The sequence below is a fragment of the Pongo pygmaeus genome, chromosome 3 (assembly GCF_028885625.2).
Source record: "Pongo pygmaeus isolate AG05252 chromosome 3, NHGRI_mPonPyg2-v2.0_pri, whole genome shotgun sequence".
Classification (NCBI taxonomy): Eukaryota; Metazoa; Chordata; class Mammalia; order Primates; family Hominidae; genus Pongo; species Pongo pygmaeus.
The window spans coordinates 152262932-152515589 of record NC_072376.2 but is presented as its reverse complement, the minus strand read 5'-3'; the positions used below and the strand labels follow the sequence as shown (position 1 = coordinate 152515589).

At 40.3% G+C, this 252658-nt stretch overlaps 4 protein-coding genes, 1 long non-coding RNA gene and 3 other non-coding genes across 15 annotated transcripts; 5 read left to right on the top strand and 3 right to left on the bottom strand.

Moving 5' to 3' along the window:
- Nucleotides 1–29240: 29240 nt before the first annotated feature.
- On the bottom strand, nucleotides 29241–57651 carry RAB33B (RAB33B, member RAS oncogene family). Of its 3 annotated transcripts, XM_054486750.2 has the most exons (4): nucleotides 57285–57651; nucleotides 53335–54557; nucleotides 52574–52841; nucleotides 29241–32463 (listed from the first exon to the last, which is right to left on the bottom strand). In XM_054486750.2, the coding sequence occupies exons 2-4, from the start codon at nucleotides 53388–53390 to the stop codon at nucleotides 32023–32025; spliced, it is 765 nt and encodes a 254-aa protein (XP_054342725.1). In that variant the 5' UTR covers nucleotides 53391–54557; nucleotides 57285–57651; the 3' UTR covers nucleotides 29241–32022. The 3 variants fall into 3 exon arrangements, with proteins under 3 accessions (XP_054342725.1, XP_054342727.1, XP_054342726.1); XM_054486752.2 differs by lacking the exons at nucleotides 53335–54557; nucleotides 57285–57651 and adding an exon at nucleotides 53084–53219; XM_054486751.2 differs by lacking the exons at nucleotides 53335–54557; nucleotides 57285–57651 and adding an exon at nucleotides 53040–53175.
- Nucleotides 53208–91554, top strand: LOC134739469 (uncharacterized). The gene is made up of 2 exons (XR_010126143.1): nucleotides 53208–53347; nucleotides 90154–91554. It is a non-coding gene; the product is annotated as an uncharacterized LOC134739469 (long non-coding RNA).
- LOC129036006 (small nucleolar RNA ACA64) lies at nucleotides 70148–70273 on the top strand. The gene has a single exon (XR_008502474.1). It is a non-coding gene; the product is annotated as a small nucleolar RNA ACA64 (small nucleolar RNA).
- Nucleotides 91555–117556: 26002 nt separating the features above from the next.
- On the bottom strand, nucleotides 117557–203122 carry NAA15 (N-alpha-acetyltransferase 15, NatA auxiliary subunit). 2 transcript variants are annotated; one of them, XM_054486742.2, is made up of 20 exons: nucleotides 202718–203122; nucleotides 173545–173629; nucleotides 170848–170952; nucleotides 166749–166906; nucleotides 164854–164988; nucleotides 163480–163633; nucleotides 158529–158648; nucleotides 156814–156909; nucleotides 156489–156595; nucleotides 154014–154086; nucleotides 150553–150722; nucleotides 148212–148364; nucleotides 147545–147673; nucleotides 146232–146445; nucleotides 137805–137998; nucleotides 131684–131792; nucleotides 128990–129088; nucleotides 122871–123017; nucleotides 121631–121728; nucleotides 117557–119971 (listed from the first exon to the last, which is right to left on the bottom strand). In XM_054486742.2, the coding sequence occupies exons 1-20, from the start codon at nucleotides 202769–202771 to the stop codon at nucleotides 119771–119773; spliced, it is 2601 nt and encodes an 866-aa protein (XP_054342717.1). In that variant the 5' UTR covers nucleotides 202772–203122; the 3' UTR covers nucleotides 117557–119770. The 2 variants fall into 2 exon arrangements, with proteins under 2 accessions (XP_054342717.1, XP_054342719.1); XM_054486744.2 differs by having other exon boundaries at nucleotides 122871–123014.
- LOC129035867 (U6 spliceosomal RNA) lies at nucleotides 185864–185969 on the bottom strand. Its single transcript, XR_008502362.1, has one exon. It is a non-coding gene; the product is annotated as a U6 spliceosomal RNA (small nuclear RNA).
- Nucleotides 201986–214583, top strand: NDUFC1 (NADH:ubiquinone oxidoreductase subunit C1). Of its 5 annotated transcripts, none has more exons than XM_054486745.2 (5): nucleotides 201986–202133; nucleotides 208603–208834; nucleotides 209421–209524; nucleotides 211935–212014; nucleotides 214445–214583. In XM_054486745.2, exons 2-4 carry the CDS (start codon nucleotides 208765–208767, stop codon nucleotides 211992–211994), a joined length of 234 nt encoding a protein of 77 aa, XP_054342720.1. In that variant the 5' UTR covers nucleotides 201986–202133; nucleotides 208603–208764; the 3' UTR covers nucleotides 211995–212014; nucleotides 214445–214583. The 5 variants fall into 5 exon arrangements, with proteins under 5 accessions (XP_054342720.1, XP_054342723.1, XP_054342724.1 ...); XM_054486748.2 differs by having other exon boundaries at nucleotides 202012–202133; nucleotides 208607–208834; XM_054486749.1 differs by lacking the exon at nucleotides 201986–202133 and adding an exon at nucleotides 203028–203947 and having other exon boundaries at nucleotides 208607–208834.
- An 11562-nt stretch (nucleotides 214584–226145) lies between these two features.
- MGARP (mitochondria localized glutamic acid rich protein) lies at nucleotides 226146–240268 on the top strand. Its single transcript, XM_054485273.2, has 4 exons — nucleotides 226146–226336; nucleotides 231010–231113; nucleotides 237652–237745; nucleotides 239386–240268. The coding sequence occupies exons 1-4, from the start codon at nucleotides 226255–226257 to the stop codon at nucleotides 239826–239828; spliced, it is 723 nt and encodes a 240-aa protein (XP_054341248.1). The 5' UTR covers nucleotides 226146–226254; the 3' UTR covers nucleotides 239829–240268.
- A 9333-nt stretch (nucleotides 240269–249601) lies between these two features.
- LOC129035892 (U6 spliceosomal RNA) lies at nucleotides 249602–249706 on the top strand. Its single transcript, XR_008502386.1, has one exon. It is a non-coding gene; the product is annotated as a U6 spliceosomal RNA (small nuclear RNA).
- Nucleotides 249707–252658: the final 2952 nt, after the last annotated feature.

Sequence of the window (252658 nt, the reverse complement as noted above, 5' to 3'; positions counted from 1 at the left end):
TCTTTCAGGCAGGGCTTCACCCTCCAACACACATGGGTCAAATCACAATACTAATATTCTTCCTCCTTGTGGGAAAGGGGAATACAGGATTAAAAATTTAATACAAACTGAGGTAAGCTTAAGAAGCTAACCTTGAAAGTGAAAGATTGGGCAACTTTCATGGGTTAAGATGATTGATTTGGGCCCAAGTGTTGTAGAAGGAGGTAATGTGAAAATTAAGACAAAATTATGTTAGACCAAATTAGTAACCATCCCAGCTATACTAATGGGATGGTTACCAATATCTGCCTTTGGGTTTAAATGTTTGGAATCATTCAGACTGCTAGTTTATATTAAATGCGAAATTATTTCAGCAGTCATCTCTAGAACTAGGTAACAGCTATCGAAGGACTTTATGCTGTAGTTTCATTTAGTTTCAATTCAGCATCTCACTGATTTGGGATTGTTCAATAAGAAGGCTCTAGTTGAAAAATAAGAGGAAGAAGAAGAAATTCTGTTCCTCTTCTTGAAGCTGAAAAGAAAAGAAAAAACAGAAAAGGGGTTTCTGCTCCAAAAGTATTTCAGAAAATGACTGTTACCTTGCAGATAGACAGATGATAGATGATAGATAGATAGATAGATAGATAGATAGATAGATCGATCGATAGATTGATAGATCATGGTAATTCCCTCACAACATAGTGGTATGCTGGGTAAATGTGTTTTTCCTTAAGTTTTGTTTACTTACAAAAACCAAAAGCCAGGGTTTTGAATTTAGAGCTTCACTTCTTATAATGTACACAGAAAAAGATTAATGGATCCATCTAGATTGCTACCAAATTTTTACTTCTGTAAGTATCAGAATGCTTCCAGCTTCAAGAAACATCAAAGCCCAACTCAATATGGCCTAAGTAATAAAGAAGGTTTACTATCTCACATAACAAGAAGTCCTGAGTGGCCCTACAGTTAATTCAGCAGCTCCACCAAGTTCTTCCCATCTTTCCACTCTGCCATTCTCAGCTTGTCTGCTTTGCCTTCAGGGGCTAGCTCACCTCACAGCCACAACATGGCTGCCCGGGTTCCAGCCATCACAGCCAATTTGGCCCCATCCAATAGATGAAAAGGAAAGTCTCTTCTATGGCCTCTATCACTGGGGAAACCTAAGCCAATCACTGGCAATGGCTACAGGGGCACTATGATTATCTGAGTGAAGCATGTGGCTGTGTGGCCTGAACCAGTCTGGGGCTCTCCCAGCAAGTAAGAAAGGGAAATGATAATTGGGTTGACCACTCACAGTGTCTGCCTCATCTGCATCATGAGTTTTGTTTTCTTATTTTCCTCAGAGAAGAAGGGAGGTTAGTCTCTTCAAATAAATTAAATAAATGGATTTTTAAAAATAATTCAAATCAATTTAGAGAATTTATCAGGGGGTCTCTAGAGGGGTGTTTACAAAGATATATTTATCTAGAGTTTATCAGGCAGTTTTAAGTGTTTTAGATTATTCATTTAATCTTTTCAACAGCCATATGATATAGGTACTGTTACCACACCATTTTACAGAAAGAAAAACTGAGGCATAGAGAGGTTAAGGTACATGGTCACGGAACTAGAAAGCCGTAGAGGCAGAGTCTGAAGCCGGGCAGCTGGGCTCCTGGCTGCTCTCCTAACCATACTTATGGGAGCTCTCTCTCCTGCCGTTCTCTCTGCTTGCTCTCCATGGGTTAAGGCCAACCTTTAGTATCCCGTGTCTTCCTTTCCCTTGATCATCATCCACTTAGCCTACCAATCAACTGATCTCTCTGACTTGGTCCCTCTTTGATCCAATCCATGCAACACACAGACCAGTTTCTTTTTTTTTTTTTTTTTTTTTTTCTGAGACAGAGTCTCACTCTGTCGCCCAGACTGGAGTGCAGTGGCGCAATCTCAGCTCACTGCAACGTCCACCTCCCAGGTTCAAGCAATTCTCCTGCCTCAGGCTCCCAAGTAGCTGGGACTACAGGAGCATGCCGCCACGCCCAGCTAATTTTTTGTATTTTGGTAGAGACGGGATTTCACCACAGTGCCCAGGCTGGTCTTGAACTCCTGAGCTCAGGCAATCCGCCTGCCTCAGTCTCCCAAAATGTTAGGATTACAGGCGTGAGCCACCACCCCCGGCAAGACCAGCTTCTTATAATTTTATTCTCAGCCAATTTCTATCCTGATCCCGAACTTCTACCTCCTCTGCCTGGGTTTCCAGCATAGCTTCTCCATCCCATCTTATTTCTCATTCTTTGCCTCCACCATGTGAAGCATCCTCCATGATGGGGTTTCCCTCTTCCCACCTCTGCTTCTCTCTTCCTGCCTCTCTGCTGTGGCAGAGGGAGGGTTGTGTGGTGGAAAGGACTTGGGATCTGGAGTCAGACTGGTTTCACCCGGCTTTGCCACTGTCTATGTGACCCTGGGCTTTCGACTACTCTCTGGCAAATAAGGATTTGCTGTGGGGTTCAGAAGACTGTTTACATGTCCTCTCTCCCTCTTCCTTTCTGCGCTCCACCCACATCCACCCCCTTGCAGTCCAGGAGAGCCAGGCTTGCCCCGCTCTTGGGCATGTCTTTCTCCCAGAGAGCCACAGCCTCTGCCCTTGTGCCTTTCAAGTCTTTGCTGCATGAGGACTTCATTGACCACCCCACTTAAACTGCAACATTCTCCTCCCGCAGCATTCTGAGGCCACTTTACCCTCCTTTATTTTTCACCATGCTTCTCATTACCTTCCAGCATACCGTAGAACTTAGTTATATTCTGTTGATTGTTTATTGTCTTTCTCCTCCCTCTAGAATAGACAAGCATTTTAGTTTGTTTTATTCACTAACATATCCTTAACATTTGATACACAGTAGGCACTCAATAAATACTTGTAGACTGAATGCATGAATGAGATTGTAATGATTAGGAGAATTGGGTAATCGTCTTAGGTTGAAATCCCAGCCTTGCAATTTCTAGCTATGTGACATAACTTCTTTGTGCCTCAGTTTTTTCTATTTGTAAAATTAAACTATAATGATAACTGGGGGAAAAAAGATTGAGTTTTGACCCATGGATTGAGCTCACTAGCTTTGCTCTGCCTGCTCTGGGATGCCACCTTTCCAGGCGTAGCCACAGCCTGCCTCCTTCCAAGCAGTCCCCCCGCCGTGAAGAGCCCCCTGCCCCAGGAAGCCTGGCCTGAATCTTCAGGACCTGCCCTGTCTCTGCTGCCCTGCCACACGTGGATGGACACTGCCAGACCATTATTGTGTGTTCTCGATTGTTTAATGAGTGAAGCACCTAGCTGGCCTCTCCCTTAGATGACAGGCTTTGCGGGGATCACTAGGCACATCTTCCTGGGTGTGCACAAAGCACTTTCTAGGCATGTGATGTGGGAATGACTGAGCTAGAGTACTTTTATTTATTTATTTATTTATTTGGGTTTTTTTTTTTTGAGTACCTTTTTAAAAAAATATTTCAATAGCTTTTGGGGTACAAGTGGTTTTTTGTTACATGGAGGAATTATCCAGTGGTGAATTCTGAAATTTTAGTGCACCTATCACCTGAGTAATGTACATTGTACCTAACATGTAGATTTTTATCCCTAGCTCCCTCCTACCCTCCCCCTTCTGAGTCTCTGAAGTCCATTATGTCACTCTGAATGCTTCTGTGTACTCATAGCTTAGCTCCCACTTACAAGTGAAAACATAACGGGTTTTGGTTTTTCATTCCTTGGTTACTTCACTTAGAATAATGGCCTCCAGCTTTACCCAAGTTCAGCATGAATTTCTTAAGCTTTACCACATAGCAGTCCTCTTCTGGGCCATTAGCAAATCAGCAGTGAATAAAAACAAAATCCTTGCCTTTGTGGAGCTTGCATTTTAGTGAGGGAAACTGATAAGAAGCAAGTAAATGACTGTGTGTGCCTGGGTAAGTGGTATGGGACAAAGAGAGGAGAATAAAGAGGGTAAGGAGGTGTGCAGGGCCAAGAGGGGTGCCATTTTTTTGTGGGGGAAGGTCAGGGAAGACCTCATTTCCTGAGGGAGAGAACAAATTATGGAGATTCCAGGGGAAACATTTCAGGCTGAGGGGGCCGCAGAGAGCCACGACCTGAGGTGGGAATGCTCAGGGAAGCTCAGGAGGCCAGGGGACCGGCCAGTGGGGAGAGAAGAGAATCAAATTCTACAGGGGCCCCGAAAACTATTTCAAGGACTTTGTTTTAAACTCAGAGTGTGAGGTGCAGTGGTGCAGCCAGGCACGGTGGCTCATGCCTGTAATCCCAGCACTTTGGGAGGCTGAGGTGGGCAGATCACCTGAGGTCAGGAGTTTGAGACCAGCCTTGCCAACATGGCGAAACCGCGTCTCTACTGAAAATACAAAAATTAGCCGGGCGTGGTGGTGCGTGCCTGTAATCCCATCTACTCAGGAGGCTGAGGCCGGAGAATCGCTTGAACCCGGGAGGCGGAGGTTGCAGTGAGCCGAGATGGCACCACGGCACTCCAGCCTGGACAACAGAGCAAGACTCCGTCTCAACAAAACAAAACAAACAAACAAAAACCACCAGCTTTCTTAAACTTAGTTTACTACAGGTTCTGAAAATGCTTTTGAAATTGTAATTGCTGTTAGCCCTTTCATTGGAGGGATCTCAACAGAAGAATGACAAGATCTTCCTCCCATGTGTAAAAGGATCACTCAGGCTGTTGTACTGAGAATAGGCTGGAGTGGCAGTAGGGACCAGTGGAGTAGGGACCAGGGAGTAGTGGAGTGGGAGCTGGAACTAGGGGGTTCATGATGATGATGGGCAGGACAGAGGGGCCATGGTGAGGAGAAGCGGTTGAATTGGGGTGCATCATAGGAAGAAACAGTAGAATGTGCTGAGATATGGCATTAGGCATTTCACTGATTACTCAGGAATGGTGAGGCCAACAGAACAGGAGACAAACGCTGCTCTCAAAAATTTGCTGAAAAATCAACTCAAAATCAAAAGGCAGATTAACTGGAGAAAAAGCACATACATTTATTTAATGTGTATACACAAGAGCTTTTAGAATGATGATCCAAAGATATAGGGGAAATTGACCATTTTTATACTTAGGTTCAATGAAGTATGAAATATGTTTGGACAAAAAGGGCATGATCTAATGCTAACAGGCTGAGTGGGAAAACCTAGCAAAACCTCTCTGTCTAGATTCTTCCTGGCCTCTCTGAGTATGCATTCTTTTCTTCTGGGTATGGGGCAGGGTTGTCAGAACCCAGTGGATTCTTCTTGCCCACTGCCCTGAAAAAAAAAAAAACAAAACAGTGCACTGAGAGCAGCAGATGTCGCAGCGAAGAAAGAATTTAATGATCACAGGGCCAGCCAAGCAGGAGGACAAGAGAAATTTCTCAAATCTGCCTTCCCAAGAATTTAGAGGCTGGGGTTTTTAAGGGTACTTTGGTGGGAAGAGGGCTGGGAAACTGAAAGGATTGATTGGCTGTGGATAAAATCACAGGAGTGTCTAAACTGTCTTCATGCAGCTGAATCAGTTCCTGAGAGGGGGGGGTCTTGGGACCAGGTGGCATCTCTGGGTCTGCTGAAATGCTAAATCTAAAAAATATCTCAAAGACTGATTCTTCAGGTTTCACAGTAGTAATGTTATCTACAGGAGTAGGGGGATATAAATTATAAATCTTGTGACTCTGGGGCAGTAAGCAACTTACAGAAAAACAAGCTCGGCAATGGCAGGTCATTGTTTAACTCAGCCTATTCTTTAGCAAAGTTCAAGCCTCTACCATAATTCTAACCTCGTGTCCTCTTGTTAGTCTTTACAAATTCGATTTCCATTTTTGAACAAGGAGGGGACCAGTTCAAGGAAAGGACTATTATGGCCTCCACACAAGAATGAGGAAAAGCAAGTTAGCCTGGTAGAAGCAAGATAGTCAGTTATGTCAGATTTCCCTGACTATAATTTTGCAAAGGCACCTTTAGGGCCCTTTCTGGAATGGGGGTCTTCTGACTATAGTCAAATAAGGTAGGTCAGAAAATTTCTTTTTCTTTTTGAGACAGAGTCTTGCTTTGTTGCTCAGGCGGGAGTGCAGTGGTGCAATCTCGGCTCACTGCAACCTCTGCCTCCTGGGTTCAAGCAATTCTCATGCCTAATTTTTCTATTTGTAGTAGAGACAGGATTTCACCATGTTGGCCAGGCTGGTCTCCAACTCCTGGCCTCAAGAGATCCGCCCACCTTGGCCTCCCAAAGTGCTGGGATTACAGGCATGAGATAATTTCTTTACGGTCAGTTTTTACACAGAAAGGCAGAGGGAAAGTTAGAATGATATTTTTAGGTTTTATGGCTAGCTTTAGGGAAAAATGGTTCTGGTTGCCAGGATCTGCCTTGGGGTCTATAGGCAGCCTCTGGGAAGGATGGGACTCAGAGACAGAAGGGCAGGAGAAAGTCAGAGAAAAATCTTTGCTCCTGAACCTGTCTCTGAGGCCTTCATTTTCGGATATTGTTTTCTGAACCCCAACAATAGTTTGTTATTCACAGTTCCCAAGAGGAGGGGGCACACCATGTTACAGGGGCCACATGGGGAAGCACCAGGATCAAGTAGGAGGTAGACGGAGTGAAGAGAAAATGTGGGCAAGAGCCTGTATTGTGGTGTCTGCGGGAAGAAATGGAGAGGCAATCAGCAGGCCTGGGATTGGCTAGCTTGAATAACTTCAGTAGATTCTGGGGTGTACCGGCTGTCTTTAGTTGTCTGGTACCTGACCCTGGGGTGATGGTGGCTTGGAGTGGAAGAGGCCTAGGAAGAAAGTAGTTGCAGGCACAGAGGCGAATTTGGTTGGGTTGCATGTGAAAGGTGCCAGGCCTTTGCTATCTCTAGGAATCAGCTAGCCCTGGGAGGGGCAGTCCCTCCAGAGCCTGCAAGGCCCTAGATGTCAAAGCATCAGCATTAAAAGACATGCTTTAATATAATAGGAAGTAAGGAATCAGGGATGAACTCCGCAGTTTTTTATCTGAGCAACTGAAAGAATGAAGTAATCACTTAGTGCAAATAACGGTCACCACTGATGATACTGATGGTCTTACTGTAAGTCTCCTGCACTTTCCCAGTTTTTATTTCTATTTCCAAAACAACCCATTAATTTCTTCATGGTCCAGCTCCCTCTTGTGGTGAGGATTTATTCTCATACTGTTTCTGACATGCTGTAAAACAAGCATCTCTAGGGAAAGGATGATTTAACACATTTTAAAAATCCCAGCACTTTGAGGGGCCGAGGCGGGTGGGTCACCTGAGCTCAGCAGTTCAAGACCAGCCTGGCCAACATGCTGAAACCCCGTCTTTACTAAAAATACAAAAATTAGCCGGGTGTGGTGGCAGGTTCCGCCTGTAATCCCAGCTACTCGGGAGGCTGAGGCAGGAGAATCTCTTGAACCCGGGAGGCGGTTTCAGTGAGCCAAGATTGCGCCACTGCACTCCAGCCTGGGGGACAAGAGAGAGACTTCTTCTAAAAAAAAAAATAACATGAAAACTCAGTTGATGTTCTTTCCTATCATCAGGTTGATCAGGTTGAACTTTGATTAGCTAAATTAAGACACCACTTCCAGGGCTTCTTAAATTTTTTTTATTTTTTATTTTTTATTTTATTTTTTTTGAGATGGAGTTTCGCTCTTGTTGCCCAGGCTGGAGTTTAGTAATGGTGCAGTCTCGGCTCACTGCAACCTCCGCCTCCGGTGTTTAAGCGATTCTCCTACCTCAGCCTCCCGAGTAGCTGGGATTACAGGTGCCTGCCACCATGCCCGTCTAATTTTTGTATTTTTAGTAGAGACAGGGTTTCACCATGTTAGTCAGGCTGGTCTGGAACTCCCAACCTTGGGCGATTCGCCCACCTCGTCCTCCCAAAGTGCTGGGATTAGAGGCATGAGCCACCGCACCCGGACTTTATTTTTAAATGAGCCCAAATTTCAAGAGGGCTAATAGCACTTCTTGCGCCTACAGTAAACAAAGTTGAACAAAACTGGTTTATCTTTTAAAACAAACAGAAGCATTTCTGTGTCATACAGCTATTTAAAATCTCTCTCTGCCTAGAGCACAGTTATCTGTAAAACATGGGTTATAAGATCATAAGTACTGGCTGGGCATTATAGGCGTAAGCCACTGTGCTTGGCCTCTGAAATTTCTTTACGTATCAGAATTAGCATAGCACTTGGACTCTGTGTGTGTGTGTGTGTGTGTGTGTGTGTGTACAGGAACACAACTTATCTAGGTAAGATTTACAGAACCTACAGCTATGTGGAACACAGCCAGAAACCTGAGACTGAGTGACTTCTGAGCAGTCAATAGCTATTTCAGTTCATGCACTTTACTCTGTAGAAGAACAACCATAACACAGTCCCCGTGGAACATCAGGTTCCAGCCTTAGAGCCTCTGACCCGGTGAAAAGTCAGAGCCAGAAAAAGAGAGAGGATGGAGAAGATTTAGAAAAATGCAGCTGGGTTTCTAAAAGTCTCCTTTCTGGCTTTTCAACACCATGGCTTGAGATCTATGTACCTTAATAATCTCTGAAAACGTTCTCAGACAGTTGCTTCTCCAATTTCAGTGGCCAGAAGAATCACCTGGGAATGTGTAAAAGATGCAGATTTGGGGCTCCACTCCCAAAGATCCCACATCTGGATCAAGCTCCCTGGGTAGAACACGGAAAAGCTGGCATTCCTCTTTACAGTGCAGCCCAAGGGCTGATGCTCATAATGATGTTCCTGAGTAATTAAGAAAAGATAAAAGCGAATGGAATGTACTCTGCCTAATGATAATGGCAATTGTCAAAACATAGGCTTCCCTCAAGAACTCAAAATTGCACTCTGGGAGCCATTTTAAGATCTGAAAAGAGATACCTAATAAGTTGCATCAGAGAAATCAATAAATAAAGTCACCAGAGAGGGGAAAAAGACCCTCAAACCAGCAGGACTTGATTAGATAAAATATCTTTTAAAACAATCAGGATATTTGGAATTTTCTTCAGGCTAATATGGGAGATAAGGGAAGTGAAGTGTGGGTGTAGATAAAACCAGACTGGCCACATGTGGATAAGGATTTCAGCTGGGTGATGAGTACGAGTTCACGATCTTATATGTGTGTTTTTATATGTTTTTGAAATCTCCACAATAAAAAATTACAAAAAAATTTTAAACCCATGTTATTAGGTATAAATGTACCAAAAAAACAGTGTCACAGAGACAAACATTACCTAACTCTGCCCAAGCAATCACCCTCCTTGAATTTTCTGGCCCCACTGGCAACTAATCCCTATTATAAAGTGAATATATCAGAGATCGTTAAAAATTACATTTATGTAACTGAAAACTCCCTGATATGGTTTGGATCTGTGTCCCCACCCAAATCTCATTTTGAATTGTAATCCCCATATGTGGTGGGAGGGATCTGATGGGAGGTAACTGGATGATGGGGGCGTTTTCCCCCATGCTGTTCTCATGATACTGAGAGAGTTCTCATGAGACCTGATAGTTTAAAAGTGGCAGTTTCCCCTGCTCTCTTTCTCCTGTCGCCTTGTGAAGAAGGTGCCTGCTTCATCTTTGCCTTTTGCCATGATTGTAAGTTTCCTGAGGCCTCCCCAGCCATGCAGAACTGTGAATTAATTAAGCCTCTTTCCTTTATAAATTACCCAGTCTCTGGTAGTATCTTTAAGGCAGTGTGGAAATGGACTAACATACTGCCCCTGGTTCTGATTTCCTACTTACTAAGCAATCCTCTGATTGCTGAGGAAAATTTTCCAAGGTAATGAATGTGTCCTGATATAACCTCTAAAAGGAGACAGCCAGGTGAATAAACACCCCATCAGCTTGTGGTTGTCTTCCTTGAATTTCTGGAGAAACAATAGCTGTAATTTATTGAATGACTTACTCTGCAGCAAGCACTGAACTGGGTACTTTTCATTAGTTAATTCATTTAATTTTCACAGTAGAAATGATATTACTTGGAGAGATTTCCATCCAAACTAGTTAAAGGAAAAACATACAAAAGAATGAACAACAGAGATTGTGCATTAATCTGGAAAAATATGTCCATTTTAAATACTTACTGCTTATAATCTATAATGTCATATTCTGGCTATAGTGCCATTATATATAACGTTTACATATATATCTCACACAATTAAACATTGTTTTTCTAAGTAGAATTTCATGTGCATTCCCCAGCTCATTAAAAAGAATTATAGTTTCCCATTTAAGATAATATTATAGTAAATCCACTTAACCAAGCCCTTTATAAACTCATATTGTCATAATCCATGAAAGTGAGTGAACCGCGAGGATGCTGCTGTTAACCACTCCATGCTATAGAATCAGAATTCCTGAATTCCATAGGCATAAGGCATGTGCCTGTCCAACATCCAATATCAATTTAGGTATGAGACATTAATAATACTGAACTTCTGTGTCTGTGTTGATATCATCTCTAGCCTTACAAACACAGAATTCTAATACTTTTCCCATACTCCAGTGGAATGTCTTTCATATCCCCTGGGGTACATACTCTACAATTTATCATTCTGCTTGGTGGAACAATATTTCCTAGTGTAACAAAAGACACTGTTTATTGATTTATTTTTTCTTCCCATATTTTAGAAGGCTCCTGTCCATTCTAAAGTTAGGTTCAATAACCTAGCATCCTCCCAGTGCCCGTTTAGTCATAATAATTGCTCAGGTATGCTGGATATTGAAGACGGAGTTGAAAGAATGGTTCACCAGTAGACACAGCAGGACATGTATGACCAGGATCAGTTCATTGCAGGGCCTAGAGTAATGAAAGGTAGTGAGAGAGTACATTCAATTTGAGACGAAAAGATCTGGACTCAAGCCCTTGCTCTATTACCTATGATCTTTGTGCTCTTTAACCATCTTCCCCCTTTATAGATTAATCAAATAAGAATGCCTCGTCTATTTCACAGGCTTGTTTCAGATACAGTGCACATGACCCTAGTGACAGATACTATGGATTGCCTACCCAAAAGACATTCACAAGCCATTTTCCCCTTGTCTTCCTGTGCCTAAACTAGTTACATTCCAAGGATCTCTTGCAGCTAAGACTGGCCACCAGATTGAGTTTTGGTCAACAAGAGGTCAGGCAAGGGAGGCAGGCAGTCACTGAGTGAGCCTCCAGAAAAGGTATGTACAAGAAATAGAGTCCATTGGCATGCTGCCTTCATTGCTTACCCTCCAACCCACTTTTCACAAAGCAACCAAAGTAATGTAAAACAGTAAAGCAGCCAACCGCAGTGGCTTACACCTGTAATTTCAGCACTCTGGGAGGCCAAGGTGGGGGGATCACTTGAGCCCAGGAGTTCGAGACCAGCCTGGGCAACATAGCAAAACCCCGTCTCTACAAAAAATACAAAAAGTAGCCAGGCCTGGTGGCGCATGCCCGTAGTCCCAGCTACTCGAGAGGCTAAGGTGAGAGGATCACTTAAGCACAGGAAGGCAAGGCTGCAGTGAGCTGTGATTGTGCCACTGCACTCCAGCCTTAGGCAACAGAGTGAGACCCTGTCTCAAAAAAAAAAAAAAAATAGTAAAGCACATCTTGCCATCACCCTGCTGAAACACTTCAATGGCTTTCCATTGCAGCTAGAATAAAATCCAAGCTATTTACAATGGACTGGCTCCTGCTCCCTCTCCAGTATCATTCAGTCCATTCTCCTCCACCCACTGTACTCCAGCCAGACCTTCTGTTCCTCAAACTTGCCAAGCATTTTCCTGGCTCCAGGCCTTTATACCTGCTGATTACTCTGCCTGTTTGCCTCTAGCTCTTTGCATAGCTTCTCTCTGTCACCCTTCAGCCCTTGACTCACACCACCCTCATCAGAGGTGCCCTCCTCAACCCTCATGTCTCAGAAGGCCTCCTCAACTTACCCGCTGTCTTACCACCCAGATTGTTTCATTGTTATCCCTAATCCACAGTTATTTTGTGTATTTGTTATTCGTCTGTCTTCTAGCACTGTAATATAAGTATCACTGGGGAACAGCCTTTGCCTGTCTTGTTTATTGCTACATCCTTAGTCCCTTACACAGTGCCTGAAACATAAGGGATGCTTGTTTAATATTTATAAAATAAAAGAATGAACTTTCCCTATGAATCTCCATCTCCTATTTATTCCTCTTCATCAAAGGAAATGCAAGGCTAAACACGAGTGCATAATGGGAATAACAAGTGTTAACACAGGATTTGCGTGATGGGTGGATGACTTCCAAGAAAAAGCAATCAGAGGAGCCAATTTGGTGGTAAAAAAGGAAAGAAAGAAAAAGAAAGGAAGGAAGAAAGGAAGGAAAGAAAGAAAGAAAGAGAGAGAAAAAGAAAAGAAAGAAGGAAAGAAAGAAAGGAAAGAGAGAGGGAGAGAAGAAGGGAGGGAGAGAAGGGGGCAATTGTGATTGGATGAGAGCAGAAAGTAGCGGAAAATGCTGTGTCTGCATTATCAACCAATAGCAATTTGGATTGCCACAGCTACAGACACCTCAGGAGGTCTTGGAAGAAGGCATTTGGAGGAGAAGGCGGCCTAGTCAAGGTGACTTACCTGCTTCCTGCAAATTCAAAATAACATGCCGGGGCGAGGTGGCTCTCACTGTCCATATGAATTTCCATTTCTTTTCACTTCCTTTCTTTACCCACCTTCTCTATCCTACCTCCGCCTGCTATGATTCATCTCCTTTAAGGTTCCCTGTATTGGATAAATTTTAACCCAAGCATTAGGCGGCAAAGATTTCTGAGAGGAGCAGAGGCTGCAGAATCAGACAAGCCTGGCTTTAAATTCTTGCTGTATTCCATTGCTCTATTCCTTCTAGCAATATTATTTTAGTAAAGTTAACTTCTCTAAGAGAAGCAATAATACCTGTCTCATAAGGTTATTGTGAAGATTAAATGAGATACTATATTAAGCACCTGCCCCAGTATGGAGCAGAGTAATAAAGTTATATAACTTCAAAACAAGCAGGGTGAGGCTGGGGAGGAGATGGGTGGTTAATAAGAAAAAGAAAAAAAAAAACAGTATTTGTTAAAAACCTACAGGAGACATCATATTTAATGGTGAAATGTCAAAAGCATTCTACTTTAGATAAAGAACAAGACATGGATGTCAGCTGTCACCTCTCCTGTTTAATAACATGCTGGACATCTTGCCCAGTGCAATAAAACAAGAGAAATGTAAAAAATTTATAGGAGGTGGAAAGAATGAAAAAAACCATTTTTATTTGAAGGTGATATAATTTTTGTAGAACACCAAAAAGAATCTCCAACAATTAGGATTAATAAATGTTTCACTTGGTTCTTCAATACAAAATTAATATATAAAAATTGGCCAGGCACAGTGGCTCACACCTGTAATCCCAGCACTTTGGGAAGACAAGACAAGAGAATTGCTTGAGGCCAGGAGTTCCAGACCAGCCTGGCCAACATGGTGAAACCCTGTCTCTACTAAAAACACAAAAATTAGCCGGGCATGGTGGCACACACCTGTAATCTCAGCTACTCAGGAGGCTGAAGCACAAGAATCGCTTGAACACTGCAGAGGTTGTAGTGAGACGAGGTAAGATCACACCACTGTACTCCAGCCTGGGCGACAGAGCGAGACTGTCTCAAAAAAGAAAGAATTCAATCAATCAAACCCTTTAAGAAGAAAATTATAAAACTTCACTGAAAGACATTAAAGAGGCAGGGGATGGTGCCTCACACCTCTAACCCCAACACTTTGGGAGGCAGAGGTGGGAGGATTGTTTGAGCCTAGGAGTTTGCAACCAGCCTGGGCAATATAGCAAGACCCTGTTTCTACAAAAAGTAAAAAAAAAAATTAGCCAGTCATGGTGGGGTGCACCGATAGTCCCAGCTACTTGGAATGCTAAGCCAGGAAGATTACTTGAGCCCAGGAGTTCAAGTCTGCAATAAGCTATGATTAGGCCACTGCACTCGACAGAGTGAGACCCTGTCTCAAAAAGAAAGACTTAAAGAAAACCTAAATAAATGGAAAGATTTACCATATTCTTGGCCAGGAAAACTCAACATTGTTAAGATATTGATTCTCCTAAGTGGACTGATAAATTAAAGGCATTCCAATCAAAATCCCAACATTGTTTTTTATTTGATGAGTTAAATCCAAAATTTAGGCAAAAAACAAAGGCCCAAGAATTACCAAAACTGTGGATGAAGAGCAAGATGTGGGACTTGACCTACCAAATATCAAGATAGAAAGCTTTAGGAATTAAGGACATGTAGTACTGGCCCAGAAACAGATAAATAGGCCAATTAAATGAAATAGCCCAGAAACAGACCCAGGCATATATGGAGCCTTCGTTGATGACAGAGTGGTCACTATCGTTCAATAGGGAAAGAGTGGGTGACTTAATAAATGGTGTCAGGGCAATTAGACATTCATGTAAAAAAATACAAAATTAGATCCTCGATTCATACTATATAAAAATCAATTATAGGTGGATTAAAGTCTTCATTTTTTTAATGTAAAAAATACAGCCAGAGAACATTTAGAATAATGTATAGATGGAACAGTTTTTTTACTTCAGAGTAAGAAAAATGTTATTAAACAAGACACAAAAGCACATACCATAAATAAAATTATCAACAAATTCAGTTGTATTAAAATTAAGAACATCTGTTCTGGCCAGTTGTGGTGGCTCACACCTGTAATCCCAGCACTTTGGGAGGCCAAGGCAGGTGGATCACCTGAGGTCAGAAGTTCGACACCAGCCTGGCCAACATGGAGAAACCCCATCTCTCTAAAAATACAAAAACTATCTAGGTATGGTGGCAGGCATCTGTAATCCCAGCTACTTGGGAGGCTGAGGCAGGAGAATCGCTTGAATCCAGGAGGCGGAGGTTGCAGTGAGCCAAGATCGCACCACTGCACTCCAGCCTGAGCAACAGAGTGAGACTCCATCTCAAAAAAAAAAAAAAAAAAAAAAAAAAAAAATCTGTTCTTTGAAAGACACTGTAAAAAGAGTGAAGAGACAATCTATAAACAGAGAGAAGATATTTGCCTCACATGTGATCGGCAAAGGAATCATATCCAGAACATATAGAACTTTTACAAATCAGTAAGAAAAAGACAAAGAACCCAACAGAAAAATAAAAGACCTGACAAGAAATTCAAGAAAACAAAGACATTACCAGAATTTAACAAATAAATGAAAAGTTGCTCATTAGTAAACAGAAAAATACAAACTAAAATCATTAGAATCCATTTTACTCTCACCAGATTAACAAAACATCATTTAGTTGGATAATATCAAGTGTTGTGAAGTCCTGCCTCGGGACTTTTGCACATGCTGCCTCCCTGAGCTGGAATACTCTACCTTTAAATCTTAGTGGGGCTTGTTCCTTCACTTCATTCAGATCTGGTTCAGCTGTTACCCTACTAAGAGGCTTTTTCTGACCATAATATCCAAATAATGCCCTTCAGCCTCCAACATTCTGTAGCCTGTTACCTGCTTTATTATTGTTTTCAAAGCACTTGTTAACATTTTGCTACATTTATTCTCTGTGTGTGTGTGTGTGTGTGTGTGTGTGTAGTATAGTATATGTACACATAAGGATTCACACACATTTGTTATTATTATTTTGCAGAACCTTTTGAAAGTAGGTAGCTGACATACTAAGTGATTTTCAGATGGTGAACTCTTTGGGGAAAAGGATGATTATGTAGAAAACAAATAACATTCAAATAGAGCATACTGACTGTGAAGAGGTGGAGATTATTATAAATATTCAAGGCTACTGTAAGCAGAATTAAGGAAATTAGTTCCCCCTCACTGTATAGTTATTGTTATTTTGCAGAACATTCTAAAAGCAGATTGTTGACATCAGGACACTTCACCCCTAAATACTTCCATATGTATCTCCTAAGATTCTCCCACTTAGCCTCAATACTATTATCACAAGTAAGACAATTGACAATCATTCCCTAATACCATCTAACACGCAGCCAGTATTCAAATTTCCAAGTACTCCTTCTTTTAGAGGTCATAATCATATCAATTATATTGAAATGCACCCATGGTACCCTAAGGTTTTTCTGAAAATTTTTTAAAAGATAATTTTGCTTCTGAAATGATTTAGCTACAATCAAACCACTTAATTTGCAATCAGTTATAGTTTCTTAGCAAGCATAGTACATGCTTGGGAACTCTTTTGAAGGAAAATAATCTAATCCACTAATTGTTTTCAAATATAATTACATTATATTTTTATGAATACTAACATTTTATCAACTACTAATGTCAGCATTAATTTTTAGTTTGCAGACATTTAATTAAATGCTCTTTAATTCTGTTTTATTCATTTTTATTTTCGTATTTTGGGGTCAATTCTTTTTTTTTTTCAGGTCTCAAAAATTTTTATAGGCCATCTGAAAGCTCCTTGGTCCTAGGCATGGTACAGAAACTGCCTGTAGAGGCCTTGCCGAGGACAGGAGATAGCTTTCAGTGCATGGCGTCTGAAATAGAAACTGACTTAAGCCCAGCAGTTTCCCCCCACTAAGGCAGCTTCTGTGGTTCAAGTTCTAAAAACTGGACGGCAATGAGAAGTCCTGAGGCTCAGACGGGAAGAAAGAGAGAAAGCTGAAAGCGGTTTCTGGGAGACATCGCTTTTCTGCCTGTGTAGCTTTTTAATGTGTCACTCATGGTGGAAATCGTCTTTGAGAAGGTAACAGGACATCTTCTGAGCAAAACTGGTCAGAAACTCCAGATTGAGGCACATCGTTTGGAGAATCTGCTGACTTTTGTTTTGTTTTGTTTCTGCTAAGGAGTATATCTGAAATTGAGGGTATTTAATTAGAAATCATTCAAGGCCATATAAGGTTCTGGCTGCAGTAAATTGGGGATAATGAGAGATAATACAAAATACAATAGGAAGTATAGAAGTTTGTATTAGAAACTAGTTTGTCAGCTGCAGAATGAAGTCCTCCTTATGTTTCTAAAAGGATTTAATTGGTATAAGTCAATCTGACAATAAGTAAGTGTCTTAAGGCTTAAAAGGGAGCAGGTATTGTTACCATCCCCACTTTGCAGGTGAAAAACTGAGGCTGAGAGTTTCAGCTGTTTGTAGGAGTCTTGGCTGAGATGCAGCTGGCAGAACTGGATCTTGTTTGCTATCATGATACAAGAGAAGAGATGAGGAATTCAGTATTTTAAGTTCATTGTATTTTTAAAATTCAGAAATGCAGATTTGTTTTCTTTTTCTTTCTTTCTTTTTTTTTTTTTTTTTGAGACAGAGTGTCGCTCTCTCACCCAGGCTGGAATGCAGAGGCACGATCTTGGCTCACTGCAACCTCTGACTCCCTGGTTCAAGCTATTCTCCTGCCTCAGCCTCCCGAGCAGCTGGGATTACAGGCACGCACCACCACACCCAGCTAATTTTTGTATTTTTAGTAGAGATGAGGTTTCACCATGTTTGCCAGGATGGTCTCAATCTCTTGACCTCGTGATCCGTCTGCCTCAGCCTCCCAAATGCAGCTTTGTTTTCTTAAGCATAGCAGAGACATTACAAGCAAAGTGACTTTTAATTTTTTACTATCATGTAACAAAACTCTCAGAAGACACATATTCTAGGCAAAGTCTTAGTGCAATTTGGCCATAGCACCATGCTAGGCATAAATTGCTCATTTTCACAAACCATGACTCACCCATCATGTCAGGAACATTTTCCTCTTGTAAAGCTCTTGGAGCCAAATTGTTAAAGAATCAAGAGGAACACTTCAGGATATGAGTGATTTTCAAATGGCAAACACTTTGGGGAAGAGAATTATTTTGTAGGAAACAAGTGACATTCGGTTGCAAGATACTGACCACAAAGATGTGGAGACTATTCAACCTAATGAAGGCTACTATAAGCAGAATTAACAAGGCTAGGTGCTCCTTTTCCCCACAAGAATACTCTAGGGGGACTGGAGCAAAGGGAAGATGCTTAGTTTAATATAAATCTTCAAGCAGTGGCTCCTGTCTCTGCCTCTTCCCACGCAGCAAAGAGACCATGAAGCCATGGAGCCACAAAGCTGAAGAAGACACAACTGTCCCTCTGTACAGGGCTGTTGTACAGACCACTGACCCTCTTTAGATCACACCCTTGTCAGAAAAAGTGTTTCAGCAAGCACTTCCAATGCAAGTTCATTGGTTCACCTAAAATTATCATCACAAACCGTACTAGCTAGTAGATTAAGAAACATTTACAAACTAGAAATTTAAAAGGATGAGGATGAAATAAATAATTTTTAAAATAATTTGTATTTCTTTTCACTTACCAGTCAAAAAAAAAAAAAAAAAAAACTGGTTTATTCACAGATACACCAGCCTATTTTGTTGATAATATTTTCTTTTTCTTTTCCTTTTTTTTTTTGAGTGTTGCCCAGGCTGGAGTGCAGTGGCACTATCTCAGCTCACTGCAACCTCTGCTTCCCGGGTTCAAGCAATTCTCCTGCCTCAGCCTCCCGAGTAGCTGGGATTACAGGTGTGCGCCATCATGCCTGGCTAATTTTTGTATTTTTAGTAGAGACAGGGTTTCACCATGTTGGCCAGGCTGGTCTTGAACTCCAGACCTCAGGTGATCCTCCCACCTCAGCCTCCCAAAGTGCTGGGATGACAGGCGTGAGCCACTGCACCCCTGCATCCATCCAATAATATTTTTCAAAGTCATTTTTTGAAATTAAATATGCTTCATTATTTTGAAAGTTTTGATTTACTACTTCATGATGAAGCAAGATGAAGGTTGTTTCTAAATGCAGTTTATGTTGCTGCTTGCATTTAAAAACTATCAATGGTGAAAACAAATGACCTTACAAAGATCCTTAGATCCAAAACGAACAAAAGCATCATCAGCCAGACTTGTTAAACCCTGATCTAGAGTTTTCAATTCCACCTACCAGCTATGCAGAAGGTGGTATGTTTATACTGAAGTTTAACTTCAGTATAAAGTTACGCAGAAGTTTATACTGGAATTCATTTGCTAGATTGCCATCTCCCCAAATTGCTCTTGCAAACCAATTAAGTATTATATTTATATTTTTAACAAAAAGATCCAAAGCCTAGTCTTAGTTTGGAAGAATTTTAAACAGGATGGAAAATTCTAACTCTTAAAATGCTTGAGTAGGAGAATTTTTATAGGTGTCACAGACTAGAAAAAAAACACACATCAGATGGAAACATTTCCAAACATCCACTAGGAAGAGATAGATTGTTTATCTAAAATAACTATTAAGGTAGCATATTCCTTAGCATGAAATATATTTCAAACACTAGCCATCCTGGCTTACACGGTGAAACCCCGTCTCTACTAAAAATACAAAAAAAATTAGCCGGGCGTGGTGGTGGGCGCCTGTAGTCCCAGCTACTCGGGAGGCTGAGGCAGGAGAATGGTGTGAACCCGGGAGGCAGAGCTTGCAGTGAGCAGAGATTGCGCCACTGCACTCCAGCCTGGGTGACAGAGCGAGACTCTGCCTCAAAAAAGAAAGGAAGGAAGGAAGAAGGAAGGAAGGACGGAAGGACGGAAGGAAGGAAGGAAGGAAGGAAGGAAGGAAGGAAGGAAGGAAGGAAGGAAGGAAGGAAGGAAGGGGTCAACAATTTGGATCGGTTATCTGTGGGAAAAAAAAATGCGTAGCACATTTTTTCAGTTTAATAAGTCTTTTAATTACTCCGTCATGAGATAAAGAGTGGACCATCCAAATAGTACAAAACATCTTCATGGTCACCTCTGATAGTTTGTAGAAAGGTCCACAGGTTTTCTGACGGGCTTCTCATTCACAGAATTTACATCTCCTCCCCTTAAAACCAAGCAAGATTTTGCGATTGCTGTTCTACATGGAGACAGAGTGATCTTCGAGCTAAGTTAGAAAACGCCCCAGGGCTTTTGCAGGTCTATCTTGGGCCACTTACTCTGGATCCTTGCAGCCACCATGTAAGAAGTCCTGCTACCTTGAGGCTGCCATACGGAGCAGCACAGAGAAAGAGAGAGAGAGAGATGCCCGAGGAGTGCCCGCTGCTCTGCCCCAGCTGCTGCATCTTCACCTGGCCTTCAGATGACTGCAGCCTCGGGAAAGACCTCCAGCCTGCACTGCCTGCACACTCCCGCCTTGCCACAGCAGCGAGACAACCAATAATTGTGGTCTTATCTACTCAGTTTTGGGGAAGCTTGTTACACAACACTAGATACTACACATATATTATTTCATTCTCACAATAACCCGTGGGTTAGTGTCAGCCCTTTTTAAAAATGAGGAAATTGAAGCATGGAGAGGTTTGACTGTTAGAACATCTAGGATTCAGGCTGGGCACAGTGATTCATGCCTGTAATCCCAGCACTTTGGGAGGCTGAGACAGGCGGATCACATCAAATCAGAAGTTCGAGACCAACCTGGCCAACATGGCAAAAACCCATCTCTACTAAAAATACAAAAATCAGCCGGGTGTGGTGGTACACTCCTGTAATCCCAGCTACTTGGGAGGCTGAGGCAGAATTGCTTGAACCCGGGAGGCAGAGGTTGCAGCGAGCCGATATCATGCCACTGCATTCAAGCCTGGGCAACAGAGCAAGACTGTCTCTTAAAAAATAAAAAATAAAATAATTTGTTTAAAAAAGAACATCTGGGCCAGGCACAGTGGCTCACGCCTGTAATCCCTGCACTTTGGGAGGCCAAGGAGGGCGGATCACCTAAGGTCAGGAGTTCAAGACCAGCCTGGCCAACATGATGAAACCCCCGTCTCTACTAAAAATACAAAAAATTAGCTGGACGTGTTGGCACACGCCTGTAATCCCAGCTACTCAGGAGGCTGAGGCAGGAGAATCACTTGAACCCAGGAGGTGGAGGTTGCAGTGACCCAAGATCGCACCACTGCACTCCAGCCTGGGCAAAATTCCGTTTCAAAAAAAAAAAAAAGAACATCTGGGATTCAGCTTCTTGGTGGTCTCACTCCACAGTTTAAGCGTGGCGTCCTCTGCCTCTCAGCAAGAGAGGACAGAAGCAAGGGTCAAAGGCAGCAGAAGTGATAGATCCAGGTAGGAGACTAGATGTGGGCGTTGGGGGAAGGGAAGCCTCAACAGAAGCTGGAGGTTTTGAGGAAACATAGGAAGAAAAATAAATTTAAGGAGGAAGATTGAGTTTATACATTTTATTTTATTTTTTGAGACTGAGTCTCACTGTTGCCCAGGCTGGAGTACAGTGGTATGATCATGGCTCACTGCAGCCTCAATCTCCTGGGCTTAAGTGTTCCTCCCACCTCAGCCTCCTGAGTAGCTGGGACCACAGGTACAGACCACCACAGTCAGCTAATTTTTAAATTTTTTGTAGAGATGGTGTCTCTCTTTATTGCCTGGGCTGGTCTCAAACTCCTGCACTCAAGTGATCCTCCCACCTCAGCCTCCCAAAGTGCTGGGATTACAGGTGTGAGCCACTGTGCCCCACCGTTTATACATGTTAAATTACATGTTTGAGTGGTCCACAGATACTGCAAAAGAAAGATGGCCCACATGCAGCAGCCAATTCAGGAATTCAGAGGTAAAGTTGAGGCTCTAAACATGGGTTCAGGAATCAAGTGCCTCTGAAGGTGAGATCGTAAAGGAAAGGGTGTTCAGCCAGAAGAGGATGGAAGAAAAAGGCTCAGGGAGTGCCTGCCTGTCTAGCTGGTCATACACCTTATCCTACGTGATTAAGTTCCCAATGTTTTCAGAATTAAAAAATGTGTGCTCCATAGCGCCTTTGGATGTACAATGGAAGAATACACTCTCAGAAGCAGGCAACATTTACTAATCTTACATTTGCATAAGGAGTGTATGAAAATATAACAAATCACCAAATTAGCAAGGATTTTTTAGTTCACACTTTAGAAGTACTTCAGAAATGCATGAAAATAGCAGTATGCTGTGTTTCCCAGGGAAGAGCTTCAGAGGCGTAGTATCACTTTCTGCAGCAGATGCTGACTGGCTTACTCGACGCCTCTCCATCCTCTTCTAGTGTGCTTTCCTGCTGCAGAGCCTGGGATGATAAAACCTGTCATTCCCAAGATATATTTGCAGCTTGAGTTCTAGGAAGTGAGTAGGGAGAGGGTCACAGGGAGAATGGCCTTTCTTTCCAGTGTGATGTTGGAAGATTTCAGTACTTCTGGGACAGCTTTGGGGACATTTTGTGGCCAGTCCTGAGTGTCATAGGTGCTGAGGAGAGATAGTGGTGACAGTGAACTTTCTACTACAACATCTGGGCATTTATCTTGGCTATTATTGTTCCTGTCTTTGTAGCATCCAAATTTTGGGCCCAGGTCCTCCTAAAGATAACACAAGCTACCCCAAATTCTCTAAGTCCCTTTCTTCTTCTCTTTTTTTTTTTGAGACAGAGTCTCGCTCTGTCACCCAGGCTGGAGTACAGTGGTGGGGTCTTGGCTCACTGCAACCTCCACCTCCCAGGTTCAAGTGATTCTTCTGCCTCAGCCTCCCGAGTAGCTAAGACTACAGGTGTGCACCACCACTAATTAGCCTAGCTAATTTTTGTATTTTTAGTAGAGACGGAGTTTCACCATATTGGCCAGGCTGGTCTCAAACTCCTGACCTCGTGATCCGCCCGCCTCAGCCTCCCAAAGTGCTGGAATTACAGGCGTGAGCCACTGCGCCCGGCCAGTCCCTTTCTTCTTAAATGAGCTAGACGAGATCCCTAACGTATACCAGTTCCATAATAGACTTTACACATATATTTTCATACAGTAGTAAAATTGCATACCATCAATTTTATCACAGACTGACAAATTTTAACAATTTGAAGCTAGATGCACTTTTCTAGGATAACTTAGATGAGGTATTAGTTAAGCCCAAATAACATTGGCTCTCACTTACTGGTCCAAGCATAACTGTCTGGGGCTGTGATGGTAGCAGCACAGCATACCCCGGTTCCTTCTCTTTGGTTGCTCTGCCACTCCTAGGGTGTTGCCTAGGAATGACATCTGCATGGCGCACCCATTTTTCACTAAGTCCCTAAAAGGGTGTTTTCCCCTGGCGCAGGTTTAAAGGCTGGTAGAAAGGCACTAACTCAGGCTTTCCCAGCAAGTTCCTCTCCTTGAAGGACTGATGCGCCAGGGCAGTGAGTGGGCCTCAAATTGCTCCCTGACCACACGGGCAGTCCCTAAACAGGGATAGTGCAATCGTTGTCCAAAAGTTTTAGTCCCAATGTCCCCAGGTCTCTTCCACATTTCACCTCAAGTGTTCTTCCAGTTAGAATTGCATTCATCTACAGGTACCCAAATCCCCTGAACAGTGGGGATTATTTTTCTCAGCAAAGTCATGAGGTAAGTAGCCTGAGCTGGTGTGGTAGCTGCAGGACACTGTTCTCCAGAGCATTTTGTAATGCCAAGGCATCCATGACAGTGCTATAGCCTCCCTCCCACGTGCCAGTCATGGACAGAGGAGGAGGAAGCAACCAGAGGAAAGGGCAGGCCTCTTTACAGGAAAGCAGTTTCCCTGGAAATCCCTGGCAAGCACCTGTTCATATCTCTTCGGCCAGAACTGTGACATGTGGCCATACCTAGCTGCAAAGGAGGCTGGGAACTGGTTATCTAGTGGGCTATGTGGCCAGGCCAAAAGAAACCAGGGTTCTGTTAGTAAGAAAAGAGGGAGATGTGTTATGAGCTGAATTGTGCCCCTGCCCCCCCGCCAAAAGATATTGCAGTTCTAATCCCTGGTACCTCAGAATGTGACTTTGTTTGGAGATAGGGCCCTTAACAGAGGTAATCAAGTTAAAGTGAGGTCATCAGGATAGGCCCTAATCCAGTATGACTGGCGTCCCTATGAGAAGAGGAAATCTGGGCTGGGTGGTGTGGTTCATGTCTATAATCCCAGCACCTTGGGAGGCTGAGGCCGGCGGATCACCTGAGGTCAGGAGTTTGAGAACAGCATGGCCAACATGGTGAAAACCTGTGTCTACTTAAAATACAAAAATTAGCCAGGCGTGGTGGTGCACGCCTTTATTCCCAGCTACTCAGGAGGCTGAGGCAGGAGAATCACTGGAACCCGGGAGGCAGAGGTTGAAGTGAGCCGAGATCACACCACTGCACTGCAGCCTGGGCAACAGAGCGAGACTCCATCATGCACACACAAAAAAGAGGAAAAAATCTGGCCAGGCATGGTGGCTCACACCTGTAATCACAGCACTTTGGGAGGCTGAGGCTGGAGGATCACTTGAGCCCAGGAGTTTGGGATGAGCCTGGGCAACCTAGGGAGACCTCATCTCTACCAAAAAAAAATTTAAAAATTGGCCAGGCGCAGTGGCTCACGCCTGTAACCCCAGCACTTTGGGAGGCCGAGGTGGGCGGATCACGAGGTCAGGAGATCGAGACCATCCTGGCTAACATGGTGAAACCCCGTCTCTACTAAAAAAAATACAAAAAAATTAGCCGGGCATGGTGGCAGGTGCCTGTAGTCCCAGCTACTCGGGAGGCTGAGGCAGGAGAATGGCGTGAACCTGGGAGGCGGAGTGAGCTGAGATGGCGCCACTGCACACCACTGCACTCAGTGAGCTGAGATGGTGCCACTGTACTCCAGCCTGGGTGACAGAGCGAGACTCTGTCTCAAAAAAAAAAAAAAAAAAAAAATTTTAAATTAGCTGGGCATGGTGGTATGCACCTGTGTTCCCAGCTGCTCAGGCGGCTGAGCTTGGCAGATCGCTTGAGCCCAGGAGGTCGAGGCTGCCGTGAGCCAGGAGAGAAATGGAACATATTCTCTCTCACAGGCCTCACAAGAAATCAACACTGCTGATACTTCCAGCCTCCAGAACTGTGAGACAATACATTTCTGTTTTTTATGCCACCCAATTTATGGTACTTTGTTCCTGTAGCCTAGGAAATTAATACAAGAGGGAAGACAAAAATTGGGTAAGCAACCTGCAGTCTCTGACACATCTATTTAAAAAAAATAGGGTTTATAATCATTCTGAGCAAACTATCGCAAGGACAGAAAACCAAACACCACATGTTCTCACTCATAGGTGGGAATTGAACAATGAGAACACTTGGACACAGGGTGGGGAACACCACACACCGAGGCCTGTCGTGGGGTGGGGAGAGGGGGGAGGGATAGCATTAGGAGATATACCTAATGTAAATGACGAGTTAATGGGTGCAGCACACCAACATGGCACATGTATACATATGCAACAAATCTGCACATTGTGCATGTGTACCCTAGAACTTAAAGTATAATAAAAAATAATAATGTTTATATTTAGAACAGATTTAGGGTCACAGAAAAACGGAACAGAAACCATCGAGTTCCCACAGAGCCCCTGCCCATCCACACACACACACGGCCTCCCTCACTATGTACATTTATTACATTTGATAAACCTACATTGAGACATCATAATTATCCAGTCCATAGCTAACATTCACTTGTGTGTGTGTGTGTGTGTGTGTGTGTGTGTGTGAGAGAGACAGAGAGAGAGGGAGAGATTGACAGGGTCTCACTATGTCCCACAGGCCGGAGTGCAGTGGAACAATCTCAGCTCACTGCAATCTCTGCCTCCCGGGTTCAAGTGATTTTGCTGCCTCAGCCACCCAAGTAGCTGGGATTACAGGTGCCTGCCACCACGCCCGGCTAATTTTTGTATTTTTAGCAGAGACGGGGTTTCACCACGTAGGCCAGGCTGGTCTCAAACTCCCAACCTCAAGTGATCTGCCCACCTGGGCCTCCCAAAGTGCTGGGACTACAGGCGTGAGCCACCGCATCTGGCCGAGAATTCTTATCTCAGGCAAGGTTAGTCTAATTATGACACAAAATGAGAGTCATGGAAAAGACTGCTAAGTTTCACTACATTAAAATTATTTTCATGCCAAAAACCATTAGGAGCAATGCCATTTGGCAAAAAACAAACTAGGAAAAAAAAATAAAACTCTTATCACTAACTTACCCAAAATATTCAGTATCCCTACAAAAGGCAAAAAACAAAACCTGACAGAATATGAACAGACAATTCAACAGAAAATGAAATGTAAACATTAAATATAAAAAGATGCTCAACCCTACTCATAAGATAAATGCCAGTTAAAACCACAGTGAGATATCATTTTTCACCTATTAATGTTCCAAATGTCAAAACCTTTGATAATAGACTGTGTTGTTAAGTGTGTGAGGAACCAGGCATGCTTTTTATTACTAGTGCAACCTCTGAGGAGGGTGATTAGAAATCCAAATTGCAAACGCAGATACCTTTCATCTAGCAATGTCACTTCTAGGAATTTTCCCTTTGTATATACTCACACATTTGAGAAATGACTTATGTAAAATGACATCCATTTTGGTAATGCTTGTAATAGCAAGATTGGAAACAACCTAAATGTTCTTCAATACAGGGCTATCTAAATAATGGCCAACTAAAGGAATTCCATGAGGCCTAAAAGAGAATGATGAAGCTTACATATTTTAACATGAATTCATCTCCAGGGTATACTGTTATGTGAAGAAACAGCAAATTCAGGGGCCAGGTGTGGTGGCTCGCACCTATAATCCCAGCGTGGGAACTGGGGTGGGAGGCCAAGGTGAATGGATCACTTGAGCCCAGGAGTTCCAGAACAGCCTGGGTAAGATGGCAAAACCGTGGCTCTACAAAAAGTACAAAAAATCAGCTGGGTGTTGTGGCGTGCAACTGTAGTCCCAGCTACTTGGTAGGCTAAGGTAGGAAGATTGCTTTAGCACAGGAGGTGGAGGTTGCAGTGAGCTGAGATCACACCACTGCACTCCAGCCTAGGTAACAGATTGAGACCCTGTCTCAAAACAAAAACAAAAACAAAAACAATTCATGGTACTGGTTCCTTGTGATAAGAACTGAGGACCTGGGAGAAAGAGTGGGAAGGAGAATTCACCATTTACTCTTTTGTGAATGGTCGAAGTATTGAACCATGTGAATGTATTTCCTATACAAAAATTTAACTTAAAAAAAGAAGTCCCATTACTGATCACATTTTATTGAAACACGTAACTCTCCATTTCTAGCAAGAAAAGATTAATAATGAGGAGCTGAGAAGTAATAAAATGGCTCCATATACTCTGTTAAGTTTATGGAATGAATAACCAAAACAAAAGGTGAATTGTTTTTGTAATTTAAAGAATGTTCTGGGACTCAAAGAAAAATATACAGAATCTTCTATAATTAAACTACTCAGAACAAGAAAAATACCAAAAAGCATTAGGATATACAACTTAAATTATTTTAAATGACAAGTTTCATCTGACTCAAAACACTTTGAAAAACATATATGTAAATAAATCACAAGAATCAAACTTTTGATAAAGGCAAATTAAAGCAATGTAATAATCTAAAAAATAAAACCAAAGCCTGACATTTTAAAAAAACATTTGGCCACATACATGAGTGCAACTAGCAGCCCTAGAAAAGAATACTGACAGGTTCATGCAATGCAATTCCTGACCTTGGTCTTTAACTCCTGGGGATTTTAGTTCTGAAATATCTCAAATCTGTATTTTTCTGCCAGTGCACCAGTTAAAGCTGTTTCTTCTAGGCTATTTCAGTAAGCTGACTGTCACCATGACTTCATCCCCTCCTCACCCTTCCCATTGCCGTTGGAATTTATGGCATAAATCTAATGGTCTCACTACCTTGCAAAATGCTTTCATTAGTTACCCATTGCCTAAATAGTAAAGTTCAAATGTTTTTGTGTGGCTATCTTCTTTTTTTTTGCTCCCCTTCCCCCAAAATACCTTCTCCCCTAAATGTGGAAATTGCTTATTTTATCTTTTTTAGCTATTGGTCTTGGGTGGACACCTGGCTCTTGCCAGGCCAATTAACAGTCTATGCTGGAAATTTCAACTTGAGACTGAGAGTTCATTTCTCTTTGAATGACTGCAGCATCCAAAAGTTCAGAAGTACTCAGTGGCCATGTTTTCTGCTAATTAAACCTAAAAAATGGAAAAATCTAGTTATAAAAGAAAGAGAAAATGAAGATGTGCAGAGAAGCTGGACCCAGAGTTAGGAAATTGTGTGCTCAATCCCAGCTCTTCTTTGAGTCCAGTCACATCCTTGTCTTCAAGTCCAGTGAGACAAGTCAGACTCCTTACGTTAAAATCCCCCTTATAGGCTGGTTCAGACTGAGTTTCAGATACTGCACCCAAGTCAGTCCTAATCCCACTGCATACGGCAACTTGGCAGTTTAACCACAATCTACCTTGCTAGCTTCATTTCCGTGTTCTGACCATACCTCCATTCTATCACATACTCACACTGACCTAGCAGTCATTCCCCCCAAATTCAACTCCACTCTTGAGCCCTGCAGTGCATTCACCTGGGATGACTTTCTTCCCTCTCCTTTACATGGAGAATGCCTCACATTTACCCTGAGATGCTGCATAAATGCTTCCACTCATTGTGAAGCTTTTTGATTGTCTACTACTCCCATATACAAGTCAAAAGACCACTCCATTTTCTGTGCTCATTGTCCTTTGTATATGCTTCTTTGATTACACTAATCACATTATATTGTAGAATTCCTATTTGTTCACATACTATTTTGTAAGTTCTTCAAGGACAGTGTCTATGTAGCTCCACTAACACAAATAGAGAACACAAGACCCATACTTGATAAATGTTTGATAAATCAGGTTATTCCAACAAACCAAGTGCATTCACCCTTGCCACACAGGCTGTAGCAAATGTGCTCCCAAAATACATGACCAACTTCTTGTCTTAATATCTGATTAAGAAAGCAGTCTTTCATGAATAATGTCAATTTTGTGTTTGAACACAACAAGGGTAACTTATACGTAAAATAAACTGACCAGGGGAAGCAGAACCAATATCAGAGGCCCCCACATCCCTAATCCTATGGGGTCTAAATCAGTAACTGCAATCTTATACCTGAGACGTAGTTCGTTCTCTTTTCTCGTACTTTCTATAGTTATTCATTCTGTTAAATGCTTTTACATCTAAATACACATCAACCCCTCTTGCACCATTTGCTTTTTGCACTGAAGTATTCTAAAACAAGTTGGATTATTAAACCACACAAATACAAAAGCTATGTTATCAGCTAATTTTAATACTTTGTTGAGTTTTTTTCCTGAAGTGTTCTTTAACCTCAAATGTATACAAGAAAATAAATTTCCAATGGGTTGGGAGCTTTTTGTTTTTAAAAGTGTATCATATATATAATATTATCTGGAAACCAGGAGGAAAAAAAGATTGTTTTATTTTATACTCTACCCAGTAACCAAACAAAGAAAATAAAACACAATTTCTTTGTGGCTAAGCTGGTTTATTGAACTTCATGGGGGAAATGTACCAGTGACACTATTCCACAACAAAATTATTTAGATTTCATAAGGAAACATGTATTTGCAATATACTTCCAATAATGCATTGTTATTAATAGCTAACTACATTAGATTCTGGGGTAGTTTCCTTTGATGTTCTCAAATTAAGACTTTTCCAAAACATGTCTGATATTTTAATTATTTATTTTCAATTAAATGTCATAGTTAAAATAAATTCTACAGATTTTTAAAATGTGTGATTTGTTCTTTAAAAATTAGTAATTAGTTGTTAGGTAGCTATCATTTTGGAAGTGATTTTGCAACAGTGAAAATGTTTTATAAATATTTTAAGATATTGAAAGCTTTAACCCCATTCAACTGGTATGTTTTTTAAAAATAAAAACATACATATAAAAAATTAAAACAAATTGTTACAAATGAGATACAAATATTTTAAAACTAATAAATATTAAAGTTAAAAAATAAGTCCTTTCACAGAACTGTAAATGATACTACTAATTCCTTACAAAAAGAAATAAAGTTACTCTTTTTAAAACCATAATAACAGTAATAAAAAACCATAAATGTGCTTGGAAAGTCTATAAACTTTCTTCCCCCACTTTAGAAAATATTTTGAAAAGCGATAAACAGATTCCCTTCTTTAAAAAAAAGTTGTTACACCCATCATAGTTACTACAGCTGTCATTGTTTTATTACAAAAATAGTTATAAATCAAGGTTAATTTCGATACAAGTAAAACAATTTTTAGTTTTTAATTCCAGCATGATTAAGAAAAATGATCTCCCTAAATGCAAATAAAGCCAATTTGAGCTCTAATACTTAAAATGGAATAATCACTTCCTATAATTATTATTTTCAGTTAGTTCATTTAATAGAATTACTTTGTCTTTAAATTATCCAGTTAGGACCACCATGATGATTAAACAAAAATCTTAAACTAGATTAGACTACATTTTTAATTGATTTCCCACATTCTGAAAATATTGTAAGTACAATAATCGTTTGGCTTAATTTCCTCCAAAATTATTAAGGACAGCAATCTATCAAAATTAGTGAATGTGAACACTTCAGTTAAAGTCATGGCTTACATTCCATTTACGTAAATAGTTTAATATGTAAGCTTGCTATATTTTATGTGCAAAGACTTAAATTCAAAATAAAAGTATTTAGGTTAAAAAACTTCTTGAAATATTCTTTCCATCACTGAAGGATAGACATTTTTCAATATCTAATTTATTTTTCATACTGAGGAGGGATAACTTGTTGTGACCATAAAATTTAGACATCTTAAAAACTGATACGACACAATACTATTATAGAAATACATGTAGACTAATAGCAATTAGAGTTGTGCCTTCACAGCTACAATCCAAATGGAAGGTGATTTGTTAACTTGGCATTTAGTCATTAAATTTATTGGAGTTGAAGGGAGAGCAAGAGATACCATACCAGATACACTGCTTGAAATTAGTAAAGGCTAAGAATAGGTCTCCTGTGTTAGCTAGAAGCTATGTTTACCTATTTTCCCCCAAGTTACAACTCTTCATATGCTTTCAGTTAGTTTTTCACTGTTTAAATACACTAAAATAAAATAAAGCACCTTATGTCACTTTATTTGCCTTAAAATCTGACTTATTTGTGCATATTTTAATAGGATTTAGTAAGAAAGCAACTCTGCTGGGTGCGGTGGCTCACACCTGTAATCCCAGCACTTTGGGAAGCTGAGGTGGGTGGATCATGAGGTCAAGAGATAGAGATCATCCTGGCCAACATGGTGAAACCCCATCTATACTAAAAATACAAAAATCAGCTGGGCGTGGTAGTGCACGCCTGTAATCTCAGCTACTCGGGAGGCTGAGGCAGGACAATCACTTCAACCTGGGAGGCGGAGGTTGCAGTGAGCCAAGATCGTGCCACTGCACTCCAGCCTGGAGACAGAGCGAGATTCCATCTCAAAAAAAAAAAAAAGAAAGAAACTCAAATAACTCTTTTAAAAATAATAATGATTTTTGTAGATCTGATAAGTATTAAGTAGAAAATCAAACATCTAGAACTCTTGGAAAAGTCATTCTTTATGGACTGGGAACCAGAAAACATTCTATGCCTTCTTATCCCACTGGAACTAAAGTCTTGGCTCTAAAACATACCAATAATAACAAAACTAAATATGTTAATAAAATAAAGAAAGGCCAGATGCAGTGGTGAGTACCTAGAGTCCCGGTACTGGGGAGGCTGAGGTGGGAGGATTGCTTGAGTCCAGGAGCTCAAGGCCAGCCTGGGCAACATAGCAAGACCCCGTCTCTACCAAAAAACAAAGTACTCTGGGGAGAGGCAAATACCAGTTTTTATCCTATTAAGAACACTTCCCATTGAAAGGACATACTATTAGGTGTGTCCTAAACCTTTAACATTTTTTTTCCAATCCTAGGACAAAAGATTGAACGGTTACTGATTCTTTTAATTCCATCATGTTCTCACTTGAAGCTTCCTTCATTGGGCTCTAGATGGAGAGATGTTGAAATTCATCCTATCTTTGCCTCATTTTCAATCTCACCTGAAAACCAACTTTTCCTGTGTTGTCACAGTGACAAACTTAAGTAGATACAAAATACAAAAGCGTGGCAATGACAAACAGCAAAGTGTCAAGATGACCCATTATAGTTGAGATTAAATCTTATGACTTATTACTGTCATACTTCAAAAGTATTTCTTTAGTCAAAATTAGATAATATAGACTGTTATTTAGCACCAGCAAGTCATTGCAGGCTTTGGTTCAGGCTTCAGGATAATTCCATTATCAGGGGGTTGACTAAGCATTAATGGTTTGTGGCTCTTAAGCTTATGAGCCAAGGTCATAAATATAGCTTCCACGTGGTCATTATCATTGGGGTTTTTAGCAGACGTTTCAAACAAAGGCATACTGTGTGTGTCAGCAAATTTTTGTGCCAAGTCTGTGGGTACCTGAATGGCACTTCTCAAGTCACATTTATTTCCAACAAGAATCCGTGGTATATCACTGGCTAACAAATGTTGTTTGCATTCTTCTATCCAAGATGGTAGGCTATGAAAACTAGCCATGTTGGTCATATCATACACGAAGACAACAGCATGTACATTTCTGTAGTAGTGCTGAACCATGCTCTTTCTGAATCGTTCTTGTCCTGCTGTGTCCCATAGCTGGATCTAAAAATGGGAAGAAAAAGAGGAAAACTGAAAATCTCATTCCAATTATACATATCAAGGAATGTAATCATCTTGCATTGTCTTTATTATCTCTTCCCTTAAAATATTTTTATTTCTCCCTTCCATAATGTCTTTTCAGTGTTACCTATAGGATCCAGACTTCATGATACCAGTTACCTCACAATTAAATTATAATACAAGTGTTGGAACAAATATTTCATACAGGATTTTCTAAATTTCAGTAAATCCAATTTGTTTAAATAAAATTTACCTCAAAAATTTATTTTAAAATGTTAAGAAAAAAATATATCAGGTGTTAACATGCTAAGCATTTAATTCCTGTAAATTTGGTTACTATACACTCCTCTTTACCTTTCACTAGTCTAATTTAAAATATTAAACCTAGGAAAGATGTTAAGAGATCCAGCCTCCAAACAAACATATACATGTATGTGTATGTCTATGAAATCCAGGCCCCCTTGAAAACTTAAGAAGGCTAGAAAAAAAGCATGAATAAAAACACTCAACATACAATTAAAATGCTTAAAACTATAGATGTCAAAACTTACTACAAAGCTACAGTAATCAAGACTGTGTGAAACTGGCCTAAGATCAGACACAGAAATCAACGGAACAGAACTGTGGATCCAGAAATGAACCCATGTATCTATGGTCAACTGATTTTTAACAAGATTACCAAGACAATTCAACAGCAGGAAAGATTAGTCATTTCAATAAATGGGCTGGACAACATGCAAAAAATGAGGCTGGATCCCTACCTCACGCCATATATAAAAACTTACTCAAAATGGATCAAAGACCTAAATTTAAGAGCCAAAATTTTAACTCTTTGTAACCTTGGATTAGGCAATGGTTTCTTAGATATGATACCTAAAGCAAAAGCAATCAAAGAAAAAAATAAACTGAACTTCATCAAAATTAAAAATATTTGTGCAGCCAGATGCGGGAGCTCAGCACTCTGGGAGTCCAAGGCATCAGGGTCACTTGAACCCAGGAGTTTAAGACCAGCCTGAACAAATAAAATTGGAGGGTGGAGCAAGATGGCAGAATAGAAAGCTCCAACTATCATGCCCCCAACTGCCCTGCAAGGACACCAAGTTAATAACTATCTACACAGAAAAAAAAAAACAAAAAAACAAAACTTCATAAGAACCAAAAATCAGGTGAGCACTCATAGTACCTAGTTTTAACTTCATATTACTGAAAGAGAAACTGAAGAGATAGAAAAAACAGTCCTGAATTGCCAACACCCACCCCCCGCACCCCCTGCAGCAGCAGTGTGGTACAGAGAGCTTCTCTGGGCACTGGGAAAAGGAGAACACAGCAATTGAGAGGCACTGAACTCAGTTCTGCCCTGTTAGAGCAAAAAGGAAAACCGGACCAAACTCAGCTGATGTCTACCCACAGAGGGAACACTTAACCCAGCCCCAGAGGGGAACCACCAATCCCAGCAGTCCAAACATGAGTTCCCACAAACCTTGCCCTCTGTGTCTCCAAGTAAACTTGAAAGGCAGTCTAGGCCACAAGCATTGCAACTCTGAGGCAACTCCAAGTGCTAAACTAGGCCCAGAGACAGTGGGCTGGGGCAGACAGGAGATATACTAAGACTCCAGCTGGGGCAGCCAAGGGAGTGCTGCCATCACCCCTCCCCTAACCCCAGGCTGCACAGCTCACAGCTCCAAAAAAGACCACTTCCTTCCATTTGAGGAGAGGAGAGGACAGGAGAGGACAGGAGAGGGAATAGTGGGGAGGACACTGTCTTGATCTTAGATACCAGCTCAGCCACAGCAGGATAGGACACTGGTCAGAGTTGTGAGGCCCTCATTCCAGGACTTACCTCCCAGATGACATTTCTAGATACACCTTGGGAAGAAGGGAACCTGCTGCCTTGAAGGAAAAAACCCAGTCCTGGCAGCATTCATCACTGCTAACTGAAGAGCCCTTGGGCCCTGAAAAACCAGCTGGCATACCCAGGCACTACACTGACAGCCTTGGGTGAACCTCTGAGACTTGCTGACTGCAAGTGAGACTCAGCACATAATTAGCTGTGGCGGCTATAGGGCAAAACTCCTGCTTGAGAAAAGCAGAGGTAAAAGTAAAGGGGACTTTGTCTTGTACCTTAGGTACCAGCATGGCCACAGGGGGGCCCTTGGGGGTCCCAGATTTCAGGACTTGACTTTTGGACAGCATTTTTGGACCTGCCCTGGGCCAGAGGGTACCCCACTACTCTGAAGCGTGAGGCCCAGGCCTGGCAGCATTCATGACAAGGGGACTTAAGAGCCTTTGGGCCTTAAGGGAACATTGGTGGTAGTCTGGTAGTACTCCTTATGGCCTGGAGTGGCAGTGGCTATAAGTGGGAAGCTCCTCTGTCTTTGGAAAGGGGAGGGAAGAGTGGGAAGGACTGTGTCATGCAGTTTGAGTGCCAGCTCAGCCACAGTACAACAGAACACCAAGTAGACTTCTAAGATTTTTAACTCTAGTCCCTGACTCCTGGAAGGCACTTCTGGACCAACCCAAGGCTTAGGGAAACTTGCCACCCTGAAGAGAAGGACACAGGCCTGGCTGGCTTTGCCACCTGCTGATTGTAGAGTCCTAGGGCCTTGAGTGAACATAGGCAGTAGCCAGGGAGTGGTTACAGCAGGCCTTGGGTGAGAAACAGTGCTATGCTGGCTTCAGGTCTAATGCAGTCTAGACCTAGTGCAGAGGCAAAAGTAAAGGGGACTTTGACCTAGTGAGTCATAGTGGTAGTGGTCACAGGGGTGCTTGTGTCACTCCACTCTCAGTATTAGGTGGCTCAGAACAGAGAGAGAGAAAGAGAGACTCTGTATGTTTGGAAGACAGTAAGGGAAGGAAGCACGCATCTCTGCCTGGTAATACAGAGAATTCTCCTGGATCTTGTCTAAGACCATCAAGGTGGTACCTCTACAAGTCTGCAAGAACCACAGTGTTACTGGGCTTAGGGTAATCCCTAAGGCAGATACAGCTTAGATCACAACACTCAAGTCCTTTCAAATGTCTGAAAAGCCTTCCCAAGAAGGACGGCTACAAATAAGCCCAGACAGTGAAGACCACAATAAACACCTAATCCTTCAATGTCCATACACAGAAGAATATCTACTAACATCAGCACCATCCAGGAAAACGTGACCTCACCAAATGAATCAACTAAATAAGGCAACAGGGACCAATCCTGGAGAAACACATATGTGACCTTTCAGAAGAGAATTCAAAATAGCTGTTTTAAAGAAACTCAAGATAACACAGAGAAGGAATTCAGAATACTACCAGATAAATTCAACAAAGAGATTCTTGAAGAATGCATCAGAGTCCTTTAACAGCAGAATTGATCAAACAGAAGAAAGAATACGCAAGCTTGAAGACAGGCTAACTGAAAATACACAGAGGAGATAAAAGAAAAAAGAATAAAAAACAAGGAAGCATGCCTACAGGATCTAGAAAATAGCCTCAAAAGGACAAATCTAAGAGCTACTGGCTTTAAAGAGAAGGTAGAGAAAGAGACAGAGATAGAAAGTTTATTTAAAGGGATAATACAGAAAACTTCCCAAACCTAGAAGAAGGTATCAATATTCAAGTATAAGAAAGTTATAGAACACCAAACAGATTTAACCCAAAGAAGACTACCTGAAGGCATTTAATAATCAAACTCCCAAAGGTCAAGAATAAAGAAAGGATCCTAAAAGCAGCAAGAGAAAAGAAACAAATAACATACAATGGAGCTCCAACAGGTCTGGCAGCAGATGTTTCAGTGGAAACCTTACAGGCCAGGAGAGAGTGGCATGATATATTTCCAAGTGCTGAAGAAAAAAACCTTTTATCCTAGAATGGTATATCTGGCAAAAATATCATTCAAACATGAAGGAGAAATAAAGACTTTCTCAAACAAAAGCTGAAGGGTTTGATCAATACCATACTTCTGCTACAAGAAATGCTAAAGGCAGCACTTCAATCAGAAAGAAAAGGACATTAACGAGCAATACATAATCACCCAAAGATACAAAATTCACTGGTAATAATAAGTACACAGAAAAATACAGAATATTATAACACTGCAACTGTGGTGTATAAACTACTCTTATTCTAAGTAGAAAGACTAAATGATGAACCAATCAAAAATAATAACTACGATGACTTTTCAAGACATAATCAATACAATAAGATATAAATAGAAACAAGAAAAAGTTAAAAAGTGGGGAGGATGAAGTTAAGGCATACAGTTTCTATTAGTTTTTTGTTTGTTTATGTAAAGAGTGTTAACTTGTTATCAGGTGATATGGTTTGGCTATGTCCCCACCCAAATCTCATCTTGAATTCCCACGCGTTGTGGGAGGGACCCTGTGAGAGGTAACTGAATGATGGGGGCAGGTATTTCCCATGCTGTTCTCATGACAGTAAGTCTCAAGAGATCTGATGGTTTTAAAAAGGGGAGTTTCCCTGCACAAGCTCTCTTCTCTTGTCTGCTGCCATGTGAGACATGCCTTTCACCTTCTGCCTTGATTGTAAGGCCTCCCCAGCCACATGGAACTGTAAGTCCAGTAAACTTCTTTCTTTTTTAAATTGCCCAGTCTCAGGTCTAATATAATGTGTATTATATAGTGTAATTGTATTATATAGTGTATTATATAGTGTATTATATAGTGCATTATATAATACACTACATTATATATTATATAATAATATAGTGTATTATATAGTGTATATTACACATTATAGTGTAATATAATGTGTAATATATAAAAATGGACTAATATATCAGGTTAAAATAATGGGTTACAAGATAGTATTTGCAAGCATCATGGTAACCTCAAGCCAAAAAAATATACAATGGACACACAAACAATAAAAAGCAAGAAACTAAATCATATCACAGGAGAAATTTACCTTCACTCGACGAAGACAGGAAGGAAAGAAAGAAGAGAAGACCACAAACAACCAGAAAACAAATAACAAAATAACAGAAGTAAAATTAAATATCTAGGGATTAACCAAAGAAGTTAAAGATCTCTACAATGAAAACTATAAAACACCGATGAAAGAAATTAAAGCATACACAAACAAAAATGGAAAAATATTCCATGTCAATGACTGGAAAAATCAATATTGCTAAAAAATGTCCATAGTACAAAATTAATTTACAGATTCAATGCAATCTCTATTAAAATACCAGTGACATTCTTCACAGAAAGAGAAAAAACAATCCCAAAATTTATATGGAACCACAAAAGACCCAGAATAACTCAAGCTCTCCTAAGCAAAAGGAACAAAACTGTAGGAATCACATTACCTAACTTCAAATTGTATTTCAGATCTGTAGTAACCAAAACAGCATGGTACTGGCATAAAAACAGACATACAGACCAATTCAACAGAATAGAGAATGCACACACAAATCCACACACCTACAGTGAACTCATTTTTGACAAAGCTGCCAAGAACATACACTGGGGAAAAGACAGTCTCTTCAATAAACAGTGCTGGCAAACTGGGTATCCACATGTAAAAGAATGAAACTAGACCCCTATCTCTTGCCATATACAAAAATCAAATCAAAATGCATTAAAGGCTTAAATCTAAGACCTCAAACTATGAACTACAAGAAAATATTGGGGAAAATCTTCAGGACACTGGTCTGGGCAAAGAGTTCTTAAGCATTACCCCACAAGTACAGACAACCAAAGCAAACATGGACAATGGAATCACATCAAGTTAAAAAGCTGCTGCGCAGCAAAGGAAACAAAAAAGTGAAGAGACAACCCACAGAATGGAAGAAAATATTTGCAAACTACCCCTCTGATAAGGGATTAACCAGAATATAGTAGAAGCTCAAACACTACAGCAAAAAATCTAATAATCTAATAAAAAATGGGCAAAAGATTTGAATAGACATTTCTCAAAAGAAGACATACAAATGGCAAACAAGTATATGAGAAGGTGCTCAACATCAACAATCATCAGAGAGATGCAAATCAAAACTATCATGAGATATCATCTCATCCCAGTCACAATGGCTTGTATCTAAAAGACAGGCAATGACAAATGCTGGGGAGGATGTAGAGAAAAGGGAACCCTCATACACTGTTGGTGGGAATGTAAATTAGTACAACCACCATGAAGAACAGTTTGGAGGTTCCTCAAAAAATTCAAAATGGAGCTACCATATGATCCAGCAATCCCACTGCTGGGTATATACCCCAAAGAAAGGAAATTAGTATATCAAAGAGATATCTGGACTCTTATGTTTTTTGCAGCACTATTTATAATAGCTAAGATCTGGAAGCAACCTAAATGTCCATCAACAGATGAATGTATAAAGAAAATGTGGTACATATGCACAATGGAGTACTATTCATTCATAAAAAACAACGAGATCCAGTCATTTCCAACAACATAGATGGAACTGGAGATCATTATGTTAAATGAAATAAGCCAGACACAGAGAGACAAACATCACATGTTCTCACTTATTTGTGGGATCCAAAAATCAAATCAATTGACCTCATGGACAGAGAGAGTTGAAGGATGGTTACCAGAGGCTGGGGAAGGGTAGTGGGGCTTCGGGGTAGGGGAGATGGGGATGGTTAGCGGGTACAAAAAAAACCAGAAAGAATGAATAAGACCTACTATTTGATAGGCAATAGGGTGACTATAGTCAATAATAATTGTATATTTTTAAATAACTTAAATAATGTAATTGGCTTTTTTTTTTTGAGACAGGACATTGCTCTGTTGCCCAGGCTGGAGTGCAGCAGCACGATCTCAGCTCACTGCTGCCTCAACCTCCTGGGCTCAAGGAATCTTCCTGCCTCAGCCACCTGAGTAGCTGGGACTACAGGTGCAAGCCAACATACCCGGCTAATTTTTTTATTTTTTTGTAGAGATGGGTTTTCGCCGTGTTGGCCAGGCTGCTCTGAACTCCTCAGCTCAAGGGACCTGCCTGCTTCAGCCTCCCAAAGTGCTGAGATTACAGGCATGACCCACTGCACCTGGCCTGAATTGTTTGTAACTCAAAGGATAAATAGTTGAGGGGATGAATACCCCATTCTCCATGACGTGCTTATTTCACATTGCATGCCTGCATCAAAACATATAATGTACCCCATAAATATATACACCTACTATGTATCCACAAAAACTTCTAAAAATTAAAAAAAAAAGAAATCAAAATTTTGTTCCATTAAAAAAAAAAAAAAAAAAAAAAAAAGACCAGTCGGAACAACATAGGAAGACCCTGTCTCTTAAAAAAAAAAAAAAAAAAAGCGCCGGTTGGGGGAAGAGGCGCACGGCAGAGGGCCAGGCACAGTGGCTCATCCCTGTAATTCCAGAACTTTGGGAGGCCAAAGCAGGTGGATCACGTGAGTCCAGGAGTTCATGACCAGCCTGGCCAACATGGTGAAACCGCATCTCTACTAATAATACAAAGATTAGCCAGGTGTGGTGGCAGGTGCCCATAGTCCCAGCTACTTGGGGGGTTGAGGTGGGAGGATCATTTGAGCCTGGGAGACTGAGGCTGCAGTGAGCTGAGATCATGCCACTGCACTCCAGTCTGGGTGACAGATCAAGACCCTGCCTCAAAAAAAAAAAAAAGAAAAAAGTTTGTGCTTCTAAGGACACTATCAAAGTGAAGAGACAACTCACAGAATGGGAGAAAATATCTGCAAATAAAATATATCTGAGGCCAGGCATGGTGGCTCACGCCTGTAATCCCAGCACTTTGGGAGGCCGAGGTGGGCAGATTATCTGAGCTCAGGAGTTCAAGACCAGCCTGGCCAACAGGGCAAAACCCCGTCTCTACCAAAAATACAAAAAATTAGCAGGGCATGGTGGCATGCACCTGTAGTCCCAGCTACTTGGGAGTCTGAGGCACGAGAATCGCTTGAACCCAGGAGGCAGAGGTTGTAGTGAGCTGAGATCGCGCCACTGCACTCCAGCCTGGGTGACAGAACAAGACTATGTCTCAAAAAAAAGAAAGGAAAAGACCCTTGAAATTCTATCTTTAGCATTTAGAAAGATATTTTGCTAATAAATTGGATGACCTATATAAAAGCTATCCAAGGGAACTAGAGCTGATTTTTTTCTTCTAATAACATTTTCTGTAACTTAGATGTTCAAGCATCACTTCATCAGTGAAAAATGACTTATAATGTTTTAAGCAAATTATATTCACAAGATAAAAAATAAAAAGCACACAAAAAGGAAATATACTAAAATATTAACAATGGTTGTCTCCAAGGTAATTTCTCCCTTTATTTCTACTTTTCTATTTTCCTTAACAAACATGTATGTCATTTATAAAAACAAACTTAAAAAAAAATGATTACGCAGAATTTAGACCTGCCTCAAAGAACTGTGGATGTCCTCAACAAATGTAAGCGGTAATGATAAATGTTAACCCCAGGCCGGGTGCAATGACTCACACCTGTAATCCCAACACTTAGGGAGCCTGAGGTGGGAGGATTACTTGAGCTCAGGAGTTTGAAACCAGCTTGGGCAACACAGTGAGACCCTGTCTCTACCAGCTTGGGCAACACAATGAGACCTTGTCTCTACCTTGTTTCTACCAGTGAGACCTTGCCTCCTAAAAAAAAAAAAAAAAAAGTGAGCTGGGAGTGGTGGCATGCACCTGTGCTTCCAGTTACTTGGGAGGCTGAGGTGGGAGGATCGCTTGAGCTCAGGAGATCAAGGCTGCAGTGAGCCATAATCATGCCACTGCACTCCAGCCTGGGCAACAGAGTGAATCCTTGTCTCCAAAAAAAAAAAAAAAAAGAAGAAGTTTAATCCTAAGAAAACCCTTTGTTTTTAGATGAGACTGACTAAACAATATTCCTCTTCCCATTCCCTATTTAATAAATGGTGCTGGGAAAACTGGCTAGCCATATGTAGAAAGCTGAAACTGGATCCCTTCCTTACACCTTATACAAAAATTAATTCAAGATGGATTAAAGACTTAAATGTTAGACCTAAAACCATAAAAACGCTAGAAGAAAACCTAGGCAATACCATTCAGGACATAGGCATGGGCAAGGACTTCATGTCTAAAACACCAAAAGCAATGGCAACAAAAGCCAAAATAGACAAATGGGATCTAATTAAACTAAAGAGCTTCTGCACAGCAAAAGAAACTACCATCAGAGTGAACAGGCAACTTACAGAATGAGGGAAAATTTTTGCAATCTACCCATCTGGCAAAGGGCTAATATCCAGAATCTACAAAGAACTTAAACAAATTTACAAGAAAAAATCAAACAACCCCATCAAAAAGTGGGCAAAGGATATGAACAGACACTTTTCAAAAGAAGATATTTATGCAGCCAACAGACACATGAAAAAATGCTCATCATCACTGGCCATCAGAGAAATGCAAATCAAAACCACAATGAGATACCATCTCACACCAGTTAGAATGGTGATCACTAAAAAGTCAGGAAACAACAGGTGCTGGAGAAGATGTGGAGAAATAGAACACTTTTATACCGTTGGTGGGACTGTAAACTACTTCAACCATTGTAGAAGACAGTGTGGCGATTCCTCAAGGATCTAGAACTAGAAATACCATTTGACCCAGTGATCTCATTACTGGGTATATACCCAAAGGATTATAAATCATGCTACTATAAAGACACATGCACACATATGTTTATTGCAGCACTATTCACAATAGCAAAGACTTGGAACCAACCCGAATGTACACCAATGGTAGACTGGATTAAGAAAATGTGGCACATATACACCATGGAATACTATGCAGCCATAAAAAAGGATGAGTTCATGTCCTTTGTAGGGACACAGATGAAGCTGGAAACCATCATTCTGAGCAAACTATCACAAGGACAGAAAACCAAACACCGCATGTTCTCACTCATAGGTGGGAATTGAACAATGAGAACACTTGGACACAGGGTGGAGAACATCACACACCAGGGCCTGTCATGGGGTTGGGGGAGGAGGGAGGGACAGCATTAGAAGAAATACCTAATGTAAATGACGAGTTAATGGGTGCAGCACACCAACATGGCACATGTATACATATGTAACAAACCTGCACATTGAGTACCCTAGAACTTAAAGTATAATAAAAAAAACAAAAAACAAAAAACAGTATTCCTCTTCCCATCAATCCTGTTCAAAATTTTATGCTTTCTAATCATATCAAGTCTTCCAGAACACAGGGGTACGAAATTACTCCTTTTTTATTTTTATTTTTTGAGACGGGGTCTCACTCAGCCCCTCCAGGCTGGAATGCAGTGGCACAATCATGGATCATTGCAGCCTCCACCTACCAGGCTCAATCTTCCTGCCTCAGCCTCCTGAGTAGCTGGGACCACAGGCGCGTGTCACCAGACCCAGCTAAGTTTTTAATATTTTGTAGAGATGGTGTGTGTGTGTTGGGGGGGGGGGGTCACACTATGTTGCCCAGGCTGGTCTCAAACTCCTGGGCTCAAGTGATCCTCCCACCTTGGCCTTCCAAAGCTTTGGGATTATAGGCATGAGCCATCCGGCCCAGCCTGAAATAACTCTACACTTTACTGTAAAGCCACAAACGTAACTAATAATTAATGAGGCATTTACAAAGGAATATTTAAAAAGAAGCTTCAAAATTTCTCTCATGGAATAACTAAATGATGGGAAGGCTTAGGGCTACTGCTGCCTGCTGCCTTCCAGGCCTGCACACTGAGATGAGAAGGCAAGGAGACAGGAAAGGAGCAGCGAGAGACCCAGCCAATACACGACAGGACAACTGATTAAAAACTGTTGGCCATAAAAGGCTACAGAAAACTTTGAAGGAGACAGACAGACACACACTAGGTGAAAAGCAAAGCCTAGAAAACTCTTGAGGCTTAGCTATGAGTGGAATGGTTCATGATGTTTAAAAAAGAAGAGAAAATGACACTTTTGGACCCAAGGAAGTGAGATGCTTTCATCTGGTAAATGTTAAATTAGGAAATATTTTCAGAGAAATTTTTCCCAATTTAATACTTAAATATCTTAGGAAAAATGGCTAATATGTGCTCACATCAATCTTATTGCCATTTTAAACATTATAAAGATAACATAATATATACTTGGCCAGGCGTGGTGGCTCACTTTGGGAGGCCACCACTTTGGGAGGCCAGCACTTTGGGAGGCCAAGGTGGGTGGATCCCAGCACTTTGGGAGGCCAAGGTGGGTGGATCACTTGAGGTCAGGAGTTCAAGACCAGCCTGGCCAACATGGTGAAACCCCGTCTCTACTAAGAATACAAAAAAATTAGCCAGGCGTGGTGGCACACGCCTTTAATAGGCTTGAACCTGGGAGGCAGAGGTTGCGGTGAACTGACATTGCGCCACTGCACTCCAGCCTGGGCGACAGAGACTCCATCTCAAAAAAAATTATTATTATTTTTTATGACAGGTCTCACTCTCGCCAGGCTGGAGTACAGTGGCACAATCTTGGCTCACTGCAACCTCCATCTCCCATGCTCAAGTAATCCTCCCACTTCAGCCTCCTGAGTAGCTGCGACTACAGGAGTGTGTCATCATACCCAGTTAATTTTTGTGTTTTTTGCAGAGATGGGATTTCTCCATGTTACCCAGGCTGGTCTTGAATTCCTTGGCTCAACTGATCAGCCTCCCAAAGTGCTGAGATTACATGCATGAGCCATGGTGCCCGGCCCAAATTCTTCATTTTAAAGGCAGTATTCCTTTCAAATAGTCACAAAAATTTGTTACTTGTCTTCTTAGGAAGCTAAAATTTATTTATTTTAAAATTTTAACAGGGTTTAAGTGAACACAGACCAATATATGAATTGGCAGCACTCAAAAGCAGTAGAGGTTGAGAGAGACTCCAGAAAGCTAAAATTTATTTCGAAGATTTGCCATTTGATTTTGTACACCAGACGCACACATTTCTACTCCACATACAAAAAGCAAAGAGTTCTCTTGAGATGTTACTAATACCAGTTATGACGTTGTTTTACAACTTAAATTGTTAACAGAAGCTCTTATGTAGTTCTTATATAGATGGTCTTTTACATGAAATAATAAAAATGTGTTCTTTGAAAGAATAGGGGAAAAGGAAATTTGATAGCTAATCAGGGATGGAAAATTTGGATTAAAACCTTTAACATTTTAGGTCAAGCAAAAAGAGTATTAAATCAATTTAAAGTCAGATCATTTCTCATTTTGGATAATAAAGCTACCAAAAGAGCTGTCGTGGCCGGGTGCGGTGGCTCACGCCTGTAATTCCACAACTTTGGGAGGCCGAGGCAGGCAGATCATGAGGTCAGGAGATCGAGACCATCCTGGCTAACACAGTGAAACCCCGTCTCTACTAAAAATACAAAAAGTTAGCCAGGCGTGGTGGCAGGCACCGGTAGTCCCAGCTACTCGGTAGGCTGAGGCAGGAGAATGGCGTGAACCCGGGAGGCGGAGCTTGCAGTGAGCCCAGATTGCACCACTGCACTCCAGCCTGGGCAACAGAGTAAGACTCCGTCAAAAAAAAAAAAAAAAAAAAAGAGCTGTCATCAACAACAAGAATCTACTATTAGTATTTAGCAGTAGCTAGGTTGCCATTTTTGTTAAAACTTGATATTGGAATTTAAAGTAGAGATTCATGAAGTATTATATAAAGGAATTATACGTATATATGAAATTATTTTTTTTGAGATGGAGTCTTGCTCTGTCACCCAGGCTGGAGTGCAGTGGCACGATGTCAGCTCATTGCAACCTCTGCCTCCCAGGTTCAAGCGATGACAGGCGTGAGCCACCATGCCTGGTCAAAATTTTTTTTAAAGAAAGGATTTAATTACAGAATAATAATGGTGATAAGGAAGAGAGCGAGCAGTGAGAGAAAGCATTAGTTATCACCTTAGAGGAAAAAATACACACAATTTGGAACAGTAATCTTAGTTATCCATCCTCTCTCCCTATTCTTTCACTGCCTTTTTTTCCCCCCATTACCATCTCTCTCCTGAAGGAATAAGCATTTACTCTTAAACTATTAATATTGATTTGGGGCTTAGCACATTCCACGTACACTCCAGGAACTCTGCTAAGTCCTTTACATGCCCTTATTTAATATATGCAACCCTATGTAATAATTACCCAATCTTCAGATGAGGAACCTGAGGTTTAAGTAATTCACCCAAGGCCACAAAACGAGTAAGTCTGAAGGCCAGAATTTAAACCTGGACTACCTGATTCTGTAGAGAATGCATGTTGTTTTCTCCAGCCTAACCCTCATTCTCCCTTCTATTAATAGCACCCTATTTTCCTTGGGAATTGGCCCTCCCCTGCTTTCCATTCACATGAACCACTGGCTCCCAGGGAGGGCGTGTGACCTACGTCTGACCAATCAGAGCATCGCACCCCCACACTCCCTGTTTCCTACCATAGTTTAGGAATGGGCATGTAGGGCTGTAGTTGGAACTGGCAGAGAAATTTACTTCTAGGCTTTTTAGTTATATGAAACAATAAATTCCCTTTCTGCTTAAACTAATTTTCTTAGAGTCCTCACACAGTCTCCAAAGCAAGAGATCTTGACCACTGATTCCAGAGAAGTAAGTAATTCTCTTCTCACCACCTCTGAATATACACACCAATGCTGCCATCTTCGTAAGAAGTGACAGAAGAGAATCATAGGCTTCTGAAATCAGACTGGAAGAACAACAGGAATTCTGACCTGGTTCCTGGGATCCTTCAGATAGTAGGAAAGCTTGGGTCTGTGAAAATGTATATTACTTACACCATGCCAGCCTCAGGACCAAACCCCAGCAATTCAAAGTCTTTTTCAGACCAGAAACTGCCCAAAAGTTTCTGAGCTAAGGGATCACAAGATTCTTGAGCATTCTTAGGATACCTTAACTGCGCATATTCTCATTCACTGAATTTCAATGCAAATCAAATCAAATCAAGAGAACCAGTTTGGTATCTCTCCAACCACCAACACCACATTTTAAGAAATAAAGTATCAATTTGATTCTGTTTTAAGGTAGGGTATAAGGTGACTTCATATAAAATATTTTTTGACTTATAAACATTAATTTACTTTTAATGAAGATCAACACAGAACAATAATTAGTAACCCAATTTATATTTTATATTTATACAGCATTCACTGAATGTCATCTTCATCATGCTATAAAAAAATTTAACAAAATTTCTACTATTCTCTCTAGGCATGTTAGCTACATTTTGTTCTATCTGTGCTTCCAAACTTCAACTTCATGTGCATAATTATTTCTCCTGTGTGCCAATCCGGTATTTGTAGCTGCCAATCAGATATTTCCATTTGAATATAGGATCATCTCAATAAACACATGACTAAATCATAATGTTACAGAGCCTGTCCAAATTCAATCTTCCATGTAGTCTCCCTTAGCTCCACTACCTACCTCCTGTCACCCAGACTCACAACCTCACTCATCTAGTCCTCTTCTTTCTCATCACCAAAAGCCAGTTATTGAAGCCTTTGGCTTTATCTTCAAAATACCTCTTTTATCACCCCTTTATTTTCCCTTATCACCTCAATTCTGGATTTCCAGAGCACCCTACCAACTGATCTCTCTGCCTCTATATATTCAACACTTTTCCCTGAGTACTTACTATGTGGTTTAAGAACTAGGCCGGACGCGGTGGCTTACGCCTGTAATCCCAGTGCTTTGGGAGGCCGAGGCAGGCAGATCACAAGGTCAGGAGTTCGAGACCACCCTGGCCAACATGGTGAAACCCCGTCTCTACTAAAATACAAAAAATTAGCTGGGTGTGGTGGCAGGCGCCTGTAATCCCAGCTACTTGGGAGGCTGAGGCAGGAGAATTGCTTGAAACCTGAAGGCGGAGGTTACAGTGAGCTGAGACCATGCCACTGCACTCCAGCCTGGGCAACAGAGCAACACTTTGTCTCAAAAGAAAAAAAAAAAGAACCGAACTAGACACTGGAAGAAGTCTATGGAATTACCAGACATGGATCCTGCCCTGAATAAAACTTAGTAAGGGAGGTAAGACAGGTATGTATGCAATGAGATAGACATCATCTAAAGGTTCAGGTAAGCTGCTAAAAGAGTTCATAGAAGGAAGCTGACTGAAGGTGTGAGGAGACTCTTTTTTTGTTTTTAAGAGACAGGGTCTCATTCTCTTGCCCAGGCTGGAGAGCAATGGTGTGATCATGGCTTACTACAACCTCCAACTCCTGGGCTCAAGCAATCCTCCTGCCTCACCTCCTGAGCAGCGGGGACTACAGGTACATGCCACCGTACTTGGCTAATTGTTTTAAATTTTTGGTAAAGATGGGGCTTCACTATGTTGCCCAGGCTGGTCTTGAATTCCTGGGCTCAAGTGATCTTTGGCCTCCCAAAGTGCTGGGATTACAGGTGTGAGTCACTGGAATCTGGCTGGCTGGAAGTTTTTTTTTTTTTTTTTTTTTTTTTTGAGATGGGATTTGTTCCTAATAGAAACAACCCCATTAAGAAGAGGGCAAAGGACATTAATATGCACATTTCAAAAGAAGACATATCTGTGGCCAAAAAGTATATGAAAAAATGCTCAACATCACTAATCATTAGAGAAATGTAAATCAAAAATCACAATGAGATACTATCTCACACCAGTCAGAAGGGCTATTATTAAAAAGTCAAAAAATAACATATGCTGGCAAAGTTGCAGAGAAAAGACAACACTTATACACTGCTGGTGGGAGTGTAAATTAGTTCATCCCTTGTGGAAAGTGGTGTGATTCCTCAAAGAGCTAAAAACAGAATTATCATTTGCTCCAGCAATCCCATTATTGGGTATACACTCGAAGGAACATAAATCATTCTGTCATAAAGACATCTACACATATATGTTCACTACAGCACTATTTACCATAGCAAAGACATGGAATCAGCTTAAATGCCCATCAATGGTAGACAGGATAAAGACAATGTGGTATACACATACCATGGAACACTATGCAGCCATAAAAAGAACAAGATCATGTCCTTTGCAGGAACATGGAGCCGGAGGCTATTATCCTAAGCAAACTAATGCAGGAACAGAAAACCAAATACCACATGGACACAAAGACAGGAACACACACTGGAGCCTCCTGAAGGGTGGAAGGTGGGAGGAGGAAGATCAGAAAAAATACCTATTGGGTACTATGCTTAATACGTGGGTTACAAAATATGTGGGTGACTAAATAATCTGTACACTAAACCCCTGTGACACGTTTAACTATACAACAAACCTGCACATGTACCCCCAAACCTAAAATAAACGCGTTAAAAAAAAGAGAGAGAGAGACAGAGACAGGGTCTGGCTCTGCTGGAGTGGCTCGATCATTACCCTTGAGCTCCTGGCCTCAAGCAATGCTCCCACCTCAGCCTCAGGAGTAGCTGGGACTACAGGCACAAGCCACAACACCCAGGTGGAACTTTATAATATAATGGAGAACCACCCAGGGCACTTGAGTTAGGGGAGATAAATCTTTAAGTACAACATTAATCTGGCATTTTGGCAACAATGTACAAAATAGATTAATTGAGGACTGGGAGATTAGTTGAGCTGCTGTAACTGTTAAGCTGCTGCGACAGTTCAAAGAGAGGTTAAAAAAAGGACTTGAACTAGAATTTTGAAGACAAGACAGTTAACAGAATGTGTGCAGGTGGAAAACCAATTGGACTCAGAGAGCAAAGGAGAGGGGTGAGAGTAAGAAGAAGGATTAAAGTAGTACAACCTAGGTGAATTTTGAATTTCATATGATTTTCATGTGTCATGAAATCTTGATATTTTCCCTAAACATTAAAAAATGTAAAAAATCATTCTTAGATTGTGGCCATGTAAAAACAGGCAAAAGACCATTTTTGGCCCTCAAGCATAGTTTGCTGACCCTTGTGCCGTATCATAATTCTCTGTGCTTATCAAAATGTCTTCTTTCCAGCAATTACTCATTAAATATTTGTTTTACCAGTGTGGGGAGAGGTCCTGATTATTTCCTTTAGTTAATATTAACATTTTGCACTTAACATGGGAACATTTCATTTCTACCGCTACAAAAAAGTAAGCTACTAAAATGTTCAAGTAGGAACTGCTGACCTCTAATGGGAGGCCGGATTAAATACAACACCAAGCTTTAATGGGTTGGTGTGTCTGCCACTGGAAAATGACTGTGCTAAAGGAATACAATTAGTCATGAAGGGAACACACACACGAGGAAGGAGCATAAGGATTAGAGTTAGGAGTCTCAATTTAAAAGCCGAATGTATTTTTATTTAAGGAATTTAATTTTATAATTTTATTCGACTTCCAAAATTTTGCAAACAAGATTTTCCTCTTTCAATTACCTGCACATACTGCTTAGGAATGGATTAGCAGACACAGGCTTTCTTATATTTCATAAAACATTTTAACGGATTCTGAAAGGGCACTGTTGTTAAGTCATGCTTTCTGAAAATTTTCTAGTCCACAATTATCAAAACATTTAACACAATATCTCATTTTTATCAAAGAAATAATGTCTAGAATGGCATTTTACTAGTAAAGTAACATAGAGCTTTCCAGCTTTAAGATGAAAAATTAGGTAAAATGTCACTTTAGATCAGGCTACAATTTTCCAAAGACATAATATGAACATTTCAGCAGCACTCAAGATGTATTACAGGTTAACCAAAAAGCAGCAGAAGCAGCACATAGAATAAAGCTCTTTATATCACTTTTCAGTTTTAGAAAAAAAGGGCACTTTTTTTTTTAAGCTCTGTGGTTTTAAAAAAATGCCCAACATAGCTGTATCTTTTCCCACTATAGAAACCTCAGAACATGTCTGTAGTCATTTCAACCACAATAAAAATCTCTCTCAAGTCTCACCATTGGTGGCACAAATCAACGGCTAGGGCCTTAGAAGAAAAATATTCTCAATATCCAAGTCCACATCAATATAACAAGTTAGGCTAAAGTTCAGTAGAAATAATCTCCCCAAAAAATATTTTCTCCTTGTTCTTCCCAACCAGAATTATCAACTCTGTGCTCCCAGATTGGTCATACCTGTGGTTCTGTCTTATTTATCACTGCCAGCACTCACCTCAGTAGTTAGGTAATTGACTTTATACGCTGCATATGCTTTATATTTTTTCAATACTATTATCTCTTAAATTTGCACCTGATTCATGTTATCTTTAAGTATAAATGGCAACCCAGGAAGAGATAAAGGGCCCTCAAATCCCAACTCCTCCTCCACACTCATTCTCTCCACTTTTGAAAGAATTTCCTACTTCGTTTTTGTTTTTGTTTTGTTTTTTAAATTTCTCTCCCCTTAGCTGTTTACCTATGCCCTCCACTATCTCTGCTTTCAACTTTGGGTGTACAACTGCAGAACTAATGGTGGCAAACAGGAAAAATAATATTAAGCCACCAGGAAAAACAAAGAATCTTTTTAAAGGCACCAACTATGAACCAGGTGCTTCATATATGTCCTCATCTGATCCTCACAGCAGCCTGATAAGGTATTATGATCCCAGTTTTTCGGAAGAAAAAAACAGACTCTGAGAGGTTAAAGAATCTGCCTAAGGTCCAGGGTGACCAACTATTTTGGTGTGCCCAATACAGGGGGTCCCCGGGATGTGAGACCCAGTTTTAAAACCTGGACAGTCTTGGGCAAAGTTGGTCACCCTAGTAAGGACACACAGCCTATCCCTATCCTTTCGTAGGTTCAGATTTGAATCCAGGTTAGTTGGGCTCCAAACCCCACGTACTTCCCAGATTCCTGCTTCTCCCAAACTTAACTCCCTTGGAACTTCAGAAGCTCCATTATTTTTCACCCCAAAGGCTTCTGGGCCAAACCTAATTCTGGTGGAAAATGTTTAGTCTTTTATTCTATCTTTTCTTCTGCAAGTATACGAATCTTTCTAAACTCCCTAATACAAAGCACCCCCAAAACCACCACTGCGAGCTCATATGGGACATGAAATACTAATGTGAAAAATTAAAAGACAAAAGCACCAAAGAAAGGTTAATTTCTTTTAACCCAGCTTACTTCACCTCTACCATCACTAGCAGTATAACCCGTTGGGGTGGGGGGCGACGATTAGGGAACTGAAAAATAAATTGTTCTTGCCTCTAAGATACGAGGGTAGGAACGTCTGAAGCAAACCTGTTCTCCCACCACTCCCCATCCCCACCAAGAGACTGAGATAAAGATGATCGCTGATTTAAAGCAGTAGTATAAGGCAAGATAGTTCCACCTATGTTTTAAGGAGTGGCATCAACAGGTGGCATTTAGTGGTGACTTGCTATGAAGGTGTGTCTAAGGTTTATACCATCAAGAGGCCTAAGCCTTGTCATTGATCCTCATTCCACTGTTAGATTGCAACCCTCAGAATCTCAAACCTGCCCTGGGGCCTATACTACCTTCTCCACTATTACTGTCACTCAGTGTCCCCAGTCCCAGGGACCAAAAATAACGACTTAAAGGGAATAAAGAATTGGGAGTGTGTCTGAGGTGGCATCATGAGAAATGCTTTTGGCAACCTGAGTAGGAACTATCACATATACAATGTTTCTGCAGGAAAATAGATTTTTCTAAAATCAGTATCATACAGAAACCACTACAGCAAAACTGTATGCAAGAGAATACCTAAGTACTTCCTCAAAGGCAATGGGCTTTACTTCCACAAACACCTAAGGCACTGCTCGAATGAATGTTTCATAACTATTACTGATTAAATGAATTTTCCATTCTCGCGCAATTTCACTGTTTTTCCTCCGTTCATATTTGACTGACTCCCAGCACACGACACACGGTCAATGGGTCGGTAGATAAGTCCTACACTCCTGAACTCAAAGTGTGGTCCACGGACTAGCTGCACCTGCATCAGCGAGATTATTAAATCATAACCTGCATTTTCAAAAACAAGATCCCCAGGTAAATCGCATGCACACCATTTCTGAGAAACAGTGCCTTAGAAGTTTGCAGTATATGAATCCTTCCAATCCCCAACTCCAATCTCATCAGCGTAAGAAAAAAATGGAGCACACACACACCGTGCACAGGGCCAGCGACCAGCCCAAGGTGGGGTTGGGACACCTGTCATCCTGTCCTCCCCAACAGTCCCCCATCCGCTCACCTTGATGCGCTCCCCATCAATCTCCACCGCTCGTTCTCGGAAATCCACCCCTATCGTGGCCTCGGTGCGGTCGGGGAAGCGGCCAGCGCAGAAGCGGTAGGTCAGGCATGTCTTGCCCACATTGGAGTCGCCGATCACGATTATCTTGAAGATGCGGGAGCGGGCAGGAGGCAAAAACCCTGAGGCCCCTGACACTGCCCCGCTGGACGAAAAGCTTGCCTCGAGCGACGACTCCATCTCCTCAGCCATTCCCCCGACCCGCCCCAAACTGAAGCGGAGGAAAGCAGACACAGAAAGGCTGAGAGATTACGCCACCGCAAGCGCGCGCGCCCAGCCGGCCAGTTCGGTTGCGCAACTTCCCAGGAGCCACCGCCCACCAGCCCCGAGCGCGCCTGCGCACCTTCCCGCCCCGCCCCCGCCCGCACAGGTGTGGCACCCGCCCGCCCCGCCGCACTGAGCCGCCTACCCGCGGCCACACGCCAGGCGTCACTCGGGCTGGCGCCGGTCTACCTGGGCAGGCGTGGGGCCTGTCGGGGGCTTCACTGCAGCGCGGAAGGCCAGCCTGCAAAGAGGCTGAGCCGAGCGTCCCAGGCCCAGCGCCCTGGCTGACCCAGCCCCGCCACGTCCAAGGTTCCCGCCCTCTGGAGGAAGCCGCGCAATCACTCCGGAGGCGGGGGGAGAGAGACAACTGAGAGGAAGGAGGTACCACGGGCGCTCTCTCGCGAGAGGGCCGCAGAGCCGCCTTTGACGGGGGCGTGTACCTGGAGAGCGACGGTAAGGACGTCGCCGGGCTCCGGCGTCGGGTCGGTTCCGGCATCGACGTATCGTTTGGTCGCCCCAGAGAGGAGACAGGTTCCCTCAGCTTGCCGCTGGGGATGTGGCATCGGCTGCGCTCACCGCCGCCGCCTCTGTGAACTGCGGGAGTTGGGACAGCGGGCAGGGCTAGATGGGTGGGACGCGAGTCATCGCCGAAAGCCTGCGCTGTGCGGGGCGCACTTGGAGGCGAGCTCTGGGCCGCGCTGAGTTTTGCAGCCTAAGGTCTTGGCAGGCGCATTGCTGTGGGCTGCCGGAGAGCAGGCTGGAGTTCGAGGCTGCCCACCGGAGAGCAGGGGAGAGTTCGAGGCCTAGGCACAGCTCATTTCGCTGGGCATCCCCAAGTCCCCAAGAATATCCGCGTGATCCTTGTGGCCAGAGTTTGTTGGGCTAATATCCCCAGCCCAAACAGTAGAGCACAACACATGTCGGCCACCTGGGAGCGTGGAACCTGGTAGTTACTAGGCGCGTCTGGTGGAAATAAAACTCATTATGCCCTAGTTATGTCTTAGTGCCTGGGTGACGATGATGTAGTGGTTAAAGATTAACGGAGCGCGCTTAGAGGTTGTCTTTGTCTACCTAAGGAAAATATCAATAGATTAAACCCCCAACCTTAAAGAATCTCCGTGAATTCTTCTGAGGAAACGTGCAATATTGTCATACAAAAAGCCCCAAATATGCAAACATTGCTTTTTGTTAAAAGCTTGTTTTGTTTTGCAGTGACATCTGTTTGAGCAGATGAATATGCCATTGGGAAAGTCAAGGACTGTCGGAGAGGAGGACATGGCAGACCTTAACTAAAGTGAGGGGGACAGTAGAGCACTAAAAGTTCTAGGAAAGGAGATGAACTGCTTATTCCATCAGATGAAATGAAAATGTAGTCAGAACAGATGAGTAGTAGAACTTAAACATTCCCGGAGTTGCCAGGAATTTGCAAAAGCCTTGATATAATTCCTGCTGCTGTAGAAAGACTTTCTACAGTCACTAATATACCAAGTTATGTTCACTAGAAAAAAAGTTTACTTACCTAGTTTATAGAAATGGGCTGAAAAATCGTAATTACTTACCTGTGAGGTTATTTTCATGAAGGGTAATCATCCAGAAACTATTAGAGAGCCTCGGAATATATTTCTTCCAATCTACTCTACCTATCCCATTCAAAGGAGGGAATCTGAAGATTTAAGGACAAAGAGCAGTTGAAAACTCAAAGCTGTGGTTAATGGGAGAATTTCAAGGATGGTGAAAAAAACCAACATCATTGCATCCCTGTTTTTTGTATTCTGGACTTTTTAGTTTAGCTCTTGGTAAACTACATCAGAAATTCTTTATGCTAACTCTAACACACATTTTGGGGTATTGCTAATTTAATCTTTGAATACTGTTTTTGCTGTTTCATGATTATATGTTATGTCCTACCAGCTAGATTGCCAACTCTTGACTACTGACTGGACGTTTATTGTTTATTCAGCAAATAATGAACTAAGTCAGTGAAGTTAGAGATTTCGTGTGTAAGGATTGTTAACTTGAACATTTCACCAGTTACACACAGTTCAGCCCTACTTAAATTTTAAAAATCATTGTTGGCACTTGACATTGTTATGAGGAGTTTTGTATTTTCAGCTTGTATTTTGAGAGTGTCCTCATGTGACTGAAGTATGCGCTACTCTTCTTAACTGAATAACCCCAGAATCTCCAGAACTGATGATTGGAGGAGATTCTACTGTTGGAAAGAATGAATGGATTATACAGCCCTGTTTTTTGACAGTTCATTTTGTCCTTGGAGTCACTACCACTTGGCCTCAAAGTGTGAACATGTAACCCTTTCATTAATACTTTGCTACACAGCTGAGCAGAAACTGTAAATTTGGATCCTTTATCAGTACAACTTAAAATGGAACAATTTCAATGGCTTACGGTAAGATAAGTATATAAAGATACTTTTGTAATAGAAGAAAAAACATTGGATATTAAAATCACACAGTAGTACCTGGGTGTGGTGGCCCATGCCTATAATCCCAACGCTTTGGGAGGCCAAGGCAGGAGCACTGCTTGAGGCCAGTAATTTGAGACCAGCCTGGCCAACATGGTGAAACCTCATCTCTACCAAAAAATACAAAAATCAGCCAGGTGTGGTGGCACACGCCTGTAATCCCAGATACTCGGGAGGCTGAGGTGGGAGAATCGCTTGAACCAGGGAGGTGGAGGTTGCAGTGAGCCAAAATCGCAAAACTGCACTCCAACCTAGGCAACAGAGTGTCTCCAAAAAAAAAAAAAGTGGGTGTGGTTGTGTACACCTCTACTTCCTGCTACTCAGGAGGCTGAGGCTGGAGGATCTCTTGAGCCCAGGAGTTCAAGTCTGCAGTGAGCTATAGTTGCACCGCTGCACTCCAGCCTGGGTAGCACAGCGAGACCCCCATCTCTAAAACATAAAAGTAAACAGACTGGGTGCAGTGGCTTACGCCTGTAATCCCAGCACTTTGGGAGGCCGAGGAGGGTGGATCATGAGGTCAAGAGTTCGAGACCAGCCTGGCCAACATGGCGAAACCCCATCTGTACTAAAAATACAAAAATTAGCCAGGCGTGGTGCCGGGTGCCTTTAATCCCAGCTACTCAGGAGGCTGAGACAGGAGAATCGCTTGAACCTGGGAGACAGAGGTTGCAGTGAGCCAAGATCGTGCCATTGCACTTCAGCCTGGGCGACAGGAGCAAGACTCTGTCTCAAAAAAAAAAAAAAAAAAAAAAAGAAAACAGAATAGCATAAGGATATATACAAAATAAGACTACTCAATTTCTGAATTTTTTTTTAACTAGAGATGCCACCTCCTGATGACAGTGCCCATTTTGTAACTTGTCTTACTCAGAAACAGCTCTTAGATAATTTTACTCTTTTAAGTTCAGGTCTGAGCACAGAGGACAAAGAATTCCCTTGATTGCCTACGAAAGAAAGGGTTCTCATCCTTGGCACTATTGACATTTTAAGTCAGATAATTCTTTGTTGTGGAAGGTTGTCCTGTGCATTGTAGGATGTTTATTTTATCAGCATCCCTGGCTTCTACCCAGTAAATCCCAGTAGCACCCCACCACCAACCAAAACTGTCTCAAAATGTTGCTAGATGCCCCTTGGGGACAAAAATCCTCTCTCCCTCCCTCCTCCGTGAATGCCACTGGCACTCCTTGAGCCTACAAAAGGGCTCTTCTCACAAGTCTGATACCCTGTGCATCCCAGTTGATAGTGGGAATTACCTCTCCTTTGAAGACACAATTCCAGTTACCCTGAGAAGTAATGGCATTGGCCTTGCTGGCCTCCACCAAATTACCATATCACTGTGTTTAGTAACCCCAGACATCATACTAGGGCTTTAATTTCAGTATATAAATAGTAAATTAGTATCCTTGTATAGGTTAGCTTAGTGAGTTTCAGAATTCTTCAAGTCATATCTTCATAGGTAGGATCATTGTGGAGTTAATGGCATTTGAACTATGTACTCAGTACTATGCTAGTGGTTGGTGCAAGGGGAAGATACAAAATAAGGTGTGATTTTAGCCCATGAAGAATTTATACTTTATCTGCAGAAACAAGTTAGTATGGAACCGTTAGTGAACACCTGGATAAAATAGAATGCTAAATTTTACCCTAGAGGTGCTTGGCCTGGACTTCAAGAATTCTAAGTGAATTGAAGTATGTTCATGGTAAGAAAGGTTAAAAATGGCTCTGTCCACTTGTAGGCAGATGGGAAGCTAGGATGGCAGACTTACCAATATTTTATATATGTAAAAAGTGCAGTCATGGCCTCTGTTGTTTCCTCCTCTATCTCGTTCTCTTTATTAGTCCAGGTTCTCTAGAGGGACAGAACTAATAGGAGATATATATGGAGTTTATTAAGTAGTATTAACTCACATGATCACAAGGTCCCAGAATAGGCCATATGCAAGCTGAGGAGAAAGGAAGCCAGTCGAGTTTCAAAGCTGAAGAACTTGGAGTCCAATGTTTAAGGACAGGAAGCATCCAACATGGGAGAAAGCTGTAGGCTGGGAGGCTAAGCCAGTCTAGTCTTTTCACGTTTTTCTGCCTGCTTTATATTCTGGTCATGATGGCAGCTGATTAGATGGTGCCCACCCAGATTAAGGGTGGGTCTGCTTTTCCCAGCCCACTGACTCAAATGTTAATCTCCTTTGGTAACACTCTTACAGACACACTCAGGATCAATACTTTGCATCCTTTAATCCAATCAAGTTGACTGTATTAACCATCACAAGTCCACCACTTGTCAACTTGAACACATACATATCTCCTGAGATCATTCATAATCTTCAAATAAAGACAATTATGAGGTCATAATTACACCTAATACAACTATCCTTTGTACAACTGGAAACACACCAATCCCCAACCCAAATGCTATTACATAAAGTTAACAATACTTAAATGCTGATATGAAGTAAATCTTACGTCACATGATAAAAGGAGGCTGGGCGCAGTGGCTCACGCCTGTAATCCCAGCACTTTGGGAGGCCGAGGCGAGTAATGGCTTTTGACAGTAATAGAGGGTCTCAACCTGAGTTTTCTTAAGTTTGCATAAGGCTTAGAAGAGGATAAAATAAAGCAGGATATAGAGATTGGTGAGGAGAAATGGAAGTCTTCATTCTTGACAGCTCTCAGCACATGCAGCCCTCCCCACACACACAGTCACACTCAGACACACTCACAACCAGATTCACATTCCTACACACGCACACACTAACACACACTCGTACACTTAAACTCATGCACTTACACATTCACATTCATATACTCACATGCACACATTCAAAACACACACATACTCTACAAACACTAAGGGGATTTGTAAGCTGAATGTTTAGACCTCAGAACACATATTTTCACAAAAATATTATGGCCGGGCGCTGTGGCTCACGCCTGTAATCCTAGCACTTTGGGAGGCCCAGCTGGGCGGATCACTTGAGATCAGGAGTTCAGGACCAGCCTGGCCAACATGGTAAAACCCCGTCTCTACTAAAAATACAAAAATTAGCCAGGCATGGTGGCGCATGCCTGTAATCCCAGCTACTCGGGAGGCTGAGGCAGGAGAATCGCTTGAACCCAGGAGGCAGAGGTTGCAGCGAGCCGAGATCCTGCTACTGCACTCCAGACTGGGCAACAAGAGCGAGGCTCCATCTCAAAAAAAAAGGAAATAAAATGAAGATATTTTCTTAGTACAAGTGTATATATGCACAAACATGTTTTTAACAAAAGAAGGAGGAAATACTCAGGACAATTACAATCCTCATTTCTGCAACTGTTCACTTGGTTGTAGCTGGTATGGAAGACTAGCCTTCTACTACCCATCCTGTATTCCCTTTGCCTTCAGCAAGCACCTCAGCAGGTCGTGGTTTTTTTTCCTGGTAGAGTGACCCAAACCTTCATTCCTGAAGGGTCTGGACCATTTGTAGTCCTGTCTGGACTGGGCTTTTATAGTTTCCCATTGACTTCAACCACAGGGCATGGTAATACTAAGAGACACCGTAATAGATCTCTGTATTCCATACATACTCTTCCTTACCTCCGTTGTGGAATAGTAGACTGATTTCATCTTGATGGTCCAGGTCAATCACCCCAGCCAACACTGTAACTCCCTTCTTAGACTGTTGACTTAAAGGTAGGAGGAGTCTCAAGTGTCCAGGTGACAATCTTAACTTCCTGTTTAATGGAATCGCTGTTGTGTCTCCTGGTGGCAGCATTCCTCCCTTTGAAACTAAGACCTCTAAGCCAGCAGAACGTGATGTCATGGGAACAGGAAGCAAAAATTTTGCTAGTGACTCTCTAAGGGTGATGAAGAGTGGTGCCACTTCCACCCCTTGATTCCTGGACCTGTGAATCCTGGCTATGAGAGAAATAGTATCATATATTGGACGCTGATTCAGGGCATACATGGCCTTCTGGAGAACTTTGCCCCAGCCCTGCAAAGTGTTGTCACCTGGTTGATGTTGTAATTGTGACTTCAAAAGGCCATTCCGTTCTATCAGTCCAGCTGCTTCAGGATGATGGGGAACATGGTAAGACCAGTGAATTCCATGAGCATGAGCCCACTGTCACACTTCTTTAGCTGTAAAGTGAGTGCCTTGGTCAGAGTCAATGCTGTGTGGAATACCATGACAGTGGATAAGACATTCTGTGAGTCCACAGATAGTATTGGCAGAAACATTGCATGCAGGATAGGCAAACCCATATCTGGAATAAGTGTTTATTCCAGTGAGGACAAACCTCTACCCTTTCCATGATAAAAGAGGTCCAGTATCATCAACATGCCATCGGGTAGCTGGTTGGTTACCCCAAGGAATGGTGCCATTTCAAGGGCTCAGTGTTGGTCTCTGCTACTGGCAAATTGGGCACTCTGCAGTGGAAGTAGCCAGGTCAGCCTTGGTGAGTGGAAGTCCATGTTCCCGAGCCCATATGTAACCTCCATCCCTGCCACCATGGCCACTTTGTTCATGGGCCCATTGGGCAATGACAGGGGTAACTGGGGAAAGAGGCTGAGTATGCACAGAAGGGCTCATTCTATTCACTTGATTATTAAAATCCTTCTCTGCTGAGATCACCCATTGGTAAGCACTCACATGGGATACAAATATCTTCACAGTTTTTGACCACTCAGAGAGATAATCCACATACCTGTTTCCCAGATTTCTTTGTCACCAATTTTCGAATTATGCTTCTTCCATTTCCCTGACCATCCAGCCAAACCATTAGCTACAGCCCATGAATAAGTATATAATCGCACATCTGGCCATATCTCCTTCCATGCAAAGTGCACAACTAAGTGTACTGCTTAAAGTTCTGCCCACTGGGAAGATTTCCTTTCACTGCTGTCCTTCAGGGATGTCCTAGAAAGGGGCTGTAGTGCTGCAGCTGTCCACTTTTGGGTAGTGCCTACATATCGTGCAGAACCATCCGTGAACCAGGCCCTAGTCTTTTCTTCCTCTGTCAGCTGATCACAGGGAACTCCCATGAGGCCATCGGTGCAGGCTCAGGAGAGAAGGCAGGGTGGCAGGAGTGGAGACCATGGGCATTTGAGCCACTTCCTCATGTAACTTATTTGTGCCTTCAGGACCTGCTCGAGCCCGATCACGTATATACCACTTCCATTTGGTGATGGAATGCTGCTGTGCATGACCCACTTTATGGCTAGATGGGTCAGAAAGCACCCAGTTCATGATAATCAGTTCGGGTTGCATGGTGACTTGATGACACATAGTCAAACGTTCCGTTTCCGCCAAAGCCCAGTAACAGGCCAAGAGCTGTCTCTCAAAAGGAGAATAGTTATCTGAAGAAGATGGCAGGGCCTTGCTCCAAAATCCTAGAGGCCTCTACTGCGATTCATCTATGGGGGACTGCCAAAGGCTCCAAACAGCATCCCTTGAGGTGTCACTGACACCTCAAGCACCATTGGATCTGCTGGGTCATATGGCCCAAGTGGCAGAGCAGCTTGCACAGCAGTCTGGACATGTTGTAGAGCCTTCTCCTGGACCCCAGTCAAAACTGGCAGCCTTTTGGGTCACTCAGTAAATGGGCCAGAGTAACACACCGAAATGAGGAATATGTTGCCTCCAAAATCCAAATGGGCCCAGTAGGTGTTGTTCCTCTTTCTTGGTATAGGAGAGGCCAAATGCAGCAACTTATCCTTCACTTTATAAGGAACATCTCGACAGGACCCACACTACTGGACCCCTAAAAATTTTACTGAGGTAGAAGGTCCCTGAATTTTAGTCAGATTTATTTTCCATCTTCTGTGTCACCAGTAAGTCCAGTGTGTTTGCTACTACTTGCTCACTGCATCCGATCAGCATAATGTCATCAATGTAATGGACCAGTGTGATATCTTGTGGAAGCAAAAAGAGATCAAGGTCTCTCCACATAAGATTATGACACAGCCAGAGAGTTGATATACCACAGAGGTAGTACAGTAAAGGTATATTGCTGGCCTGCCAGCTGAAGGCAGGTTGCTTCTGGTGGGCCTTATGGACAGGAATGGAGAAAATGGGATTTGCCAAGTCAATGGCTGCATACCACATACCAGGAGATGTGTTAATTTGCTCAAGCAGTGAAACCACATCTGATACAGCAGCCACAATTGGAGTCACCACTTGGTTAAGCTTACATAATTGACTGTCATTCTCCAAGATCCATCTGTCTTTTGCACAGGCCAAATGGGAGAGTTGAACAGGGATGTGGTGGGAATCACCACCCCTGTGTCTTTCAAGTCCTTGATGGTGGCACTAATGTCCGCAACCCCTCCAGGGATGTGATACTGTTTTTTATTTACTATTTTTCTAGGTAGAAGCAGCTCTAATGGCTTCCACTTGGCCTTTTCCACCATAATAGCCCTTACTCTACCAGTCAGGGAGCCAATGTGGGGGTTCTGCCAGCTGCTAAGAATGCCTGTGCCAATTACGCATTCTGGCACTGGGAACATGACCACAGGATGAGTCCGGGGACCCACCGGACACACTGTCAGTTGGACCTGGGCTAAAACTTCATTAATTACCTGAACTTTATAAGCTCCTATGTTAACTAGCGGACCACAATGACATTTTGGGTCCCCTAGAATCAACGTCAGCTCAGAGCCAGTGTCCAGTAGACCCTGAAATGTCAGATCATTTCCCTTTCCCCAATGCACAGTTTTACCCTAGTAAAAGGCTAGAGGTCTCCTTGGGGGATAATGGGAGAAAGATTAACAGCATAAATTGTCGGTAATGTAGTGGGGTCCTTCCTTAATGGGACTGGCCTCCCCTTCATTCAAGGGGTCCTGGGTCCATCTTCTGGACCCTCCAAGCTGGGATGAGTAGGTCTAAAGTGGCTAATCCACTCCACCATCCCAATATCCTTAAGCCTTTGGATCCCTTCCTCTACATTAAACTGAGAGAGATCAGGCATTTCCAGCTCGCTCATAGTGGGCCATTTTTTAATCCATATTTCAGCTAACCAAGCAAATAAACTATTAGAACCTTTTTTAACTCTCTGAGCTGCAACATGAAATGCAGAATCCCCACTTAGTGGGCCCAAATCAATAAATTCAGCCTGATCCAACTCTGTGTTCCTTCCACCATTATCCCACACCCTTAATATCCATTCCCATGCCTGTTCTCCAGATTTCTGATTATATAAATTAGAAAACTCAAGCAGTTATTTTCGAGTATAGTGCACCTCCTCACGGGTCACACTCTGAACCTCACCTCTAGGGGCCTGCCAGGACTTTAGTCTTGTTATAGATCTGGAAGCAAACAAGGGTGTTGGGGGTGGCTCCTGAGGAGAATCAGCGTTATCTTGCCTGGCAACTGCCTCAGGGGAGGCCATCACTGTTGCCTCAGGCAGCGTAGGGTTTATCTCCTCCTACAAAGGTAGAAAGGCTGATGATAGTGTGGGTCAGGGAGGGGGATGTTGCCGCTACTTGCTACCCGGGATGGGGAAGCTGTTTCTTTTGGCAAAAAAAGTTCATCAGCGTTTACAAGCTCAGTGTCCCCATTCCAACTTACAGTGTCCCATTCTTTTCCAATCAATGCCCTCACTTTAACAGTAGACACCTGGCAAGGCTGTGCATGCACCTTTTGTTGCAGGTCAGTCACTTGCCTAATAAGAGCTTGTGTTTGTTTTTCCACAATTTCAGTTCTTTCTCTGCAGGAGATAAGACTGTCATTTAGGACAATCTTAGCAGATTTGAGGCTCAGTATCTGCTTCTGAAGCGAGGAGTTAGAATCCCTTTGGATTCACTTTGTTCAGTGAACTTAGGAACAACCAACCAACTTAATTATGTTCCTTGGTTCTCCACGTAGAGTCAAAGGTATTATGTATAGAGTCACTAAACTCCTTGCCTCTCACAAGTGGTGAATCAGGAGTGTCAAATGCATTTATTTTTCATAACTCTCTAAAAAGTTCATGCCAGGCCGGGCGTGGTGGCTCAAGCCTATAATCCCAGCACTTTGGGAGGCCGAGGCGAGCGGATCACGAGGTCAGGAGATCGAGACCATCCTGGCTAACACGGTGAAACCCCGTCTCTACTAAAAATACTAAAAATACAAAAAATTAGCCGGGCGTGGTGGTGGGCGCCTGTGGTCCCAGCTACTCGGGAGGCTGAGGCAGGAGAATGGCGTGAACCCGGGAGGCAGAGCTTGTGGTGAGCCGAGACCGCGCCACTGCACTCCAGCCTGGGCGACAGAGCGAGACTCCGCCTCAAAAAAAAAAAAAAAAAAGTTCATGCCAACGACTATCAGTGTTTTCCATACTATTAGAGTCCTTAGCATTTTGGGGTCTAATCATATTAAGCAGCCAACTCCAGAAACCCCAAAACCAACAAGAGAACTCCATCCTTAATATTCTGTTCCTCTAGAATCACTCCTGGTACCAAAATCTGTATTAGGGTTCTCTAGAGGGAAAGAACTAATGGAATAGATACATATATTTATATATAAAGGAGAGTTTATTAAATAGTTTTAACTCACACCATCACAAGGTCCCACAATAGGCCATTTGCAAGCTGCAAGAAAGGAAGCCAGTCCGAGTTCCTGAAGAACTTGGAGTCTGATGTTTGAGGACAGGAAGCATCCAGCACAGGAGAAAGGTATAGGCTGGGAGGCTAAGCCAGTCTAATCTTTTCATGTTTTTTCTGCCTGCTTTATATTCTGGTCGTGCTGGCAGCTGATTAGATGGTGCCCACCCAGATTAAGGGTGGGTCTGCCTTTCCCAGCCCACTGACTCAAATGTTAAACTCCTTTGGCAACACCCTCGCAGATACACACAGGATCAATACTTTGCATCCTTCAATCCAATCAAGTTGACACTCAGTATTAACCATCACATTCTCTTTCTCCTCACCTTTAGATTGTTTGATTATATACCATTCTTTGTATTTGAAACCTCAGCAGGGAAGTAGTAGACAATAATTTTTAAAAGAACCTAAGTAGCAATACAAGATTTAATAGCTATATTAAACTTTATAACTTACAGATAGAGAAGTTGCCTTTAATGACCAGGAAACATTTATAAAAATTGATTTTTAAAACTAAATTACACCAAAAAAAATCTCAATTTTAAGTTACACACTCTGTTAACAGAGAGCACTAAAAATAATTTTTTAGACAAAAAGATAAAAGGAAATTCATCTAACTGGAAGCTAAAGGGAAAAATGCCTTAAATCTGGGTCAAGGAGAAAATCGCAACCGGGATTGCAGATTTATAAACTGTTTAGAAATTAATCACAATGAGAACAAAAAAATAGAAACATGAGAGTTCAGCCAAAGTAGTATATAAAGTCACAATATTAGATGTTTAATATTAATCAATATAGAATGAATGAAAATGAAACAAATAGGAGAGGATTCTAGAAAAATGGCAGAATAGGAAGCACCAGAAATCTGTCTCCTCACCTACACAGAAATTACACTGGCAGAGTCTGTCTTATGTACAGACAATCCCTGATTTACGATGGTTTCACTTATGATTTTTCAGCTTTACAATAGTCCAAAAATGATATACATTTTAGTATGCTTCTCGACTTACAGTGAGGTTGTGTCCCAGATAAACCCGTTGTAAGTTAAAAATAATATGTCAAAAGTGTGTTTTTGACTTAAGATATTTTCAACTTGTGATGGATTTATCTGGGATATAATTCCATCATAAGTCAAGGAACCATCTGTATTTTAGAACTGTAGAATTTATTGAAACTTGCAGCTTCCAGAGGAAGACTTGGACAGTACATTGTGGTTAAATTTTGTCAATTTCTTTAAAAAAATATTAGTGTAATAGACACTGTCATAACCTGAATCCCTTAGAAAATAAAGCCTAAGGCAAAATATATATGCTAATGCTTTGAAGAGGATTGCAGAAATGTCTCCAGTTCTCTGTTCCTCCCTATATTCATTCATTTGCAATGTGTCTCTGTAACTCCCCTCATTAAGGAGTGGAATCTATTTCCTCAACCCTGGAGTCTGAGCTAGCTGCGTTACGAAGTTCTGCCCAATGGAATGTGGTGAAAGTGATCATGTGGTTGTTTTAAGCGTAACCTTTAAGAAGCCTTGCTTGCTTCCACTTGCTTTTTTGGGATCCTGCTCAGCTGCTATAGAACAAACCTGGGCTAGCCTACTGGGGGATGAGATTATGTGGAGCAGCAGTGAGCCATCTGTCTTAGAATAGCCGACACTTAGCCAGCCTAGCAACTGGGGGAAAAATGCGGGAGTGAGTCCAGCAGAGACCAGAAGAATTGCCCAGCGGAGCCCAGCCCAAGTAGCCAATCTATAGCATTGTGACCCAAATAAATGCATGTTGTTTTAAGACCAAAAAAAAAAAAAAAAAGGAAAGAAAAAGAGGTGGGGTGCAGTGGCTCATGCCTGTAATCCTAGCACTTTGGGAGGTTGAGGTGGGTGGGTCACCTGAGGTCAGGAGTTCAAGACCAGCATGGCCAACATGGCAAAATCCGTCTCTACAAAAAATATAAAATTAGCCAGGCGTGGTGGTCAATGCCTGTAGTCCCAGCTACTCTGGAGGCTGAGGCAGGAGAACCACTTGAATCTGGCAGACGGAGGTTGCAGTGAGTCAAGATCACCTCACTGCACTCCAGCCTAGGTGACAGAGCGAGACTCTGTCTCAAAAAAAAAAAAAAAAATTGGTCAATTTCCAGTCTTAGCACAGTAGCAGCTAACCATCTCCTACCACTGAATCTCATGGCAGGCAGCTGTGCACATGTTCCTAGAGTGGTTTGCACACAGCTTGTAAGAGCTGGGGGGCAAAAAGGACATTGTCCTCAAAACATTAGATCTGTGCTCTGATTCCTAACTGCTACTCATGATCACAGAGGTGCAGAGAGTCATTAGCCATTGTTGCACTTCCGTTGTTGCAAGCCCCTCACCTTCTGGTTGAAGTAACTTCCGGGAGAATTAAAGAGCTGGTGCTTCCCTCCCCACTCCCATTCATTTTTCTCATTTTCCCCTTTTGGGAGCCAGACATAAACACAATTGCATATGTGAGAGAAATCAGAAAGTCATGGCACATGCCTAGGGGACGGTGCAGGCTCAGAAAAGACCTAAGAAGACCTTAGATTTATACTTCAGACTCATCCTAGGCAAAGAGGGCTTACAACAATCAAAAAACAAAAATAATAAAAACAGTAACAAAAACAGCAAACCCTGGAGAAGAGGAAGGATCTGATTTCCAGAGTTAACACATTAGTAAATTCTAATGTCTGGTTTTCACAAAAATATCACAAAGGATACTAAGAAACAGGAAAGTGTAACCCATTCAAATGAAACCTAAAGAGACTCAAAAAACAAAAAGAATTTAAAGTCAAGAAAATTATTTATGAACAAAATGGAAATATCAAAAACAGATAGAAAACCTAAAAGAAACCAAAAAGAAATTCTGGAGCTAAAAAGTACAATAACTGAAATGAAAAATTCACAAGAGGGATTCAAAGGCACATTGAACAGTTAGAAGAAAGAGTCAGAAAACTTGAAGAGAGGATAATGGAAATTATTGAGTCTGAGAAACAGATAGAAAAGAGATTGAAGAAATGTGAAAGGAGTCTAAGGAACCTGTGCGATACCTCAAGCAGATCAGCATACACATTGTGATAATTACAGAAGGAGAAGAGAGAGAAAAGGCTGGTGAGAATATTTGGAGAAATGATGACCAACAGCTTCCCATATTTGATGAAAAACATGAATATAAATATCTAAGAAGTTCAATAAACCAAGTAGGATGAACTGAAAGAAACACATACTGAGATACATTATAATCAAACTGTCAAAAGAGAATTTTGAAAGCGGCAAAAGAGAAATGACTCTTCACATACAAATGGTCCTCAATAAGATTATCAGCAGATTTCTTATCAAAAACTTTGGAAGCCAGAAGACAATAAGCTAATATAGTCAAAGTGGTAAAAGAAAAAAATTAGTTTGTCCATCAAGAATTCCATATCTGGCCAGGCGCAGTGGCTCACGCCTGTAATCCCAGCACTTTGGGAGGCTGAGGCTGGTGGATCACGAGGTCAGGAGATCCAAACCGTCCTGGTTAACACAGTGAAACCCCATCTCTACTAAAAATACAAAAAATTAGCCAGGCGTGGTAGCAGGTGCCTGTAGTCCCAGCTACTCCAGGAGAATGGCGTGAATCCAGGAGGCGGAGCTTGCAGTGAGCTAAGATCGCGCCACTGCCCCCCAGCCAGGGCAACAGGGCGAGACTCTGTGTCAAAAAAAAAAAAGAAAAGAATCCCATATCTGGCAAAAACTGTCCTTCGAAATTGAAGTAGAAGATAAGACTTTCCAGATAAACAAAAGTTGAGGGAGTTCATTACCACTAGACCTGCCCTACAAGAAATGCTAAATGAAGTCCTGCAAGTTGAAAGGACACTAGACAGTAACTGAACCTGTATAAAGATATAAAGATAAGTAAAGGTAAATACATGGGAAATTATAAAAGCTAGTATTATTGTAACAATGGTATGTAACTCCACTTTTTGTTTACAACATGACTTGAGACCAATACATTAACAAAAACCAATGATTAGGCCAAAAGCTAGTGTTATTGTAACTTTGCTTTTGTTGGGAAAACTCCCTGCCAGGACTGAGAATTGCCCTCTACAAGTGGAGGCGAATTACTGATTTGCCATCAGACCAAAAAAAAAGGCAGATGATTCCGGGTTGGCAGGTAGTCAAAGATTTATCCAGGGGAAATTTACAAGGTAGCCTTGGGCAGCAGCAAGACAAGGTAGATTTCAGTGCTTATAGTGCATGCCTATCTAGTCTTTTATATAATGAAGAGGGAATGGAAGGGGCGGGGGAAGTCACTGATGGTGTGTTAAGCCGTCTGGTTGTTTTCTTAATCTGTTTGCTCTTTGCTTACAGGAACTGTTTGGGTTTTGTAGAGTCTGGTCAACATTCCTAAGGAGAGGAGGGATGTTGCAGACAGCAGCAGTTATTTTAGCACTGGTATGCATTTTTAGGTCACTGCATCCTACAATGCACTTTGTGGTCACATACCCAGAAAACATTTTCATGACAGGTAACTCCACATTTTGTTTTCTACTTAATTTAAGGAATAATAGATTTAGTTTGTTTTGGACACATGTTATATAGAGATGTAATTATGTGATATCAACGGCTGAAAGGGGTGGGGGACAGGGCAGTTAAGGAGCAGTTTTTGTATGGTTTTCAAATTAAGCTGCTATAAATTTATGTTAGAAGCTTCCTTATTTAGGATGTTAAATGTAATCCCATGATAACACAAAGAAAATAGCTAAAAGAAGATAAGAAAGGAAGTTAAAAGTTTCATTACAAAAATCAACTAAACACAAAAGAAGACAGATAAGAAATGAGGAACCAAAAAAAGCTGCAATATATAGAAAATAGCAAAATGACAGAATTCCCTCATCAGTAATTATTTTAAATGTAAATGGGTTAAACTTCAATGAAAAGACAGAGATTAGAAGAATGGGTTTTAAAAAACCATGATTCAAGACTCCTGTGCCACATAACATTTCAGTCAATGATGAAATGCACATAGGATGGTAATATAATGGTAAGATTATAATAACATATTTTTATATTTTCTATGTTTAGATATACAAACACCATTGGGTTATAGTTGCCTACAGTATTTAGTATGGTAACATGCCGTAACAGCTTTGTAGCCTAGGAGCAGTAGGCTATACCATACCATCTAGGTTTGTGTAAGTACCTTCTGTGATATTTACATGATGATGAAATTGCATAACAATGCATTTCTAAGAACATATACCCATACATAAAGGATACATGACTGTATATGCTGTCTGTAAGAGACTTAAGATCCAAAGACAAAAACAGGTTAAAAGTGAAAGAATGGGAAAGGATATTCCATGAAACTAATGACCAAATATTAAGGATGGCGATACTAGTATACAACAAAATACACTTCAAAGCAAAAAAGGTTACTAAAGACAAAGAAGGACATTATATACTAAAAAACAGTTCAGGACGAGCACGTTGGCTCAGGCATGTAATTGCAGCACTTTGGGAGACCAAGGTATGAGGGTGCCTTGATACCAGGAGTTGGAGACAGTCTGGGCAACACAGTGAAATGCTGTCTCTACAGAAAATTTAAAAATTAGCTGAGCATGGTAGCACGTGCCTGTAGTCTCAGCTACTCAGGAGGCTGAGGCAGAAGGATAGCTTGAGCCAAAGCATTGGAGGCTGCAGTGAGCTATGATCACACCACTGCACTTCAGCCTGGGTGACAGAGCATGATCCTGTCTTAAAAAAATAAAAAATATAAAAGGTTTAATACAGCAAGAAGGTATAATAGTTGTAAACATTTATGCTCCTAATGACAAACCATCAACATATATGAAACAAAAATTGACATAATTGAAGGGAGAAGTACAATTCTACATTAATAGTTGGAGACTTTAATATCCCAATCTCAATAGTGGATAGAACCATAAAATCTAAGCAAGGAAATAGAGGACTTTCACAACACAATAAACCAACTAGATCTAACAACCATATACAGAACACTCTACCCAACAATGAAATACACATTCTTCTCAAGTATACATAGGATAAATTCCAAGATAAGTCATCAATTAAGTCTGAATTGATTTTCAAAGACAGCAAAATATCTTCTCTGGCCACAATGGGATGAATTTAGAATCAAAAACAAAAAGAAAACTGGAAAATTTAAAAATCATGGAAATTGACACACTCTTAACCATTAGATCAAAAAAGAAACCACCCGGCGTTGGTTGAAAATCACCCCCGGCTTTGGCCATGGCAGCGGGTGAGATTCGGTGCCCAGAGCCTCCAGGGGCCTCAGCTCACCGTGCACTGCCACATGTGCGGTGGTGAAACCCAGCCCCGACAGGCCCCGCGGCCTCTCCCTGGGTGCGGCCGCTCGCGTGGTCTGGCCCCTGACTCCTGACCCAGGCTGCCAACCCCTAACCCTGTTTTCTCTCCACAGGACACTGGTCCTCCCACACCTGAGACCGACGTCACCAGGACCGCAGGGTCGGGGGGACTTGGCTGTCCTCCGTCTTTCAAATAAAGCTGTTTGTCTAAAAAAAAAAAAAAAAGAAACCACAAGACAAATAATAAAATACTTATAAAGACAAGTGAAAATGAAAATACAGCATACCAAAACTTATGAGACACAACAAAAGCAGTGCCAAGGGGAAGTTTCTAGCTATAAATTCTTACATTAAAAAATAAGAGTCTGGTCTGAAGAAAGCAAAATTAAAAATTATTTTAAAAATAAGAAAAATATCAAATCACCAACCTCACTTTCCAATTTAAGGAACTAAAAAGGAAGAGCAAACTAAACCCAGAGCTAGCAGTAGAAAGGAAGTAGTAAAGATTAGAATAGATATAAATGAAATAGAGACTAGAAAAATAATACAGAAAAATCAAATTGAAACCAAAAGTTGGTTATTCAGAAATCAAAAAACTTTGCAAATCTCTAGCTAGATCTACTCATAACAAAGGAGACAAATCAGAAATGAAAATGAAGACATTACTACCATTTCTACAGAAATGAAAAGGGTTATAGGGGAATACTATCAGCAATTGTGTGCCAAGAAATTGGATAACCCAAGTGAAATGGAGAAATTCCTAGAAACACTAAACCTACCAGGCTAAACCATGAAGAAATAAAAAATATGAGTAGATTTGTAACTACTAAAGAGATTCAATCAGTAATCAAACATCTCCTGTTAAAGAAAAGCCCTAAACCTGATGGCTTCACTGATGAATTCTACCAAGCATTTAAAGAAGAACTGTATCAATCATTTCAGACTTCCCAAAAATCGAAGATGAGGGCATACCCTTAACACATTCCATGAGGCCAGCATTAACCTAATACCAAGGCCAGTAAAGGTACTACAGGAAAACTACAGACCAGTATCCCTTATGAAGACTGATGCAAAAATCCTCAGAAAGGTACTTGGAAACAGAATTCAGCAGTATAGTTAAAGGATTATACAGTTTAAGTCATCACTTAATGTTGATAGGTACTTGGAAACTGTGACTTTAAGCAAAATGATATATCAGGAAGCCAGTTTTGCCATAGGCTTGCCAGGCACACTGCCTCACACCTGTAATCCCAGCACTTTGGGAGGCTGAGGTGGGAGGTTCACTTGAGCTTAGGAGTTCAAGACCAGCCTGGGCAATAGAGTGAGCCTCGTCTCTCCCAAAAAAAAAAAAAAGCCTGTAGTCCTAGCTACTTGGGAGGCTGAGGTGGAAGGATCATTTGAGTCCAGGAGGTAGAGATTGCGGTGAGCTGAGGTTGAGCCATTGTGCTCTAGCCTAGCCAACAGAGGAAGACTCTGTCTCAAAAAAAAAAAAAAAAAAAAAAAAAGGCTTATTTATATAAACAATTAAGTTCCTACAGCATGTTTTTGGTCACAAAAACATCATCAGAGTTCTAAAGAAAGACCCAAAACATCTCCAGTTTTAAACATTGAAATAAATGCAAGCTACATGTACATTTAAGAAAGATGAATAAAAACAAGTAAAATATTTACCTAATTTCTGGCAAATCTATGAGTGACAAGTGGTTGTAGTAATGGTGGGTTAAATCAAAGAGTAAATGCTTGTAAAGAGAAAATTGTAAAGAGCACACAGTTCACAAACAATAACAAGTCATGCCTGTAATCCCAGTACTTTTGGGAGGCTGAGGCCAGAGGATCCCTTGAGCCCAGGACATTGAGATCAGCTTGGGCAACATAGTAAGACATCATCTCTACAAAAAAATTAAAAACACAAATGAGCTGAGCACGATGGTGCACGCATGTAGTCCCAGCTACTCAGGAGGCTGCGGTGGGAGGATCACTTGAGTCCCAGAGGTTGAGGCTGCAGTGAGCCATTTTTGTGTCACTGCACTCCAAGCGGGGTGAGAGTCTGTCTAAAAAAACAACAACAACAACAAAAATGGAGGAGGCAGAGCAAGACAGCTAAATAGAAGCCTCCACCAGTTGTAGAGGTGTCTCCTGACAGGGGAACCAAATTTAACCACTATCTATATTAAAAACCACCTTCATAAGAACCAAAAATCAGGTGAGCACTCATAGTACCTGGTTTTAACTTCATATGACTGAAAGAGACACTGAGGAGGGTAGGAAAGACAGTCTTGAATTGCTAACACCTCCCCTTCCCCAGCTCCTAGCAGTGGCCACGTGGCACACAGAGAGACTCTACACTTGAAGGAGGGAGAGCACAGTGATTGTGGGACTGTGTTGGAATTTAGTGCTCCCCTGTTGCAGTTGAGAGCAACACTGGGCAGAACTCAGCCAGCACCCTCAGAGGTAGCATTTAGACCAGCCCTAGCCAGAGGGAATTTGCCCATCCCAGAGGTCAGAACATGAGTTTCAGCAAGCTTTGCCACCATGGGCTAACATGCCCTACAGTCCTAAATAAACCTGAAAGACGGTCTAGGCCACAAGGACTGCACCTCCTAGAAAGTTCTTTTTTTTTTTTTTTTTTTTTTTTTTGGAGACAGAGTCTGGCTTTGTCACCCAGGCTGGAGTGCAGTGGCACAATCTTGGCTCACTGCAGCCTCTGCTTCCCAGGTTCAAGCAGTTCTCTGCCTCAGCCTCCCGAGTAGCTGGAATTACAAGTGCCCACCACCACGCCCAGCTAATTTTTGTATTTTTAGTAGAGATGGGGTTTCACCATCTTGGCCAGACTGGTCTTGAACTCCTGACCTCATGATCCACCTGCCTTGGCCTCCCAAAGTTCTGGGATTACAGGCATGAGCTGAGCCACCGCACCTGGGCTAGAAAGTTCTAATGCTGTGCTGGGCTTGGAACCAGTGGACTTGGGGGACACGTGAGCTAGTGAGACACCAGCCCAAACTTAAAAAACATATCAATATTCAGGCCGGGCACGGTGGCTCATGCGTGTAATCCCAGCACTTTGGGAGGCCAAGGCGGGCAGATTGCCTGAGCTCAGGAGTTCAAGACCAACCTGGCCAACATGGTGAAACCTCGTCTCTACTAAAAATACAAAAATTAGCCAGGTGTGGTGGTGCGCACCTGTAATCCCAGCTATTCGGGAGGCTGAGGCAGGAGAATCGCTTAAACCCGGGAGGCAGAGGTTGCAGTGAGCCGAGACTGCGCCACTGCACTCCAGCCTGGGTGACAGAGTGAGACTCTGTCTCAAAAAAAAAAAAAAAATCAATATTCAAGTACAAGATGGTTATAGAACACTAAGCCCATTTAACCCAAAGAAGACTACCTCAAGACATTTAATAATCAAACTCCCAAAGGTCAAGAATAAAAAAGGGATCCTAAAAGCAGCAAGAGAAAAGAAACAACATACAATGGAGGCCAGGCATGGTGGCTCACCCCTGTAATTGAGCACTTTGGGAGGCTGAGACCAAGTGGATCTCTTGAGGTCAGGAGTTCAAGACCAGCCTGGCCAACATGGCAAAACCCTGTCTCTACTAAAAATACAAAAATTAGCCGGGCATGGTGGTGTATGCCTGTAATTCCAGCTACTCAGGAGGCTGAGGCATGAGAATCATTTGAACATGGGAGACAAAGGTTGCCGTGAGCCAAGATCGTGCCACTCCACCACAGTCTGGGTGACAGAGTGAGACTCTGTCTCAAAGAAAAACAAACAAACAAAAAAACCACATACAATGGAACTCCAATAGGTCTGGCAACAGACTTTTCAGTGGAAACCTTATAGGCCAGGAGAGAATGGCATGACATATTTTAAGTGCTGAAGGAAAAAAACTTTTACCTTCAAATAGTATATCCAGCAAAAATGTCCTTCAAACATGAAGGAGAAATACTTTCCCAGACAGACAAAAGCTGAGGGATTTCATCAACACCAGACCTGTCTTACAAGAAATGCCAAAAGGAGTTCAATCTGAAAGAAAACGATGTTAATGAGCAGTAAGAAATCATCTGAAGGTACAAAACCCACTAGTAACAGTAAATAGAAAAATACAGAATATTGTAACTGTAATTGTGGTGTGTAAATGACTCATATCTTAAGTAGAACAATAAAAATGAATCGATCAGGCTGCATGCAGTGGCTCATGCCTGTAATCCCAACACTTTAGGAGGTGGAGGTGGGTGGATCACCTGAGGTCAGGAGTTCCAGACCAGCCTGGCCAACGTGGTGAAACCCGTCTCTACTAAAAATACAAAAAATTAGCCAGGTGTGGTGGCAGGCACCTGTAATCCCAGCTACTTGGGAGGCTGAGGCAGGAGAACTGCTTGAACCCAGGAGGCAGAGGTTGCAGTGAGCTGACATCACGCCCTGAACTCCAGCCTGGGCGACAGAGTGAGACTTTGCCTCAGAAAAAAATAAAAAATAAAATAAGCCTGGGACCTGATGGCTTCACTGCCGAATTTTACCAAACATTTAAAGAAGAGCTATTACCAATCCTGCTCAAACTATTCCAAAAAATAGAGGAGGAGAGAATACTTCCAAACTCATTCTATGAGGCAAAATCAGACGAAGATGAATCAAAAGAAGAAAACAACAGGCCAAGATCCCTGATGAACATTGATGGAAAAGTCCTCAATAAAATACTAGCAAACCATATTCAGGAATGCATTAAAAAAATCATTCATCATGAACAAGTGGGATTTATCCCTGGGATGCAAGGGTGTTTCAACAAATGCAAATCAGTCAGTGTGATAATGTGATAACATCATATCAACAGAATGAAGGACAAAAACCATATGGTCATTTCAATTGATGCTGAAAAATCTTTTTATAAAATTCAACATCCCTTCATGATAAAAACCCTCAAATAACTGGGTATAGATAGAACATAACATAATAAATGCCATATATGACAGACCCATAGCTAGTGTCGAATGGGGAAAAACTGAAAGCCTTCTAAGATCTCGAACACAACATGGATGCCCACTGTGACCACCGTTATTCAACACAGTACTGTATATCTTAGATAGAGCAATCACACAAGAGAAAGAAAAGGCATCCAAATTGGAAAAGAAGAAGTCAAATTATTGTTGTTTGCTGATGATATGATTTTACATTTGGAAAAACCTAAAGACTCCACAAGAAAAGTATTAGAACTGATAAACAAATTCCGTAAAGTTGCAGGATACAAATAAACCTACAAAAATAAGTAGCACCCTTTCCACAGCTTCCCATTCTTTAGAAACCAGGCTGCATATTCCCGAAGGTGGCACACTGGATTCCGGGCTCTCGCATCCCCACCAGCCTCCCTGAAGGCAGAGGGGTGGCCATGGAGACCCATCCAGACTCATGGTCTTCAGTGCAATATAGGGTGGGTGATGCCAGGGTGCCAGACGCCATGTTTGACCAGAACATTGGGAAGGTCATAGCCATGCTGGAGGTTCTTGTGAGGAGATGAATTGGTGAAGAGAGAGGCCAGGATGAAGATGCCTCCAGGAGTGGGCCGGTTTGGGACTGGCAGCTCCACCTGGGTTCTGCTCTCGCTGCTGAGGGCAGAAGGGTTCACTGGTGAGACCCTTTGGGGGAAGACTGAGGAGGAGGCAAAGCAGCTTGCTGCTTCTATGTCAGCTAGACTGATGATATCTTGCTGCATCAGGATGTGGATCTGGTGGACATCACCATCTCCCCTCCACTCACCCAGCAGATACATGTCAAGGCTCTAGATTTGTTGTCTGTGTCTATGATTGTTTCTGCTGCAAGCTGGCCAGATGAGTTCCCCTCCTGCGCCTGTGTGAACAGAATCCATCTTGGTCTGATATGGTTTGGGTCTCTGTCCCCACCCACATCTCACCTTGAATGGTAATTCCCATAATCCACACGTGTTGAAGGAGGGACCCAATAGGAGGTGATTGGATCATGGGGACTGTTTCTCCCATGCTGCTCTCATGATAGTGAGTGAATTCTCATGAGATCCGATGGTTTTATAAGCGTCTGGCATTTCCTCTGCTTGCACTTCTCTCTCCTGCCACCATGTAAAGAAGGTCCTTGCTTCCCCTTCACCTTCTGGCCATGATTGTAAATTTCCTGAGCCCTCTTCAGCCACGTGGAACTGTGAATCAATTAAACTCTTTCCTTTATAAATTACCCAGTCTCGGCCAGGTGTGGTGGCTCACACCTGTAACCAGCACTTTGGGAGGCTGAGGCGGGTGGATCACGAGGTCAGGTGTTCAAGACCAGCCTGACCAATATGGTGAAACCCCATCTCTACTAAAAATACAAAAATTAGCCAGGTATGGTGGTACACGCCTGTAGTCCCAGCTACTTGGGAGGCTAAGGCAGGTGAATTGCTTGAACTCGGAAGGCAGAGGTTGCAGTGAGCCAAGATCGCACCACTGCACTCCAGCCTGGGTGACAGAGAGAGACTCCATCTTGAAAAAATAAATAAATTACCCAGTCTCGGGTATTTCTTTATAGCAGTGTGAGAATAGACTAATACACAGTCCATCAGGGTATTGGGAAGAATGTGGTTTGCAAGAACACAGCAACATCAGTGGATGCCTTTTGGATAGTGATGGCCTTGTGCTACTGCCTGCAGCTGATAAGCCTGGTGGGGAATGTGCTGCATTTCCTACCTGCCTTTGTGTGCATGTGAAGCAACCAATCTGGAAGCACTACGCAGGAGTGATGATGATCTGCGACACCTGCATCTACTCAGGCAGCCTGCTGAGGGCCAGCCATAGCTGGATCTGTGACTAGCTCACGGGCAGCAGGGGTCTGACACAATGGGGACCTACATCGTGGACCTGCTGACCCACCCGACCTTCTGGAGAGATGAGAAGGTACACACACTGTCAAGACATACATGAGGCAGAGTGCCACCATCTGTGGCATCCGGCATGTCACCATTGATGACTTCTGTTTCAAAAAAAAAAGAACTACCTGCCGAAACAGGATTCAACACTGTGTAAAAGAAGGAAACAACTTCACAACATCAAGATACTAAGCAATGTAACAGTTACCGCTATACAATAAAAAATTACTAGACACATGAAGATTCAACAAAATATGATCCATACCAGAAGAAAAATCAGTCAATAGAATCAGAAATGACAGAGATCATGGAATTAGCGGAAAAAAAAAAACCATTAAAACAGCTATTACTAATATAATTAAGAATTTACAAGAAAATATGAACATAAGAAAAATTGAAGATATGAAAAACAATGAAATGCAGCTTTTAGACTTATGTAATGCAATATCTGAAAAAGATTTAAATCACTGTAGGAGTTTAAAGCAAATTTAATGTAGAAGAAAAGATTGATGACCTTGAAGACATAGCAATAGAAGCTATTCAAGCTGTAGCACACAGAGAAAAATACACCAAAAAGCCAAACTGCTATGAGGGTCTGCAGAAATAAACTTCAGTAGATGTGTAACTCCAAGGACTGTAGGTAGTGGAATTGACAGATATGAAAAGTATAGAATTTCTGTGTTCTGAATATTTTAAAAGGTAAAGGATGTTATAAAGATGAGCAAGAGATTACCAGGAATGGACAGACAGGTTGGAAGGTAGGTGGGAGATGGGGAGATGCTCTAGAAATATAAAATATAATTGTTAGAATAACAAAACTCAATGGAAAGGTTAAAGAGCAAATTTGATACAGATGAAGAGAGAATTAATAAATGAAACCACTGAGGTGGCTCATGCCTATAATCCCAGCACTTTGGGAGGCCGAGGTGAGACGATCACTTGAGGCTAGGAGTTCGAGACCAACCTGGACAACATGGTGAGACCCTGTCTCTACAAAATTTAAAAATTAGCTGGGCATGGTAGTGTATGCCTGTAGTCCCAGCTACTCAAAAGGCTAAAGCAGAGCATGACTTGAGCCCAGGAGTTTGAGGCTTCAGAGTGCTATGATTATGCCACTGTGCTCCAGCTTGGGCGACTGAGTGAGACCTTGTCTCTTAAAAAATAGAAGATATCTTTAAAAATTACCCAGAGTATACTAAGGAGAGACAAGGAAGTAAAAATATGAAAACAATATTAAGAGATAGAAGCTTGGATAAGAAAGTCACACATACGGCTAATTGAAATCTCAGAAAGAAAAGAAGGAAAAAAGTAGAGGCAATACTCCCTGCCCCCTAATATTTTGTGAAATTGTCAAACATACAGAAAAGTTGAAAGAATTATTATACAGTGAACTTTTACATTTACCAATTAATTCTAGAACATTTTGTTATATTTACTGTATCATATAGCTATCCACTTAACCATCCATCAATCCTATTTTTTATGCATTTCAGAGTAAGTTGTAGACATCACCACTAAACATTTTAGTATGTTCGTCATTAGTATTCAGTATTGTTTTATAGTTTTTTTGTATTTAAAATGTACATACAATACAATGCACAAATCTTAAGTACAATATTTGGTAAATTTTTACAAGTGCATACACCTGTGTAACACAAACTATCAAAAAAAAACATATACTGCTCTTCAGAAAGTTCCCTTATGCCCCTTGCTAGTCAATCCCTGCCCTTTACCTCCCACTGGTAAGAAGTGTTCTAATGAGAGGTATCATTTAGATAAATAGTGCTGTGATTTTTGCAGAAATGATGAAAAAATGAATTAACAGATCTAGGAGTCACAACATAATGAAAGCAGGATACATAAACAGAAATGTATAATGACATATTGTATAAAGAAACTGCAGAATTTGTAAGATCTTACAAGCAGCTAGAAAGGGCAGATCACTTGCAAAAGAACAGCAGTGAAAATGACAGTGGATTTATTATCAGCATCAATGGAAACCAGAAGTTAATGGAATAATACCTTTCGAGTGCCAAAAGATAATGGTCAACTAAAATTATGTACTTGCCCAGACTACCTTTTAAGAACAAGAGTGAAATAGAGACATTTAAAGATAAGTGATAATTGAGAGTTTAGCTCAGAGATATGCACGAAACTCCTAAATGACATATAGTCATGCACTACATGACAAAGTTTTGGTCAATAACAGACCACGTATACAATGGTGGTCCCATAAGATTATATTGGCTGAGTATTGCTAATCCAAAAATTCAAAATCCAAAATACTCCAAAATTCGAAACTTTTTGAGTGCCAACATGATACTCAAAGGAAATGTTCCTTGGAACATTTCTTTGGATTTTCAGGTTAGGGATGCTCAACACTAAGTATCATGCAAATATTCCAAAATAAAAAAAAAATTCAAAACCAAAATTTTCTTGTCCTAAGGATTTAGGATTAGGGATACTCAACCTGTAACACTGTATTTTTATTGGAGCTTTTCTATGTTTAGATGTACAGGTACGTACTCTTGTATTACAGTTGCCTATTCAGTACAGTAATATGCTATACAGGTTTTTAGCCTAGGAGCAAAAGGCTATGCCATATAGTCTAAGTATGTAGTAGGCTATACCATCTAGGTTTGTGTAAGTACAGTCTGTGGTTTGCACAATGATGAAATCACTTAAGGACACATTTCACCTTTCTCAGAATGTATCCCATCATTAAGTGATGTGTGACTGTAGTTGAGAGATAGTATTTCACAGGAGTTAAGAATATGCGCTTTGGAGACTCCATAGGTGTGAATCCCTATTCCACCATTTACTAGCTGTGGAACACTGGACAAGTGAGTTAACACCTCTGTGCTTCAGTTTTTTTTCTCACTTGTAAAATTTTGACAATAATTGTATTTACTTCATGGAATTGTTATGAGGATTAAATGAACTAATATAAAATACAGCACTTAGAACCAAACCTGGAATATAAGTGCTTTGTTAAGTCAGAGCTTAAAAAAAGGAAATTATCATAGAAGAATGAAGTACAAAATAGAATGGTGAGTGAATAAAATGGTGAACAAGCTTGTCAGTCCAAACAAACATTATCAGTCTAGAAAAATAAGGTCTGATTTGTGAAGTTTTAAACTAATGCCTCCAATAACAATAGCAAGTAGGCATTTGGGGAGGGGTCAATGTAATTAAAATTATTCTAAGATGATTGCTTTGTTTCAAAGGAAGGTTAAGATATGTTTGCCTTTACATTTTGTTAAGTTAGACACTTATAAAGTGCAGGGACAGTTGTTAAAAAAAAAAAGGAATAAATACAGAGCTATGAATTCCAACTCAGTGGAGGAAAAATGGAATTTAAAAAATCTAACCATAAAATCAGTTTTTTAAAAATGTAGAAACAGCCAGCGCCATGGCTCACACCTGTAATCCCAGCACTTTGGGAGGCCGAGATGGGCAGATCACGAGGTCAGGAGATTGAGACCATCCTGGCTAACATGGTGAAACCCTGTCTCTACTAAAAATACAAAAAATTAGCCGGACATGGTGGCAGGCGCCTGTAGTCCCAGCTACTCGAGAGGCTAAGGCAGGAGAATGGCATGAACCCGGGAGGCAGAGCTTGCAGTGAGCTGAGATCATGCCACTGCACTCCAGCCTGGGCGACAGAGCGAGACTCCGTCTCAAAAAAAAAAAAATGCAAAAACATTGGGGCTATAAAAATAGTAGCTCAGAAAAAGCAAGGCAAATATAAACAAAAAAGTAAGATATAGAAACAAATCCAACTATATCAAGAATCACAATAAACATCAATGTATGACATTTACCAATTAAAAGAGTTTGTCAGACTGAAATGAAAAATCTAGCTGTATGACATATACAAGAATCTGAAAACATACAGGCAAAACAGTAGAAGATAAGAGGTAGAAAAACATATGCCAGGCAGATCTTAATACAAAGAATTCACATACATTAATTTCAGAAAAAAGATTTTAAGACAAAAAAGATTGTTAGAATAAAAAGGTCATTACCTACTGATAAAAGGTTGAATTCACCAGAAAAAAACAGAAAAATTCTAATCCTGTTTGTAACTAATAAAATGGACTTTTATTGCTATATACAGCAAAAAATGTTAGAACTACAGGAGGTGGCAAATTTCTATGCAACTCTCTCAGTTCTTGATAGGTTAAACAAAAACCAGTGCATTGGTCTAGGCCCTGGGAATACAGAAGTGAACAGGCAGACCATCCCCTGCATGCTAGTGGGAAGATAAATTAACAAAAATACCAAATTTTGGATAATGATAAATAAATGAAGAAAATAAAATCAAATATAAAGGTAGAATCTAATGGGAAGAGGTGGTTATTTTATGAGGATGGTTAAGGGAAGGCTTCCTTGAGGAAGTGGCATTTATGCGGACACGTGAATTAGTTGAGGGAGCAAATGATGTGTATATATAGGGGAATATTTTTTCAGACAAAAGGAAAAGCAACTGGAAAGACCTTGAGGCAAACATGAGTTTCACATAATGCAAATATACATATTTAGCTTTTTGAATCTGCTTAGAATGTCGTTTCCCCCCATTTTAAGTAGAATGTAGAAACCTTACACATAGGTCTACTTAACCTGTACCCCTTACATTAGAGTTGTCATGAATTACGTCTACATATGTTTAAAACCCCATCAGACAATGGTACAGTTTTTATTTTCAACCATCAAATATATTTTTAAAGAACTTAGTGCCTGTCAATGATAGACTGGATGTGGCACATATACACCATGGAACACTATGCAGCCATAAAAAAGGACGAGTTAATGTCCTTTGCAGGGACATGGATGAAGCTGGAAACCATCATTCTCAGCAAACTAACGCAGGAACAGAAAATCAAACACCGCATGTTCTCACTCATAAGTGGGAGTTGAACAATGAAAACTTATGGACACAGGGAGGGGAACATCACACACCGGGGCCTGTTGGGGGATGGGGGACTAGGGGAGGGATAGCATTAGGACAGATACCTAATGTAGATGATGGGTTGATGGGTGCAGCAAACCACCATGGCACATGTACACCTATGTAACCACATTCTGCACATGTATCCCAGAACTTAAAGTATAATTAAAAAAACGAACAAACAAAACTTAAGAGGAGAATAGGAGAATGGACTACTATTTTTACGCAGATATTTACCATTTCTGGTGCTCTTCCTTCATTCCTGATGTTTTCAGGTTTCCTTCCGGTATCATTTCCCTCTGTCTGAAGAATTTTCTTTAGCAATTATTTTAGAACAGCTCTGCTAGAAATGAATTCTTTTAGTTTGTCTTCATATGAGAATGCCATTATTTCACCTGAATTCCTGATGGATATTTTCACTAGATGTAGTATTCTGTGTTGACACTTTCAGTGCTTTAAAATTATTGTGCCACTTCTGGCCGGGCGCAGTGGCTCATGCCTGTAATCCCAGCACTTTGGGAGGCCAAGGCGGGTGGATCATGAGGTCAGGAGATTGAGACCATCTTGGCTAACACGGTGAAACCCCATCTCTACTAAAAATACAAAAAAATTAACCAGGCGTGGTGGCGGGTGCCTGTAGTTCCAGCTAGTTGGGAGGCTGAGGCAGAAGAATGGCGTGAACCCAGGAGGCACAGCTTGCAGTGAGCTGAGATCACACCACTGCACTCCAGTCTGGGCGACGGAGCAAGACTCCGTCTCAAAAAAAAAAAAAAAAAAAAAATTATTGTGCCACTTCTGTGGTTTGCATGGATCCTGCTGAGAGATTTGCTATGATTCAGATTGTTTGTGTGTAGGTAGTACTTTGAATTTCTCTAGCTACTTCCAAGATTTTTTTCTTTGTCTTCATTTTTCAGCATTTTGATTGTGATGTGTTTGGGTATAAATTTATGTGTTAAACCTGTTTGGGGTTTGTTGAACTTCTTAAATCTGTAGATTTGTCTTTTGCCAAATTTGAGACCTTTTCTTCCATTATTCTAAATTTTTCAGCACCTTTTGTCATTATCCGAGAAGTCTCTGAGATTCTACTCATTGTTTTTTCAAATCTTTTTCCTCTCTGCTGCTCAGATTGGTTAATTTTTATTGATCTATTTACAAGTTCATTGACTCTGTTATGTTTACCTTGCTATTGAAACCATCCAGTGAATTTTTTTAAATGTTGGCTATTGTATTTTTCAGTTCTAAAATAGCCGTTTGATTCTTCTTTATGTCTTCTATTTCTTTGCTGATACTTTCTATTTTTTTTTTTTATTGGCTTCAAAAGTGCTTGTGATTGCTTGTAGGAGAATTGTTATAACAAAGTCAAGAACTTTGGAGGGTCTGAGATTTTACCTTAATTGCAAGTTAACAAGTTAGGCTGCCACAATTTCATGAATAGTGACAGAAGACACAAGACTCCTGGGTCAGAGACAAAGGACAGATTATTACTGACACGAATAGCAGGAGGCAGATTATCAACATTTAACCCAGTTTTCTGAGCCTCAGTTCCCACACAGTGATGCTGTGAGGGCCTGGTGTTACCTGTATATGTAGTGGGATATATGAATGCTGTGGGAAACACCAGTCTTTAATAAAGGGCCAGAAAACCTGCCCAGGCTTGCCCTGGAGAGAGACATTATCTTTTTTTTTTTTAATCCTGGAAGGAAAAAAATCTGTCCTTGGTCCCAAAGGAAGACATTCTATCTTCCAAGGATGTTTGCTATACAAACAGCTAAAAAAGATAGTTCAGAGAAAAAGCTGTTAATGCCTTTACCTAGAACACCTGTAGAAATGCAAGAGACCAATGAAGAATAGTCTCCTAACAAATATTAGTAGTTGCTTTAAAGCCTTCATCAGACAATTTTATCATCTGTGTTATCTCAGCATTGTCCTTTTTTTCCCTATATGAATTGAGATTTTCTTCTTTTTTGTTTTTTGTTTGCTTTGTAATTTTGGACCATATCATGGATATTTTGAATATTCTGTTTTGAGATGCCGGATCTTATTTAAATCCTATTAAGAATGTTGATATTTTTGTTTTAGCAGGCAATCAAGCTGGCTAGGTTCCTGCCACAAGTTCAGACTAGTCTTCTGTAGGTGAAAAAGTGCATAATGATATTAATATCCACCTCCCAAACCCCAGTGTATATTACATTCCAGGGTAATAAACCTAGAGGGGCCTTCTTCCTCTTCCCAGAGGAAATTCACTTATATTTCAAGATAATGAATAATTTCTCTCCTGAATGGGAGGAATGGGTAGGTCACCAGCAGGTTTGATAAAAGCTTGGAGTCTTCTGAATTTAAGATTCTTCTCCTGTGATGCAACCCACTGCACAGGAAACATCTGTTGCCTTATGGGAAATGGGGCATGGGGAAATGACACAAGGTGTTGTAAATGCTTTGTGCTTTCAGTAGCAAATCTGTTACGGCACCAGCCCAGCAGTCTGGTGTCTTCTGGCAGTATATGTATATGAAACTGTGGCAAGCTAACTTATTAGCTTGCAAGAAGGACAAAATCTAAGACACTTCACAGTTTCTGACTTAACGGGGGAGAGTGGCAGGATGTGAAGGTGAAGGAGCAGGCAGGGCAAATTACGTAGCACCATCCATAGCTAAGGTAATAGATGAATTGTTAATGTTAAAAATAGTGACAGCTGGCCAGTCACGGTGGCTCACGCCTGTAATCCCAGCACTTCAGGAGGCCAAGGTGGGTGGATCACGAGGTCAGGAGATCTAGACCACCTTGGCTAAAATGGTGAAACTCCGTCTCCACTAAAAATACAAAAAATTACCCGGGCGTCGTGGCGGGCGCCTGTAGTCTTAGCTACTCGGGAGGCTGAGGCAGGAGAATTGCTTGAACCCAGGAGGCAGAGCTTGCAGTGAGCCAAGATCACGACACTGCACTCCAGCCTGGCCAACAGAGCGAGACTCCGTCTAAAAATAATAATAATAATAATGACAGCAGTAGCAGTGGAAAGGAAAACAAGACACTGCATGCTAAGCTCTTCTGCGATGAGGGTGAGAGACCAGGAGGACAGTAGATGACTGTAAAAAAAAAAAAAGGAGAAAGGATGATATGGTCAAGGGAACTAGAATTTTCAAAGGAGAAAAAAGGTCTGGAATTGGCAGTGGGGAATAAGCAGGACACCTACCTCATCTCTAGGCTCCTTTAGTAAGTGGGTTGAATAATTTTTAAAAGCAGACACAATTTGAGAGTATTGCAGGGAAAGCAATATTATTAGGAGATGGTTAGGTTTTGGTTAGAGTAAGAAAATGAAAGGAATGTTTAGAAAAGGTGTTAAGGATTAGGGGATTTGACTGATGACAATACAGTGGAAGGGTCAACACAGATTAAGAGGAGTGGGAGGCTGGGCACAAGGGCTCATGCTTGTAATCCCAGCACTTTGGGAGGTCGAGCCAGGCAGATCACCTGAGGTGAGGAGTTCGAGACCAGTCTGGCCAACATGGTGAAACCCTGTCTCTACTAAAATACAAAAATTAGCTGGGTGTGGTGGCTCATGCCTGTAATCCCAGCTACTTGGGAGGCTGAGGCAGGCGAATTGCTTGAATTTGGGAGGCAGAGGTTGCAGTGAGACAAGATTGCACCACTGCACTCCAGCGTGGGTGACAGAGCAAGACTCCGTCTCAAAAAAAAAAAAAAGGAATGGGAAATTAGGCTATGTTAGAGCAAAGCATGATGGTGTTACAATTCTATACAATGGACTTTAAAAGATGCAAATAAGCAAATGAAGTATGATGGGGTTATTTCTATTTTTTTTTTTTTAAAAAAAAGGTCTCATTATAGCCTCTTGGGATTGTTCTTTTAAGCAGTTTGTAGTGTTATTATAATCTCTTGGAATTGTTCTCTTAGGCAGTTTATAAAGCAGGTGGATATTGTGATGGGTTGGGGGTAGATTTACCAGGATCACATTCAGCTCTTTGTGCCTCTAAAATCCAGCCGGACTTGTGACTGGGAAGAACTCTGGATGTGTTATTTAAATCCAGGAACACTGGGAATTTTAGAGGCTTTCTTTACAGTCGAAGTCTTTGGTGTTACTGCCACCGGACAGGCAATCTCCAGGAGCTTGGAAATCCTGCTGTGACTGGGAAAGAGCATAGTGATATAAATAAATATCTACCAGGAAAACCCAAGAAAAGCAACATCACTTTAGGTGTCTCCTCAAACTTCAGCTCATCAGAGGGGGCTTATTTTAATACGTTACCTGAAAGAATATCTTTCCTGGTCACTTTACATCCTCCTTTCTATGCTTTTCCCCACCACCACCTCCTTAGCACTTATCACCACCTGTCTTATGTTTCTCTGTTTAGTATTTCCTCTCGGTAGGATATAAAGACCTGGAGAACAGATTTATTACTGCTATTTCCAGGACCCAGAATAGCATTTGGCACATTGTACACACTCAATAAATATTTGTAGAGTGGATAAATAAACTGAAGAATATTAGAACCATTAAGCAAGTCTAGTAATGTGACCAATTAAAAAATCAGTAATTCTGCTGGATGTGGTGGCTCATGCCTGTAATCCCAGCACTTTGGGAGGCCGAGGCGGGCAGAACATCTGAGGTCGGGAGTTCAAGGCCAGCCTGGCAATCAAGGTGAAACCCCGTCTCTACTAAAAATACAAAAATTGATGTGGTGGCATGTGCCTGTAATCCCAGCTACTTGGGAGGCTGAGGCAGGAGAATCGCTTGAACTTGGGTGGCAAAGGTTGCAGGGAGCTGACATTGTACCACTGCACTCCAGCCTGGGTGACAGAGTGAGACCCTGTCTCAAAAAACAAAACAAAACGAAACAAAAAAAACAAGAACAACAACAAAAAAAACCCAGTAATGGTAATAAAAAATATAAAATATTCAGAAGTAAACTAAATGGTAAATAATACTCAAATTTACCGACAGAGGAAATGGATGAATGGAGGAGAGTACCATGCTGCTGGATGGAAAGACATAATATTGTAATAATGCAAACTCTCTTCAAGTTAATCTATAAAATGGACACAATATCAGTCAAAATTCCAGTGGAATTTTTGGAGGAAAGGAAGGGGCAAATTTGACAAAATGATTGTAAATTTCACCATGAAGAATAAATGCTTCAGAATAGCCAATTCATATTTTGAAGAAAGGCATTGATAAGGGACCTTGCTCTATTAGACATAAAAACCTATATAGGAAAACACAAATGGGTGGTATATATTTAAAGTTTTTTCTTAAGTACATACCCTTTGCCCAGACATTCCACTTCTGGAAAATTTCCCTGAGAAATAACTAGATAGTATATGGCAAAGATGTTTATTGAAACATTGTCTATAATGTTATAATGCCAATCCAATTAAAAACATTGATTGTTTGACAAGTAGAGGATGGTTTTAACAAAGTATGGTTTAAATAAATTCCTTTGGAATATCACGGAGCTCTTAAGCGTGATGTTGTAGAACTACATTAATTGATATGGAAGGTGATCGCCATATATTGTTATGTTTTTTAAAAAGCTGATTACAAAACAGATGTCTAATACTATCCACGTTTTTGTAAAATAAAAATTGGCATATACCTGTGAAGAAAAAAACCTAGATGGAAGATTATATATCAAAATATTAACAATAGTTCTGCATCTGTACACTGAAAAATGGTAAGCTTTCCCCAAAATGGGATGGTACTTAAATTCCTCATTACTGCCACCTGGTGGCAACCAAGGGAGATTTCTAATTTCTTTTCTAGCACCTTGAGTACAATGCACGTAACATCATAATTACATAAAGTTATAAAGAAATCTTCAGTATCACCTGGTTCTATCCATCATTTTGTAGCTGAAGAAATAAAGGGCAAAGACTTTAAGCCGCTTGTCTAAAGTTGCACGGTTAGTGAAATTTAATAATAGTAGCAAACCTTTGTTGAGCCATTTTGCTAAGTACTTCAAATGGATTATATCATTTTATTGTCACAGGAGCCTATGAGGTTGGTCCTATTTTTACTCTCACTTATCCCTACTTGCCAGATGAGGATCCTGAGGCTCAGAGAAAGTAAGCAGCTTACCCAAGGCTGTATAGTTGGGATACAGCCAGTGATTCTGAGTTTTACCTCCCTCTCCTGAACCTTCTGTACTGTACCTTCTTAGCCCATCAATTGCCCCTGCCCCTTCCACTAAGTGCCCTTGCCTTTCCTTGTCCCTTCCTTCAGTGTTTTGGTGACAACTCTTAGCATATGCCCAGTCTTTGTGTTATGTTTCTCATGGATGAAAAGACAGTATAGGCCAGGTGTGGTGGCTTATGCCTGTAATCCCAGCACTTCGGGAGGCTGAGGTGGGTGGATCACCTGAGGTCAGGAGTTCGAGGCCAGCCTGGTGAAACCCCATCTTTACTAAAGTAATCCCAGCTACTTGGGAGGCTAAGGCATGAGAATCGCTTGAACCTGGGAGGTGGAGGTTGCAGTGAGCCGAGATCACGCCACTGCACTCCAGCCAGGGGATAGAGTGAGACTCTGTCTCAAAAAAAAAAAAAAAAGGAAGGATTGATTGATTTATTGAGAGAAGTATAAGGAAACAAAATGCCCCAAGATCCTTGTCCGGACTCTGTCTCAAAAAAAAAAAAAAAAGGGAAGGATTGATTGATTTACTGAGAGAAGTATAAAGAAACAAAATGCCCCAAGACCCTTGTCTGGAAGGAAGGGAGGGAGGGAGGGAGGGAAAGGAAAGGAAAGGAAAAGGAAGGAAAGGAGGGAGGGAGAGAAAAGACAGTAAAGACAGTATAAACATTTACTGAGAGAAGTATAATTATCAGGGGAACCCGCCCCCAATATTTCAACGTAGGTTCTATTTTCCATAAGTGTTGGCCGGCTGAGAAATAAAGAGTACGAAGAGAGGAATTTTACAGCTAGACCACCAGGGGTGACATCACATATCGGTAGGACCATGATGCCCACCCAGACCTCAAAACCAGCAAGTTTTTATTAAGGATTTCAAAAGGGGAGGGGGTGTGTGAACAGGGAGTAGGTACAAAGATCACATGCTTCAAAGGGCAAAAAGCAGAACAAAGATCACATGCTTCTGAGGAAATAGGACAAGGGCAAAGCAGAACTCCTGATAAGGGTCTGTGTTTAGCAGTGCACGTATTGTCTTGATAAACATCTTAAACAGCAAAAAACAGGTTCGAGAGCAGAGAACCGGTCTGACCAAAAATTTACCAGGATGGAGTTTCCCAATCCTAATAAGCCTGAGGGTACTGCAGGAGACCAGGGCGTATTTCAGTCATTATCTCAACCGCATAAGACAGACACTCCCAGAGCAGCCATTTATAGACCTCCCCCCAGGAATGCATTCTTTTCCCAGGGTCTTAATATTAATATTCCTTGCTAGGAAAAGAATTTAGTGATATCTCTCCTACTTACATGTCTGTTTATAGGCTCTCTGCAAGAAGAAAAATATGGCTCTTTTTGCCTGACCCTGCAGGCAGTCAGACCTTATGGTTATCTTCCCTTCTTCCCTAAAAATCGCTGTTATTCTGTTCTTTTTCAAGGTGCACTGATTTCATATTGTTCAAACACACATGTTTTACAATCAATTTGTACAGTTAACACAGTTATCACAGTGGTCCTGAGGTGACGTACATCCTCAGCTTACGAAGATAACAGAATTAAGAGATTAAAGTAAGACAGGCATAAGAAATTATAAAAGTATTATTTGGGAACTGATAAATGTCCATGAAATCTTCACAATTTATGTTCCTCTGCCGCAGCTCCAGCCGGTCCCTCCATTCGGGGTCCCTGACTTCCCACAACATATAAGGAAGCAAAATACCCCCAGCTCCTTACCCCAAGACCCTTGTCCAGATAGAAACTTAGACTTATTAATATATTGAATTGTTCAAGTGTCCATATACTAAGAATCTTACATCAGCGATGTGGAACTATGGATAGGCTTCCTTGGGTTCCCAGCTCCACACTATAACCCCCGCCCGTTAAGTTTCTGTATAGCAGAGTTAAGAGTGAATATCACCATATGCAGTTGTTCATGTACTTCTTCCCCTTTCTCTTCTAGCTCTTGACAAAAATTCTCAGGGAAAACTCTTCAGCTCTGGATGTCTCCCTTTTTGTGGATCAAACACAAAGGGCATCATTCTAAAATATATACGGAACCATAAAAGCCCCAAATAGCCAAAGCAACCCTGAGCAAAAAGAACAAGGCTGGAAGCATCACACTACCAGACTTCAAAATTTACTGCAAAGCTCTAATACCTAAAACAACATGGTACTGGCATAAAAAAAAAAAAATAGGCACATAGACCAATGAAACAGTATAAAGAATCCGGATATACCAACTCATCTTTAACAAAGGTGCCAAGAACGTACAATGAGGAAAGGATGGTCTTTTCAATAAATGGTGTGAGGGAAAGCTAGATAACTATATGCGGAAGAATGAAACAAGATTCCTCTCTCTTACTATACACAAAAATCAAATCAAAATGGATTAAAGGCTTAAATCTAAGATCTGAAACTACAAAACTAGAAGAACACACTGGGGAAGTGCTCCAGGACCTTGGTCTGGGAAAAGATTTTTTTGTTTAAGACCTCAAAAGCACAGACAACAAAGCAAAAACAGACAAATGAGATTACATTAAGCTAAAAAGTTTCTGCACAGCGAAGGAAACACTTAACAGAGTGGGGGAGACAACCCACAGAATGAGAGAAAACATTTTCAAACTATCCATCCGACAAGGGATTAATGACCAGAATAAAGAGACTAAACAATTTAAGCCAAAAACAAAACAAAGAAACACACACACAAAAAAAGTCAAATAATCTAAAAAGTGGGCAGGCTGGGTGGGGTGGCTAACACCTATAATCCCAGCACTTTGGGAGGCCAAGGCAGGCAGGTCAAGAGATCGACACCATCCTGGCCAACATGGTGAAACCCCATCTCTACTAAAAATAAAAAAAAATTAGCCGGGTGTGGTGGCATGCGCCTGTAGTCCCAGCTACTTGGGAAGCTGAGGCAGGAGAATCGCTTGAACCTGGGAGGAAGAGCTTGCAGTGAACCGAGATTGCACCACTGCACTCCAGCCTGGTGACAGAGTGAGACTCCATCTTAAAAAAAAAAAAAAAAAAAAGTGGGCAAAAGATCCAAACAGACATTTCTCAAAGGAAGACATAAAAATGGCCAACAGGTATATGAAAAAATGCTCAACATTACTAATCATTAGAGAAATGCAAATTAAAACAACATGTTATTTCACCCCAGTTAAAATGGCTTGTATTAAAAGAACAGATAATAACAGATGCTAGTGAGGATGTGGAGAAAAGAGAACCCTTGTACACTGTTGGTAGAAATGTAAACTAGTACAACCACTATGAAGAACAGTATGGAGGTTCTTCAAAAAACTAAAAATAGAATTACCATATGATCCAGAAGTTCCACTACTGAATATGTATCCAAAAGAAAGGAAATCCGTATATCAAAAAGATATCTGCACTCCCATGTTTATTGCAGCATTGTTCACAATAGCCAAGATATGGAATTAACCTAAGTGCCCATCAATGGATGAATGGATAAAGTGTGGTATATATGCACAATGAAATATTAATCGGCCATAAAAAATAATGAAACCCTCTCATTTGCAGCAACATGGATGATACTGGAGATCACTATGTTAAATAAGCCAAATACTTAAAGACAAATATTGCATGTTGTCAGTCATACATGGGAGCTAAAAATGTGGATTTCATGATGACACAGAGTACATTGGTGGTTACCAGAAGCCAGAAAGGAGGGGATGGAGTAGGGGATGAAGGGGGAAAAAGGATATAAGTATATTTATTACCACTGAACTGTACACTTAAAATGGTAAAGATGATATGTTATATATTACCTCAGTTTACAAAAGAAAAAACAAATGGCATCAATGTTAGCAAGTGTAAAAGTTGTACTAGGGATAAATCCGCCATTTAAAAGGGAAATTAGAAATCTGAAATAACGAGTGCAGTTAGTCTCTGAAACCCTTGAAGTCCCCAAAATTCTCATTCAGAACTGGTCCCAAAATGAATACATACTTTTGTAACATTGTCTAATTAAAGCTGCTTTTTTCAAGTATTGGTTTGCTTCAAAATTAATCTTTTTATTTGTACTATTATTATAAGAGTGTTATTTCCTATTCAGCTATATTTTTTGGAGAACAGTGTTAGTGAAAAGAGCTTGACTGTTAGTCTTGAGTTAAAATTCACATGTTAGCTGCGATGAGTAAACTTACATTAAATTTTAATTACTTAATTTTATTATCTACAATTAAGGATAATAATATCACCAAAGGTCGTGGAGAGTATTTAACGGGATGACACATAAAACTAGGACATAGAGACATCTAGCAAATACACACTTCCTTCCTTTCTCCCTTGTTATATACTTATCCACATGGGCTAGGATTTCTTTGAAGGAACCATTTTTATCTTAGCCAGTGTTCTATCTGAGGTATTTGAGGCTCTCTGCTTTTTTCTTTCACACCCCACTTTCAATCTCTCAACATGTACTGTGAGCTCTGCTTTCAGACTAGATTCGTAACTCAGTGATTTCCCACTCCTCCACAACCACCACCCTGGCCCAGGCCATCATCATTTTCCATCTGGACTACTGTAGTCACTTCCTAACTGGACTCCCAACTTCCACTCTTGCTGCTTGCCATTTATTGTTCACATAGCAGCCAAAGTTATTCTTTCATAAATTAGATCATGTCACTTTTCTGCTCAAAACCTTCCAAGAGCTCTCCACCACTTTTAGACTAAATATCTGAAGTCCTTACCAAATCCTACTAGATCTATGTGATTTGACCCCAGCCTATCATTCGGACTTCAGACCTCTCTCCTGCTAACTTACTGTGCTCCAGCAGCACTGGCCTCCTTGCTGTTGTTTTCTTTCTTTCTTTTCTTTTTTTTTTTTTTTTGAGATGGAGTTTTGCTTTTGTTGCCCAGGCTGGGGTGCAATGGTGTGATCTTGGCTCACTGCAACCTCCGCCTTCCGGGTTCAAGCAATTCTCCTGCCTCAGCCACTCAAGTAACTGGGATTACAGGCGCCTGCCACCACACCCGGCTAATTTTTTGTATTTTTAGCAGAGATGAGGTTTCACCATGTTGGTCAGGCTGGTCTCGAACTCTTGACCTCAGGTGATCCTCCTGCCTTGGCCTCCCAAAGTGTTGGGATTACAGGTGTGAGCCACCGCTCCCAGCCCTCCTTCCTGCTCTTTGATGGTGCCAAGCGTACTCCTGCCTCAGGGCCTTTACATCTGTTGTTCCCTCTGCCTGGAATGCTCTTTCTAGATTTTTAATGCCTTGCTTTCTCATTTTCTAACTCAGAGAGGCTGAACCTAGGTACCTCATTTTAAACAGATACCCCTGCAAGGCTTTCTTCCTCTCCTTATGCTTATTTTCCTCATAGCACTTACCCCACATTGATATTGAGATTTTCTTTCTTTCTTTTCTTTTTTTCTTTTCTTTCTTTCTCTCTTTCTCCCTTTCTTTTCTTTCTTTCCTTCTTTCTTTTTCTTTCTCTTTCCTTCCTTCCTTCCTTTCATTCTTTTCTTTTTCCTCCCTTCCTTCCATTCTTTTCTCTCTCCTTCCTTCCTTCTCCCTTCCCTCCCCTCCCCTCCCCTCATATAGGGGTCTCACAATGTTGCCCAGGCTCCTGGACTCAAGTGATCCTCCCACCTTAGCTTCCCAAGTAGCTGGGATTATAGGCACACACCACCACACCTGACTCTATATGTAATCCCACCTGAAATGTAAGTTTCCCACTGAAATACAGGTTCAATACTTTGTTTTGTTCACTTTGTATCATCAGCATTTACATCTGCCAGGCATTCAAAAATATTCGTTGAATAAGTAAGTGAGCAAACTTACCTGCTTCCACACCCATCCTTTCCCCCTCTCCCTAGAGATGTTTTTCTCCCTATCTGAGATTATAATGTCTCCACTGTGTCCTGCCTCCTCAGCATTCCTTAATATTGCCTATCTTCCACATTCAATTCTCCCTGGCTACATTTTTTGTTTTCTGGCAAGCACACATCTCTCCCATCTTAAAACAAAAAAAGAGAAAGAAAATTCTCTCTGGGCATCCCCTGTCAGCTGCCAGTCTCTGTCTCTCCTGCTCTTAACAAACTTTTGAAATATTTATTTATACTCTTTGCATTGCCTCAATTCGCTTTCATTCAAGTTTCTCCAAACCCATAGAAACTGTTCACTCCTGCTTTAAACTTTCTTTCCTGAGCTCTTCCAAGATATTACTCTCTTATTGTTTTTTTAATCTTACTTCCCTGCTTGCTAGTTTTCCTGTCCCTCCCTCAAATTTTGTGTATCACAGCATTCTGATACAAGTTCTTCATGTTCTCCAGATTCTTCCTTGGCAATCTTACCACATCCATTGCTTTAGTTACCACCTAAACCTGGAAGCCCAGCTCACATTTCTCTGTACTAAGCTCATGACTTATTTGACCTAGTGTCTACTTGATATCCACCTTGATTTCCACAAGCACCTCAAAATAAAGATGCCCTCTTCCATCTCCAAACTTGATTCTCCTCCAGTGTTACTTATTTTATGTGAGTGGTAGCATCATCCAGTTGCTCAAGCAGAAAACATGGATATTGTCCTTGATTTATCCTTCGCCTTCAGCCCCCTTCCCCCATCTAGCTAACCATTGGCTTCCATTAATTCTATTACAATGAGAGAAATTGCATCCCCCCAGAAAGATATGTCAAAGTCCCAGCCCCCACTGCTTATGAATGTGATCTTACTTAGGGTTTTTGTAGATGTAATTCAGGATCTTGAGAGGGAGGGCCCTAAATCCAGTGACTGGTGTCCTTAAACATGAAAGGAGAGGGAGATGTGAGACGCAGACACAGGGGAGAATGTCATGTGAAGATCCCTATAAGGCTGGAGAGACTGGAGTGACACTGCTACAGGCCAAAGAACACCAAGAATTGCCAACCCCACTGACACCCTGATTTCAGACTTCTGGCCTCCAAAACTGTAAGAGAATAAATTCTGCTTTTTTAAGTCCTGAAGTTTGTAGTAATCTGTTATGGTAGTCCCAGGAAACTAATTTTCTACCTTCTAAATATCTCTGAAATCCATCTATGTTTCTCTACCATTACTGCCTTTAACTAGTTCAGATCATGATTACAGTAATCTGCCTCATCTCCCTGCTACTAGTCTCAGCCCATCTTTCTAAAATGCATGAAATTAATTCCACTATTTAAAATCTGTTGAGTAGTTTGCCAGTGACTTGGATTAAGTCTAAATGCCTAGTATCATGGTTTATGGGACTTTATAATTTGACTTCTGCCTACTTGTGTAGCCTTCTTTTCCCACTCACCCTCAATTCTGTTTTGTGTTTTGTTTTGTTTTGTTTTGTTTGTTTGTTTGTTTTTGAGACAGAGTTTCGCTTTTGTTGCCCAGGCTGGAGTGCAATGGTGCGATCTCGGCTCACCAGATCGAGGTTCAAGCGCTTCTCCTGCCTCAGCCTCCCAAATAGCTGGGATTACAGGCGCACGCCACCACACCCAGCTAATTTTGTATTTTTAGTAGAGACAGGGCTTCTCCATGTTGGTCAGGCTGGTCTCAAACTCCTGACCTCAGGTGATCCGCCCACCTCAGCCTCCCAAAGTGTTGGGATTACAGGTGTTAGCCACCGTGCCCGGCCCCCACTTACCCTCAATTCTATGCTCCAGGCATAGTAATAATTTCTGATATTTCTCAGCATTTATTCTGTGCCAGCCACTATTCTAGGGGCTAAATTGCACAACAACCCTGTAAGATAGAAAACAGGTTTCTTTCAATGTCTCAGCCTTTCTTACTCTCGCTTCCAGGATTTTGTGCACGCTGTTCACACTGCTCTCTGCCTGAAACACTCTACTTTCTTTTCCCTTGCTCTTTGACCCTCTCTCAACTGGCAAATTCATACTAACACTTTAGGCCCCAGTTTATTCAACACTTCCTCCAAGAAGCATTCCTCACTCTTCCTAAATCTGGGTATATGTGCCACCCTCACTGCCCATATTCCCATTACACCCTGAATTCCCCCATCAGAATACTGTTTACTGGTCTATACCTCACACTGTATTTTATGTTTCCCTTGGGGAAGGGCTTTATCTCTATTACCATTGTAACTCCATTCCCAGAATCGAGCACAATGCCTGGCATAGAAGAGATGCTCAATCACTATACGTTGAGTAAATGAAAAAACCTTAAATAAAGGTTGCTAATAGTATTATGTCTCTAATACCAGCTAGGGCAGAAAGAAATGCATCCCAGACCTACTTGCCAACTGTCCTCTTCCTCACAATTCTGATGCCTCTGCCTGGACCAGTCCTGAAACATCTTTTCATAGGAATTCCATGAGATCTCTAAGGCCAGTTAATCTTCAGTTCCCTATCATATTCAGCACTCCAAATACAAGCCTCTCCAGGTGGCTCTCCTTTCCCAGAGAGCTTTGCAAGCTCTCCCAAACCCTTCTGCTTACTGCTCTCCTTTTTCCTGAGCTTTCTGGAACTCCAGCCTATTCAAAACAAACTCACCTGTGTTTTCATCCTTTTTTTTTTTTTTTTTTTTTTTTTTTTTGGAGACAGAGTCCCACTCTGTTGCCCAAACTGGAGTGCAGTGGCACCATCTCTGCTCACTGCAACTTCTGCCTCCCAGGTTCAAGCGATTCTCAGCTTCCCAAGTAGCTGGGACGACAGGTGTGCACCACCACACCTGGCTAATTTTTGTATTTTCAGTAGAGACAGGGTTTTGCCATGTTAGCCAGGCTGGTCTCGAACTCAAGCAATCCACCTGCCTCAGCCTCCCAAAGTGCTGGGATTATAGGCATGAGCCACTGTGCCTAGCCATATTTTCACCCTTTTAACAGAATATTCTTTCCATCTCTGGCCTGAAATAGAAACCTGTTTTCCATTAGAAAAACTATCTTCTTACTGCTATCTTGGGTGGAAGTTGTTAATTTGTCTCACCCTTGTAGAAAACCCTCTCCTTTCAAGCTTTTATTTTTTTATTTATTTATTTATTTATTTGAGATGGAGTTTCACTCTTGTCGCCCAGGCTGGAGTGCAATGGCGTGATCTTGGCTCACTGCAACCTCCACCTCCTAGGTTCAAGCTATTCTCCAGCCTCAGCCTCCCGAATAGCTGGGATTACAGACACCTGCCACCACGCCCAGCTAATTTTTGTATTTTTAGTAGAGATGGGGTTTCGCTGTGTTGGCCAGGCTGCTCTCAAACTCCTGACCTCAGATGATCTGCCCACCTCGGCTTCCCAGAGTGCTGGGATTACAGGCGTGAGCCACCACACCCAGCCTCAAGCTTTCATTTTCAACCATCCATCTCTCTACTGCTTCTTACTGTCATCTACTAAGCTACTAGTTATTCTTCTCTCTGGTTTATGGTCCCATCATCATCTGAGATGACCTCACTGTCCATGTGAACAGCCCTAGTCTCCTAGTCTCCAATTCCTTGAATCCTCTCAATTTGATACCCTTTAACACATTCCACTTGGTCTATTCTATGGCTGTACCTAAGTTTGCCACCATTAGGTGGTTTGTCACAACTTTATTCTGTTCTTTAGTCTATTCTATAGCTAAATCTCAGTTTGTTACAAACCAGGTGGTTTATCACCTCTTAAATCCTAAATTTCAATCTTGTCCATTCCTTTAGCTCATCCATTTTCTTGTTAAAAGCCCTCCTCTGCCACTTCCTTATCCTAAATTTCAATCTTGTCCATTCCTTTAGCTCATCCATTTTCTTACTAAAAGCCCTCCTCTGCTACTTCCTTCCTTAAATCAGCCTAGATGCATGATCTAGGTTTCATGATCCAACTTTTCATAAACACCCTCAATCCTTTGTGCTCTTGTTCACCTGGCCCAAATTCGGCCTGGGTTTTACCATGATACTGTGCTCCACTACATTCCAAGTTTGTGGCCTAAGTACTAGAATAGGTACTTTTGGTATGGCAGGGGCATATAAGATGAAAAAAATCATCCAATATAAAATGAATCCAGCCAGTATATAATATAACAATATAATCATTTACTTCCTATCCCTGTACCTAGCCTTGTATAGGTAAAAATTCTCTCATCCTCTTATTTTTAATGTTGGTTAGGGGCTTTATGTAAAGCTCCTGTGGCTCCAAATGTATTGAAGTACTCAATGGATATGCTCCTTTTGAAATTTTATCACTGTTCTCATGTAGGCTAAAGATGGAACTATCTATAACTTTCTTGCTTCTTACTGGTAGGTTTATTTACTCATGCAGCAAATATTTGAGTACCTACTATGTATTTGGCATACACTTTGCCCCTATAGAGCTTGTAACAATATAAAAATAAGACAAATACTCAAAAAAGTTTAAGATAATACTACATATGACTAAAAGAAAGATGGAATGTGTTATGAAAGATCAGAGAAGAAAGAACTTATATCCAGCTGAGAAAATCCTTAAAGAGTGGGCCGAGTTTGTTCAGTTGATGAGAGGAAATAATATTTCAGCCAGAGTGAGAGGTACAAGAAAAGGCTTTGCATGGGAAAGGATTAGGAATAACCCAGTTCTTGTTTGTTTACAGGTGGATGGAAAGCCGATTTCCAGTCTTTATGATAACGCCGATGTTCCACTTGGGAAAGATACTATACGACAATGAAAGTAGCCCTTTCTTTTGTCTTTCAAAGAATGTATTTTTAACAAACAGCCTCTGTGTGATCCTTTTGACCACACAATTTGTAGAGTTAACGCTGAAATTTTCATTAGCAACAATGAAAGCACACACAGTCACAATATGAATATAGATTAATATCAGCCTATTTTGGTCAGAAAGGCTCATTTAAATGTTTAAGAGACAGAAGTCCCAAATTGTAGTAATTTCTTCAACTAGCAGGAGGAAGCTCAGAATTAGTTTTTCTACAACACTAGAGGAATACTACTCAAAAATAAAAAGGAATTAACCATTGATACATGCAACAACACAGATGAATCTCAAAGTAATTGTGCTGAAAGAAACCAGACCCAGAAAAAGGTAAATTCTATATGATCTCATTTATATAAGACTCTAGGAAACGCAAAGTAATCTACACATACAGAAAACTGAGGGCAGGTACTGGGAAGGGTAGGAGGGAGGCGTTACAGAGAGGCATGAGGAAACTTTTTGGGGTGATAGATATGTTTACTACTTTGTGAGGATGAGGTCGCAACTCCGTACGTGTCAGTGGTATATTTTAAATATGAACGGCTTATTTTATGTAAATTCTACCCCTATAAAGCTGTTTTTAAAAAAAAAAAAAAACTTCTCTTTGAGAGACATCACCTTTGTCTTTTAAATCATCTTATGTTGAATCTAAAAGATCAGTGTAAAGTTTTAATAAAATCGGAGTGTGTATGTGTCTTAATTTCCAGGACATATAATGTAATCATGGTGATTAAGCCAAAAGTACTTATATGATTACCTATAAACTATCATAGTTAAATGACTAAATACCCTGCATAAGGTAAAATGATTATTTTATTCCTATAGATTGAAATTGCTCAACTTTTTATTAGAGAATAATAGATTAGAGGGCATGTTGGCTCACACCTGTAAGCCCAACGCTTTGGGAGGCTGAAGCGGGAGGATCCTTTGAGGCCAGGAGTTGAAGATGAGCTTGGGCAACATAGCAAGACCACATCTCTACAAAAAATTTTAAAATAAAATGTTTAGCCAAGCGAAGTGACACTCACTCACCTGTAGTACTAGCTGCTGAGGAAGCTGAGGCCTGGAGTTCGAACTGCAGAACGCTGCACTTCAACCTATGTGACAAAGTGAGATCCTACCTCTAAAATAAATAATTCAATTTTTATAATTAGGGAACATTTAAATTCAGATTATAAGTAAAAAATGGAATAAACAATCCTGTTACCTGATATGGTTTGGATCTCCATCACTACCCAAATCTTATGTTGAAATGTAATCCCCAATGCTGGAGGTGGGGCCTGGTGGGAGATGATTGGATCATGGGGGTGGTTTCTCATGGTTTAACGCCATCACCCCCTGGTGCTGTCATCGTGATGATGAATTCTCATGAGATCTGGTTGCTTTAAAAGTGTGTGGCACCTCCCCCTTCTCTCTTGCTCCTGCTCCTACCATGTGAGATGCCTTGCTCCCCCTTTGCCTTCCGCCATGATTCAGAGTTCTCTGAGGCCTCCCCAGAAGCAGATGCTGCCATGCTTTCTGTACAGCCTGCAGAACCGTAAGCCAATTAAACCTCTTTTCTTATACATTACTCAGTGTCAGCTATTTCTTTATAGCAGTGTGAGAATGGATTAATACACTACCTCATGCAATAATATAAAAACAGGCAACTCACTGAGAGTAAACCTAATCAACTTGTTCATTTAGATATAAACTGTAGAGACGACATTGCCATCTAGTTGTTGAATACTGAGTATATTGTTGAAACATTCTTGACAATGTTCTATTTCTCTTTTTTGTAGACTTACAAGGAACACACAAGCCCCTAACCAATTACATCTCCTTCCTAGGAGTGTGAATGTGACTGCCATAGTGCAGCCCTGGCTGCCCCTGGTAATTACATGCCTCAACCCAAGCAGGTGATTATGTATCCCGTGACTACCTCATGCTCAAGGCTCTTCTATATTACACACACACACACACACACACACACACTCAAAAGCAAAACAACAATAAAACAATCTGCTTGATCCCTGCCCTATAGAGATTAGTCTAGTCAGGGAAACATACAACTAAGCATTTGAATAGTGCAGTGGGTGCTACAAGAGCAGAAGTACAGAAAATATGTAAGCTCCAACAAGCACCAGCAGGAGTTAAAGGTTTAGGGAAAATTAGTGGGAAGTTTATCTAAAATGAAAGCAGTGGATAAGAGAAGATGAGATTCTGCAGTGTCCTGTAAGCTATTTTATTCTAGAAGCAATGGAAAGCTTTGAACTTTTTGAAAGATCTTAAGCAAGGAAAGGAAGTAATTAGATTTGTATGTTAGAAATAATATTCTGGTTTTAGTACAGAGAATGGATTAAAAGGAGATAAGATTAGAGGCAGGGAGAGAGGTTGTTAGAGTAATTTAAGCAAGAGATGATGGTACTAAGCTTCCATGTTTATAATCATGGAAATGGAGAGAAGTTGGAGGGTTTGAAAGATATTCTGCAGATATAATAAATATGACTTGCTAAAAGCCAACTGTGGAGAATTAGGAAGATGGAAACACCAAAGATGACTTCCATGTTTCTGACTTGACAACTGAGTGCATGGTGGTGTCCAAAAAGTGGAGGAGCAGATTTTGAGATAATAAAATTCATTTTTATTCCTATTGAGCTAGAGGCACTCATGGTGTATCTAAAAACAAACATCTATTTGACAACTGAATATATGGTGTGATGCTCACTATAGAGATCTGGACACTTCAGCACATACATTATCACTGACACACTGGGGTAGACATAAGGCACGCTGAGTCTATTTCAGGAAATGTGCCTAGACTTAAAATAGATATGCACATAGAGTGGAAGGAAGAAGAGTAGACAAAATTGAGAAGGAATAGTTAAGGAGGCTCCCTACCTTCTCACTCCACCTCAGGCCGGCAAGCAGAACTTACTGTTGCCCCCTTGGGCTCCCACTGTTTTCCATCTATGCATCTACCAAGGCATCTGTTATGTCATTGAATATACTTATCTTTCTTTCTCCTTCTACTAAACTATAAGGATCTTAGGGCAAGGATCATGTCATATTCATATTTGGATTCCCAGGACTTACAACAGTGCTTGGCAGATAGTTTTTCTTCAGACTTTTACTTAATAACTAATGATAGAAAAAAATCATTGAGTACTTTCTGTGTTCTAAGCACTTTATATACAAGGTCTGTTATATTTGGGATATATTAAGACTCAGAAAATTTAAGTGACTTGTCCAAGAAGCTTCTAGGATTCAGACCTGGCTCTGTATGAGTCCATGCCTTTTTTTCTACTATATCATACTGTCTGTGACAGACTGGTGAATGAAATCTATCTTTAACAAAAGAGGGAAAAAGGGATTGCATCTTATATAAGGCACAGATACTGATTCTTATGCTAAACACAGTGAAGTCCGGTAGAGAAAATCCCTGGGTTCTGTCTCCTGGGGTTACATGCCATGTATGCCAGAAAGTATAGCAAGTAAATGGCTGCATGTCCTAAACCATAAGGAAGTTCATACAGACTAAGCAAAATGCAACTAGTTACCATTTTGCACAGCAGCTCTTGCGAGGATCCAGCAATTACCACTACACCATGGATCTAAGACACCCTCACAAAGATAGGCCAAACACTGCCTGCGACCTTCACCTTGTCAGTTTTGCTCAAAATAACTTGGCCAAAAGCTGAGAAACTTTAGTACCATCTAAACTTTTCATTCCAATTATGCTTGGTCACTGCTCAGAAGGCAGCTCCCTCTCATCCATCAGCTTCTTCTCATTTCTTGTCTCCAAACTGTGGACTGGATAGCATCCTGCCAACACAGAATGCCCTCCCTCCAACCTTTCAAGTATGGGCTTTGGCAACCTATTCCACTATAAATAAATCCATCTATACCCTCAGCGCTTATAAAAACTTTAATTCCTTTGAAGTTCCTTCCATTCAATTTTGTCACCTTTTACCTTGCTTTGTCCCTAATACCTATATCATGTTATTCCTTTAAACGCCAAATTCATTTAATCATTTCCTAGGAGATTTCAACATTCATGTGGAATGTCGGTTGAATATCCAACCATCACAGTTCCAATGCCAGTTCAACCTCATTCCCTTGGTCACACTACCCACTTTGTTATGGAGCAGTTCTGGTGATTTTCATACCCTTACGCTTCCATTCATATTACCCACAGTGCACCTGATCATTAACCTCATTGAGACCTCCATTCCTATAATGCCACCTCTTCTTCCAGTTTATTCTTGATCCCGCTTCCTTCTGTATCTGGCCTCAATCTCTTAAATTGGTCATATGACCTGCTCTAGTGCTTTTCTTTTTTCTTTTTTTTTGAGACAAGGTCTTGCTGTGTCGTCCAAGCTGGAGTGCAGTGGCCCCATCTTGGCTCACTGCAACCTTCACTTCCGGGGTTTAAGCCATCCTCCCATCTCAGCCTCCTGAGTAGCTGGGACTACAGGAGCTCACCACCACACTTGGCTAGTTTTTGTGTTTTTTGTAGACATGGAGTTTCCCCATGTTGTCCAGGCTGGTCTCAAACTCTTGAGCTCAAGCAATCCTCTTGCCTCAGCCTTCCAAAGTGTTGGGATTACAGGCATAAGCCACCAAGCCTGGCCTCGTCAGTGCTTTCAGTTACCCTCCACATTTTTCCATCCCTGGTATATCTCTTCCAACTCACATTTCTATATCCTGCCTGGCACAAATGCTCTCAATTCTCTTCTATCCTTGTCTTTCTCCTATATCCATTATCTAAATCACAATTCTGGATCAGTCCTATAATCTACCTGGCCCTGTAAGCCATTCAGATGAGATGCTAGAAACAATCACAAAATCACCATACTTTCATGATTTCCAAATTCACTTCCATGGTTAACCTTGTTCATTAATGTTTTTGTCTTTCATCAGCTCTATTCCAAACCATCTCTATTCTCTTCAAGCCTCCAAACTAACCTTTTGCCCCCTCCTACTTCATAAATAATATCACCTATCACTTCCTACTTCACAAAAAATTTGGAGAACATCTAATATAAATCTCTCCTTTCACATCTACAAACTTATAACTATTCCCTTCCTTCTAGTTTTGAGAAAAGGTGTGAAGGTGTGTTTTCTTTTTTTTTTTTTTTTTTTTGAGATAGTCTCATTGTAGTGCAGTGGCACGATCTCGGCTCACTCCAGCCTCCACCTTCCAGGCTCAAGCAATTCTCCTGCTTCAGCCTCCTGAGTAGATGGGATTACAGGCGCCTGCCACCATGCCCGGCTAATTTGTGTGTGTGTGGTTTCATTTGTTTTTTTGAGATGGAGTTTTGCTCTTGTTGCCCAGGCTGGAGTGCAATGGTGTGATCTTGGCTCACTGCAACCTCCGCCTCCTGGGTTCAAGCGATTCTCCTGCCTCAGTCTCCCAAGTGACTGGGATTTCAGGCAAGCACCACCACGCCCGGCTAATTTTGTATTTTTAGTAGAGATGGGGTTTCTCTATGTTGGTCAGACTGGTCTCAAACTCCTGACCACAGGTGATGTGCCCGCCTCAGCCTCCCAAAGTGCTGGGATTACAGGCGTGAGCCACTGTGCCCGGCCTAAGGTGTGTTTTTCAAGGACCACCTTTCCGGTCTCCTTTGGGACCTGACTCCATCAATTTTCTCTCTCCTTCTGTACTAGTTTCTTTCATTCAAATACAATCATCCTCAAACCTCTCAAATATCATGACCCCTCTTTTTATGATATCTCCTTCTGGTTTCTCCCCTCCACCTCTCCTTACCATCTTATTTAAAGCTTTTTGAAAAAGTGGTATTCTCTTGCTGTGTCTGTCTTCACCTCTCATTTACTGTTCAACTCATATGCCTGGCTTCTGTTCTCACTACTCTGTGGAAACTATGCTAACTTGACAAAGGACTTGCTAATTGCAAAATTGAATAAACATTAAAATTTGTGAGTTTATAATAGTTTGCAACAATGTTTTCCCTCATTTTACTGAGTTGATCTTTGGCCTGAGTATAACATTGTAGTTGGGGTAAAGGTAAGTGCAGATAGATCCTACTTTCTTGGTTTCTAATTATACTTTAACAAGACAACCCAGCAATCTCTAATAATGAATACATCTGTAACAGACAGCTCTTAGTTACTTACCTACTGGCATATTATTCACTGGAATAGTTTATTTTGCAGGACACTGTACTTCACTTAAGAGATACAGGGATTGTAATTTCTAATTCATAGATTTGGTAAATGATCTTAGGCACTTATATTCACCATCTTAAAGAACTACCTCATGCCTGGCCCAGCGCGGTGGCTCACGCCTATAATCCCAGCACTTTGGGAGGCCGAGGCGGGCAGATCACGAGGTCAGGAGATCGAGACCATCCTGGCTAACACGGTAAAACCCCATCTCTACTAAAAATACAAAAAATGAGCCGGGTGTGGTGGCGGGCGCCTGTAGTCCCAGCTACTCGTGAGGCTGAGGCAAGAGAATGGCGTGAACCCGGGAGGCGGAGCTTGCAGTGAGCTGAGATCGCGCCACTGCACTCCAGCCTGGGCGACAGAGCGAGACTGTCTAAAAAAAAAAAAAAAAAAAAAAAAGGTGCAAGAACTACCTCCCTAATGTAAGAGGAAATCTAAATGCCAGCCTAACGGGGGTTATGAAGAAAAGTTTGAAACACAAAGCAGTGCCAACATATGTCAAAGTGGATAAACACTGTGTAATACATAATTTTTAAAATACTGATATTTAAAATCTCAACATTCTTTTCTTCTAAGGAAGTCCTAAATAGCATAAGCACATTTAACTTCACTTATAATTCCCTAGGCAAAATAATAGGATCCAGGAACATAGTGCAGTTTACTTTGCCTTGAAACTAAAAACCTGGCTTCAAGTTCCTGCTCTAACATCTACAGTTCAGTGACCTTGAACCAGCTGATAACAGGAGGAGCAACAGGGAAAAACGTGTGTGTGTGTGTGTGTGTATGTATGTATATACACCTATATGTATATGGATCCTTTGACCTGGCTCTCTTTACTGCTATCTGCACACCCTTTAACAAGTTATTGAACATTTCGGAGACAGTTGTCTATAAGGAAAGGATAATAATACCTACATACGACCACCTTGGAAATTACAAAGGGCAGTAACGTTTTAGGTATTATTTGAGCCTCTTTTCCTCCTGACAAATTACATTACACATCCTAGTAATCCTTCCCCATGCTTTTTAAAATTCTTTTTTCATTTTCTGGCCATTCTTGATAAATGAGTAAAAGTACCCTTGACCTTTTGGGAATGTATAGAAACCAAGTAATCATTTGGTTCAATTATAGATAGTTTCCCTGCTGAGTGAATTCGCATTATCCATTATTGTCCACCCACACTGTCATTGGGGAATGCAAAATTTAAGTTAAAAAAAAAATCCCAAATAGAGCCCAAATTAACAGAGAACAAATCTTAAAATTTTCCCACACTTGCCTCAAATGTTTAAGAAATAAGATTATAGGGGTAAAGCCACTAATGTGTCTCTCCCTCCTTTAAAGAGAACCATTGCTCTGAATTTTGTTTATAATTCCCAAGCCTGTTTTTAAAGTTTTACTTTTGGTGAATATATTTATAAACCATACTTAGTATGGTTTTGCATTTAAAAAAATTTATATAAAGGATATATAATATAATGCCATTTTACTTGCCTTTGGGCAGAACCATTGTTTTGGAAGGTAATCCTTGCTTCACTTAATGCTAACTTATTTAACTGCACATTAGATGAACATAGCACAATGTATCCATTCTTATGTTGACATTTTATTTCCAGATTTTATTATGAACAATGCTGCACTGAACATTCTTGCACATGTCATTCTGGCAAATGTGTGGAATGTTTAAACAGGGCATATACCTGAGTGGAATTACCGGTTCACAGGATATGCATGTTTCATTTTACTAAATGAATATTGCCAATAGCCCTCATAACAATTATACCAATGTATACTCCTGAAGACAGTGCCTGAGAATTGCTGTGTTGTTTTACAACATCCTCATCAATATTTGATATTCAGACTTTTAAAATGTTAACAACTTCATGGGTGTTAATTATCTCATCTTAATTTTGAACGCTTGAAACACTTCAGTTGCTCAACACCGTTATCTTCTACTTCTCTTAGCCTTTTGACTACAATCTCTTGATCTCTTGCTAGCTTCTTCCTCTAGCCACTTCTGTTGGTATTTGCCAGAGTCACCATCTTTGTTTCTTCTGAGTAGTCTTGTTCAGGCCATAGTACACACAACTCATTCTTCACCCATACCTAGCTGCCTACTAGACATCTTCACTTAGAGATCTTATTTGCTCCTAAAATTCATGTCTGAAATGGATCTCTTTTCTTCCCTCAATTTCTTCTACCCAATTCTTATTCTGTTTAAAAACAAAACATTTTAAGTCAGAACCTGGACATCATTGTTAACTGTTCCTTCTCCATTCACCACCCTCTTTCCCCCAGAGTCAGCTGATCAGTCCCACCTTAACATCCCTCGTATTCTTGCTTTTCTCTCCATATTTACTATTGTTATCTTTACCATTTCTTGCCTGAGGCTACCTAGATTGTCCAGTTTTTAGAAGCAAGCAGTTTTGGAGTTAGACACACCTAGGTTTGAATCCAGATTTTGTCACTTATAACCTGTATGACCTTTGGCAGTTACAAACCTAACTTCTTTGACCCTCAGTTTTCCTTTAAAGGGCAACAATACCTACCTCATGTGGTTTTTTTCAAGGATTAAATGTGCTAACAAATGTAGAATGTTTGCCTGGCACATAGTAAGAGCTCAGCGAATGATACTGATAGTTATTATTTATTAGCTCAACTATTAAGTCTTGATTAGTCTTGATGCCTCCAATCTTGCTCCCCTTCCCCCACCATCACATTACTAGCAGAATTATTTCAAACACGTATAGTCTTTTTTTGTTTGTTTTTGGTTGGCAGGGTCTGATTTCTGTCACCCAGGCTGGAGTGCAGGGGCACAATCACAGCTCACTGCAGCCTCAATTTCCTGGGCTCAGGTGATCCTCCAACCTCAGCCTCTTGAATAGCTGGGACTACAGGCATGCACCATTAAAGCTGGCTAATTTTTTGTCCTTTTAGTAGAGATGAGAGATGGAGTTTCACCATGTTGCCCAGACTGTTCCTGAACTCCTGGGCTTAAGTGACCAACTTGCCTCGGCCTCCCAAAGTGCTGGGATTACAGGCATGAGCCATTGTGCCCAGCCCCTAAATCACCTAATTCTTTAATCTGAGCCCCAGTCTCATTTCTCAGATTCTGTTCACACTAGGCTACATAAAGCCCCTGAATACACTATTGTTTCACATACCTAAATTCAACATTCTCTGAAGCTCTTCCTAGCCTATCCAAACAGAAATGAGTGCTGACTCCCAGGAGTTTAGATATTGCTGTTGCATTCACTTCTTGTCCATCTCCTTTAGGAGCTTGTGAAAAATGTGAGAGCAAGGACAATGTCATGTAGCCCCAGTGTGAAGCATAGCACCTGGAGATAGCAGGCATTCAATAACTACTGGATGGATGGAGGCATTATGAAGTTTGCCAAGTTTGTTAACACTACTAAAGGTTTCAATGAATGTCAAAACAGTGGCAGATAGGTGGTTTTCTCGACTGTGGGAAAGGCAAAATAGTATAAAGTACTAGCAAGTATAAACACAGGCATACCTCATCTTATTGCATTTTGCTTTACTGTACTTTGCAGATACTGCATTTTTTACAAATTAAAAGTTTATGGCAACCCTCCATCAAACAAGTCTGTTAATGCCACCCCAAAGTCATGTGCTCATTTTGTGACTCTGTGTCACATTTTGGTAATTCCTGCAATATTTCAAATTTTTTATTATTATTATTTCTGTTACAGTGATCTGTGGTCAGTGATCTTTGATGTTACTATTTTGACCATTTGTGGGCACCACAAACTGTGCCCATATAACATCAGCAAACTTAATAAATGGTGTGTGTGTTCGGACTGCTCTACCAACCGGCCATCCACCCATCTTTCTCTCCTCAAACCTCCCTATTCCCTGAGACACAATACTGAAATCAGGCCAATTAATCACCCTGCAATGGCCTCCCAGTGTTCAAGTTAAAAGAAGACTTGCACATCTCTCATTGTAAATCAAAAGCTAGACATGGTTAAGCTTAATGAAGAGGCATGTCGAAAGCCAAGACAGGCTAAAAAAGCTGGGGTCTTGTGCCAAGCCATTAATTCTTGAAGGAAATTAGAAGTGTTGCTCCAGTGAACACCTAAGAAAACCTTATTGCTGATACGGAGAAAGTTTTAGTGGTCTGGATAGAAAATCAAACCAGTCGCAACATTCCCTTAGGCCAAAGCCTAATCTAGAGCAAGGTTCTAAATTCAATTCTATGAAGACTGAGAGGTAAGGAAGCTACAGAAGTTTGAAGCTAGTAGAGGTTGGTTTATGAGGTTTAAAGAAAGAAGTCATCTGCATAAATAAAAGTGCAACGTGAAGCAGAAAGTGCTGATGTAGAAGCTGCAGGAGTTTATCCAGATCTGGCTAAGACCATTGTTAAAGGTGGCTATACTCAGTAACAGATTTTCAATGTAGATGTAAGAAGCCTTTTATTGGAAGAAGCCACCTTAGACTTTCACTGCTACAGAGAAGTCAGTGCCTGGCTTCAAAGCTTCCAAGAACAGGCTGACTTGTTAGAAGCTAATGTTGCTAAGCCAATGTTCATTTGCCGTTCTGAAAATCCTAGGGCCCTTAACAATTATGCTAAATCTACTCTGCCTGTACTCTATAAATGAGACAAAGCCTGGAAGACAGCACATCTGTTTACAGCATGATTTACAGAATATATTTTAAGCCCACCATTGAGATCTACTGCGCAAAAAGATTCCTTTCAAAATATTGCTGCTCATTAACAATCATCTCGTATCCCAAGAGCTCTGACGGAGATGTACAAGGAGATTCATACTGTTTTCAAGCCTGCTAACACAATGTCCATTCTATAGCCCATAGACCATGGAGCAATTTCAACTTTCAAGTCTTAGGATTTAAGAAATACATGTTGTAAGGCTATTGCTGCCATAAATAGTGATTTCTCTGATGGATCTGTGCAAAGTAAATTGAAAACTTTCTGGAAAGTATTCACTATTCTAGATATCATTAAGAACATTCATGATTCATGGGATGAGGGCAAAATATCATTTACTGGAGTTTAGTTGTTTCCTATCCTCAGAGATGACTTTTAAGGGTTCAAGATTTCAATGGAGGAAGTAACCGCAGATGTGGTAGAAATTGCAAGATAACTAGAATTAGGCCGGGTGTAGTGGCTCAAGCCTATAATCCCAGCACTTTGGGAGGCTAAAGTGGGCAGATCGCTTGAGGCCAGGAGTTTGAGACCCGCCTGGAGTGAAACCCTGTCTCTACAAAAAATGCAAAAAATTAGCCAGGCATGGTGGTGTGTACCTGTAGTCCCAGCTACTTGAGAGGCTAAAGTGGGAGGATCACTTGAGCCCAAGAGGTAGAGGCTGCAGTGAGCTGTGATGGTGCCACTGCACTCCAGCCCGGGGGCAGAGCAAGACCCTATCTCAAAAAGAAAAAAGAAAGGCCAGATGTGGTGGCTCATGCCTGTAACTCCAGCACTTTGGGAGGCCAAGGCGGGAGGATCATTTGAGCTCAGAAGTTCAAGACTAACCTGGGCAACATGGCAAAATCCTGTCTCTACTAAAAATAGAAAAATTAGCCAGGCGTAGTGGCACGCGCCTGTAGTCTTAGGTCTTGGGAGGGTGAGGTGGGAGAATCACTTGAGCCCAGAAGGCGGAGGTTGCACCGAGCCAAGATCGTGCCACTCACTCCAGCCTGGGCAACAGAGCGAGACCCTGTCTCATTTAAAAAAACGAGAGTGAGAGAGAGAGAGAAAACGAGAATTAGAAGTGGAGCATGGACGATCCTGGTGGCTCACGCCTGTAGTCCCAGCACTTTGGGAGGCCGAGGTGGACGGATCACTTTGAAGCCAGAAGTTTGAGACTAGCTTGGCCAACATGGCAAAACCCTATCTCTACTAAAAATACAAAAATTAACCAGGCATAGTGGCACATGCCTGTAATCCCAGCTACTTGGGAGGCTGAGGCACGAGAATCGCTTGAACCTGGGAGGTGGAGGGTTGCAGTGAGCCAGCCAAGATCGCACCACTACACTCCAGCACTCTGTCTCCAAAAAAAAAAAAAGAAGTGGAGCATAAAGATACGACTGAATTGCTGCAATCTCATGATGAAACTTTAGTAAAGAGTTACTTCTTACGATCAACAAAGAAAAGTGGTTTCTTGAGATGAAATTTACTCTTGGTGAAGATGCTGTGAACACTGTTGAAATAAGAGAGGATTTAGAATATTACATAAACTTAGTTGATAAAGCAGTGGCAGCGTTTGGGAGGACTGACTCTGATTTTCAAAGTTCTACTGCAGGTAAAAAGCTATCAAACAGCATCACATGCTAGAGATTCTTTCATAAAAGGAGGAGTCAATTAATGCAGCAAACTTTGTTGTTTTATATTAATTGCTACAGCCACCCCAACCTTTAGCAACCACCACCCTGATCAGTCAGCAGCCATTAACATAGAGACAAGACCCTCCACCAGCAAAAAGGTGACTTGCTGAAGGCTCACACTGTCATCAGCATTTCTTAGCAATAAAATATTTTTAAGGCCGGGCACGGTGGCTCATGCCTGTAATCCCAGCACTTTGTGAGGCCGAGGCGGGTGGATCACCTGAGGTCGGGAGTTCGAGACTAGCCTGACCAACATGGAGAAACCCCGTCTCCACTAAAAATACAAAATTAGCCAGGCGTGTAATCCCGGCTACTCGGGAGGCTGAGGCGGAAGAATCGCTTGAACCTGGAAGGCAGAGGTTGCGTCGAGCCGAGATCACGCCATTGCACTCTAACTTGGGCAACAAGAGCAAAACTCCGTCTCCAAAAAAAAAAAAAAAAAAAGTTATGTACAATGTTTTATTAGACATAATATGATCACACAATTAACAGACTATAAGTATAACCATAACTTTTATATGCATTGGGAAATCAAAAAAATTGTATGACTTGCTTTAATGTGATATTCACTTTATTGCAACATTCACTTTATTGTAGTGGTCTGGAACTGAGCCTACAATATCTCCCAAGGTATGACTACTAAAGAATAAAAAAGGCAAATTTGACCTGTTAGTATCTAGGAAAGAATTATAAAGTATTCCTGGCTGGGCATGGTGGCTCACACCCATAATCTCAGCACTTTGGGATGCCAAGGCAGGTGGATCACCTGATGTCAGGAGTTTGAGACCAGCCTGGCCAACATGGTGAAACCCCGTCTCTACTAAAAATACAAAAATTAGCCGGGCGTGGTGGCAGGCACCTGTAGTCCCAACTACTTGGAAGACTGAGGTAGGAGAATCACTTGAACCTGGGAGGCGGACAATCACCTGAACCCAGGAGGCGGAGGTTGCAGTGAACGGAGATCGCACCACTTGCATTCCAGCCTGGGTGAAAGAGCAAGACTCCATCTTAAAAAAAAAAAAAAAAACTTCCTGAAACACTGGCCAAATGTGCTGCAGTAGACAAATAAGAATAATCAAGTATAACACTGACAAACAGAAAGGAACCTTTTATAAACATAATGACATTGTGCAGATGTTGTGGTAATTACTTTCTATACAGTATATTACTTATCCTTCCAACAGCTGTATGACCTATAAATTCTTAGTATCTTATCTAAGGGACCTGAGCCAGGATTTAAACCTAGTTCTGTCTGACTTAAAAGCTTTAACTACATTATACTACTGTTGTACCAAAGCACCAAGTATTTATACCAGATATTTAGCAGCTAAGTCACAAGGATCAAAGAAAAGTAACTAAAGCATAAGGCAAGGCACCTATGTGAAGACAGACTAAAAAATGCAGACCTCCCAGTATGTAAAATTAGAGAAAACCATCAATGTCTATAAACTCAAGAATGGCAATCAACAGTATCAACATAGCCTAACTCATTATCAAATATTCTTTAACCGGTTAAGAAACAAACAAGATTGGACAAAATATTTGGGAGTTCTATCCAGAATGTTATTTCAACAAATCCATAAGGTAAATTTTAGCTTGACATATGATTCTGTAGCAAATAAATCTCCTTTCCAGGTTCTACCCTATCAGGCCAACATGTTCAGCTTGAATTCTGTCTGTCCCAGAATTATGGATCCTTTCACATGTAAGCTTTGTAATAGTAATTCATTCATTTATGGAAAATGCAGTCTTGTAGGGATAACAAGAGAATATGTGTTTGAGGGTTAGGTATGTCTGTATTTTCAGAGAGTAGTATCTACTGCTGATCCTTATTTAAAAGCCTGCTGACTCGTTGCCTTGCCCTGATACTCACTTAAAAACTCAAGCATCTATCTATGGCAATTATTATTATTTTTTGAGACAGAGTTTCATTCCTGTTGCCCAGGCTGGAGTGCATTGGCACGATCTCGGCTCACTGCAACCTCCACCTCCCGGGTTCAAGCAATTGTCCTGCCTCAGCCTCCCCAGTAGCTGGGATTACAGGCATGCGCCACCATGCCTGGCTAATTTTGTATTTTTAGTAGAGACGGGGTTTCTCCATTTTGGTCAGGCTGGTCTCGAACTCCCGACCTCAGGTGATCAGCCTGCCTCGGCCTCCCAAAGTGTTGGGATTACAGGCGTGAGCCACCGCGCCTGGCCCCTCTGTCCTCTGATCTTTTTGAGGAGAAAAACCAGTAGTATGAAGTATTTTTTAACAACTTCATCATCAGACAATAGCTCTCAATTTTAGATGTACCTTAGAATCACTGGGGAAGGGAGGAAAGGAAGTAGAGGAGGGGAGGAAAAGAGTGGACAGAAAATAAAGAAGGAGGACCAATGCCTAGCCCTGATTGCAGATAATTTAAATCAGACATCTTTGCTAGTGAGCCTGGGCATTAAGGTTTATTTTCTACAGTTCACCTCAGATTCTAATACACAACCAATGTTAAATTTATGACTTAAAGGATTCAATTGCCTAGCCTCAGTAGAGATTAACTGTGGGCCACAGCTATTGGTTGTGATGGACACTGTGAGCCAAGTGTCTAGAAAGAACTATAGCATATCCCTACCTTTTGTCTTCTTGTAATAATTAAAAGTGGAGATACTGGGCTATGAAAAACAGAGCCTTCTAGTAGGTGTGTATGTTACCAGTATCCTTATATTGTCTGAAAGATGAAAAACTGAGTGACAATCCTTGTAGTAACTTAATTCCAATGGCATGATGTTACCTGGGTGGCTGGTTGCTAAAGACATAAAGGATGAGTAGATTCACTGCCAACCAATGCCACAATGAACAGGCAACTGAGAAAATTAGAGGATGGTCCTTCCAGGCATCCATTCACAGCCATTCCTCTGACAAACTACAGGAAAAAAGCAAAATTTAGATGTGAGCAACATATTCTTAGCATAAATAGACTAAAATGGATCGACAGTATTTTGAAGGAATTCCTTAAGAACAGCAGAGAAGGACAAGAGAAGATGAATGGGAATATTCTACATCAACAGATAAAGGATAAAAAATTGTGGCCTTGGCAGGTGACCTGAAAGTTAAGTCTTTTATAGCTATTATACAATCTGTATATACTGTTGTAGTCACTATACCTTTATACCACAATGTACCCAGTGGAAACGCTTAAGATATCATACATCACATTAAAAATAGATGAGTCTGAAACATTTAATTTCATATCGTAAATGGACATTTCTCTCAAATAAAAAGCATCCTGGCAGGTGAATGAGAAATGCGACATGAAATGGAATACTTGAAATACCAAGTACGCTTTTTAACTAAAACTGTTTAAGTTATAAAAAGGTGTAAGTGAAGCAATTGGCTTATTCATAGGTCCTTTTCTATGAACTCCCAAACAAATGTTAGTTGTACAATAATGCTAGTTAAATACATGTTTCTAAATAGTTTTATTGTTAATGCACAGTAAATGTATTAAGTCACTGAAGGAATGAATCAGTATTTAGTACTCCAGAGTTCAGAACTTGAAAGGAAAGGGAAGAATCTAAGAGACAGGTTTGTTATTATCTACTTCTTTAAATGGTTCCCTTTTCATTTTTAAAGATACCAAGTGACAGCATGATTACTTGAAGGCAAATAAGTAGTTCAAAAAGAGATGAGAAGTGGCAGCCAATTTAATTTTTCACTACTGATAAAGAAGTATCAGATAGCTTTGGAAGACCACTTTAGAAAGAAACCAGTTCCTATCCCATTTGTGATGAGGCATTAATCACTGGACAATGAACCTGGTAAATCTGCAGCTCAAAGTAAACAAGCAGTACTCATAAATGCCCAACAAAGCTGGGAAACCATGGTAGATTGGGACGGCAGCCACAGAAGAAGAAGAAAGGCTTGTTTTTGTTAGACAATGCACGGTAACTAAATTAGAAGATAAATGTATTAGCAGAAAGCAAGCCTTGGGGTCCAGAACATACTCCAAAAATCCCTTCACTTCCTACCTTGTTTCTAATTGAGAGGGTAATTTGTACTTACTGAGACCTAGTTGAAGATTTAGCAACAGCAGAAACCTTTATATCACAGAGAAAATTTTCCATCACATCTTCACCACCAGCAACTTTTTTTCAGTTAGGAAGAATTATACCACTTTTATTAGATAATGCAGACCCTTAAACTAGGGACAAAGGCCTAATTTTTAAAATGTAAGAACCACAGTATAGTTTTGTTAGATTGCCAAGTATCAACTTTACTTTTGGCACAAGCACCCTTGAATCAAAGTCTGCATTTTGGTTTTGGCACATAGAATTTAAGACTATGAGTTAGTAAAGTTCTAATTTACATAGTACCAGTTTTTTCTTTCTTCTGGTTACAATCCCAAGAGAGCATTGTTTCAAAGGCAACTGGATAAACTGAGGCACTACAGACTTTTAGATCTTCTTTCCTATAATATGCTGCTCCCTCTCCCTACTTTTAATATATCTTCATAAAAGGGGGTGTGTCCTAAGCTGGGCATGGTAGCTTGTTCCTATAATCGCAGCTGTTCGGGAGCCTGAGGTGGGAGGATTCCTTGAAGCCAGGAGTTCACAATCAGCCTGGACAACATAGTGAGATCCCATCTCTATAACAAAACAGCAACAAAAGAGGAGGTGTGTCCTGATGGAGGCAGCAGGTTTGAATATAGTATATAACCAAGACAGTACATAAAAGATACTCTTCTGATTTATTAAAACAGCATTATTGGCTGGGTGTGGTGGCTCACACCTGTAATTCCAGCATCTTGGGAGGCCGAGGTGGGCGGATCACCTCAGGTCGGGAGTTAGAGACCAGCCTGACCAACATGGAGAAACCTCATCTCAACTAAAAATACAAAATTAGCCGGACGTGGTGACGCATGCCTGTAGCCCCAGCTACCCGGGAGGCTGAGGTTGCGGTGAGCCGAGATCACGCCATTGCACTCCAGCCTGGGCAGCAAGAGTGAAACTCTGTCTCAAAAACAAAACAAAACAAAAAACACCAGCATTATTTTCTCCAGAACCTCCTGTACATTACCAATATTTTAATTTCAACAACGATCTGAGATTGCATACTGAAAGGTAAAAGTGCAATTCAGTAATCTTTTCCAAAAATGTTTTATTGCTACAGGTTGAAATTTTTCAACCATCAAAATTAGAACAAAATTTAAGTTTCTGCTCACTATGGTGTAACACGGCCATTTCGTGGGACTTTGTTTTTAATGTAGGTTGGCAGTAGAGTTCAGCAAAGTTTAGATGATAGCAGAATGGTATCATGAAACTTTGTCTATAACTTAAAGAAGTGGGGCATGGGCTAGAATAGAAAGACTGCCTTCTATTTGAAAGGTCAGTCTTTCTTTGAAATCTCAAAGATTCATTTCAAAATTTAAGGCTTTAATTATCTGACACAAGTATATACCTATCTTGCAACAAAGTCCAATATTTTACGTTACAGCTTTTCCCAAATACTATACATGGTAACTGAAATATTCTTAGAAATCATACAAAAGACTTCCCTGAACTTATCACAACCTACCTGAATCTGGACCACACTTTTTCTGATCTCTTCATAAAGTCACAGCTTTCATTTCACAGCTCTAATAGCAATACACCATGGAGTACAAACAACACTGTGAAAAACAAGGCCTGATAAAGCCCACAGCAAAGCTATTCACTAATATTGGCATTACCTTTAGCCATGCTATTAGAGATCACACTTTATTTTTGTGCATAATAAATAAGACACAGAAAAATGTTGAAAATATATGACTCAACTATCTAATTAAAGCTGAGTAAACTAACCTAGTCAGATTTTAGTTTTTCAACGAGAAATGACAAGAGTAGCTGAATATAAAGAAAAACAAAAAGAATTTTACTTCCTATGTTAATACAGGTCAAGAGACCCTTTCTTCTCAAAAGGGTTGGTAACACCAGTTCTTAGCAATAAACATAAGGCACTTGTTTAGATTACAACATCACTCCATTTTTTTCCACTTGTTTTTCTAACCCTGTTTTTCCCCCACAGTATCATTTGAAATTAATAGGATGAATGAGGCAAATATGAGACGATCCAGTTGATACTACTCAGAGCAAGATTGTACAGTACAGTGTTTCAGGGGTGATGTCTGGACATAAAATGAACCCAGTCAAGGTCCTCTGACACCAATGTATCCACTATCAAGTAAACCTGAAAGAAAATAAAAGATTTATTCAATAGTTCCAGTAAAATTGGGTTGGAATACAATACACATTAGGAATTTAGCTCCTCACAGGTGGCATCTGCATCTTAAGAGTTCTGAGTACTTATGAATATTCATTCTAAGACAATCTACATCATTTGAACATTGTCAAGACAAATAAATGAATTTCATTTCAATATACAGTAGAGTTTAAACAAAATTCACACATACACCCCCTATTATATGGCTGGTACCTCCTCCAAACACCTCATTAGTGGCAGAGGTAGGACTAGTGTTCTCTCCCAACAATAAGAACTTCAGTTGCCACTCATAGGAGTTGAAAAAAAGTTTTTGTTTTTTTGCCATCTGTTAAGATGTTCCTGAGACAGGGCCAGTTAATAAAACATAACAAAGCACTGGAGTTCGGTTTGTTCTTCTCTTTATATCACTACTAAACTGTTAGACTGGGATGTGGAATGCAGGTCATGTACTATGAAAGGTTGATTGTAGCACAACTGTTCAATCAGTAAAAGGTCTTCGGCAAATTCCCTTTAGAGTATACTTTCTATAAACTACATGTTCCACAAAAAGGTCAATTATATATACAATTGATTTGTTTTACTTAATCTCATTTGCTCAGATCTTGCAAATGCAATGAGAATATTAAGCCTGAGGCTAGTTCTCAGTGTATAGGTTTAACAAATTAAGGCTCATTTTCCCAATCAAAATAGTTTTTAGTTTTCCTTTTAAATTATGAATTACATTCATAGTACCTGCCACCAGCCTTGCCCTCAATGAAATCTTAATGCAGGAGCAGCATTCTACTTCATTATGGAATTTCCCTGACACCAGCACTTAGCCCCTTCTAAAAAGCTCCCATCTGCACTAGCCTTACAGCATATTACATTGCCTCTGGCTTGCACCTCTGTTTCCACCTGTGTATTTCACAGAAGCCCAACACAGATTAGTTGAAATATTCACACAACTGTTTTTCAAAACAATTTATTGCATCATATTTGGTACCTTATGTTTGACAACAAAAAGGAAATTACATCTGTAACTGCAAGAAAAAGAAGCTGGTCTGTTATTTGAAAAAAAAAAAAAAATCTTGGGCCCTTTAAAAATTACAAAGTCTTGGGCTTGCCTGAAACAACTGAGCAAGAAATATATTCTTAGAAATGTAGGGCTTCAAGTATTACAAACCTGTGACACTGTGGAAAAATTCCAGAGGTATCTAAACTGCAGCACTTTTTTTTCTGCATATCGTGAACAAGGCCTGCTGAGGTTTTTAACTATTAGTCTTTTGATCTGTCATAGAATGGTAGTCAGGAGTTCTGCTCTTTAACTTCAAGCCATGGTAGATTTTCCTTTTTTCACTCTTGGGTGAAAAATTCATGCTTGCTAATTAGTTGGTGCCACATCACAGTGCATTTGGTTCTTGCATTACAGTTTTAACAAGTTTGGCCAAACAATGCTGAAAGGTTTGCATTGTTGTTTTAGTTCTTCAAGTTTTAGTTAAAATTGAGACTGTTACAACTGGTTCCTTCAGTTAAAAACTGTGGTACAAGAACACCAAACTGATCATGTACAGTGAATTTTGGAAACACAAGCGTATTGAACACCTTATAGGTTTCTTATAATTTTGCTTGGTATCTATATGTCCCAGTTTCTACAACATCAAGCATCTGTTGTAGGTTTCTCTGTAAATAGTGATTCACATTGCATACTTCCTATGGTCAGAATCAACCCCGTAACAAAATCAGTCAGATGCTAAAGCCCCAACAACTCTTTGTGCTCAGTGAAAGAATCCAGTGCTAAAACAGCATTTATGCTGTCTGAGATATAGTAAAATCTCACAAGACAAATTTAAAGTAATATTTCTGCCACACACCTGCTTTGTTAGCTGTAACAGCCTCCAGATTTTATATAAATTAGTTTAAAAACATGGGTGGGTGGGTAGGAATAGGATAAGGTATCTTTTTTAACCACTCAATTTTAGCAGCTTTAATTTTTTAAGAAACTGAACCTCTATCCTGTAATGTTAGATATTTTATATATACTTTTTCAGCAGGATAAAAAACGTAAAACACTATTTGAAGGCAAGAACATTTACTCCTCTCATTCTGTGTTAAGTTAGAGCAATGCAGCAGGTGCGTGACAAAAATATTATATACTAGATATGGTCCAAAGTCATTCCATTTGCTTGTTTAGTGATGTTCAAATTTCATTGGCCAGTTCTTCAGCTTCTGCAGAACTATCTCCATTAACTGTGATCTTCATATCCTCTTCATATCCAGGAGGCATGAAAGCCAAAGCATAAGGGAAAAGCTTATGACAATTTGCTCTATAAATTTCAGCAGCTTCTTTACAGTCTCCTAGGCTACCATCATACAAGGTTTCCAATACCTCCATACATGTCTAAGGAAAGAAAAAAAGTCATGTTATATAACTGGTCAAAAAAAGGTTCTTACTGTGAATTTATTAGACATTTCAACAGCAAGAGATTTCTAAAATAAGAAATAAATATACATATTTAGCTATTTACTCCTGCATATACATTCTATTAGAATGTTCTTCAAGGCCTAATTTAACCATTTCTCCAGAATTGCAGGATTTATACAAAAGGCTAAACAGGGATGACTGTAGAAACAGGAATGGGACTATGGTGAGGCAAGCAAGTGATACGGAGTGCTATATTTAAAAAGCCACTCACTCTCAGCAAGTGTATGACCTTAGACAGCAATGTTACCTCAGCCTAGCCTGGCCCTGGGTATAAACATCTAGATTTACAATGCCAATATCAATTACTGCACATATGCCTTTTAATATTTTTGAAAGCTTAGAGCCAGCCAGCAAACTCAAACACTGTATTCAACCTTGTGTTCAAATTAAAGAGCATCCTAAGGCACATCCAATAACTAAGCAGAAAAGAGCGTCTCAAACATGAAGTGACTATTTGCAAGAAAAATTAGTTCATGAAAATGAATAATTCTTTCAACCAAACCCCTAAGTAAGTCTGCTTCTTATCTTTTTTGTTGATTCATGTTGATTTGCATTTCTCATGTTTGCTTTCTTAATATTTTCACTTAGAAAAGCTACTTAGTTTCCAGATACAAAAATCCCTACAAACTTTGCCAGGTTACAAAGCAACTTAAATCCAGGTTACAAAGGACATACATTAGAACTTTAAATCCAGGTTCTAATCTAAATGGTACAACTAACAAGTCTAATTTTTCTTTCTTAAAGATACTGCCTTCATTTGCTATTAAATGAATATATTTATTAATAACTGTCTTTCAGCATTACATGTTTATCTGGCAAATTATAAGATGAGGTAGCTATCCATTTGTTTCTAGTTTAAACTACAGTATTTTACAATACACCCATATTAACTTTTATTTAACTTAATCTCATATTGTATTACAAGTTACAAAATAAGTATTTTTATTTAGCCCCTAGTAAATACATCTTTCTTTATTTTGAGACACGGTCTTGCCCTGTTGTCCATACTGGAGTACAGCGACACAATCACAGCTCACTGCAGCTCCAACCTTTCAGGCTCAAGTGATCCTCAAATCTCAGTCCCCCAAGTAGCTGGGAATACAGTGCCACCACATCTGACTGATTTTTTTTTTTCTTTTAAGAGATGGGGTCTCACTATGTTGCCCTGGCTTGTCTCGAACTCATGAGCTCAAGTGATCTGCCCACTTTGGCCTACCAAAGTGCTGGGATTACAGGCCATGAACCAAAATGCCTAGCCGAAATACATTTTAGACATGTTACAATCTTCACTGAGACCACTGCTTGCTCAGAAATGCAGAGATATGAGGTGAAATCCAAAAATGACGATGGAATGTATATGATTTTATTAAAACATATTTCTTAAAAAGTTATTCCAAGCTACAGATGTGAAACTAGTTACTGAATGCCAAGCAGCCTAAATAAATTTTAAGATAAGTTGTTTCTGACCCAGATTCATAATGATTTAAAAAACAGTGTGTATAAATACCCAATTATTTCTCTTGGTGAAAAAAGTAGTTCAGTATTCTTACAGAGAGATTATGAAAAACTCTTTACCTGGAGGTTTCTGTTAGTGAGAGATTCATCAAGTGTTGTTGCCAACTCTATAGCTCGCTTCTGACTAGAAGGATCTAAATAATATACCATTTTGGCAGCTAAATGAGAGGGAAATGGGAAATTTATTTCAAGGTAAAACCAACATCTTATCCTCTACTTATTTAAATATAAAAGGCAAACAAGATATATGTGCACAGAGGGTGTGGCACTTTATTAGAAGAATGGGAACAGCTACTTGAGACACTGTTATTCAAAAAATAATAATTCTAAGGGGATTAGCTTAAACATCCAAAGAAAGAGAACGATAGAGGTATACCATGTATATCTACCCAATAGAATGTATATGCAACACATGCACAGTAAAGGAGACTATGAAGAAACACAAGCATTCTAATAATACTTGTATTTTTGTGGTAGGACCATGACAGTCTTCTTTCTGAAATAAGCAGAATAATTTGGAGGTTGAGGAACTATCCTATCTCGACAGTGTGAGCCAAAATGCTGAATTCAGGATTCCACAAAGGTATACAAAGCTGCTGGGCTTAAGCCAAGTATTTGAAAAGTACTACCCACATGGTCCCATAAAGGTCAGATTTTGGCTCATTGGCACAGACCCTTGACTTAGATTTCTCACAAACTGTGAAGATAATTTCAGGTGTTTAGCATTGTCAACTCTGATACCTACATAAGAATGAGAAATGGAAGAGGATGGTCCTATCTGAGTGAATTTTAAGAGCCCAATGATGAAAAAAGAAATAAAAGAAAGCTCTACCTTCATCTTATGATATACATTTAAGTTCAGTTACACCTGCTTCTTTGTAATGCCAATGCTGAACCAGAAGAGACCACTGACCTTGATTTGTAGTGATTATTTTGCCGTAAGAAATTAAAAAATGTATAGGAAGTGCATATATATATATATATATATATATATATATATATATATATGTTTGTTTTTGTTTTGATTTGAAACAGGGTATCATTATGTTGCCCAGCCTGGTCTCAAACTCCTGGGCTCAAGTGATCCTTCTGCCTCAGCCTCCTGAGTAGCTGGGACTACCGGTATGTGCCACTGTGCCCAGCTTAGGAAGCTTATTTAAGCTGCCTGTTTTCATAGGATCACAATGTAACATATACACACTGCCTCTTCCATTCTAAAAACGTGTACCTTATATTATTGTTGATTCATTAAAATTACTGAAGTTGTTTTAGAAGGCTAAGGATAAAATAAAGTGATTACCTGATAATCTGTGTGGCAATGAATCAGAATTCCTTTTCAGAAAAGTTTCATTAAAATTCTTTGGATTCGTTGCTCCAAAAAGACGATGCATTTCTTGTTTTAATACTGTTCTAACTGTATCAGATAAATCTTTACTTTCACACACTGCTGAATAAATTAAAAATAAAATCTTAGCAGTTGAATACTCTGATAAAGTTTATAAAAGTTTATTTTTGTTTGTGTTTGAGACAGGGTCTTGCGCTATCACCCAGGCTGGAGTACAGTGGCACAACCATGGCTCACTGTAGCCTCAACCTTCCAGGCTCATGCAATCCTCCCACTTCAGCCCCCCAGGTAGCTGGGACTTCAGGTGTGCACCACCACACCCGGCCTATAGGAGTTAAATTACCTAATAATGAGGCCAATGAAACACGGCAATTATATACAAAGACAAGATAAAACCTACTGATAATTTAACATTTGCAAGAAGAGCTTACCTATATAAATTGACTGATTGATTGAGACAGACAAAGTTTTACTGCCACCCAAGCTGGAGTGCAGTGGCGCAATCATGGCTCACTGCAGCCTCAACCTCCCAGGCTTCAGTGATCCGCCCACCTCAGCCTCCTGAGAAGCTGGGACCACAGGTGCAAGCTACCACGTCCAGCTAATTTTTCTATTTTTTTGTAGAGACAGGGTTTCGCCATGTTGCCCAGGCTGGTCTCCAACTCCTGGGCTCAAGAGATCTGTTTGCCTTGGCCTCCCAAAGTGTTGGGATTACAGGCACGAGCCATCATGCCCAGCAATACACATTTAAAAGAATGTATGTCAGCAGAACAATCTAATGTTCTAAAGGCATTCAAATAATTTTATTAACACAAGATTCATTTCCAGAAAGGAACTGTAAGCAAAGGAGATGACAAAACATGTAGTTTCACAGCCTTCTAAACCCCTAGAGCTGCCCCCCTCAACCTTAAGGTCTGCAAAGCAGCAACTTGAGAGTACCCACCTGATAAATAGTATCACAGCAACTATGTAGTGCTGAAGACAAGAAATTTTCCTCACCCTCCCTATCTTCCTCTATACCCAAGTAAAGCACATGTTTCAATTAAAAACAAAACAAAACATGGTTGATGTCATTGACCTTTATTTCAGAAACTATGTAAATTGAGCTATCACTGTATAATAAACTCCCAAGGACCACCAAAGCATTTTCCTATTAATAAATAGGCTGGGCACGGTGGCTCACGCCTGTAATCCCAGCACTTTGGGAGGCCAAGGCGGGTGGATCACTTGAGGTCAGGAGTTCGAGACCAACCTGGCCAACATGGCGAAACCCCGTCTCTACTAAAAATAAAAAAATTAGCCTGGCATGGTGGTGTGTGCCTGTGGTCCCAGCTACTCAGGAGGCTGAGGCAGGAGAACAGCTTGAACCTGGGAGGCGGAGGTTGCAGTGAGCCAAGATCATGCCACTGCATTCCAGCCTGGGTGACAGAGTGAGACTCTGTCTCAAAATAAATAAATGAATGAATGAATGCACTGTTGTCATCATATTCCCAGGCCTTGGGATTTAGAGATGATTCTTCTGGATTGAATCCAAGTTACACTTTGTTTCATTATCATTTTGGTATAAAGAGAGTCTGGAGCTTTGAAGCCAGTTAGACTTGGGTATGGATCCCAGCTTGGATAAGTCATAACCTCTCTGAACCTATTTCTTGATCTATAAAACTGGGGTGATATCTAATCTAAAAGATTTACAGTAAGGAAAAGCTACCGTGTAAAAGTGCTAATTGTGTAATAGGGAGTCAATAAATCATAGTTACTATTTTTATCATAGTGTGAAAACATTAAGTAGATTTTCCTTATGGCTGGGAACTATGGTGATGGCTTTCAAATTTTCACTTTAATCAGGTATTTGTACTGCGACAAATACATATTCCATATCCATAACTTATGTGAAGCAAAAGTTTCACAGAACACTTACTGTGTGCAACATATGCTGATCTTTTCTACACTATTCTATTTTTATTTTGGGTTTTTGAGTGCTGGTAATGACCCACTATCCTGCTAATGGATCATTAATCTAAGTTTAAAAAACATAATGAACTCAGTAGGAAACATTTTCTAAGTGAAATATTCTATACATAATTATTAGCTGAATAATTCACTGACATGCTCTTTGTTGGTTAAATAGCATTTCTTCTATTCTATAAAACTGGGTGGTTCAAGTAAATGAGCTATAGTGAAATACTTTAGCTTAACCTCTATTATGGCTGTACTTTCAACTTGGTTTTGGCAATTTATCAATACTTGTTTTTCAGTGGAGAAGCAGGAATAGAGAGGGAACAGGAAAAAAGTTATTAAAATAAGTTACAGCCAACTGCAATGAACATTAATTATCTCAAAAAGAATGTATCTTCTGTACAATAAAAATTATTTACATAGGCCTTGCTGGTTTGCCTGAAATGCTTTCAGGATACTTTATGTGTAGAAAGTATGTGCATAGTTTGTATCATAGTTGATGAAGAGAGGGGTAGGCAAGGGGTTTTTATGATTTTCATTATTTTTTTTAACTTGTTTTAATCAGATTAAACAATCTCCCAGAAAAATTAAAACTGCTAAAAACAACTCTACCAAAATTGAAGCAAATAACTTCACTAATAGCTGATTCCAAAAAGTTTGAGGCCTACTAGTTTTCTCCTAAACTTTTCTGGATATTTTCCTGGAAATTACAGTTCCAGAAAACTAGAATTGTTAACTTCCAGGAAAATATCAATTACAAAAAGGATAAAAAAATTCTACTGCAGTAAAACCCAGAATGTCCTATGGAATTCTGTGTAATGAAATTTTATGTGTACCCTTAAGAAAAGGAGCAACGTCAAATGTCACAGATTATCAGATGTCCATTGCTAAAGACTAGTGGGCAGGGGAGAAAAACTCTAAAAAGCCTTTGAATGTGATAAAACTGACAAAAAACATCAAGGCCTCAGGAAAGTAGCAAATCCCCTACTAACTCAATTACCTTCCACGAAAGAGTAATAAGTCTTGAGAATCAAGGAAAAGTAATAACTGATGAGCGAGAAGGGGAATAAAACCTTTTCTAAGGGGCTTTTGATTTGGGTCCTTTGACATCTTAAACTGGAATGTTTGGTTCATGCTATTAGCTTATTAACAGAATGAATAAATTAAGCAAGCACCAATGGTTACAACACACAATGAAAAGGTGGCTGATTCTTAGCAAAAGGGATTGCGCAGGGTTCTCAGGCTAGCTGGCATTGTTAATAATTCGGGTAGAAAATGTTCTTATTTTGTGTGAGGTAATGACTGTTCACTACTAGGTTATAGTACAACCTAGTCAGTGATTACAACTCAAAACGGCAAAATAAATGAGAAAATTAAACAAAGCTTAAAAAAATAAAAAATTTAGTAATTCAGTAAGTATTAAACAAGGTTTAATAAACAACAAATTAGATTATTAAAGAAGATTGGAGGAGACATACATAAGTATAAAAAACATCTCTGCAGATAAAAGAAAAATGAGTTTGTGCAAATGGGAGAGGAAAAAGACCTAAGTTTCACTGTAGATCAAGGCAGCCAAATAGTGCTAATTTTAAAAGCAGTTAGGAGAATATAAACATTTAAGAAAATAATAAGACAAATAGAATATATAAGCACCTATCTTTTACTTAGCACTGACCAGAAATGTAATTGTTTTAAGTCCTACAACTTTAAAATTTAAAATCATAAAAAACTTTAAAAGGGTATTAAATATATCATCCTCATAATAAGAAAAAGACAGTGCTCCTATATGGTAAATAACAGCATGCAGCATTTAGTAATAACATTGTTAGTGTAACAACATATTCTAGAGATTTGGAGGGTGCCAGTAACCATGCTAAAATCCACGTTCACTCAGCAAAGCTTCCTCAACTGATGAAATAGGTATGGAGGCACTGTTTTCCTCCATACTCTCCAGAAAGGTGTCTGTAAGGGTTTCTTTGTAAAGAAGCAGTTACAACAGTGTATCTTAACATGACAAACGTATTCCTGAAAAATTACTTCTAAATTAAATATTTTTTTAAGTACCAAATATTTTAGTTAAAGAAACCATTGGGGTATAACAAAGATGCCACTATTTGGATATCTGTATTTTCACATATGCCTTTATAGTACACCTGTTTTCAATAAAGGCAATGAAGCAGTCTACCCAACTTCTTAAAGGCTTTTTAAGAGACAGATCTTTACCAATGCAAATAATCACAACCTAATTTCATTGCCTAAAGTCAGTCAAAATTAGATCACTTTGTAAAGTGATGACGATTTCAGCTGAACACAAAAAGCAATGGGTATAGCCAGTATAGATACTCAGTAATTCTAACTAATTATTAATCATTCTAAGCCCATGTGTATTTTAATTTTCTGAAACCAACTGCTGAAAGAAAACACTCATGTTAATCAATCTACATACTGATTATAAGCAAATACATTTAAATATGTCACTTTTAATTTGCATTTCAAAAGGAATTATCCAACTCAAAAGTATTTAGGTTATTTTACTACCTTTCAGGAAAATATGTATAAAGTATATAACAGTGTGTGTTATTTTTGAAAATACTTCATTTTGAAAATACTTTACATATACTCCATCTTAACTGAGAATAAATTAAAATTATTATTTCTATCCTTAATTTTCTGACCCATGATTGCAAAGTTATTTTTCATACTCACCCCCCCCCAAAAAAAACTAAAGAGAAACAAACTACTAAATACAGCAATTCTCTCCTTTACTTTCTATAATATGGTTATATTATTTTCATAATTTTTAAAAATTGAGGAAAAACACTTCTACAATTCAGTTTTTGTAACACAAATTATTTTTTGGACAAGCATTAAGTATAATTTAAGTCTAATCTTTCTTGAAAGTCAAAACGATGTTGTTGTTTTTTTTTTGAGACGGAGTCTCACTCTGTTGCCCAGGCTGGAGTGCTGTGGCGTGATTTTGGCTCACTGCAACCTCCACCTCGCAGGTTCAAGCAATTCTCCTGCCTCATCCTCCTGAATAGCTGGGACTACAGGCGTGTGCCACCATGGCCGGCTAATTTTTGTATTTTTTGGTAGAGACGGGGGTTCGCTATGTTAGCCAGGCTGGTCTCGAACTCCTGACCTCAAGTGATCCGCCCGCCTCGGCCTCCCGAAATGCTGGGATTACAGGTGTGAGCCACTGCACCCGGCCAAAATGATGTTCTCAATTGGGACAATTTAGCATTTTTTTGGTGATTGGGATGCCTGATTTAATTTCCTCAGTTTTAAATGTATGGAGTTGGCAATGAGATAGTTAATATTATTTCCAAATTCTATAGATTATTCTGTTAAAGATTCTATTTCTCCCCCACCAGTCACTTAAAAATCCAAACAACAATACAACCTGACTACAGGAGTACTTTATTATAAATTTACAGTTCTTACAGTAGAAAGAACAATATGAAGATGTGGGCTCTAGTCACTGTTGCATTACTAAGTTTCTATCTATGTTACCTAGAATAAGTCATCTTTTAAGGTCTCAGATTTTTCCCACTATGAAATGAGACAATTACTGTAACATTCTACCTTTCAGGGTCTAAAATTCTGTAGTTCTACTTTACATTAAAACTAATACAAAACTGATCTGATTGTCAAAATATTTGAAGACACAGATAATTGTTTTAAAGTAACAAAAAATTTTATGACTCGAATTGTGCTAAGAAAACGTAACTCATGCAAATTCAGATCTACAATACAGATAAATAAGGAGAAAACAGTCAATTTCAAAGAGATTCTTCAATTTTAAAACAATTTACTAAGAAGTTTTACATAACAAAATATGGTTCAAAATTTCAACTTACATGTAACTTTTTAGAAACAGAAACAAAGATGATTCTCAAATATCTGGACTGAATAATTCTATGTCAAAATCAGGTAATACTTGTATCCTTAAAATAAAAACCTTCATCATAAAGAAAAAAGCCCTGCTTTTTCCTTAGCTAATTTAATATGTGACAGCTTTAAAATCATTTGGTTTATGATAAACTTGTACAGACCACTTATACCGTCACCATCAACCACTGTATCAAATACTTAAGTAATGGAAAACAAAAACATACCAGTATTAAAGAGACGGATCATACACTCATGAAGCCAGGGATGACTAGAATCAATAGCAAATGCCCTCTTTACTGATTGTAGCATCAAAAGAAACTTTTCTATAAAAAGAGAAAGTAAGATATATTTTGGTCATTGGGTAAGAGATCTCCTTTGGAGGGCCAAGACTTCACAAATAGAAAAAGTAAATTTAGAGTCGATCACATCAGAACCACAAACATATGATTGAGGCAAATGATTTTCCTCAAATTTAGCAACATTAGTTGATATTTTTCACATAACATTAAGAAAAAACGTTTTGTGAAATGTAGAAAATTTAGGTGGCATTTAGCAATATTTAAACTAATGACATATAAGCAAAGAAAATTTGAAGTGGCTTCATTTCCTAACCTCCTTTATTTCAAAATAAAGCAACCTTTCCCACTACTTAGAAAATTTCATTGTGTATATTTGAAGGTATTCTTTTAGTTTGTGACATGTGAAACAGCTTCCCTTCTGTTTGACTGTTCTTCTCCTGTCAATCTGTGACTCCTTTCTCCTCTAAAGGTAGAATAGTTACCAAGGTTATCTTTTCAGTCATTCTCTGATCTTTCCCTATGCTATCCCCACTCCCATTCCCTGTATTTCCCAATATTCAGTAGTATCTCCACCTGTTAAATGGAAATTTGCACTTGAATACTCAGTCCACTTCCAAGTTTTATCTATAACCACCTCTTTGATAAGACTTTCCTAATTTGTTACCATTTCCCCAATATCAAAGTTCAAAACCCCAGTCTCTTCTCCTAATGCTCTTTCCCTTGTCCCCAATACTAAAAAAGCCAAAAATACTGCCATGCCTTTGTCATTACCAATTTCGCACAGCTGCAGTGGATTCCAAATGCTGAGGTCCTTTAGAGGTTAGGACACAGCCAAGAAGCCAACTGAATGGAGCTTTAGATTGCCCTTCCCTACTTTAAGCAGAGCAGCTTTTGAATTTTATACTTTGGGGTTCCATTTAAGAATTTTTTAAAAGTGGGAGTTGTATTAACTGTTAAGGTTGAAAATTATTGGACTATTTATTAAACTTATTTTCCACGTTATAATAATTGTGGGAAGTAGAAAATACAGTAAATATTTTAATCACTCAAAATCTATCAAGAGACAATCTGTTATCTTTTGATCTATTTCTTTCCAGCCACTTCTATATTATATACCTATGTAAATATATTAATAAAATTTCAATTTATAGGTAGTTCTGTATCCTATTTTGGAATAATATAATACAGCAACTTTTCCCCAACATCATTTACTTTTGATAAACATGACCTTTTTTTTTTAAAATTATTATTATACTTTAAGTTTTAGGGTACATGTACACAATGTGCAGGTTAGTTACATATGTATACATGTGCCATGCTGGTGTGCTGCACCCATTAACTCGTCATTTAGCATTAGGTATATCTCCTAATGCTATCCCTTCCCCCTCCCCTCACCCCACAACAGTCCCCAGAGTGTGATGTTCCCCTTCCTGTGTCCATCTGTTCTCACTGTTCAATTCCCATCTATGAGTGAGAATATGCGGTGTTTGGTTTTTTGTCCTTGCGATAGTTTACTGAGAATGATGATTTCCAATTTCATCCATGTCCCTACAAAGGACAGGAGTTTCATTCTTGTTGCCCAGGCTGGAGTGCAATGGCGTGATCTAGGCTCACCACAACCTCTGCCTCCCAGGTTCAAGCAATTCTCCTGCCTCAGCCTCCCAAGTAGCTGGGATTACAGGCATGCGCCACCACACCCAGCTGATTTTTTGTTTTAGTAGAGACGGGGTTTCTCCATGTTGGTCAGACTGGTGTCAAACTCCCGACCTCAGGTGATCCGCCTGCCTCGGCCTCCCAAAGTGCTGGGATTACAGGCATGAGCCACTGTGCCCGGCCAAACATGACTTTTTAAATGGATACTCATATAGAGAAGTACCATGTTATTCAATTTCCTTTAGTAGGTATACTGTTTAGAGCAACAACCTTCTCTTTGATTTTATTAAACAGTTTCTCTTTCCTTTAATATGCATCACCTTTGTGACGAACTCTTTTTTCAATTAACCACTTGGAAAATATTAACTCAGTACTCTAAAGTCTTATTATCTACTACATATATATTCTAAGCATTCTAAACCTGGAAACCAAGACCCTTCGTTCATCTTTTATCTGCTCCAGGCAATTCAGACAACCTCAACATTATTTACACACTCCTGTGCTTTCTTAACAGATACTCTTGCCTTCTATGTATCTTTTCCTTTAGAAATATAATCTAACCTTCAAGATCCAGGCCCAAAATTTTATCTTCTATTTATAACAACAGCTAATCATAGCTAACATTTATTTAATGCTTACTATATACCAGGTACTAGGTCTAAGCTCTGTGTATTAACTAATTTTATCCACATGATCATCAATTCTTTGAACCATATACATGGTAATTACATCTGACCTGAATCCTAGTTATGTATGTACATCTATCATTGATTCTAATATCCTAAAAGAAGTGATCGTATCATTATATCTCCCTACACATTCTGTTCATAGCAGGCATTTCTGTGAGAAAGCTGCGTTGGCATTTGCTAAATAATCGTACAGTGGTAAGGCTATCAGAGTTGGGTGACTATACCTAAGAAATACAGTGATCAGTTTTATCAAGGCCACTGTACCCTAATTGCCTACCTTTCCTAAAGTAAATCTCAAAGGCAAAAAGATGAGTCTCTATCTTGTTCTTCACCAAGTTCTTCAACGGTGTTAAAAATTTAATAGCTTCTTCCAATGGAGTTTCAACCTAACAAAAATAAAAGATATTATACAAATGAAAGTAAGGTTCTTGGGGAATGTGATTTTATTCTACTAAAAATTTTTATTTTTAAAAAATAAAATCACTTACCAGTCACCCAGAAAAACACTGTCATATTTTAACCTCCTATAACCTAAACAAAGGGGATTTTGAATTCTAGAATTCTTAACTGATTTTTAACCCTAGATACTTTATTATTGCTGGATAGAAACTATCCAAAAAGAAGGAAGTAGATAAAATAGAACGAAAGAAAGACAGAAAGAGAAACAGGTCAGATAGCCAAGGGAAGAAAGAAGAGATGTGAACTAGGACAGGAGAAGTACAAAGGAGACTACAGAGACCATGACAGAATGAGTGAATGTTCTTTCTAATTCAAACAAAGTGAAGTATAATCAAGCTATTCAAAATACTACACTATCCATTGTGTCTTGCTTTGTTCTATAAATTCTACAGGAATTCATATTTATTCAAATGACATATTAATGGCGAGGTGGCATTTTAAAATATTAACATTTATAGAACTGTGTTCCTACTGATTTTTATTAATTACATAAATGTCATAGTAATTATATACTCGCAATCATTACTAGGCAGGTATAATGCAATTGTGCTACTATTCTACTCCTGGACTGAATATTAAGACAAGACTATTCCCTGTCTTATCTCAGGTAGGGATGGAGACCACCACCATATTTATCAGAAAGGCACTAAACATCTGGATTCTATATTTGCTTTCTCTCATCACACAGGCAGTAACAATTTACCCTAATGGAAAATGAATTTGCCACATCTGGTCAACGTGCCTCTGTTAGTATAAGTAATTGTGATTTCACCAAAACAGCTTCTGGGCAAGAAAATTGTTTCACTGCATTAAAAAAAAAAAAAAAAAAAGAAAAGCAGTGAAGTGAATTCTATGGGATTCACCATGTCCTAGTGTACAAAGCAGAAGGCCTTACATGACAAAAAAATAACCCATTAAAAGCCCAGCTCCAGTGCCAGAATGTTTTCTTTTGAAGGATACATGTTCTAAACCAGAACCAGAAATTAATATATGGCTCTGCCACTCTAATAACTGTGGATTCAGGAACCAAGAGATAGAGGAGAAAATAAAGGCCCTCATAGGTACGACTTCCCCACATATTTGTACATATTTTACTTCTTGCTCCCATGACTCCATATTCTACTATATAGGAATTTCTGGTACAATGGGAGAAATATTTGTATCAGAGAAAGGCAGAGAACTGGAAACCAAACCTGCCGCCTAGCTGTATCACGCCTTTCATGCCTCTAGGGTACAGACTGAAATGAGGGTCAGTGTACTGACCAGGGTAATTTACTATCAGAGAGATATGGCTGCTATTACAAAGGGAAACAAGGACTATAGGGCAGGTGAATCAATACAAGTATTTATATTTAGTTAAATCAAGTACTTGAACTTGGAGAGAGGTAATTCTGTCTCCAACTTTAATAAACAAGAACATATTCCCCCAAAGGAGATCTGGGTTGGGTTTGATATTCCGATATGTAGTCTCAGTCTCTGTTTACTTCTCATAGGTAAGACTTTGTCAGGGTAAATCTAAGTGTTTAAATATACGTAGATAACCACAAGAAATCTAACTACACTCTATATTTACTCATACATCGTGCAGAACAAGGTTTTATATATACATGGAAGCATGTAATCAGAAATGCAAGTCTAAAATCAGTATTTCAGGAAAAAAAATCAAAATATCCCTTGAAAATCCTTTAAGCTGAAGACAGGCAGATATAAAAATATAAATACTTTGTATTACGTGTATGAAAACCATGTTTTCAATACCAAATTGACAATCACCACAGCAAGATGTTCACACCAAGATAAGCAAACAAGAACCAAAATGGACTGTGACAGTCATGCCTCCCATCTCATACTCAGTTGGGGTCCAGTGTTCACTGAGGGAAATACTGGATAGAATTAACCATCATTATGCATATTATTCTTTGTCTCCCTTAAAGAAAAAAGTACATCCAGTCATGAAAAGTTGAATTCACTTAGGTGAGACTGCACTGCACTTAATGGGCAATTTAAGACACTTCCAAGGGCAATTTTAATCATATGCAATTTTTAAATTTATAAACTGACTTGAAATCTAATCCTCATATTAAGATATGTTGTAAAGGAGTATATCTCTCTAGCATAGCAACTCCCAGCACAGCAACAAAAAGTTTAAAATGATTCAACTTTTTAAAGAAAGACTACCGTACTAAGGAATCATAGCCTTTGGAAGGAAAAGTATATATACAACAGGAAAAAAAATGCTAAGCTGGGCGCGGTGGCTCACACCTGTAATCCCAGCACTTTGGGAGGCTGAGGTAGGCATATCACTTCAAGTCAGGAGTTCAAGACCAGCCTGGCCAACATGGTGAAATGCCATCTCTACTAAAAATACCAAACAAAACAAATAGTGGGTGTGGTGGTATGTGCCTGTAATCCCAGCTACTGGGGAAGCTGAGGCAGGAGAATCGCTTGAACCTGGGAGGCGGAGTGTTGCAGTGAGCTGAGATCACGCTACTGCACTCCAGCCTGGGTGACAGAGTGAGATTCCGTCTCAAAAAAAAAAAGCAAACAAACAAAATGCTGAGTGAAGGCAAGGAGGAAGATAGGATGAGTGGTACAAAAGGGAATTCATAAATACCAACTAATGCCTCATGGTAAGTTGGAGAAACAAGTGATATAGCTTCTGCCAAGACCTGAGATTTATACTCAAGTTGACTGAATACTAACCTTACTAATTCCCATTTTCCTTTTCTCCTTCTTTACTGGAATTACTGCTAATTTAATAATGTTTTGATTTTATTTTATATAGTCATGTGCTACATAACGATGTTTTGGTCAACAATGAACTGCGTAAGTGGTCCCATGAGATTATAATGCCCTATTTTTAGGGCATTTTAGAAACACAACTACTTACCATGTATCACAATTGCCTATAGTATTCAGTATAGTAACATGCTATACAGGTTTGTAGCCTAGAAGCAATCAGCTATACCATATAGCCTAAGTGTGTAGTAGACTTTACCATCTAGGTTTATGTACATACACTCTATGATGTTTGCACAACAATAAAATCACCCAAGCCAGGTGTGGTAGCTCACACCTGTAATCCCAGCACTTTGGGAGACTGAGGTGGGTGGATCCCTTGAGCCCAAGAGTTTGAAACCAGCCTGGGCAACATGGTAGAATCCCATTGCCATAAAAATAAAAATAAATTAGCCAGGCGTGGTGGTGGGCACCTGTAGTGCCAGCTACTCTGGAGGCTGAGGTGAGAGGATCACTTGAGGCCAGGAGGCAGAGGCTGCAGTGAGCCAAGATCATGCCACTGCACTCTAGCCTGGGTGACAGAGCAAGACCCTGTCTCAAAAGAAAACAAAAAAAACAAAACAAAAAGCGACAAAATCACCCAAGCATGCATTTGTCAGAATGTATCCCTGTTAAATGACACATGACTGAATATTATCCTGAACTGGTGACACTAAATTTGCCATTTACCACATACCACATAGAAGAAAGCTGAAATACAGGATCACCAAAAAAAGGGGGGGTTGAGGGGCGGGGGAGATACTATATACTGCAGAACCAGACTTGGCAGGCGGCTTTTAAAATAACCTACAAAGCTACTCCTAATTATGATGGCTTGGTATAATTTGATGTTGTCACCACATTTGGAGATCTTGGTAAGTATAAATGCTTTTAGACAGGGGCATCTTGGAGGAAGTTAGCTGAGGAAGAAAAAGGTCTTATGTACCTAACAGGTAAGAATAATATGTACTGAGGAGCAGCCCATGAAAAAGGGTACCTTGCACTAAGCTTCTTCCAAACAAAGCAGTCAGAAGCACTATTTGTAGCCATTACTTTGTTCTCAGACTCTACAATCCTGGCTACAAATAATTAGACCACAGGTTGTTACCTGGCTTGAAGGCAATTATGACACCCTGGACACAAGGAAAACCTAACAGTCTTTAAGGAAACCTAGTACAAGAATTCTGCTCTATAGGTGTACTCTTTATTAAACAGTAACTAAATAATCAAGAGATCCTCTCCTTAAGAAATACATGGGCCAGGCGCAGTGGCTCACGCCCATAATCCCAGCACTTTGGGAGGCCGAGGCGGGAGGATCACGAGGTCAGGAGATAGAGACCATCCTGGCTAACACAGTGAAACTCCGTCTTTACTAAAAATACAAAAAAATTAGCCAGGCGTGGTGGCGGGCGCCTGCAGTCCCAGCTACTTGGGAGGCTGAGGCAGGAGAATGGCGTGAACCTGGGAGGCGGAGCGTGCAGTGAGCCGAAATCACACCACTGCACCCCAGCCTGGGCGACAGAGTGAGACACCGCCTCAAACAACAAAAAAAGAAATACATGAAAACATGAAGAGTTATAATGAAAAATGTCATTAAGGAAAGTCATGGGATAAAGAGAAAAATAAGTAGACAAAGTGATGATGGCAGCAGGCAGGCAGTGAAGGTGGTAAAAGTAGTAGTAATAAAGAAAGTGGGGGCATAAAGATGGAAGGTCTAAAGTTTAAGTTCTATGCCCTGAATGACTGAAATTCTCTGAGGCCTGAAAGGTCCATTTTCTGTGCTTTCTTGCTTCCCTGTGTAGTCTTCCAATAAATTCCCAACAATAAAAAGGTATTGGGTTTGTTCCTAGCAGGTATACAATTATTTGTAAGAAGATGTCAATAAATCCTGTAGAATCCAACTGGATTTTTCTATATTTTGTGTGTGTGTGTGTGTGTGTGTGTGTGTGTGTGTGTGTGTGTGCTATTTTTCTTTTTTTAAGAGACAGAGTCTTGCTATGTGTGTGTGTGTGTGTGTGTGTGTGTGTGCTATTTTTCTTTTTTTAAGAGACAGAGTCTTGCTATGTGTGTGTGTGTGTGTGTGTGTGTGTGTGCTATTTTTCTTTTTTTAAGAGACAGAGTCTTGTATGTCTCCCAGGCTGGAGTACAATGGCTATTCACAAGCATGATCACAGTGTACTACAGCCTCAAACTCCTAGATTCAAGTGATCCTCCCACCTCAGCCTCCTACGCAGTTGGAACTATAGTCACATGGCTATATTTCTCATAGCAATATTACTATGTCTATGTGATATTACTGTCCACCTGCTCTGGTGGACAGAATTCTAAACATATTCTCCAACTCTATTTGTTTGGCATTATAATTTTCCTTGGTTATAAAGCAGTCAGGGAAATGATTTTGAGCTTTTCCTTACTAGTGAGGCTAAAATTAAAGTCTGGGGCGATTGCTTACTATATTGCTTTAACATTACAAATTATGCAATTATTTTCATACAAAGCAGGAAGATGTCTAGGGTCAAAAGAAAGGACAAAGGAATGTTATTAATCAAAATGGTTCATGTGACAATGAGTATCTTGGTTTCAGCTTAATGGTTAAAACCAGCAGGTCAGATTTTGGCCTAGAGAAAATATTTACAGCCTTAGGCTAGAAAAGAAATAATGTAAACTGACAACAGAGGTAAGTGGGAGATACACGTATAGTCCTCAGTTTATAACAAACTCAATTTAGCCTAGACATAAAAACTTGCATGTTACCACTGTAACAGACACTAGATGCTTTACATATGTATTTTCTCCAGTCCTAAATAAGGATTTTCTTAGTTCCATTTTATAGATGAGAAAACCATCAGAGAGGTTAGACAAAGTGTCCAAGGGCACACAGTGAAAATATAAGAGCTAATATCTGGACCCAGATCAAAATGACTCAAAAGTCAAATTTTTTTCCACCATACTATACTACATGACTTTGGAACAGGATCGTTATTTCAAGTTTTAAACACGAAACACGATCAGAAACAAAATATTGAAGAAAGAATACTAAAAAATAAAATAATTTTTGGCTCTAAAACCTATAATCACATTGGTCAAATAAGACAGTATAAAAATGACAACAGCTGGTCATAAAATGTCACTCAATTGTGCTAAACACTATTATTAAGTACCTTGGCCAGTTTCTCTGGAATAAGTTCTTCTTTTGGACCTCCAATCTCCTCATCATCATCATCCTTCTTCTTTTTCTGATTTCTCTGCTGCTTTTCTTTTTCTGCATTTTTTTTCTCTTCTTCTATCTGGGCTTTCTTTTGAGCTCTTCTTTGTTTATTACGTAGCTTCTTTAGCTCTTTGTCAGACATGTTTGCTGCAGGCAATAAGTTAATTAATAACAAGCATGTTAATCAGATTAGTAATTTTAAGTATTATTTGATACTACCAAACTCCCATTAAAAAATATTGCACGAGGCTGGGCATGGTGTCTCATGCCTGTAATCCCAGCACTTTGGGAGGCCGAGGTGGGCAGATGACCTGAGGTCAGGAGTTCGAGACCAGCCTGGTCAAAATGGTGAAACCCTGTCTCTACTAAAAATACAAAAATTAGTTGGGCGTGGTGGTGCACACCTGTAATCCCTGCTACTCAGGAGGCTGAGGTAGCATAATTGCTTGAACCCAGGAGGCAGAGGTTGCAGTGAACCAAGATCACACCACGGCACTCCAGCCTAGGAAACAAGAGCGAAACTCTGTCTCAAAAAACAAATTTAAAAAAATGTTGCATGGTATGGATGTAAATATCCCTATATGTACGCAGCCTTTTTTTTTGAGACGGAGTCTCACTCTGTCACCCATGCTGGAGTGCAGTGGCATGATCTCGGCTTACTGCAACCTCTGCCTCCCAGGTTCAAGCAATTCTCCTGCCTCAGCCTCCCAAGTAGCTGGGACCACAGGCATGCGCCACCACGCCCAGCTGATTTTTGTATTTTTAGTAGAGATGGGGTTTCACCATGTTGGTCAGGCTGGTCTCAAACTCCTGACCGCCTGATCCGCCTGCCTCGGCCTCCCAAAGTGCTGGGATTACAGGCGCGAGTCACCGCGCCCAGCAGTACGTAGCCTTTTAATGGTTCAATATCAGATAGCAAACAATGGAATCACTTCAGAAAACTTTCTTGAAACCATATGGGATATGCATGTAAACAAATGATCACAGCAAAACATACAAGTTAAACAGCAATATTAAACTATTTGCAATCTATGAATATAACAAGCTGTTGCATATCTCTATGGCTTCAGAGGACTATGCTCGCTTAGTTATGCCTTCTCTATCCTGGCCAAAAAATTATTCATTCTGTCTGTGCTGCCACTATGGCTAATATATTTTGCTTGTCACAATAGTTTGTTTATACAGCTGTCTCTCTTTTAAGCTATGAGCTCTTTGGTAAAGGAGATCCTGTCTAATCTGTAACCTTTTTATTTTCAGGGCCTAGCAGCATGCCGAAACATACAGACAACACTCAAATATTTGTTAACAGAATAAATGAATAACTCTATAGTAAATTAAAAATTTAATATTGAAAATTAACAATATCCCTAGAAGTATAAACTATTGACTGTCTCAAAAGACTGGAAATCACTGACAAATATGCTACAATATAGTGAAATATTTATATTGTTTTGATTTCAAGGAACAAATTTGAAAGCTAAAGGCTCATCCAGTATTTATTTGGATAACATCTGTTAATATAGAGAAATGAAAAAAGTCATTCCAAAATACACTACCACTGTGGTGATTTCAAAATATGCCCACAAATTCTTCCTTTAAAAAGGCAGACCCCCTCCCCACCTTAAACGTGGGCTATATTTAGTGACTCATGTGTAAGGAGTAACATGTACTATACACCAAGGTATGTAACATTAATATTAGGACATAAATGGACTATAGGTTCCTCCTTGCTTTCTCTTGGATCATTCAGAGGAAGCCAGCTCCTATATTATGAGGAAACTCAATCAATCTTGTGGAAAGACCAATGTGTGGCCAAGAACTGATGCCTCTGGCCATGAGAGTAAGCCATCATGGAAGGAGATCCTCCAAGCCAAGTCGATCCTTCAGATGCTCCAGCTGGCAACTTTCTTTTTTAATTTTAAAATATAAATAGAGACAAGGTCTCACTATGTTGACGAAGCTGGTCTCGAACTCCTAGACTCAAGCAACCCACCCACCTCAGTTTCCCAAAGCATTAGGATTACAGGCACGAACCACCGTGCCTAGCCAACATCTTGACTTCAGCTGCCTGAGAGACCCAGAGTCTTCAGAAACATACAGCTAAGTGACTTCTGAATTCTTGACACATAGTAACCGTCAGATAATAAATGGTTGCTATTTAAAGCTGCTATGTTTTTGAGTAATTTGTTTTGCAGCAATAGATAAACAACATAGATTTTGGTACCTGGACATGACATACTGCTGTAACAAAACCCTAAAATGTGGGAGTAACTTTGGAGCCAGGGAGTTGCAAAAGGTGGACATACTTTGAGTAGGGCTTTAGTGGAAGTTTGAAGAGCCTTGGACTATATTCATAGAAGTCTAGACTTTGAGGAGGCTGCAGGTGAGCCCTTAAAATGAAGTGAAGGATATGTTATAGCCACAGAGTAGCAGAAAGTTTAGCAACAGTGTTATAAAATGTGTCAAATGAACTCAGTGAGCTAACTAACTGAAGGGATTTTCAGGCAAAGTGCCCATGAAAAATGCAAGAGGACAAAGAAACTAAAGAAAAGAGACAGGGGCTTGATGGTTTTGAAAACTCTCAGTCTCTCCAGAAATGGCTTGCTGGGCAAAGATCAAAAAATATGTCAAGAGGGAAGGCAAAGGGCTTGGCATTACAATCTTTAGTTACTCAGAATATGGTGGTGCCTCACTATTTAGTCTGAAGAAAGGCTCTCTAAAAAATTTAAGAGTATGACTCACAGATTCTCTCAAACAATAAAACTTCTAAGAATTTGAGGGTGTTCTCCCCTCCATAGAAGCTCAAGGTATATGTGGATTCCAATAAGACTCACAAAAGATTCATGATGTTTATTTTATGGGCAGAAATAGTAAATCTGGAAGGAAAAGAACGACAGCACAAAATGAAAAGAGGTCTTTAGACTCTCAACATTTTACTGGCCAGAATACTGAAAAACTACTCAGTTGCAAACAACCGTTAACTTCCAAAAGAAAAAAAGGATAATTCAGAAAGTGGAACCAGGAACTCAGAGGGCAGGGCCAACAGCCACAGAAAATTATTCCAGTCTTGGGTCCTCATCAAAGAACTACTAAGCCATGCCCCACTGGACTTGAGGATGGATGTGGTAACTCCTGTGTGTCTCCTAATAATGTCTACAGTGGTCGTCCTATGCCTGTCTCATTTTATATTGGGTGTGTAGTTGACAAATAACTTGTAATTTTAGTTAACAGGATTTCATATTAAAAGAACTATAATTGAAAAGCCACACTTAAGGTTAAAAATAAAAAACTATACTCAAGGAGCTGCTCCAGCACCTGTACCTGATTTACATGACAAGATTCTGAACTTTAAGCTAATGTTACAATGGGATAGACTTCTGAAGGCCTTGAAATGGTTAACTATATTTTGCATATAAGAATAATGTAAGCTGAGCATGATGGCTCATGCCTGTAACAGCACTTTGGGAGGCCGAGGCAAGAGGATCACTTCAGCTCAGGACTTTGAAAACAGCCTGGGCAACACAGCAAGACCCCACCTCTACAAAGAATTTTTAAATTAGTTGGGCATGGTGGCATGTGCCTGTAGTCCTACCTACATGGCAGGCTGAGGTTGGGGGACTGGCTGAGCCCAGGAGTTTGAGGCTGCAATGAGCTATGACTGAGTCTCTGCACTCCAGCCTGGAAGACAGAGTGAGACCCTGTCTCAAAAATTAAAAAAAAAAAAAAACCCAAAAATGATAATGTAAATAATTTGTAACCAAAATGCAGACCACGACAGTTAAAATCATGTCTACAAATTCTTCAATTCTCCTCCCCTCAAATGTAGGTTGTGCTTGGTGACTCTTTTCTGACCAATTAGAATGTGAAGGAAGTAATGGTGTGATGTCAGGAGAACAGAACATTAAAAAGGTGTTGCAGCTTCTTCCTTTCTCTGTCATAATTAGCTACCATGTCTTCAGAAACTTTAGAAACTCTACGGAGAGACTAAGAACTAAGGTCTCATGCCAACAGCCAGGTTGAGTAAGCCATCTAGGAAATGGATCCCTTCAGTCCTAGCCAAGCCTTCCAATGATGGCAGGCCCATCCAAAATCTCAACTACAACTTCCTAAGAGACCTTGAGTCAGAGTCACTTAGACACTTCTGAATTCCTGACCCAAAAAAAGGGTTATTTTAAGCTGCTAAATTTAGGGATTAATTTATGATGCAGCAATAGATAACATAAAGCCAACGAAAACAAATGCATTGTTTATCTTTTTCCTAGTGAAGAATCCCTTAATACTAAAAACAAAACGCAAAAAAAAAAAAAATTCTAATAGAGACCAAAAAATTACATTCTGGAAACACAAAACTATAAATGGATGGCAACATAAGCACTGACCATTTTAACAACTGGTAAAATAAATGCTACCACTTGTAGCCTTGCTGCATGACAGATATAATGCATACCTTATATTTTTTCTCTCTTTCTTTTTTTCTTTGAAACACGGTCTCACTCTGTCGTCCAGGCTGGAGTGTAGTGGCGAACATGGTTCACTGCAGCTCTGACTTCCAGGGTTCAAATGATCCTTCCACTCCTGCCTCCTGAGTAGCTAGAACTACAGGTGCTCACCACCATGCCTGTTTTGTTTGGTTGGTTGGGGTTTTTTTTGTATTTGTAGAGACAGAGTTTCACCATGTTGCCCAGGCTGGTCTCGGACTCCTGGACTCAAATGATCCACCTGCCTTGGCCTCCAAAAGTGCTGGGATTACAGGTGTGTGCCACTGCACCCAGCCCATACCCCATACATTGTATTTCATTTGATATCCTCAACAACCTCATGAATTAGAGTATAATATTATTTTATCTATGAGAAAACTGAGGTTTCAGAGGAAAATAACTCAGAGTCATGGTAAAAGGCAGAGCAAGGATGTAAACCTACTTCACTTGGACTCCAAAGTCTAGGCTTCTTCTATGCTATACTAAACTCCAGATGATTAAAAAGACAAATGTAGGCCGCACGTGGTGGCTCACACCTGTAATCCCAGCACTTTGGGAGGCCAAGGCAGGTGGATCACCTGAGGTCAGGAGTTCGAGACCAGCCCGACCAACATGGAGAAACCCCATCTCTACTAAAAATACAAAAATTAGCCAGAAGTGGTGGCGGGTGCCTGTAATCCCAGCTACTCAGGAGGCTGAGGCAGGACAATTGCTTGATACCAGGAGGCAGAGGTTGCAGTGAGCCAAGATTGTACCATTGCACTCTAGCCTGGGTGAAAAGAGCAAAACTCCATCTCAAAAATAAATAAATAAATATTGAACTTTATCATGCAGCATTATTAGTACTACCTCTATAGAAAAAAAGGCAGCAAGTACACTTTCGTTCCTACTAATCACTACTGTTTTAGCAACTCTAACCATACCAGAAGACATAAGGGGGAAAGGTATAAATATTGAAAGAAATAAAACTACTGCCATTTACAGATTAACATAATGGCCTACATAGAAAATTTTCAAAAATCAACTGAAAAATGATTTAACCTAGTATCAGAAACTTTCCAGAAGACAAGCTAATTCTACCATGTATGCATAAGCAAAAATCTGCAAAAACACGAAAACCCTAAAGACACAGTATTAGATTGAGAAAAACGGATCATAACAACAGAAACCTATCTGTGTACTGATGTCAATACTATGTAGTTTTAATCATACTTTAATATAGTTAGACCAAGAAACCATGCCTATGACCTACTACATTATTTTTTTCAGAATTTATTATGATAAAGGTAGCATTTGAAATCAGTGAGGAATACAAAAACCTATTCAATAAATATTACTGAGGAAATAGCAGTCTATTTTGGGGAGGAAGGGAGGTGGAAAGCCACCCTCCACCTGACAACGTATATAAAAATTTGAATGTTTAAAGAGCCAAATCTAAAAAATTGCAAAGCAGAAGTATTAGAAGAAAAACACAGAAGATATTCATAAATACATTTTAAATTTTTAAGTAGAAAAAGCCTTTCTAAGCAAGACCTAGAAGCCACAAAAAGACTAAATATTAAAAATTAAAACTTGTATATAATGAAAGATACTCATCTTAAAGGATAAAACCCAAGTGAAAAAAAGAAAACATATAATCCACTCCATTAAAAATCTAGAAATTGGCCAAACATAGTGGCTTATGCCTGTAATCCCAACAACTTGGGAGGCCAAGGCAGGAGAATCACTTGAGCCAAGGGGTCAAGACAAGCCTGGGCAACACAGCAAGACCATGTCTCTACAAAATTAAATTAGCTGGGTGCAGTGGCATGCACCTGTAGTCCCAACTACTCAGGAGGCTGAGTTGAGAGGACTGCCTGAGCCCAGGAGCTCAAGGCTGCAGTGAGCTATGATCCCTTTAGTGGACTCCAGACTGGGAAAAGTATGAGATCCTGTCTCAAACAAAACAAAACAAACAAACAAAATACAGAAATTGTAAACTAGATATTTTGCCCAACATACAAAAATATAAAGGAACGATAACATTCAGAGCTGGCAATAATGTAAAATAAAAGAAAACCTCAATACCCATGTTGGTGGTAATAAAAACTGATGAACCTTTTATCCCAAATTCTCATACCCTTCAACCCACCGATTTCCACTTCGAATAATCCATGCTAAATAAATATGCACATAATTGTGTACAAGGACATTTACTATAGTACTATAATGGTGAAAAAATTCACATAGATTCCTACATAGTTATTAAAATGTTAACAGTTAAAATAATAATTATGATAGGCAGACATGCAGCAATACTATTAAATGGGGTAAAAAGTCTAAGTTGCAGAACACTGAGTATGATATAAACCCAATTATGGACTAAGAAAAATAAATCAAACAAGAAACCCTGCAAAGAACCATCCTGAAATGCATGTGTATATGTACACATAGAACTCTGGAAACTGTAGTTGTGCATAAAGGGAACTGATCCTTTCACAGGGATAATTGCTGGAATGCAGAATGGGTGGGAGAAAAGTGAAAGGGGATCTTCATATTTGCTAAGTATACTTCTGTCTTAATAGTCTCAGCTTTGAAAAGTTAATTGCGTATTATTTGTATAATTTGAAGAAGAGAAGGAGGGAGGCAGAAGAATAAAAAGAAAGAAAAACAAAAGAAGCCAGAGGGTCATAGCTCTCAACTTTAACAGTAAATTGTCCAACAGATTCTTCTTACTGGTGTTTTCTTCTAAGTTGAAGCAACACCAACAGGTAGAAAGAGATTCAAGTGATATCTGTACAAAGGCTTCAGTATGTGACCTTAGAAATTTCTAAACTGTCCTTAGGCAACAGGAAGTAAAAATTAACGACAAATTAGCAAAATAATTCAAAAGCTGTTTAGCAGGAAGAAGGCTATAGAAAGTAGCCAATCATATCCTCCAAAAAGGAATAGGCTCAAAAGAAAAAAAAAATCTAACACACTTTTTATGCCCCAATTCCTACCACATTTTTGCCACGAATAAGTCACAAAATTTGTATTTTTCTACGTATGAGATCACTCATTCTCAGGTTCTTCCCCAAATAACTGTCTAAGGAAGACTTCTCTCTAGTCATTCTGATACCCTGCTATAAAAATAGTACATTAAAAATGAGTCAAATGATAAGTCACTGTGCAATTTTCCTAGCTTTATCCCAAGCTGGTTTTTAATGTTCAAGCAATATTCATTCTTAGTAGGTAAATTATAAATTACTATTAAAAAGAGGAATAGGCTGGAATAGTGGCTCATGCCTGTAATCCCAGCACTTTAGGAGGCCAATCCCAGCACTCTGGGAGGCTGAGGTGGGCAGATCACTTGAGGTCAGGGGTTCGAGGCCAGCCTGGACAACATGGTGAAACCCCGTCTCCACTAAAAACACAAAATTAGCCAGGCGTGGTGGTGGGCACCTGTAATCCCAGCTACTCAGAAGGCTGCGGCAGGAGAATCGCTTGAACCTGGGAGGTTGCAGTGAGCCGAGATCGTGCACTGCATTCCAGCATGGGAAACAGAGTGAGGCTCCATCTCAAAAAAATAACTAGTAATACTAATAGCCAACACTAATGTAGAATTATAATACTAATTATACAATTAGCAATCTAGTACTTGTAAAATAGTTAGCAATTTATAATTTTGGGTAAACCAGATATTAAATGTAAAACTCATAACATGCAAACTTCTTAAATGCCAATGAATAACTGCAAATTAAATTCTTGTTTAACTTTGGAAGCACAAAAGTAAACATTTTTCTTTTGTTGTTTAGAGAACCTTGTATAATATCTTCCCTCATGGTGCTCAAGACATGGAGCAATACTATTAAATGAAAAACATAATACACATAAATACACATAAACACATCAGAGCACAACAAGAACTCTGAATATTATACCTGTATCAGCTTCATGTTCCTTATTCTCATCCGTAAGGGGGTTGTCATGAAGCTTCAAATAGATCTCTATAGCAATTCTTGCTGCCTTGAAGTAAAATGGATGCTGTCGAAGTACATCTTCTAGTTTTAATAAGTCCACATATGATCTAAGGGTAATCTTCCTCATACAGTATGTATGAAAGTCAAACTGGTCATCAGTGATTTCTATAAAATGCTAACAAAATTATCTTTTTATTATTATACCGAAGTACAGCAATGGCTAAGAAAACTATAAAATCAAAGCCTTGGAACACTTTTACTTTGGCATGAAAAAAACTAGTAAAATTTTAAAAAAACAATTACAATTATTCAACAGGAATATTTTGCATTTCAAATAAGCAAATACAGTTAGCCATTGTCTAGCACAGGATATGGCATACTGCAGGCACAGAATCATTTGTTGAAAAAGGAAGCCTCAAAAATGTTTATTCATTATCCCTTCCTTAATTATACTTAAAGCTATTGTGACAACATCAAACATAATTTATTAACATACATAGTAGTGCAAGTAGATTCACATGTTAAACATTGAGTTTTTATATTTAGAATCATTTGCAAAGGATTATAAGATGTATTTGGTGATTTTTTTTGAGGATACAAATCTGAATCCTATGCAATGTGATGCTGGTATGTGGAAAAGAAATCAATTAGCAAGTAAGTCAAGCAAACGGGAACTTGACGCATTTCAACTAAGCTTTGGGATTCTATACTTGACAATACTGCAAATGTGAAATTAGTTATATAAACTATGTTTATCTGTGTAAAACACAAAAAAGAAAAACCAACCACTAGTCATAGAAATGAGTCAAACGTGAAGAGGATTAAGAAAACAATTTTATCAAAAAGCATGAAATTAGATAAGCTACAGCAGAAATATTGTGAAAAGTCTTCCAACATTTATATCTTACCAAGGGTATATGGCATCATCAATAAATTCTACAACGAACAGGGTCCTAGGAGTACTTTAATCAGCTGTGTATGTATTACTAAAGCGGCAGCAGCAATTTGAAAGGTTCAAAAATCAATAAAAACATAACCAAGATACAAAATTTCCATAAAGTTTTTTTAAAAAAGAGTTCTTATTGAAAGACAATAGAGACCCTGGCTGAAAATGTAGTCTATATTTCCATTATGAAAACTGAAAAAAAGTGAATACTGATTTTAAAAAGCACCTACTATGAATTATAAAGAGATAGAAGAGAAAAAAACTATGAAATTTGTCCAAAACCATCGACAGAATAAAACAAGAAAACTTTTATGTAGAAGGTACTTACTCTCTCAATCTCATGACATTTCTTAAGTGCTTCACCAAATTTATTCATTGCTTTATAAGCCTGGGCACATTCTGTTTGGAACCACATGCACTGCATTTCATTCAAATTCTCTACCGCTGATGTTCCTTCCTATACAGAAATCAAATATTTTCAAGATCATTTTTTATCAAAGACATCATTCTACCACAGAATTTTAAAAAACAAAGATGTTAAGCTGATTTGGACTCTTTCAAAAAAATTTTTAAAACATTCTTAAAGAATAGTTAACATGGGAAAGCAATTGAAATTCTCTACTAAAAATAATTTGTAGTTTCACAAGTGATTAAACGAAAGGTCTACATAATTGAGGGTAGGGATTAATACAAGAAAAAGAACACCACCACACAGCAGGTATTCAATAAATATTAGTTCCCTTGACCCCTAAAAAATTTATCTGAACATACATCAATATAAACCAGTTTAAAAGTCCATTGTACAACCCTCTAAAAGGAAAATCCTTTATACCAATGTTGACTCCAGTATCTTCTGATACAGTGATTTAATTAAAATCTTGGCTATTTTGGTGTCAAAAACATTAAAGACAAACTTTGAAAAATAAGCATGGTATACAAGTATGAACTGGCTCATGTCTTCTTTATTCATAATTAAGAACACTAGCTGTACAAACCCTTGTAAACTTTGAGCACATTTCTTCAGCTTCTTTAATCAGGTTGGCTTTTAGCATGTATTTTGCACATTTGGAGTTGATAAATCTGTCTGCTGTGTCCAAGGCCTGGGCCTCATCCATCCACCTTGCAGCTTCTTTAATATTTCCAGCATGCTTATAAGGTACAAAAGCAAAATAAACCGGTTAGTATGCTAAGTTTACTGTGCAGGTAATTCATTATCTGTTGATAAATAATTTAAAAACAAATGAAAGTAAAGGCATTCTTGTGATTCTTAGATGCTAATCAATATAAAATAATGCATTCTTCCACAATATAAGTTCCCTTTTTCCAGCCTTTTAGAATGTAAGCTGTCTGACAGTAAAGACTTATTTTAATAGTTTTGTCTACTGTTAATATCGCCATTGCCTAAAACTGCCTGGCACATAGTAAAAATACTCAAAAATAATTGTTAAAGAATAAATAAGGCCAGGCGCTGTAGCTCATGCCTGTAATCCCAGCACTTTGGGAGGCCGAGCTGGGTGGATCACTGAGATCAGGAATTCAAGTCCAACTTGGCCAACATGGTGAAACCCCATCTCTACTAAAAACACAAAAGTAAACCAAGGGTGGTGGCGCATGCCTGTAATCCCAGCTACTTGGAAGGCTGAGGCAGGAGAATCACTTTAACCCAGGAGGTGCAGGTTGCAGTGAGTTGAGATCGTGCCACTGCACTCTAGCCTGGGTGACAGTAAGACTCCATGTCAATAAAAAAGAATAAATAATAACAGAAGTCTTTTTTTTTTTTTTGAGATGGGAGTCTCATTCTGTCACCCAGACTAGAGTACAGTGGCACAATCTTGGCTCACTGCAACCTCCGCCTCCCGGGTTCAAGCAATTCTCCTGCCTCAGGCTCCCAAGTAGCTGGGCCTGCCACCACGCTTGGCTAATTTTTGTATTTTTAGTAGAGATGGGGTTTCACCATATTGGCCAAGCTGGTCTTGAACTCCTGACTTTGTGATCCGCCCACTTTGGCCTCCAAAAGTGCTGGGATTACAGCCATGAGCCACAGCTCCCGGCCAATACTAGAAATCTTTAAGTCAAAACATAATTAAATGTGAAAGTCATAAAAGGCATGGCCAAATCTCTACGCTAAAGGAACCATGGAAACATTACTGATTAGGACCATTAGTAGACATTCCCCAATGTTCCTCATTCTAAGTTACCTAACTAGTCCATTTGGCAAAGTTTCAAAACTAATGAGCCATAATCTAGTTTTAAAAAGTGCTTCTTGGCACATGTATACCTATGTAACAAACCTGCACGTTGTGCACATGTACCCTAGAACTTAAAGTATAATTTAAAAAAAAATCTAAAAATAAAAAAATAATAATAAATAAATAAATAATAAAAAGTGTTTCTTTAGCCGGGTGCAGAGGCTCATGCCCATAATCTCAGCACTTTGGGAGGCTAAAACAGGTGGATCACTTTAGGCCAGGAGTTCGAGACCAGCCTAGCCAACATGGCGAAACTCCATCTCTACAAATGATACAAAAATTAGCTGGGTATGGTGGTGCATGCCTATAATCCCAGCTACCACTCCGGAGGCTGAGGCATGAGAACTGCTTCAACCCAGGAGGCAGACATTGCAGGAAGCTGAGATCGCGCCACTGTACTCCAGCCTGGGTGACGCAGTGATACTCTTTCTCTCTCTCTCAAAAAACAAAACAAAACCAAAAAAACAAAAAAAAACTTCTTAAATATTACTTAATTTCATTATTTTCTTGCTAAATAAATTACTGGTTTATTATCAGTCCCTCAAGAGCTTTCATTACTAAATTTTATTTGCAATAAGACAGAGAAAAGCCAACTTTATTTTAAGATGATACTAAAATATATGACTAAAAATTCTCAAGCAAGGCCCAGGAGTTGAGAAGTCAAAAGAGATAACCTGTAGAATTCATAATAGAATCTTCACAGTTTCATCTCATTAACATTGCCAGATACTGGTATGTTATCATATTCAAATTTTAATAGAAATACACATTTCACAGCAAATAAAATTTCTTTTGGATTACCTATAACTCTCCAAACCCAAGAGAATTACCAGATACGTGTGAATGCATATACATTAATATATGTATGTAAGTATGTGTGTGTATACGGATATAGATAAATGACCAAATTAGCATGACCACAACAAGTCTCAAAGTAATTGGACTGAGAAATGTACTATACTTGTTATTTCATGTTTTTTGAGTTATCAAATGTCACTTTTCCTATATTTAGAATCTATAAAATACAGAGAAAAAGTTCAAGACAAGCCTCATTACCTTATAAGAAAATAGAAAAAAAGATTTTTACCTTATAGATTTTAGCTTTCACGAGAAAGAGTTCTATTAATGTAGGTGTACTTTCAATAGCAGTATTTATGTACTCCAAAGCAATAGATGGCTGACCAATTTTGTCATAATGTTGTGCCAAGTAGTACTGGACCCAAAGTAATGTGGTTGGTGGTTCCTCCTTTCCATCATCTTAGGAGAAGAGGGAGAAGAAACCAAGATGAGGCATTACATATATTAAGAGCACCCCCCAAAATGGTCCCTATGTTTATTAACAAGGGAGGTACTATGAAAGGAGTTTATTTATGTATCTAGCTATAAAACTCCTCCTAAGTTTATAAGTTCTTTGGAAAGGTCCATATTTTCTTTTCTGCATCCTTATAACCCCTAGCACATCCCTTTCATATAATAACTTTATGAAACAAACATGCGAGATAAATAAGGTCTAACTACCTAGAAAGAAAACTGAAACAGGTAGGGGGGAGACAAGCTATACTAGAACTATGAGAGCATACCGATCAGGATGTTATTTATAAAGGGGGAAGAAATTAAATGTTCTCTGTTCATGTGAGGTTAAAAAAAAAAAAAAGCCCTGGCTGCTTAATTGAGTTTCTAGCTAATGCACCAAACTGTTTATAAATATACTTGTAATGTGGTTATTTTGAATTTGGTGATTATATTCTTAATATATTTTAATATGCTGAATATGCAAAGATGCATAATTTAAGTCAAATAAAAACTATACCCCAAAAATGAGATGACAAGTAAAAAAATTTTTATATTTTAGTTCATGATTTAATTTTAATATACTGACAAGAAAATGTGTAAGTTAAATATACAACCCACACATTAAAAAATTCTTTTTTAATACAAATTTCTAAAATCTGAGAACTGATATGTGCTTTCAAAGAAAGCAACAGATTGCTTTTTTTAAAATTTTTCCTAGTAAAAGCAGGATGGCTCAGTGGACAAATAATAGGAGTGGAACTCACCAACTCCCCATCTGATAGATCTGCAACAAAAGTGCTGCATATTCTTGGGCATGTCATTGAACCTCTTCCACATTTGTAAAATATGTAGGAAAATGCTGATAATCAAAGGAACATTATGATGATTAACCAATGAAATCATGGAAAAAAGTAGTACTATTAAATTAATCTGAGACCTAGAAACAATGACCAACCCAATAGCAATATGCACCCAGGGTCCCATACCGGGCTTTCCCACTACAGGAACCAGAAATCCTAGGAAAAACAATTGATTCCAGATCTGCAGTGGCAGCAATAAACTGGAATATCTTGTCTTATTAACACCCAAGAAGTTATCAACTACTACTATGGTATGTAAAGAATGGGACCATTTGAGATTTGTAATGTGGTTATTTTGAATTTGGTGATTATATTCTTAATATATTTTAATACCATGCTGAATATGCAACATCAAATATTTGATATAAAACATCAAATATGCTTAAATCCATGAATTCATAATACTTTTAAAAAACGTATTTGCTGTCTTTGAAGGATGCTATTGAACCAACAATTCATTATTTTGAAAACTGGTAAAGAAATTTTAAAAAGCAGGAAGTGGGGAGAAAAAAATCCATTTATCATGCTTTTCCTATGCAAACTGAAACATTGTGTAAACAGATAATAGAGGAAGAAAATTTTCTCTTTTAAAATAATAAAGAATAATAGAGTATCACCAGTTGGTAATCCTTAACAATTGCTAACATATAAAACAAACACTGTATGCCTACTAATAGAAGAATATGCCACCACCTGTAAGAATCTCACTCACTCCTCTGTTTAAAAAACAAAAGCAAAACCATCAAAACAATATTGAATCTCATCAAATCTCTAGTTGGATCTGTCCATTAGAAGATCCTGTCATGACAGAAGTGTCCTGTATTTTCCCTTTCCAACATGGTAGGCATTAACTATATATAGCTATTGAGCAGCACTTAAAATGTGGCTACTGCAACCGAGGAATGGAATTTATTTTATTTAATTTTTTAAAATTTTAATTAGCCACTGGGCTATTGGCTATCATACTAGCAACAAACTTCTACATCGAACTACCAGTTTATAGGAAATTCAGAGAGCAAGGAATAATGTGTTAAGCAACACATGGGGTACAGTCAGCAAACTCTAGACTGGGAAAACTGAAAAAAAAAAAAAAAATTTCTTCAACAAATAAATTGCAGGAAAAGGGATAGGAAACCCAAAAGATAAAAAGAGTTTAAGAGACACATCAACCAAATTCAAAGTACACATCTTATCTGAATCTTCATTCCAACAAACTTCAAAAAAGGTAAGGCAAAAAAAAAAAAAAAGACATTTATAACATAACTGGAAATGTAAACATGGACTGAATAGTTATTATTAAGAAAATATTAATTTTTTGTCAGGCATGGTGGCTCATGCCTATAATCCCAGGACCTTGGGAGGCCGAAGCAGGCGGATCACTTGAGGTCAGGAGTTCGAGACCAGCCTGGCCTGGCCAATATGGTGAGACCCCATCTCTACCAAAAATACAAAAATTAGCCAGGCATGGTGGCGGGCACCTGTCCCAGCTACTCGGGAGGCTGAGGCAGGAGAATCACTTGCACCTGGGAGGTGGAGGTTGCAGTGAACTGAGATCATGCCACTGTACACCAGCCTGGATGACAGAGCAAGACTCCATCTCAAAAAATATATATATTAATTTTCAGGTATGAGAATGGTATTAGGTTATGTTTTAGGTTAAGTCCTTCTCTTTAGACATACTGAAATATCCATGGATAAAGTGATGTGATGTTTGGATCTGCTTCAGAATAATATGGGAGTAGAGAAAAGTAGGAGAGGCTATAAATAAATTCAATTATGAATTAAAAATTATTGCAGATGAGTGCTGGGTAAAGACAGGATTATTATACTGTTGCATTTAGTTTTCTAGATGTTTTTAAAATTTTACATAACATTCTTTTCAATAAACTAATGTGAGGCGGGACACAGTGGCCCATACCTATAATCTCAACACTTTAAGAGGCCAATGCAAGAGGATCACTTGAGCCCAGGAGTTTGAGACCAGCCTGGGCAACAAAGTGAGACCCTAAGTCTACAAAAAATTTAAAAATTAGCCTGGCATGATGGTGCATGCCTGTGGTCCCAGCTATACAGAGGATAGAGGCAGGAGGATCGCTTGAGCCCAGGAGGTCGAGGCTGCAGTGAGCTGTGTTCACACCACTGCACTCCAGCCTGGGGAACAGAGCAAGACCATGTCTCAAAAAAACCCAAAACACAAAAAACAAAGATAATGTAATTCTCTTCTAACCAAATATCATCACACAATGTGCAAATTAATGGATCTCCCTCTTAAAGAGAAAAAAATTTAATGCACTATGCTTACTGCCTAAGTAATAATACTGACGTTCTGATTAAGAATTTCACAACGTATTAAAATTTTCAAGATGTTTTTAAAACATAAAACTTGAGGACTTACCATTGGGGTTAAATAACCGGCAGCTTTTTAGAGAGGTTTCATAACCTACTACTAACTCTTCTATGATTGCCACCTAGAGTACAAACACACAAACACACTTTAATAGAAAAAACACACATTTACTTTTCTTATGCAAAATGTGTTATTTTCTACTAAAACACTAAATAAACACTCCCACACACACACCCTCCTTTATTAAAAATATCTTAACCTCTAGATACAAATTTTAAAATACATCATACTTTTGCACAGGTGTGCATTAAGATGTAATTTTATAAAAACTTATTGGTTACTCCTTTTCAGCTGAACCAGAGATCAGGAAAGAGTTGGACAAAGACAGGCAATATTGTGGATGATTTATATCCTGATTCTTTTATCAAAGTTTGTATAAATGAACACCTACAGTAAACATTTGCACTTAAGAATTAAATGCTATGTGAAAAGAGAAATTCTCTAAGTAGATGACAGTAATCAACTTTCAATTTCACAATCCAGGGTAAAACATTAGTAAAACTCAAAGAATACTTTGAGAGTTAGGTCCAGGAGAATGAGTGGCCATCCAGGTTCTGGTTTCTCTTGAGTCTTGACTATACTACTCGCTCCTGGCTTCCTGAGAGATCTTTGAGCATTTTTTATTTACTACTTCTGTTCTTTGTTTAATCCATGTTTAAGGGATTTCTATTACTATTATGGCTTTATTGAATGACCTCAACCTAACTGACTCAACAGACTAATATCAGCTCTCTCCAAAACCTCAATAAATTGTGAGGACTAAAGATTGCAGCTAGGTTATTCTGGTGCACCCATGTTCCCTCCTACAAGTTGAGCTACAAGCCTACTAAGACTGTTTTGTTTTCTCAAACATCTTTGAATCAGTTGCATTTATTAATTCTAATGGTAGAATTCAGTATTGTGTAAACTTAAGATGTGAGAATGAAAATGACTGTTCCAAAAGTTGAATACCAAGGAAAGACTAAAAAGACAAAATTAGGTATTTTTAACCAGTTTAGATCTAAATCAAAATATCTTAAGTAGAAGAAAATCATAAAAATATAGTATTCTATACATAAGACCACTTCATAAGCATCAAAGTCTGACTCTTTCAAAACTGGAAACAAAAGATCCTACTTGGCCAGGCATGGTGGCTCACATCTGTAATCCCAGCACTTTGGGAGGCCGAGACGGGTGGATTGCCTGAGGTCAGGAGTTCAAGACCAGCCTGGCTAACATGGTCAAACCCCATCTCTACTGAAAATACAAAAATTAGCCTGGTATGGTGGCACGTGCCTGTAATCGCAGCTACTTGGGAGGCTGAGGCAGGAGAATCGCTTGAACCCGGGAGGCAGAGGTTGCAGTGAGCTGAGATCACGCCATTGCACTCCAGCCTGGGCGACAAGAGTGAAACTCCGTCTCAAAAAAAAAGACATTTTACGGATGTGATTTATGCAAGAAAAAACAAGTGAAACAGCAATCAAAAAAGCCCATACATTGGGTCTCCAACAAAAGACCAGCAAATAAATGCACATTATGTAATTCTGGTTAAAGTGTTTCATATGTCTCATTTGCTCCATCTTTGACTCTTCAATGTAACTGATTTTTTAGAATCCAACCAATATGTCTTGATGACACTGTACTTACAAGCAAAATAATCTAAATTAAAATTAAAATACCCTTGGTCAGGCACTGTGGCTCACGCTTGTAATCCCAGCACTTTGGGAGGCCGAGGTGGGCAGATCATTTGAGGTCAGGAGTTCGAGAACAGCCTGGCCAACATGGTGAAACCTTCTCTCTATTAAAAATACAAAAATTAGCCAGGCACGGTAGTACACGCCTGTAATCCCAGCTAGTTGGGAGGCTGAGGCACAAGAATTGCTTGAACCCAGGAGCCAGAGGTTGCAGTGAGCCGAGATCGCGCCACTACACTCCAGCTTGAGTGACAGAGCAAGACTCAGTCTCAAAAAAAAAAAAAAAAAAAAAATTAAAATAACCTCTAAAGAAGCATTCTGAATATTATTAACATGTAGCTGAAAGAGTAAGCTGACTTATTAGAATATCAAAAAAACTCTTCTGACATAACTTTTTATCTACCAAATTTAAAAAGGAGAAAGACGACTAAGCTAAAACTTAAGTTTTAAAAAAACAAACAAACAACACACTCTGGCTTCTGACCATGAATAAGATTAAAGAAAACAGTGAAGAAATTATTACCTTACCAACTTTTTATAACCTACAGTGACTCATTAAAAGTTTACAGCAGAAAGGAAACAGAAAACAAGCAGTAAGTTACTGGGCTAAAGAAAAAAAAGAGGATGAAATGGAAAAAAGAGGAATCAGAAGCATTTAAATTGCAAACTGGGAAGACTGACATGAGATTCACAAAACATGTACTACTGTGCAGAGATAATCAAGAATCAATAATTCCAAATACTGAGCAAAGAAATGGTAGCCAAAAGAAAGTATCATATTTCACTTTACCTTTTCTTTGTCTTTGTATAATGATCTTAAAGTATTGAAGACTGGTGGGCAACCCTTGCTGAAATTCATCCTTAGGAACTTATCCAAACATTCTTTAAACTTCTCACCTTGGAAGAGAAAAATCCTTTTCGCTTACATTTATCAAGTATTTACTTACATTTACCAAAGTATTTACTTATATTTACCAACTTACATTTAGTAGAGTTGTTAGACAACTCTAACAATGTATAGCTTAAACTTAATATGCATACTCATACTTAAAACCAAGAAAAGAAACTTTAAATCATAAAAGCATTTTTATTCCTTTGCAATTATTCTCACTTACCAGATAAAAAGTTTAACGGCAGCCTTCTTGGCACCAGTCCCCTGGGATATTTAGTCCAGGCTTCCTCATAAATTTTTAGCCGTTCTAACATATTAGCTGCAGACAAAGAAAAATTCTTTGTTATATGTAATCATAAATTGTATTTTTTTTCTGGAAAATTAAGAACTTCTCAAAGTATATTAAAATTCTAATATTTAAAAGAAAATTGGAATTATTTGTAGTCTTACACCTACTATTTCAACAATTATTTTAGACTATTTCTTTTCAATTTTTTTTATCGTAAGAACATAATTATCTTTATCCTGTTCTGCTTTAGGAAGGCTTTTAAAACCTGAGAACTTCTTTAGTTCTGAAAAAGCCTTGGTTATCATGTTTCCATATATTGCTTCTCCTACTATTCTCCTTAGCTTTTCCCCTCTAACTCCTCTCCTCTGATTTTGGCCATGGCCTCTCTTCCATTCAATTAAAATTTTTATTTTAGTAAGTAGGTTTTTCATTTCAGATTCCTAATTGGTACTTCTCCTAACTATTCATGTTTCATGGCAGCAATTACCTCTATCTTAGATTATTCCTCCATCATCTCTACTCTTCCTTTTGCAGACAGTGGTGATTACCATTCCTTGCTGGTGTTCCTAAAAGTCTGAGAATCTTTGTTACAAAGTAATCTGCAACAAGGTTTCTCTTGTATATTTCAATGGCTCACAACTAGCCTTGAAGGAAACAAATCAGATCACCTCTGCTGAGGATCCTGCCTATTTGTTTCTGGACCTGTTCCCACAAGTGGACCCCATTTATGGGAGAGGGTGACTGGGGGAGCACAGTCTGAATCCAAGTTTGAGTGACAGAAATTTAACCCCTCTTCCCACAAAGGAACAGTCATGCTCATTCAGCCTGGCTACATTTACAAGACCCTGGCAAGTCACTTCGATGCAGCCACAGCTTACCACAGAGCTTATTCTTGCTTTTAAGAATATATCTCCGTTTCTGTTGATGGAAATTTCCTTTTATTTAAGAGACAGTGTCTCACCATGTTGCCCATGCTAAGCTCAAAATCCGGGGCTCAAGCAATCCTCCTGCCTCAGCCTCTCAAAGTGCTGGGATCACAAGTGTGAGCCCCTACACCTGGCTTCCTTTCATGTTTTTGATGCTACTATGCATTTGTGAATTTTTTTCTAAAGTTGTTTCTAAAATTATTTTCTCAACCATTGTATAAATCTATAAAAGAGAGGTTTCAGAACATGCTCAATCTGTCATATTAAATAGAAGTTTGCAAATGTACTTTTGTATTCAGATTTTTTTTTTTTTTTTTTTTTGAGACAGTCTCGCTCTGTTGCCCAGGCTGGAATGCAGTGGCACTATGTTGGCTCACTGCAACCTCCGCCTCCTGGGTTCAAGCAATTCTCGTGCCTCAGCCTCCCGAGTAGCTGAGACTACAAGGCACACATCACCGTGCCAGGCTAATTTTTTGTATTTTAGTAGAGACAGGGTTTCACCATGTTGTCCAGGCTGGTCTCAAACTTCTGAGCTCAGGCAATCCATCCACCTCGGCCTCCCAAAGTGCTGGGATTACAGGCATGAGCCACTGCGCTTGGCCTGTATTCAGATTTTGAACCAATTCTTAACCACTATTATTCTAGTTGTGCTTTTCAATGAGTAAATAAAATATATATTAACAAAAGAAACAATATAACTTAGTAAGTTTTAAACAATACTACCTGGCTTGAGTGCTTTTTCCAAGCCCTTGTAATAGGCCCAGTTTTCAGGATTTCTCTCTTGCAATCCTCTATAAACATCTGCAGCATCTTCCAAACGACATAGTTGCAACAGAAGTTCCCCTGATTAAAAACAGAAAAAAAATTAAATATCTGAGAAAACCTTCTAATTAGAATTTTAACTTTTCCTCAAAATTTCTCTTAAAATCTCATTATAATCAGTGCTGCTAAGTGGATGGACCTGGTATCCTCCTGAATTCTCAGTTCCCTTAAGATCATTTATCAAGTTATTTTATGGTCTCCTTCCTTTTTTGAAGTTCACATTATTTAGAAATGCCATCCTCTTCACATCCTCAATTTATTCAGAAAATCTGTCCAATGCCAGGCCAGTTTCTCACATTCACTCAACACACTGTCACCAAGCCATCTTCTACTCCTCAATTACTCCTGATATCATATGGAACAACTTCAGCATCAAAATTAATGACTCAATCCAATATCCTAACCTTATGATCCCTTAATCAGCTACAAAACAATTCTGCCATAGCAGCCCTTAATCTGGCTACATTAAAAACTATCTAGACTTTACCTTTTAACGTCTTCCAAGAAGCAAATAAGCACCCTATTTTAAGCTTAACTGTCTTTTATTTCTGTCTCACTAATCTTACTATTCAACTTCAGAGAAAAAACTAACAGCCTATCAGCAACTTGTCGACTCACTGTTGCCTTCCCTGGACTGCATGACCAATCACATCATCCCTGAATGATATTAGCAGCCCCAATTACCAAAAATCAATCTTAAAACCTGGGCTCTTTTGTTTACTAATTTTAAAGCCCAGATCACCCCAACTGTTTATTTGTTCCACACTTTCTCATGGAAGGAAACAAGCCAGACGAACAGTGAGAGACAGTGGTTTCACTATTATATATGAGCTCCAAAGCCATATAAGCTTCAAATATTCAGGATTCCTTTTCTCTATCCTTAATGTGCTTCCCTTCATCCAAGGTATTATTTTTAAGCCACTACTTCACCCTTGCATCCTTCACTCTCTGTTGTATCTTTCACTCTCATTTGATAATAAAAATGGACACTTATTGAGTACTTACCATGTGCCAGTGACTTTTTTTTTTTTTTGGTGATACAGTCTTGCTCTGTCACCCCAGCTGGAGTGCAGTGGTGCGATCGATCATGGCTCACTGCAGCCTCGACCTCCTAAAGCGATCCTACCACCTCAGCCTCCCTAGTAGCTGGAACTACAGGCACGTGCCACCATGCCTGGATAATTTTTGTGTTTTGTAGAGATGGGTTTTCACCATTTTGCCCAGCCTAGTCTTGAGCTCCTAGACTCAAGTGATCACCCACCTCGGCCTCCCAAAGTGCTGGGATTACAGTCGTGAGTCACTGTGCCCGGCCACCAGTGACTTTTAAACGCTTCACATGCATTAACTAAATCAATTCTCAGAAGTCTATGAAACAGATTACTATTACTTTCATCACTTTAAAACTGAGAGGACTTAAGTAAACTTCCTAAGAGTCTTGCAGATAGTGATGGAGTTAGGATTTGAATCCAAGCAATTTATCTGAAAGAGCACATATTCATTCATTCATTCTTTCTTTTTGAAGACAGGATCTCATTGTGTCACCCAGGCTGGAATGCAGTGGTGCAATCCTGGCTCACTGCAGCCTCAACCACTTGGGTGTAAACAATCCTTCCACCTACGGCAGCCTCCTGAATAGCTGGGACTACAGATGTATGCCAGCACACCCAGCTACTTTTTTATTTTTAATTTTTGTAGAGATGGGGTTTCCTTATGTTGCCCAGGCTGGTCTTGAACTCCTGGGCTCAAGTGATCCTCTGGTCTCAGCCTCCCAAAGTGCTGGGATTACAGACATGAGCCACCATGCCTTACAAGCCCACATTCTTAGTATCTGTACCAGCGGTTCTCAACCAGGGGCAGTTTTACCAACATTTAGCAATGTCTGAAGACATTTTACTTGTCTCAGTAAGGGTGTTGAGTACTACTGGCATCTAAATAAGCTAGGAGCGCTACTGAACATCCTACAATGCACAGAAGAGATCTCCGCCCTCAACAACTCAGGCCCAAAATGTCAACAGCGCCAAGGTTAACAAAGCCTCGCTATACTAACCAAAAGCCAACTTCATCAAAAACACTAACAATAACCCATAGCTGAGTATGATGGTTCGCACCTGTAGTGGGAGGCTGGGGGTGGGGTTTGGGGGGAGGATCATTTGAGCCTTGTTCAAGTACAGCCTAGGCAACACAGCAAGACCTCACCTCTAAAATAAAAAATAAAAATAACCTGCACCTTTACTCCCCTCTACACTACACCCATCTGCGTTTCCTTTCCTCTATTTCTACCTTTTCTGAGCAGGAGGAACTGGTGGTATAAGAATAAACAATAAAAAATTTTGCCTAGGCCGGGTGCAGTGGCTCACGCCTGTAATCTCAGCACTTTGGGAGGCTGAGGTGGGCGGGTCACCTGAGGTCAGAAGATCAAGACCAGCCTGACCAATATGGAGAAAGCCCGTGTCTACTGAAAATACAAAATTAGCCAGGCATGGTGGTGCATGCCTATAATCCCAGCTACTCAGGAGGCTGAGGCAGAATTGCTTGAACCCGGGAAGCGGAGGTTGCAGTGAGCCAAGATTGCGCCACTGCACTCCAGCCTGGGAAACAAGAGTGAAACTCCACCTCAAAAAAAAAAAATTTTTTTTTTTTTTTTTTTGCCTAACTGTGCCCATTGATCCACTCTAAGAAGTTCCTGAGTAATCTTGACCATCTTATCTTCTCCCACCAACTATCCCCACCAGCAACACTGCCTTGAATTTCTAAAGATTGCTAGAATTTCCAAAGATTGATTCTACCCTCACTTCCCTTCTATTCTCTTTATACACCCTGTCCCATTACCTAACTCAAAGTAGGTATTCAATACATATTTTGTGGAATGAGCTGATAGCCTTATTTCTTATCTCATGTAGAAAACGGAAGCAATTAGAGGAAACTCCAAAATACGCATTACATCTACACATTTACCTGCCTGCCACTTATACACCACCACTACTTGTTGATGTGAACTATTCATGTTCTTACCTAAATTAATCCTTCACATGACATCAATCTACCACATGACATCCTCTCTACTGTATCAAATATTCTATCTCTATTGGATCACTCCCCAGTCAGCACAAATACACACTATGAAAAACAAACAAACAAAAACTTCTTTTGAGCCTGCATCCCATTTCATCTACCAGCACCCCATTTGTTTCATTTACAGCAAAACTCCTCCACTGAGTCATGTATGCTTCCTATCTTCAGTTCCTCTACTCCCACTCTCTTTTTTTTTTAGACGGAGTCTTGCTCTGTCGCCCAGGCTGGAGTGCAGTGGCACGTCTCGGCTCACTGCAAGCTCCACCTCCCAGGTTCACACCATTCTCCTGCCTCAACCTCCCGAGTAGCTGGGACAACAGGCGCCTGCCACCATACCCGGCTAATTTTTTTTGTATTTTTAGTAGAGACGAGGTTTCACCGGATTAGCCAGGATGGTCTCAATCTCCTGACCTCATGATCCACCTGCCTCGGCCTCCCAAAGTGCTAGGATTACAGGCTTGAGCCACTGCGCCCAGTCTCAGTCTCTTTTAAATAGACTTCATGTTTGGGCTTTTACCATCCTTCTTCCAGAGGCTCAGAAAGTGCTTTTGTTAAGATCATCCATGACTTCTAAATTGCTAAAAATCCACTGGTCAGCTCTGAGTCCTTTATCTAACTTTACCTATCTGCCATTCTTCCTCATTAATAAAGTTATCAAAGGGATCAAATGAAATAATTTGTCATTTATTTCCATAAAGAAACTTGAGGCCCAAGCCTTGACCCTGGTCATAGAGCTACTTAGTGGCCAATGAGACAAGTTTTTTCCAGACTTGTCATCTTTCCAATAAGTCAGAAATTTCCTTCCTTTATGATTAACAGACTACTAAAGAATGACTACTTCAAATGAAAGAAGGTTGTCTTGGATCTGCAGTTCACAAGAGAGCTCCCTCCAGAAGCCTTAGACTTCCAGTTTTTCTTATCAGTACCATCATCCTCCGACAAAAGTTTATCTGGCAAACAATGGCTATAACTATTATGCACATGGATGTATATTATACTTTTCGTGTTCAACCTCAAGGTGAGCCAAGGGAATTTGAAACCAGCAAACTTAAGTTCCCTAGACTAGCAAGGACAAAGCAGCATTTCAGAAGGTAATTTTTTAAAAAATCACTTGTCCTTTCATTACTTGTTATTCTTCTTTTATTTTCTATAATCACGCCCTCAACTTCTAAAACTGTTAAGACTCGTTTTTCTCAGCCCTCTGCTGAGTGGGATCTACCCCTCCTATCACAATCTACACATTATGAACCCAAATCTCTGGTCTCCCTTTCTTCCAGAACTCATATTCTTTCTGTGTCATCGAAGACATTCAGATTAACCATAAAGACTCTCAGAAATATCCTATACGTATTTTAGTAAAGACTGATTCATCAATATATATTATGAGCAATAAATCTGGCACATACTACATACACTATAGTTTATTAATAAACTGTTTCTAAGAAATGTAATCCTCTGTCTTATAAAACTAATTGTCTCTTGTGTTTTGATCAAATTCCATAATATTTTTAATACAGATACTTTATTTAAAGAAAGAATGTTATATGAGTCATTTCATTCAACTACTTTTTATTGTTCACAATCAACTTTCTCCTCTATCTACAATATTGTTTAAATGTACATTTTCCCACATCATAAATTATTAAAAGTACATGAGTAAGAAATAGATTTTCTATCACCAAAAAGCTGAATTATATGAAACTGTCAGCAGCAACTAGATTTTTCAGCCTTGCTCTGTCATATTTCAATATTAGAATAAATGACATTCTTTTAAAAATACCTTTGGTTTCTTCTACAGCAAGTTTATCACAAATCTGCTTTTCATAGGTACAAAGATGTTCCAAAGCTTCTCTATAGAGACCCGCTTCCCGAAGAACTTGATTCTGATATAAGAGTAGTTCACTATATTCATAATCCACCTTATCAGGGGATGTCTGTATATGGATATAAGGAATACTGACAGTAAGAATTTTATTTTCATATCAGAAAATTGTTCACAATACTCAAAAACATGTAAGAAGTCAAAGGTAACATCCGGTTGATAAAACTAATTTTTAAAAAATTCTTAAGTATCTATGGAGCAACTAAGTAAATAATGACAATATTAGGATATAACAGGTTGAATAAAATAATAATCCATATGTCCTTACACACAATAAATATGGGGAAGAAGGGAAAGCTCTTACTCAGCAGAATGCCAAATAATAAACCTACAAGGAATGACAAGAGTTAAGAGAATCGCCATTTTTGCAACTATCATAGTAATATTGATTCAGGCAAGAATCATAATCAATGCATGCTAAAACTAGATGGTGAAAGTTAGATGAGCAATAGGCTATTCAGTCTCAAACTGCATATTAAACACAAAGAGAGAAAAACAAGTTTCCAATTGCAAATACAACTTTCACCATGTAATCAAATGGAACGAACTGATGGCATGTGCCTCTTGAAGTAATGAACGGAGAAGGACCCAACATCATTTATATGGTTTCCTGCCAAAATTACAAAACTCTATCTAACAATGAGGAACCATCAGAAAAATCCAAATTGAGGGACATCCTACAAAAGCACAACCTTCTTCAGAAATGTCTATGTCATAAAATACAAAGGAAGTTTTCAAAACTTTCAGATTAAAAGAGGCTGAAGAGAAATGATAACTAAATGTAAGGTATGATTCTTAATTGGATCCTGCAATGAAATCAGATCACTAGAAAGACTATAACTAGGTCAATTAGTAAATTCTGAATATGGGCTGGGGATTAATTAGACAACAGTCTATCAGTGTTAAATTTCCTAATTTTTATAATCTATCCCTATAATACTATCTAGAGAACTGACAACTATAGTTATTTTTAGAAAATACACACTAAAGCATTTAGGGGTAAAGGAGCATAATGTCTTGCAATTACTCTCAAACATTTAAGGAAGAAAATTAAAATAGATAAATAGATACACAGATTTTTAAAGTAAATGCACCAAATATTAACAATTAGTTTAGTATGAATGAACCCCTATGTAGAGTTCTTTGTGCTATTCCTGCAACTTTTCTATAAGTTTGAAACTATTTCAAAATTAAAAGTAAGCCAGACTATGCACATTTTTTTTTTTAGTTATACTTAGGATCAGACTTAGTAAAATGGCTTCTAGTTATTACCTGTTGTGTTTTCCTAAATTCTTCTAAAATCTTTGCTGCCATTTCATAATCTTCTAATAAATGGTAAGCAATAGCATAACCAATCCATGATGCTCTCTGCGCAGGTCGAAGCTGAAGTAACTGATATCTCGTTTCCTTTAAAAGGAAAAAAATAAACACTTTTTCTTAGGCTTTCAGTAACAGCAAGTGCTCCTTTAAAAGATCTCCATATTAGGCCGGGTGCAGTGGCTCATGCCTGTAATCCCAGCACTTTGGGAGGCTAAGGCAGGTGGATCACGAGGTCAAGAGATCGAGACCATCCTGGCCAACATGGTGAAACCCCGTCTCTATCAAAAATACAAAAATCAGCTGGGCATGGTGGTGCACGCCTGTAGTCCCAGCTACTCAGGAGGCTGAGGCAGGAGAATCACTTGAACCCGGGAGGCAGAGGTTGCAGCCTGGCAACAGAGCAAGACACCGTCTCAAAAAAAACAAACAAACGAACAAACAAAACACACATATTAATTTATCCCACAACCCTAAGCATTTTACAACACAATGATGGCAACAATAATAGAAAATACTTCAAACATCCATATTGTGTAGCTTTATGGAGGCAAATAAATATTTGTTAAGAACATAATGAAGCCTCCAAGCTAATCTTAGAATTTTTTTAAAACTTAAGACCAAACTTAAGACCCTTTTTTATTTCTTGATCTGCTTAGTCCAAGAAAAGAGGCAGGATGGAAAGAACAGCACAAAGGAAAAATACTCAAAAATATTTTTAAAAATTAAGTGTCCAACTACAGAGTTAACATACATTTGGAGAACAATTCAGCAGGTACTATCATATAAAGAGGAAAGAATATGAAAGAGGAACTAAATAGATCTAACACTAATTTAAGGGTTAAAAGTGAAGCTACAAAAATATATTAGAGTCAGTGGAGGTAGAAAGAAGAAACAAAACATTTGTTTTTGCCAGGTGCAATGGCTCATGCCCGTAATCCTAGCACTTTGGGAGAATGAGGTGGGGTGGACTGCCTGAGCTCAGGAGTTCGAGACCAGCCTGAGCAACATGGTGAAACCTCATCTCTACTAGAATATAAAAAATGAGCTGGGCATGGTGGCACATGCCTGTAGCCCCAGTTACTCAGGAGGCTGAGGCATGAGAACTGCTTAAACCCAGGAGGTAGAAGCTGCAGTGAGCCAAGATCATGCCACTGCACTCCAGCCTGGGCAACAGAGTGAAACTCTAATGTCTCCAAGAAAAAAAAAAATTTTTTTTTGTTTTGCTTTCCAGAAAAATGTGGGAAGTAAATGTTAGAGTTACATGTCAATACTAGACAAAGGCATTGTTTATTTGAGGAGTGCTGATTTTCTTTTTTTTTTTTGAGACAGAGTTTCGCTCTGTTACCCAGGCTGGAGTGCAGTGGTGTGATCTCAGCTCACTGCAAGCTCCACCACCTCCTGGGTTCATGCCATTCTCCTGCCTCAGCCTCCCGAGTAGCTAGACTACAGGCGACTGCCACCATGCCCAGCTAATTTTTTGTATTTTTAGTAGAGACGGGGTTTCACTGTGTTAGGCAGGATGGTCTTGATCTCCTGACCTCATGATTCGCCCATCTGGGCCTCCCAAAGTGCTGGGATTACAGGCGTGAGCCACCGCACCTGGCCTGATGTTAATTTTTATCAAATTAAGTCAACCCTACACAGTAGGCCAAATCTGCCTCACCATAAAATAATTTATTTTTAAAGATCTGATTATTCCAATCATAAACACAATCACTATGGTAGGAGGAAAAGAAATTCAATTAAATTATCTTCAAAATGAAATAAAAAATTTCTGTATCTGAAAGTACTCAAAGTTGTACATATTTTCCCCTTAGAATTAAAAAAAAAGTCTCTATTTTACTTACCCTGTAACCCTCAAGATCTCGCATTTGAATCTGTAGTAAGGAAAGGTCCCTTAAGATTTGAAGATTGTCTTTATCCCATTTTAGTGCATTTCTGTAACACTTAATGGCTTCATCATACTTCTTGTCTGACCTCTGAAGAAGGCCATAAACGTGCCAACCTAAAGAATTTAGTTAAGGATACAACCTACAAGTCAAAAATTACTATTCCAAATGACCTCCCAAGAAACTTGGAGAACTACAGCCATTTATAAAATTACAAGCTTAAAAAGAAGGGGAAGGGGAGGGGGAGATTGATCTCAAAGATATAAAGCAGTTTAATACAGCGGAAAAGAGCACAGCTTTTGGAGCCAGAGAAAATTAGGTCTAGCCTGCCTTATCAGCTCTGTAACCTTGGACAAATCAGTCTCATTAAGTTTCCTCATTACTAAAATGTCATGCAGCAAATCATACTACTGACAACTAAATGGGATAACATATATAAAGTGCTCACTGGCTGGCACAAAGTCAATATATATATGTAAACAGTTACTATATTATTAACAGTAAAAGGAAAAAGAAGGAATGGGTCTTCATGGAATCCAGTTATGTAAAGTCATGAAGATTTTATTTTCTTGAACTAACAAGATCCTTAGGACAACCCTTAGTGTAATATAAAGTTTCTAAAACTCAGCCACATATAAAATAAAAACATTCATTAATTTAACCGTAATTATTAAAACTTCTTTCCTTTTTTTTGAGACAGGTCTTGCTCTGTCACCCAGTCTGGAGTGTCGTGGTGTGGTCTTTGCTCACTGCAACCTCCACTCCCTGCACTCAAGTGATACTCCCACCTCAGCCTCCTGAGTAGCTGCGACTACAAGCACACACCAGCATGCCAGCTATTTTTTTCTATTTTTGGTAGAGATGGGATCTCGCCATGTTGTCCAAGATGGTCTCAAACTCCTGAGCTCAAGCAATATACCTGCCTTGGCCTCCCAAAGTGTGGGGATTACAGGCATGAGCCCCCGCACCCAGCCTAAAACTTCTTAATAACTAAGATGTAGGTCATCAAAATAGCCTCCTATATTAAAAGATCTTAAAGTCTAGTAAAGGACAGATAAATAAGCAAAATTAAAGTAGGTTGTAAAAACTGCATCAAGGAGGAGAATATTCCACTTCCCAAATACAGCCCTTTTTCACTTTAGGTCTTGATTACTGTACCAGCTACCCAACCCACCTATCTTCAGTCTGTCTTCTTTTATTCTCCTACCAAAGTAATTGGGTTTTGTTGTGTTTTTTTGCTGTTGTTTTTTGTTTGTTTTTGAGATGGAGTCTCGCTCTGTCACCAGGCTGGAGTGCAGTGGCATGATCTCAGCTCACTGCAACCTCTGCCTCCTGGGTTCAAGCAATTCTCCTGCCTCCGCCTCCCAAGTAGCTGGGATTACAAGCGTCTGCCACCACGCCCAGCTATAATTTTTGTATTTTTAGTAGAGACAGGGTTTCACCATGTTGGCCAGGATGGTCTCGATCTCCTGATCTCGTGATCTGCCCGCCTCCTAATTATTGTGTTTTTTAAAAGAGATGGTCTCGCTCTATCACCTAGGCTGGAGTACAGTGGCATGCTCATAGCTCACTGTAGCCTCAAACTCCTGGGCTCAAACAATCCTTCTACCCCAGCCTCCAGAGCAGCTAGGACCACAGGCACATGCCACCACCACATGCAGTTAATTTTTTATTTTCTATAGAGACGAGGTCTCACTATGATGCCCAGGCTAGTCTTGAACTCCTAGCCTCAAGTGATCCCTGCCTCAGCCTCCCAAAGTGCTGGGATTACGGGCATGAGTCACTGTGGCTGGCCCAAAATAATCTTTCTAAAACACACTCAAAAGAAAAAAGGAAGTCCACTTCCCTTTCCAGAAACTTATAATGTTTCTTTCTGAGATCAAGCTCAAACTTCAATCTGGCTAGGTGCAATGGCTCACACCTGTAATCCTAGCACTTTGGGAGGCAGTGGTAGGCGGATCACTTCAAGTCACGAGTTTGAGACCAGCCTGGCCAACACTGCAAAATCTCGTCTATACTAAAAATACAAAAAACACCCAGGCATGGTGGCATGCACCTGTATTCCCAGCTACTCGGGAGGCTGAGACGGGAGTATTACCTGAACCCGGGAGGTGGAGGTTGCAGTGAGCCAAGATCACACCACTGCACTCCAGCCTGGGTGACAGAGTGAAACTCCATCTCAAAAACAAACAAACAACAACCTTCAATCTAACAACTTTTAGGCCAGAGGTCCTCAACAGAGTCAATAAAATACAGAATGTTGGCCGGGCATGGTAGCTCAAACCTGTAATACCAGCACTTTGGAAGGCCAAGATGGGTGGATGGCTTGAGATCAGGAGTTTGACACCAGCCTGGCAACATGATGACACCCTGTCTCTACTAAAAATACAAAAATTAGCCAGGCTTGGTGGTGTGCACCTGTAATGCCAGCTACTTGGGAGGCCGAGGCAGGAGAATCACTTGAAGCAGGGAGGCGGAGGTTGCAGTGAGCTGAGATCATGCCACTGCACTCCAGCCTGGGCAACAAGATCAAAACTCCATCTAAAAAAAAAAGCACAAACAAACAAACAAAAAAACCCCAGAATGTTTAGGATGGCATGCATGAACTAAAAACACATATTTAATATTACACATTTTTAAAGCAAGTCAAAATATTACAAATTTTATTTGAAAAAAAATCTTGATTTCCGTAATACAAATGACAAAGTACAACTGGATCAAATCCTCTCAGCTGTTTGGATCATGGTTTTATAAACTAGGAAACACTACCCATTAAAATCTAGCTCCCATTACCTATCTTTCCACTCCCTCCCATTTCTATCACTAATACCCTGTATTTCAGGACTTTACCTCTCTTAAATATTACAACAGCCACATAACTGACTCTCATCTTCACCTCCTAAAAATCCTATCCTCAAAGAGTTTAACATTGTCAAAAACTTAAAATTATGTCCATCAAGAGGAACTCAAATAAATCATAATAAAAACATTGGCAGAACACTATACAATCATTAAAAATGATGGAAAGACATCTATCTACGACAGTCTTAATAGTTAAGCCTTTGCTTATCTTTCTAGTCCTCTAGTCACTCTCAATTCACATACTTCTGCTTTACTGGATTAGTGACAATTATTTGAATAAACCATAACATCTTATGTAATACTCCTAAATGTTCTGTAAATGTTTCTAATCAGTATCTTCCTTCACCAGACTGTAAGTTCTTTGAGAGCAAAATCTGTTATCTTTTCTTTGTCTGTACTAAGCCAAGGGCCCTGGTAAACATCTGAAAAATTGCTAATTATTTCAGCACTTAAAATTGTATCAGCCCACAAAGTTGGTATAGACATATTTGCTAAAGTCTGTCTTAAAAATAGCAACCCACAATTTTTTCTCTATCCTCCCTCAGATATTTCTATTTGCTCTTACTCTTCCTTAATAAAATATCCAATATGGTACTTAGCATTATCAGGGGCTATGTTATATATCTCATCATTAAATCTTTAAACCAACACAGTGAGGTGGGTATGATTATCCCCATTTTACACATGAAGAAACTGAGCCCTAAGATCACACAGAAAGAAGCTGAAATGGGTTTTGAACCTAAGTGAGGCACATTCTAAGCCTATACTCCAAAAGCTTGTGCTCTAAACCAGGGTATTATAATGCCGCTCTAATATTCCTTATTTTATATCCTTTTTCTTTTTGAGACCCACCACCTACCACTATCACATTGGTGATTAGTTTTCAACAAATGGGGTAGGGGAGTGCCACACAAATATTCAGACCCTAGCAACGCCCCCTTTTTAAGAGTGAGAAAAGCTTTCACAGGTATTTTTAAAGGCAAGTTCCATTTATCTGTGAAATAAGAGAATGTTAAAACATGGTTAGGTATATAAAAATGTTCCCTGAATGAAGGCAGTTGCTGTTACCCTATTTAAAAAAGAATAATTTCCTCTGTAATAGCACAATAAGAGAGATCTAAAACTTTGACTCTCAAATTGCTGCCTTAGCTCAAAACACCCCACTCAAACCTTAAATATATCTCAAAAAGGATACACACATGACTCTTCAAGTCATTTCTCAAACCTCTACGAACCAATTCATAAGCTTCTTCCTTTTTCCCCAAACAGTTCAATGTTAATCCTTTCATAGCCAGGGTTTCTATTTTCAAAAACAAAGAAGAAAAGGAACATTTTAAAAAATTAAATATTAAAAATAAATAACAACAAAACCATAATCTCAAAAACAAATGCTACACTGCCTTAAGAATTAAAAATGTCAAGGAGATTACTAAGATACTTTCCACTTTCTTGCAGATTTAAAACATTTTTAAAATTGGCAATCCAAGTAAACACAGATTTCCAGACTCTATTATTGGAAAGAGACTCTCCTTTTTTTTTAAGATAAAAGATACAAAATGCATGCTATTTGACTAGAAAGATAATCTAGCAATTCATTCTTCAGGGGAATTCCATGTGATAACCTTACATATCTACTTCATTAAAATATAAAAACTTTATCTTGAAAATATACTTTATTTCTGTGAACCTAGGTTATACACGGGTTAAATTCATCAGTGATTAAAAAAATATACATAAATTTCCTACATTTTTTATTTTCCTAAAAAATGATTCTTTGAGATTACTATTAAATATACAAGAAAAAGATGTCAGAAATCTATCATTAGCAATCAAAAGATTAAAAGACAGTTAAAAGAAATATTAAGTTTTCAGAAAACAGGAAAACTAAATTCTAATTTTATATGTATCCTATGAAGCCTAAAGGAAGTGAAAATATTATTTGCCTAACTTTTTAATTTATTCGATTGATTTCCCTTTTAGTCTAAAATTTAGACTTTAGAGAGAAATTAATTAGGCACAAATGATAAGGATTAAAGATATAATCCTGAGGAAGAAACAACATGTACCGTTTAAAAATACTTTCGGCCAGGCGCGGTGCCTCATACCTGTAATCTCCAGACTTTGGGAGGCCAAGGCGGGCAGATCACTTGAGGTCAGGAGTTCCAGAACAGCCTGGCCAACATGGTGAACCCCCGTCTCTACTAAAAATACAAAAATAGCCAGGTGTGGTGGCAGGCACCTGTAATCCCAGCTAGTTGGGAGGCTGAGGCACAAGAATTGCTTGAACCCAGGAGGCAGAGGTTGCAGTGAGCCAAAATTGCCCCATTGCACTCCAGCCCGGGCAACAGAGTGAGACTTCGTCTCAAAAAAAAAAACAAACAAACTTTCAATGAAATTATGGCAATTTATATGCAACCTGATTTCGGGTATGTCACAGTGGCAGGGTAAGGAGTTGGAGAATCACATTTTAGAAACAGTGAAATAGGCTGGGTGCAGTGGCTCGCTGTAATTCCAGCACTTTGGGAGGCTGAGGTGGGTGGATCACCTGAGGTCAGGAGTTTGAGACCAGCCTGGCCAACATGGTGAGACCTCATCTCTACTAAAAATACAAAAATTAGCCCGGCATGGTGGCACACGCCTGTAATCCCAGCGACTTGAGAGGCTGAGGTAGGGGAGTCGCTTGAACCCAGGAGGTGGAGGCTGTAGTAAGCTGAGATTGCACCACTGCACTCCAGCCTGGACGACAGAATGAAACTCTATCTCAAAAAACAAGAAGAAAAAAACAGTGAAATAATGTAGGGAAAACTGCATTTCAGAAATAATGAAATCTGATACTTTTCTGTATTGAACACATTATCAGTATGCCTACTTTAGAAATGAATATCAAACAACATAATGCTCAGCTGGTCAGCAAAAATAATTTTTAATATGGAAAAAGAGAGAGATAAATTTATTTCTATTTACTTGTTTTTTTAAATATATGTTTTGTCATAATAAAGACAAGGTCCCGCTATGTTGCCCAGGCTGATCTTGAATTTCTGGCCTCAAGCAATCCTCCTGCCTCAGTCTCCCAAAGGGTTGGGATCATAGGAGTGAGCCACAGCACCCAGCGGAGAGATAAATTTAGATACTTTTATCTCCATTGTTTTCCATCTCCAAACAATTACAGTAAAAGAAAGTATAAAGTGAAACACAGTGAAAGAGAGAATTATTATGAAGATAGGCCAAAAAAAAGGCAAGCAATCTAATGGAGAATTATTACTCTCCCCCTTCTCTTCAATACTAAGAGTATATTATCAACAGTTACTGAAAAGCCATGTTTCTTAACTGTACAAATCAGACCTGCAAAAACTTACTTTTCCTTTGCCTCCTCTCAAGTTTAGCCACACACTCTCCCCTTGCTCTACAAATATCTCACCATCCAATAATCTACCTTCGCACAAGCAAAAGCCTATAAACTTTCAGAACGTTACAATATACAAATCATGTCTTAAACATGACTTGGTCTTGAGAAACTGAGAAACATAAATGAAAAATATGATAGTTTATGAGCAAAGGACCAAATGGTCACTTTCTGAATAAGATTATAAAGCATACAATTTATACAGCTCAACCAAAGTTCTAAAGTAAATTTTAGCATTCTACCCTATTAAGTTATTTCTCTTTTCCTACACAGGTAATATTCAAACTAAGAATAAATTAGAAATCAAGTAAAATGTGTTATTTTCTTGATATTAAATTCAAAATTCAGTATTAAATTTCACTTTCTCACAGAAGTCAAAGATGAGAGGGTCTGTTCTCTCTGGAAAACAGTTAAGGCAGCTGGGAAGAATACAATCCAGTAAGAGAGGCCAGACAGGTATGTAGTAAAGCCTTATCTACTTGCACTTACCTCCATGCTCTGCAAATTTGGGATTAGAAAGTATTTGTTTACAGAATTTCAATCCATTTCTATACTGTTTATGTTCGTAACACCTCTGTCAAAAACAAAAAAGAAAAATTTAAGTTTAGCAAGGAATGCAAACAACTTTAAATTCAATGCTAAATTTCTCTACTCTGTTAAATACAACAGAATGCTATTTCCATATGCTTCTAAATCTCGGTAAAATGCCAATAAAAAATACAAAAGGTTCAAATACGGGAAGTAAAAGAAAGACAAAGGAACAAAATATAGATTAGTAAAGTCCAACAACTGAGTGATGCAGAAAGAGAACAGAAAAATAAATGGTATAGAATTTCTTTTATTTTTTTTTTTAAGACTGAGACTCACTCTGTCACCCAGGCGGGGCACAGTGGCGTGATCATAGCTCACAGCAACCTTATCCACCTGGGCCCAAGGAATACTTCTATCTCAGCCTCCCAAGTAGCTGGGACTACAGGCACACGCCACCATACCTTGCTAATATTTTTATTTTTTGTAGAGACAGGGACTCACTATGTTGCCTAGGCTGGTCTCAAACTCCAAGATTCTCAAGCGATCTCAGGACTCACTTAAGCAATCCTCCCGCCTCGGCCTCCCCAGGGGCTGGGATAACAGGCACGAGCCACTATGCCCAGCTAGTTTTCTAAAGAACATTTTCTTTTTACTGAAGAATGTTTTCTTTTTACTGAAGCTTTCAAGCTGAAAGGACCAAAAAAAGTCCATGCAAAATACATGGAAAAAATACCCAGACTGTAACATATCATAGTGAAATCTCAAAGCCTGAAAATAAAAAAAAAAGGTCCTTAAAAACTTCCAGAGAGGGGAAAAAAACAAGTCACATAAAAAAGATCTATAATCAGAATAGCAGTGCACTCTTATTTCAAAGTAAAAATGAAATACTATTGAAATCTAGAAGACAAATATACAGCCTTCAAAAGTCAGAGTGAAAATTAAGTTTCAACTTATAATTCTATACCCAGCCGAGTCATCAATCAAGTACAGTCAGTCCCCATATCCATGGGTTCTACATCTGTAGATTCTGCTAACTACAGATAGAAAGTATCGGGGGAAAAAAAAAACTGCATCTATACAAACGTACACTTTTTTCTTGTAATTAATGTCTAAGCAATACAGTATAACAACTATTTATTTACACAGTATTTACATTGTATTAGGTATTATAAATAACCTAGAGATAATTTACAGTATACAAGAGGATGTGCATGGGTTATATGCAAATACTATGCCATTGTATATAAAGGACTTGAGCATCCCTGGATTTTGGTACCCAAGGGAGATCCTGGAACCAATCTCACAAAATGTCATTTTGCTCCCATACATTAAGACTATATAAGAGGCCAGGCACGGTGGCTCATCCTTGTAATCCCAGCACTTTGGTAGGCCGAGGTGGGTGGATCATCTGAGGTCAGCAGTTTGAGACCAGCCTGGCCAACATGGTGAAACCCTGTCTCTACTAAAAATACAAAAATTAGCCAGGTCTGCTGGCGCCACCTGTAATCCCAGCTACTCAGGAGACTGAGGCAGGAGAATCATTTGAACCCAGCAGGCAGAGGCTGCAGTGAACAGAGATCGCACCACCACACTCCAGCCTGGGCAACAGAGTGAGACTCCGTCTCAAAAAAAAAAAAAAAAAAAAACGAAACAAACCAAAATACCAAGACTGTATAAGAGCAAAATGACATTTTAAAGCTTTGCAAAAAGCTAAACTTTTGTGTCCATGTATTCTTCCTTAGGAAGCCATTAAAAGAAATTAAGATAAATGTTTAAAAAGGCACTATCGAGGGCCGGGCGTGGTGGCTCACATCTGTAATCCCACCACTTTTGGAGGCCGAGGCAGGCAGATCACAAGGTCAGAAGTTCGAGACCAGCCAGGCCAACATGGTGAAACCCCATTTCTACTAAAAATACAAAAATTAGCTGGGCATGGTGGCGGGCGCCTGTAATCCTAGCTGCTCGGGAGGCTGAGGCAGGAGAATCGTTTGAACCCGGGAGGCAGAGGTTGTAGTGAGCTGAGATCACACTACTGCACTCCAGCCTGGGTGACAATGTGAGACTGTATCTCAAAAAAAAAAAAAAGCACTATAGGACTTAGTAAGTAAGGAATCTAATACAGAAAAAAGAACTAGAGAACAGCCACTCCAGAGTGGAGCAGAGTCAAAAGCTACTATGGAATAGGTTTCCAGCAAGAGCACAAATCGAACTAGTGTGCTTGCTAACATGGAAAATGTTCATCATAAGCTCATGACAGAAATACAGGCACATTTGCAGGAAACGAGCAATAGGTCTACAGAAAACCAGGCCAACTGCCTAAATAATAGGTATTAACTCCAGAAAAAACAAAAGCTTGTATAAGACTTGGATTTAATACAAATTTGGCTCAATACGGAACGATATATGCATAGTTATAAAAATGTAAACATTCTGTACTAGTTTATAAAAAACTTGTGATATGGCCAGGCATGGTAGCTCATGCTTGTAATCCCAGCACTTTAGGAGGCCGAGGCAAGCGGATCACTTAAGGTCAAGAGTTCGAGACCAGCCTGGCCAACATGGTGAAACTCTTTCTCTACTAAAAATACAAAAAAAAAAAAAAAAAAATTAGCTGGGCATGATGGCATGCAGGCGGCGCCTGTAATCCCAGCTACTTGGGAGGCTGAGGCAGGAGAATCACTGGAACCTGGGAGGCAGAGGCTGCAGTGAGCCAAGATCATGCCACTGCACTCCAGCCTGGGCAACAGGGCCAGACATAGCAACAGAAACCACCTCAATGAAAGAGAGAGAAAAAAGATAATGTAGAAAAATATAATTAGTGGAACTACAGTGACCTTTCTTCATAATAAAAAAAATCTAAAAACATTGCAGATCTAAATGTGTAAGTTAAAATGAAAAAGCTTCTAGAACACCTGTAATCCTGGAACTTTGGGAGGCTGAGACGGGTGGATCACCTGAGGTCAGGAGTTCAAGACCAGCCTGGCCAACATGGCGAAACCCTGTCTCTACTAAACATATAAAATTAGCGGGGTGTGGTGGTGCACGCCTGTAATTCTAGCTACTAGGGAGGCTGAGGCAGGAGAATCGCTTAAATCCAGAAGGCAGAGGTTACAGTGAGCTGAGATTGTGCCACTGCACTCCAGCCTGGGCAACAGAGTGAGACTCTGTCTCAAACAAAACAAAACAAAACAAAAACAAATACACATACACATACTATCTGATCCAATCCTTCCAACCTAGGTGTACACCCAACAGAAACAGAAACATATATTCGCCATAAGATAGGAAAAAGAATGAGAATAAGATTTACTGGTCAGGCCGGGCGCAGTGGCTCACGCCTGTAATTCCAGCACTTTGGGAGGCCAAGGTGGGCAGATCACCTGAGGTCAAGAGTTCGAGACCAACCTGGCCAACATGGCCAGTAGACGGGGTTCCGTCTCTACTAAAAATATTTTAAAAATTAGCTGGGTGTGGTGGCACACGCCCGTAGTCCCAGCTACTTGGGAGGCTGAGGCATGAGAATCACTTGAACCCGGGAGGCAGAGGTTGTGGTGAGCAGAAATTGCACCACTGTACTCCAGCCTGGGTGACAGAGCGAGACTCTGTCTCAAACAAACAAAGATTTACTGGCCTGGCACGGTGGCTCATGTCTATAATCCCAACACTTTGGAAGGCCAAGGCAGGAGGACTGCTTGAGCCCAGGAGTTCAAGACCAGCCTGCATAACATAGTGAGACCTTGTCTCTACGAAAAAATCAAAAAATTAGCCAGGCATGGTGGTGTGTGCCTTTAGGCCCAACTACTCAGGAGGCTGAGGCAGGAGGATTCCTTGAGCCTAGGAGGTTGAGGCTGCAGTGAACTATGGTCACACCACTGCACCCCAGCCTGGGCAAGACAGAGAGAGACTCTGTCTCAAAAAAAGGAAAAAATATTTATTAGTAACTGGTTAAAAAAAGTTAAAACGAAAAAAAGGACACCCAAAATTAATGACATACCTCAACTAAAAATACTAACTTATAGTCTCTTTTAACTAAATAAGACTAAGTAAAAATCTCTTTTAATTGACTTTGTATTAATGGCCTTTATGCCAAAGGCTTAAATTACCAAAACTAATACAGTAAATATGATATAAAACGAAATCTAGGTCTCATCTGTTAAAAGTACAGAATTGATAAAGTATCATCACTGTGTAATAATCCTAGCATTACATTCCAAGGTAATTTTTATATAACAGAAACACTATGAACAGAAAAATTTACTTTGAGGAATTAATGAAGTAGTGAAAAGGGCCGCCTTTGGAATTAAAGGCTCTGGTTTCAAACAGTGACTCTAGACTTTAATTCTATAATCTTATGTAGTACTTTGCTGAGTATCAAAAAGAATCCTTAAATCACGGAGAGCAATCATGAGAAAAAGACACGTAAAACACTTAGCAATAATAACAGCTAATATTTAATGAGCATTTACTAAGTCCCAGACACTGTGCTAAGTGCTTTACAGGGAAAATTTATTTAATCTTAATGATACAAAGCAGGTAGTCTTACTATCTTCATTTTACACGAGATAACTGAGGTCCAGGAGGTTATATAATTTGGCCAAGGTCACACTGCTATTAAGTGATGGAAAAAGAATCTGAACCCAGACAATCCAGATACAGAACCATAACACCTAACCATTGTAACTACTTCCCTAATCTAGTGCCTAGAGCATTTTACAAAAAAAACATAAAACTGCTATCACAAGTAACAGCCATTGTAGAAAGCTTTAAAAAAATGAAAAAAGAAAATCAACCCATAATCTCATTGCAGACACAACTGCTATTAAACATTCTGATTTTAACAAGAAAGTTTTCACCCAAAACTTATGGAATAGTTTACTATTCTACAATACTAATGTGAACCTATACAAATATAATTCAAACTAGCATATAAAAACAGACAATGGCTGGGCATGGTGGCTCACACCTGTAATCCCAATACTTTGGGAGGCTGAGGTGAGAGGATCGCTTGAGGCAGGAGTTTGAGACCCACTGTCTCTACAAAAAAATTAAAAATTAGCTGGGCAAGGTGGCATGCCTGTACTCCCTGCTACTCATGAAGCTGAGGTGGGAGGACGGCTTGAGCCCAGGAGTCCAAGGCTGCAGTGAGCCGTGATGGTGACACTGCACTCCAACCTGAGCGACAGAACAAAACACTGTCTCTTAAAAAATAAATAAAATTGATATTCTTACTTGACATGCACAATGTAACTTTATTTTACATAGCTGATTTTTTAAATATTCAGGATTCCAATTGGTATTTTTGGTGCTGTGACTGGAAATATCTTTATTTGTTTATGGTATGTTTTTCAAAGAGACTCCTCAGTAACATTTAATCAGCATGATAATCCTATAAGCACAAAAGGTTTAATCCTTATTGTAGAGGTAAAATTTAGAAAACAAGTAACTTACCCCAGATTACATACCTAACTAGTGGCAAAATTTAAGACTATAATTTAGGCTCTCTGACTCCTGGTTGAAAGCTCTTTCCATCACATACAGAAATTTTATTAAATGTTAAAGGTTATTAAAGCCAAAATTTTTATCTTTTAAAAGATCTTCTAATCAACAAATTCAACTGTTACATTGCTTACCCAGTCTTATAATCAAATGGACAACAAAAATGCCCAAAATAAAGTGAGAAGTGAACTCACAAAATTAAACTAGATAATCCCCTCCAAATAACTGACAGGAAAATTAAAAACTAAATCCCCTCTCTTTGAATATGTTTATATTACAGCACTTAGCTTTTTACTTTATCATACTTAAAATAGTAACTAAATTTTAGATCCTAATGATTATGTTCTCAATTAATCAAATTCAGCTATGTCCTTATTGAAATTATATTCGATGCCATTAATTCAATTATCTCCTGTCAATGTGAGCTGTAAAAATAATACAGAATGGCAGGCCCCTCCAAATAACTACTACTAATTCATCTCTCCTCAACAAGAACCAACATGCATTTAAGTAAATAGATCTCAATTTTTTTCACGAAAAGCACTACTTCTCTAATAGGTCACTTATTACAAACGAGAATAGAGTGCGCCACTGCGCCCGGCCCTAAACTAACTTTTTAGGGAACGTACTTTACTTTTATTTAGGGAAAGTGAAATGCAAAATACTACATACGGTATACTTTCAACATATGTTTTACATTCAATTCACTTAAAACAGGTTTTATAAAATGACACAGTAGACAGACATTTTCAGTTCTCCACAGAAGAATCATTGCATTAAACAGAAATACAGGTCTACATTCCCTCATCTGAAACTCTTGTGTTTGGGGAGTTCTTGAAATTTCAAAACTGTGAATAAGGATTTCCCTTGCTATGGAAGGAATGCCGGAGTATCTATCTGTCCTCCTACCTATAACACCTGCATATGTTAGTTCAAAATCTAACATAATAGTTTCAAAAATACTAGAAGAATAATACAGGCTATTGTTTTTCAACAGGAATTAACATTTAAAATTTTAACACTCTGCTATAGAAACAATGAAGCAAAGAAACAAACCAGGATATAATTAAAACAAACTGGGCTGGACTCATGCCTGTAATTGCAGCACTTTGGGAGGTGAAGGTGGGCAGATTGCTTGAGCAGGAGTTCCAGACAACCCTGGGAAACATGGTGAAACCCTGTCTCCACAAAAAGTACAAAAATTAGTTGGGCCTGGTGGTGCATACTTGTAGTCTTAGCTACTGGGGAGGCTGAGGTGGGAGGATTGCTTGAATCTGGGAGGACAAGGCTGCTGCACTATAGCCTGGGCAACAGCAAGACCTGTCTCAAAAAATAAGAGACTGAATTGTTCTAATAGATAATAAAGTCGCATGTGCTAAATTCTGGCACCATACACTCTGAGACTTCTGCTCCCAAATGTGTAAGAATAACTGACACTAGATGAGGTTCCTGCCAACTATAAAATTGGAAAGTAAACATAAAATAGCTGTTTTCAGCTGTTGGACAAAAGCCAATACAGGACTATGGTTTCAGAAGAGAAGCAGGGTAAATCCCAAGAAAAATCCCTATTTCTGTCTAGAAACATCTTCCAGACTGCAGAATAGGTGTAAGAGGTGTAGGGGTGTGGGTGGGGGACCTAAACAGAGCTTAGCAGTCTCACTGACCTGAGTAGATATGAGAATTAGAAACTGCTAGGACACCTGGAATTTATGGGGCAGGGTGCTAGAGAGAACTATATATAGAAGAGGCTTCAGAAATCTGCCACAGGAGTTGGACATGGTAGCTCACGCCTGTAATCCCAGCACTTTGGGAGGCTGAGGCGGGCAGATCACTTGAAGTCACGAGTTCAAAACCAGTCTGGCCAACATGGCAAAAACCCGTCTCTACTAAAAATACAAAAATTAGCCAGACACAGTGGCACGTGCCTGTAATCCTAGACCTTTGGGAGGCCAAGGCCAAGGTGCATCACCTGAGGTCAGGAGTTCGAGACCAGCCTGGCCAACATGGTGAAATCACACCTCTACTAAAAATACAACAATTAACTGGGCATGGTGGCAGGCGCCTGTAATTCCAGCTCCTCAGGAGGCTGAGGCAGGAGAATTGCTTGAACCCAGGAGGTGGAGGTGACAGTGAGCCAAGATCACACCACTGCACTCCAGCCTGGGTGACAAGAGCAAAACTCTATCTCAAAAAAAAAAAAAAAAGAAAACAAAACAAAAAGAAATCTGCCACAGGAATCCTCCATCCTCCATCAAATACTAAGCTGAGGCTGGGAGCGGTGGCTCATGCCTGCAATCCCAGCTCTTTGGGAGGACAAGGTGGGCGGGTCACTTGAGGTCAGGAGTTTGAGACCAACCTGGCCAACATGGTGAAACCCATCTCTACTAAAAATATGAAAATTAGCTAGGCATGGTGGTGCATGCCTGTAATCCCAGCTACTCGGGAGGCTAAGGCACAAGAATCACTTGAACCCAGGAGGTGGAGGTTGCGGTGAGCCAAAATTGCCCCATTGCACTCCAGCCAGGGCAACAGAGCAAGACTCTGTCTCAAAAAATAAAAATAAAAAATACACATACACACACACTGTAAGCTGAACAGGTACACAGCAAAGGTCTATGAAAGCTGGGCAAAGAACAATTACCAAGTAGCATGAGCCTAACAACTATTGGTGCTCATGCATGGCTGGCAGACATTTGAATTTCAAGTATCAAGTTAAGAGACTACGTTAAAGACTGCAGAATTCAGCAGAGATCCAGAAAGCTCACATCTTAGGAATAAGATTAATCTAGACCCATGTATTAGTCCATTTTCGTGCTGCTGATAAAGACATACCTGAGACTGGGCAATTTACAAACAAAGAGGTTTATTGGACTTACAGTTCCATAAGGCTGGAGAAGCCTCACAATCATGGCAGAAGGTGAAAGGCATGCCTTATATGGCAGCAGACAAGAGAAGAGAGCTTGTGCAGGGAAACTCCCCTTTTTAAAACTATCAGATCTCATGAGACTCATTCACTATCATGTGAACAGCACAGGAAAGACCCACCCCCATAATTCGATTACCTCCTACCAGGTCTCTCCCACAACACGTGGGAATTCAAGATAAGATTTGGGTGGGGACACAGCCAAACCATATCAACCCATCTTTATTAAAACATAAAAACAAGCCTCAAAAAGAACAAGCTGATAAACAAGCAAATTGTCTGCCAAAACAAAACTCTATTAAGAAAGGCAAGAGGATCCAGACATTAAATATCCTAGGATCCATACTATACGAAATTATGGGAGGAAAATTACTATAAATTCCAAGCAGGAAACTAACCCATGACCTACAGGAGAAAGAAATCAATAAAAAAAAGGAGTCCGAAATATTAATAACAATGACGTAAGTAGCTGAGACTTGAAAACAAGTTACTATTATGTAACACTAAAGGATTTAAAGCAAAACACAAACGCAACAAAAAAACAAATGAGGGGGCCAGGCACGGTGGCTCACACCTGCAATCCCAGCACTTTGGGAGGCTGAGGCAGGCAGATCATGAGGTCAGGAGATTGAGACCATCCTGGCTAACTCAGTGAAACCCCATCTCTACTAAAAATACAAAAAAAAAAAAAAATTAGCCAGGCATGGTGGCGGATACCTGTAGTCCCAGCTCCTCGGGAGGCTGAGGCAGGAGAATGGCATGAACCCGGGAGGCGGAGCTTGCAATGAGCAGAGATTTCGCCACTGCACTCCAGCCTGGGCAACAAAGCGAGACTCCATTTCAAAAAAAAACCAAAAAAACAAAAAAAAAAAACAAATAAGGGCCAGGCACTGTGGCTCCAGTTTGTAATCCCAGTGCTTCTGGAGTCTGAGGCAGGAGGATCACTTGAGGACAGGAGTTTGAAACTAGTATGGGAAACACAGTGAGACCCATCTCTACAAAAAAATAAGTAAAAGGCTACAAATTTTTTTTTAAGAAGAAACGGAAAATCTCAATGAAGAAATGGAAACTATTTTTAAAATGGAAATGTTTAATAGAAGTCACCTTAAGAAATTAGAAAAAATAAGAGCAAATTTAACCCAACATAAGCAGAAGCAAATAAAAACAGAATCGATTAAACAGAAAAAATTTAAAAATATTTGGCTTTGGCAAAAAGAAAAAATACGAAAAAATAAGAAAAACAGAAGAAATTTGTGAAATCAAAAGCTGGTTCTTTCAGAAGATCAAAAAAATGAATAAATCTCTAGTCAGACACAGTCACAAAAGTGCACAGCACAGAATAGCTTATTAAAGGCCCAGCTTTCTAGCCAGAGGATAAAAAGAGGTGGCTGGGCGAGGTGACTCCCACAAGTAACCTCAACACTTTGGGAGGCCCAGGCAGGAGGACTGCTTGAAGCTAGGAGTTCAAGATCAGCCTGGGCAACATGATGAGTCTCAGTCTCAAAAAACACCAGGGAGGCCAGACGCAGTGGCTCACACCTGTAATCCCAACACCTTGGGTGGCCGAGGCGGGCGGATCACCTGAGGTCAGGAGTTCGAGACCAGCCTGCTCAACATGGTGAAACCCCGTCTCTATTAAAAATACAAAAATTAGCCAGGCGTGGTGGCATGCGCCTGTAGTCCCAGCGACTCAGGAGGCAGAGGCAGAAGAATCGCTTGAACCCAGGAAGTGGAGGTTGCACTGAGCCGAGATCGTGCCACTGCACTCCAGCCTGGGTGACAGAGTGAGACTCCGTGTCAAAACATAAATAAATAAGTAAATAAAAAACCCGGGGGAACATTCAGGAAGATCACAGAGAAAGAACTGGGAAAAGCAACACCACGAAGTTGTTTATGAGTCCCTAGGTTTGCCCCCTAACCTATACATGCAAGAATATGACCCTACTCACAATATTAAAGACTTTGAAAACCGAACTAACAGATACTCTGTCCAGGCATCAGACTGGCTATGAAGCGGCACATACATGGAATAGACACAAATAGGACTGCAAAGATGTTGAAAAATAAACTGACATTAGAACAACATCCCAAAGAGGAGTTGGGACTTGAAGCTTGAACCTAACCAAATCACTAAACAAAATTATCAACATTTTCCACAGGATTTAAGGGAGATCCAGAGTCTAATAAAATAGTATGCAAAGAGGAAAATCTCAACTTGCCTGGGAAAAGAAACAGATACCAATGCAAAGATGAAAGAGATATCTAAGACTTTCTATTCAGTGCCATAAAAATGCTCAAGGAAGCAATAGTGAACACTTTGAAACAATTTTTTTAAGGAGACAATACCTCACTGTATGGACTCAAGAGCAGAAAGAAGATAACAGATAACAGGAAAGTAGCGGTGTGCAAAAAAATTTATCCAATCTGAAAAAAACAGAGAAAGATGTTTAAAGAAACAGAGCTTTAGGAATCTGTTGGTAAGAGGAATCCCAGAAAGAGACATTCTCAGTGGCCAGGCACAGTGCATCAGCACCACAGCTGAGCTGAAACACCATGTCATGAGATCATGGCATCTGAAACCCACAATATTAAGAAATAGAACTTGGCTGGGTATGGTGGCTCACACCTGCAATCTCAGCACTTTGGGAGGCCAAGATGGGCAGATTGCTTGAGCCCAGGAGTTCAAGACCAGCCTGGCAACACGGCAAAACCCATCTCTACTAAAAACACACAATTCTCCAGGCATGGTAGTGTACACCTGTTATCCCAGCCGCCCACGAGGCTGAGGTGGGAGGATCACTTGAGCCTGGGAGGCTGAAGCTACAGTGAGCCATGACCATGTCACTACACTGCAGTGTTGGCAACAGCAAGTGCCTGTCTCAAAATAAATAAATAAATAAATAAAGCAAAAATAAAATAAAAGAAATACAACTTTTGGCCAGGCGCGGTGGCTCACGCCTGTAATCCTAGCACTTTGGGAGGCTAAGGTGGGTGGATCACAAGGTCAGGAGTTCGAGACCAGCCTGGCCAACGTGTTGAAACCCCATCTCTACTAGAAATACAAAATTTAGCCAGGCTGGAGTGCAGTAGCATGATCTCGGCTCACTGCAACCCCCGCCTCATGGGTTTAAATGATTGTCCTGCCTCAGCCTCCTGAATAGCTGGGATTACAGGCGTGCACCACCATGCCTGGTTAATTTTTGTATTTTCAGTAGAGATGGGGTTTCACCATGTTGGCAGCCTGGTCTCCAACTCCTGACCTCAGCTGATCCACCAGCTTTGGCCTCCCAAAGTGCTGGGATGACAGGCGTGAGCCACAGCACCCCGCCTACAAAAATGTTTTTAGATATACTGATCCAAACTATCACCCTCTAACTGGATAAGGGATTATAGCTCTGTAAGAATTCTGTTTTCTTTTATTCAAGCTAAACAGCTTTGTTCTTTTAGCTGTTCCTTATATGAAAGTTTTAAGTTCCTTTTTTTTTTTTTTTTTTTTTGAGATGGGGTCTGTCGCCTAGGCTGGAGTACAGTGGCGCGATCTTGGCTCACTGCAATCTCCACTTTCCGGGTTTAAGTGATTCTCTTGCCTCAGCCTCCCAAGTAGCTGGGATTACAGGCACATGCCACCACACCAGGCTAATTTTTGTATTTTTCGTAGAGACGGAGTTTTGCTGTGTTGGCCAGGCTGGTCTTGAACTCCTGACCTCAGGCGATCAGCACACCTCAGCCTCCGAAAGTGCTGGGATTACAGATGTGAGCCACCATGCCCAGCCTCCTTTGACATTTTAGACCACTCTATGAAGTTGATATAATATTATTCCCATGTTTCTATGTTTTACTTAATTTTTTTATATTTAAGAAAACATGGAATATTTCATGAATTTACATGTCATCCTTGTGCAGGGGCCATGCTAATAATCTCTGTATTGTTCCAATTGTAGTATATGTGCTGCCAAAGAAGCACCCTATATTAAAAAAACTAATATAACAGGGTTTCAAAAAAACAAACGGGGGAACTGAAATGGAATTGCTAAATTTTTATTTTTCCAAATAAGCCATTAAAAAAATTTTGGTGTTAGTATTTCACACACACACACACAAAAAGCATCTTAATATTATAAAGGTAATAAATACTCAGTCTCAGAATAAAAAAGACAAGAAAGATCTGTAAGGAATTTTACACCAATATTTTTGTGGACTACAAGCATTAGGGTGTCATTGGTCTGTATCTTTGGAAGTTTTGGACCCAGAAGTGAAAATTACATATATGGTCTTACTAGCAAGCAAAATTGAGTGTAACAATCACCATCCACTTTCTGAATATTATACTCTTGTTAATGTATCATAAAATGTGCCAGATTTTATATTTCATTTATTTTGTAGCATGAAATTATGTCACTTGAAGAAAGAACATTAAAGGGGCATTTCGGATTCCTGCTTGATAAGAGTAGAAATCTGCAAAACAAGGATTATACATATAATTGACAGACAGCTATAAAATATAACCTCATAGTTATTTCCATGACAAATGCTTCCAAGAGAGTTTGAAGAGAGAACAATGGGGTAAAACAGAAGTATAACCAATTATCCAATTATATAAAACCTGAATTGCAAATTATTTTAAAGCAAACACAAATATTTTCAAGTACAGCACGTAAAAAACACGGATTAAGTCCCCTATAGGTTAATGGCCATCCTCTAATCTGCGTTTGTTTTGTTTTTTTTTCAAGACAGTGTCTTGCTCTGTCACCCAGGCTAGAGTGCAGTGGCATGATCTGGACTCACTCCAACCTCCGCCTCCCAGATTCAAGAGATTCTCCTGCCTCAGCCTTCCGAGTAGCTGGGATTGCAGGCATGTGCCACCATGCCCAGCTAATTTTTGTATTCTTAGTAGAGACAGATTTCACCATGTTGGCCAGGCTGGTCTCGAACTCTTGACCTTGTGATCTACCCGCCTCGGCCTCCGGAAGTGCTGGGATTACAGGCGTGAGCCACTGCGCCCGGCCCACCATCCTCTAATTTCTACACACTCCACAAATCCTCATAAAAACCATATAGGCCAAGAAAAAGAGCAAATAAAATCATCCATAGCTGACCCCACAGCATTATAAGGAGATGAAATGACTAAAAACTCCAATTTACGTATAAGAGCATAAACACTGAAGACCAGAAGCTTCAATGGGAACTGTCCAGAAGAGCAATATACCAGAGTCCTAGTGGTAACTGAATTACATGTAATATGACTGAGGATTTACCATCAGGAGAGGGCCCCATCTGAGAGAAAGTACTGGCACATCTGAGACATAACAGTGAGAGCAATGGCTATTGGGAAGTCAAAAATAATACACTTAGAAAGTATGTAAGATCAAAGGCAACAGTTTTAGCAAGGCACAGTTTCTGGGAGAGAAGGAGGTGTCATTTGGAGGGTTGGTGATAAAGGGAAAAAAGGAAGTGACCAGAGCATAAATGGCCTACTAAAACAAGACAGAACTATGGCAGGGGGGTGGGGGGAGGTGTTAATTTATTTTTAAAACTACATTTCACTGTGGCAACAAATCAGAGTGCTCTTGAACTAAGAGACTGAGAAGGCCACCCTAACCCCATCACCAAAATAAGACAAAATAAGATAACAATATTGTTGGTACAGTAAAATCTAGCACAAACAACCTGAACAGAAAAAAGGACTCAGCATTCGTACCAAATTACTTATAAGGAATAAAAAGTAAAATACTTGGGCAGACGAAAATACACCAAAAACCCTTACAGAGAAAAGATGTAATATCACCATATCCATCGCAAATTTAAAGTAATTAAATAACAAATGCAGACATAAAAGAACACCTCAAATTAGAAACTCAAAATTTTAAAGAGTAGACAAATAACAGGAACTTGTAAAACATGAACAAACTGAACTTAAATGAAGACTAAATTACAAAAGATGCCCTAGAGAGAACAGATATGATATGAAGAGACAGAAAATAGGAATGCTTTCACATAAATGAAAAAGAAATAGATGTGAAAAGAATCAAAGAAAACTCATACATATAGAAGAGAGAGAACAGGTATGGTAGCTCACACCTGTAATCCCAACACTCTGGGAGGCCAAGGCAGGTGGATCACTTGAGGTCAGGAGTTCGAGACCAGTCTGACCAACATGGTGAAACCCTGTCTCTACTAAAAATACAAAAATTGGCAGGGCATGGGGGTGCATGCTTGTAATCCCAGCTACTTGGGAGGCTGAGGCAGGAGAATCGCTTGAACCTGGGAGGTGGAGGTTGCAGTATGCTGAGATGGCACCACTCCCCTCTAACCTGGGCAACAGAGCCAGACTGTTGAAAAAAAAAAAAAAGAGAGAGGCAAATAAGATTCAACAGTCAAAGATTACTGAAGAATAAAATAGAACAGAACTAACAATACTCAAAGCTATAACTCAAGAAAATTTCTTGGATGTCTAAGAAAAAAATCAAGTCATATACTAAGAAATAAAATCAGGTGGGCATTAGCAACACAAGCAAGATACAAGCAGGGTAGTATTTCCAAGAAATATTTCAAGAATCAAAGAAAAGTCATACATATAGAAAAGAGAGAACAGGTGGTAGATGTGAATCAAATATTTTATATCCAGCCAAGCTGTCCTTCAAATATCAAGGATATAGGAAACAATTTAAACATGTAAAAATTTATGAAATTGTTCCACAAGCATTCCTGAGGAATCTACTAGATGATGAGCTTTATCCAACCAAGAAGTGATTGAGAACTTCAAGAAAAGATCTGTAAATCTTTAACGATATTGTAGTACTAAATTCAAAACAAAGGTATTGATGAAGAAGAATAGTATGTAAAATGACATACTCTCACAAAGTAAATATAACTTCAAAAAATCACAGGAAAAGAGACAGAAAAAAAAAGAAACTGGAATAAGACTTCACACGTAAGAAAATGAAACTAAATGGCTCTAATTTAAAGCTGACAAACCAAATAGAAGAAACCTAAATTTTTTTTAAAAAAAAAGAGAGACTAAGAGAATTTTTAAAGGTATAATATAAAGGTAACTAATGAAAATATAAACTCTCTTAAGTAAAAAATAAAAATAAAAAATAAGCAAATAAAAACATCAAACAGAATATAAAACCCAGAGTAAGTATAACATAAACCAAAGATGAGATCAATTCAGTGAAAAAGCTAAGGTTTAAAATAGACTACATCTACAAAAGAGCAAGTACTAATAATACACGCGCTTTACCATTTGGCATGCACTTGTATACGTTATCTCACTACCTAATTTGGGAGGTAGTTTAGAAAAGTACTGCTTTTCTCTTTTACTCAGATTTGCCGAGTCTTTGCTGTTGTTGTTGTTGTTGTTGTTCTTGAGACGCGGTCTCACTCTGTCACTCAGGCTGGAGTGCAGTGGCATGAACACTGCTCACTGAAGCCTGGACCTGCCAGGCTCAAGCAATCCCCCACCTCAGCCTGCCAAGTAGCTGGGATTACAGGCACGCACCACCACGCCTGGCTAATTTTTGTATTTTTGTACAGACAGGGTTTTGCCATGTTGCCCAGGCTGGCCTGGAACTCTTGGGCTCAAGTGATCCTCCCACCTCTGCCTCTCAAAGCACTGAGATTACAGGCGTGAGCCATCGTCCCTGGCCTATTTCCTGGGTTTTAAAATGTCACTTGGTCTCCCCACAGAATCTTTAAAATGAATTAGCCTCTATCAAAAGCTTCCCTAGGCCGAGGCAGAGCTTGCAGTGAGCCGAGATCGCACCACTGCACTCCAGCCTGGGCGAAAGAGCAAGACTCCGTCTCAAAAAATAAAATAAAATAAAATCTTCCCTAGGCTGGGTGCAGTTGCTCATGCCTGTATTCCCAGCACTTTGGGAGGCTGAGGTAGGCGGATCACAAGGTCAAGAGATCGAGACCATTGTGGCCAACATGGTGAAATCCCGTTTCTACTAAAAATACAAAAATTTGCTGGGCATGGTGGCACACGCCTGTAATCCCAGCTATTCAGGAGCCTGAGGCAGGAGAATTGTTTGAACCCAGGAGGCAGAGGTTGAGGTAAGCCAAGATCACGCGACTGCACTCCAGCCTGGTGACAGAGTGAGACTCCCTCTCAACAAAAAAGCTTCCCTAACAAAGAAAAAGTTGGAAGACGCTTAAGTCTCCTTGGTTTTCATTTAGTGGCAGTGGCAACCTAAGACGGCAAAGAATGTGGCACTATCTCAGGTATTAGATGCAAGACCAGGGCTCTTAGTAAACAGCCATATTTCAGAGTTAAGAACTACTCAAACACAGGATATATGATCTCTACAACTCTAAGTTAAATCATGTACAGTTAAATTCTGTTACAATGCTTGTTTTGAAAACACACATTGGCTCCAACACAATTGATGGGGGAGCATTTTGAGCATTTTAAATTTCATGTTTGCTTCTGTGAATTTCATCTGTTAGAAACTCTAGATGAACACAGAAAACAGCATCTAGCCAAAACAAGTCTCATAGGCATGCACGGCAGCACCCAGACACACACCTCAAACAACTACCTCAGTTTCCCTTGTATGTTGTGAGCCACAATGAACCACACCCATCTACATCTGATGTTACAACTTTCCATCAGATTTCAGATAACCTGCCTTTCTCCACTTCACAATAATTTACAAACTGTAATCCTTCAGATGCCCACTTCTGCAAGCAAGCACTGTCTTTTTCAAGGTAAAGTGCAATATTTACATCATATTATTATGTATTTGTTAACCATTTAACATATGTAAAACAGTACTACCATTTTAAGTTCTTATCTTTGTTTTTAATCTGTCACTAATAATGTTTTTTAATGTTGTGGTCAAACTCATTTTTCCCATAAGCCCTGTGGTTGTTATTGCCTGATTTTGCAAAGCGCAGCAATTTTTAGGAATCTCTATGTCCCGATATAGTGGAATTACCTGTATATAAAGCATTTAGAAATATACTGTAACAGGCCGGGCGCAGTGGCTCACACCTGTAATGCCAGCACTTTGGTAGGCCGAGGCAGGCAGATCACCTGAGGTCGGGAGTTAGAGGCCAACCAATGGAGAAACCCTGTCTCTACTAAAAATACAAAATTAGCCGAGCATGGTGGCAAATGCCTGTAACCCCAGCTACTCGGGAGGCTGAGGCAGGCGAATCACTTGAACCAGGGAGGTGGAGGTTGCAGTGAGCCAAGATCGCGCTGTCATTGCACTCCAGCTTGGGCAACAAGAGTGAAACTCCATCACAAAAAAAAAAAAAAAAGAAATATACTGTAACAATGTAGTCATTAAGTATTGGCTATACTTACAATTTCCTTAAGGGAGTGTCACAAAGTTTATATCAGCTAACATGTAAAAAGTCTAGCATAAAATCTGGGTCAAAATAGATACTAAATAAATACTGCTTTGCTTAATGTTCCCCTTCTTAAAAATTCTAACTTGGTCCTCAAACATTTATAATTAAAGGTACTCTTGTACTACCCAACAAGTTCTCTTTGAAAAATAGAGTAACATTTTAAGTGTAAGCCATGTTATTGTGAGAGGAAAAAAAAGTTTTTGAATTTGAACAGCAACCATGTGTAAAAGCAGACAACCAACCAAGACCAGGCTTTTTTTCCCTAGGTCTATTGTTTTTAAAAGCAAACTTTCACTTCTCCTTTTATGTAATCAGATAAAACAACTCTGACAGACGCCACTCAGGAATGTTTACACAATCTCCTCTGTAATAAAATCAAATGGAATCTTTAAGATTAAAAATATTACTGGCTTCAAATAATATTCTTTCCCCAAGGTGTTTCAGTAGAAACTTCATATTATTTCAACTGAAGATTTGTTCATATTATACTAACCAAAGAAAGTGCAGTAGAGCCCATCAGATAACAAAAACATCAACATGTCCATCATTTAATTCTCACACTGCAATTTTTATTTTACTTATTTTTCCCCCCCGAGACAAGGTCTCATTCTGTCATCCAGGCTGGAGTGCAGTGGCATGATGATAGCTCATTGCAGTCTTGAACTCCTAGGCTCAAGCGGTCCTCCACCTCAGCCTCCCAAGTAGCTAGGACTACAGGTTTGCACCACCACCACATCCAGGTAACTTTTTCATTTTTTACAGAGACAGAGCCTTGCTATGTTGCCCAGGCTGGTCTCAAACTCCTGACTTCAAGAGATTTTCCACACTGGCCTCCCAAAGCGATGGGATTACAAGCTATTTTACTGCTAAATAACAAGGAAAGAAAAGATTGCTTTAATTAAATTAAAAGTGTAAGGGATTATTTTAATGCCATATTAAGTAGTGAACAATATAATTTCCTATCTTACCTAGGAGGAAAAAAACCACATGCAACAAGTTAGACTAGTGTTCTTAAAGTTGCAACTTTAATACAAGTTTGTACAGCATGTATCATAAAACAACTTAGATGTTTAAGCCTACAGCTGGCATTTCAGGGAAATTTCCAAAAGTCAAGAATACAACCACAGCATAAAATTCCTTCCACACCCTAACATTTACATTTACACTGAGAACTATCACTGAATTTAAGCCTCTTCACTCACCCTTCTTACTATCAGAATTGGCAATTGACATTCTTTTCAGAACTATTTTTCACTAAGAATCTTAAGTTTGTCTCCTCAACAGGATATTGCCTGTAAATAGAGAGCAAAGTTGTATTTAGATATGAATGCTGATTGCTGGCTAAGCTCACTGTTAAGTGACTTGTTCTCTCTTCCACATCAGCTTCCCAGCATACCAAGAATTAAACTTGATTTTTAAATTTTCTGAAAAACACAAAGCAACTCTAACACAACAATTATTTTCCTTCTAATTTTTTTTTTAAAGAGATGGAGTCTCGCTATGGTGCCCAGGCTGGAGTGCAGTAGCAATTCACAGGCGCAATAATCACAAACTATAGCCTTGAACTCCTGGGCTCAACCAATCTTGCTGCCTCAGACTCCTGAGTAACTGGCATGCACCCCTGCGCCCAGCTCTTCTAACATTTTATATTTTAAATTTTATAACAGGTCTATTTCTTAATATAATATACAGTGGTTGCCAACTCTGACTTCGGGTCAGAATCGGCTGTAAAGCTTTATGAAATGACGTATGACTGAGACCTACTATCTGAAGATTCTAATACAGCAGCAGGCTCCTCACAACAAACTCATTTAATCCTGATACCATTTCTCCTCCAATGCCAAAACCAAAGAAACAATAATAAAATTTTCCTCTTATTATGCTTTTGTGATGAAAGAAAGGCTATATAAACAAATACTATAATTCATTTATAAATTAAACTTCAAAGTCTTACCATAATATAGGCTCTGCCCAATATCCTACAATTACTTCATACACTAATGTACTCTGTAATGCTAAAGCCCAGCTTAATTCCCTTCTACAAAAATTTATGCAAGCACACAATCCAAAGATCTTTCTCTCTTGCCCTGTAATCACTGTTTTCACACTCACTTCACATAACAAATATTTATTAAACATCTACTATGGTACATCATTTTAACCAATGCGAATAGAGCCATCAACAGACGTCCTTATCTTCATAAAACCTACATTTTAATTGTGGAAAATATGTGATAAACATAAAAGTAAATGTATGTCAGAAGCTGATAAATGAGAATAAAGTAAGAAATAAGAAAATAAGGTGAGAAGGACTGACTGCTAGCCAAGGAAGGCCTCTAAATAACATTTAAAGGATACCTGTTTAGCTGGGCATGGTGGTACGTGCCTGTAGTCCCAGCTACCCAGAAGGCTAAGGTGGGAGAATCGCTTGAACCCAGGAGACAGAGGTTGCAGTGAGCCGAGATCACACTACTGCACTCCAGCCCTCCAGCCTGGGCAACAGAGTAAGACTCTGTCTCAAAAAAAATTTTTTTAAATAGGCGAGGCATGATGGCTCACACCTGTAATTCCAGCATTTTGGGAGGCCAAGGCAGGTGGATCACTTGAGGTGTGGAGTTCGAGACCAGCCTGGCCAACATGGTAAAACCCCACCTGTACTAAAAATACAAAAATTAGCCAGGCGTGGTAGCAGGCACCTGGAATCCCAGCTACTCGGGAAGCTGAGGCGGGAGAATCACTTGAACCCGGGAGGCGGAGCCTGAAGTAAACTAAAATTGTGCCACTGCATGCCAGGTTGAGTGACAGAGCAAAACCCTGTCTCAAAAAATAATAATAAAAATAAGTTTAAAATTAAAAATAAATAAAGGACACCTGAGCAGAAGTCCTAAAACAAATAAGAAAAATGAGTCACACAGGTTATCTGGGGGAGAAAATTCTGAACAGTCCTTTGCATATGATCCTTTATATGACCTAGCTTTTTATGTCCAAAAATGCTTTTATGAAGAAAGAAGATATATTTGAATCAATGCTCTGTCAGAACTGCATTGTCAGAAGCAGAAATATTAAAAGATATAAGATTGCACACTAAGGAGAGAGATCCCTTCAGTTGAGGCCAGCTGGACAGTATCTCTCCAGTCCCCCAATCACACCGAGCACTATGCCTGCCTCTCTGGAAACTGTTCATTAACCAGTGCTTCAATAGTTTGGATGGCAATTCTATTATCATCAAATAACTAGTTTGAGCCCCAATAATGACCCAGGACTGCAAGACTTTGACACATCTAAAAAATGGAACATTAAATTCAGTTCCCTTTTAAGCTTTAGTCTGCTTTTCTGAAAATATAGTGTTGTCCATCTACTACTATTAAAAACTGAACTGCGGTCACTCTGCACAAACAAGTATTTTTAACCCACTCTCTTGATGCAAAAGAATTATTTTTTAAAACATTTCAGGTTTCTAACACAATACAGAATTTTAAAAATATATGCTGTCAGTTTAAAACAAAAACATGTATTTGTTCATTCATACTGCATCTCACTCCAGAAAGACAAAAATTAAAGTAAGCCAACAGGCCAGGCGCAGTAGCATGTACCATAATCTCAGCTACTTGGGAGGCTGAAGCAGGAGGATCACTTGAGCTCAGGACTAGCCTGGGCAACACAGTGAAATCCTGGTCTCACACATACACACACACACACACACACACACACAAATTTAAAAAGCAAGCAAAGAATAAATTTACCACATTATTAAAAGATTTTCACTTCTCATTAGATTTTTTTTTTTTTTTTTTGAGACGAAGTTTCACTCTTGTCCCCCAGGCTGGAGAGCAATGGCACGATCTCGGCTCACTGCAACCTCCATCTCCTGAGTTCAAATGATTCTCCCACCTCAGCCTCCCGAGTAGCTGGGATTACAGGCGCCTACAACCACGCCCAGCTAAGTTTTGTATTTTTAGTAGAGACGGGGTTTCACCACATTGGCCAGGCTGGTCTCGAACTCCTGACCTCAGGTGATCCACCCGCCTCAGCCTCTCAAAGTGCTGGGATTACAGGCGTGAGCCACCGCACCCGGCCCTCATTCGATTTTTACAGAAAAATCATTTTGTAATTTTTATAATAATTATATACACATTATATACACATATATAAAATAGCAAAACAGCATTTTGTTTTCTAGTATACTTTTAAGGAATAATTTATCCGAGTTTAAACTTACGATTATCGGCAGGGCGCAGTGAGTGGCTCACACCTGTAATCCCAGCACTTGGGAGGCTGAGGTGGGTGGATCACCCGAGGTAAGCAGTCTGAGACCAGCCTGGCCAACATGACGAAACCCTGTCTCTACTAAAAATACAAAACTTAGCTGGGTGTGGTGGTGGGCACCTGTAATCCCAGCTACTGGGGACGCTAGGCAGGAGAATCACTTGAACCTGGGAGGCGGAGGTTGCAGTGAGCCGGAGAGTGCAGTGAGCCGAGATCGCGCCACTGTACTCCAGCCTGGACAACAAAAGCGAGACTCCATCTCAAAAAAAATAAACTTATGATTAACTACTATGTACAGAATGGGATTTCAGAACAGACCAAACTTTGTTTCCATTTTTTGATTTTTTTGTTATATTCTAAATATATAAAGTACAAGCAAACGTATATTAAAACCAATTTCAAAGTTACTGTCTACTCTTAGTTGCAAAACTGGAATTCTGTCACAAAGAAATTTAATTAATCAGTTAAACTTTCATGTGCATATGGACACCTACTTGCTAACAATTCCTAATCTAAATTTCATCAGCAACTAAAGCTAAACTAAGTATCATTAACTAGCAGAAATATTAACTTTCCCAAAGAAAATAAATCACATAAAATAATTTACCTATTATACAATGGGCCGGGCGCGGTGGCTCAAGCCTGTAATCCTAACACTTTGGGAGGCCAAGGCGGGCGGATCAGGAGGTCAGGAGATCGAGACCATCCTGGCTAACACGGTGAAACCCCGTCTCTACTAAAAATACAAAAAATTAGCCAGGCATGGTGGCGGGCGCCTGTAGTCTCAGCTACTCAGGAGGCTGAGGCAGGAGAATGGCGTGAACCAGGGAGACAGAGCATGCAATGAGCCGAGATTGTACCACTGCACTCCAGCTTGGGCAACAGAGCGAGACTCCATCTCAAAAAAATAATAAAAATAATAATAATAATAATTTACTTATTATACAATGTATACAGCCACCTAATAAGTATTACTACTCCTTTGCCTAACAAAGAATTCCCTCACCCTCCTCCTACACCCCTCCCCTAAATAGTTAAAACACTAGGCAGGTGTGATGTTAAGTGCCCTGAAAAGAAAAAAAAGTTTTATTCCAGACTGTAACTAACACTAGCTGTTGACCTTAATCTCAGTCTGTTTGCTTAATAAAAATGTCCCCACCTTGAAAAATTTTGAGAATTAAGAAAGGACTCTAAATAAAGCATGCTGTGTCCAAAACGGTAACCATTCACCACATGTGACTATTTGAATTTAAATTAAGATTAATTAAAAATTCATTTCCTCAGTTGCACTAGCCATATTCCAAGTGTGCAATAATTACATGTGGCCAGGCCAGGCACAGTAGCTCACACCTGTAATCCCAGAACTTTGGGAGGCCAAGGCAGGAGGACTGCTTGATCCCAGGAGTTCAAGACTAGCCTGGCCAACATGGCGAAACCCTGTCTCTACCAAAAATACAAAAATTAGCGAGGCGTGGTGGCACGCCTGTAGTCGCAGCTACTCGGGAGACTGAGCTAGGAGGATAGCTTGAGCCCGGGAGGTGGAGGCTGCAGTGACCCGTGATCAAACCACTGCACTCCAGCCTGTGTGATAGAGTTAGACCCTGTCTTAACAACAACAACAAAAAACAAACCTACACATGGCCAATGGCTATCATATTAGAGCAGATAACAAATATTTCCATCATCACAGAAAATTCTACTGTACAGTGCTATTCTAAAGCACCTAGAGCAGAGCCTGGCAAATGGTAGATTTCTCATTTTACCTGGCAAATAGTGACAAATCACAAACATAATCATCATGCTATTTTAACTTCTCTCACCACTTTTCTAGGAAAGAAAAATTCTGTCCTTTAACACTTACAACTAACAATATAAATCATTCAGGCTAAAGTCCAAAACTACATTTATTGATGTACAATATTTTAACTATTCCCAACTTAGATTTTTCTTATAACTGACATTAACATTTGAAGAGCAAAAAAGAGAGAAGGAAGCAGCAGTGACAGCAACCAACCTACCAACACTTGATTGAAAGGCATTAGGGTATGTCCACCTTTTCCAAGCAGGTTAAAATCTAAGGTGTGGATTTTGTTCTACTCTGGCAACCTCATTTTTCCCACCCTTAACCTAGATCCTAACAAAGTGGTATAAATATCTGGTAACTCCCTCAAACTTTTAGATAAACAAATAGCATCAACAGTAGGCAAAGGCCACAATTTTCTAATGACTTAATTTTCCAAATAAGTTAAAACAGTTTGTAATTACAAAAAAAAAAACAAAACCCAGCTTCTGGCAAACACAAGTCTTCCTTAAACTGTTACATAGGACCAGGCGCAGTGGCTCATGCCTGTAATTCCAGCACTTTGGGAGGCCGAGGCAAGCAGAACACTTGAGGTCACTAGTTCAAGACCAGCCTGGCCAACATAGTGAAACACCGTCTCTACTAAAAATACAAAAAAAAATTAGCCGAGTGTGGTGGCAGGCGCCTGTAATCCCAGCTACTTGGGAGGCTGAGGCATGAACCCAGGAGGTGGAGGTTGCAGTGAGCCAAGATCACACCACTGCACTCCAGCCTGGGCGACAGAGCAAAACTGTCTCAAAAAACAAACAAAATAAAATAAACTCTTACATAGTATATGTCACATTAAATTCATCCCGTCCTTTTTCTAGACAAATTATCAGCAATAAACATTATGCAAGCATTTTGACTAACTTTGGACAATGCTTTAATCAGAAAACAGAAGAGTAATATTGGAAAAAAGAGAAAAATATACAACAAAACTGAATTATAGAGATCAACTAGACTAGATCGAGCCAGGCAAATCCGCTGCAGAAACCCTTAAAATTTTTGCAAACTTATGTGTAAAGCAGGTTTCCATTAAAAATTTAAGGAAAAAAAACGTTTATTTTGAAATACAAACTAACTGTATTTCAAAATGTTTATTTTGAAATACAAACTAACTAATATGAACCAGATATTCCTACTTAAGTTTATCATAACAAGTATAGTACAACTAACAAAGTAGCAGCTCAAAAGTTGAATGCTGCAGGAATGATTTAACAAGTTACCAAGCAGCCAGGAGCAGTGGCTCAGGCCTGTAATCCCAGCATTTTGGGAGGCCAAGGCGGGTGGATCACTTGAGGCTGGGAGTTTGAGATGAGCCTGAACATGGAGAAACCCCATCTCTACTAAAAATACAAAATTAGCCAGGTGTGGTGGCACACGCCTGTAATCCCAGCTACTCGGGAGGCTGAGGCAGAATTGCTTGAACCCGGGAGGCAGAGGTTTCGGTGAGCCGAGATCATGCCATTGCCCTCCAGCCTGGGCAACAAGAGCGAAACTCTGTCTCAAAAACAAAAAAAAACAACAAGTTACCAACCCAGCAACACTTGATTACATACAGCACACACATCACATTATGTCCAACATTTCCTTTATCAGACAGGGCAAAAAAAAAAAATATTAAAATCAAAAGCACTAACTTACTATGGAATCTCAAGAAACAGAAGCAATTTCAAAAAATCAATACTATCCTTTTGGTCAGTAATACTTTCTTCATTCCTAATGTATGAGAACAATAAGGACATTTTAGCTCCTTTACTTTTCTTTCATTTAGTGACTTCCACATTTCTCTCACATATAACTTATCAATAGATCTTCAGCACTGTGATTTTGGCAATAAACTTACAGGTTTTTGCCCCACTAACACTACCACAAAAAAATTAAGATGTTTAATCAAAAATTGCTATCATATGGATGGTTAAACACACTGTGGTACATCCATATCATGGAATACTACTCGGCAACAAAAAGGAATAAACTATTAGCTGGATGTAGTAGCCCTGTAGTGATCCCCGCTACTCCGGAGGCTGAAGCGGGAGGACTGCTTGAGTCCAGCAGTTTGAGGTTACAGTGCCCTATTGATAGAGCCTATAAATAGCCACTACACTCCAGCCTGGGCAACAGAGGAAGACTCTATCTCTAAACCCAAAAGAATGGCAAAATTATACAAATAGAGGACATGTACTGGTTGCTGGAGCCTGCAGCGAGAGGGGATGGGAGGGGGGTGGGAGAGATAATGGATGTGGTTCTAACAGGGCACACAGAGGGGGGTACTTTGGACTGAAGGAACTGTTCTGTAGCCTAATTGTAGTGGTGCAACCTATACATGGAATAACACCGCACAGAAGTAAATACAGTCAGCTCTCATTATCCTTGGTGTCTGCATCCATAGGTAAAAACTATTTTTAAAAATACAATAAAAAATACAAATTTTAAAAATATAGTATAACTATATAACAGTAATATTGCATTAGGTATTATAAGTAATCTAGAGATATTTAAAGTATACATTTCCATAGGTTATATTCAAATACTACACCACTTTACTTAAGGGACTCAAACACCCGCAAATTTTGGAATCTCGCGGAATCCTGAAATCAACCGCCGACAGACACCAAGGGATGACTGCACCCGCGTGCGCGAGCACTCACATGCGCGTACAAGTAAACTGGGGAAATCTGAATAAGATTGGTGAATTGTATCAATGTTATAATAATGAACCATGGTTTTGCAAGGTATTAGTGTCGGGAAAACTGAGTAAAGTGCACTGTATTATTCTTTAAACTACGTGATTATTACAGTCTTCTCAAAATTAAAAGTTTGATTTATTTAAAAATGCTAACACTTGGCCGGGCGCGATGGCTCACGCCTGTAATCGCAGCACTTTGGGAGGCCAAGGCGGGCGGATCACGAGGTCAGGAGATCGAGACCATCCTGGCTAACATGGTAAAACCCCGTCTCTACAAAAAATACAAAAAATTAGCCGGGCGTGGTAGCGGGCACCCGTAGTCCCAGCTACTCAGGAGGCTGAGGCAGGAGAATGGCATCAACCCAGAAGGCGGAGCTTGCAGTGAGCCGAGATCGCGCCACTGCACTCCAGCCTGGGCGACAGAGCAAGACTCCGTCTCAAAAAAAAAAAAAAGTGCTAACACTTGAGAAAATCTCAATATGAACCAGATATTAGACAATATTAGAGAATGATTGTTAGAAGTATACAAGACGATATCCTTATTCTTAGGAGATGCTCGCTTAAGTATTTAGAGATGAAGTTTTTTGTTTTTGTTTTGAGACAGTCTTCCTCTGTTGCCAAGGCTGGAACTGCAACCTCCGCCTCCCGGGTTCAAGCGATTCTTGTGCCTCAGCCTCCCTAGTAGCTGGGACTACAGGCGCACACCACCACGCCTGACTAATTTTTGTATTTTCAGTAGAGACAGGATTTCACTACGTTGGCCAGCCTGGTCTCGAACTCCTAACCTCAAGTGATCCATCTGCCTCAGCTTCCCAAAGTGCTCGGATTACAGGCATGAGACACCGTGCCCAGACTAGAGATAAGTTTTACGTCTACAACTTACTTTTATACAAATGTATATATACATATACATAGGGAGAGAGAAAGCATATATGGCAAAATATCAAGTGTTAAATTTAAGTAAAGGTTTATGAGTGTTCCTTGTTCTCTCAACTTTTCAGTTTCATTTTTTTTCCAAAATAAAGAATTGTGAAGAAGAGATTAAAGATAAATTGCTATTCTAAACTTATGTTATAGTTCTACCTGCACACCAATTAGTCTTTTTAAGGGTTTAAAAGTAACTTTTTTCCTAAAACTATTTTACAGCTCCACCTACACTCTTAGTCTTAAAAGAAAACAAAACAAAATTCCAGTAAGAATTTCAGGGTACCAGTTTTGCGACACTGGATGTGACTTTCTAATGTTTTTCAAAATGAATTCACTAAATCTGTAGGGCATATGGACACTTTTGTAAAATCAAAGTTAGTTCAAATGGATGATTATTTCTAGAAAAACTGAATCCCCAGAGTTGTTCTACTTTTCAAACAGGTGAAATAAATTATAACTGCGGGGGAAAAGACTAACACTTTCACACACACATCCCAAATTTTAAGTCTTAAATTTGGCAAATACAGTTAATTCTATCATAAGGAAACGTTTGCGTGAAAGGGGGAACCCACATACTAAATGCCAAACAAAAAATGTGCTACAATGTGTTAATTATAGCTCCAAGGCTACAGGACGTATTTTACAATGTAAACAGTCCCTGCAAACATCAATGCATTTATGGTTTAAAAAAATGCAAACTGCACACATCTGAAATGTAGGGAATAAGTCTGAGCTAGCGTCGACAAAATCCATCTCAAAAGTTCTTATATTCTCTTTCCTCTGGTAAGTTTTTGCATGTGTTAATATACTTCAGTGTATAAGAAAAGTCTAGGTCTGGAACGTTTCAACTAAAGACTCAACTTTTTACTTCCTACCGAACCGCCCCCTCGCAATGGGCCCCACCTCCCGAGAAGAGTGACGGGGTGGGGCTGTTTCCCGCTCGGAAACTAAGAAAGAAATGCCTCATCCCTACTCCAGAAACCAGAGAACAACGGAGGCAGAGGAGCTGAAGACTCCAGTATACAACTGACTACAAGGAGGTAGTCGTTTGAAAAGCTTTCTTTCCTTCTCTGAACTCCTTCTTTCCCTCCTCTCAGGTCATTCGGTGACCCCGGGCCGGGCGGAGACAGGTGAATCCCAAGAGAGGAGGAAGAGGGAGGGACAGATGATGGAGGGAGAACCGCGTTTAGGCAATGAATGAGCCTGCTGCATCCGCACCACCTGTTCCTTCCAAGGGTGCCACCCCGGCCTGCCGGCAGGGTTCCCACACCAACCGGGCCGCGACTCCTGCCGGTGTCGCCCACTTGCCGGCCAAAGGCCGGGCCTCTTCTCCCCCAGATCGGGGAGAATGAGAACCGGCAGTCTAGAACCCGAGAGGTCGGGGCCTAGTCCGGAACCAGGGCCTCAAGCGCGGGGATGGAAGGAAGAAGCCTGTGGTCCCTGGCGCGCGGGCCATAGTAGGAACCACAGAGAGGGAGCAAAGCAATGCATTCCGCCTGACGAGGACTATGAAGGCGGGGTCCCGGGCGGGAGTGGCTCAGTGCCCGCCGGGCCGAGGTTAGGGGTGACAGGCCCGGTTACCGGCTAAATCCTCCCCACTGCTTGCCCGGAGCCTCACACTTACCAAGATCCGCTTGAAGAGCGCATTCTCCTTGGGCGGGAGGCTCACGGCCGGCATCGTTCCGGCTGCTCCCGCTGCTCCCGCCACCACCCGGCTCGGTCAGTCAGTTTGTCCGACCGCCGCCGCTGCCGTTCCGTAGCTGCTTCAGCCTTGAATATCTCGATCCGCCGCCACCACCAGGCCTCGGGTGTCGCCGCCTTGCCCTACCCGGACACCTCCTTTTTCCTCGTTGTCTTTTTTCCTTTCTCACTTAACGCTGCCGCCGCCTCCCCCACTACGGGTCTCCGTCGGTGGTTCACGTGGTAACTGAACAGACCGACAGAGGCAGCCAAAATGGCGGACGCGGAGGGCTTTCCCACCCGGGTCACGCTTCCTAACACGCAGGCGCGGTGACCTCCTTTCCCCACCTCCTCTGGGTTTCGGAGCTTGCCGGGAAACCTGGAGGCTGGCCCGCCTGTGGAGGCCGGGAGGGTCGGGGCAGGCCCCGCCCATCATTTCAGTGCGTGGTGCCCTCGAAGCGCCCGCGGAGCTACGGGAGGCTAGGCTAGTACGGTTCAGACCGCCTCCTCATCAAAAACAGCCTCTCTGGCGCCTTCCTGCTAGATTGACCTTTCATTCCTTGGAAAGAGTCTCGCACACTGTGTGATCATCATTTGAGCCCAAAGTGCTAAAATACAGGTGTAGGTGTTTGAGAAGCGCTGTAGTTGATTATGGACGAAATGCCTAATTTAAGGAGCAGAGGCGGAGTGGAAAATGAAAAAAGCTTCACCGCAGTGGAGACTTGTTAACAGCCCTGGGGAGGAAGGGGCTTTACAGAGTCTGAAACTCGTGAAAGAGCTTGACCGATGAAATGGGCCTGGCTGTCGTATCGGTAATTTGGTGAATGTTGCTTAAGATCAGCCTGGAAAGGTAGTTAGCCAGATCTGAAGTGACATATTTGCACTGCCAAAGGAGCCTCTGGAGGTTAAAGTATGTGTTTTAATTTCGTTGTTGAGGCCATATAATGCAGAGTTGACGGACCGACCTTATGAGTCACCTTGGAGTGGAGTAGTGGAGACTTAAAGACAGACTACCCTGGAGCTGGCTTCAAACTAGTGCTTAATGTTGTGACTCGAGCTCCCCATCCCCAGAAATTCTCAGACCTTAGAAGCCAAAGACTGGCAAGGATACTAGAGGGAACTACTCGAGTAGGCGAGGTCAGACTACATACCGAATAGGACTCCTTCCAAAAATGTAAGTCATTTCATTAACAGCTGACAGTAAAACTTTTTCAAAGTGGCATTCCATTGATCTAAAAATTTTCAAGTTATATGAGCCACTTTTAACCTTTGGTTTTTGATTACCTCTTTCCAAATCCTGATTTCACTCTGTAGCATTCTTTGCATCATGAATTATTAAACAATATGTTATGTGCGTGTTTTTTACTCTTTTAAATTTATTTACAAAGATATTTTAATTTTCAAACTTCTCTTAACTGCCCCTGAAAGGTGTGAGTTGAGAAATATGTTTCCCAATATAAACTTGGGTTTTCTAGCTGCTATATTGATTGTCCTCTCCCTTCACCGGGGTCATAAATAAGGTTTTTAACAGTCAAATCCTGGAGTTTCCTTAAATTCTGTGATCCCTCTTCAGAAGTTTGAGAAAATCATATATACAGGAAACTATGTTTCAGTTTGAAATATGGCCAGTATTTTAACCTTAACTTTATAAAACTAAGAGCAAGCTTATAATTCATTTTTAAGCTGTTATTTAGTAATAACCTGCAAAATTCACTGCCCCAAGAGGTCTTTCAACTGTCTGAACTGTTGAAAGACAGAAAAATAGTCTAAATGCAGTTGATAATTTTAGCTTGTATTTCCAAATCTCTGGCTTCATATCCAAATCTCTGGCTTCATATCCAAAAATCCCTACAGCAATACTATTTGCTATAGTTCTCTAAGTTTCTCCTGTAAAGAATATTCTATTTTCCTTCAGAAGAAGAAAATTTCTGGTCTTTGAAACAATCAGTAGCTTCCACCAGAACCTGAGTACCTCATTAGATGAGCCAGAAATAGAGTTTGGCAAATGTTACATTCTTTTTGGGTGATGACAAAGAAATGGCAATTTTAAAGGCTCGGCAAATACTAATCTGATTCAACATTTAACTGATTCATTTGCTAGTTAAAATGCACTTACAGATAACAGTCTGACCACACAGTAGCCTGAATTGAATTAAAAAATATGTATTTACTCTGATCACCACAATTTCACAAATAGAGATCCCATTTGAGTTATACTGTAAGTAACAGCTATGCTTTCAGAAAGTTAACATATCCAAGGCTATATGCCGCCGCTGCTGCTGCTGATGATAATTAATTCATCTTACCCATGTGCTTGCATGTCACTATGTTCCAAATGCCAACTCTAAAAAATATTAACCAAAAAGAAAGAAATAAAATCATTTACCTTGCGAACTTTAATTCTACAAAAGGGATATGTTGAGTGAAATTTCTCCATATATGTAAGATGTTCTCTATTGAGACTGTTACATCTTATTAAGTATTTGGATCTTATTTTAAAAAAAAAAAGGGCTGAGCTTGGTGGCTCACACCTGTAATCCCAGCACTTTGAGAGGCTGAGGCGGGCAGATCACAAGGTCAGGAATTCAAGACCAGCCTGATCAACATGGTGAAACCCCGTCTCCACTAAAAATACAAAAATTAGTCGGGTGTGGTGGTGCGCGCCTGTAACCCCAGCTACTCAGGAGGCTGAGGCAGGACAATCGCTTGAACCTGGGAGGTGGAGGTTGCAGTGAGCCAAGATCGCACCACTGCACTCCAGCCTGGACAACAGAGTGAGACTCCATCTCAAAAAAAAAAAAAAAAACACAGGCCAGGCATAATGCCTCATACCTATAATCCCGACACTTTGGGAGGCTGAGGCAGGAAGATCGCTTGAGCCCAGAAGTTTGAGACCAACCTGGGCAACATAGTGAGACCCTGTCTCTACAAAAAAATTTTAAAATTTGCCAGGTGTGGTGCTATGAGCCTGTAGCCCCAGCTACTTTGTGGGCTTAAGTGGGAAGATTCCTTCGGCCCCAGAGGTCGAGACTGCAGTGAGCTGTGATGACACCTCTGCTCTCCAGCCTGGGCAACAGAGCTGAGACCTTGTTCCAAAAAAAAAAAAAAAAAGAAACAATATAAAAGAAATTCATGTATTTGTCACCTAGATTTAACAAATGTTAACAATTTGCTATTGCTTCTGGGGTTTTTTGTGTGTGTGTATAGACAGGATTTCTCAATGTTGCCCAGGCTACTCTTGAACTCCTGGGCTTAGACAATCCACCCACCTCAGCCTCCCAAAGTGCTGGGATTATAGGTGTGAGCCCCAATGCCCGGCCTGCTGCTGAATCTTTTTTTTTTTTGAGACAGAGTTTCGCTCTTGTTGCCCAGGCTGGAGTGCAATGGCACAATCTCAGCTCACCACAACTCTGCCTCCTGGGTTCAAGCGATTTTCCTGCCTCAGCCTCCCGAGTAGCTGGGATTACAGGCATACACCACCATGCCCGGCTAATTTTGTATTTTTAGTAGAGACAGGGTTTCTCCATGTTGGTCAGGCTGGTCTTGAACTCCCGACTTCAGGTGATCCGCCCACCTCAGCCTCCCAAAGTGCTGGGATTACAGGCGTGAGCCAGGGCGCCCAGCTGCTGAATCTTAAAAAATAAAAATTTATAGATACATCTTGGTGTGTGGGGAGGTGGGAGGTTGTTGGTTTTTTTCTTTTGTTTTGTTTTGTTTTTGTGACAGGGTCTCACTATGTCACCGAAGCTGGAGTGCAGTGGCAGAGTCTTGGCTTACTGTAGCCTCACCTCCCAGGTCCAAGCGATCTTCCTACCTCAGCCTCCCGAGTAGCTGGAACCACAGACATGCACCACCACACCCAGCTAATTTTTTAAAAAATCATTTGTAGAGATAGTTATCTACTTACATTGCACAGGCCAGTCTTGACCTCCTGGACTCAAGCAATCCATTTACCTTGTTCTCACAAAGTGCTAGGATTAGAGGCCTGAGCCACTGTGACTGGCCCAAGTCCTAAGTTTGATTCATAGTATTCTCATGCATGCTATATCAACAAAAATACAGGTTTTTTTGTTTTGTTTTGTTTTTTGCATTTTATACTGTTTTTCAATTCTTGCTCTTTTTTTACCTTCCTTGGGAGATGTGATTTTTTCCCAGTGGAAGAATCTTGGACTGAAACTTTGCTTTTCTGGCTGCTAACTCAAATCCTCTCTCTTTTCACCTGGATCATAAATAAGATTTTAGTGTTCAAATTCTGAAGATGCTTACATGAATGTTACGAAGCAACTTCTAACAAAATATTATAGATATTAGTTCCTAGCTGGAATTACTTAATCAGGATTCTTTTCTAGATGGAGTTTGACATACAGCTGGGTACTCCAAGTGTACAGTTCCCATCAGCTCTAATATGCTGAGAAAAATGTGCTTATACGTCATTACTTTCCCAAAATACACACTAGTAAAATGATACAAGGGCCAAAGCTCTGAAAAACAACAAAGCAGTCTTTCTCAATAGCAGTATGAAATTAGTAATTTGCTTACTGGTTCTGTATACTCTGACTAAAGGTAGCATCTGTTTCAACTTGTTGGATACTAGCAAAAGCTTCGTCAGGACAAGCTTCCAACGGATGGTGTAGAAAGGATATACAACTGACAGGTTGCTGAGTGGACAATAAGTGGAGAACCAACAACTGGCTCAGCTCATTCGTTGGGTAGTTTACTTACTTGAGCATGAGTCCAGGAGGCTCAAACTAGGTTACAAACTAAAGTGACTCACAATTTAGCAATCCCTTTAGCCACCATTTGCATGTTAAAATGAGCCAGAAAACACAGTGCAATTAATTGACTTTTTGGTCAATAATTTTTGGTTAAAAAAAGATCTTAAAATAACATTGCGAAAGAGAATATAGGAGATTTGCTAACGTTTATTTTGGTTTTAAAATTAATGACAAAGTTTAAAGGATTAGTTTTAAAGGGTCAAAATGTATTGTCTGTTACCTATAAATATTTTTACTGGTCTTTAGACATCAGATTGAACTGAATTTAATGTACAAAGATCTGGCTCAACTGTGCAAGATAAAACCTATTCCTCAGAACAATGTCTTTAATAGGCAAAACCAAATAAATTGTTTACTACTACCAGACACTTGTTTAAGCTTCTCAACAACCCTATAGGTTTTATGTTACAGATGTAAAACTTAGGTATAGAGAGGTTAAGTAATTTGCCTAGAAATCATAGAGCTAAAAAGTGGTGAGCAGAATGGCTTTGAATGCTGATTCTACAGCTTATGGTCTAGGGTGGTCCAAGTCTGTTAGGTGGGCTAACGAGGATCACTAGATCTGGAGTCAGAAGACCTCAAACTGTATCCCACCTCTGCCATCTATGTGATCTTAAGCCTACCTAAGGCACTAATTCTGCTTCACAGGTTTGTGAGGCTTCAGTATGATCGTGAATGTAAATGGTAAGTGTTAAGAGATCTTTTCAACTATAAAATATAATATGTCACCTTGGATGAGTAGCTGTCTTCTTTAAGCTTTATCTGTAAATTGAGGCTTATAACCACAGCACGATATGTGCTCGTTTTGAAGATGAAATAAGAGAATGAATGTAAACCATATGATACATTAATGCACCGTGCCTGGACCACAGAATTCAATCCAAATGCTAGTTATTATTCAGCACGACACTTTTCTTTTTTCTGGCTCATGTAGAAAATTTTAATAAACCTCTTGATGAATAGCCGTAGAGATGGGGTGAAAAACCCCCAGAGGACAGAGAATAGGTGAACTCTTTTTTCTTTTAATTATTTTCTTCCTAATTCCACTGTATAGACAGAAGCCTGAGGCCGGGGTGCTAGAGAACCTTGCCGTGCTGGAATTCACGTTGATGCCCCCACGGAGCTCTGCTGCAGAGCCCGCGAGTCCCGCACTTCCGGCCGCCAGGTGGCGCTGGTTCTGTTGCCAACTCGGAGAGACTGAGCTGGGCCACGCAAGATGGCGCCGTCCGCCTTGCTGCGTCCCGTCTCCCGGCTGCTGGCCCCCGCCAGGCTCCCGAGTGGCCGTGGTGAGTATCCTCCTCGTGCAGGCCGACTCGACCCCCAGATTACCTCTCCTAAGGCGGACCTAGCCCACGGGTGCAAAAGGCGGCAGCGGCCCGGGTTCGTCCTGCAGTGACCTTCGCCGGCCGACGACCCAACGCCCAGCCCACGCCTGTCCCCTACGCAGGGCTCTCTGCTCCCCATCACCCGCCTCTAGCACTTATCCAAGTTCAACCTGACCACTCTTGGCCTTTGTAAATGGACTTTGGGTCCTTGCCTTCCCCACCTCTGTATGTTAGGTCCCCTAAACCGGGAGAGGAGACACCCTCCCTGGGGCGCCTCCTACATGACCACTCCCGAGTCTTCTGAGGGTTCGCAAGCCCTTAAACGAGGCTTTGAAAGTCTCGGGCAGGACAGGTGCGTCCTGTCTAACTCGCCAGTGGCCCTGGGCGAGGTACTTGATCTCTCTGAATCTCTATTTCCTTGGCTGTTTAAGTGGGAGATGGGGGAGTTGAAGGGAGAATTAAATGCGATAATACGCACGTAAATGTTAGGATTTTTTCCCTGCAAGGCAGTTAGGTTACAAATTTACAGACCCTCTTCCCCTTTCAGCTTCAGCGCGATCAAAGTTCTACGTGCGAGAGCCGCTGAATGCCAAACCTGACTGGCTGAAAGTTGGGTTCACCTTGGGCACCATCGTCTTCTTGTGGGTCTATGTAAGTACTTTACTCCCGGATGTCGTGAGACTACGCCAGCGTGGTAAGGGAATGACATAACATTGCGAGATTGAATGGTGCTGTTATGTTGTATGGCAGTGAAACTCTCATAACAGTAGGATATTTATATAATCGCTGATACATATTTTTCCATGAGAGAAATCCCAAGGACTAAAAAGAAATTAAGATTTCAGCAACATTGAAAAAGTATGATAGGACTAAAATTTCTGTTATTGTTCCTTAACATGGTTTTGTAAGGAATGGCAGTTTTACTAAATAGTAATTATTCTTTATTTCTTTTTTTTTTTTTTTGAGATGGAGTCTTGCTCTGTCTCCCAGGCTGGAGTGCAGTGGCGTCATCTCGGCTCACTGAAAGCTCCGCCTCGCGGGTTCACGCCATTCTCCTGCCTCAGCCTCCCAAGTAGCTGGGGCTACAGGCGCCCGCCACCACGCCCGGCTAATTTTTGTATTTTTAGTAGAGACGGGGTTTCACCGTATTAGCCAGGATGGTCTCGATCTCCTGACCTAGTGATCCGCCCGCCTCGGCCTCCCAAAGTGTTGGGATTACAGGCGTGAGCCACCACGCCCGGCAATAGTAATTATACTTTATTTCTTAATGAGAATTGTGGCTAATTGGAGTTTTATGAAGGTACCTTTTTCAGATGCTGTAAGGACAAACCAGCAGTGTGCAAGTTGTACAAATTGAATCCCAGTAGACTTCCATTAGGTTTTAATCAATGTTTGTATAAATACATTGTTGGAAATTGTACATAGTGTGTAGCGACCTTTTTAAAAAAATTTTCAGGCCGGACGTGGTGGCTCACACCTGTAATCCCAGCACTTTGGGAGGCCAAGGTGGGCGGATCACGAGGTCAAGAGATCCAGACCACCCTGGCTAACACAGTGAAACCCTGTCTCTACCAAAAATACAAAAAAAATTAGCCAGGTGTGGTGAAGGGCGCCTGTAGTCCCAGCTATTCAGGAGGCTGAGACAGCAGAATGGCGTGAACCCGGGAGGCGGAGCTTGCAGTGAGCCGAGGTCGTGCTACCGCATTCCAGCCTGGGAGACACAGCGAGACTCTGTCACAAAAAAAAAAAATTCACACCACATGCTTTACACATAAACTTGCGTTTAATCATTTCAACAACACTACGTGGTACCTACTATTGTTGACCCGTTACAGATAAGAAACACACTTGGAGAAACTAGTTTGCTGAACCCAGTTCCCCTGACTTCAGGGGCCACACTATCCTATAAAACACTGTGAAACACTGCCTCTGTGGAGATAAAATTTCTTTTTAAAGTTAAAGTATCTGCTATATTAATATTTAAAATTTTGTTTTTTATCTAATGGGTTTGGGACTTCCTCCACTGACCCCCAGCTCTTAGATAGTTTAAATTTTCTTGTTGAAGTGGTTCAGATTTTTGACTTGGAAAGGAGTGAGATTTCGAGTCACTTACAACTTAATAGTAACTCATCTTTTTGAATATTGCTTATAATGAATTTTATACATTCTTAATTTAAGGTTTTCTCTAACAAGAAGCTTAATTACTGCTGAGAGCACTAATGATTGAACTTGGATCTTTGATTGCCATGAATGTCATCGTATATAAGCCGTTTTTCCAGTTGCATATTCTGTCAGACAGTTGTTCTAAAAATGTGACTGTCCTCCATGACATCTAATTAATACACATACAGTTTCGTGGTGGGGTTGGTCATTCAATCAAGGTATCCCACTTCTAAGATTAGAAGCATAACATGCACCCACCAACCAGCCTGGATCCCATTTAATAACCAAGTTCTGCTGTATCATATTGATTTATCCCTTCATGATAAGCCATTTCATTACATTTATTACCCACCAAATGAGGTAAAATTTTTTGGCAGTAGTTTAATTTAAATTTTTGGCCAGGTGCAGTGGCTCACGCCTGTAATCCCAACACTTTGGGAGGCCGAGGCGGGTGGATCACCCGAGCTCAGAGTTCGAGACCAGCCTGGCAAACATGGTGAAACCCCATCTCTACTAAAGATACAAAAATTAGCCAAGCGTGGTGGCGGGCACCTGTAATCCCAGCTATTCGGGAGGTTGAGGCAGGAGAATCGCTTGAACCCAGGAGAAGGAGGTTGCAGTGAGCCAAGATCACGCCATTCCACTCCAGCCTGGGCTGGAGCAAAACTCTGTCTCTAAATAAATAAATAAATAAATATTTACGGGCTCCCTTCTCAAATTTAGTATGTCACATTGTGGTAAGCAAGTTTATACCATTCCTGGTTTTTGAACTTTTGGATCTCTTAGCCTTTTATTTCTAACTAGAATAGTTGTTTATTTTTTCTATCCTTATTCCTTTACAAAATATAAGTATCCAGGAAGATTGCATTTCTAATTTTAACTGTTTAACTCTTTGTAGCTCATCAAACAACACAATGAAGATATTTTAGAGTACAAAAGAAGAAATGGGCTGGAATAAACTTTTGAAATACTAATGTAGTAAGTATACAAGTTTATTGGCTGAATAGATTATGCAAATTAACTTGACCTCTTTTTTAAATACTTAAAAACAAGCTTGTTGTTTGTTTTGTATTAGGTTTATACATTTTAGCACCCATATTTCTGTCTGTGACAAATTTATAAATTTATAATACCTTGCCTCAAGCAGTTGGTTTTGTTTTGGGGGGGTTGGGGTTTTTTTTGTTTGTTGTTTGTTTGTTTGTAGACCTGTTGGCCAGGCTGGTCTCAAACTCCTCGCCTCAGCTTCTGAAAATGTTGGAATTATAGGTGTGAGCCACTTTGCTAGCCTCAGGAATCTTTTAGCATAATCATTTTTAATCATTAGTCTTTGACTCTGTTCAAAGAAAGGTATGTTTAAGAATGAAACCAAAATCTGCCAGGCACGGTGGCTCACACCTGTAATCCCAGCACTTTGGGAGGCCGAGGCTGGTGGATCACAAGGTCAGGAGATTGAGACCATCCTGGCTAACACAGTGAAACACCGTCTCTACCAAAAATACAAAAAAATTAGCCGGTTGTTGTGGCGGGCGCCTGTAGTCTCAGCTACTCGGGAGGCTGAGGCAGGAGAATGGCGTGAACCCGGGAGGCAGAGTGTGCAGTGAGCCAAGATCGCGCCACTACACTCCAGCCTGGGTGACAGAGTGAGACTCCCTCTCAAAAAAAAAAAAAAAAAATGAAACCAAAATCATATTATTTTCTTAAATCTGATAGTGCTTTACACTTTGCTTTCATAGCACTTAGGACAAATTATTATTCTTTGTGTGTGTATTTCTTAATGTCTGTTTGGTATCTTGTACACTTGAGTGTGAATTCCATGAGAACAGAAACCTATTTTATTAATTATCATTTATTCAGCAACTTGCTCATCTGGTCCATTTAGGAGTTTAATATTTGTAGAAGTGATGAATGTATAAGGGCAATCAATTCTCTTTATTTTATTTTATTTTTTTGAGACGGAGCCACCAGGCTGGAGTGCAGTGGCACAATCTTGGCTCACTGAAACCTCTGCCTCCCAGGTTCAAGCAATTCTCCTGCCTCAGCCTCTCGAGTAGCTGGGACTACAGGTGCGCGCTACCACACCTAGCTAATTTTTGTATTTTTAGTAGAGATGAGCTTTTCCCATGTTGGCCAGGATGGTCTCCATCTCTTGACCTCGTGATCTGCCCGCCTCGGCCTCCCAAAGTGCTGGGATTACAGGCATGAGCCACTGCGCCTGGCCAGAGCAATCAATTTTTAAATTTTTTTCTGCATCACTATTTCATTATGATTGTCAACTCAACTAATATCCTATTGGACAGTTCCTGGTAAAAACCTAGTTATGAACAAGATAGTGTATTGTGCATGGTCTGTGATTTAAAAGAGAAAGTTTATTATATATATATAAAATATATACATCTGGCTGGGCGCAGTGGCTCACGCCTGTAATCCTAACACTTTGAGAGGCCGAGGCGAGTGGATCACTTGAGGCAAGGAGTTAGAGACCAGCCTGGCCAACGTGGCGAAACCCCATCAGTGCTAAAAATACACAAAAAATAGCTAGGCACGGTGGTGCGCGCCTGTAGTCCCAGCTACTTGGGAGGCTGAGGCACGATAATTGCTTTAACCCAAGAGGCGGAGGCTGGGAGGTTGCATTGAGCCAATATTGGGCTACTGCACTCCAGCCAGCCTGGGCAACAGAACAAGACTCTGTCTCAAAAATAAATGAATGAATAAATGAAATATACATCTATTGATATGTATCAAATATATATAAGTATACCATATACAGTATACATATATATATATAAAAGGTGTATTTCTGAAAACCTTTTAAAAAAATCCTATATTAATCCTTTTATAAGTGAAAAGTCACTTAAAAATCTCAGCTTTCATAATTGGGTTGATTAAGTAACTTATATCTGCTGTATAATAAACATAGCAATCACAGACTATCCTTTGTTTTCCATATTTTATAACTCTGAAACTGAGCTCTTTACTGTTGATTATCCAAATCTTTTGCCTTTTTTCTATTAGCACCCTGCCCATTTCACTACTCTAATCAGCCAATCAAGAGATAAAATGAGTCTGGGCTTGGTGGCTCATGCCTGTAATCTCAGTACTTTGGGAGGCCAAGGTAGTGGGATAGCATATGCCCAGGAGTTTGGGCAACATAATGACTTTGTCTCTACCAAAAAAAAAAAAAAGAGGTAAAAATGAAATAGGCATTTAAATACAAACCAGATGGCTTTTGCTATTCTTTCATAGTTAAGACAAAATATTTTTTTGTTAAAATTAAATAAAATAAGGTATTGGTACTCTTTGTGGGTCTTTTCTAGACTTTTTCTGATGTTCTAAGGTGAATTCAGAGTAGTTTAATTTTAATATTATTTCTGCTGGTTAATGCTACAGTTTTTTTTTTCTTCATTATAGGTATGCTCCGTATAGTGATGGTAGCTGTTCCTCTGGATTCACCATCTGTTGAGTTGTAAATGTGAGAGAAAAAGTTATATGTGAATATATATTGTCAGCATTTGTATTTTGCATCATTAAATAAAAAGAAATAAAAATACTTCTGTATTCTTCAGATAAAGCATATTGTGACAACTTGTAGAAAATGTTAATTCTAAGGTACATTAATAGAAGTATTTCAATATGGAAGGTACCACCTGATAACAAGGTCAGTGGTAATTAAGGACACATTGGTAAGAAAAGTTGTTGTGAACATAGATTCAAAAATCAGGGCTGGCTGGGCACGGTGGCTCAACGCCTGTAATCCCAGCACTTTGGGAGGCCGAGGCAGGCAGATCACCTGAGGTTGGGAGTTCAAGATCAGCCTGATCAACATGGAGAAACCCCATCTCTACTAAAAATAAAAAAATTAGCCAGGCATGGTGGCACATGCCTGTAATCCCAGCTACTCAGGAGGCTGAGGCAGGAGAATCACTTGAACCTGGGAGGCGGAGGTTGTGGTGAGCCAAGATCGTGCCATTGCACTCCAGCCTGGGCAACAAGAGTGAAACTCTGTCTAAAAAAAAAAATCAGGGCTGAAGGATTTACTCTTGTTATCACCTCTTAATTTCTGATAAGAACATTTATTTAGTATATCAGGAAGGCAGAACTACCTTGTTATTCAAAAAACATAGGATCACAAAGATTGTTTTCTCTAGAGGAGTCATTTTGGTAAGTTAGAAAGGAAGGATGAATCCTGTTACCAGAGTGTTTTCTGACTCCTTTAATTTGAATGATTTTCATTTGGGTGACTACTTTTACACACTGTTATGGCAACACAAAATTTGTTGTCTTTTTTTTGCTAATATGACTTTAAGCCTATGATTTAGCAAACTCTAGCTCTTTTTTTTTTTTTTTTTTTTTTGAGACGGAGTCTTGCTCTGTCCCCCAGGCTGGAGTGCAGTGGTGCGATCTCAGCTCACTGCAAGCTCCGCCTCCCGGGTTCATGCCATTCTCCTGCCTCAGCCTCTCCGAGTAGCTGGGACTACAGGCGCCAACCACCACGCCCTGCTAATTTTTTGTATTTTTAGTAGAGACGGGGTTTCACCATGGTCTCAATCTCCTGACCTTGTGATCCACCCGCCTCGGCCTCCCAAAGTGCTGGGATTACAAGCGTGAGCCACCGTGCCTGGCCTAGAAAACTCTAACTCTTGATTGGTTTTTTTTGGAGGGTTTTGTTTGTTTGGGGCGTCTTTTTGAGATGGGCTTACTCCCAGAGTCAAGTGATTCTCTCACCTCAGCCTCCGGAGTAACTGGGACTACAGGTGTGTGCCACCATGCCCAGCTAATTTTTTTTTTGTTTTTAGTAGAGAGGAGGTCTCTCTATATTGTCCACGCTGGTCTCCAACTCTCAAACTCAAGTGATCCTTCCACCTCAGCCTCCCAAAGTGCTGGGATTACAGGCGTGAGCCACCGCGCCCGGCGACTATTGATTTTTTAAAAAAAGGATGGAGGGTTAGTAGACAAATATACATTTGACTTCCTCAATAGGAGCACCATAACTTTCAACTCCCCAAAATCTTAACTATTACCAGGTACAGTGGTATGAGCCTGTAGTCCCAGCTACTCGGGAACCTGAGGCAGGAGGATCTCTTGAGCTCAGGATATAGTGCACTATGCTGATCGGATGTCCTCACTAATTTTGACATCCATATGGTGACCTCCCAGGAACGGGGGACACCAGGTTGCCTAAAGAGGGGTGAACCGGCCCAGGTCAGAAACGGAGCAGGTCAAAACTCCCGTGCTAATCAGTAGAGGGATCACACCTGTGAATAGTCACTGCACTTCAGCCTTAGCAACATAGCAAGACCTCATCTCTTTAAAAAAAAAAAGAAAAGAAAACTATTGATAGCCTATTGTTCACTGGAAACCTTACCAATAACATGAACAGTCGATTAACACATATTTTGTATGTATATGTATTATATATTGTATTCTTTTTTATTTTTTGAGATGGAGTCTTGCTCTGTCACCCAGACGAGTACAGTAGCACGATCTTGGCTCACTGCAACCTCCGCCTCCTAGGTTCAAGCCATTCTCCCACCAGCCTCCCCAGTAGCTGGGATTACAGGCATGCACCACCATGCCCAGCTAATTTTTGTATTTTCAGTAGAGATGGGGTTTCACCATGTTCACCAGTCTGGTCTAGAACTCCTGACCTTGTGATCCGCCCGCCTTGGCCTCCCAAAGTACTGGAATTACAGGCGTTAGCCACCACGCCCAGCCTATATACTGTATTCTTACAAAAAATTGAGTTAGAGAAAACAATGTTTTTTAAAAAAACCTTAAAGGGCCAGGCGTGGTGACTGAAGCCTGTAATCGTAGCACTTTGGGACACCAAGGTGGGCAGATTGCTTGAGCTCAGTTCGAGACCAGCCTGGCAACATGGCAAAATCCCATCTCTACAAAAAAATAAATACAAAAATTAGCCAGGCATGGCTGTCGTCCCAGCTACTTGTGGGGCTGCGACAAGAGAATCTCTTGAGTCTGGGAAGCAGAGGTTGCACTGAGCCAAGAAAACACTGCATTCCTTAAGGAAGAGAACATATAATTCGTTAAGTGGAAGTAGATCATCATAAAGGTCTTCATCCTCATTGTCTTCACACTGAGTAGGCCGAGGAGGAAGAGGAAGAGTTGGTCTTTCTGTCTTGGGTAGAAGAGGGAGAAGAAAATTCTGTATAAGAGGATTCATGCATAAAGACCTGTGTAGTTCAAAGTCATATTGTTAAGGGCGAACTGTACTTCATTTGACCATCAGAAAAGCCCTTTTCCTTTTTTTTTTTTTTTTGAGACTGGATCTCCTCTTGCCCAGGCTGGAGTGTAGTGATACGATCACAGCTCACTGCCTCCTCGATCTCCTGGACTCAAGTGATCTTCTCATCTCAGCCTCCCAAGTAGCTGAGACTACAGGCCCGTCCAGATCTGGCTAATTTTGTTTTGTTGTTGTTGTTCAGACGGAGTCTTGCCCTGTTGCCCAAGCTGGAGTGCAGTGGTGCAGTCTTGGCCCACTGCAACCTCCGCCTCCAGGGTTCAAGTGATTCTCCTGCTTCAGCCTCATGAGTAGCTGGGACTACAGGTGTGTGCCACCACACCCGTCTAATTTTTTTTATTTTTAGTAGAGACGAGGTTTTACCATGTTGGTCAGGCTGGTCTCGAACTCCTGACCTCATGATCTGCCCGCCTCAGCCTCCCAAAGTGCGGGGATTACAGGAGTGAGCCGCTATGCACGGCAATTTTTAAAAGTTTTTGTACATGTGGGGTCTTGCTATAATGCCTAGGCTGGTCTCAAACTCCTGGGCTCAAGCAATCTGCCTGCCTCTGCCTCCCAGAGTTCTGGGGTTATAGGTGTGAGCCACCATTCCGGCAAAGCCCTTTCTTGTGAATCACTTAAAACTTGTTTCAGTTGCCACTTCATTAATTTGTAATTTAAACATTTATCTTGAATTATGTATTGGGCCCAATGTAATCACAAGGTCCCTATAAGTGGGAGAGGGAAGCACAAGAATGTGTCAGAGTGATGTGATGTGAGTGAGAAAGAGTCTTCTTTGCCATTGCTTCTTTGAAGATGAAGCTAACAGCCAAGGTACGTCAAGAAAACGAATTCCCCCCTAGAGCCTGCAAAAAGGAACACAGCCCTGCTAACACCTTGATTTTAGCCCACCTTTGTCAGATTTCTCACCTACAAAACTGTTAAGATAATACATTTGTGTTGTTACAATAAATAGGTTTGTTATAGCAACAATATTAAGCTAATATGATTTGTCACATAGTAACAGAATAAGAGTTCAAGTATCAACTACCAATTCAGGGCACTTTTCACTAAAACACTTAAAAATTCACATCTGTAAAGGGAACAGAAAACTAAGACACTTGAAATTTTGGAAACTTACAGCCTTAGTAGGTGGAAATAAAGTACACCTTTAATAAACAGAACTTAGTGTACATTGGGCTTTGAGAATATAGCTACTTTGTGTTGTGTGGACCTTCCTCTATTTTTTTTTCGAGACAGTGTCTCGCTCTGTCACCCAGGCTGGAGTGCAGTGGCGCAGTCTCGGCTCACTGCAACCTCTGCCTCCCGGGTCCGCACCATTCTCCTGCCTCAGCCTCCCGAGTAGCTGGGACTACAGGTGCCCGCCACCACACCCGGCTAATTTTTTGTATTTTCAGTAGAGACGGGGTTTCACTGTGTTAGCCAGGACGGTCTCAATCTCCTGACCTCGTGATCCACCCGCCTCGGCCTCCCAAAGTGCTGGGATTACAGGCGTGAGCCACCACGCCCGGCCTTTTTTTTTTTCTCTTTTCCTTGTCTTCGCACAACTGATGATGGACCTTCCTCTTGATTATGCCCCTTTAACTCCAGGGAGCCATTCATGGAGGACCAGGGCTGTCCAAAAGAACTTTCCAACGATGGGAATGTTCTGTCTGTGCTGTCCAGTACAGTAGCCACTAGCCTCTTGTGGCTATTACGCATTTGGAATGTGATTAGTGTGACTGAATGTTTAGTATTATTTAATTTTAATTAATTTTTTTTTTCCTGGAGACAGAGTCTTGCTCTGTCACCCAGGCTAGAGTGCAGTGGCATGATCTCAGCTCATTGCAACCTCCGTCTCCTGGCTTCAAGCAATTCTACCTCAGCCTCCCGAGTAGCTAGGATTACAAGCACCCACCACCATGCCCAACTAATTTTTGCATTTTTATTAGAGACAGGGTTCCACCACGTTGGCCAGGCTAGTCTCGAACTCCTTACCTCAGGTGATCTGCCTGCCTCAGCCTCCCAAAGTGCTGGGATTACAGGCGTGAGCCACCATGTCTGGCCTTAATTAATTTTAAATATATATTTGTTAATACATTTAAGAAAAAATGTTTTGTACAGACAAGGTCTCACTATCTTGCCCAGGCTGGTTCTCGCACTCCTGGGCTCAAGCAGTCCTCCCGCCTCGGCCTCTGAAAGTGCTGGGATGGACAGACCTGAACCACTGCTCCAGCCTAACTTTAATTAATTTAACCAGCTAGATGGGGCTGGTGGCTGCTGTACTGAACAGCACCATTTAGAGTTGTGCCACATAGTGGCGCTGGTAAAAATACTTCCTAAATTAAATAATTGAAACCTAACTCAAACTATGTTTTTTTAAAAAAAAATTGTGAAGATAGGCCGGGCGCAGTGGCTTACACCTGTAATCCCAGCACTTTGGGAAACTGAAGCGTGTGGATCACCTGAGGTCAGGAGTTCGAGGCCAACCTGACCAACATGACAAAACCCCGTCTCTACTAAAAATACAAAAATTAGCTGGGCGTGGTGGCCGGCACCTGTAATGCCAGCTACTTGGGAGGCTGAGACATAAAAATAGCTTGAACCTGGGAGGTGGAGGTTGCAGTGAGCCGAGATCAAGCCATTGCACTCCACCCTGGGCGATAGAGCGAGACTCCATTTAAAAAAAAAAAAAAAAAAAAGTGAGGATAGAGTGACTCACAGACCCCAAGAATAGGAGTGGACCTGAGCCCAGGAACAATTGAAGCCTGGGACCGAAATGTCATTAAGATTCTTGCTCTTGACTCAGCTATCTGTGAGTCTGCCTTATCTTCTGGGCACGTGGACCTTCTCTTCCTCAATCCACATTGTAAAGAGAAATCCACAGCAAATGGTTCCTGAGTTACTTCTCAATTCAAGAGAGTAGCTGGACTGAGCAAGAATCATTCTGATTCTTCCCCAAAGGAATTTAGAGTTGCCTGTCGTCAAGGGATGATTCTTTCAGTAATAAAAGAGTTTCCAGGCCAGGCGCAGTGGCGCACACTGGTAATCCCAGCACTTTGGGAGGCCGAGACAGGTGGATCACAAGGTCGGGAGATCAAGACCGTCCTGGCTAACATGGTGAATACTAAAAATATTATACTAAAAATATTATATATGAATACTAAGAATACTAAAAATACACGGTCTATACTAAAAATACAAAAATTTAGCCAGGCATGGTGGTACTCACCTGTAATCCCAGCTATTCAGGAGGCTGAGGCAGAAGAATTGCTTGAACCCAGGAGGCGGAGGTTGCAGTGAGCCAAGATTACACCACCGCACTCCAGCCTGGGCGACATAGCAAGACTCCATCTCAAAAAAAAAAGTTCCCATATAAAGGAAGATGCAGACAAAATCATATGTCAAGTATAGTCAAATAGTTTAATAATCAAAATCGGGTAGACCTTTCTTCAAGATTTAGGTAGTCACACTTGAAATTATTAAGTTGCCTTGGAAAAACAGGCTGTATAAACTAAGTTTCTGATATAAGAAGTTGTGGGTTGAATTGTTGCCCCAAAAAAGATATGTTAAGATCCCCACCCGTAGTACCTCAAAAAGTGGACTTAATTGAAAGTAGGGTCATTGCAGATGTAATTAGTTAAGATGAGTTCATACTGGAGTAGAGTGGACCCTTAATCCAGTATGACTAGTATATTTAAGAGAAGAGACACATAGGAGAAGATGGTCATGTGATGACAGAGGCAGAGACTGGATGAACGTACAGCCAGGGATTGCTGGCAAATAACAGAAGCTAGAAAAGGCAAAGAAGGATTCTCCATTAACTTAAAAATCACAAGATCTACAAGTTTGGAAATGGAAACTTTATTTCTTGTAAAGGGTTACAGCCTACAAGATGGCTATCCTACAGACTGGAAAGTATAGCCTCCAGCAGAGCCCAGAGACAGGCACTTTGGAGGAGAAGGGATTGGGGTAGGAGCTTTATGCTGAACAGTTGGCTAAGCATTCACTTTCAACAGGTTACAGGAGGAGCTATGAATATTCACAAAGTTCCTTGTTTTAGCCTGTTCTCACATTGCTATAAAGAGCTACCTGTTGGTGAGGCATGGTGGCTCACACCTATAATCCCAGCACTTTGGGAGGCTGAGGCAGGTGGATCACCTGAGGTTGGGAGTTCAAGACCAGCCTGACCAACATGGAAAAACCGTGTCTCTACGAAAAATACGGAATTAGCCGGACATGGTGAAGCATGCCTGTAATCCCAACTACTTGGGAGGCTGAGGCAGGAGAATCACTTGAACCTGGGAGGCGGAGGTTGCAGTGAGCCAAGATCGTGCCATTGCACTTCAGCCTGGGCAATAAGAGTGAAATTCCATCTTAAAAAAAAAAAAAAGAGCTACCTATCACTGGGTGATTTATAAAGAAAAGAGGTTTAATCTGCTCATGGTTTTGCTGGCTGTACAGGCTTCTGCTTCAGAGAAGCCTCAGGAAACTTAACAATTATGGTGGAAGGCAAAGGGGAAGAAAGCACTTCTTCACATGGCCAGCAGGAAAGAGAGAGGGTGAGCAAAGGGAAAAGTTCTACACACTTTCAAACATACAGATCTTGTGAGAACTCACTATCATGAGAACAGCAAGGGGGGAACCCACCCCCATGATCCAATCACCTCCCACCAGGTCCCTTCCCCAACATTGGAAGTTACAATTCAACATGAGATTTGGGTGGGAACACAGAGCCAAATGATATTAGTCCTGATGCATGCATATTGACCAAACATGCATGTAACATACAACTTACGTTTGCTTTGGAGTGGAGACTTAACATTTAAATGTATTATAATTAGGCCCTATATGTCAAAAGATCTTTTTAGGATATGAAGGACTCAAGTGTTCAGCATTTGTAAACAGGCCAGAGCCAGTCCCTGGTAGGTGGTCTTTTTTTTTTCCTCCCCAAAGAAACATGGCCTTGCAGTGCAGTGGCACAATCAGGTCATTGCATCCTTGAACTCCTGGGCTGAAGTGATACAGGTGGGTGCTACAACAACCAGCCAATTTTCTTCTCTTTTTTTTTTTTTTTTTAATAGAGATGGAGTCTCAACATCTTGCCCAGGCTGGGCTTGAACTCTTGGGCTCAAGTGATCCTCCTGCCTTGGCCTCCCAAAGTTCTGGGATTACAGGCATGAGCCACCACACCAGCCCAGTGGTCTTATCAGGAGAAAGTTACTGAAATCAGTCTCTCGTCCAATCAAAGCTGTAGCTATAGCTTGTGGAACAGGGTCAGTTTGTGTCTAGTGATGAGCGACAATTGTTTTAATATTCCTTATCTGGAGGCCAGTGCTTGTTTAGCTGCTAGAGAAAAAGAAAAACCTGTGGCAGTTAGAAATAGTTTATTCTTTAAGTGTAGGAGTAAGTGACTTAACCCTTGCCTAGCATGGCCTTAAACTTCCATTTATAATTTGGTATCTTATTGCCACAAAGTCTATTCCGTCAGTTTTAGGATCTCTATTTTAACATTTATGCTGGCCAGTTATTGTATCTAAAGTGCAAAAGGGAGGGGGTGTAACAAGAGTTGTCTGACCTCCCATCCCATCATGACCAGGAACTCGGTTTTTAAGATTTTTCTGGGGTCCCCTTGGCCAAGAGGAGGTCTATTCAGTTGGCAGGGAGCTCAGGATTTTATTTTTAGTTTACATCCCCTATAGGTTTCAGAGAGGGAATGGCTCTGCCAACATCTTCATTTGAGACTTCTATCCTCCAGAAAACTGTTAAAGAATAAATTGTTTTAAACCATCCAAATTTCTATCCTTAGGAAAATAATACAGAAGTGTTAGGAAATCTGATGTTTATTTTGTTACAGAAGAGACAGTTAATAGATGGGGATAGTACTGAATGACTTTCAAGAATAGTCAGGCTGGACACAGTGGCTCACGCCTGTAATCCCAGCACTTTGGGAGGCCAAGGTGGGCAGATCACAAGGTCAGGAGTTTGAGACCAATCTGGCCAACGTGGTGAAACCCGTCTCTACTAAAAACACAAAAATTAGCCAGGTGTGGTGGCACACACCTGTAGTCCCAGTTACTAGGGAGGCCGAGACAGGAACATCACTTGAACCAGGAGGCAGAGGTTGCAGTGAGCCGAGATCGCACCACTGCACTCCAGCCTGGGCGACAGAGCGAGACTCCACCTCAAAAAAAAAAAAAAAAAAAAAGTTGAGAATTGACCATCTTGATTATCTTTTCTCCCTCACTTTAAATAGTTTAAACCATGAAAAATATGCTTATCAGGACTTTCTTAACTGCTTGCCAATTTGTCCTCCTAGTTGCTCCTCTAAATTGTTTAAGTGTGTGTCAGTATTTATCTCTCAAAACATATAGGCAATAGCCTAAGAATTGAGTGCTCAGAAAAACTTAGCTGATATTTCTGTGAAATCCAGGAAACCACTCAGACTTTGAAAATTTCTTTTATTTATATAGTTCTTAAGCCTTGAAAGTATAATTAATATTGCCAGTAGAGGACCTTTATAATAATGTTTTCAAGATAATATAATCTTTGTCAATAATCACAGTTAGATGGAGGTCATCTAAGGTAAGCCGAGTTATCTCTGACCCTAAATTCTTGTTTTTCCAACCAAACGAAGAAAAATTTCAAGGATGTGCTCAACGGCAGCATTATGAACAGTATGATTAATAGTTAGGAAACTACCGGCTGAGCCTTACAGAGTCTTCCCTAGCAAAGATACGTTAAATTTATCTGGGGTTTGGAAGAAACAGTCTGCTATGGAGTGAATTTGACAACTCGAGGGCATGTCCTCTCTTGGAAAATGTTTCATCAAGATTTGAAAAGAATTTGCCATCAAAACGGAAAGCCACAGGAGCAGCTGAGTAGGTAGAAATTCCCTTCAACTTGAAAGCCATGAGCTTTTAACTAAGGAAAATAATCTGGAGAAATGGCACTATTTATCTCACAGTTCTTTTATATCCCAGCTGGTATGGCCACATTCAACCTAGAGAGCATGATAAGCTCCCCCTGGACCTTACTATCTAATAAGAGATGGTGGGATACAATGAATCCTGCCATGTGCCACACTGAAAGGCAGCAGAGTGTAGCAGGAGAGCCTTGAGTTTCACCTTAGGCTGGAAGTCAGAATCTAGCACTGCCTCTTCCAACTAGCTGGACTTGAACTTCCTAGCACAAGCAATCCTTCTGCCTCTGCCTCCCAAAGTGCTGTGAGCCACTGTGTGTGACTTTTTTTTTCTTTTTTTTTTTTTTTTGAGACAGGGTCTCACTCTGTCACACAGGCTGGAGTGCAGTGGCAAGATCTCAGCTCACTGCAGTCTTGACTTCCGGGGCTCAAGCAGTTCTCCCACCTCAGCCTCCGGAGTAGCTGGGACTACAGGCATGTACCACCACACCCATCTATGTTGTAAACTTTTTTTTTTTTGAGACTGAGTCTCGCTCTGTCACCCTAGTGATTAAACTAGTTAACTCTCTTTCTGAGTATCAAAAAACCAATCTGATCATTGGCTTGTACTCTTCTTATGAGAATATGTTAAATATAATTATAATTGGGTTCAGGACGATAACTTCTGAGAAACGTCTATTTACATAGCAAATGGACAAATATTGTGCCTGTTACATGTCAACAGAACTTTAAGCTAGAAGTATTATGTTCATGTCCTTTTTGTTTTTTTAATTCATGACCACCAGTAAATCCCTGGACATTCCCACCCACCACCTGGTGGTGGAATTTGCTAAACGGAATAATTGCCACCTCCCTCAGAGGGTTGCAGTGAAAATTAAAAGAGATAACAGATGTGAAAGTGCTTTATAATCTTTCAAGTGCCAAACACACATAAGGGATTATTATAGTAGGAAATGGTGTCTTCCAAAGAGTAATCATTTGGACAATGTTATAAATGTAATAAATTATTGGTTTCCATAGTCAAACCATCACAAGTTCTTGTGGCCACGATGAGATGGAAGAAACTAATAATTTAGTATTTTTAGTTGATGTGTTTTTTGTTTTGTTTGTTTTGTTTTGTTTTGTGGGTTTTTGTTTTGTTTTGCTTTTGAGACGGTCTTGCTCTGTCACCCAGGCTTGAATGTAGTGGCATGATCTCGGCTCACTGTGACCTCCGCCTCCCGGGTTCAAGCGATTCTCCTGCCTCAGCGTCCCGAGTAGCTGGGATTACAGGCCCGCGCCACCACTCCCGGCTAATTTTTTGTATTTTTAGTAGAAATGGGGTTTCGCCATGTTGCCCAGGCTGGTCTCCAACTCCTGACCTCAAGTGATCCGCCTGCCTCGGCCTTCCAAAGTGCTGGGATTATAAATGTGAGCCACTGCGCCCGGCCGCTGATGTGGAAATATTAATTTCACATCCCATAGAGGAATATATAGTGTTTTTAATATTTTAAAGTCGTTGTAACAGTGAGCTGTCTAGAAATTCAACCACTGTCTGCAGATTTTCTTACGATTCTGAGCATCACCCAGTGCGCTAACGGAAGGCTGAGGCTACCCCTTCACTCTTCGCATTTTTAAGAAACTTCCAGCTATCCTTTCCTCTCCTAGGAAAGCTAACGGAATGCAGGAGATAAAGTGGGTTCAGATTACATCCAGCGTGATAAACTGTGTCCTTGTCTTATCTCGTCCAATTCCCAAATCATTTCCAGCTTGCTGTGAAGAGTTACATTCAGTGGTACAGAACGAGTCAGGCAGGCGACGGCGACTTATAGGTTCCCCATCCCTTTTCTGAGATGCCGTGATCAGCTCTAGAGACAGGGAAAGCAACAGAGCTGGAGATGGGTTAGGGGAGGATGATGAGGACTACAAAGGTCTCCCCACCTCCCAGGGGCCGCGGAGGCGGGGCTGGATGAAGGTCGACGTGCCTCCTCCGGGCGGGGCGCTGCCAGGCTCTCAGCCTCTCTGTGGAAGGGCAGCCTGCGCCTGGGTATCGAGGCTGCTGCGCTGCGGACAGCGGGCGCGATGTATCTCCGCAGGGCGGTCTGCAAGACCCTGGCGCTGCCGCTGAGGGCGCCCCCCAACCCCGCGCCGCTCGGAAAGGACGGTGAGTAAGGAGGTCTAGCCCGGAGAGGAGGACGGGCGCCTCGGGTGCAGATTTCGCCCGCGCCCGAGTACCGGCCGGCACCCAGTTGGCCAAACCCGACCCAGAGCAGCAGAAGCCCGGATTGGAGGTCGAGGAGATTGGGGGAGACTCCCGGGAAGATGTCCCGAAGCTCCTGCAGACTTTGGAAGTAGGGAACTTTTCCAGGGTGCCTCTGAGTACAGATTATCTGGGTTCACATCCTGATCTTGGATAAATGGCTTAACCTGTTTCCTCATCTATAAAATGGGGGCGATGATGGTTTTGCTTTTTAATGAGTTAATGTATGGTTAAAAGCACTTAAAAACGTGCCTGGCTGACAAAGTCGCAGCTTACCACTTTTGTTGTTAGAGGCACCATTCGCTCTCCAACCTCCTGAGGAAGCAGAGGTACGGTGGGAAGGTGGACGCCGATCAGCGAGCCGGCCCGGCAAGCGCTGGGAGGCAGTGAGGCAGGGCCCGCTCAGTGGACGCCGGGCGAATGTTCGTGGGGTGAATAAACCTAACCCTTGGCAGGGTCTCAGCAGCCTGAACCCCGCGAGCGCCTGGCTCTGAGATCCACAACCCCCAAAAAGGAAGCGGCCTTCGGAGCACTTTCCCTTGAGGTTGCAGGTCGTCCTGCAACTGCTTGCCTCTGTAGTCCAAATATCGACACTTTTGGTTCTGAGGATACGCGAGAAAAAGCAGAATACTCAGAAATTAACTAAAGGGGGAGTTGCAGTGTGAACTGGAAGCTTATTAAATAAAAACGGACATATAGGAAAGCGCTTCGTATAGTGCTGGGAACATAGGTGCTTAATAGGTGTGAGCAAGGAAGATTGTTTTTCTTCTGGGACCAGGCTTGCGCTCCAGGGCGGTTCTGCCCCAGCCGCTTTTCCCTAGTCCCCTTCCGTCACCCCTCTCTCTTCTACTCCCGATTGGGGGACGGCTCTTAGACAACATCGTGAAGCGTTCTTAATGCTCTCTTCACTTAGCCTCACTTTCTGAGGCTTCCGAGGTAATTTTAGCCCAGAGGGTGGATTCCAGCCGGAGAGAAAGACGTGCGCGGAGAATTCCATGGGCCGATTTTTTTTCACGTTGATTAGGCCTCTGTTGGTGGTGGTGGGAGGGAAGGACGGGGGTCTAACTAACTCGCTTTATTTTTCTTGTAAAATGCTGATGGAAGGAAGTTACCCCTCAAGTATCAGAAATAAGACGTCTTCGTTTTCCTAGATCTTTATTGCCTTTATTTTTCTAGACCTTTATACCAAATGATATAGACTTTTAAATATATATATACACTGATGAAGTAGGGAGAAGCCATTTATTTTAAACTTCGGAAGATAACGGGACTGTTCTGTTGGGAATGGGAAGAAAGATTAGTCCTCTGACCGTGGCCTTTCGTTTTATCTGTCTGCGTTCCCCACCGACATCATGCGCGCTTGCACGCACACACAAACACACACACACGCACCTTTTTTTTTTGTAGCTGCAGAAATTCCAAATAATTTTCTTCCCAATTTGCGGCAAAATAGAAGTAGTTTTAAAATTTTAAATACGTATCTAGCAATGCTGCTTGTAAAGGTACTGGTCTTTCTCTGATTTTCATCTAACTACTATTTTTGCAGCACTTAAAATGTATTTAAGAACTATTATTGATTGGAAACAAATTTGTCTTCAGTCGTGGACATTAACCTTTTGTTGATACTTTCTACTTTGATGAAAAATAATTTTTTTCGGTTTTATTGAAGGAAAAATTTTTAACTGTGTCTCATCACATTTTGTTCCCTCCTTTTTGCTTTTAAAAGGGTAATTTTTTTTTGAGACAGAGTTTCATTCTTGTTGCCCAGGCTGGAGTGCAATGGCGTGATCTCGGCTCACCACAACCTCCGCCTCCTGGATCCAAGTGATTCTCCTGCCTCAGCCTCCCGAGTAGCTGGGATTACAGGCACGGGCCACCACACCCAGCTAATTTTGTATTTTTAGTAGAGATGGGGTTTCTCCATGTTGGTCAGGCTGGTCTTGAACTCCTGACCTAAGGTGATCCACCTACCTCGGCCTCCCAAATTGCTGGGATTACAGGTGTGAGCCACCGAGCCCAGCCTTAAAAGGGTAACTTTTTAATGAATAAATAGTTTAGGTTTATAATAGATAATTGGGGAAAAACAGGTAAAATAGGAAATGGAATTCACCTGTAATCCTACCACTTAGTGAACACAATTAATTACATTTTAGTATATTTAGTTTTCCACATCTTTTTTTTTTCCTCATTCCTTCTTTGTGCACATTATTTCCATAAATCTGGGATAGTCCCAGAGTATTTTGCTATGACTTTTCACCTAATACATTGTAAATATTTTCTCATGTAAGTAAATATTGTTCTGCAAAAGTTATGTCTATTTGTTTCACATTGTATGAATGTGCTAAAATTTGTCTAATTAATCCTTACTGAAAAATTTCTCATTTCACTGCCTTTTTAAGTAACTTGTCCATCATTGTATTTGTATTTAAGTCTACTTAAATCTCTGGTAATTTTAGTTCTATTTAAAAAATATTTCTGATATTTTTGTTTGTTTGAGAAATATGAAGGCTATATATTCCCTATTTGATCACAGATGTACTTTTAAGCCATCAGAAGTCCCACCACAAGTCAAAGCAATAACCTCTTCTCATAGCCTTTGGGGCACATTTGAAGGAAAAAAAAAATTTCCAAAAAACAGCCATTTATATCCAAACTAAGAACATAAACAGGAAATCGTTGTGATTTTGCTACTATGAAGGTTTGTAAGCATGTCTTAAGATTTGCCCTGTGCAAATCATAGCCTTCCACTAGTCCCTGCACCCCTATACTTTATGTTAGGCCACATCAGATTGCAGGTTGGACATGCTTAATCCAAAAATCTAAAACACAAAATGCTCCAAAATTAGAAACTTTCTGAGCACTGACATGATGCCACAAGTAGAAAATTTCACATGTAGGTACTTAACACAAACTTTGTTTCATGCACAAAATTATTCAAAATATTGTATGAAATTACCTTCAGGCTATGTGTGTAAGGTGTATATGAAACATAAATGAATTTTGTGTTTAGACTTCAGTCCCATCCCCAAGATATCTCATTATGTGTATGCATATATTCCAAAATAAAGAATATCCAAAACCCAAAACACTTCTGGTCCCAAGCATTTTATTTTATTTTAGTTATTTTTTTGGGACAGAACCTTTCTCTGTTGCCCAGGCTGGAGAGCAGTGGTACAATCACAGCTCACTGCAGGACTCAAGTGATCCTCCTGCCTCAGCCTTCCAAAGTAGCTGGGACTACAGGCACATACCACCAGTCTCAGCTAATATTATAAAATTTTTTTGTAGAGATGGGGTTCACCACATTGCCCAGGCTGGTCTTGAAATCCTGGGCTCAAGTGATCCTCCCACCTCTGCCTCCCAAAATGTTGGGATTACAGGCATAAGCCACTGCACCCACTGCTAGCATTTTAGATAAGGGATATTCATCCTGTACTTTGTACCTTCTGGGTCACGAATCTCTCATGCTTTTATACGTTACACCTTCTGCCTCCAGTGCCATTCCTGTTTCCCTTATTTTCCTTCAAAACCCAGGTCTCTTCTATTATGACAACTACCTTGGCCAGCTAGCTGAGTTTTACTCTGCATGTAGCTTGGCTTAACACTTATTACATTTGTCATACTGCATCACAATTATTTGTCTGTATGTTCATACCCTCCTTCTAGACTGTGAATGGCTTGAGACTAGGGACCTTGTCTGTCTTGTTCACGATTATATTCTTAATGCTTCTAACAATTCCAAATACATAGTAGATGCTCAGCTGTGTTAGTTGAAAGAATGCATAAATGTCATTATGTCTTTATCTTTAAAATAAAGAATTTGAGTTGTATATACTTTAAGCTCCTTCCAACTTTAAGTTTATTGTAAAAATTTCAATTCCAGGGCATTATAGGATATGCAAATGTTAGTACTACAAAATAAATGTTTAAATATAATAATACAGTACTTTTATCTGTTTCTATTAGTTTACACAGAATTGTACTTCTATTTCAGATACAACCTTTTTGCAACATTTGGCTTAAAAACGTTTTATCTGCCCATCTTTGCTTTATAAGAGAAAAATTGAGATTTCTTTCTATACCTACATGTGTATTATAGATATATAGAAATATGATGGATTTCAACATAAATGCTTGATTTAACATATAAATACAAATTGTATTACATTTTAGGTATAAACATACTGAATTCATTTTTTAAAAAATAATATTTTCACTGAATCCTGTAGTGGAGTATATACAGTACATGGCTTTCTCTTGCTAATGTGCACTTCATTTGGCTGTTAAAATTTTTTAGTGCTTTTGTCATTTCTCCTTACCCACACCTGCACCCCTTCCAAGAAGGCATGATGCTCAGCATCAAGATGACAGGTTTCATGAGTGTTTATCAAATTAGATTGGGAGACTGTCAAGTGGAATTATTACCCAGCCTTGTAATACTGTATTCCCTTAAGCTAAAATCACTTGATGTTAATAGATTCTAGGTTCACTGAGTAGAAAAATTTTAAAAGATGTGATTATTTAAAATAGTTTTGCTCAAGTAGTGAAGCTAACTGTGTTTAAACGTTTTTTCCTAGCATCTCTGCGCCGGATGTCATCTAACAGATTCCCTGGATCATCTGGATCAAATATGATTTATTATCTGGTTGTAGGCGTCACAGTCAGTGCTGGTGGATATTATGTAAGTTATTATATAACCGCAGGGCTCAAGAATTCATGTATTTTACAACTCATGGTAAAGCTCAAAGCAACGTCAAGATCAGGACATGGGATTAATTAAATATACAACATAGCAATAGATTTAAGTGTAATTAAGCATACATATCTGAATAATCGCTGGCAATCATTAGAAATACAGGGTTTTCATGAGAATATATTAACTAGACTATTATGAAGATTTTTCTTTTTTAGTTTATTTTTAAGTTTTATTTTGTTTGAACCTCAGCTTTCTAAATTATGAAGACTTTTGTATGTGTAAAGTCAGCATTTCTTAATACCATTAATATGGATGATTTTCAGTAAAAATAATTTTATCATAAATGCTAATAGTGATAGCTGATACTTGAGTGTTTATCATACGCCATACTCCTGGATCATTTAATAATTACAACAATTCTACAAGGTAGGCACTATTATTAACATTTTAAAAGAATTATTTTGAAAGATTAACTTAAAAATTAATATAGGAGCTGAGTGCAGTGTCTCACGCCTATAATCCCAGCACTTTGGGAGGCTGAGGCAGGTGGATTACCTGAGGTCAGGAGTTTGAGGCCTGCCTGGCCAACATGATGAAACCCCATCTCTACTAAAAATACAAAAATTAGCCAGCATGATGGTGCGTGCCTGTAATCCCAGCTACTCAGGAGGCTGAAGCAGGAGAATCTCTTGAACCTAGGAGGCTGAAGTTGCAGTGAGCCAAGATCACATCATGGCACTCCAGTGTGGGTGACAGAGTGAGACTCTGTTTCCAAAAAAAAAAAAAAAAATTAATATAACTATTTAAAAAATTAATATACCTTTTTTTAGAGTAGTTTTAGGTTTACAAAATAATGAGCAGAAAGTACAGAAACTTCCATATACCCCCTCACACCCCCTCCTCCTTTCCCCTATTAAAATCTTGCACTGATGTGGAACATTTGTTAAAACTGACAAGCCAATATTGATATATTATTATTGACTAAAGTCCAGGGTTTACATTAGGATCCACTCTTTGCGTTGTATGTTCTGTTTTTACAAATATATTACAATATCACACAGAATAAATTACAGTATCATACAGAGTCGTTTCATCACCCTAAAAATCCCTCTACTCCACCTACTCATTTCTACCTCTCTCCTCCCAATCTTTTTACTGTCTCCATAATTTTTGTTAGTTTTAAATTTTCACACAGTTTTATTATTTGAAAAATTCGTATTTGCTCATAAGTTTTTAAAAAATGCAACACAGACATATATAAAATTAAAAGCATATTTTCCTTCCCAGTCCCCATGTCCATTCCCTCCAGGTAAACACTGTAAAACAAAGGTTTTAATAGTGAGATTTTGGGACTAAAATAACAGACAGTTTTTAGTTAAGTAAGATAAGACTGTTGAGTCATTCACCATTTTGTCATAAACTTTCTAAATCAAAATATAATCTTTATTAAGAATAAAAGTAGGCCAGTCATGGTGTCTCACGCCTGTAATCTCAGCACTTTGGGAGGTCAAGGTGGGCAGATCACCTGAGGTCAGGAGTTCAAGACTAGCCTGGCCAACATGGTGAAACCTCATCTATGCTAAAATACAAAAATTAGCCAGGCATGGTGGCAGGCGCCTGTAATCGCAGCTACTCAGGATGCTGAGTCAGGAGAATCGCTTGAACCCAGGAGGTGGAGGTCGCAGTGAGCCGAGATTGTGCCACTGCACTCCAGCCTGGGCAAGAGAGCCAGACTCCGTCTCAAAAAAAAAATAAAAAGAATGAAAGTAGTGCAGTGGCTCATGCCTGTAATCCCAGCACTTTGGAAGGCTTGAGTCCGGGAGTTTGAGACCAGCCTGGGGAACACAGTGAGACCTCATTTCTACAAAAAAATAAAAAAATTAGCCCAGCGTGGTGGTGTGTGCCTTTGGTCCTAGGTACTTGGGAGGCTGTGATGGGAGGATCGCTTGAGCCTGGGAAGTTAAGGCTGCAGTGAGCTGAGATTGCACCAATGCACTCAAGCCTGGGCAACAGAACAAGACCCTGTCTCAAAAAAATAAATAAATAAAAAAGAATAAAAGTAGAGCCTGTAGTGGTGGCTTACGCCTATAATCCCAGCACTTTGGAGGCCAAGGCAGGAGAATTGCTTGCAGGAGTTTGAGACCAGCCTGGCCAACATAGCGGGACCCCATCTCTACAAAAAATGTAAAGAATAAAGGTAGAATAAGCAGAAATTCTTTGTAAACTATAAGAGTACACAGTCACTATATTTTGGTTTGGACCTACAGAAATATGAATAAAGCCGGGCCAGTGGCTCACACCTGTAAACCCAGTACTTCGGGAGGCCAAGGCGGGTGGATCACGAGTTCAGGGGTTCAAGACCAGCCTGGCCAAGAAATGGTGAAACCCCATTTCTACTAAAAATACAAAAATTAGCCGGGCGTGGTGGCGGGCACCTGTAATTCCAGCTACTCTGGAGGCTGAGGCAGAGAATTGCTTGAACCTGGGAGGCGGAGGTTGCAGTGAGCCAAGATTGCACCACTGCACTGCAGCCTGGGTGACAGAGTGAGACTCTGTCTCAAAAAAAAAAAAAAGAAAGAAAGAAATATGAATAAAGGGATGTTTAGTCATAACTAGAAGCAGTTTCATAGGACTGTGTAAGATGGCCAAACCAAACCAAAATACATATTCTAATCCTCAGAATTTTTTTTTTTTTTTTTTTTTTTTGAGACAGAGTCTCACTCTCATCCAGGCTGGAGTGCAGTGGCGCGATCTCAGCTCACTGCAAGCTCCACCTTCCGGGTTCACGCCATTCTCCTGCCTCAGCCTCCTGAGCAGCTGGAACTACAGGTGCCCGCCACCACGCCCGGCTAATTTTTTTGTATTTTTAGTAGAGATGGGGTTTCACCATGTTAGCCAGGACGGTCTTGATCTCCTGACCTCATGATCTTCCTGCCTCGGCCTCCCAAAGTGCTGGGATTACAGGCATAAGCCACCAAGCCCAGCCTAGAAATTTTTTAAGGCTAGTCATAATCTTCAGAATTTTGAGAGTCTCAAGAAGTCAGGAAACTGCAAACTTGTCGCTTATATTGTTGTCCTCTACTAACCTGCCAGCTTTCACTCATGCCCAGATTCCTTTGTTTTTGTCATCTTTCTACTGTTTAATGCTGAATTCATTGCTCAAACCCACTCTAGTTGAGGTGTAGGCCACCAAAAAAAACAGAGATTGGGACTAGGCCATGTGATAGGCTGGGAAGCTAGAAGGATGAATTTCATTTGGACATCACCATACCCCTGATTATATTAATATTTACCAGTGCCAAAAACAAACCTTTCCAGACTGCTAACTCATTGGTTGAAAAAGGAATCTTAAACTAAAAGGTTATACACTTAGAAACCAGCCATCCCTGAGAACCCTTTCTGGCCTTGTTCTCTCACAGTAGGGATGGAAGTTGTTCCCTTCCATTTCTAAGATTATGTGATTTTAATCTCAAGTGTTGGAAGCCTTAATTGCCAGGAATCTTAGGCTACTTTCAGGAGGAAATACTGAATGTGAGGCACTCCAAAACCTGTATACTCGTTCTCCCCTTCCATTTCATGTCCTGTACTAAAATAATCTCTGTATTAGATTTTTATGAATTGACCCCACAGATGCTTAGTAGCCAAAAGCAGTTTTCCATTTGCAATCAAAGTCCTCGACTATTAAGGGTCATTGGAATCTGAAAGAGGCCCAGATCACTTCAGTTTTTTTGAGGGTCTAGGTATATTTTATTTTATTTATTATTATTATGATTTTTTGAAACAAAGTCTCACTCTTGTCCCCCAGGCTGGAGTGCGATGGCGCGATCTCATCTCACTGCAACCTCCGCCTCCCGGGTTCAAGCGATTCTCCTGCCTTGGCCCCCTGAGTACCTGGGATTACAGGCGCCTGCCACCACGCCTGGCTAATTTTTGTATTTTTAGTAGAGATGAGGTTTCACCATGTTGGCCAGGCTGGTCTCGAACTCCTGACCTCAGGTGATCCACCCGCCTCGGCCTCCCAAAGTGCTGAGATTACAGGTGTGAGCCACCATGCCTGGCCTGGTCTGGTATATCTTAAAAAGTAGTACCAGACTGGCTTATAAAAATTGTAGTATATTTTAAATGCTTATACTTAATAAATACTTAATATCATTTGTAAATAACTGCCAAAGTCTAAATTTGAGACCCTCTCTTTTAATAGGCCTTTATTCTACTCTGTGCTCGACTGTGCTGGATTTGGAAAACCTAGATTCTTTGGGCCACACATTAGGATGAATTATTCTAGTATTGTATCTCTTCAATTCTCTCTAAAGTTAGTCTTTTTTCTTGCCTTGTGTTTCAGCCCCTTGAGCAATGAGACTAATGTCCCTTGGAATGTTGTTCCTGGAATGATCATTTCAGGGATGTGAACTTGTGTACTGGTTCGGTTTTAGTGTACTGAGAACTGCGGATACTGACTTATCATATTGGTCCTATAAGGTGTCGGGAACATACACCTTACTCGGAAAATATTCCTTGCTTTTATACAGAAAATGTCGATTATCATTCCTGTTGATCATATTTGCTCTGTATATTTCAAAGCCAAATGATTCAAGTCTGAGTTCACTAAACCCTGGGAAGTTTGCCATAAAAGGGTCACTTTACATCACTTCTACCCGACATTACAGATTTTCTTTTCTTTTCTTTTCTTTTTTTTTTTTTTCAGATGGGGTCTTGCTCTGTTGCCCAGGCTGGAGTGCAGTGGCACGATCTCTGCTCACTGCAAGCTCCGCCTCCTGGGTTCACGCCATTCTCCTGCCTCAGCCTCCCGAATAGCTGGGACTACAGGTGCCCACCACCATGCCTGGCTAATTTTTTGTACTTTTAGTAGAGACGGGGTTTCACTGTGTTAGCCAAGATGGTCCCGATCTCCTGACCTCATGATCTGCCTGCCTCGGCCTCCCAAAGTGCTGCGATTACAGGCTTGACCCAGATTTTCTTTTGTTTTCTTTCCTTTTTTTTTTTTTTTTGAGACGGAGTTTCCCTCCTTTCCCAGGCTGGAATGCAATGGTGCAATCTAGGCTCACCGCAACCTCTGCCTACAGGGTTCCAGTGATTCTCCTGCCTCAGCCTCCCGAGTAGCTGGGATTACAGGCATGCGCCACCACGCCTGGCTAATTTTGTATTTTTAGTAGAGACCAGATTTCTCTATGTTGGTCAGGCTGGTCTCAAACTCCCAACCTCAGGTGATCCGCCGGCCTCAGCCTCCCAAAGTGCTGGGATTACAGGTGTGGGCCACTGCACCCGGCCCCGACATTACAGACTTTCTATTTTCACAGCATAATTTTTATACTGTAAAATTGTTTGTAATTAAGTAGTACAATTTTTAAATAAGGTACTTGGTTTCTGATGATTAAAAATTTAGAAGGCACTATATATAAATAAATTTTAGAAATCTATCATCTTACCATTAAAAGTTAAACCACTACCAACATTTTCTTAAAAGCTAAATTAATGCAAACAATAGTAACTGAATAATGAGATTTTCATTTTTTATATCATTTTCTAATATGAATACAGGCCAAAGAAGACTATTTAAATATAAAATGACAGGAAGCCTGCACATTTCGTCTATGATTAAAATAGCTTTCTTCCCAATACTGTTTCTTTCTTTTTTTTTGAGGTGGAGTCTTGCTCTGTCGCCCAGGCTGGAGTGCAATGGCGTGATCTCGGCTCACTGCAACCTCCACCTCCTGGGTTCAAGCAATTCTCCCACCTCAGCCTTCTGAGTAGCTAGGGCTACAGGCGAGCACCACCACTATGCCTGGCTGTTTTTGTATTTTTAGTAGAGATGGGGTTTCACCATTTTGGCCAGACTGGTCTCGAACTCCTGACTTCAGGTGATCCACCTGCCTCGACCTCCCAAAGTTCTGGGATTACAGGCATGAGCCACCGCGCCCGGCCTGATTCCAGTTTTTGACTATTACAAATGAAGGTACCATGAACATTTGTGTACAGGTTTTCATGTGAACCTAGATTTCCATTTCTCAAGGATAAATGCTAGAGAATATTTGTATATGCCTGCCAGGATATTCTGGTTGTAGCATAATTCATTTTTTTCTTCCTTGTTTTTAGTTATCTTTGGCTAAGATAGTGCATCTATTTCCTTCCCTGTTTAACAAATTTTATTTTAGGTTAAGGTGTACATGTGCAGGTTTGTTAATAGGTAAATTGTGAGTCATGGGGGTTTGATGTATAGATTGATTTGTCACCCAGGTAATAAGTATGGTACTCAATAGGTAGTTTTTCTCTCCTCATCCCCGTCTCACCTTTCTTCCTTTTTAAAGCATTCTATTTAATAACAAAGGTTTCCAAAAGGGAAGTAAAAGAGTAAGTGGTGTGCACTGATTTCTCTTCTTTGCTACACTGGGATTATGGTTTAAACTTCTAATGGTGATTACAGGGAGACTTGAGTGCACCTTTGGATGTGGCGTGACAAATCTTAAAGCTCAAGAAATAAACCTAAGCATACATTTACTTTCAGGCTTACAAGACAGTTACGTCAGACCAAGCCAAACACACAGAACATAAAACAAATTTGAAAGAAAAAACAAAAGCAGAGATACAGCCATTTCAAGGTAAATGAATTTCTTAATTTTTTATTTTTATTTATTTTTTGAGGCACTAATTTCCATCCACTTAGTCTAGCAATGAACACTATTTGCTTTTGGCTTCTTTCCTAGCTTAATCCAGAATAACTCCAGATATAAGTTCATTTAGAAAGGAAAAGTTCAACTGAAACCTGAAGAACACTGTTACATCTTTTGGATGAATGCATTTGACAAATGAACATTTTACATTTATATTGCTGACCAGTGACTTTTGACTCCTTTGTGTGGTAATATTATTTTACCCTGCTCAGGCATCCACCCGTGCAGGCATGAGCTTTCATTTTCCTCATTATTTAAAAATAATAATATAACTAATTATCTTTCAGTTTTGGCTAAGACCACCTGTGTGCCTTTGTGCAAACAAGGTACATTTGACATAATAGAATCAGTTGTGTATATTGAGTTCTTCAGTTGATAAAATGGTGACCATGGGAACAGAATTATATTTTCACTCTTTCTTTCCTTCCTTCCTACACTTCTTTTTCCTTCCCTCCCTTCCTTTCCTGCCTTCCCTGCCCCCTTCCCTTCCCCCTTCCCTCCACGTGCTCTCCCTCTGTCTACCAGGCTGGAGTGCATTGGTGCAATCATAGCCTACTGCAGCCTTGAACTCCTGGGCTCCAGCAATCTTCCCATCACAGCCTCTCAAGCAACTAGGACTACAAGCATGCACCGCTACGCCCAGCAAATTTATTTTTTATGTTTTGCAGAGACAGGGTCTCACTATGTTGCCCAGGCTGGTCTTGATCTCCTGGCCTCATATGATCCCTCCTGCCTCAGCCTCCCAAAGTGCTGGGATTACAGGCATAAGCCACTATGCCTAGCCACTTCTTGCTTTAAACCATACTTTTTTCCAAGCTATTATTGTCAATTACTATGATCACTAGGGATAGAGATATTAGGGGCTTATGAATCAGTTTTAACCTGTCATGACAATAATAAGAAACAGAATATCATCAATATCTATTACTGAATATAATCATGCGGTTGTTTATAATACTAATAAGCATTTGCATAGAACTTTTTATTTTAATCCCCTTTTCATATACAGCATTTTAATTAATCTTTACAATAGCCCTGTGCAGTAGATATTATCAATACTCTATTTTACAGATGACAAAAATGAGGTTGAGAGAGGATTAGTGATTTCTGATTCACCTGCTAGGAACTTGGCTACTCTTCCATGCTATCTCATATGAAAGGTGAATAGGATAGCTACTTATTTTTGTATTTTCATATTTGCCTAAGTAATATATTCAAGTGTGTTTTTTTTTAAGTTCAAAGAGTTTACAGAAAAGCAGATCCCCCATTTTCCCTCCAAGACGCAACCAATAGAACCAGTTTCTTTGAAGCCTCCTGGAGAGTTTTTGCAAATACAATTATCTAGGCATACAACTTACCTCTCTCCTGCTCCAACCTCATTTTGCCCTAACAATAGTAGCAGACTGTATACGTTGTTCTTTTTTTGCTGTTTCACTTGAGAGTCTACCTTGAAGACTGTTACACATCAGTGCATGTAGCTCTGTCTTACGTGTTTAAATGACCTCAGTGTTTCATTGTCTTCCCACGATCTTTAAATTAATACCTTGCTTAATGACTAATTCTTAAAGGTGAAAAGGAGAATGTTGCGGAAACTGAGAAAGCAAGTTCAGAAGCCCCAGAAGAACTTGTAGTGGAAGCTGAGGTGGTAGATGCTGAAGAAATTCCCAGTGCTACAGTTGTGGTCATAAAAGAGGCATCTGCCTGTCCAGGTCACGTGGAGGCTGCTCCGGAGACCACAGCAGTCAGTGCTGAAACTGGGCCAGAGGTCACAGATGCAGCGGAGAGGGAAACCGCGGAAGTAAACCCTGAAACAACCCCAGAGGTTACAAATGCTGCCCTGGATGAAGCTGTCGCCATCGATAATGATAAAGATACAACAGAGAACGAAAGCTCTGATGAATATGCTGAACTAGAAGAAGAAAATTCTCCAGCTGAGTCAGAGTCCTCTGCTGGAAATGATTTGCAGGAGGAAGCCAGTGTTGGCTCTGAGACTGCTTCGGCTCAAGGCTAATCTCCAGCTGGGAGACATTTCAGCAACAAATGCCGTAGAGTGTCTGATAAGTGCTTTTGTGTTTTTAGTACACTTAGTTTAAAAAAAAAAAAAAGACTTATTTTCTAGAAAACGTTAATGGGTCTTGAAGATTTTTGGCATCCACTGATAGATTTTAGGACTGAGAGACTTGAGATTGTACGTTTTTTACTACTCTTCTACTGTCTGAGATCAGAATATGACATTGCAGTAAAGAGCTTACATAGTTTCATCTTTGGTTTTTTTTTTCTAGACATTTTTCTTTTATCACAGTCATCTCTGAATTTACATTTTATATTAAAGAAATTGAGCTATCCATACAACCTGTATTTACTTTAATTTCACTATGCTTTCAGCTTACTTTATTGTACGGTATGTAGGTCTAAAATATAGTTTGAGTCAAATAAAATTAGAAAAGCTTTGGTGCTTCTACTTTTTTCATTAATATTTGCATGTACAAATAATACATATTAACATACAGATATATAACATCACATGAGAAATGTAAGCTTTTGTAATATTATGGAAGAAAGAGCATATAATCTATGGAGAACCCTGTATATCACAATAAGTATGCCCTCTCCCATCTATAGTACTTACATAGGGGACTACGTAGATATTTTCTGTTTCAGTTCAGTTCAAACAATATTTATTGAGGATTAGCACTTTGTGCCAGGAATCATTCATTCATTCACGTGTTCAACAAATATTAGCTGAGCACTTACAACATAATAGGTATTGTTTTAAGTGCTCCCGGTTTATATTCTAGAGTGGAGCCAGGTAAGAAGACAAATGACACATGAGAAAATGATATAGTGTGTTAGGTACTGATAAGTGCTAAGGATACAAGTAATGAAAATAAAAGGATTGTAAGTGTTAGTTCAAGGTGGAAGTTGTAATTTTAGATAGGATGGCCAAAAGAGGCTTTACTAGGAAGGTGTCTTTTGCATAGAAACCTGAAAGATATATAAGGGACCATCTAATGGTAGGAGTTAGGGGAATCAGCCAGGTAAGGGAACAGAAAAGGGCAAAGGATCTAAAACAGGATCCTGCTGGGAATTTGAGGAATTGCGAGGTGGCCATTGTGGCTAAAGTGGAATGAAAAAGAGAGAGAGTAGCCAGAGATGGTCTCAGAGAGAAAGGGAGTGGGTAGGTGGGGTGGGCTAGATCATGCAGGGTCATGTACGGTTTTGGCTATGGAGTAAGTTGGGAAATTGTAGTGGACACTGCTGATGCTCTGCCTAGATCCCCTTAATTGGGCCCCCTAACTGGGTACATTTATCCCCAGCTGCTATGAGTGTTACACCCCACACCCCACCCTCACCATAGGCAGTTCACAACCAATGACTGACTGCCATAGTATTACAAAAGGTGGCACCGACTCTGCAGTACAATTGAATAGTTCATGCTCCAGCCCACCCCAAGGAGCAGATTGAAGCTGGTCTCCAGCCGAGATGACTTCCCTGCTTAGTTCTTCCCCCTGCCTTCTTCTGCTTTCCTCCCTCCATTCTCCGGGGAATACTCCTCTCGTAAAAGACTGGCCAAAGAATCCCTGTTTCTAGGGAACGTCACTTTAGATCATTGGTACTGGATGTGATCCTGGGAAGCAGACTCTAAAAATAGGATTCTGGAGTTCTATCATTCTTCAGCTAGAGGGCAATGAGACCTTGCACACACATACAAATGCATTTTCCTCCATTTTCTACTAAAAATAACAGAAACATACTCAAAAGGGATTAAATGACAAAGATTGTTATTATATAACTAGATAGATTGTTATTATATAACTAGATATCCAGGGTTGGCTTATTTTGTGGCTCAGTCATCAAGACCTTGGTTGTATCTGTTGTCCTGCTCTATCAAGAATGTTTTGGGCAAGGCACAGTGGCTCACACCTGTTTTCCCAGCACTTTGAGAGGCCAAGGCGGGAGGATCACTTGAACCCAGGAGTTTGAGACCAGCCTGGGCAGCCTGGTCTCTACAAAAAAATTAAAAAATTAGCCAAGTGTGGTGGCAAATGCCTGTGGTCCCAGCTACATGGGAAGCTGAGGCAGGAGGATCACTTGAGCCCAGGAAGTCGAGGCTGCAGTGAGTCACGTTCATGCCACTGCACTCCAGCCTAGGCGACAGAGCAAGACCCTGTGTCAATAAAAAAAGAATGTTTTGGCTTTATCCTTCTCATAATCATAGGATGAATCGCCACAATTCTAGGTATTTTATAGAGTCTACTAGGAGTGTTTCAAAAATAAAATAAAATAAATAAAAAACACAGGCCAGGCAAGGTGGCTCACGCCTGTAATCCCAGCATTTTGGGAGGCAAAGATGGGCAGATCACCTAAGGTCAGGAGATCGAGACCATCCTGGCCAACATGGTGAAACCCCGTCTCTAGTAAAATACAAAAAATTAACCAGGCGTGGTGGTGTGCACCTGTAGTCCCAGCCACTCGGGAGGCTGAGGCAGGGAAATCACTTGAACCCATGAGGTAGAGATTGCAGTGAGCCGAGATTGTGCCACTGCACTCCAGCCTGGCAACAGAGCGAGCCTCCATCTCAAAAAATAAAATAAAATAAATAAATAAATAAATAAAGAGTTTCCTCATCTGAAAAAAACTTCATACTTTTTTATTCTAATGTTTTATTGTATAAAATTTCAAACACAAGGAGCGAGAATAGTATAATGAATCCTCATGTGCACTACACCCGGATTTACCAATTATCAACTCATGGCAAATCTTGTATTCATATTCCTATCCATTACCTTTGACCACCACAACTGAGGGCCCACCTACAGCTAACACTAATTTGAGACATGTGAGTAAGGTTATAAAGTCAAATCTATGATACTGGATATATGTCTGTAAAATAATAATAATTGTTTACTATTGTTAATTATCCAGTCAATGATCAAATTTTCCTCAACTGTTTCATAAAGGATTTCCCTCTTCTTTCAGTTTGTTTCTTAAGTCAGAATCCAATTAAAGTCCACAAATAGGTGGCCAGGCATGGTGGCTCACTCCTGTAATCTCAACACTTTAGGAAGCTGAGGCAGGCAGATCACCTGAAGTCAGGAGTTCAAGACCAGCCTGGCCAACATGGAGAAACCTTATCTCTACAAAAATACAAAAATTAGCCAGACGTGATGGCGGGTGCCTGTAATCCCAGCTACTTGGGAGGCTGAGGCGGGAGAATTGCTTGAACCTGGGAGGCGGAATTTGCAGTGAGCCGAAATCACGCCATTGCACTCCAGCCTGGGCGACAGAGTGAGACTCCATCTCAAAAAAGAAAAAAAAGTCCACAAATGGTAAATACATCTTTAAGTCTCTTTTTCTATAGGTCGCTCCTCCATCTCCTACTTTTCTTTGCAATTTATGGTTTCAATAAAGTGACTCATTTGATCTGTAGAATTTTTCAATCTGGACTTTGCTTATTGCAACCACATGTGTTTATCTTGTTTTAACATGTTCCTCTCCCCCATACTGCCTATAAATTGGTATTTAGATTTAGAGGTTTGATCAAAATCCTATTTATTTATTTATTTTAGGGACAAGATCTTGTTCTGTTGCCCAGGCCAGAGTGCAGTGGCACTATCATAGCTCACTGCAGCCTCCAACTCCTGGGCTCAAGCAATCCTCCAACCTCAGCCTCCCAAGTGGCTGGGACTACAAGCACATGCTAATTTTTAAAATTTTTTTATAGAGACAAGGTCTCTCTATGTTGCCCAGGCTGATCTTGAATTCCTGGTCTCAAATGATCCTCCCACCTCAGCCTCTCAAAGTGCTGGGATTACAGGGGTGAGCTATTGTGCCTGGCTTTAGCAGGAATTATTTGTAGTTCATGTTCATACATCCATCAGCAGGTGCATAATATTTGGTGCTTTTCTCTTCATTATGTTAGAAGCCATTGATTCATTATTTTATTAGGAGTTGTTAAATAGTGATACCCTTTCTCTATATTCTTTCCATCTGTTCCTTCCACTTTCCAATACAGAATCATTTTGGCTTATCGTTCTTTCTGTTTTTTTATATAAACTATATATATATGTATTTATATATACCATAGAGCATATATAATATATATAAGTTATATATAGCATATATATGTTATATATAGCATATATATAGCTTATACAAAGAAAAAATGGAGAGAACGATAGGCCAAAATCCTTCTTTCTTAGCTATATATATAGACAGAGAGCTTATATATATATATATAGGAATACATATATTATAAGAATTTCTTATATATATAAGAATACATATAAGAATTTCTTATATATATAAGAATACATATATTATAAGAATTTCTTATATATATATAAGAATTTAGTCAAAAATTCTTCCCATCCTTTATATATATAATATATATAAACTCTATTACATATATTATTATTTTTTCTTAAATAAGCAGTAATTTACTATACACATACATTTTTCTACCTTGCTTTTTGCATTCAAGTATATGCCTGGAGATTACTCTAAATTGTAGATAGTAATATTTCTCATTGCTTTTCATGGTTGCATAGAACTATGTTGTGTGGGTACCATGGATTGTTTATTCAAGCAGTCTCCTAATGATGGACATTTGACTTGTTTCTAGTATGTGCTATTACAAATAGTGCTGCAATGTATAGCTTCATGCATATGTATTTTTGCCACTGTATCATTGGGATAGATTTCTGAAACAGGGATTACTAGGTCAAATACATATGTACTTTTGCTGCTATTACCAAAGTCCTTTCATAGGAGGGCTACCATTTTACATTCCCAAAACAACAATGTGTGTGAGTGCCCTAACATTTGGGTTTTTGCTCATGTGACAGACGAAAAATATCTCAGTGCAGTTTAAATCTGCATTTCCCTTATTAAGAGTGAGGTTGGGGCTGGGCGCGGTGGCTCACGCCTGTAATCACAGCACTTTGGGAGGCTGAGGCAGGCGGATCACAAGGTCAGGAGATCGAGACCATCCTGGCTAACATGGTGAAACCCCATCTCTACTAAAAAATACAAAAAATTAGCTGGGCTTGGTGGCGGGCGCCTGTAATCCCAGTTACTGGGGAGGCTGAGGCAGGAGCATGGCGTGATCCCAGGGGGCGGAGCTTGCAGTGAGCCAAGATCGCGCCACTGCACTCCAGCCTGGGCGACAGAGAGAGACTACGTCTCAAAAAAAAAAAAAAAAAAAAAAAGAAAGAGTGAGGTCGGGCCGGACCCGGTGGCTCACTCCTGTAATCCCAGAACTCTGGGAGGCTGAGGTTGCAAATCACTTGAGCCCAGGAGTTGGAGACCAGCCTGGGCAACATGGTGAAACCCTGTCTCTACAAAAAATACAAAACATTAGCAGGGTATGATGGTGTGCGCCTGTAGTCCCAGCTACTCAGGAGGCTGAGGTGGGAGGATTGCTTAAGCCTGGGAGGTCAAGGCTTCAGTGAGTCATGATTACACCACTGTACTCCAGCCTGAGTGACAGAGTGAGTCCTTGTTTCACACACACACAAAAAAGTGAGGTTGGACATTTAAAAAAATTGTCTTTTTTTTTTTTTTTTTTGAGATGGAGTCTCGCTCCATCACCCAGGCTGGAGTGCAGTAGCGTGATCTTGGTTCAGTGCAACCTCCTCCCCCCAGGTTCAAGGGATTCTCCTGCCTCAGCCTGAGTAGCTGAGACTACAGGCACCCGCCACCACACTCAGCTAATTTTTTGTATTTTTAGTAGAGGCTGGGTTTCACCATGTTACCCAGAATGGTCTCAATCTCCTGACCTTGTGATCCACCTGCCTCGGCCTCCCAAAGTGCTGGGATTACAGGTGTGAGCCACCGCGCCCGGCCAAAAAAATTTTTTTAGTATACTTTTTTTTGTAGCTACAGGGTGTGACTATGTTCCCTAGGCTGGTCTCGAAATGCTGGCTTCAAGAGATCCTCCCGCCTCAGCCTCCCAGAGTGCTGGGATTACAGGCATGAGCTACCACACCTGGACTTTTTTTTATGGTTAGGGACCATAAAAACATTTTTTTTAATGGTTAAGGACTCTATGCATTTCTTTTTCTACAATCGGTCTGTTTACATCTCCAGTGCATTTTCCTGTAGCGTGTCAGTCCTTCCTTCTTCTGTTTTTTAGAAGCTCTTTATATGCTAGGGACATTAAACTTTAGTCTGTGATATAAATTACAAATATTCTTCCAAGTTTGTGATTTATCTTTTTACTTTACTTATGGTATGTTTATAGTATAAGATTTTTTTATTTCAGTGTAATCAAATTGGTCAATCTTTTTATGTATTGTTTCTGAATTTTGAGCCATTGTTAACATAGTAGATTGAAAAAAAATAGTCACTAATTCTTCCCACCTTTTTGTATACACTCCTGTTAACTGTGACTTTAGGCCAGGCATGGCGGCTCACACCTGTAGTTACAGCACTTTGGGAGGCCAAGGCAGGAGGATCACTTGAGTCCAGGATCTTGAGACCAGGCTGGGCAATATAGCAACACCCTGTCTCTACTTAAAATTTTTTTTTTACTTAAAAAAAAATTTCACGAGGTCAGAAGATCGAGACCACGGTGAAACCCCATCTCTACTAAAAATATAAAAAATTAGCCTGGCGTGGTGGCGGGCGCCTGTAATCCCAGCTACTCCGAGAGGCTGAGGCAGGAGAATGGCGTGAACCCGGGAGGCGGAGCTTGCAGTGAGCCGAGATCGCGCCACTGCACTCCAGCACTCCAGCCTGGGTGACAGAGCGAGACTCCGTCTCAAAAAAAAAAAAAAAAAAATTTAAAAAATAAAAAAGAAATCTGGCTTTACATCTTTTCCCATCAAAAGATAGAGACTGTTTCTTCATTCCCTTGAATTTGGGCTGGTCTTGTACTTTGTTTTGACCAACAGAATGCTATGGAAGTGACTTTCTGAGCTCTCACCCTCTTGAAATCCTGAGACTACCATGTGAAGAAGTCTGAGCTACCCTCCATGAGAATGAGAGATTATATGGAGAGAGGTGCCCCATCTACAGCTAACACTAACCCCAGATGTGTAAGTGAGGCCATCCCAGACCATTGAGCTCCAGCCACGATGCCACATGACTGCAGTTACATGAATGACCCCAGGGGAGACCAGAAAAGAACTACCCAGCTGAACACAGACCAAACTGATGACCCGCTAAATTGTAAGCAAATAAGATGGTTGTGTTCTAAGCCATGAAGTTGGGGTAGTTTGTTAAGTAGCAATATGTAGTTAAAATACTTAGGAAATAGGGCAGGCTCAGTGGCTCATGCCTGTAATCCCAGCACTTTGGGAGGCCAAGGCAGGTGGATCACCTGAGGTCAGGAGTTGGAGACCAGCCTGGCCAACATGGCGAAACCCTGTCTCTACTAAAAATACAAAAATTAGCTGAGTGTGGTGGCGGGTGCCTGTAATCCCAGCTACTCAGGAGGCTGAGGCAGGAGAATCGCTTGAACCTGAGAGGTGGAGGTTGCAGTGAGCCCAGATCATGCCATCGCATTCCAGCCTGGGTGACAAAAGCGAAATTCTGTATCGAAAAAAAAAAGAAAGAAAAGAAAAAGAAAAAATACTTAGGAAATAAAACAATTTTGAATATGACGCACTTTTTTTTTTTTTAGATTTAGTATGATTGCTTTTCACATTCCTCAATGGGAATGAAAAAAGAACTAGCTGTGCCTAGCAGAAACAGATTTTGTCTGGCTTAGCCTTGTGGCCAATTGGTACCTTTTCTAAATTCTTTTCAGAGCTGCTAAATGCTGAAATGTGACTGCATATAGAAGATTTTTTTTTTTCATTTTAAAATTCAGTATTATTTAAAATGCTGAGGCAGGAGGATCACTCAAGTCCAGGAGTTCAAGACCAGCCTGGGCAACATAGAAAGACCTCATCTCTACAAAAAATTTAAAAATTAGCTAGGCATGATGGCATATGCCTGTAGTTCCAGCTACTCAGGGGGCTGAGGTGGGAGAATCACTTGAGCCCAGAAGTTCGAGGCTGCAGTGACCTATGGTAGCGCCAATGCACTCCAGCCTGGGCAATAGAGCAAGACCCTGTCTCAAAATAAAATAAGATAAAATAAAATGATGCTTTGAAACAGTAGCTATCAAATCCAAAAGCAGCCTATGTTTTATTGATCTTTTTTGAGTTTAACAACCAGAATAATGAAGGTTTAACAACAGTATTCCATAAAAAGCATTTTTACTGTTATACCACTGACTGATCTTATTTTTTTTTTTTTGAGATGGAGTCTGGTTCTGTCAGCCAGGTTAGAGTGCAGCGGCATGATCTTGGCTCACTGCAGCTTCCGCCTCTTGGACTTACGTGATTCTCTTGCCTCAGCCTCCCAAAGTGCTGGGATTAGAGGCATGAGCCACAGCACACGGCCTGACTGATCTTAATATAATAAAAATGTACTATATATTGAAGAAGTCAAAGTGAGATAGAGTGTGAGGTATAGAATATGAAATGATTGCAAAAGATAAAAATTGGCATAGAAGGCTGGGTGCAGTGGCTCACGCCTGTAATCCCAGCATTTTGAGAGGCCAAGGCAGGTGGATCACTTGAGGTCAGGAGTTCGAGACCAGCCTGGCCAACATGGTGAAACCCCGTCTCTACTAAAAATTCAAAAATTAGCCCAGTGTGGTGGTGCACGCCTCTAATCCCAGCTACTCGGGAGGCTGAGACAGGAGAATTGCTTGAACCCAGGAGGCGGAGGTTGCAGTGAGCCGGGATTGTGCCACTGCACGGCAGCCTAGGCAACAGAGTGAGACTCCATCTCAAAAAAATAAAGAAATAAAAAATTAATTAATTGATTAAAAAAAAGGCACAGAATCAAATAATTCAGTTACTTCTCTTTGATGTAGACAAGAGATATAAAGGAAGCCTAAATTAGAAAATCTAACACATTTTCCAAACACTGACATGACCATAAAATTTAAATATTAATGTATTAATGGCTGGGCATGGTGGTTAATGCCTGTAATACCAGTGGCTTTGGAAGGCTGAGGTGGGAGGATTGCTTGAGGCCAGGAGTTCAAGACCAGCTTGGGCAACAAAGAAAGATCCTATCTTTACAAAAAAAAATTGTCGAGTGTGGTGGCACACGCCTGTAGTCCCAGCTACTCAGGAGGCTGAGTCAGGAGGATCACTTGAGTCTGAGGATTCAAGTCTCCAGAGAGTCGATCACACCACTTTACTCTGGCCTGGGCAACAGAGCAAGATCCTGTCTCAAGTAAATAAATAAATAAATAAATATTACCTTAATTGTGAAAAAAATGTATGGAGCAGTCTTTAATAATGGAGCTGAGATAACTATTTTTGTCCATTTTTTAAAGTGTGTATTTTCTATTACAAAGTACAGTATACTCCACAGCCAGTTTTTGAGAGTTCAAGCTGGATTCAGGGGAGATTAGGTTCTGAATGTGTTAGTGGTTTTGGTGCCAACTATTTGTCCTGTCAGATAGCATTCATTGATTAGAAACGACACTGTCTAGTATAATAAAACGTATTATATAATGTTTTTCCCCAGTGAATAGAATCACTAAAAAAATTTCTAGAAAAAAATTATTTTATTTAGCTTTTAAGGTAAGATTTTAGTGAACAAGTTGGAAGAATTATGAAAGTTAAATATTATTTGAATTTCACACATGGATATATAATTTCAAATAATCATTGCTCAATTTAATAATTAAACTAATAAAAAACTCATTTTCTGACATTATTTCTTATGGATAGTGATTTCCAGGGGAAAAAATGGATTAAGAGTATATTAGCAGCTCACTTCGGCAGCACATACACTAAAATTGGAATGATTCAAAGAAGATTAGCATGGTCCCTGCAGGAGGATGACATGCAAATTCGTGAAGTGTTCTATGTTTCTAAAAACAAACTAAAAATAATTAAATTAGCTTTTCCCTTCATCAAGTGGCATGACGATGAGAAGATTGTGGGCATTACCACTTCCCCTTTAGCAATGAGAATTCTTCACATATCAGAAATGCTTTCATTCAGAACTAGGAAAAGGGATGTTCCTTTGCAGTAGAAGATTCTATGAAGATTGTGGTTATATCTATAATGTCTCAAATAGAAAATAAATAGAATGAAAAATTAACCCAAGTTTTAAAATTCATTTTAAGATTAGATGGTAATTAATTAAATTCACAATGCAGTGATTTTATTGTTATTAAGATGTCCAGAATAACAGTTGTTATAAAGTCACAATGCAGATATTTTAGTCATATAGAACTTTCAATAAAGAAAATATGTCACATTATTCAAAAGAACTAAAGGACCAGCGAAGTACGCTGAGCATTTTCAATTTTACTTCTACCACATCTCTCACTCCTTCCCATTCTCTGCATCTCCACACTGTTACCTTAGTTCACTTCTTCATACCTGTAAACTCTAAGTGAATCTCCCTACTGTTAAGTTCACAGAATTACTTACCTTGTAAAATGGTAAGTTGATCGTGTTAACTCCCAGCTAAAACTTCACTAGCCTACCATAATCTGATTGAAGACATGTAATTTGTTATATCCTGCCGGGCACACCTGTAATCACAGCACTTTGGGAGGCCGAGGCAGGCAGATCACCTGAGGTCAGGAGTTTGAGACCAGCCTGGCCAACGTGGTGAAACCCCGTCTCTACTAAATATACAAAAATTAGCCAGGCATGGTGGTTCATGCTTGTAATATGCCTGAACCTGGGAGGCGGAGGTTGCAGTGAGCCGAGGTTGCGCCATTGTACTCTAGCCTGCGCAACAAGAGCAAAACTCCGTCTCAAAAAAAAAAAAACTGTTATGTCTTTACAGTCAAAATTCTTGTAGTATGACATTGAAGGCAGCCTATACTTGTTCATTCCACAATGCATACCTGTTTAACCTCTCTCCACACTTATTTTCTGTCCTTACTCCTATTTTCCTGCAGCCTCCAGCTACCTTCCCTCCCCTATAGATCCAGACATCCTAAATGATTTAACAGCATTATTCCTTGAACTTGCCATCCTGTTTTGTGCCTCAAAGATCTTAAATAGGTAGTTCACTCCATCTAAAAAGACACTGTCCATCCCTCAACCAACCCAACTCCTTTCTAATTACTCAACTAAACATCACCTGCTTTGTAAAGTCTTTCCTTGCCTGACTAAGCTGACCCGATGACACCTTCCTTTGTGCTATCCTGTGCCTTTACTATTGCATTCATCATTCTGATTTGCAATTATTTGTTTATATTTTAGAATCCCTCACTAGAATGAAAGTTGCCTGAAAACAAAGACTACATTTGGGCCTTGAATAAATGTTTGCTGAATGAAATTGTGAGACTTGTGGAACTGTGGCTTGTTTTATAGAGCTGAACCCTATGAATCTGCTGATATTTGGCCATTTCTGACCTACCAAAACAGCCATTTCATAGGGTTCAACCTAACTATATTCCAAAAGATAAATCTTGGCCGGGTGCAGTGGCTCACGCTTGTAATCCCAGCACTTTGGGAAGCCAAGGTGGGTGGATTACCTGAGGTCAGGAGTTCAAGACCAGCCTGGCCAACATGGTGAAGCCCCATCTCTACTAAAAATACAAGGTGATGGGTACCTGTGATCCCAGCTACTGGGGAAGTTGAGGCAGGAGAATTGCTTGAACTGGATAGGCAGAGGTTGCAGTGAGCTGGGATCACACCACTGCACTCCAGCCTGGGTGACAGAGCAAGATATATGTATAGATATATGTGTGTGTGTGTATATATATATATATATACACACACACACATATATATATGCCTATTGTTTGTTTCTCAGTACAAAGCCCAATTTTTATGCTGAATGGAACGTTCATTCCATTTGTACTTTTTTTTTTTTTTTTGCTGGGGGTATTGGTGGGGAGGTGAGGAAGGAGCACTCTATTTATTGATATCTTGCTCAGGTTTCCATCTAGACTGCTGTCCTTCAAATCTTTGTTAACAAACTAGAGAGGCCAAATGTAGGACTGGGGTTCAGCAGCGCTCTGGGAAGCCTTTTCAGCTTTGGAACAAGCATCATCACATTAATCAGTTTACATGAGAACTGTAGCTGCAGGCAGATTCCAGTGCAATTACATGTGCCACCTCACATTATTTTAGCTTCACTGTTCATGAAGAGATTGTTTCCCAAGTATTCAAACCTGACTCTTCATATAAGAGTGACTAACTTTCTCCTAAGCTGAAAGTTGACAAATACTCAATATCCTTATATTATTCCTTTAAACCTGCTCAGGAATCAAGTCAGTATAATAAAGTTGATATGAGAGCTCCTAAAACCACTGTCCTTAAATGTACTGCTTGTGAGCTTGTGAGCTGAGGAGGGGAGCCCATCTTCTGTCTCCTTGCTCAGCCATCTTGTAATAAACCTTTCTCTCTAAAATAATTAAAATAAAATACATGAATAGAGTTTATATGAGAGCTTATATAAGTTCTTGCAAAGAATTTTCTTATCCAATCATATCTCATTTCAAAAGACTTATTCAGGAAAACAACGGTAATGAAGCAGGGTCCCAGGACCATCTTAACTCCCTTTTACCTGTTGGCTATTTGGTTGCAGTAATATTTCCTGCTTCTCCCTACAGTTCAATTTCCTGTTTCCTCACAACTCAGTATTAATTGGAGGCAGAGGTTCTCATATTTTTGTCAGCACACACAGTTGGCCTTCATCTGGACTGTCTGCAATTTCTTCGCATGAATGAATTTTTTGTCTAGTCAAGTTCTCATAGTTTGAAGTCTAATATAAATATAGGGCTAAAATATATACCATTAAAAACCGAAGAAGCCAGGGATGGTGGCTCATGCCTGTGATCCCAGAACTTTGGGA

Coding starts and splice junctions, on each gene's coding strand:
- RAB33B (XM_054486750.2), bottom strand. CDS start 53,390: ATGCCGGAACCGACCCGACGCCGGAGCCCGGCGACGTCCTTACCGTCG. Junction 52,842..53,334: donor TCCTTACCGTCGCTCTCCAG/GTACACGCCCCC, acceptor CCTCCGCTTCAG/TTTGGGGCGGGTCGGGGGAA. Junction 32,464..52,573: donor TTGATGGGGAGCGCATCAAG/GTGAGCGGATGG, acceptor TCCCATTTTTAG/ATCCAGCTATGGGACACAGC.
- MGARP (XM_054485273.2), top strand. CDS start 226,255: ATGTATCTCCGCAGGGCGGTCTGCAAGACCCTGGCGCTGCCGCTGAGG. Junction 231,114..237,651: donor TCAGTGCTGGTGGATATTAT/GTAAGTTATTAT, acceptor ATTTACTTTCAG/GCTTACAAGACAGTTACGTC. Junction 237,746..239,385: donor AGAGATACAGCCATTTCAAG/GTAAATGAATTT, acceptor TAATTCTTAAAG/GTGAAAAGGAGAATGTTGCG.
- NAA15 (XM_054486742.2), bottom strand. CDS start 202,771: ATGCCGGCCGTGAGCCTCCCGCCCAAGGAGAATGCGCTCTTCAAGCGG. Junction 170,953..173,544: donor CAAATTTGCAGAGCATGGAG/GTAAGTGCAAGT, acceptor TTTTGAAAATAG/AAACCCTGGCTATGAAAGGA. Junction 158,649..163,479: donor TGCTGTAGAAGAAACCAAAG/GTATTTTTAAAA, acceptor GTTTTTAATCAG/GGGAACTTCTGTTGCAACTA.
- NDUFC1 (XM_054486745.2), top strand. CDS start 208,765: ATGGCGCCGTCCGCCTTGCTGCGTCCCGTCTCCCGGCTGCTGGCCCCC. Junction 208,835..209,420: donor CAGGCTCCCGAGTGGCCGTG/GTGAGTATCCTC, acceptor TTCCCCTTTCAG/CTTCAGCGCGATCAAAGTTC. Junction 209,525..211,934: donor TCGTCTTCTTGTGGGTCTAT/GTAAGTACTTTA, acceptor AACTCTTTGTAG/CTCATCAAACAACACAATGA.